The 273,873-nt window shown below is 41.9% G+C and overlaps 7 protein-coding genes, 1 long non-coding RNA gene and 1 pseudogene across 12 annotated transcripts; 5 read left to right on the forward strand and 4 right to left on the reverse strand.

Moving 5' to 3' along the window:
- The first annotated feature begins 3,467 nt into the window (after positions 1 to 3,467).
- On the forward strand, positions 3,468 to 15,539 carry LOC121282490 (putative defense protein Hdd11). The gene is made up of 5 exons (XM_041196192.1): positions 3,468 to 3,672; positions 10,787 to 10,899; positions 11,015 to 11,130; positions 13,195 to 13,259; positions 15,439 to 15,539. Exons 1-5 carry the CDS (start codon positions 3,468 to 3,470, stop codon positions 15,537 to 15,539), a joined length of 600 nt encoding a protein of 199 aa, XP_041052126.1.
- Positions 15,540 to 16,022: 483 nt separating this feature from the next.
- On the reverse strand, positions 16,023 to 19,624 carry ndufa1 (NADH:ubiquinone oxidoreductase subunit A1). Its single transcript, XM_041195828.1, has 3 exons — positions 19,457 to 19,624; positions 16,354 to 16,443; positions 16,023 to 16,168 (listed from the first exon to the last, which is right to left on the reverse strand). The coding sequence occupies exons 1-3, from the start codon at positions 19,556 to 19,558 to the stop codon at positions 16,148 to 16,150; spliced, it is 213 nt and encodes a 70-aa protein (XP_041051762.1). The 5' UTR covers positions 19,559 to 19,624; the 3' UTR covers positions 16,023 to 16,147.
- A 197-nt stretch (positions 19,625 to 19,821) lies between these two features.
- On the forward strand, positions 19,822 to 52,392 carry upf3b (UPF3B regulator of nonsense mediated mRNA decay). The gene is made up of 10 exons (XM_041195678.1): positions 19,822 to 20,023; positions 21,354 to 21,460; positions 33,626 to 33,732; positions 41,007 to 41,132; positions 45,802 to 45,915; positions 47,264 to 47,307; positions 47,447 to 47,638; positions 47,734 to 47,888; positions 49,574 to 49,877; positions 50,611 to 52,392. The coding sequence occupies exons 1-10, from the start codon at positions 19,913 to 19,915 to the stop codon at positions 50,776 to 50,778; spliced, it is 1,428 nt and encodes a 475-aa protein (XP_041051612.1). The 5' UTR covers positions 19,822 to 19,912; the 3' UTR covers positions 50,779 to 52,392.
- Positions 52,393 to 61,516: 9,124 nt separating this feature from the next.
- LOC121282630 lies at positions 61,517 to 65,733 on the forward strand. Its single transcript, XR_005944084.1, has 2 exons — positions 61,517 to 61,688; positions 65,501 to 65,733. It is a non-coding gene; the product is annotated as an uncharacterized LOC121282630 (long non-coding RNA).
- A 1,666-nt stretch (positions 65,734 to 67,399) lies between these two features.
- Positions 67,400 to 69,557, reverse strand: sowahd (sosondowah ankyrin repeat domain family d). Its single transcript, XM_041195808.1, has one exon. The coding sequence runs from the start codon at positions 69,410 to 69,412 to the stop codon at positions 68,243 to 68,245; it is 1,170 nt and encodes a 389-aa protein (XP_041051742.1). The 5' UTR covers positions 69,413 to 69,557; the 3' UTR covers positions 67,400 to 68,242.
- A 9,328-nt stretch (positions 69,558 to 78,885) lies between these two features.
- Positions 78,886 to 150,454, forward strand: LOC121281853 (septin-6). 5 transcript variants are annotated; one of them, XM_041194918.1, is made up of 11 exons: positions 78,886 to 79,042; positions 92,195 to 92,309; positions 112,975 to 113,170; positions 124,197 to 124,383; positions 129,997 to 130,158; positions 134,589 to 134,685; positions 136,242 to 136,410; positions 137,523 to 137,655; positions 137,909 to 138,099; positions 143,331 to 143,373; positions 145,739 to 146,857. In XM_041194918.1, the coding sequence occupies exons 1-10, from the start codon at positions 78,956 to 78,958 to the stop codon at positions 143,332 to 143,334; spliced, it is 1,341 nt and encodes a 446-aa protein (XP_041050852.1). In that variant the 5' UTR covers positions 78,886 to 78,955; the 3' UTR covers positions 143,335 to 143,373; positions 145,739 to 146,857. The 5 variants fall into 5 exon arrangements, with proteins under 5 accessions (XP_041050852.1, XP_041050851.1, XP_041050848.1 ...); XM_041194917.1 differs by lacking the exons at positions 143,331 to 143,373; positions 145,739 to 146,857 and adding an exon at positions 147,885 to 150,454; XM_041194914.1 differs by lacking the exons at positions 143,331 to 143,373; positions 145,739 to 146,857 and adding an exon at positions 146,916 to 147,633.
- On the reverse strand, positions 128,019 to 128,137 carry LOC121282678 (annotated as a pseudogene).
- Positions 150,455 to 198,693: 48,239 nt separating the features above from the next.
- nkrf (NFKB repressing factor) lies at positions 198,694 to 211,233 on the forward strand. The gene is made up of 3 exons (XM_041195624.1): positions 198,694 to 199,153; positions 205,869 to 205,990; positions 208,987 to 211,233. Exons 1-3 carry the CDS (start codon positions 198,945 to 198,947, stop codon positions 210,939 to 210,941), a joined length of 2,286 nt encoding a protein of 761 aa, XP_041051558.1. The 5' UTR covers positions 198,694 to 198,944; the 3' UTR covers positions 210,942 to 211,233.
- A 29,127-nt stretch (positions 211,234 to 240,360) lies between these two features.
- On the reverse strand, positions 240,361 to 256,184 carry ube2a (ubiquitin-conjugating enzyme E2A (RAD6 homolog)). Its single transcript, XM_041195566.1, has 6 exons — positions 256,000 to 256,184; positions 255,716 to 255,796; positions 255,317 to 255,342; positions 250,778 to 250,867; positions 248,414 to 248,502; positions 240,361 to 241,474 (listed from the first exon to the last, which is right to left on the reverse strand). Exons 1-6 carry the CDS (start codon positions 256,041 to 256,043, stop codon positions 241,346 to 241,348), a joined length of 459 nt encoding a protein of 152 aa, XP_041051500.1. The 5' UTR covers positions 256,044 to 256,184; the 3' UTR covers positions 240,361 to 241,345.
- Between the last annotated feature and the right edge of the window lie 17,689 nt (positions 256,185 to 273,873).

Here is a 273,873-nt window from a genome sequence, read left to right on the forward strand (position 1 = left end):
GAACATTTAGTGCTTTTTGTCAGCAACTTTTCTTTCCTGCATCTCGAAACAGGTCTATGAAACTCAAACTGTGTAACCAAGAGTGGCTGCACAAATGACAGTCATGAGGGAACAACAAACAATGAAGCTTTGAAAGAGAAACTGATAACAGGCTGCTCTTTTCAAACGAGCAAGTACCAATTATAGCATAAAAACAGAAAATGCAGGAATTATTCGACAGGTCAGGCAGTATCTGTGGAGAGAAAAAGAGTTAATGTTCCAGGGACCTGGTACTTTCTCCCTTTCCACAGTTGCTGCCAGACCGCTGAGTATTTCCAGCATTTTTTGATTTTATTTAAGATTATATTTTCCCCAGCATTTGCAGTATTTTGCCTTTGTTCCGAAAATGGGATGCAGCCTTGAGAGAGAAGCTGCTGAGTGCATGACAAAAAAAAGTTCTGCTTGGAGTGAAAAGTTGCAAAACAAACAGCTGTGACCATGTGAAGAAGAAATGGAAAACGCACCATCAGGCAAAGACAAAGGAGATTTGAGGGGATGTAGTCAGTGGGTCCACCAAGATGCTCATCTGAAGAAGGGTCTATACAGAGAAGGAGAATTGACTTTTAACCTAAAATGGTTCTTGCTCTGATCAACCCGGTGCATCTGAAGACTGCCAGACAGGTAACATGAAATCAGTAAATGTGAGTTGCAATTGTTAAAGAAACAAGCTTTCTGTGCGAATTAAAGGTATACTAGTGTTAAAACAGATTCAGGTCCACAGTCAATCCTCTGTGGGAGGTGCAAAGTTTAAAAAAGTTGCCTGCAATCCATTGCACGCTGTTGGTAAACATGTGGATAACAGGTGCAGTTAGCTTATTGCTGGCTGTCTGTGTATGTGTGCCATAAACACTCATAAAAATGCAATGCCACCAACCCTGGTAGCACTGGCATTTTCAAACACATTTCTACTTTTATCATTCTTTAGCTGCTGAATGGAAAAGGAGTATTTCAACTGCCGGGCTAGACATGAAACAAAACTTGTATTAATAGCAATCAGTGGGAGGTATCAAACATAGGCACAAGCTTAATAAAGAACCCTTTGTCTTTCTAGTACATGATCAGCCAATGCTTGCAATCCTGTAATAGATCACAATGGAGCAGTGCAGCGTGACTGACAAAGGTTAAGATTTCATTCAGAAAGAGTACTTCAGTAATAGGCTTTGTCATTTAAAGTATGTCAGCTCAAAATTCCCACTCAAGAATTCAAAAGGGCTTTAATCAAAGCACTGAGCGTGCTTGAGTATGCTGTTTTAGGTAACAGCCATTGACATAAACAGTGTGTTGAGGAAATTTCTGAGTCTTCTGCATTGTTTCCGAAAATTCATCATTGCAATTCATTGTTATATTGTTTATTTTGTTTTCTCATTGAATGATGAAGAGAGAAATAATTTGTATTTAGATGGCACCTTTCATGACCTAAGAACATCCCACAGCCATTGACATATTTTAAGTGCCACTGTTGTAGATGAAGAAAATATGGCAGCCAATTTGTGCACAGCCAGATCCCACGAACAACAATGTGAAAATGACAAGATAATCTGTTTTTAGATGTTGATTGAGGGATAAATATTGGCCAGGGAATAAAGGGATGACAATTAGATTTATTATGGTTATTATGTGAAGCACCTTGTGATGCTTTACGTTAAAGGACAATTAAGAATGGGCAATAAATGCTGGCCTAGCCAGCAATGTCCAGATCCCATGATGAATAAACAAAATAATAGCGCTATATAAATGCAAGTTGTTGTTGGCTGCAAACAACTTTACTTTCGGGCACATTCTGCTTACAGCTTCCACTTTCCCAAGTGTCCTACTTGCTCATCATGCTTAATTGGGACACTGAGGGAACACCTGTAAATTCTCATACCTCAAGATGAAACATTAATGATGACTGATGTTAAGGGAAGACTATATATGTTTTAACGCAAAAGCCAAAATGTTAATACGTCAAAGTATAAAGGTATGATGGCTATTTATTCTAAGGCCAAGCCACAGAGCAATCTTATATCCCAGTACCGGTGTGTATTAATTTGACTTGTTATGCCAGAAAATGGAGTTTTTAAATTACCAACCCCACACACAGCAACAAAATATAAATTAACTGGAGCTAAAATTTGAAGGAATGTATTTCTTAATAAATCAATTTTGACCAAAGTATCATTAATGCTGCTGTTCCACTGCTAACAATATGCCAAATGCATACCTTTCACAAACCATTAATTAAGACTTCGGTCTCACTCTTGCTGTCCTGCTGAGCTGTCATATTTAATATGTGCAGAAACAGTAAACTCCAGCAACACATTCACAACCAACAGCTGTTCTGTCATTCCCACTGACCTTTCTTTGCAGTTATTATGTGGGATGGTTACAAGTTCACTATTGAGTTTGTCACTGTAACTAATGCAGACTCCTTTCTGTGTGAAGAATCCCTTACAAGCACTGGAAAACCCCTGAGGACCGCTCACCCTAACTTCTGAAAGACAGTGTCAGTTACCAAAAGGGAAAGAGTACTGTCATTGAAGAAAATTACTTCTTTTATTGCTACACAAATAAATCAGAAGTCATAAGCCAATAACCTAAGACACACAGAAAAATATAGGGTACAGAATTCTTGGGATGATGTGCTGATGGAACGTGATATGTACACAGCCCTAATTGGATAGAAATCTGAAGATCTTACAGATCCCTTAGAGTCCGCAGTTTGACAGTGTAGAGGGAAGTGAGGTTTATTACATAGTGGCTACACTGCTATAACCCTCTAAACACATATTCTACATTGTTGCGCTATAAGGTATGTCAAATTGTGGTTAAAGTCTCTTAAGTCCACCTGAGAAGCCAGATTGTTAGGGGTTTAAGTGTCACATCCGAGAGACATTCCTTCCAACTGTGCAGCTTTCACTGAGTACAGTACAACCTAGTTCAAATCTCTGGAGGGGTACTGAACCCCTAATCTACTGGTGCAGAGGCGAGAGGAAATGGTATCTCCAATTTTTTTTACCAGTGCTTTGCATGAAAGCAAACCTGATGAAATAAATCCACATTTTACTTTTGAGAGGTTTTCACTTTAACAATTGCTTCAGCACATTTCACACTGAGATATTCAGGTTGGAATTTATTTCTTCTTTGAAGTATTTGCACTGATTAAAACAATATGCCAAGCATGGCATCTAATAAATAGAGAGATCTGTTTTCTTATACAAATCTAACCAATGATTAAAATGGTTTCATAAACGTAACTCAGAAGCAAGCAATACCTCATTGAAAATAATTGTAAGTGTGCTTGATATGGAGATTAAAAAAAAAGAAAGGACTTTATTATCATGAATGAGTCAGCAAAACAGCATCTCAGGAAGCTAACGTCAAACCTAACCACCTTGCAAATAGTTTGCAGTCCTGCCATTGGAAGCGTCAGATATAGAATGTCAAAAATGGTCTCTAGGAACTTACTTTCTGTGTGTTGCATTGTGCTTTTGAACATTCCCAGTTTAAGCAGAGGCTTCCCTTATGGTGCTCCTTCATCTGTTTGCGAAAGCATGATGCCCAGACACTCTGGAGTTGTGCCACAGTCTAACACTGCGCCTTACACCATTGATACTGGAGCAAGCACCTACCAACCCGGAATGCCAATACAAGGTATGCTTTTGTATAGTGCTGGAGTTACTCTCTCGCTGCTGCTGCTGCAATGATAATTTATTATTGCCTTTTCTGACAAGACAAATCTGGTATACCTCATGGCATCTATTATAAATCAAATGAGCTTTTAAAAAAGAACGGCCTGGCACATTCAGGAAAATGTGATGGGGGATGTGATGGAGGTGGGATCCCAGTGAGGAGTAAAGCTGCGTGTGTGAAATATAATTCAAATTAAGTATTAGGGACTGACTGCCTGCACTGCATGAATTTAAAATAAAATTGGGTTGATCTGAAGAGCAAAAAGGTTGGCTGAGTTCTTTAGCTGACTGCGATTCCCTTGGACATTACAGGCAGAACCTTTCTCACTATTGTTACTGTTGTAGGGTGGCCGAGTTGTGCTATTAATGATAGAATTGATCTGCAGACACTTCTTGGGTGAAAACTTTAAGTTTATTTACAAAATATTCAGCAACAACTGCGCGTATGCTTTCAACTCCAACTCTATCTCAACACTGACTGCTGAGGTAGCCTGTGCTACTCTCCTATTGGTTACTACAGATCATGTGATCTTCCTTAACAAGTGTTATTCTTAAAGTTACATTATACGCTAAATAAAACCATAATTACTTTGTTCCTCCCCCTTTAACTGGGCTATACATATATTTACAAGTACATATTTTTCAAGACAACATAATATTTACACTGGGTAAGGAATTTACAAGTTCAGTATTTCAGGTGGTTTCCTGGCTTGTGTGGAACGGCGCAGCTCCACAACTTCAGATTCTTTGTTAGGAACCTCCTTTTCCAGAGGTGCCTGAACATCAGGTGGGCACTTGCAGTTCTGTATCTTCAACTCTTACGGGAACATCAGACATATCACTCCTGGGTTAAGTATTCTCAACAGGAAATGCAGACCTGGTCATGATCACTAGTGGAACCAAATCTTGATGATTTGTCTCTCTCTTCCTTAAGTGGTCCACATGTTTACAGATGATCTGGCCTTCTACCTCCACATGGGAAGATAGAGGTCCAGTCACTGTACTTATTTCACCCAGTAACCACTTTGGCCCTTCCCCAAAGTTTTTCACGTATACTGACACTCCCACGGCAAATTTCCTCTCTTGACAATGCCAGTCGTGTCTAGTTTTCTGGCTTCCCTGACTCCTTTCCACTTTCCCCTCTAAATTTGGCATTATTAAGCTCAATCTCGCCCTGAGTCGGCGTTTCAACAATAACTCCGCAGGTGTGACACCTGTTGTTGTGTGAGGGGTAGTCCTGTAATGAAAAAGAAAGCGTGCTAGCTTGGTTGCCAAAGAATCACCAGTTAGCTTTTTCATGCCTGCCTTGAATGTTTGATCTGCCCTTTAGGCTAGTCCGTTTGAGGAAGGGTGGTATGGTGCAGTTTTCACATGAGTGATATTGTTGAGGCCGATAAACCGTTGAAACTAAGCACTAATAAATGCCGTGCTGTCATCGGAAGTGGCTACTTCTGGTAGCGCGTGAATGGCAAAACTCTGATGTAGCAGCTGATGTTGGTGACTTCACCTCATATATGTCCAACCATTTTGAATGGGCATTGACAATGAGCAGAAACATTGACTACGTTGGACCTTTCCTGGGAACAATGTGTAACTGCACCAGGGTCTACCTGGCCACTCCCATGGATGTAACAGAGCTGAAACTGGCAACTTTTGCAGTTGCTGAATTGCACACAGTGCTTTACTTAACTCTCTATTTCGATATCCATCCCAGGCCACCATAGATAGCTGAGTGCTATGGTCTTCATTCGGGAAATTCCTGAATGGGCACTGCGTAATTCAAGTAAAAGTGGCTCCCTTCCCTTTGGAGGAACTATCACTTGTGCTCCCCACAATAAGGTACCATTCTGGCTGGTTATTTCATGTCTTCTGTTGAAGCACAGTTTCATTTTGTCAGATACGGGCTCCTGTGACCAACCATGTAGCACTTGTTCTCGTACTTGAGATAGGACTGGGTCCCGACTTGTCCAGTCTCTGATCTGTCGAGCACATACCGGAGAAGAATCTAAGAAATTTAACAGTAAAACAAGTTCCTGTGGAAGTGAGACTTGCTCATCATTTTCTTATAGAGGCAAATGACTAAGTGCATCAGCGTTTGCAATTTGATTGCCAGGCCTATGTACGAAAGTGAATTCGTATGCTGCCAGAATTAAAGCCCAATTAGCATTTCTGAATCTTCTTTCTATGTGCCTTCTTCGTTCTAGCACAAACTATAATCTCGGCCGTCTTTTTGACTTCACTGTTGGCCAAACTTCTTTCAGATGCAAGCTCAACTGGTCTGAGCTCAGTGGCTGAGTCTCCCAAAATTTAATTGTTTGTCTGCTTTTTGGAAAATTCTGCGATTTTACTTCCAAAGCCTCTTTGGCTTCATTTAGCTGATTCTTCAGCTCTTCCAGCTCTTTTTTGTATTTGTTTGCTGCCTCCTTAAAAATTGCGCATTGTTGTATCTTCTCTGCCAACTCATCCTTCAGTTTGTTTAGAGAAGTGCTGAATTCTTCCTGGTTCTCTTCCAGAGGTACAAACTTTGACCTGAGGGAATCTTATAGTATGTGAAGGTCTTTCAGCAGGTTTTCTTTTTCCTTTTGGAGGGTGCTCACCTCGTCTCGAACTCTGTCATCAAGCAGGGTCACTTTGAGTTCCTTCTGCTGCTTTTCCAGGTTTTGACTTAAGACAGCCTGCATCTCTTCAGCTTGTTTAGTCCTTACACACTCCTTTTTTGAAAACAGGAATGCTTCCAGCTTCCTTTTGGAATCCCAGTGGCCAATCATGGTTGATTTCCCTTGGTTAATGTCGCCCTAGAGTGCTTGGTCCTCTGCCTCTCAATACAAGCACTGGTAGCTTTGCCAATTGGCTTCCATAATGGACAGTCACTCTGCTTATGCCTTTTACTTGATGTCTTCACCCGTGTATGTTTTTAGCTTGGCAGCTGTTTCTTCTAAACTTAATTGATGTTCACCATTATTCAGAAATTGGAAGGTATGTTCCCCAATTACTGTAATGGAAGCTCCCCTGTCCACTTCCATTCTATCAGGTTTGCCATTTACTTTCACTGTGATGAATATTGGTTCTGACTTTCTAACTTTCAGATTAAACGAGTGGATGTCTGAATTTGTTGTTTCAGGCTCTTCTACATTGTAGATTTCATTGGGCTTCTCCTTTTGTTTACAAGCCTGCTGAATCTTTCCTTGCACTGCCTCACCATATGTCCATTTCTATGACAATAGTAGCATTCTATTTTTTTAAACTGCCAATCGCTAATGGACTGATTATTTCCACCTCTGTTAAAATGATCCTTTGATTTCACCGCTAGGTTATTTTTCTTTATTCTTTGGCTCATGGGGGCTGTTTTCCACTACATGGCAGAGTCTTGCTTTTACCCACCATTTTCAGCTGAGGTTTCCCACCAGATGTGGAGGATGGCACCATTTTGAGCACCCTGTATTGCTTTTGAATCTCTCAGTGCGCTTTCCATGGCCAGCGCTATCTCTAACGCCTTCTTGAAATCCAGATTCACTTTGGCCAATAATCTTTTCTGAATAGTGTCCTCTTCACACACAATAAACAATCTTTGAGCATGTCGTTTAGAGTCGTACCGGACTCACAAATTTCCATTAGATGATTCAAATTTGCCACGTAGCATGCAATTGTCTCACCCGGGACTCTATTTCACAAATTAAACCTGAACCTCTGCGTCATGACTGAGGGCTTTGGTTGAAAGTGACCCTTCATGAGGTCCACCAATTCATCAAAATTCTTCAAATCTGGGACATTGGGTGCCGTCAAACTTCGAATCAAGGTGTAGGTTTTGCTCCCACAAGTACTCAAGAGGATCGCTCACCTCTTCTCTTTCTCTGTAATCTCATTTGCTTGAAACAAGAACATGAGGCGTTCTGTGTATTGAGACCAATCGTCTGTGGCTGGATCAAATGGATCAATTCTCCCAAATTGTGGCATTTTGAGAGAGGATAGCTTCTTCAGTTTTAACGGAGCTTACTGTTTACAATCGCTAGGCGAGGTACAGTGCCAATTTCTTTCTAACTGCATTTGTTCTGTTTGATCCTTTTTTATCCTCATTGCCAACTTGTTGTAGGATGGCTGAGTTGTGCTATTAATGATAGAATTGATCTGCAGGCACTTCTTGGGTGGAAACATTAAGTTTATTAACAATATACTCAGCAGCAACTACATGTGTGCTTTCAACTTGAACTCAATCTCTACACTGATTACTGAGGTGGCCCGCGCTATTCTCCTACTGGTTACTACAGATCATGTGATCTTCCTTAACAAATATTATTCTTAAAGGTACTTTATACATTAAATAAAACCATAATTACTACAGTTACGATCCCTGTAGAGATTGATAACTTTTCAAAAGAAATTCGAGATTCCAGTTAATAGCTGAGCGGATGTCATGACAAGATTTCACGTTTTAAGACAGGGCTTCTAAAACTGTTGGTTGCAAGCCCCAGTGGAGCCATGAGAAGAGATTTTGAGGTCGCGAGGTCCGAGGCAGCAAGGGCTACCGTGGAACTTGGGCTAATTTCTGATAGCTGTGAGCCCCTTTAAATCTTTGTGTTTTTTTGTTGGTGGGCATGACATAATAGACTCCTCTCTGAGGCCCGATCGCTGCTGCAAAAAAGGCCTGTAAAATCTAAGTGGTCCGGGGTCTTTTTATGCAGAGATCCTATTTCTCCAATTATCAGGATAATCTTGAGGTTATGATTCAGATGTATAGGGCACCAATGAATCCACAGCTGGAGTACTATGTACAGTATTGGTCATCTTATTTAAGGAAGGATGTAAATGCATTGGAAGCAATTCAGCAAAGGTTTACCAGACTAATACCTGGAATGGGTGGGTTGTCTTATGAGGAAAGGTTGGACAGACTAAGGCTTGTATCCACTGGGGATTAGAAGAGTAAGAGGCAACTTGATTGACTGAAACATATAAGATCCTAGGGGTCTTGACAGAGTGGATGTGGAGAGGATGTTTCCTCTTGTGGAGGAATCTAGGACTAGGGGGTCACTGTTTAAAAATAAGGGGTCACCCATTTAAAACAGAGATGAGGTGAAACTTTTTCACTCAGAGGCTCATGAATCTTTGGAACTCTCTTCCTGAAAAGCAGAGTCTTTGAATATTTTTAAGGTAGAGGTGGATAGATTCTTGGTAAGCAAGGTGGTGATAGGTTATCGGCAGTAGGTGGGATGCAGATTTCAGGTTACTATCAGATTAGCCACGATATTATTAAATGGGGGAGCAGGCTCAAGGGGCTGAATGGCCTACTCCTGCTCCTTGTTCGCATGTTTTGTATATTCGCATTCTTATTGCATTAATAATTAGCTGCCTAATGCTTCAATAATCAGGAAATCATTGCAACAATAATCAGGATGCTAATACATTAATAATCAGAATCGCTTAAATTAAGAATCAGAGTCCAATTGCATCAATAATCAGGATCCTATTACACTAAAGTCACTTGCCTATTGTGTGAATAATCATGCTCTTATAAGATTAATAATGAGTCCAAATACATTAATAATCCATTAATAATCCTCACCCAGGCTAACAACTGAAGCCTTCCCCCATCCGCCCTACTCAACAACTCCCATATGCCCCCCATCAAATTTTCAGTCTGGGGTCACAGAAAGTCTAAGGCATTAAAATGGAGTCACACTGGGAAAAAGTTTGGGAAGCACTATTTTAAGACGTTTACTGTAGCAAACAAACTAAAAGCAGCATTAATTAAACACTGCTTTTGTAGGCAACTTATACTTTAAGCAATAGAACAGAACATTTAACACAACCAAAAAAGCTCACTATCAGGGATACATTACACTGTCTTTAAGTAGAAATTCAATTCTCACAGAATCATATGATTCTTAGCTCCTGAGGGTTTACTTCGATCTTTCTCTTTCCCAGCCTGGAAACCTTTAACTCTAGAACTGTCTTTCAAGGTGCAAGTTTTCCTGGAGAATTCCCCCTCTAGCTAAAGCTAGGCAAATCTTCCAGCTTCATTTTAAATCCTCATGAATTTGGTCTTTCCAATCTGGGCACGAGCTCCCACTTGCATTCCTGCATGGTGAACCATACAGACTTTTGACCTCTAGCTGCTCTCTCTCTCCCAGACCCCGGCAGACCAACCTGTCTCTGATATTCGGTGATATTTTGGTAAAGCCTGTAACCTGATATCACAACGGCTTCCTGTATACCCTTGCCATCTCCAAGACCATCACTATGGCAATGTGAATCACGTGGGCCTTGTATCCAGGTAGAGATGGTGATTAGTTATTCTTCAGAGCCCAACTCTCTCTTATCTTATATTTAAAGTACAACTATTTACAACCCAACTTTCCTGGACTTTGGAGACTCTGTTAACACACAGGCTGCTGCCATTGTTTCCAAGCATACACATCTTGTGCCTTCTTCCCAGTAAACAATCCAGGCCTCCTTTAATCGCTAACAATCAAACTAGCCAGGCAGACTGCAGAACAGCATGATCCCCTTCATGTTACCTTAAAGACACAGTCTCAAAATATAACAATCTTATAAACCTCAGAATTGTAACACTATTTCATTATATTTGTTCAACATAATGGAATTTGCAGTCCCCAAATAACACACATTACAGTAAGTGTTAGGGCTGGTCAGGTCAGAAGACAATTCATTATAGAATAATTTTGTACAGTTTTTGCACATCTCAATATATTAGCTATGTTGCATGACCAGCAGTATAGAACCATAGAAATTCACAACACAAAACGGGACGTGTTGCCCCACAAGTTTGTGCTGGCTTAAGGTTGCCAACCCTCCAGGACTGGCCTGGAGTCTCCAGGAATTGAAGATCAATCTCCATGACTAATGGCTGGAGCATGGGGGAAAGTCATGTGATGAAACCTCCAGGAATACCTTTAGTCACAGTTAGCAACCCTAGCTGATTTATTGCTAGACTCTGTATGCAAGTTGTGAAGGGTTGAGTACAGAGGTACTAAAACTGACAGGTTAATCTGAAAGGCTTAAAAAGAATGTTGAATTTTGACGGACATAATATTAATCACGTATATTAATGTTACATTCAGTTCAAATATTGGGGCTGCAATATCATGGCTTCATATTGGAAGCTCGTAAGGATAGAAGCACCACTCCACTGGGATCCTGGCAAGACCCACCTGAAAACACCAAATTGTTACAGGTAAAGTCAGGGCCGAAATACACAGAGTTCAAAATTGTTTCTTTCGAAAATGTTCTTTCTATTTTGCCACCCTTGTATTTATTTTAATATTTTACATATGATTTTTCAAATTTAGTGCTTTGGAAACCTAGGAGCTGCAGTTACTCACTCAAACATGGCGTCCAAGAATAATTCCACCACATTTGTGTGGATCCCTCCTGAGTCAGCCTGTCCTGATGCTGTTAAATTCATGTAGGTATTGAATTTAAAATCCATACACAAGGTGCAAGTTCTAAGCTACATATCTCTGCATGGTCATCAGAATGACCAAAGGAAACTCTGTCAATACAGGAACTTCCTCCAGTTAATATTAGCCTTTAAATCCTTCACTGCCAGTGCTGGGTATATTTATTTCATTTCTTTATAACTAAGTAATGTTGTATTAGTTGCAGTGATGATGTGCAACTGCGAGAGTTTTGCTTTGATTCCGAGTGGGACCAAGTGAAAGAGTTCCACTGGTATGCTTGAGATGGCTTTTTGTGGTGCCATCCAGTGGTAGCAAGTAGAGAAAACAGCAAGATAAAAGCAAAATGCTGCAGATGCTAGAAATCTGAAATAAAAACAGAAAATGCTGGAAAAAAATCAGGTCTGACAGCGTCTGTAGAGGGAGAAACAGAGTTAACATTTCGAGTCTGTATGACCCTTCTTCAAAGTTAAAGAGAGGTAGAAATATGATGAAATTTATACTGTTTAAGGGGGTGGAGCAGGTGGAGCTGGAAAGAAGGCCAGAGATAGGCGGGGGCTAAGGAGAGATTGACAAAGATGTCATGGGTGAAAAGACAAAGGGAGTGATAATGGTAATCTGGGCTAAAGGAGGTGCTGATAGTGGCATAAAGGTAAGAAAGAAGAATGTGTTAATAGCAGTACAAGGGTCAGCACTCTGTGAAAGAACAACATGGAACAAGGAACAGATGGGAGTGGGGTGGGGGGAGGGGGCAGTGGTGAGGGGAAAAGGGTGGAAAAGGGGATAAAACAATGAATAAATGAATCGAAATGAAAATAAATGGATAAAAAATAAAAATACATTTTGAAAAAGGGAATTTAAAAAGGGGTGAGGATGGAGGAGAGAGTTCATGGTCTGAAGTTGTTGAACTCAATGCTAAGTCCGGAAGGCTGTAAAGTGCCTAATTGGAAGATGAGGGGCTGTTCGTCCAGTTTGGGTGGACTTCACTGGAACATTGCAGCAGGCCAAGGACGGACATGTGGGCATGAGAGCAGGGTGGTCTGTTGAAATGCCAAGCGACAGGAAGGGCTGGGTCATGCTTGCGCTCAGACCAAAGGTGTTCTGCAAAGCGGTCACCCAGTCTGCATTTGGTCTCCCCAATGTAGAGAAGACCGCATTGGGAGCAGCGAATGCAGTAGGCCAAGTTGAAGGAGGTGCAAGTGAAGCGCTGCTTCACCTGAAAGGAGTGTTTGGACCCTTGGACAGTGAGGGGGGGTGGGGGTGGCACGGGGAAGGGGCAGGTGTTGCACCTTCTGCAATTACATGGGAAGGTGCTGTGGGAAAGAGATGAGGTGTTGGGAGTGATGGAGTGGACCCAGAGTGTTCCGGAGGGAATGGTCCCTATGGAATGCTGATGGAGGAGTAAGGGACAGATGTGTTTGGTGGTGGCATCATGCTGGAGTTGGCGGAAATGGTGGAGGAAACTTATGTCAGGTGAGGGCATTTTCTGGTAGCGGTCAAGTTGTGAAAAACATTTTTTGAAAGAGAAAAAACAGAAAGAAGGAAAGAAAAAAAATCTCAAACCAAAAGGTGACAAAATGAGAAAAGTCTTATACAACAGTCCAGGGTTAAGATTTTAAAAATGGAGAACAGCTTTGAGGTAGAAAGTAGTCCTTGATCAGTAACAAAAAGAGCAAGACTTGCATTTATATAGTGCCTTTCCTGACCTCAGGACATCGGAAAGTGCTTTGCAGCCAATGAAGTACTTTTTGAACTGTAATCGCTGTTGTAATGTGGGAAATGTAGCAGCCAGCAAGTTCCCACAAACAACACTTTTAAAAAATATTTATTCATGGGATGTCACTGGCAAGGCCAGCATTTGATGCCCATCGCCAATTGCCCTTGAGAAGGTGGTGGTGAGCTGCCTTCTTGAACCGCTGCAGTCCATGTGGTGTAGGTACAGTGCTGTTAGGGAGACAGTTCCAGGATTTTGACCCAGCGGCAATGAAAGAACGAGTTAGTTCCAACTCAGGATGGTGTATAGCTTAAGAGGGGAACTTGCAGGTGGTGATATATTTTGTTTCCCATTACAGGGCAACTGTGGCTCAATCTCGTGAAATTTACTGGCTTGATGTCCAATCACAACCTTTGACCAAAGGTGAGTGAAAAACAATGCAAATCTGAGCAAGTTCTTAATTTCATGCCATTGGGATTATTTGGGACATTGCGGTTTTGCATTAATCTCCAGCTTTGAAATTAAAATATACAACTTCACCATAACATTCTATGATGACTACAAACATTGATGTTAAATCCATTGGAAAGGGTCCTTGTTAACATCAAACCCATGTAAAATGAACTCCATAATTTACTGCTGACTATAACATTCGTTGCTCTATGTTTTCCCCTTTTAAGGAATTCAGACCTGCCTTCAGTGAGCCATGACTTTCTTCCCACAAAGATGTGCCTCTGACCCCAGCTGATTTTACCATCTCAGGGTCATTTACATTATTTTGGTGGGACCCCCATAGTAGGGCCAGAAAACACATGACAATATTACAGCAACATCTGAGCCTTCAAGTTAAAGATGCTAATTTTTAAAAAAATATCATATTCTGGGGTCAATTACATAATTTTTATTGCCTTTAAAAAATTTAAACCCACCACCCACAATAGCAATAGACTTCAGAGACATATCTTCCTCTGCTACAGTGCAAATTACTTATGTCCCTCATTGAAATATATGCACCCATCTGTCTATTGGCAGACATATTGTTCATCCCTGTCAATTGCAACAGAGTCCAAAAAGTACCAAGAGCGATTGGGGATCTGAAGTAGTTCCAACACAATATCATGGTCCTAATTGGGTTACAAATAAAACCCTGTCTATTATGTGATCCATCTCTCACTTTCTGCTGTAATCTCTCTTTCCCTATCTCATTTTGTTTCTGTCTTTATGAATACTAGTCAAAGCTCCTTTGGTGTCCTTCTAAGAATTCAATAAGCCATTTTACATAATCTTCGTCCTCCTACATCCCATGTGAAATTAAGACTCATCACAGTCTTCCCTAAGAATGTCACAACACTGGAAGCTCAATCTCCTTCAGTCAATATTGCCTTTTAGAATTCCCAGGTTTTTAAAATCTAACATTAGAGTCAAGCTAATCATTACTTCCAGATTAACCCCAATTTCTTACATATGCCTTCCAGCAGCAATGCCCAAGTACATTGCTGCAAGAGTTCCTGAGGGTAATGTCATGGGCCCAGCCATCTGCAACTGCTTCATCAATGGCCTTCCCACTAATGTAAAGTCAGAAGTAGAGATGTTTGCTAATGATTGCAGTGTTCAGTGCCATCCACAACCCCCCCAGATATTGAAGTAGTACTTCACTGCATGTAGCAAGATCTGGATAATATTCAGGTTTGGGCTGAAAAGTGGCAAGTAACATTTGCATCAATCAAGTGCCAGGCAATAACCATCTGCCACAAGAAAATATCTAATCATCTCCCCTTGATGCTCAGTGGCAATGCCATCGCTGGATCCTCCAACTATCAACATCCTGGGGGCTTACCATTGATCAAAAACTAAATAGACTAGCCACATAATTACTGTGGCTACATGTGCAGATCAGAGGCTGGGAATTCTGCTGCGAGTAACTTACCTCCTGACTCCCCAAAGCCTGTCTACCATCTACAAGACACAAGTGCAATTGATAATTTTCCACTTGCCTGGATGAGTGCAGCTCCAATAACACTCAAAAACACCATCCAAGACAAAGCAACCCGCTTGATCGGCAGCAGTGTGTACCATTTATACAGTGCACTGCAGCAAGGCTCCTTTGCCAGCAACTTCCAAACCCGCCACCTCTATCACCTAGAAGAACAGACACATGGGAACATCACCAAATGCAGGTTCCCCTCCAGGTAACACAGCATGCCAACTTGGAACGATGGGTCTGTTCCTCACTGTCACTGGGTAAAAATGTTGGAACTCCTTCCCTAACAACAGTCTGGGTGTGCCTACACCACATGGACCACAGAGGTTCAGGAAGGCAGTTCACCACTACCTTCTCAAGGACAATTAGAGATGGGTAATAAATACTGGCCTTGCCAGTGATGCCCACACCCAAGAATGAATAGAAAGAAAACTTTGGGATGTCCTACATGATGAGTCTTCACATTGATTTCTCAATGTAAGTAAGCTAGAAAGAGCCTTGAAGGTCCAACTTTCACCTGTTGACCATGTGGCTTGATATGTACTTTTGGAATAAGACTGTTAAATTCCTTCCTATAAGGATTTCAAAGCATTAAGCATTAATTATGTAATTTCTTTCTAGCTGCAGGAATTGCATGTTGTGCTACGAAGATCGCCTATGGAATCAGCATCATCACTGCACTGTTTTTATGTTCCTTTCTGATCACCGGATACGATAATTAACATCGATACGTAACAAATCAGCAGATGTTATAATCTGTCCCTTAACAGTTTGCTGAAATTATGAGAGTATCTCCAATACGTGATTCTGTTTGAGGAATAATAAACAAATAAATCTTTTTATTTCTCCCAATTTGACCTTGCGCTTTCTCATACATATTTTAAATAGTCTGGTTTGAAGCTGCTTTCCTGAAATTTTTCGAATTCTTAAGTGTATGGCACTTTACTATTTTGTGTACCCTCTCCCTTATTACGTTTGCCTAACACTTTTAGCACATGGCGATCAAATCTTTTCATGCTGAAGAAGCGAATGCAAATTGACAAGGTCTGTAACTGAAAAGTGAAATATAGAAATCTGCTTAACTGAATATAGCAGTCCCCCATACCAGCACTTTCATTGTTCCAATCCACCCACCTTTTTTTTGCTTGTAGATGATCCATTCCCTCCCTCCAAGAACTCATCTTCAATAAGAGGCACCCTACATAACTAGTTCACATTTTTATTTTCAATTTTATTCTAAATTACTTCATGAAACAAAGATTAAAGTTCAGGTTTTAGTGACCAGTCTCCTGCAGGGTCATGGGTCCCGTAGTTTGAGGTGAAAAGCCCATCAGTCGATGTTTTCTAATCCCTGTTAAAACAGAAGAGTTAAGTAGAGCATAAGTTTTCCATAATTACACCCAATAAAACAAAGACTATTTTAAATCTTAAGTGACTTGGCACCTTTTTTTAAAAACCTTTTATCTTTTAGCAATAAAAAGTGCAGCCAACTGTGGTCAAGACAAGCAACTTCTGAACTTATGCTCAAGAATTTACCCTTGCTTTGTAATAGGTTTTGCAACCAGACACTCTTCTGTCTCGATCCAGCAGGGTCCAATGATATGGTAAACGAGCAATCCGCTTTTCCTAAACATAAACAATCATTAACATGTTATCAGGATTTTTTTTGAAAAGCAAGTAGTAGTAGTTCTTTATTCTACATTGTTTATGCTGAAAGTAAACCCTTGAATTAATAAATACCAAGGATTATTTTTAAAATACTGACAAGCCTAAATGTACACCTTTAATCTTATGCCAAGAGCTGTATTACTCCAGTGGTTTTGAATGGATTCTTCCACCGATTGAGTGAATTTCAGCCCCATTCCTCACATTATCCTTAACTCACGAGACAGTCGAATAATGCAATCCCATCAAAGGAAACTTCTTAACTGCCAGAATTTTAAAAGGCTACAGGATTAGGGATATATTTAAATTTGGAAAGTTACTTTGCTGTTAGATACATCATATAAGTTCACAGCAAACCATTAGATTATCAATTGTAAAGGGAATCTTAAGTTTTCTTTCTCCATTTTATCTGAGAACTGTGTACAACTTGCATTTATACAGCGGCCTTAACGTAGTCAAACATCCTAAGGCCCTTCACATGAGCACCAGACACAATCTTTCACCAAGCCACATATGGAGATATTAGCTCAAAGACGTTGCACTTAACATACTACAGTAAGTTTATACTTCAAGCGTGTGATTGCTCAAGTGGAGAGTTCTCAATCTTAGCTGTTCCATTAAGGTGAAGCATGGTGCATTCCCAGAGTGGAAGGGGTGAATGTGTGTGTCTGTGTGTCTATGAAAAATCAATGAACATGCCAACCAAGGTTTCTCATATAGCTCCAGCAGTCAAAAGTACCATTGATGGAGCACTTCATTAAGCCAACTCTGCGGATTCTATTCCATCTGTGGCTTTTAAACAGGTTTTAATACTTAACATGTTTGGATGCATGACAAGAACATGGTCAGGTGAGCTGAGACATCAATTCCTAATGTTTTTGACATGCATCCAAATTTACCCCTTTCCATTAGGAGGTTGGACTATAATCAACATACCCTCTTTTTTTTGGAATGCACAGCCAATTTGTTTAAATGTGTGGTTCCTTTAAATTTTTTTGTACCATAACGTAAAGGGGCAGACTTGTGCATGGAAACCTCTAAGTTGCAGCGCAGCCCTGCAGCTTTGAGGAAACACTGACAGCAACATAAGAAGGTAAAAAATGAAGAATGACCCAGCTTGTAATTCTGTTGCCTCTGTTCAATTACAAATCTGTGAAAATTCCTTTTTGAAAGTTTCAAAAGGAAACTAATTCACTTCAGTCGAGTATAATTGTTATGTAGTTACTGCTCAAGTTATAGTTACCTTTTGTTTTAATTGTGCCCTTAGAATCTTTTCTAGATTCCGGATAAAGAACATCTCCACATCCATCTCATAATTCCCTTTAAAAATAGCAGAACTTCAGCCATGTTCCTTGCCCCACAGGATTCTAAGAGGAGGTGAAAATTACAAGGTTTTTTATATTCAGTCATGGGATGTCAGCGCTGCTGGCAAGGCCAGCATATGGTGCCCATCCCTAATTGCCCTTGAGAATGTGGTGGTTCGTGAATGTACACCCACAATGGTTGGAGGGGTCCAGCATTTTTCACTCAATGACAGTGGAGGGACCACAATGCAATTCCAAGTCAGGTTGGTGTGTTGCTTGGAGGGGAACTTGCAGATGGTGGTGTTCCTATGCATCTGATGCCCTTGTCCTTCTAGTTTGTAGAGGTCCCAAGTTTGGAAGGTACTGTCAAAGGAGCCTTGGCAGGTTGCTACAGTGCATCTTGTAGGGAGTACACACTACTGCTACTGTGCACCAGTTGTGAAGTCAGTGAATGTTTAAAGTGGCCAATGAGGTGCCAATCAAGTGGGATGCTTTGTCCCAAATGGTGTTGAGCTTCCTAAGTGTTGTTGGAGCTGCACTCATCCAAGTAACTGAGGAGTAGTCCATCATACTCCTGACTTGTGTCTTCTAGATGGTTCTCTTCAATTGATGCCCAGACAGAGGCACTTGTAACTGATGTCATGGGGATAGCCGTCACAAACTGGAATCCTAGCTTATTTTCCACAGGGACTGAGGCAACTGTGTCAGTTGTGTCTCAGTAATGGCAGCACCAAGAGTGTGCTGCACTGTTGGAGGCATCGACTTTAGGGTAAGGTGTTAAACTGAGGCAGCACCTGCCCTATCAGGTGCATTTGAAAGATCCCGAGACAGCATCTGGAAGACTAGGAGTGGGTGGGGTGAAGTTTGGTCTCCCCTGGTGCCCTGGGCCATTATTTATCCCTCAATAATGCTCTGCCGAAGAGAAATTGAGATATTAAAGGAGCTATACCGATACAAGCTGTTTAACCAACATTACACAGTTTATTTGTGGGGATCTTAGCAGCTGTGAAGACTCTAAGAGGCCCTGAGGTGGTGAAAGGTTTGCCAACTGTGATTAAATGTATAAAAGTGAAATATCAGCCACGATTGAATGGCGGAGCAGACTCGATGGGCCGAATGGCTTAATTTCTGCTCCTATGTCTTATAATACTGCAGATGCTGGAAATTCGAAACAAAAACAGAAAATGCTGGAAAAACTCAGCAGGTCTAACAGCATCTGTGGAGAGAAAGACAGAGTTAACGTTTCAAGTCCGTATGACTCTTCTTCAGAGCTGATTAAATGTATTCCTGGAGGTTTCAACACATGACTTGCCCCCATGCCAAAGCCATTATTCAGCCAACACACACATCCTTGTGACGTTCTGCCTTCTTACACCGACTGGAAAGCAAAAAGACTCAGGCAGCCTGATGATGCCTGGCTGTCAGCCATTTCTTCCCCACCCCACCTTGCGCGCCCCATTTTCAATATTTTTTTTATATCTGGTAAAGAGAAATACTCAACGAAAATGAAAAAAAATCTTTTTTCAAGTCCCGATGACTTTTCTCCAGGAATGCACACAGCAGAGTGCTGGGGATTGATCTTCAATTCCTGGAGACTCCAGGCCAATCCTGGAGGGTTGGCAACCCTAGGAAACGCGCTACATAAATGCAGCTGAACCGGCCGGGGTTACCTTGCCGCCGTTCGTCCACTTGTGAAGGTAGATGGTAGCGAAACCGGGCACCGTCAGGCAGCCAGCCATAATGCAGAGACCCGGCAAGATCTCGTACCACATCTTTGATCTCTCCCCGTCCCACCAATCGACTGACCTTCTCGGGGCGCACCGAGCATGCGCAGAAACTGCCCCGCCCACTCTTAGCAACCGTTGACCCCCCTGACCCCCTCCCTCACACTCCCTCTCGCCGCAAAGTCTCGCGAGAACCGGCCCGGAGTGAGTGTAGGGGAGCCGGGGCAGTTTTCAAATCTCGCGGTAACTTGCCAGAGGCGACCCCCCCCCCCCCGCCTCCGCCCACCAATCAGGAAAGGAGGCGCGTTTGAGTGACGTGACAGGGAGCAAAGGGTCAGGCTGATCTGAAGTTGCGAGCGAGCGAGAGTGGAGGCTTGTACACTGGAGGGTGCGTCATCAAACATGAAGGAAGACAAGGAGAATACCAAACCCAGGGAGAAGAAGGTGGAGGTTAAATTGGAGGAGAGGGCAGAGAGACCTGAGAAGAAGGAGAAGAAAGAGATCTTGACCAAGGTTTGTGGAGCAACAGGCCTGAGGCAGGATTAAGTTCAGGAAGCAACGTCTCCCTAAACGGCTGGCGTTTATCATAACATGCTCTTGTTAATAATTCACGTTCAGCTTTGTAAATTAAACCTGTCAGTGTAGATATGCAACAACGAGGCAGTTAGGCTATTTTCTGGATGTTCCTGGTTTCTCCTTATTTGTTTTCCTATGCACAAAATTCTAATGAATGCTTATTTTCATTGTTGTAAGTGATTCATGTGAAAAATGCACTTTTTTCTGTGACAACAACAACAATAATAAGAGCCTGAAAGAACGGAATTAATATATGGCTGAGTCATGCTGGAGTTTAAGTCAGCTCTCCAACTGCTTCAGATTTGCCTCAAATGAAAGCACGAAATGCCCGAGATATTCAGCAGGTCAGGCAGCATCTGTGGAGAGAAACAAACCTAAGGTTTCAGGTGGATGACCCTTTATCAGTTCTGGTTTCCAGCATTTGCAGCATTTTGTTTTTATATCAGATTTGCCTTCCTCAGTTTTACTGATGGTATCAGCATTTGCTGTTTCAACTAAAAGCAATTTTTAAGGAAATATTTATGATGCTTAATTGATCCTGATGCTTAGATAGCCTCTTTAATCATTTGTGTCATTAGGGTGTTTCTTCAATAATAGTTTGCTTACTATCTGCTCACTGCAGTAGTCTCATCGCATTTGCTTGGTAATAGAGAACTTGAATATTGCTGAAAAGAGAGACGTTGTCGAAGCTTTTTCTCTTGCACTCATCAGGACAAACACAAGAATGCCAAATTTAAGATCAACAGCAATTTATACCATAGGAGAAAAGGTCGCTGAATGGTTGGCACACAAGGACCTGTTCTCTGCAAACAAAAGGAATATGTTCCAGCTTTGTGCCTTTTTTGAATTACCCAGAAGATTGGAAAGCCTATAGTTCCCTGTTGCTTTCTCCATGACAGTACCTCAGCCAATCTGAGTCAACTTCCAAATCAATCAGCGCCCTTTTCTCCTGTAGTATAAATTGTTGTGATCTTTTGAAATTGAGCTTCTTTTGTTTGTACTGATGAGTGCAAGATGAAAAGCTTCGACAGCATGTCTCTCTTTTCAGCACTCATCACTTTTTTTGTTACAAAGCTGCAATAATTGCATTGTTTGCTGTTGTGCTTCTGTAGTTTGGATCTTCATAGAGGAAGTGGTTCATTGGATGCCTAATCAGAGCAATCTGTTCCTAAACGTAAAGCTATTTTAAAAATTGTTCTAACATTAACGTTGTAAATATTTTTAAAAGAAGCAGCTGATAGATATTTTAACTGCCCTTACCCATTAGGTGGTGATCCGTCGTTTGCCTCCCAGTCTGACAAAAGAACAGTTAGAAGAGCAACTTGCCCCGTTGCCTGAGCATGATTACTTTGAATTTTTTTCTACCAATTCAAGGTAAGTAGTTATTGTAACAGAATTGTATCAAACTTTTTCAATCGTAAGGACCACATTATCAAATTACCTTAAAATCCAAAGCTGGTTGCCCTTTGTTTCCTTTAAACTCTTATTTGTGCTGATGGCCTCAACCTCCTGTGGTATTGGTCAAGTACTAATGTTGTGGTGCAATATGCATAGTGCCATCAGTTGGTGAAAACTTAGAACCCCACTAAAAGATACTAGACTTTAATTTGCACGTATGTACTGAAAGCATTTTCTGGTCATGTTGATTATAAGTCTGATGGCTGCAGAACAGTTTTGAATACACATCTGATAAAACTGGCAACACAACTCTGAAGTCAGATCCCAGTCTGCCCGTGGAACATAGAAGACCTCAGGTTGCTGTCTTATACAACCTGTACTTGGCACTGTGTGAAGCGGTGTATAGTTGAACCTTGCAATGTTGTTTAATGAGACCATATAATATGAGGCTGCTCCCACCCATTCTAACATTAAGAAGTAGTCCTGAAGAACATGGCTTTGCATATGTGTGACAATGCACATGCACAAAGTTACCTCCATGCAGACTGAGTATATCTTGCACACCAGTTCAGCTTGGGCACTAAACCAAAAGCAAAATAATGTGGCTACTGGAAATCTGAAATAAAAACGGAAGGTGTTGGAATTACTCAGCAGGTCTGGCAGCTTCTGAGCAACAGAGTTAATGTTTCAGGTCAAGGAGCTTTCTTCAGAACTGACTGAGAACGACACTTATTTTAACCCTCCCAGTGGGCAGCACTCCTACACTGTTTGCAATACTGCTCTGAACTGCAAAAACTTTGACCATAAAGGATCTGATTTGTGAGCAGCTATTTCTGGATTTAATCTTTACAAAATAAGAGAGAATGCTCACAAGTGGAATTTTTTAAAGTGTTTCTTATTTCACGGAGTTTGGCTGACCTGTTTGGGAAATTTCAACCGAAGTGTTTTTCACCCTTTGTTTTAACTCTTGCACAGCAGCAATTTGAACAATAAATTTCAGCCTTTTGACCTTAACTCTAAAATTATGTTTCGGTTTGTGTCTGTTATGTTAGGTCTGAGTTCAATTTCTGAACCACAATAAATATGTAACTAAAAGAGTGGAGGAGGGTTAGGATGAAGGGAGATTTAGAAATCCAAGGAGAAAAGTCAAGGTAACAGAATGTTGTAGCAATGCTGGTAAAAACAAACAGGAGTGGGACAGGAAGGGACAGAGTGTTTAATGGTGATTATACATCAGTGAGTAAGGTTCATGCAGGGAGTAGCGTGGTGAAACAAAAAAAGGAAGAAAAAGCTTAAGTTTAAATTGGAGTTCGGGAACTACATTTCCCTGCAGGTCTTGGGACTTCTGCATGTGCACAGGCTGAGAAAGTGTCACACACATGCACAGTCCATCCATTTTTTACGTCCTTCAGCCGGGAACCGGCCCTGCACACATGCGCAGAAGAAAAAGAAAAGTGAAACTGCAAGTCATGTGACCTGAAGAGGAGCGCCATTGCAGAGATGTCGCCCCAGGGAGCAGGTCACTGGGAGGAGGGCAGGAAGGTGGTACCAAACAAAGAAGATCCCGGACCAGGGAGTGGGGGCAGAAACAGGTCCCAGAAGAAGCTCACAGGTAAGGCACAAGGACAGAGATCAGAAACAGATTCTGTTAAAGTTGAGAAAAAGGAGCAGAGTAATAGGATCTGAACTAAATAGCAAGAGCTGTGAAGAGCAGACTTAAAGTGAAGTGGGCTTGAGAAAACGATGAGAAGATCCGAGAGGACAGCCACTGCTTAGTGATTTCATGCTGCGGGCCACAGGGGCAGAGGTACACTTTTGCAGCATTGGTGTTCTGCCTGGCATGGCATAAGATCTGAAATCATGCTGGAAAGCTTTGGGTGTATGTGGCAAGACAGAGCAAAAGAATCTCAGAAGGTGAGATTGAAACCCTGGAGATGAATTCTGTTTGAAGCTCTCCGAGTGAGAGCAGTATGTGGGAAAGAATTCCCAGCCAAGTTCTTCAAATGTAGAGATTGGAAAACCTTGTCAGAAAGACAGACAGTTTCAGTGAAACTGGTTCACTGTGTGACAAGTATCTGGATGGATTGTTGAGAAATCTACAGAATCTGCTTTGGTCGCATCTGTCATTTACTTTGGAGTGTGGTTTGCCTAACCAAAGTTTGCCAGTTGGTTCACATGTAGCATATTTACCCTGAATCAAATGGTAAATTGTTTTATCTTTCTGAATTTACCTGTAAAGATATCGCTGGGGTGAAGGAATCCTGAATATTTGAATGATTTTCTTGTGGTTGTATTGAGATCTTTTCAACCTTGTTGTCTGGCGTAATATAGTTCATTTTTCTTGTTTCATAAATGTTTTATTCTTTGTGTTAAAAGTTCACCAGCAGACTCCTGTGAATTTGTTCAATAACTTGCTTCCATGGTTTCTAAAAAAAAAGTTAGAATCTATCAAGCCAGGTTTCACTCTGGGATCTGACTCATCCAGTAGTAACATCCACTGAGGGACTGTAACAAAGTGGGGGCTCTTGTGGGATCAAAAATTCTTGAATTCAACTGGGATCTGTGAATTCTTAAAGAAACTAGTACTTGGAGGTACTGGTCATAGGAACAGGATTCGCTGTCAAGTCTATTAGATTTGTTGGAACACAAAAATGGCTTTGACTTTTGCTAAGATTTTTTTCTGTGAGCTTAAGAGCTAATATTAAAAACTATATTACGCCAGACAACAAACTTGGAAAGATCTCAACACAAACAATTTCAAATGAGGCGAAACATCTTTTAACTCCATCCTCTGCAAATTTAGACACTAAACAAAAATTTTTAGTTACATCAAAATCCTCAGTGGAATCAGAAACATCTTCTGAACCACTATCTCTCCTCCTCCTTCCTTTATTCTAAGCTTTTCTCTAGCCAAGTCATGTTTAATTTCTTTCTCTCTTTGAAACTCAAGCTCAAGCTTTCCATTTTTCCATTTTTTCCCTCCTCTTTTGCCAGGTCAAGCTTCTGCTTTTCTCTATCTCTTCCTATCTCAAGCTACTTCATTTGTAATGAAATCTTAGCTAAGTGTCACATCAATTTCAGGTTTCTCTCTTTTTAATTCTAAATGGTGGGTTAATTTATTCAATCATATTATCCTTACCCTGCTCTATTTCTACATTCAATTTACCCACTATCACTCTCAGTTTAATCTTAGTGAAGGATTTCAAATGATCCACTGTTAGCATTTACACTCGCAGAAAAAAATCTTAGCAAAAGTCAAAGCCATTTTTGTGTTCCAACAAATCTAATAGACTTAACAGCGAATCCTATTCCTATGACCAGTACCTCCAAGTACCTGTTTCTTTAAGAATTCACAGATCTCCGTTAAATTCAAGGATTTTTGATCCCACAAGAGCCCCCACTTTGTTACAGTCCCTCAGTGGATGTTACTACTGGATGAGTCAGATCCCAGAGTGAAACCTGGCTTGATAGATTCTAACCTTTTTTTTAGAAACTGTGGAGGCAAGTTACTGAACAAATTCACAGGAGTCTGCTGGTGAACTTTTAACACAAAGAATAAAACACTTATGATACAAGAAAAAAAGCCGTGAGGTTGAAGTGGCCAAAAATTGCTTGGACCTCAATGTTACTAAGTATCCTGACAGATACAGCAACCGACGTGTACAGTAGTCTGTCAAAAGAGAAATCTGCGGTCTATGAAGAGGTTAAAAGGGCAATACTCGATGCTTATGAGATGGTCCCTGAAGCTTATCGGTCAAAGATTAGGACCATAAGAAAGAAACCTAATCAGACATTTGCAAGAGGAAAAGAAATGCTTTGGGGTCAGTGGTTTTGATTGCTGAAATTAGAAAAAACTTTTAGAATGCAGGAGAAATCATGATTATGGAAGAATTCTGAAATAGCATTCCAGTAACCATTGAGACTTATTTAGATGAGAGTCAAGTATCAAAGATCCGAGAAGAGGTAGTTTTGGCAGATACCTGTGATATCAGGCAGGTACATGTGAGGAAATAGCCATATGGGAATCAACAGGGAAACTGGAGGAAGAAGAAAGAGTCTAGCTTTGTGGAGAAGGCAGAAGATGTCCAGTCAAGAAAAAGGATAGTGTAGAGAATAAAAGGGGTGAAAATAAATCGGTATGATCTTATTGCCATAAGACGGAGCATCTCGAAGCCCATTGTTGGAAGCTGAATGGTAAACTAGTGGTAGTAGTAGGAATGCTTAAGGAATCCTCAGAAAAGGCTATACCAGGAAATGAAATAGGTTTTAAAACTGTAGCAGTGGTACAGGTCAAACGTGTTCCCTCATAACCAACTAGGAAGGGGGACATAGCTCAGGATAGTCCAGACTATTCTTCTTTTTGTACTGCTGGAGAGTGTCAGGGTACTGGAGGTTCTGGATGTTTTGTCTCAAATGGAGGAGTGTTCCCTTATTCCTCCAACAAAATAAGTAAACAGATTAAAATTTTGAGAGACACTGGGGCAGATCAGTCATTGATGGTGGCTTTTGACACAATTTGTGTTCCAGGCGGTTTGAAGAAGGAAAGGGTATTAAAGGAGATAGTCATGGGAGCTTATAAACCTGTTTCTTTATGTGAAGTCAATTTATGAAGTGACTTTGTAACTGGAATTGTTACGGTGGCAATTGTACCTTGTTTGGCTATTGAAATGGTAGATTTTATTCTGGGTAATGTTTTGATTAGCGGAGACGGTAACATGGCGACGACTGTATTGTAGCAGGTGTTTGATCATACTGATCTTTCCGAACTCCAAAAGATTGCAGTGGCCAAAAGCAAGAAGCTTATTGCTGATAAGCAATTGAAGGAAAACCTGATCAATGTAGCGAAGCAACTTTTATGCACAGAGGATGAGTTTGCTAATGAAAAATGAGAATTGATGAGATCAATTGAGCATCAGTCACAGGAAGTGGAACGCTTGAATGAGGACTTGAAATATCTAAATGATAAACTGGTAGAAGCAAATGTCACAAAGGTACATTCTTCAATTAAAATCTTGATGAACTTCAAGCATCAGATGGCTCTATGAAGTAACATGAAAGATATCTTGAATAGGAAAAGGAATTGCTGGTGAATCAGAACAGTTGGTTGAATGCAGAATTAAAAGCCAAGACTGATGAACTGTTAGAACTTCGTCATGGAGAAAGCAATGAGATTCTTTATCTCTGATATGATTTGGAGAACCAAAAGAATGAGATGTATGGTTTGGAATACCAGGTCTGGAATTTAAAAGCAGATAGGGAAAGTTTTCAGAGACAGACTGAGGACCTAATGAGTGAATTGAAGGAGTCTAAAGAGCAGTCAATAACCATGGAAGAAAGGTTATGAAATGTACCGGAATGTCCATGCAAAGTTGTGAACGTTGTTTAAGGGTTTGACAAATGACTCTGAAATAAAGACAACTGAAATCACCAGAGTGGTTGCTGAGCTAAATGAAAAGATTAACAAGCTTGGGAAAGAATTGGAAAAGAAGAGAGTAAACAAATACTTGGATAAAATTGTGAAAGAAGTAAAAGTTCCATTTTTTAAATGTCAATGGGAAGAACATGAATATGTGCAAAATACTGTGGAATATCTCGAGGATAAACTATACAATGACTTGAGTAAAGAGGGGGAAAGTCCCTTGGTGCAGGTTTATTCATCTGGTGTTGATTGAAATGATGAAAAGAGAAAATCTGTTATGGCCTGGCCTATTATGGAAGAAATGAGTGAGGAAGATAATTTTGAAGTTGGTTGCTGATCAGACTTACCTGGTGTCTGTTGCAAATATAAAGGGCCCATGTTCTCAGAGGAGAAGAGTAAGAAAAATCCCATGTTCTTCTGTATTAAAGTTGAGAAACCTAGATAAAAGACATTTATATCTCACAACTTTTAAAAACTCATTCATGTGGGCATCGTTGGTTAGGCCAGCATTTATTACCCATCCCTAATTGCCTTTGTTCAGAGGGCATTTAAGAGTCATCCACATTGCTGTAAGTCTGGAGGCACATATAGGCTACACCAGGTAAAGACAGCAGATTTCGTTCCCTAAAGGACTTTAGTGAACCAACAATCGGCAGTGGTTTCATGGTCATCATTAGGCTTTTAATTCCACCATCTCCTCCGTGGGATTTGAACCCGGGTCCCCAGAGCGTTACCCTGGGTCTCTGGATTACTAGTCTAGTGACAGTACCACTATGCTGACATACATATATGACTTACAGACAGCCTTATTTGAAGAGGGGAAGACCACCAGTGTATTGGTTTGCAGTCTCACCAGCAAGGTTGAAACCGTAGTACAAAATAGAAATACAAGTTGGTCAATATGTTGCCAAAGAAAACCTTAATGTATCTTCACTACCTTTGGTCGACCTTAAAGATTATGTCCAATTGTTGGTGCTCTATTTGGAGTTTAAAGAAAGGGTGTGGGGTAAACGCAAGCCTTGAGTTATGATAATTCTGAGGTTAAAATTCAGTTAAACGTCCTTATTACATGTATTGATTTGTGTTTTAGGTAAACCTTTGCAATTGCATAATACGGCATGTAGTTGTGAAATGAAAGGAAAAGTTTATTTGTATAGAATGTAATAAGCTATTTGTTAGAAAATTATGATGCTAAAGTCTTGTAAAGAAAGTATAAAGCTATTGTAAAGAAACTTCACTGTGATGAAGCTTTCTTTCAAGTAAGGGGCTGTGATGAAACAAAAAAAAGAGAAAAAGCTTAAGTTAAAATCAGAGTTTGGGAGCTACAGTTCCCAGTGGGCCTCAGAACTTCTGTGCATGCATTGGCTGGGAAAGGGCCGCACATGTGCAGTTTGTCCATTTTTACGTTCGTCAATCAGGAACCAGCCCTGCTCATATGTGCCAAAGAAAAGTGAAACATGAAATTGCGGGTCAGGTGACCTCTAGTACTGTTGCAGAGAAGGTGCCCCAGAGAGCAGGATATAGGAACGGGGACAGGGAGAAAGCCCCAAACAAAGAAGAAGAACCCAAACCAGGGAGTGGGGCAGATGCAAGACCCAGAAGAAGGCCCCAGGTAAGGGACAAGGACAGAGATCAGAAACAGATCCTGTTAAGTACATTTGAGAAAAAAGAGCAGAGCAAAAGAATCAATTGAAGAGAGAGAGCTGCAAGGAGCAGACTTGAAGTGAGGTGGTCCCGAGAGAAACCTTGAAGATCCAAAAGGGCAACCGAAGGTTGGTGACTCAGTGCCGTGTGAGGGCAAAGGTACCCTTTTGGAGCAGGGGTGTTCTGCCTGGCACAACCAAAGATTTGAAATTGTGCTTGGAAGGTGAAGCTTGAGTGTACATGACGATCCAGAAGAAAAGAATCTCAGATGATGAGATTGAAACCCTGGAGGTGAATCCTGGATGAAGCCATCCAAGTGAGAGCGACGTGCGGGAGATAATTACCAGGCAAGTTCTTCAAATGTACAGATTGGAAGCCCTCATAAGAAAGACAGGCAGAGTTTCAATGAGATCAGTTGGCTCACGGTATGACAAGCATCTGGGTGGATTGTTGAGAAACCATAGAATCTGCCTTGGTCGCATCTGTCATTTACTTTGGATGTGGTGTGTTTGACTACAATTCACCATTTGGTTCATCTGTACTGCATACTTACCCTGAATATTAGAGTATATGGTAAATTGTTTTATTTTTCTGAATTTGTATGTACCCGTAAAAAAATATAGCTGGGATGAAGGAATCCGGAATATTTAAATGATTTTCTTGTGTTTGTATTGAGATAATTCCAACGTTTTTTGTCTGGTGTAATTGTTACCGTCCCCATCTTAGGTTACCACTAGACAAGGCTGATGCCAGGGTGGAACCCAAGTTGATAGATCCTAAATTTTATTTGTTTGTTTAGATAAAGTGGAGAGTGGCTATTGAACAGAGGCACAGGAGTCAGCTGATGAACTTTTTTAATAAAAAAAACATTTTATTCAACAAGAAAAGATTAACTATATTACAATACTCCTTCAGCGGCAACCATACATTTACAGATATGTACAGATTTGTAAGAATAACTCCAGTTACAAAAGCTATCTTACACTCTATTATCCATAGTAAATACACAGACCATGTAAACCTATCGCAACCTGTGGTCAGACACACCACACCCTGAAACCAAGTGACAGATGTTACCTCAACAGGTGCTATGGATTTCTACTCAACTTCCCCACCAGACGCTTGTCACACTATGAGCCAACCAGTCTCACTAAATTTTGTCTTTTACTTGAGGGTTTCCAATCTCCACTCTCCAAGAATTCTCTTTGGAATCTTCTCCAAAACCTACACTTTCTCTCAGGTGCCTTCCACAAGGGTTCGCCTCCAGGGTTTCGAATTCTCTTTCTGATGTTCCTCCTCCCTAGGTCACCACATGCATTCAAGCTTTCTTCCACACACACACTCTCTCTCACCAACTCAGCTGTCAACAGTACACCACTGTTTCACATGCCCGTAGCGAAGAGTTATAGACCTTCAGTCATTTCTTTGGACTTTCTTGCCTCTTGCAAACTGGCCTTGCTTTAAATCTGCTTTTAGCAGCTTTTGTCTCTTTAAATCTGAAGCTTGGAGCCTTTCTCTCTGCCCCTCACTTTTAAACTTCACTTAACAAGAGCTTTCCCAGGTTCCTGTCCTCCTTTTGACTAGAAGGTTGTCTTTGGACTTTTGCCTCTTCCAGTCCCCTGGATTTTTGGGTTTTTCCTTAGCTTGGGACTAGCTATCTGTCCCCTTTGCTCCAGTCCCTCCCTCCTGGCACCAACTTTCCCAAAAAAACTGAATTCCATCGCTCTCAAATCAAAACTACTGTTTCTCTTCTGAGTGTGTGTGGGTGTGTGTTTGTCTCTCTCTCTCTCTCTCTCTGGGAGGGACCTGCCTCTCTGATCCCCTGTTGCTAGGCAGCAGTTCAATTCTCCTAGCCTTGTTTGTTTAACTTAGCTGCAACAATTATAAAAAAAAAACTCATTAGAAATGCAAGCACCCTTTTAAAGTGAAACTAAAACTCCATTTCACCTTTCTTAACACAGACATAGAAATACTAATCATACTTAAACTTTAAAGCTAAAACTCATTCCTAACACCTACAAATACCAATATAGCTTACTTAAACTATCTCTATTTCCTAACAGTGATACGGTTCATTTTTCTTGTTTCATAAATGTTTTATTCTTTGTGTTAAAAGTTCATCAGCATCCTGTGAATTTGTCCAGTAGCTTACCTCCACGGTTTCTAAAAAAAACAGTTCCTATCAAGCCAGGTTTCACTCTGGGATCTGACTTGTCCAGTAGTAACATCAGCTGGAATCGTAACAGTAGTAGTAAAAAAATGAAGTTAAAAGCTCTTAAGAGCTTAATGCGGATGCTTCAAGTATTCAGATAAAGATAGATGAACTAGTGGCACAAATAGAGGTAAATGGTTTAGATCTAATCTCATTACAGAGACATGGTGACCAAGGTGGGGAAATAAATATTCCAGGGTACACAATATTTCAAAAAGGGAGACAGAATGGCAAAAGAGGAATGGTAGCCCTGATTATAAAGAATGAAGTAAGGACATTAGTGAGAAACGATCTTGAATCAGATCCTAAAGTAGGATCAGTATGATTGGAGATTAGGAATACAAGAGTCAACGCTGGTGGGACTAGTTTATAGGTCCCTAACAGTAGTTATACTGTTGGACAGCGCATTAAACAAGAAATTATCGGAGCATGTAACAAGGGCAAAATAATAATTGTGAGGGATTTTAATCTTCTTATAGATTTGACCAATCAAATTGGCAAGGATGGTCCAGCAAATGAGTTTGTAAAATGTTTTCACGACCGTTTCCTGGGCAATACCTTGTGGAAACAAGTATGGATAAAGCTATTTTAGATCTAATATTGTGTAACTGAGGCAGGATTAATAAGTAATCTCATAGTAAAAGATCCACTGGGAACTAATCATCATATGCAATTGAATTCTGTCAAATTTGAAAGTGAAATACTCCAATCGCAAAACATAATCATAACCTTAAAGCTAGTTTCATGAATATGAGGGAGAACTGGCTATGGTTGATTGAGTAAATAGACTAAAAGATATAGCCATAAATAAGCAGTGCAAAACATTTTTAAAAAAACAAGTCAAAATGTTCAACTTTTACATTTAATTGAAAAACAAAAATTCAGGAAGAAAGATCCAATAGTGGCTTACTTAGGAAGTTAAGGATGGTATTAGGTTAAAAGAAGCGGCTTTTAAGATTGCAAAGAATAGTAGCAAGTCTAAGGATTGGGAGTGTTTTAGAAACCAACAGAAGGTCACCAAAAAGTTAATAAAAGGGGAAAATAAGAATATGAAAGCCAGAAATATAAAAACAGATTGTTAAAACCTTTACAAATATATAACAATGAAGAGAGTAGCTAAAGTAAATGTTGGTCCCTGAGAAACAGAGACAGGAGAAATTATTATAGGGAATGAGGAAATGGCAGAAATATTGAACAGATATTTTATGTCTGCCTTCACAGTAGAAGACACAAGGTGCATGCCAGAAGTAGAGGGTAAACTAGATGCAAAAAAGAGTGATGAAATGAAGGAAATTAATATCAGCAGAGAAAAAATACTGGAGAACGATAAGGGGCTGAAATGTGACAAATCCCAAGGACCTTAAGACCCACATCGTAACATTCTGAAAGAAATAGCCAGAGTATCACTATTTCTGCTGCTACCGTTTTTCAAAATTCCCTATCCCCAAGACATTGGAAATTAGCAAATGTGACACTTCTATTCAAAAAAGAAGGGAGAGAGAAAACAGAACCACAGGCCAGTTAGCCTGGTATCAGTCATTGGGAAAGTACTGGAATCTATTATTCAGGAAGTCTTAACAGCAAATCATAGCATGATTAGAACAAGTCAACATGGTTTTATGAAAGGGAAATTCTGTTTGACAAATTTATTAGAGGTTTTTGAGAATATAGCCACTGGGGTAGATAAAGGGGTGCCGGTAGATGTTTTATACCTGGATTTCCAAAAGGCATTTGATAAGGTACCACACAAAAGCTCAATAGGCAAGGTAAGGGCTCATGGCGTCAGGAGTAATATGTTAGCGTAGGTAGAGGATTAGATAATGGACAGGAGTCAAAGAATAGGTATAAATGGGGCATTCTCAAGTTGACAGGCTGTGACCAGTGGAGTACTGAAAGGATCAGTGCTGGAGCCTCAGCTATATCCAGTCTATATTAATGACTTGGGCAAAGAGAGAGTAAAGTATCTCACTTGCTAATGATACAAAGCTAGGTGGAAATGTAAGTTGTGAGGAGGACACCGAGGCTGCAAAGAAATATAAACAGATTAATTGAGTGGGCACCAAGATGGCAGATTGAGTATAATATGGGGAAGTGTGAGATTATTCACTTTGGTTATAAGAATAGAAAAGCAGAATATTTTGTAAAAGGTGTGAAACTTTGTAAATGTTGATGTTCCAAGAGACTTGGGGGTGCTCGTACAAGGAACTCAAAGTTGGAATTCAGGTACAGCAAGCAGTTAGGAAGACAAATAGCACGTTCGCCTTTATTACCATGGGATTGAAGTACCGTACAAGAATAAAGATATCTTGCTAAAATTGTATAGGGCTTTGGTAAGATCACGCTTGGAATACTGACTTCATATCTTAGAAAGGACATGCTTGCATTGGAGGCAGAACAGCGGAGGTTGGTCCCTGGGCTGAGAGGATTGTCCTATATGATGAGAGGCTGAGTAAATTGGGCCTATATTCTCTGGCGTTTAGAAGAATGAGAGGTGATCTCATTGAAGTTTATAAGATTCTGAAGGGGCTTGACAGGGTAGACATTGAGAGTTTCTTTCCTTTGGCTGGGGAAATTAGAACTCTGGGGCACAGTCTCAGGATAAGGGGTTGAACATTTAGGACTGTGAAAATAAGAAATTTCTTCTGGGCCACATGATCTACTCGTGTTCCTATTTCTTGTATTCTTCTATTATATTCTTCTATTGAACTTGGTCTGGCTATAATGAGGGAAACTTTCTGTTGTATATGTTACTGTAACTACAACTAATGATTGCAAATTTTATGATGTGTAGTATTCCTGCAAAATAATGGAAGTTAATTGCATTTTTTGGTTTAATTCTTATCTAAAATCTCTTATCTTTCCACAGTTTATTTCCCCACATATTTTCTAGAGCGTACATCAACTTTAAAAACCAAGATGACATTGTCCTCTTCAGGGATCAGTTTGATGGCTACGTTTTTATTGACAGCAAAGGTAGGATATTTTTAACTGTGTACATTAATAAGTATGCTGACTCCTCCTTGTTTGCTTTCCTCATTTGGGATCTATTAAGTCCTTTGCCTTCAAATGTGCATTTTCAAAAATTGTAAGGACTTTTGTGTATCTATCAGTTCTGGGTATTATCTGTTTGCCAAAAAAAACTCAATTTTCGACGATGATGGGGATGTGGAAAGAAACTAAATTAGAAGCCCATTCTCAGAAGCTTTACATTAGGCACAGAAACATTATTAGTATTTCTCAGTATGAAACAAACTTTTCAAATTTAAGTCAAACAAAACAGGTGGAGAGGGAATGTTGAATGATGATTCCTTTTTAATATTTTTATTGCTTAAAGGAATATTTTTCTCTGTAGTATCTAATAGATGTTTATCTAATAATTATGTAGTAATGAGTACTGATGTGATCATATTCAATGTGCTTTTAAAGGATCCTATTACAATGAAAAATTTCTCTTTCCATGATTGCCTTAACGAGTCAAGATACGTTTTATTAAAAAGATTGATGCTCTGGTTTTTGCAGTTGTGAGCAGCTGTTGTGAACAAATGTTAAATAAAACTGTTTGATTATTTTTCAGTAATGTGTATTGATCAGCCCAGCATTTTTATATTGTTTTTGCTTTACTTCCATCAGTATATGTGGAACACAGCAGAGAATGAAGTTGCACACCAACTTGACATTTATCCTGATGGACTCAAATAGTTGATTTAGTTTTTAAAAGGAACCCTTTAAGTACTATTTGATGGCATAGATGATATTTTACCATTAGCACTCTATAACTGGATTTATAGCACATCTGAAAGGAACATGATTCCTGTGGTACAAATGTTAGTGAGTATTAGTTCACTCAGTAAAAACAATAACAAGCAGGCGCAATATGATAAGGGATATGATAAACAACATGACAGGAAGGAGTAGAAAGTACAAATCTTCAGAGTAAATCAACAGATAAGGCTAAATGCTAAAAACAGTAAAAGAACAAAACTAAAGGCTCTGTATCTAAACACATGTGGCTTTCGAAACAAAACAGATGAACTGATGGCGCAAATAGAAATAAATAACTACGATCTGATAGCCATTACAGAGACATGGCTACCGGCTGACATAGATTGGGACCTGAATATTGAAGACTACATGAGATTTGGGAAGGACAGGGAGTTAGGAAATGGGGAGGGATGGCTCTGTTAATTAATGATGGTATTAGCACATTAGAGGGGGATGAGCTAAGTTCGTGAAACCAGGATGTAGAAGTGGTTGGGTTTAGATGAGAAATGATGAAAACAAGAACCCGCTCATGGGAGTGGTGTAACTACATGGTAGGACAGAGAATAAAGAAAGAGATAATGGAGGCTTGTGAGAAAGGTACAGCGATAATCATGGGGAATTTTAATCTAGATATAGACTGGAAAAATCAGATGGGCCAAGTTAGCGTAGGTGAGGAGTTTATAGAATGTTTTCGGGATAGTTTCTTAGAACAAAACACATTCTGGAACCAACCAGAGAGCAGGCTATATTAGACCTGGTATTGTGCAATGAAATAGGATTAATTGATAACCTCATACTGAAGGCACCCCCTAAATAGCAGTGATCATATATGATTGAATTTTACATTCAGTTGAGGGAGAGAAGAATGCATTGAAAACTAGTGTTTTAAACTTAAGGGTAAACATGAGGGCATGAAAAGGGGAGCTAGCTAAAATGAACTGGCACATTGAGTTTAAGGGATAGGTCAGTAGCGACAGTGGCAGATATTTCAGAAAACACAAAATAAATAGATTCCAATGAGAAAGAAAAATTCCAAAGAGAGGACCCACCATCCATGGTTAGCTAAAAAAAAGTTAAAGACAGTATCAAACTTAAAGAAAAAACATCATTGCACAAAGAAGGGTGGTAGGTAGAAGATTGGACAGAATGTAAAGAACAGCAAAGAATGACAAAAAGATTAATAAAAAGGGAGAAATTATGGATAGCATGAGCTTCTATAGATACTTAAATAAGAAGAGTTAACAAAGTGAGTGTTGGTTCTACAGAAGGTGTGCCTGTGGAATTAATAATGGAAAATAAAGAGGTGGCAGGTGAATTGAACAGGTATTTTTCATCGGTCTTCACTATAGATCATACAAATAACATCCCAGAAGTGGCTGTAAATCAAGGAATGGAAGTGAGGAAGGAACACAGGGAAATGGTTATTGGGCAAATTGTTAGGGCCAGAATTCCCTAGATTCAGAGAAGGTTCCATTCGATTGGAAAATAGCAAATGTAACTCCTTTATTCAAAAAGGGAGAGAGACAGAAAGCAACAAACTACAGGCCAGTTAGCCTAACACCTGTCATAGGGAAAATGTTAGAAGCTATGATTCAAGATGTTATAGCAGGGCATTTGGAAAAATTCAAGGCAATCGGGCAGAGTCAGCCTGCTTTTGTGAAAGGGAAATTCTGTTTAACTAATTTATTGGAGTTCATTGAAAGAGTCACGTGCTGTGGATAAAGGGGAATCAGTAGATGTACTGTAGTTAGATTTCCAGAAGGCATTTGATAAGGTGCCTCATCAAAGGCTATTGCAGAAAATAAAAGCTCATGGTGTAGGGAGTAAGAGATTGGCATGGATAAAAGATTGGCTGGCTAACAGGAAACAGAGTTGGCATAAATGGGTCTTTTTCTGGTTGCCAGGATGTAATGAAAGGTGATCCACAGGGATCAGTGCTGGGGCCTCAAATGATTTGAATGAAGGGACCATAGGTATGGTTGCAAAATTTGATGAAAGCACAAAGATAAGTAGGAAATTAAATTGTGAACAGGACATAAGGAGGCAACAAAGGGACATAGGTTAAGTGAGTGGGCAAATATCTGGCAAATGGAGTATAATGTGGGCAATTATGAAACAGTCTATTTTGGCAGGAAGAATTAAAAAACTTATTATCTAAACGTTGAGAGTGCAGAGCTCTGAGCTTTAGAGGGATCTGGGTCCTAGTGCATGAATCGCAAAAGGCTAGTATGCAGGTACAGAAAGTAATTAGGAAAGCTAATAGAATGTTATTGTTTATTGTGAGGGGAATTGATTACAAAAGTAGGGAGCTTATGATCCATTTGTACAGAGCACTGGTGAGGCCACATCTGGAGTATTGGGTACAGTATTGGTCTCTTTATTTAAGGAACGATGTAAATGCATTAGAGGATGTTCAGAGATGGTTACTGGACTAGTATCAGGAATGCACAAATTGTCTTATGAGGTTGGATATGTTAGGCTTTACCTACTGAAAGTTAGAAGATTGAGGTGACTTGATTGAAACCTTTATGATCCTGAGGGGGTCTTGTCAGAGTGAATGTGGAGAGGATGTTTCCTCTTGTAGGAGAGTCTAGAACTAGGGGTCACTGTTTAAAAATAAGGGGTCGTACATTTAAGACAGAAATTAGAATTTTTTTCTCTGGAGGTCATGAGTCTTTGGAACTTTCTTGCTCAAGAGGCGGTGGAAGCAAATTCTTTGAATGTTTTTAAGGCAGAGCTAGATAGATTCTTGATTAACAAGTGGGTGAAAGGTTATTGGGGTAGTCAGGGATGTGGGGTTGACTACAACCAGTTCAGCCATCAGCCATGATCTTATTGAATGGTGGAGCTGGCTTGAGGGGCCGAGTGGTCTACTCCTTCTAATTGGTGTGTTCGTATGTATGTATGTTCGTACGTATTCTGTACCCTAATTTTTCAATGTATTCTTACTTAATAATTAAAATGTCTAATGAATCTAAGCAGAAAATGTTAAGCAACAACATAGGCAGAACTCAGAAAGAGGTTCTGCATAGAGAGTATGAGGAGCTAGGCACATAATTAAAAAGCTGCACCTCAAAGGTTTTAATCTCTTGTTTAATATCTAAGACACCTGCAAATTAGCATAGGGTACATAAAATTAGACAGGTGAATACATGGCTCAGAGACTGCTGTGAGAGAAATGGGTTCCAATTTGTGGGACACTGGCACCAGTACTGGGGAAAGTTGGGGGGCTGAACCATTGGGACAGTCTACACTTGTACCATGCTGGGACCAGTGTTCTTGTGAACTGCGTAACTAGGGAAGTAGAGAGGGTTTTAAACTAAATAGTGGGGGCAAGGGATCAAATGTGGGAAGATGTGGTATATCAAATGGCAGAGATAAGGGAACAGAGGAAGCTATTAATATGGGAAATGATAGACCGTGACAGGAAGTGACAGAGTGTACATGTCTAAGAGTAAATCAATAGATGAGATTGGAGATTACAAAAATAATAAAAGGCTCTGTATCTGAATGCACGTAGCATTTAAAGCAAAACAGATGAACTGATGGTGCAAATAGAGATTAATAATTACGATCTAAAAGCCATTACAGAGACATGACAGCAGGATGGCATAGATTGGGACCTGAATATTGTAGGGTATGTGATTTTTAGGAAGGACAGGAAGTTAGGGAAAAAAGTGGAGGGGTGGTTCTGTTAATTAAAAATGACAGCACATTAGAGAACAATGACCCAAGTTCAGGAAACCAGGATACAGAAGTGGTTTGGGTAGGGATGAGGAATGATAAAGGCAAGAAGTTACTTGTGAGAGTGGTGTATAGGCCCCCTAATATCAATCACATGGTAGGATGGGGTATCAAATAAGAAATAGTGGGAGCATGTCAGAAAGGTACAGTGATTATCATGAGGGGTTTTAATCTCATATAGACTGGAATAATCAGATGGGCAAAGGTAGCATTGATGAAAAATTCATAGAATGTTTTCTGGACAATTTCTTGGATCAGCATGTTCTGGAGCCAATCAGGGAGCAGGGTATACTAGACCTGGCAATATGCAATGAGATAGGATTAATCAATGACCTCAATGAACGTGCCCCTAGGTAACAATGATCATAATATGATTGAATTTTGCATTTAGTTTGAGGAGAGAAGATTGCCTCGAAGTCTAGTATCTTAAACTTAAATGAGGGCAATTATGAGGGCATGAGAGCAGAGCTAGTGAAAGTGAACTGGTGAATTAAGTTAAGGGATAGGTCAATAGAGATGCACTGGCAGACATTTAAGGTGATATTTCAGAATGCAAAGAATAGATGTATTCCAACGAGAGAGAAAAATTCCAAGGGGAGCACCCATGAACCATGGTTAACTTAAGAAGTTAAAGATAATATCAAACTTATAGAAAAAGCATATAATTTCACAAAGATGGGTGGCAGGTCAGAAGATTGGACAGAATATAAAAATCAGTGAGGAATACCTAAAAGATTGATAAGGAGGGAAAAATTAGAGTATGAGAGAAAGCTAGCTAGAAATATAAAGACATATAGTATGAGTTTCTATAGATATTTAAAAATGAAAAGAGTTAACAAAGTGAGCGTAGGTCCTATAGGAAGTGAGTCTTGGGAGTAAATAATAGAAAATAAGTAGATGGCAGATGAATTGAACAGGTATTTTGCATCGGTCTTCATTATAAGGATACAAGTAATATCCCAGAAATAGCTGTAGGTCATGACTTGGAAGGGAAGGAGGAACTGAAGAAAATTACCATCACCAGGGAAGTGCTACTCAGCAAAGTGTTGGAACTGCATGTTGAAAAGTCCCTGAGTCCTGATGGTCTTCAACCGAGGGTCTTAAGAAAGTGGCTAGTGAGATAGATGATGTGTTGGTATTAATTTTCCAAAATTCCCTAGATTTGTGCAAGGTTCCATTAGATTGGAAAATAAATAATCTAACTCCTTTATTCAATAAGGGAGGAGACAGAGAGCAGGAAACTTGGGACAGTTAGCTTGACATCTGTCATAGAGAAAATGTTAGCTATTAATAAAGATGTTATAACAGGGCTTGTGACTAAATTCAAGGTAATCAGACAGAGTCAACATGGTTTTGTGAAAAGGAAATCATGCTTAATCAATTTATTGGAGTTCTTTGAAGATGTAACAGGTGCTGTGGATAAAGGGGATCCGGTGGATGTACTGTACTTAGATTTCAGAAGGCATTTGATAAGATCCCTCATCAAAGGTTAGTGCAGAAAATAAAAGCCCATGGTGTAGTGGGTAGAAGATTGGCTAGCTAACAAGAAAATGAGTAGGCATAAAAGGGTCATTTTCTGGTTGGTAGGATGTGATGTGTGATATGCCACAGCGATCAGTGCTAGGGCCTCAACTTTTTTTACAATTTATATAAAAGATTTGGATGAAGGGACCGATGGTATGGTTGCTAAATTTGCTGATGACACAAAGGTAGGAAGGAAAGTATGTTGTAAAGAGAACATAAGGAGGTTACAAAAAGATATAGATGGGTTAGGTGAGTGGACAAAAGACCCGGCAAATGGAGTATAATGTGGGGAAAATGTGAGGTCTGTTTTGGCAGGATAAATATTAAAGAAGCTTACTATCTAAATGTTGATAGATTGCAGAGCTCTGAGATGCAGAGGGCTCTGGGTGTCCTAGTGCAGGAATGCAAAAAGTTAGTATTCAGGGGCAGAAAGTAATTAGGAATGCTACCAGAATGTTATCATTTATTGCAAGGGGAATTGAATACAAGAGTAGGGAGGTAATGCTTCAGTTATACAGGGCATTGGTGAGACCAGATCTGGAATGCTGTGTACAGTATTGGTCTCATTTAAGAAAGATGTAAATGCATTGGAAGAAGTTCAGAAAAGATTTACTAAAATAATATCTAGAATGGGTGTGTTGTCTTATGAGAAAAAATTGGACAGGTTAGGCTTGGATCCACTGGAGTTTAGAAGAGTAAGAGGTGCCTTGATATAAGATCCTGAGGGGACTTGACAGGATGGATGTGGAAATGATGTCTCCTCTTGTAGGAGAATCTAGAACTAGGGGCATCTATTTTAAAATAAGGGGTTGCCCATTTAAGACTGAGATGAGGATTTTTTTTCTCTTAAGAGTGTTGAGAGACTTTGGAATTCACTTCCTCGAGGTAGCTGAGGCAGTCTTTGAATGTTTTTCAGGCAGAAGTAGATAGATTCTTGATAAGCAGGTGGGTGAAAGGTTATCAGGGGTAGACAGGAATGTGGAGTTGAGGTGAAAATTAGATCAGCCAAGATCTTATTGAGTGAAGGAGTAGGCTTGAGGGGCCGAATGGCTGTCTCCTCCTAATTTGTATGTTCATATGCTTTTAGTTTTGTTTTGTTTATGAATTTAAGATGACAGAAACATATTTTGCTGGCAGAAAGTTTAGTTTGATCCATTCTTAATTGTAAGAACCCTTTTATTTGTTATCCCTGTGTTTGTCTCTCTCCCAACCAATAGGTCAGGAGTACCCTGCTATTGTAGAATTTGCCCCTTTTCAGAAAATTCCAAAAAAGAAGAGCAAGAAAAAAGATGCAAAAGTGGGAAGTGTTGAAGATGGTATGGACCATATACATTTTAGTGATGGTATGGAGAATCTACATTTTGCTTTTACAATGTAAACATTTTGTTGTAAACTGTAACTGTCTTGTCCTATCCTATTCCATTTTGTTTCTGCTTTCATGTCCTTCAGCTGGATGGACAGGATGCAAACTACTCTTCTGTTTATCACCATTGTTCTGTCACTGTAGAAAATGTGTTTAGTGATGGCCTGAATATTTCAGTCAGCAGCAAAGCAATAGTGCTTGCCACTGACCCCAAGATCACAAAATTCTAGAGATCTTTGTGGTGTGTATTTTGCCTTCCCCCCCAATTCAAATCTGGCACCAGGTCAGATAGAGCTCAAGGTGTCCAGGAACAGGGATGTCATCAAGCAGGGTAAGCAACCAATCATACAGAGGAATTCTCACAGACAGGAAAGCAGGAAGTAAAATGCACTGGTTATCCTTCACTTTTTGTAAGTTTTACAGAGAGTGAATTAAAGATTTGGATATACATATTAAAAGCTGAAATATCAAACAAGGTCTTAAATTGATGTATTTTATTCTAAAGTTATTAAGTTTGTATTGTAATGGAAAAATTTGACAATATAAAATTAGTTTTTCAGGGCCTAAGAGGTTATTCAGAAGTAATTATGATTTGGTATATCATTTCAAATCCTAGGCCAGTGTATTATTTCTCATGTCCGCTGGGTTAAACGCAGGATTCAAAATCATACCCATTCTTAAGATTTTTTTTGTTGAACTAATTTTTAATTCCATTAGTTTAAGGGAACACTAATGTCTTAGGTGGGAAACAGCTGCAGAATAATTCATGTCTGGTAGGGGCAACTGAAGAATGTGTTGATTCTAGTAAAATGTTTAAAAATGCCATCAATTTTTCATGCTTTGTTGTTTAATTTGAAGCATAATCTATTTATTAAACCAAATGACCTAGGATACTCAGTTAGTTTGTTAATACAAATGTTGCAGATTCAAGCCCCAGAGGTCTGACGCTTTAACATGCCAATGTTAAGTTGTCATGAATTTTTTTGCTTTTTTTTATTATTCATTCATGGGATAACCTTTCACGCACTTGCGCATCCCTAATTGCCCTTGTTCAGAGGGCATTTAGGAGTCAACTACATTGCTATCGGTCTGCAGTCATATGTAGGAAGGCAGATTTCCTTCCCTAAAGCACGTTAGTGAACCAGATGGGTTTTTACAACAATCAGCAATGGTTTCATGGTTATCATCAGACTTTTTTAGTGCCAATTTTTTTTTTATTGAAATCAAATTTAACCATCTGCCTTGGTGGGATTCGAACCCTGGTCCCCAGAGCATTACCCTGGGTCTCTGGAATACTACTCAGTGACAATACCAGGGATTTGTGTAGCTGCCCCAGGACCAGTATTTCTGGTAATTGGAGAGAAGCCCATTGTCTGGGCTGTCCTCCTCTTGGCTAAAGGAAGCTGCATAAAAGAGTGGCTATATTTATTCTGTATGTTTTAAGGAAATTGAATTGCCATTTGCTGGGGTTCTGGTCTCTTTATCATTACTGTGCTTAATTATAATTACTATGCTGACTGCTGTTGAAGTTTATTAAAGTAATATACTTTTTTTTTACTGTATTAATACCACTTGTTGGGGAAAGGGAACCGGGAAAATATTCCTGAAATTGTGAACATTTTTTTTAATGAGTTGTGGTTCACACTTCCTTCTTCGCTGAAAGGCATGAGTTTTTACTGAGATATGAGAGACTCCTTGGGGATGAGCGACCATAATATGATAGAATTCTTCATCAAGATGGAGAGTGATGTAGTCGATTCTGAGACTTGGGTCCTGAATCTTAATAAAGGAAACTACGATGGCATGAGGCGGGAGTTGGCTATGATGGATTGGGATGTTACTTAAAGGGATGACAGTGGATCGGCAATGGCAAACATTCAAAGAACGCATGGGTGAACTGCAACAATTGTTTATTCCCGTCTGGCGCAAAAGTAAGACAGTGGACAAACCATGGCTTACAAGGGAAATTAGAGATAGTATTAGATGCAAGGAAGAGGCGTACAAATTGGCCAGAAAAAACAACAGACCTGAGGATTAGGAGCAGTTTAGAATTCAGCAAAGCAGGACCAAGGGATTGATTAAGAAGGAGAAAATAGAGTATGAGAATAAGCTTGCAGAGAACGTAAAAACTGACTGTAAAAGTTTCTATAGATATGTGAAGAGAACAAGATTGGTGAAGACAAATGTAGGTCCCTTACAGTCAGAAACAGGGGAATTTATAATGGGAAACAAAGAAATGGCTAACCAACTAAATACATACTTTGGTTCTGCCTTCACAAAGGAGGACACAAATAACATACCAGAAATGTTGGGGAACACAGGGTTTAGTGAGAGGGTGGAACTGAAAGAAATCAGTATTAGTAGGGAAATGGTGTTGGGGAAATTGATGGGATTGAAGGCCGATAAATCCCCAGGGCCTGATAATCTACATCCCAGAGTACTTAAGGAGATGGCCCCAGAAATGGTGGATGCATTGGTGGTCATCTTCTGAGATCCTATAGACTCTGGAACAGTTCCTACAGATTGGAGGGTAGCTAATGTAACCACTATTTGAAAAGGGAGGCAGAGAGAAAACTGGGAATTATAGACCATTCAGCCTGATGTCGGTAGTGGGGAAAATTCTAGAGTCCATTATAAAAGACTTAATAGCTGAGCATGTGGAAAACAGTGGCAGAATCAGACAGAGTCAGCATGGATTTATGAAATAGAAATCATGCTTGACAAATCTACTGGAATTTTTCGAGGATGTAACTAGTAGAGTTGATGAGGGGGAGCCAGTGGACATAGTTTATTTGGACTTTCAGAAGACTTTCGACAAAGTCCCACATAAAAGATTGGTGTGTAAAATGAAAGTGCATGGGATTGGGGGTAGTGTATTAAGATGGATAGAAAATTGGTTGGCAGACAGGAAACAAAGAGTAGGGTCTTTTTCCGAATGGCAGGCAGTGACTAGTGGGGTACCGCAGGGATCGCTGCTGGGACCCCAGTTATTCACAATATATATTAACGATTTAGATGAGGGAATTAAATGTAATATCTCCAAATTTGCAGATGACACAAAGTTGGGTGGGAGGGTGAGCTGTGTGGAGGATGCAGAGATGCTTCAGTGTGACTTGGACAAGCTGAGTGAGTGGGCACATGTATGGCAGATACAGTATAATGTGGATAAATGTGAGGTTGTCCATTTTGGTAGCAAAAACAGGAAGGCAGATTATGAATGGCTATAAATTGAGAGAGGGGAATGTGCAACAAGACCTAGGTGTCCTTGTACACCAGTCGCTGAAGGTAAGCATGCAGGTGCAGCAGGTGGTAAAGAAGGCAAATGGTATGTTGGCCTTCATAGCCAGAGGATTCGAGTACAGGAACAGAGATGTCTTGCTGCAATTGTACAGGGCCTTGGTGAGACCACACCTGGAATATTGTGTGCAGTTTTGGTCTCCTTATCGAGGAAGGATGTACTTGCTATAAAGGGAGTGCAGCAAAGGTTTACCCGACTGATTCCTGGGATGGTGGGACTGATATATGAGGAGAGAATGAGTTGATTAGGATTATATTTGCTGGAGTTCAGAAGAATGAGAGGGGATCTCATAGAAACCTATAAAATTCTAACAGGACTAGACAGGATAGATGCAGGAAGGAGTCCAGAACCAGGGCTCACAGTCTGAGGATATGGAGTAAACCATTTAGGACTGAGATGAGGAGAAATTTCTTCACCCAGAAAGTGGTGAGCATGTGGAATTCTTTACCACAGAAAGTAGCTGAGACCAAAACATTGTATGTTTTCAAGAAGGAGTTAGATATAGCTCTTGGGGCGAAAGGGATCAAAGGGTATGGGGAGAAAGTGGGAGCAGGCTATTGAGTTGGATGATTGGCCATGATCATAATGAATGGCGGAGCAGGCTCGAAGGTCCAAATGGCCTACTCCTCCTAGTTTCTATGTTCCTATGATTCAACTGTGTTGGGGAGCTGGTAGGAATCAGAGACGAGCTCATCTTTTCTCCATGGGAAAAAGTGCTTCTTGAGCACCAAGCACTAGCGATGCCTAATCCAGAGGCACTGAGGCCAATTGCTAATGCCCTAACCATTGCAATAGATTGAGATCAACTAAATCAGGATTAGCCAAGGATCGTTGCACAAAACTGTCCAAGTAAACAAACCCGAGAAAAGATACATAGCTTCAAAAGTACAACACAAAGGGTTAACAACCGAAGATATTACAATTTAGCCGTTTTTCTTCCCCCTTTCTTTGAAAATGTTATTATGGATTGTTTTAAAAAGCATAATAACTACAATTAAGCTGATGTTGAGGGTAGAATTGTGTAATATCTTGAAGCAACCTCTTGTGCGGTACCTTGGGTGCAGATTCAATCCTCTGTTGTTCAGTCTTGCCGCTTTAGATAGGTGCAGAAGGGACACAAGTTGCTATTCCACATTTGTAGTTCCTAAACTGCATTTTTATAAGTGCCCCATTGTCAGAGCAGTATAGGCCACAAGATTCTCAGAAGGAAAATTAGAAGATAGCTTTTTTTCCCCCAAGGATGGGGCAGGTTAATTGGAAGTAAGAACCTTGTTTTCTTTTTGAGTCTTGGTTATGTTTATTTTAGAATTGGTAGAATTTTTTTCACATTTTTGTATTTTTCATATATCAGATCCTGAATATAAAAAGTTTTTGGAGAGTTATAATAATGCAGATGATGAGAAAAATTCAAACAATCCCGAAACACTTCTGGAGGAAATTGAAGCCAAAACGAAAGAGTTAGCAGGTAAAATGAGCTTTTTAAATAAGTCTGATCAGTTTCCAAGCTAACATCCATTTACCTGTCACAGTTTGTAGATAAAAATGACAATTGCAAAATTTGATGCAGAATTAATTTACTAATCGTGTGCCCTTCAATCTTAATGTATAAACCCTTAACTGCATATAACGAACTTTTTTTTCTAAATGTAATTATCCTTAATGTAGGGCTACACTAATTAACAAGATTTATTTCCTTAATCTTCCCTTGTGGTTGTGATGTATCTTTGCCGGGCTACATGTATACATTGGATCGCATCATTCTAACCTGCCAGTCAGAAGTTTGGTAATTCTTTGAGAGGCAGAAATGCATCTGTCATTATCACACATGCATAATCAGGCCTTGCCTTGAACAACTTGCATGCATGCCATTTAAATTATTTTAAAACACATTTCCCATTATCTGTTGCTTGTATTTGTTTTTCTGTTCTTCTGCTGTGCTGCTGTGCTCCTTTTTCACCACATACTTGCATGGCCCTGATGAAAGTCTAAACCAGGTAAAGTAGTCCAGTACATATAGTACTAGACTAGTATCAGCACGGTTATGAATTCAAATCTTACCATGAATTGAATTCAATGAATTGGTGAGCTGACGTCTGAAAATATGACATTGAAACAGTTGGGTGTCTGTGGTTATTGTTTAATCCAACTGATTTACTAATCCCCTTCTAGGGAAGGAATCTGTTTACATCTGTCCATTCTGGGATGGCATGTGCCCCTAGTTCATTCTAAATAGTTGACTCTTGATACCCTCAGAAGCATCCTAGAAAGTCACTCAAGGTGACAAGAGTTATCCCTAAAAAGTTCAGCCCTGATTATACGTGCACGAATGGACCGACCACATTTTATACATGCTGGCTCATTCACACTAGCTCATTTTACATTAATACTTTCAACCCCACAATGGACTCTTATTCCAAATAGTCATTTGCCACAAGGGTTATGTGATATAACATTGAATATACAGGATAGAAAGCAGCCATTTGGTCCAACCAGTCATACCATGTTTATGCTCCACTTATTATTTCCAACCTTCCTCGTCCAATTATATCAGCTTAATCCTCTATTCCATTCCCCTCATATGCTTACCAAGTTTTCCCTTAAATACATCTATACTTTTAGCCTCAACCACTTCCTGTGGTCCCACATTCACACCACTCTCTGGGAAAATAAATTTCTTCTGAATTCCCCATTTGGTTTATTTTATATATTTATGTTTTCCCAGTATTAGGGTGCTTTTTATTCAGAAGTCAAAATCAAAAGTTTTTTTGCATGGATGTAAATGGATGAAATAATTATTTATTTCCATTTGACAGCTAAGAAAACCACACCCCTTTTGGACTATGTGAAAAATAAACAGGTAATGACTCCTTGGTTTCGTCTTTGTAATTAAAAAGTCAAAATACGGAAAAGCAATTTTATGTTTATTCAGAATATGTCATTGATTGTCCCTTGTGTGTCACCATTTCCTTCCTTCCCCCACACCATTCTGACACCAGAGAATACGAGAGGAAAAAAGAGAAGAGAGGAGGAGAAGAGAGCTGGAAAAGAGGCGACTTCGAGAAGAGGAAAGGAGGAAATGGAGAGAGGATGAAAGGCGGAAAAGGAGAGAAGCAGAGAAGCAAAAGAAGATGTTGGAGAAAGGATTTGATAAAGATAAGGACAGATCAAAGGATGAACCAAAGATAAAGGTACCCTAAATACTGCCAATATTCTAACAAAATCACTTTTTAATTTAACATTTTTCTAAAATATCCAGCAACAAAATATCATTGTGTATTTGTAGCTTCTGAAGAAGTCAGATAAAGGGGATGATTCCAGTTTAGAAAAGCCGAGGGAGAAAGTGAAGAAACTGGAGAGAGAAAGAGCTAAAGAGGACAGATCATTCACTGGACAGAGTAAACGCCTGGAGAGTGCCATCCGGGAAGATAAAGGAAAGAAGTGAGTGAGAATAAATTAAATTGCTTGTATCTTTTTCTAGTCTTATTATTTGGTTGCTGGTTCAGTATGCACATTCTCTTGCCCATGGTACTAAATTGGTGTTGTGGTTTGCATGCACACTGCAATCAAGGAGGAACTTGGTGCAAATTGTAAGAAATTGTGCATTCTGAGCTCATTGTCATGAGCTTAACACTCAAGAACTGGCTTCTTCCCTGTATAAGTTCAGAATTGCTGCATTGTCAATCCTGGTCAGACTTCCCATTTGGTATTTTTCTTCCAGTATACCTTGAGGCATTTCCTTGGTGATTTTTCGATGATTATTTTTTTAGCTTAGATAAACCTCTTCTTTCTCAATTTTGAGCATCAATTCCTGGCAAAGGTGACAGACTGGAATATGCTCTAACAAATGTTCATTTGTGGTTGGCATGAGTGGCAGGGCTTGTATATATTTTCTACCTCCTCCTTTCCTGTGTAAGAGTATTTGCTAGAATTTGTGGGCTCAGATCTGTATCTTTCCATTCTGGACTGCTAGCATGCTGCACTGCAGAACAGTGTGGGAAGTTTAAACTTGTCTGTTGAAGGAACAATTTATGGTGAGGCATCTATGTGTGATAGTGGAAAAAGACTGGAGGTTTGCTAACTACTACAAACCCTTATCTGGATCAATAAAGTATGATTCAAGTAGATATTGTACTATGAATGAATGAATTTGCATTTATGTAGAACCTTTCACAACCTGAGGAAATCCCAAAGAGTTTTACAGCCAGTTAAGTACTTTTGAGGTTAATTTGCAACGTAGGAAATGCAGTGGTCAATTTGCACACAGGTAGGTCCTATAAATAAATGTTCACATAGTCTGTTTCGCAGATGCTGGTTGAGGGATAAATATTGGCCAGGATACCAGAAGGAACTCTCAGGCTGTTTCACAGAACAGTGCCTTGGGATCGTTTACATCCATCCAAGTGCACAAAAGGGGCCTCAGTTTAACTTCTCATCTGAAAGGTGGCAGCTCTGACAGTGCACCACTCTCAATGTTGTACTGAATTGTGAGTTTGGAGTGGTACTTTAACCCACAGCCTCCTGGCTTAGAGATGAGAGTATCACCACAGGCGACACCAAAGCAAAGGGAGTTTGTTGCACGTTTGGCTTGCTTGTAATGAGCCATGTTAATCAGAAATCTAAATTGTCACGGTGTCCAAAAAGAACTGGTATGAATTGGCTCATACAATTTTACCAGTACACTTATTCATCTGACATGCTAGAACATAAGCTATCATTCTTCGCACTAATTAGCCTTCGCATGCAGTGAATTGCATATAGTTAAGTTGTGAAATTAAATCTGTTAATTTATTGGCTGGCATCAGGAAAAGATGAATAAGAAACTGTCAGATTGTCATAAAAATCCAACTACCTCACTTACTTTCTTCATGGAAGAAAAACCGTTCACCTACCCAGTCTGATCTAGGTGCGGCTCTAGCGCCATGTTACTTGTTTGACTCAACGCATTCTAGAAAGTACTCAGTTTTAAAACCTTTTATTAAGGTGCACCATCTTCTCAAAGCAACAAGTGACGGTCAATAAATGCAACCTTGGTAGCATTCAACATGTCCTAAAAAGAATATAATTTATGTTTTTTAAAAAACAATTCTGTTGTAACTGAGTAAGTTTTACTTTGGGCATGACAGGGTTGAAGATGATGGTGGAAGAGACTACCGGGATAGAGAAGAAAGGGAACGTGAGAGAAGGCTGAAGGAGAAAGAGCGTCAGAAACGACAGGACGAAGAAAGGTGGAAGGCAAGAGAACGATGTGAGGCTGACAAGCCTTTCAGAAAAAAAGATGAAGAGATCAAGAAGGAAAAGGATCAAACAAATGAAAAGGCCAGGAAGAAGGAGAGCTCTGAGACTACATCAAGCTATGACAAGTTGGAAAAAGGAAAAGAGGAGAAGAAGGAAGATAGTATAGCAAAAAAGGAACGAATCCGAAATAAGGTACAGCAGTGTTTCCTTTAGAGTCTTTTGTAATAGAAACAAATAGAACAAAGGAAGGATGTTGGTAAAACCAGCACTGCTTTCCACAGCAATATAAACAGCTATGTTGCAAATATAATACTCAGCCATCACTTCTCCTGATAGTGCATTTTGGAGCCATTTCATCAAATGTCTTGACATTGATTTTTGTTTTTTGGTTGATATGCATTGACATAGATAGCAATCATGAATGTAATATATCAAATAAATGGACTTAACTAGTTAAAATTGCTAACCTGAACACCTGCTCCTAATAATTCCATGAAAGTGAATTTTGAGTACAATCTCGGTGGCTTGATTTCAATATAATGTGTTGAAATGTTTCGGTTAATTTATTGCTACTAATAACTAAGTTTTTTTTAACCCTGGTCTGTGGTAGTATTGAAACCAAACAGTGCAATATCCACTTTATTTCAAAAGTAAGGAATACCTTTAAGGGTACCTCACTTGGCCTGAGTTTACCCAATGTAGACATCCTGTTTTAAACTTTCTAAGATTGACGTATTGACAGTGTTATTCTGGAATATAGTTATAAATTGTGCACTTTGGTCTTAAGATTTTATTGCATTGCCTGCAATGTGCTTCATTAAAGCAAAAGCATTTTACCATATTGAAAGGTGATGATATTTAATCCAGCTTTCAAAATTGTAATTCATCTGGATGTTTTCAGTTTTTTACTTGTTTTTATTTACAGGACCGCCCGACTATGCAGCTGTACCAACCGGGGGCACGGAGTCGCAGCCGATTAATGACATGTGCAAAGTCTAGCGAGAGCAGCATAAAGCCGCCAGAAGCAAGTGAGGAGAAAAAAGAGGAATTTGAGGCTTCGAGGAATATTGCAGAAAAGGAGAGTGAAGAATGAAAAGGCTGCTGCTAGTTCAAAGGTTGAGCAGTTGTGGCACACCAACCAAGTATGGGGAAGTCCAAAAGTGTGCTTATTGGAGAGGAGTTCCGAGAACAAGGCTGGTGTGGTTGCTTGTCAGATAAAATATTTGAAACTGGTAATTTCCCTATTTTAAGAATGGAGGTTTTATTTTGCCATCACAATTGTGACAGGGCACAAATGTGCAAGATTATTGCAGTTGGAGGTTGACTGGGATGTAAATTAGACACTGCGCTTACTAGACAGGTGCTAGTGACTCTGAAAATGTTCTAGCCAACAGCTTTGATATATTAATGACATCCCATCATTTGCTTCAGTAGGCAAATAGCAAGTAAAGGAAATATTCTGTCAGCTACAGCAGAATTGTACCAGCAACTGCTAGTAACTTACCTGGGTCGTAAGTTAAATGAAAGTTTGGTGCACCATTACAGATTATAACATGGGAGACCAAATTCTTAGTGGCCTTATTGACCTTTTCACTTGTGGAATGTATGAAAAGGCCCAGGGAGGAGGGGTGGGGAGTGGAATTTCACAGTTGTTCTTTCATATTTGCTATAAGTGCTACATTTTAGGGTTAGACTTGTCTATAACTAAGAACTTGGAAAAAGTCCCGGTTGCAATCTATATTGAAGGGACTGAAGGTTATGTAATTCTTCAGTTTATTCTTTATACTCTTTAAAAGTTTAGTTAATAGGTTAAAGTGATTTCGGTGGGAACAGCTTAGAAAAATTTAACTTTGTTCATTTCTTGTTTCTGTGCCAATCCAGTACTTTTAACTCAAATTGTACCCCATTGCCCAGTCATATATAAAGTACATATAAGAATTTATCAGATAATAGTTGGAAATGATTCATACTTGCCTTTTCGTGTGAATCAAAAATTTGTTTCCAATATAACTCCCTCACTGTTTCATTTGTGGCACTATTCCTTGTCTTAGGAAGCCTCAAACAGTGCCACTGCCTGGTCATCCAGCAGAGGGTGCTGATAACATGGCAACCTGGAGTCTTTATGTGTTGATGCTTAGTGTTATGGAAACCTGCTGTTGGATGGATAGATGTGTACGCCTTTTATTAAACAAAGGTACTGGAATGGTAGTCTGATTTTGGAGTAGGAAAAACAGTTGAAATTCGTTGTGGGGGTTTTCTTAGAAGGGAGAAATCAGATCTGTTCAGTAACCAGTTTTATTTTGAAAATTTACTTCTGAAGAGTGTAACTAGTTTTGGATCATGTGTGGCAGAATAAACAGGCAAATATTGAGCCTGTTTCTTGATCCCTGATTTGCAACATTGCTGGTTCCTTGTGCTTTTATACATCTGGTGGACATTGTTCATAGTTCAGGGCCTGTGAAACTGTAACAATCAAAAAGAAATGCAACTAGGAACAGCAAACACTGTTGGCTTTACTTTTTATTTAGCATTAGAAAGGTTGCAAAGCTGGTGGTACATTCCAAGAACTGTTGAAACGATTCCTTCAGTAGAAAATTGAAATTTTTGCTATTTTTAATTCTCAAGGCTATGCATTTGCTTTTTTTCATGAATTGTTTATATTTTTAACAGTGTTGAACACTTGCAATCAATAAATATCAATGACAAAGTGCGTGCAATTCCGTTTTGTCCAGAAATAAGCAGTTTTAACAGCATCCTTTATTAATTTGGGTATGTTTCTAGACTGTCATAGAATCTTATAGAAAAAGACTATTCAGGCCATCATGCTTGTATTGGCTTCTTTGGAAGAACTGTCCAATTTCGTTCCATACCATTACTTTTTCCCCATGTGTCCTCAAGTACATGCTGCACTTATGCACAAATAAGGGGTGAGTACAAAATTTCTGTTGCAGTTGCCCCTTTTATACATGCTGGCAAAATCACTGTAGCTATTAACAGCTGATCTCTCAGTGGGTGAACTCACCACTCAAAATGTAATTAACTCTCTCTGGGTGAACAATAGTGCTGATTCTGCCTGGTGAATATGAAGAGCATTGCCCTGGGCTTAGTAGTTTAGGGTTGAGATTCCCCACCTCCAGCAGTTACCCTATGCACACTGCAGCCAGCTGGCTGCATAAGGCTAGGCCTAAGTGAGAAGGCCAACTTGACATGAGTTTTCTTGCCAGAATGTAAATTAGAATTTCCAATGGGCATGTAATATGGAAAGGGTAAAGGAAACCTATCTTGGTTTAAAGGAAAATACAAATGGAAATGTGTGTACGGTGAAGCATGTGCAAGGCATTGTGATGGATCTGAAGGGAAAACATTCCCACAGGACAGACAGAACAGGAAGTAAATTGGCCATTCCTCTGCTTGGTGGCTACACCAGGCAGCGACACATTTCCACCCTGATCCAGCCTCCCCACTTAATTTATGATAGACTGCAGCACACAAACAGACACCACCTTAAACTGTTGCCATGGCTGAACTCAAAATTAATCTCCTTGAATGTAATCCATCAATCGGAAGAAAAATATCTCCTGATGTATCTTAAAATCACCAAGAAAATTTTAGGCTGAATTTTAAAATCCTTCGTCTGGTAAATGAGTTCAACATTGCTTCCTGATGCTAACAGAACAAAAGAACTGAACCAAGAGCAATAAAACAAAAAACGTGACACATGCAATCCTAACCGTTTCGCAATCTTGGTCCTCGTTAATATCCAATAGCCACCATTGATAGTCAGGATGTTGCATGAGGGAAAAGTTAGTTAATCGTAACTAACTTTACTCTCATCAGATAATCCACCAAAGCTGTCTAGACTCGCCTGTAAACAATGATCCAGAAGGCTGCTGGTGTCTGTGGAGCCATATCCCAATGTAAAGTATTACTTCTTCCAGAAGAGGGGGGGGAAAGAAGACATTCAGGACGGAGAAAGAGGAAGACATTTTGGGATTAATTTAATTACCTTTGTTGGATATTTGACTTGAGTCTCTGTTGGCTTACAATGGCTTCTGGTTCACCAACACCTCGTTGAAAATTCTTTATCCTCATGTTCAAATCTTTCCACAGCTTTGCTACCCACAATCTGCCAACCAATCCCTATCTCTATAACCTTCTGCAGCCTTACAATTCCTTGAGAATGCTGTGTTCCTCCAACTTCTGGCCATTTGTGCATTTCAAGATCCTTTCACCAACCCACCCCTCCCATCTCTGGCTGTGCCTTCAGTTGTTTCAGCCTTAAACTCCTGTGAATTGCTTTGGAATATTTTACTGAATAAAGGTGCTATGTAAATGTAAATTGTTATATTGGGAAGTGCACTGAGGCAAGAGTGGAAACCAGAAGGCACAAATTAAAAAGCATGAGAATTGATACGGAGGGTCGCTTTTCTTATTTAAAAATTTTTTTAAGGGATTTTCTTCGAATGTGACTGGCTGAATCTATCAGTGGCTGTATAAGAAATCTGCATTCCCACAATTCTTGATCTTCCCTGATTTTAATCACTCGCCATGAGCAACCGTGCCTTCAGCTGCCTGGGTCCTAAACTCTGCAATTTATTGCCTTAAGCATCTTTCCCTCTCCTCCTTCAAGATGATCCTTGAAACTTCTTTGACCAAGTTTTTGTTCACCTGTCCTAATATATCATTAGACTCTGTCATTTAGCTTGAACATCCTGTGAAATGCCATGTGATGTTTTCCTGTTTCAAAGGCACAAAATAAATGCAACTTGTTGTGGTTTCAATACAGTATTTAAATTTGTGACGAACCATTGGACCGAAAAGCTCTTTAGAAACTTTGCGATTGCATCATTTCATTCTTTGACTTTTTCTACGGATAGCTAGTCCCCATTCACTCTAGCGCTGGAGAGCAACTAATTTTGGACTCCTGAAAGCAGTCCACCATGGCTCTCCTCTTGTTTACACAGTCTCCAATAGCAAGTTGTATTTTTTATATACCGTAGCTCTTTCCACATTGTGTTCTATCCTTTAAATGTCATCGGCATTTTAATTTTAATTTGCATGCAATTTCCCCCTCACCACTTGCATCATCCCAGACCTACCTTAACTTGTATCTGGACTGGTGCCGTGAATAATTATTCTTAGGAGCTTAGACGAAAGACTTAAACCTTTTCGGCCAAAGTTCCTCTAGGTCTTAAATCATTTAGAAGTGACAGACCTGAAGGTGAAAACATATCCCATTGTTAGTGCTGTTTGATTCTGCCAATTTATTTGGTTTGCAACAGATTACCTTTGATCTGCTTCCACCCCAATAGTTATCTCACTTAGCTGCATTTTTTTGAGCTGAGTCGGTGATATAGTGCATGCTGAGAGCAAACTTCACTCCATCCATTCAGTTGCCCTGCGTACAGGAATTGCAATGTTCCAGAATCAACAAAGGAAAAAGATTTTAAGCTTTTGGAGATTTCACAAAGAGCATACAAGACCATCATTAGAAGTCCGAATGTAATGCAGCCCAATGCAAGTTGATACCTTGCCAAATTCTGAAATCAATTTCACCTGCTCACTCACATTCAGTGCTACTTGCCTATATAAGCCAGGTACTGCTGGGATTTTCTGTTCTGTTTGGGTGTTAAGCTTTTCAGTATGTATTTGACTTTTTACCACTTTTTGACAGTTTGGTTTTCTTTGGCATTTTGGATATCTAGTTCCTGCATTAGTTCTTGCTATTGACTCCTGGTTTTTTTGTGTATTAAAAGAACGTTATTGCATAATCTTTTTGTCACAAGACTTGGCTACAGCTAGCATTTCAGCATAGCAAGCTAATTTTTCAGCACTGTAATTTGCTCCTATGGTAGTTCTAAATTTGAAAAAAGGAAGAGAGAAAGCCAGATGTGATTGTGACAATAAAAAGTATTTTTGTCTAAGTTTTGTTTCATGTATGTTTTCTTTTTTGTTTCGTCTTGGGATGTGGGTGGCCTTCTGTAGCAAGCCAGCATTTATTGCTCCTCACTAGTTGAGAAGGTGATAGTGGACTGCTGCCTTGAACTGCCGCAGTTGTTGTGGTGAAGGTACTTTCACAGTGCTGTTAGGGAGGATGTTTCTATAATTTTGACCCAATGACAATGAAGGAACAACGCTATCAATCCACATTTGGATGGTGTGTGACTTGGAGGCGATGTATGTTCCCATGCATCCAATTCTTTCGCAATACATTAGGGGTTTAAAAACTGGTGCCAGTACACACCTGGCAAGAGTTTTGCAAAAGGATCTCAAATTAGGTGTAGAATTTGGCATGCTGGTTTTGGTCTCCACTTGCCCCAAGCAAGGACACTGGTTGAGAGGGAGGGTATGACTGAGGCTGGAGGTTCTCTCGCAGGAGTTTTCTCAACCATACCTTGAAGCTGGTATGCTAAGTAAATGCAGGTACATCAGTCGGCTTATATGGGGGAGACCTGGGTTGAGGATGAAGAGGGAGGGTGGTTGAGATGCAGTCCAGCCCTGGCCCTTTTGAAAATTGAATAATTTTGTAGCCACGTTTTGTAAAAGAGAACAAGGTGGAGATGTTCCTGAAATTGTTCCAGCACTCCTCAGACCCAATGGTTTTCCCTTTATAATGACTGTTTTACAACAGCGACTACACTTCTGAAGTAATTAATTGACTGTGAAGGAGATGAAAAATATTCTATAGTTCATGCTCTTATTTGTCAACAGTAGAGAAGCACATTGTGAAGAGACCATTTGCAAACAACAAAATTGCATTTATTTCAAACCCTTAACACTTAGGGGCCATCCCTTCAGCTGCAAACGGTGGAGTTGTCAAAATTGGCGATGTGCAAGAGGCCCAAACTGAAAGAACACAAATATCTCTGAGGGTTGTTGGGATTGAGGAGTTGCAGAGATGAAGAGGACTGATGTCAGAGGAATTTGAAAACAAAGTTGAGAATTTTATAATTGAGGTTTTGTTGGACCATTCAGCCTTGGATGAGTTAAGGTAAGCTCAAGCTAAACTCTGGGAAGATCAAATCCTTCATCTTTTGGTCCCTCCCACAAACCCTGTGCTCTCAACATTGATTTCATACCCCCCACCCAGCTCCACTTTGTTTACTGACGTCTCTGGTTTAATCATCTGACCCTATATCCTTAATCACGAAGATCATTGGCTTCCACAACAGTAAAGTTGTCCATCTCTGCCTCAGTCCATCTGTCATTGAAATCCTCATTCATGCCTTTGCCACCTCCAGACTCAACTATTCCAATACTCTCCTGGCTGGCTTTCCATCCTTCACCCTCTGTAAACTTCAACTCATCCAAAGCTCTGTTGAACCATAACCTATCCTGTACTGAGCCCCTTGCAATCATCGATTTCAGCAGAAAGTGTCTACACACCATGGAAAGTAAGGGAGAATATATTATTTATTATATTAAGTCATTAAAACAATGAGAAAAGGAAAGGTTTTCAGGAAGGAGGAAAGTATGATAAAATGTGTCTTTAGCAATTATTGCCAAACCATGAGAGGAGTAGTTTAAAAAATGCCATGTAAATAAAATGAGTAAGTTTTCAAGAGGGAACAATAAATTTGGTTGCATCTTAAATGTATGAAGTGCTAGGAAATCATAAATATTCCAATGAAGCCTCTATGTTTCAGCATCTTTTATGTAGGTGATATTTTATCTGGAGAATTTTATGTCAAAAACTTCTTCAATAAATTTGTTGTATTCAATGGGCAAACCCTTACTGTATTTAGGCTGCATCAGGACAATAGTAAATGGTCAAAAGCTGTACTCCTCATCCTGCACTATTGGCAAGCAATGCCACAGGAGATCCACTCATAGATATAATTACCTGCAGCACTGAACATGGGTGGAGGTAATGTTTTCACTCTGTTGATTTGTTTGTAAACAATATATCTCAAACTAATGGAAGGATTTCAATTAAACTTGTACACAGATAGGGTATGGCTCAAGAAAAAAACTAATTTGTTTTTGGTGAAGGAGAGGATCTGGATCCTGGAATTTTTTTTGCAAGATCTGTTAACATTGGAAGACAGTGAATTGGCCTTTTTTAGAATGTTATGAGTGATTTGATTTAGAATGTTGTTGATTTTTTAGCATATTGTGGGTTGTCTTGGCTGCAGTGGTGGAATTTGTCACAGCTGTCAAAATGTGAGCAGAGTTTTCAGAGCAGGTTGTTGGATGTGGAGTCCTGAATTTATCTTTTCAGCTTTGTAGTTAGAGCATCAAACATGGAGGGAAAAGGAAGAACTGCAAAATTGTCACAACATTGAGTTAACACAGGATGGCAGAGGCTCTACTAAGTGCCCTCTTTACTTGCAATGGACAACTAGAAATACCCATGTTCACTCTGAATAATGGCTATTTTCTTTGAGCACTGTGATTGGTTCAGAATAAATTGATCAGAAGAAATAACAATTGCTGTGTCTTGAATTACATCACAAAGCAGCCTCAAAGTCTCGTTTATTCTTATTAAAAATTTACCAGTTCCCCCAAGTGTGCCAGCAAAAATCTCAAGTAAACAATATACCAATCTGTTTATGACATATTTTGTTCTTATACAGCATTAAATTACATAGAATCACATAGAAAGTGTAGCACCGAAAGAGGACATCCAGCCCAACTGTCTATCCCAATATTTATGCTCCACGAGTCTCTTACCAGGTGTCCTCATCTAGTATCTTTCTTATGTGTTTATCTAACTTCCCCTTAAATGCATCTGCTCAACTACTCCTTGTGGTAGCATATTCCACATTCTAATTACTTGCTACGTAAAGAAATTTCTCCTGAATTGCCTATTCGATGCTGGTGCTACCAGAAATATTTTATTTTAATTTAAGTACCATTTTACTGTTGTTCTCATTCTGTGGCCTCAAACCCACAAGAACAAAGATTTTATTTGTTTGAAACTATAAGAGAGAATGGCTTGGATTATGCTCTATGTGGCAAAGAAATGCTGCTCACTGTTCACTTACTGACTGCTGCCCACAAATGTTTTGCTATATTGTCAGTGGAGATTTCCTCTCATTCGGGTGCTTTCAATAGGGGATTTGTGGCAGCTGTGAACAGGGCAAGCAATCAATCAGATTGAAGTGTCCTCACTGAAACAGGAGGTATAAAGCAGGAAATTTAAATTAGATTTAAATGGTGTACAGAAAACAAAATAAAATTGGAAAATAAAGATGGGATCAAGAGAGAGAAATAAAAGACGCATAAGAAGTAAAGCAACTTTAAACCTTCAAAGCAATTTTCCTCTACAGAAGTAAAACTCCACATTTTTCAGGAGGGAGGACCAGCGAGGGCTGTTCTGCAGTTTTTACTGTGAGTACAGCCAAGTCCACACCATTGCATTCATTTCGGTGCCCAAGGCCAGGACTACAACACCATGTTCTGTGGAGTAGTAAGTTACCTCTGACAGCAACTTCTAGATTTCCTCATTTAACCAGACAGTTCTATAATTCAGATGTTGCTGTCAGATTTCTTCATTATAAGATTGAGCACTGATAGCCGCACCGTCGTTCTCATCATAAGTTCCAAGCCAGTAAAAGAACCTGCATTGACTGGGACACCCGGAGGACATGAAAGAGACCAAAGTGTTTTGCAGTTAATTAATTACTTTTGAAGTGTATGTAGGATTATATAGGCACAGAAACAGACCATTCAGTCCAACCCATTTATGCTCCATTTGAGTCTCCTCCCATCTTTCCTCTCTAGACCTAAACCTAAATTGGGGGGGGTGTTGCCATTATGGTTATATCACTGGACTAGTTATCTAGAGGCCCAAGCTAATGCCCTGGGGGCATGGATTAAGATCCAAACGTGGCAATTAATAAATCTGGAACATAAAAGCTAGTCTCATAATGGTGACAATAACAACTATGATCGTTGTAAAAACCCATTTGGTTCACTCGTTCTTTAGGAAAGGAAATCTGCAGTCCTTACCTGGCCTGGCCTACATGTGACTCCAGACCCAGGGGAATGTGGTTGACTTTTAACTGCTCTCTGAAATGCCTTGCAAGTCACTCAGTTCAAGGGCAATTGGGGATGGGCAACAAATGCTGGCCTTGCCAGCAAGCCCACATGAAAGGATCAACAAAAATAAACTAAATCCATCATTGTAACCTTTAATATGCCTATCTAGCTTTGACTTAAATGTATCTATATATAAAATATATATATAGGCCTCTGGTTATGCTCTTCCTCACAAGTGGAAACATTCTTTCTGTATCCACTGTATCAAAACCTTTCATCATTTTACAGACCTCCATTAGGTCACCCCTCAGCCATTTTTCTCAAGAAAGGAGACCAACTAGCCTGTTCATTTTTTTTCCAAAAATATGCTTATTCATAACATTTGTAAAGGTACATTAACTAAAGGTTCAAATTTGACATTACGTGAAGCGCAATACAGATCAGTTTCTTTCAATACGGTAGGTGAGGTTCCTCACTACACTTGCCTTTAAAGGTTAAATTTACGAGGCACAATTACATTTAATGTCAAACATTCTCTGTTGCATATATCCTGAGGGGTTTTACATGGGCTACAGCCCCTCAATGTACTATGGTGGGGGTCCTAAACTATTCATTCCCTCCTGGTATGTATGCCCAGGCATTTCTGGTATCATCCTTGTAAGTCTTCTTTACCCCCTCTTCAGCACCTCTATATCCATTTTATATTAAGGCAACCTGAAGGCAGTGCATGTGTTCCAAAGAAGAGCCACATTGGACTCAAAACATAAGCTCTGCTTCTTTCTCCACAGATGCTACCAGATATGCTGAACCTTTCCAGCATTTCCTGTTCTTCTCTCTGTGGTATTCTAAATGTGATCTGACCAAGGTTTGATATAGGTTTAGCATAACTTCCCCCACTTATCAATTTTAAAGGCTAGTTTGCTTTTTTTAATGGCCTTGCTAACCTGTCATGCAAATTTCAGTGAGTGGTGTAGAGTATTTGTACACCACATTCTTGTTGTTCCTTTACCCTCGTCTAAGCTTGCACTTTCCAAGAAATAAGTAACCTCCCTATTCTTCCTACCAAAATTTCCTCTCATTCATCTGTGCTGAACTTTATCTGCAATTATTTTCCCATTCTACAAGTTTATTAATACCCTCCTGTAATTTGTTGTGCTCCTCAGTATTGACTATCCCTCCCCATTTAGTCCAAAGTCCAAATCAGGGTTACAGGTTGCCAACTGTGACTAAATATATTACTGGGTGTTTCACCACATGACTTACTCCCACGCTCCAGCCATTCATTGGCCATTACATCCATCATTGTGACCTACTGCCTTCATACACCAATAGGAAAGCAAAAAAAAAAGACTCCTTAGCCAATTGGATGATGCTTGACAGTCAGCCAAACAGCCTGCCCCACCACCTCCCCCATCCTTTTCAATATGTTTATATCTGGCGAGGAAAAATGCTCAAAGAGAATGGTGGGGGGAAAATTTTAATATCCCGATGATTTTTCTCCAGGGTTGCTGTGTCCTGGAGATTGATCTTCAATTTCTGGAGACTCCAGACAAATTGGTTGACAATCCTAGTTCTACTTTAAACAGTGCTATTAGGCATTTAACGTCCAACTGACTTTATTCCTCATCAAAACGGAAGGTTAGGTGCTCCAAACCTCCCCCCCACCCCGTGTGAAGAGCGCTAGGGGGGTGGGGGGAGGAATCAAAGCATCTGTGTGCACTTTAGATGAGGGCGGTTTTGATTTCCTTGCGAAGCACCCGAGGGAGGAACACCCTGTTAACTCTATCAATGCTGTCAATGCCCACACATTACTGTACATGAAAAGTAGCCAAGTTGGGAAATGTAGCGGAGGTTGGAACCAGCAAGGTTTCAATGCCTACAGGATATAACAGGGGAGAAAGTAGTTACAAAAATGAAAATAACGACCAGTACCAATTAATTATTTAACATCTAACGGTGTCTGCACAAAGCTTATTGGCTGCTGATCGCGTAGAAATTTATTGATTGTTCAAAATGAAGGTAATAATGGACTTTACAATAAGTGATTTACTGTTAATAAGTGGTTGTACTGCCCGTTTCACATCGTTAATTTTGTTTCCACACCGATTTGCTACTGGTCCCTTCAGTGATGTGATATTCATCGGACTCTTCATCAGTTTGGTTTCCGTTTTTGGATGAAATTTGACTCCCACCGCCCCGAGTCTGTGTCGCAATAAGACTGCCTCGTGATCTGGACCGGAACTCCATGCCTCAGGCATGAGTACTCCTTCAATCACTCTGAAGGCGGAATTTGAGTTCTCACTGGGTGGGTTATCCTTTGGGTTGGTCTGTAAATGTAAGCGGCTTCCTTCAGTGATTAGACTAAAACATACAGAACACCGAACAGGTCCCACGGTGCCATCAGTTCATTGTAACTTCACTGAACAGGAAAGCCCCTCGATCAGGCTCTGCCTTTTCACGCTTGCCCCTTTGCTGCTTTTCCCGGTCGGTCTGTGGCCCTTTTCGCCGCGCCTCGCCCAATGTGAAAAAGGCTCGTGTTAATTCTACTCAGATGAGCTGGACCTCAGGATTTCTGGTGAGGTCAGCTCTCAATGCACGCAAGCACAAATCTCAGCTCCCTTGGCTGCGCGCCGCCTCCAGAATTCTCAGCCCATGGCCAGTATGGAAGTATGATCTATGATTCAAACTGAGATAAAAGCAAAATCCTGCGAGTACTGGAAATCAAACAAAACCAGAACACTGCTGGGAAAAGTCAGCAGGTCTGAGCATCTGTGGAGGGGGAAACAGAGTTAATGTTTCGAGTCTGTATGACTCTTTAGAGCTCTAGAAAAAAATTCATACGGACTCGAAACGTTAACTTTGTTTCTCCTTCCACAGATGCTGACAGACCTGTTGAGTTTTTCCCGACATTTTCCTGTTTTTGTTTCAATGATTCAAACTAATTCAGGTGGTTTTCAAACTATGGTTTGAATTCAGGTGGTTTTAGCAATCTAGATGTTTTCTCAGTAATAGGAATTTGATCTATAGTTCCGCTTTGCTGACATAGAGGAGTTGGGATATATTCACCTCCGAGCTGGTTTGGTTCGTATTAAGATAAAAGCAAAAAACCTTGAATGCTGGAAATCCAAAACAAAAACAAAAATACCTGGAAAAACTCAGCAGGTCTGGCAGCATCTGCAGAGAGGAACACAGTTAACGTTTCGAGTCCATATGACTCTTCAACAGAACTAAGGAAAAATAGAAAAGAGGTGAAATATAAGCTGGTTTAAGGGGAGAGGAGGAGTCACAAGAAAAGCTGGATAGAGGGCCAGTGATAGGTGGAGATAACCAAAAGATGTCACAGACAAAAGGACAAAGAGGTATTGAAGGTGGTGATATTATCTAAAGGAATGTGCTAATTAAGGGTAGAAAGCAGGACGAGCAAGGTACAGATAGCCCTAGTGGGGGTGGGGTGGGGTGAAGGAATCGAAAAAGGCTAAAAGGTAGAGATAAAACAATGGATAATAACAATAGAGATAAAACAATGGAAAACATTTAAAAATAATGGAAATAGGTGGGAAAAGAAAAATCTATATAAATTATTGGAACAAACAAAAAAGGCGGGGGGAATCGGAAAGGGGTTGGGGATGGAGGAGAGATGGTGAAGCTCAACACAAACTGGAGGAACAGCACCTCATCTTCCGAATAGGCACTTTACAGCCTGCCGGACTGAATAGTGAGTTCAACAATTTTAGATCATGAACTCTCTCTTCCATCCCCACCCCCTTTCCGATTTTCCCCCCTTTTTGTTAGTTCCAATAATTTATATAGATTTTTCTTTTCCCACCTATTTCCATTATTTTTAAATGTATTTCCATCCATTGTTTTATCTCTACCTTTTAGTCTTTTTCGATTCCTCCACCCCACCCCATCTCCACTAGGGCTATCTCGTCCTGCTTTCTACCCTTAATTAGCACATTCCTTTAGATAATATCACCTCTTTGTCCTTTTGTCTGTGACATCTTTTGGTTATCTCCACCTATCACTGGCCCTCTATCTTCTTGTCCCGTCCCCCCCTTAAACCAGCTTATATTTCACCTCTTTTCTATTTTTCCTTAGTTCTGTTGAAGAGTCTCGAAACGTTAACTGTGCTCCTCTCCGCAGATGCTGCCAGACCTGTTGAGTTTTTCCAGGTATTTTTGTTTTTGTTTTGATTCATATTAAGGCTGGCTCACTGTGGGGCTGTTGTTCCTTTATTAATAATAGTATACAAAAATACTTAATTGGCTGTAAAGTGCTTTGGGGAGTTCTGAGGTCATAAAAGGCGCTATATCAATGCAAGTTCTTTCTAGATGGTATGCTAGGCATACCACAGTATATCAAGCTGACGTAGTCTTAAGTATGAAAAATTAAATTTAGCGCTTTACAGTTAGTTCTCATGAATATTTCTTCCACAGATTTATTCACTAGAGAGCACCCTACAAACACACCTTCCCAGCGCAGAGCTTTGCATTGCGAGTGTGAAGCTTTCTAAACTACAGATATGCCTCGGGAATTGGGGAACAGAGGTTTGTGGAGCCGACAGGGTTAATTGTGCATTGACAAGGCTGCATGCCAATTCTGTAATTTTTTAGTCTCTACTGCCATATCATCATCAATACATTTTAGAATGAAAATATAGGTGCTATTACTGAGAAAACATCTGTTTTGCAATAGCAGTCAGAAGAATATTGTACAGATTTATTACGCATCTGTCTGCTAATATCATGAACTGTAATTTCTGAATTCTAGTGGTAGTAAGGAACAATTTGAAATAAGAGTCAGTTTTACCAGTAATAGGTTATCACAATGCACATTGTTCACAATTCCAATTGTTTTTGTTTGCCTTAATAAGGGTAGGTTTTCGCGTGTCCAATCCTGTATGTGGCAGAACATAAAAGTCTACCCAACTGATGGAAAACCAACCAAATAATGTATTAAAAATTAATATTCTTTGGGAGGGGAGGTGGCGCATGCTCTCAGAACATTAGAAAATAAATATCATGCACATTGTACAGTGTACCCACTTTGAAAATTGTTGCTACACCACTTCTCACAGTTTACACTGGATGAAGGATCAATGGACATTTGGTGTGTGACCATAGTTACCTAACCACTTGGTTACACCTTATATCGTACAATTTGCTTTGGAGAGCCAAAGGGGAGACTGGTCAATGCTATGCTTGTCCTGGCAACAAATTTATGCCATGTTTTTATGCTGTCGATACTATCTTATGTAATATCAGAAGCCTGGCACCAATTGCCACCTAAGTATCACCCTTGTGCTTGCTGGCCTGCATTGACCCTTTTTAAAGCAATGCCTCATATTAACATTCTCACTCTTGGTTACAAATCTCTCCATGGCCTCACCCATTCCTAACTCTGTAATCTTCTCCTGCCCCACAACCCTCATATATTTATACTCCTCCAATTCGGGCCTCTTGGGTATGCTCAATTTCAATCACTCCGCCATTGGTAACTGTGTCTTTAGCTGGTCCTAGCCCTAATATTTCTTCCCTAAACCCCTCTGCCTCTTTACTACGCCATCCCTCCCCTCTTTTAAATTATCCTTAAAACCTTTGACCAATCTTTTGGTCATCTGCCCTAATCTCTCCTTTTGTGGCTCAGTGTCATATCTTGTAATACACAAGTGAAGCACCCTGGGATGTTTTATTCCATTAAAGGCACTATATAAATACAAGTTATTGTTGTTGTTCTGGTGTCCAGTTAGATGATCGAAGAAACAATTTAATGGGAGATTGTACCTCAATTATACCAAGAATGATAATATGAACTGTGTCTATTCCATCTAGTAACAAGCCACATTCCCTAACAGCAACGTGGGAGTACCTATACCACATGAACTGCAGCAGATGAAGAAGGCAGCTCACCACCACCTTCTTGTGAAAGAATTTTAAAAATGGAATCTGAGGTTGCTTCACCTGGACAATGCATTTAATTATTGTATTTTAGTTACATTGGCAACTGAGTTCATTCAGATCAATTAAACAACAGTTTGTTTCAATGCGAAGTTGAAACTACTCCACATTCTTGCAAACTATTATGTAATTAATGAGGAAGTTAGTTTGCCCAAATTGAAATTTGCCCAAAGCAAGTCAAAACGTCCTAAATGTTAGCAGAGAATGAACAGTCTCATTAGCTCCAACCTATATATCTAACTTGTATTTATATTAGAAGAAAGAATAAGACTTGCATTTATGAGCACAAATGCTGAAACCTGATTGCCATGGCTAGAGTAATTCAAAGCTGTGCTCTCTGAAGACTTAATCTGAGGTCAAGCGATTATAAAAGATGCTCAGGAATTTCAATAGACCATCCAAAGAATTGTGTAAACCAGCTGGGCATTAAATTAGATTCACACTCTATGTGGTGTGAAACCAGACTGGAATAAGACTACACAATGCCATTTCATTTCACAATCACACCCTGACTCTGGATTTATACTGTAAATGTTATATAACTTGGGTGCAAAACTTTTAAGTACAAATCTCAAACCTTAAATGTAGAGCAGTGACCCCCCCTAGAGTGCATTAACATTGCAAGTTTGACATTAATGATTTCCACTTTGCACTGACACCAAAATTTACAGTATAAGCCCAGAGTCAGGGTGTAATTGTGAAGTGAAATGGCATTGCATTTTTTCATACTCATTTGGTTTGACACCACGCAGAGCAAAAAACTAGTTTATTGCCCAACCTGGTTTACAAAATTCTCTGATAGTCCATTGCAATTCCTGAGCAGCTTTTATAATTGCTTGACCTCAAGCTTAAGTCTTTTGAGAGCATGGATTCTCCTTCATGTAATGTTTAAACTGTTGGAAGAGGCTTCTACATACATAGGAGAAAGCTGTGTACTTGCCTAAATACACCTAAGGAGGATGGGTCAAATCCAGTCAGAGAGCAGTTAAGCTATATAAAACTACGTAATTACCTGAATTATAACTACTAGTTCAGATCAGTAGCTGCAATGTAAATACATTCTTGCAAGCCACTTAGTAGGGTTGTAAAAGGACAAACAGACTAGGGAGGTAGTCAATGGGTTGAATAACATGTAAATTGTTTAATAGAAAAGCAGGAAATGATTAAAAGATATAAAAAATTATTGTCGGGAGGCTATAAAAAGGCAATAAAAGGAACAAAACAGCATGAAACTAGCCAAGATGGTGAAAGGACATGGGAAAGACGCACACAAGGAGAAAAGCAAGAGAGGGAGAATACTGGTGGAAATTGAAAATGCAGGGAGGTCCAAATTAAAAATAGAAGATTTTGGAAACGTACTAAGTGCATCAGTCCCAGAAAAAGGTCAACATTCAGGTGCAAACTCCCTTATCAGAACTCTGTTCTAATGAAGGTTCAACATCCAACAGGTCAAGCCATTCCCCCAACCCCTCAGACACTGGAATACTCAACTACTGTTGTAAGGTAACTGGAGGCTATGTTTATGGTCTGAAATGCCTGAAGACAAAATTCAGAGCAAAAAGCTGTGGGATAGGCAGAAGAGGAGTACATACTCATGTTGAACACATTTAAATATAGTTCATTAGCTGATTTGCATGAATACACTAATTTTTCACAACACGTTGAAAATCAGTAACAATCTGCACCAGTTTAAAGTTATTTTTAAGCGTTACCATGAAGAAAAATTCAAGTTTACAACTCACAAAGGAAAAAAGCACTTCTCATAATGTCTGGTATTTTTGATCTCCGTACCTGGTTATTTTTATTGATTGATCTTTATACAAATTACAGAAACAACACATTTGGCACAGACAGTATTTCCACAGAAATAACCAGTCTCAATGGAGGCAGAATGTCTAAATCCACACATGCCTTACACAAAGATGTTCTTATCACCCGAACTTTAACCGAACCATATTTTGAAAATGATACTGAAATGCAAGTTTAGGACATATTGGTCAAAGACAAAAAATAATCTTCCATCTTTGTGACCTGTTCCATCACTTGTTTCTGATGGCATTACGTACCGACGTATGCATATTATGCACATAAATATATTACACACACATATAAACATATTATCAAACCGAGCCATTTCTGGTGACTGACTACCTTTAAAAATCAAAAAGCAGCGCAACGGTATTTCTAATGCGGGCGTTACTCCTAAACTCCAGTGACACCTACACGGTATGGTGTTTGAGAGATTGTAATGTACATTTTGCAATGATTTCCCCCGCATAGGTTAGAACACACATGGGGGCTTTCCTGAATACATTCGCCGTTTGAAAAGGGGGGAAATTTCCTTTAAGGGAAACGACTAAAATGAAAAGCAAAACAAAAAAAAAGTGTCTCTTGTTTTTGTTTTGGATTTCCAGCATCCGCAGTTTTTTTTTTTGTTTTTATCTAAAATGAAATGCAAACGTTCCAAAAACTAGAGCACAAAAGTTGAAATAATCTTGGGCAAGACTCTTAATGAACTTAAAAATGGTAAAAACGTGAGCAATTCCGGTTGATCACACACACACACACCCCCGCCCCCCCACCCCAGGGGTTCAGTCTATTATTGCCTGCAGGTTTTTATCTATTGTCAGCTTCTCTTTTTGTCCGCAGCCAGGCGGTCGGTTTAAAGAATCTGTGTATTGAGGCTATTATGGAGAAGTCGAGTTTTTTGTCCGGGCTGTCCACTTCATCCTCCGCTGCTGGGAGGGGAGCTTGTTTGGGGGGCTGCGGCTCTGAATCCTCCTGAGCCCCGGCCAGCTGCCGGAGTTGGCTGGGTGCTTGGCTGCCCAGGTACTGCCAGGCTTTCCGGCCGCGGTAGTCGCGGATGTCCACGTCGGCGCTGTAGGCGCCCACCAGCAGCTTGATGACCATCAGGTGGCCTTGCATGGCCGCCAGGTGCAGGGCGGTGTAACCCCCGCCGCCCGCCTTGGCGTTCAGGTCGAGCGGCCAGCGCCGACTTTCCGCCAGGCGCACCAGCTTCATGAGCGCCTCGTCCTTGCCCTGCTTGGCCAGCCAGTGAGTGGCGGTGAGGCCGCTCACAAAGTCCTTCTTGTTGAGCAGGCTGGGCTCCTGGAGCAGCAGCGCCTCCATCGTCTCCCAGTCCCCGGCCGCCACCGCCAGCATCCACTCGTGTTCCCGGGGCTCCAGGGCCAGTCCCGGGGAGCCGGCCGACTGGTCGGTGTCCGAGGAGGACAGGGAGCCCCTGTCGCCGACCTCCTGCTCCCTCTCTCCGCTTTTCCTGCTGCTACCCGCACTCCACATGCCGCTGAAGCCGTCCCAGCCATTGCGGCGCATCAGCTCCTTCAGGCATCTCTTCCTTGCGCCGGGCGAAGCCCCCTGCGCCGGTTCCGCCGCACTTACGCCGCTGTCGCGCCTGAAGCCCTCCCGCTTCCTCAACGATCGGCTGGGCGCCAAGTGAACCTCAGCCTCTCTGCTCCTGCTCGGGAATGTCCCTCCCGGGGTCCCGGCCCCCGCCGGCGGACGGTCGGCCGCCGAGCTGGCGCCCTTGAAGCCGTTGCGTCTCTCGGAATTTTCCGCCGTCTCCAAGAAGCGGCCCAAGAGGTGGGACAAGCGGTTCACGTTCTCCAGGACCGAGCCGTAGGTCAGCAAGTTGCAGTCCTTAGGCGGACAGAGGCTCCCGGCGCAATCCGGGACGGTCGGCGTATCTCCCGCCGGGTGGTAAGAGGCACCCGGACTGGTCGCCGCCAGCAACCGGCTGTGGCTCATCTCCCCGAGCTTCTCAAACATGTCCAGCTCCTTCCCCCTGTTCTCTCTTCCTGGTAGCAAAGTCCACGCTTGGAGATGAACTGATACACAAACCAGCAATGCTGCTGCTACTGCCCTAACTTGTGCCTTTACGTGTCACGCCCCCGTGGACTTTCCATGGTGTGTATATATATATATATATATATATATATAAAATGTATACACCCAGTGTGGCAGCAACGGAATTCTAGTCTGACATTTGGATTGTCCCTGTGTTCTCCTTTACGTCTCTGAATTAGACAGGCAGCATTTGGACCGACTTCTGTCTCTCAACCTGGGGAGTGTTTCACTGCTCCTGATCTGGCCCCAACCTATTTTGCTACAGACTTGGCTTCGGAGTTTACCCGGTGCTGATAAATAGGTTTAAAATAATCTGCTGCGTCGACTCTTAAAGTGGAACTCAGTCACGAGTTTTCGTTTCTGTCAGTCGTTGCAAAAGGAGAATAGAAATTTCGTAAATATAAAAAAAAACCCACACGTGCAGTGTTCGAATTAGGAAGTAACTTTAAAATACATCTCCACTGCACCACCAACAGATCATAGAAGAACGATCAGGCACTCTCCTCTATTTTAAATAACATCAAATCGAAAGCTCAGAAGACTATAGCGAAGACTTGGTACACATGTAGCTCTGATTGCAACATCTATGAATTGAGCCGAAAGGATCCATTGATTTGAAATAAAGTAACTGGACAATTTCAAAACAAAAACAGAATTATCTGGAAAAACTCAGCAGGTCTGGCAGCATCGGCGGAGAAGAAAAGAGTTGACTCTGTCTCTGGAGTCTTATGATGCACACGTCCAGCATTTCATCCTACAATCATGTGCAGCACTTGCTGTTATTTATCATAAGCAGATCCTCAAAGTTCACAGGATAGAGAAAGGATTGCAAAGAATAAGAAGGAGAATTAAAAAGAAAAATACGATTAGAGTGCTGGAAACAATTCCTGTAGTGTCTTTGGCATTGTAACTGAAATCAATGCCTCAATTGAAAGCCTTTGAAACGAACATTTTCCCTGCTAGCTTTCTCCTCGCATTCCTCAACTGTGCTACAGTTGCCGGCGCTGGTTGTCACCGGGGTATTTGGCCATGGAAGGCACTCTTAACTCTTTCGAGTCAAACCAAATTAACAAATCAGGGACAAATTAAAAGGCAGTCCCTTAAAGGGAAACTGCAAAAAACAAAAGGCAAAATTTAAAGGAAACTTACAAACATTAAACCAAAATGTGATCAAAGTGGTCATGGAAGGCGCTGTAGTTGAACCAAATTGTTGCCCCACTCAACATTTGTGTACGTGCACACTTCCAGCAGAGGCCATGTTATGAAATAGCCATAAATACTCAAAGACCAAATGTGTAACACCGCCTCCACCCCCACCCCCCCAACCCTGACACCTCCCATCCATTTAGAATGGTAGGGAATAATCGATGAGGCAAACATTGATAGAAGCTGGAACTTAAATTAAATTGTAATTGGTATAGGTTAGTGCTACTTCTGGCTATTGGTGTTTTATAAAATAACTTGTATGCAAGTGAGAACACTGACATTTAGGCCATAGTTATACTGAAACAGTCTCAGACTGATATGTCTGGAGTGTGATGTGCAGTCAATAAACCCAGTTATGTTCCCCAGTTAGGTTGGTTTGGGTTCATACACAAATGGTTGGCTTCAGTTGTGTTTCAGTCAGTTCTGAATCCTTAAACTGCTTTATCCCATTATGATTGTGGCAATATGATTGAAACTTTACATCCCTCATCCCCTACAAATTTTCTCACCTCTTCTGATAATGCCAACTTATATTGATGTTTGATGGTGCTAATGTCCATTTGTAGTACTCTTCACCTCTGAGTCATAAAATTCTGGGTTCAAATCCCAATGTGGGGTTTGGACACAAATGTTAAGGCTCATACTCCAATGCAGTACTGAGGGAGTGCTGCTTTGCTGAAGGTGCCATCATTTGGATGAGATGTTAAATCTGCCCTCTCAGCTGCTATAAAAGATCACATGGCACTTTCTGAAGAAGAGATAGGGTGTCTGCCAATGGTGTCTTGGCCAATATTTATCACTCTATCAATATCACACAAAAAATTTATCACATTGCTATTTGTGGGAGCTTGCTGCACACAAATTAGCTGCCATCTTTCCTACATTATAATAGTGACTAGAAAAAGTACACCACAAAAGTACTTCATTGGTTGTTATGTGCTTTGAGATAGCCAGTGGTTGTGAAAAGTGCCATATAAGCTGCAATTTAACTGTCTAGACTCTGGCCCTCCATTCACCACATCATTTCTGCAGGCACTGATTTGCTCAGCTGCACCCTGACCTCCACCTTTGATGCCCAATTGAACCATTACTCTCTCACCCTGGCCTTCCCCCTTGCTATGAGCCTGATTTCCACTCCCTTAACCCACAGGACACAGACTTGAAAAGATATGGTGGACCACATAAAGCACAATTGGGTTCTGTTCTCATCTGCTAAAACTACTCACTATTCTATTAATGAACGCAAAGATAACCTTCTAAAACTGCTAAAACTACTTACTATTCTATTAATGAAAGCAAAGATAACCTTCTAAAACTGAGACCATCCGATAAGCTGCCTCTCGTCCATCCCTCTCTTCCACCAGCCCATGTGGCCAAACTTTCTCTAATGCTCCTGACTGCTCTAGTCCAGAACTCACATCTTCTCAACTTTCTCTTCTCTCACCCCTTATGCTCTTTCTGAGCTCATCTCCTGTTCATTTGATCTTTATCCCACTAAACTGCTGATTACCCAACTTCCCCTCCTGGTCCCCATCTTAGATGGTATTGTGAACATGTCTCTGTCTTTATTATCCCCCTCTGTCCTTAATGTTTGCTGTCATCACCCCCTCCTCAAAAAAAGCAACCCTTGACCTCACCAACCCCGTAAACTATGGTCCCATCTCCGACCTCCTTTTCCTCTCCAAAGTCCTGGAATGCATTGTTGCCTCCCAAATCCAAGCTCATCTTTCCTGGAATTTCATATTTAAATTTCTCCAGTTAGATTTTTGCCCCTGCCACAGTAATGAAACGCCTCTTATCAAAGTCACAAATGACATGCTATGGGGCTGTGACAATGATAATCTTTCCCTCAACATTTTTCTTGACTTGTCTGTAGCCTTTAACATGGTTGACCACACCATCCTCCTCTAATACCTCTCCACTGTTGCCCAGCTGGGTGGAACTACACTCACTTGATCCCATTCCTATCTATTTAATCATGGTCAGGGAATGACTTGTAAAGGCTTCTCCTCCTGTTCTGTTACCTCTGTTACTCCAAAGTTCCATATTTGACCTCCTCCTATTCTCACATCCACGTGCAAATTGGCATAGGAACACGAGAATATGGGAAGTAAACACGTGGCTAAAGGAGTGGTGCAGGAAAGAGGGGTTCCATTTCGTGGGGCACTGGCATCAGTATTGGAACAGGAGGGATCTGTACCGTTGGGAATGGTCTGCACCTGAACTGATCTGGAACCAATGTTCTAGTGAAAAGGGTAAATAGGGTGGTCAACAGGACTTTAAACTAGAAAGTGGGGAGGGGGAGGGAAGGGTAAAACTCCAAGAAGTATAACTAATGGGAAACAAAGCAGCAGGTTAGTGTGTGTGTGTGTGTGTGTGTGTGTGTGTGTGTGTGTGTGGGGGGGGGGGGGGTGGTTGGGGGTGTTGGGGGCGGGTGGGGGGGGGCGGTGGTGGTGTGTGTGTGTGTGGATTCAACTTCATGGAAAATTATGAAAAATCTGAAAACAAAGGAGAGCCCAGGAAAGGCTATTAAAGTCTCCAGAACACAAAACAGGACAGAGTGTTTGGAAAGGGCTAGGAATCTTACTTCAAGCACATCAGATAAAGAGACGACAATGAGAAAGGGGACGGGAAATACAGGACTGAAGGTGTAGTATCTGAATGCAAGCAGTATACGAAATAAAGTAAATGAGCTTGTGGCGCAGATTGAAATTGGCAGGTATGATGTGGTGGGCATTATGGAGACATGTCTGCAAGGGGATCAGGACTGGGAGATAAATATCCGAGGATATACATCCTATCGAAAAGATAGGCAGGTTGGCAGAGGGGGTGGGGTTGCTTTGTTAGTAAGAAATTAAATTAAATTGATAGCAAGAAATGACGTAGGGTCAGATGATATAGAATCTGTGTGGTTAGAGTTGAGGAACCGCAAAAGTAAAAAAAACCATAATGGGAGTTATGCACAGGCCTCCGAACAGTAGTCAGGATGTGGGGCACAAGATACACCAGGAGATAGAAAAGGCGTGTAAGAAAGGCAAGGTTACAGTGATCATGGGGGATTTCAATATGCAGGTAGACTGGGAAAATCAGGTTGGTAGTGGTTCCCAAGAAAAGGAATTTGTTGAATGTCTACGAGATGGCTTTTTGGAGCAACTTGAGGTGGAACCCACTGGGAACAGGCAATTCTAGATTTAGTGATGTGTAATGAGGCAGATTTGATAAGGGAGCTTAAGGTGAAGGAACCCTTAGGAGAACGTGACCATAATATGATAGAATTTACCCTGCAATTTGAGAGGAAATAGCTGGAATCAGATGTAACGGTATTACAGTTGAATAAAAGCAACTACAGAGGCATGAGGGAAGATCTGGCCAGAATTGACTGGGAGATGAGCCTAGCAGGAAAGACAGTGGAACAACAATGGCAGGAGTTTCTGGGAGTAATTTGGGAGACACAGCAAAAATTCATCCCTAGGAAGAAGAAGCATACTAAAGGGAGGATAAGGCAACCATGGTTGACAAGGGAAGTCAGGGACAGCATAAAAGCTAAAGAGGAAGCATACAATGCGGCAAAGAGCAGTTGGAAACCAGGGGATTGGGAAGCCTACAAAGACCAACAGAGGACAACTAAAAAAGAAATAAGGAGGGAGAAGATTAAATATGAGGGTAAACTAGCCATTAATATAAAAGAAGATTGCAAGAGTTTTTTTAGATATATAAGGGGTAAGAGAGAGGCAAAAGTGGACATTGGGCCGCTGGAAAATGACACTGGAGAAGTAGTAGTGGGGAACAAAGAAATGGCGGAGAAACTGAATAGGTACTTTGCGTCAGTCTTCACAATGGAAGACACGAGTGACATCCCCAAAGTTCAAGAGAGTCGGGGGGGCAGAGGTGAGTATGGTGGCCATTACCAAGGAGAAAGTGCTAGGAAAACTGAAAGGTCTGAAGGTGGATAAATCACCTGAGCCAGATGGATTGCACCCCAGAGTTCTGAAGGAAATAGCTGAAGAGATAGTGGAGGCATTAGTGGTGATCTTTCAGGAATCACTGGAGTCAGGGAGGGTCCCAGAGGTCTGGAAAATCGCTAATGTAACCCCCCTGTTTAAGAAGGGTGTGAGGCAAAAGACGGGAAATTACAGGCCGATTAGCCTGACCTCGGTCATTGGTAAGATTTTAGAGTCCATTATTAAGGATGAGATTTCAGAATACTTGGAAGTGCATGGTAAAATCGGGTAAAGTCAGCAAGGTTTCATCAAGGGGAGGTCATGCCTGACAAATCTATTAGAATTCTTTGAGGAGGTAATGAGTAGGTTAGACAAAGGAGAGCCAATGGATGTTATCTACTTGGATTTCCAGAAGGCCTTTTGACAAGGTGCTGCACAGGAGGCTGCTCAGTAAGATAAGTGCCCATGGTGTTAGAGGCAAGGTACTAGCATGGATAGAGGTTTGGCTGTCTGGCAGGAGGCAGAGAGTGGGGATAAGGGGGTCCTTCTCAGGATGGCGGCCGGTGACTGGTGGAGTTCCGCAGGGGTCAGCGTTGAGACCACAACTTTTCACTTTATACATTAATGATCTTGATGAAGAAACTGAGTACATTCTGGCTAAGTTTGCAGATGATACAAAGATAGGTGGAGGGACAGGTAGTATTGAGGAGGCGGGGAGGCTGCAGAAGGATTTGGACAGGTTAGGAGAATGGGCAAAGAAGTGGCAGATGGAATACAACGTGGGGAAGTGTGAGGTCATACACTTTGATAGGAAGAATAGAGGCATGGACTATTTTCTAAATGGGGAGAGAATTCAGAAATCTGGAGTGCAAAGGGACCTTGGAGTCCTAGTCCAGGATTCTCTTAAGGTTAACTTGCAGGTTGAGTCAGTAGTTAGGAAGGCAATTGCAATGTTGGCATTTATTTCGAGAGGACTAGAATATAAAAGCAGGGATGTGCTGCTGAGGCTTTATAAGGCTCTGGTCAGACCACATTTAGAATATTATGAGCAATTTTGGGCCCCGTATCTCAGGAAGGATGTGCTGGCCCTGGAGCGGGTCCAGAGAATGTTCACGAGAATGATCCCAGGAATGAAAGGATTAACATATGAGGAATGTTTGAGGACTCTGGGTCTATACTCGATGGAGTTTAGAAGGATGAGGGGGGATCTGATTGAAACTTACAGAATACTGAAAGGCCTGGATAGAGTGGACGTGGGAAAGATGTTTCCATTAGTAGGAGAGACTAGGACCCGAGGGCACAGCCTCAGAGTAAAGGGAAAACCTTTTAAGAACAGAGATAAGGAGAAACTTCTTTAGTCAGAGAGTGGTGAATCTATGGAATTCATTGCCACAAAAGGCTGTGGAGGCCAGGTCATTGAGTGTATTTAAGACCGAGATAGATAGGTTCTTAATTGGTAAGGGGATCAAAGGTTACGGGGAGAAGGTGGAAGAATGGGGTTGAGAAACTTATCAGCCATGATTGAATGGCGGAGGGGACTCAATGAGCGAATGGCCTAATTTCTGCTCCTATGTCTTGTGGCCTTATGGTCTTATGCTGTACCTCAGAGTCAGCATCCAAAAGCACAGCATCATTTTCATATATACAGTGATGATATGCAGCTTAACCTCAGCATCACCCTTCTTGACTCCCTTCACTGTTGCCGAACTATCAGACTACTTATCTGACTGGCTGATCTCCTGAGAGATTACAAGATTGAGAGGAGATTTTGTGGAGTTGTTCAAAATCTTGAGGGCAGGTAGGGAAAAACTGTACTCATTGAAAGAAAAATCAAGAACCAGAGGACACATACTTAAAGTTTTTTAAAATTGATTTTACAGGATGTGGGTGTTGGTAGCTAGGCCAGTATTTATTTCCCATCCCTAATTGCCCTGGAAAAGGTGGTGGTGAGCTGTCTTCTTGAGCTACTGCAGTCCCTGTGGTGTAGGTACACCCACAGTGCTGTTAGGGAAGAAGTTCCAGGATTTTGACCCAGCGGCATTGAAGGAACAGCGATATATTTCCAAGTCAGGATGGTGTGTGGCTTGGAGAGGAACTTCCAGGTGGTGGTGTTCCCATGTATCAGCTGCCCTTGTCCATCTAGATGGTAGTGGTCACGGATTTGGAAGGTGCTGTCTAAGGATCCTTTGTGAGTTTCTGCAGTGCATCTTGTAGATGGTACACAATGTAGCTACTGTTCTTTGGTGGTGGAGGGAGTGAATAGTTGTGGATGTGGTGCCAATCAAGCAGGCTGCTTTGTCCTGGATGGTGTCAAGCTTCTTGAGTGTTGTGGGAGCTGCACTCATCCAGGCAAGTGGACAGTATTCCATCACACTCCTGACTTGTGCCTTGTAGATGGTGGACAGGCTTTGGGGAGTCAGGAGATGAGTTACTTGTCACATGATTCCTAGCCTCTGACCTGCTCTTGTAGCCACAGTATTTATATGGCTAGTCCAGTACAGCTTCTGGTCAATGGTAATGCCCAGGATGTTGAAAGTGAGGCATTCAGCGATGGTAATGCCATTGAATGTCAAGGGGTGATGGTTAGGTTCTCTCTTGTTGGAGATGGTCATTGCCTGGCACTTGGGTGGCTGTGAATGTTACTTGCCACTTGTCAGCCCAAGCCTGGATATTATCCAGGTCTTAATGCATTTGGACATGGACTGCTTCAGTATCTGAGGAGTCACAAATGGTGCTGAACATTGTGCAACCATCAGCAAGCATCCCCCCTTCTGACCTTATGATGGAAGAAAGATCATTGATGAAGCAGCTGAAGATCCAAAACAAAAACAGAATTACCTGGAAAAACTCAGCAGGTCTGGCAGCATCAGCGTAGAAGAAGAGTTGACGTTTCGAGTCCTCATGACCCTTCAACAGAACTAAGTGAATCCAAGGAGAGGGGTGCAATATAAGTTGGTTTAAGGTGGGGGGGAGGGGTTGGGTGGGGGGAGAGAAGTGGGGGTCACCCACCCAACAGCATCCGCAGTTTTTTGTTTTTAAAGCAGCTGAAGAGGTTGGCCAAGGACACACATTTAAAGCACATGACAAAAGAACAAGGGTTATGACATGGAGTGCACTCCCTGAGAGTGTGTTTGTGGCAGGTTCAGTTGTGGCTTTCAACAGGAAATTGGATAAGCACTTGAAGAGAAAATAAAATTTTTATATGGAAAGGGCAGGAAAGTGAGACGAGCTGAGTTGCTCTTGCTGAGAGTCGGCGCAGACACCACAGGTGGTATATGGCCTCCTACTGTACTGTAACATTCTGTGGTTCAGGTAGAGTGGTGTCGGCCCACATCATATTTATTTTAAATTGGAACCGGGCGGAAATTAAGTTCATTCATACTTAGGGACGCATTCAACTATATAAAAAAATCAAATATATGATTTATTGTGTCCAGTGGAAGGGTGAGTCATTGTGTTGGATAATGGGTTAGTCATTGTTTATAGTAGGAGGTACATCAAAGAGCATCTATCACTTTACACTGCAGTTTGCGTCAATCCAGTTAGGCGCCTAAAGGTTAAGCACCTTTGATGTTAAATGTGAGTGCTGGCTGCTGTATTGCCGCCTGCTCAATTACATTACCCACTGGGCCCAGTGGGAGGTGAAAATACAACTTGTTTTTTTTAAAAGACAACCTGCAACACACTGAAGTTGGGATGACGCCACCCATGTGGCATTAAAATACTGAAATTTCCGCACCTGCTCTGCAGCAACTACAGACTCAAGTGTAGCACTGCAATTTCCACGAAAAAAAACCGAGTGAAGAAACATGCCCCAAACAGATCTTTCATTGAAAATATTTTTCAGTTTTAAATTAGTTTGTGACTTTATGAAATATAAATAGCGGAGTTTTTTTTAAAAAGTTCAATGCATTGGGAACTAACCAATTTATGGCAATTAAATTACTATTCAATAAAGCTGTAAGTTTGCTGTTAATGAAAAAAACTATACACAATAATCCCTTTAAACTGAGTAAATGTTACTTTACATTAGGCAGAAAAACAGATACTTCTCGTTTCCGCTATTCTGGCAACAATGTGTCCAATCGGGGACTCTACCATTCTGAAAAGAGGGGACGCCATACAAACACTGATAACGTTTTGACTACATAGGGGAAGGCAAATGGTAGCTAGAAACGCAGAGTGGGATGGTAAACCTGCGTAGTACTACTATGAGGGCCGACAATGAATAACTTCCCCAAAAGACTCTGATTGGGGTGGGGAGGGAAAGACTGTGGCTGTCCCCGTTCCCCCTCTGTGCTGAGTAGTAGCGGCCAACATGTATCCAGTGCCTGTGGCTGGGAGCTGCGAGTTTCTTGTCACCAGCGGATCGACAATGGCGGCGGTTGAAGTGGCTCGGCAGATGGTGAGTGAGCAGCTTCACACTCCTTATCTTGGCCCCCTTCACGAATTCAGCTCTTGCTAAAATGCATGGGGGTTTCTTTCAGCCGTTTGCACAGAGAGGCTGCATTTTGTGTTTTTTTTTCCGCCCCCCCGGTTGCTGGTCAGCACAGTTATTGTTCACTGAGGAAAGTGGGGGTGGATGGAAGAAAGACACTGGGCGTTGGCTTCTGTGCCGAATTTTAAAAATTGCAATTAAAATAATGAATTAAAAAATGAAAAGGTTATGAGGGGGAAGGGAGGGACACTGCTTCCCTCCCGCCATTTTCAGGCTGGATAGCTCAGACTCAATTGTAGGTGGAGAGGGAACCTTTCCCACTGACTTCCTTATATATGTACCACCTGCACTTCCCACTTCGCACGCATATATATATGTTTAAAAGCTAATGGCATTCAATTGTTGAAATAGCGGCTGATTAATGAATAGCGGAGGGGTAATCATGACATACCATGTATGGCCAGCCCTGTGCAGTTCAGACCCATGTAACGGTTTCTATATTTGATATATTTTGCTAAATATTAAAGGGGGCACGATTTTAACCCTTGTCCTGTGCACTGTTTCGCTGTCACGCTTAGTACTTTAATGGTCCATTAAAATATAATTTTGTACACTGCGAATGCAGAACACTTCAGCGAGACTCAGCAAGACGGCTGAGTGTGTTCCATGTACGTAAAATGTGTGTAATAGGAGTAAGGAACGATCAACGAAGAGGGCTTCCGTGGTTGTAAGGACGTCGAGGTATTGCTTTTGCAGTTTAAGGCATCTTCTGAGTTGTGAGATCTGTAGGATAGTTGTAATGTATTCAAGTCTAGTTTTTTTTTGTTGGCAATATTGATCGAAATCAATGTTGTCTGCGAGGTTGTAACTGAAGCATGCAATTTAACCGGACTGATTTAGGCTGTTACTTCAGAGCATGTTGTGGAAGAATAGTGCCCCCGCCCCCCCCCCCCCCTTCCAATATGGGTTGTAATATGTAACTCACTCCTGGCCAGCTATCCCTATCCAGGCTCTATCACTGTAAATTTTAGGTCATTCAAAACTATGTTTCTGCCTAACTTGCGCCAAGACCTATTTACCCATCACCCCCACCCTGTGCCCGCTGACCCACATTGGTTTCTGCTTAAGTTGTGCCTCAATTTTTAAAACTCCTATCCTTGCTTTTAATCCTTCCATGGTCTCACGATTCTAATCTCCAGCCTCCAGAACCAATATTACTGCTAATCTACACAGCAACCCAGGAATACCCAAGTAGACTGCACAAAAGTTGACTCTTTTTAAAGTACCACACAGGCAAGGCTGCACAAAAAAATGTAAACAGGTTGTGCACTTGAGCAATCGTTTATGCACTCAAAAAAAAAATAGAGGGAATGTTGCCAGTAACCCCTGGAGATATCTACTGTGCTGTCATTCTGGTCTCTTGAGCATCCCCCATTTTGATCACTTCATCTTTGGTAACCGTGCCTTCAGTTGCCTGAGCCCCAACTCTGGAATTCCCTCCCTAAACCTCTCCCCATTTCTACCTCTCTTTCCACCTTTGAGACACTGCTTTGACCTAGCTTTTGGTCATCTGCCTTATGTGGCTCGGTGTCAAATTTCATTCTATAATGTTTCTGTGAAGCACCTCAGGACATTTTATTATGTTAAAGGTGCTATAAATGCAAGTTGTGTAATAAAGGGTTCTGATGGTTTTAAAACTTTTAGTAATTTGTGTCAGAGTAACAAAAATATTCATTCAAGTGAGTCATGTGATAATGATAAACCTGAGATTGTCACAAAAACATTTTAAACATTTGAGAACCATGTTCGCGTTCATCGAGGTGAAAGATGTTAATGTTGAGAAATTTAATATTACTGCACTACACTTTTTTTTAGTTTGTTCCTTGGCTGTGGTGGTTTTGTCAAAACTACATTTATTGCCTTTAGAAGTTGATGGTGGGTCTCCTTAAACAGGTACAGTCATTGTGATGGCACTCCCATGTTGTTAGACAGGGAGTTTCAGTGTATTGACCCAGCTATGATGCAGGAACACCAACTTATATCCCCAAGTTACAATAGTGTATGAATTGGAGATGATAATGTTTCCACAGTGTTGTTTCTGCTGCGCTTCTTGGTGATGGCGAGTGAAGTGCTGATGCATTAGACTTGGTGAATGGCTACAGTGCTTACTGTAGGCAGTGCATCAGTGATGGAGGGAGTGGGTATTAAATCCAAAGGCATTCATCTAGTGGACTGTTCTGTCCTGGATGATGATTAGTTGATTAAATGCTGTTGTGACTGCAGCCATCCAGGCAGTGATGAGCAGTTTCACATTTCTGACTTGAGTTCTATTGTCCGTCATTGTCAGCATCAAGTTAATCCAAATGTAGCAGAGTCAAATGAACAACAAAACCCATTTACTGCCCCAACTTTGCTCTTCTGGGATTGAGATTGAAGCACCTCTCACTACACTGGGGTAAATTCTGCTAGCCATCATTTTAACCTTTGTGGCCATTCTGGACAAGACTGCCAAAATGTCAATATGAGTCATTTTGTTGTGCGCGATCATGCTCAAACGATACTGAGTTAAGATTACCAAGCTTATTTCATACAGAGGCAACAGAATGAGTAGATAAACTAGGGTCACAGAGATGCCAAATCCACTGTGCCACTCTAACTCTTAGCAGTTTCTGCATGTCCTCTGACATCCCAAGGATATGTTGCAGCCTTGTAACAGATGCCTGCATGTTTGTTTTTAACTGTTGGCCTGTGAGCACTATTTTAATTTTATCATTAGTGTTTGCCTCTTCTGTTGGTACTGCCAAGTCTTCCATTATAGCCACTAACCCATTGCCTTTTAAGTTTTGCTGTGTGAGCTTGCATCATATGGCAGGAAGAACGCGGTTGTAATGGTATCAACTGGCAGAGAGTTCATTTGGAAAGAATACTTGTTTGCATGTATGGTATTTAAAATATTCACCGTCATCAATTTAATATTTTAATCTTTCACAATATTGGGGGCATATGACTTTCTGTGGGTTTCCAATGTGACATAATTAAATCAATAAGACATTAACGCCCTTTAATTAGATATGCTTTTAAATACTGAAGGTTGCATTGTTGTCTTTGGAAGGATGAAGCTGATATTGGAAATGTTGAAATAGTTGAGCCATACAGGAGAATACTGAATTTGGTTAATCTAGTCTATTCTGAGTGGGGAAGATCTGAACTGTAGCAGCCTGCAGTTTAGTCCTTGCAGCCTTAGGGTAATGGAGTAAAAAATTGACCTCATTACTATTTTGTAACTCCTGCTGGTAGTGTACATATGGATGTTGGGTGAAAACAAGGTTGGGTTCTGTTGTTATTTTCCATGTATTTTCATGTATTTGAAAAGTGTGGCATCGAACACCCGTTGGTGTTAATTTGCCCACATAGTTGCCACATGGTTAATGCACTAGTGTGCCATACCCATTATCATGGACGAGGAACCAAAACCTTTTTGGTGAGGGAGGGAAAATTACAGTACTTTTAGAAAGGAAAAAATCAAAAGGCTGAGCCTGAATATCCGATACCACGTTCTTAACAGCTATGGAGTGTGAATAAATGTCCATCAAGGAAGAAATGCAATTGCCAGAAATGTTTCAGTCAATTTTATGGCTTGCACTTGTCATTAACTTGATAAACCCTCAAGCATGTCAAGAATATGAAGTTAGGTATAAACATGTTTAAGAAATATTATGTTGAAATCTCTGTAGCTTGTGTATTATCAGTGAGGAAGATATTTAAGCCATTTTTAAAAACTCCTTAGTATTGCAGCAAGCCAATGTTCTATTCATCTACTGCCAAGTATCCTGTTTTCAATTCTTTTTCCACATTCAATTAACAATAATTGCATATGTGTATTGTTTCACTCAACAGTTTTGTTTATGTTGCTGTGTGCAGTACTTATGCCATCACCCTTCCTTGTGCAGTATCATTACACAATCCCATTGCAGTGCCTGCTCAAAACATGGCAATCAATCAGCTCATTAGCCCATATAGCATGGTTGTAGAGACAGTGGACATATTTATGAATTGTGAGAGCAGTTCTCATGTGATGCTGTGTTTCATCATTTGTGTTTACTGTTTTGCAGCTAGTTTACTGAATCTGCATCTATTTACATTTTTATTGTATGCCATTTTATCCCAAGGTTTAAATACAATATTGTACGTTAAGCCATCTTGCAGTGTAAAGCTAATTAGAAAGTGGTAATTAAGAATGAGTCAAAGAGCAGCTATTATGGCTAGCTGATTTAGTTCCTATGACAAAGAAACTGCTTGGTCTACGTGCAACATTTAAATACCCTTCCTATCTCTGATCTAAGTTTTCAGTTCTCTCTCTCCAGACTGTGCTAAACTCTTTAATCTCATTTAGCTGTTGTAATTGCATCAATCTCTTATTCCCACTCCCTTCAATTTCTTTCTAGCCACTCTTTATACCCAGTCCGATCTCCTTTTGATCTCTTGAAATAAAACCAGGAGCCAAAGCAGTGCATTTTCATATCCAAGATCTAACCTGGTTAAATACCTCTCACTCCCTCCAAATAAAAGGTGTCGCTATGGGTAACCGCATGGGCCTCAGTTATGCCTGTCTCTCTATGGGGTATGTGGAACATTCCTTGTTCCAGTCCTACTCCAGCCCCCTCCCACAACTCTTTCTCTGGTACATCAATGATTACTTCGGTTCTGCTTCATGCTCTTGTCTGGACCTGGAAAAATTTATTAATTTTGCTTCCAATTTCCACCCCTCCATCATTTTTACATGGTCCATCTCTGACACTTCCCTTCCTTGACCTCTCTGTCTCAATTTCTGGTGATAGACTGTCCACCAATATTCATTACAAGCCTACCGACTCCCGCAGCTACCTCGACTACAGCTTCTCACACCCCGCTTCCTGTAAGGACTCTATCCCATTCTCTCAGTTCTTTTGCCTCCGTCGCATCTGTTCTGATGATGCCACTTTCAAAAACGGTTCCCCTGACATGTCTTCCTTCTTCCTTAACTGAGGTTTTCCCACCCACGGTCGTTGACAGGGCCCTCAACCATGTCCGGCCCATCTCCCACGCATCCGCCCTCACACCTTCCCCTCCCTCCCAGAACCATGATAGGGTCCCCCTTGTCCTCACTTATCACCCCACCAGCCTCCGCATTCAAAGGATCATCCACCGCCATTTCCGCCAACTCCAGCATGATATCACCACCAAACACATCTTCCCTTCACACCACACACACACACACACACACACACTCCCCCCCCCCCCCCACCCGCGGCATTCGGCAGGGATCGTTTCCTCTGGGACACCCTGGTCCCTTCCTCCATCACCCCCTACTCCTCAACCCCCTCCCACAGCACCTTCCCATGCAACCGCAGAAGGTGCAACACCGGCCCCTTTATTTCCCCTCTCCTCACCATCCAAGGGCCCAAACACTCCTTTCAAGTGAAGCAGCATTTCACTTGCACTTCCCTCAACTTAGTCTACTGCATTCGCTGCTCCCAATGCGGTTTCCTCTACATTGGAGAGACCAAACGCAGACTGGGTGACCGCTTTGCGGAACACCTTCGGTCTGTCCGCAAGCATGACCCAGACCTCCCTGTCGCTTACCATTTCAACACTCCACCCTGCTCTCATGCTCACATGTCCGTCCTTGGCCTGCTGCATTGTTCCAGTGAAGCTCAACGCAAAGGAGGAACAGCACCTCATCTTCCGACTAGGCACTTTACAGCCTTCCGGACTGAATATCGAGTTCAACAATTTTAGATCATGAACTCTCTCCTCCATCCCCACCCCCTTTCCGATCCCCCTTTTTTCCAAAAATTTATATAGATTTTTCTTTTCCCACCTATTTTCATTATTTTTAAATGTATTTCCATCCATTGTTTTATCTCTACCTTTTAGCCTATTTCGATTCCTTCCCCCTGCCCCACCCCCACTAGGGCTATCTGTACCTTGCTTGTCCTGCTTTCTATCCTTAATGTCACCATTAGTGCATTCCTTAGATAATATCACCATCTTCAACACCTCTTTGTCCTTTTGTCTATGACATCTTTTGGTTATCTCCACCTATCACTGGCCCTCTATCCAGCTCTACCTGTCCCACCCACCTCCCCCAAAACCAGTTTATATTTCACCTCTTTTCTATTTTTCCTTAGTTCTGTTGAAGAGTCATACAGACTCGAAACATTAACTGTGTTCCTCTCCGCAGATGCTGTCAGACCTACTGAGTTTTTCCAGGTATTTTTATTTTTATTTTTGTTTTGGATTTCCAGCATCTGCAGTTTTTTGCTTTTATCTACATGTAGATGTTGCTTGAGCTGTGCTGTGCTCCTCTTACCATTCCTATGTCCATCTAATAATACTCATTCATGTTGTCTCACTGGAAGATGACAGTTAATACACCCTAGTTTGCTAGTTTAAAAATAGGGAAGTTTTGTTACAACTGTACAGGCTGTTGGTGAGACCACACCTGGACTACTGTGTACAGTTTCAGTCCCTGTATTTAAGAAAGGATATACTGCCATTGGAGGCAGTTCGAAAGAGAGATTCCTGGGATGAAGTGGTTTACTTATCAAGAACGGTTAAACAGGTTAGACCTTTATTCATTAGAGTTTAGAAGAATGAGTGGTGATCTTATTGAAACGTACAAGATTCTGAGGGGGCTTGACAGGGTAGATGTTGAGAGGTTGTTTCTGCTATTGGGGAAATCTCAAACTAGGGGACATAGTTACAGAATAAGGGGACACTCATTTAAAACTGAGATGCGAAGGAATTTCTTCTCTGAGGGTAGTGAATGTCTGGAATTCTCTACTGCAGGGTGTTGTGGAGGCTAGATCACTGAAAGTATTTAAAGAGGAGGTAGATAGATTTTTGAAATATCAGGGAGTTGAGGGCTATGAGGAGCTGGCACGAAAGAGGAGTTGAGGCCTGGGCAGGTCAGCCATGATCTTATTGAATAGTGGGGCAGGTTTGAGAGGGCTGAATGGCCTCCTACTCCTGTTTCTTTTGCTGTTATGCCGGCACTGGGTTTTCCCTCGCATAGAATTTACAGCACAGAAACAGACTATTCAGCCCAACTGGCCTCTGCTCCTCAAGAGCCCCCCTCCCACCCTCCAACTGCAAATCTTTCTATTCCTTTCTCCCTCATGTACTTATCCAGCTTCCCCCTAAAAGCACCCACACTATTTGCCTTAACTGTTCCCTCTGGTGGCATGTTCCACATTCTAATCACTCTCTGGGAAAACAAGTTCCTCAAGCCTTCTCTGTTGGATTTATTAGCAGCTATCTTTTATTTATGGGCCCTTGTTTTAATCTGGCCCACAAATGTAAACATCATCTCTATGTCTACCTATTTCATAATGTGACAAACCTCTGTCAGGTCATCCCTCAGCCATCTCTTCTAGAGAAAAGAATCTCACCATGTTCAGCCTTTTCTGATAGTTTTTGTCTAGCATTAGTATCTAAGATGATCCAGATGTGAGTATTTTAGCACAAATGCACTGAGTCATTCAAGCAGACCTATTTCCTGCTGTCTTCTGGTGAATAAAATACTCATGAGGGCTTGGCTGAGAAACCTTTTTTTAAATAAAAGCCTTTGTGGTACCTGCATTTTGCCTAATTCTGGAAAATCTAATCAAATTGGAAGTTTGCATTGACTGATGCTTCAGTCTTACTTTAGATTAGGATAAACATGACTCTGAAAATTCTTAGCATCGACAGCACACAGTTTTGGTGTAGAGAACTAAATTTTCAAAGTACAAAAGTACTGTTGAGAAGCTAGTTCTGGGCAGAATACAAAGACCATTTTGTTAGTCCTTTGAAAACCCCATATGGTCGAGAACTGGGGCTCATGTTAGACATACTAGCCTTTCTCCTCTGGGAGCCAGGAGTAAGGGACCTTGTATGAAATGAGTTTGACCTGTCATGATTTGCTATGCTTGACCTGGGATTTCTTGGTGCTGACAGTAAATATCTAAATTGGGAACATCCCTTGTCTTAATGAACATGTAAAAAAAATATAGTATATGTGGCAACTTATGTGAATTTGGAAAGGCGGCTTTATAAATCAAATAAATACAAACGTTTTGAAAAGATTTGTCAGCACTCGCACTTCAGAGTATCAACGCTGGAAATTTTCAATCTGCAAAGTTCCTTCACCATACAGCGGTTAAACCTATTGATGGTTTGTGTAGACCACTTCCTCCGATAAGCATTGGCCTTAAAAGGGGAAGGCAAGGGTGGCAGCTGAACTCAGCCAATGAATCTAATGCTCGTTATTTTTGAAAGTGTCACACATGCAAAGTATGTCATTCTTGTGTGTGATTGTCTCGATAATATTAACGGCGTTCATAAAACATCAACAAATCACAACTTTGAGAAAAAACAGCCATTTATTTTGTGCCTGCTTTGCTAACCTTGATGAGTTGAGCAGGAAAGCTGAATTTACAAGCAGTTGCCAAGTTGCAGACATCCCCCAAGTAATTGGCCAACAATACATCTCTGAAACAAAAACAGAATTACCTGGAAAAACTCAGCAGGTCTGGCAGCATCGGCGGAGAAGAAAAGAGTTGACGTTTCGAGTCCTCATGATCCTTCAACAGAACTAGTTGATGATGCCAGACCTGCTGAGTTTTTCCAGGTAATTCTGTTTTTGTTTTGGATTTCCAGCATCCGCAGTTTTTTGTTTTTAATACATCTCTGAATGTGCCCATTGGACCACTTTCCTCCAGCAAACACCTGAGCAGTTACATGTCGGCAGCCAAAAACCTCACTCCAGATAAACTGTGGGCAGCATCATGGAAACAATACCTGATGAAACCATATTACAGTTTCTAGATTTTCAGTGCTATATAAATTCCGATACTGTTTTAGGGCTTAGTGTGGAAATTTGTTTATTTTTTCTTGTTGAGTGCTCTTCAAACTCTGAAGCAAATTGTAATGGCAATGACTGTTTAAAACAGAAACTGGAGGAAGTGAAAAGAGGAAACAGGAAACCACACACAAACTGTCTTTCTGCCTAGTCTACTTCTCTTGTTCAATTTTACCTTGAAATCACCTTGTTTAATGTCTTGTGGCAGAATGCTTGCAAATCTGCTTTGTAGGTGAAACTTTTGTGAAGTGAAATTCTTATTTGTAATGGAAGATTATTATTTCCAGTACCAGCCTAACATCAAGGCTAGTAAAAGGTACTTGTGGAATCACATTTTTCAGTTAATTTGGACTTCAAGTTTATCATACATTACCTTCCATCTCTGTTTTTAAGGTGGGATGGACTGGGAGATAGAGTTCTTCAGATTGGCACACAATGGCGAATATCTCCCACTGTGGCATTGATTTCTCTGAACGAGTTAAGATTTCTGATGCCCCAAATCATTTCATCTAGTGACACTACTGAGGGATATCAAAATTTTCCAATCTGTGTCAACTGAAGTTAAATAGCTACTGGGGTAGACTTTCTGAATAAGAGAAAAAGCTTGCACTACTGGAGCTCATTGTCATCCTGTCCTTATAATCACTATGTGACTTATTTTTTGACCTTCAGTACCTGGGCAGATCTGTTTGTTGTCTAGGTACAGCAGAAAATGTAGATTTATATGCATTTTGTTCACTTCCATCTTGGCTCAGTCGATAATTCACGTAAGTGATAAGAACATAAGAAATATGAAATTGTGCGCTGAAACTGCACTCTGGGTCTTGACCATATAATGTTGAGTGTCACTGCACTGCATTGCTGAGGGATTGTTATATTCACAGAAGTACCATTCTTCTGTTGACCTCATTTCATGGTTCGGGTGAATGTTAGAGGTCTCATGGTAGCAACTGAAGAACAAGGAATTTGTCTGGTATCTTTTCCAACAGCTACTCCTCCACCAGCACTGTCAAAAACAGATTAACTGGTCCTTACTCTCTATACCGTTTGCAGAGCAACTGCTGCAGTGGAAGACACTCCAATTCATTGTACGTGAGCGCTCAGAGAAGTTTGAGAGATAAGGTGTTAAATAAATCCAAGAACATTTTCGCATAGGATCGATACCGAGAGAGAGATAATTGTGCTCATTTCCTCCATTGAGAATTTAAAAAGTAATGTTTCCCTTTCATTAATTCATCCAATAGCGCTTTGAATTGTCTCCCCTATACTGTCAGACTATTCCAAGTGTTGACATCTGCATGAAGGTGTTTTCTGTCACATCTGTCCTGAATTTTTCCTTTCATTAGTACGTTGTTCCAGTGTACTTGACTTGAAAGGTGCTCTAGATGCTATTATAAGATCCCCACTCAATTACCTCTTTTCGGAGCTCAGGAACTGGTCTGATCAGGGAACAATGATATGTTTTATGTTTGGAACCTTCCTTGTTCCCCCTCGACTGATCAAGCAGTATAATTTAGTATTCTCCATTTGTTTTGGTGGTTGCTGCTCCACAGTGATTTGACATTTGAATTGCCAAATCTGTGGCCAACATTTGTCCCTGCAGTGTGTGGTAGCTTACAGTTATCTATATGGAATTCCATTGCCAAGAATTTGCCTGGTTGACGATTTTTTGTTACTATTTCTTTGTAGCTCCCTGGCTACTTCCCCAAACCCATTTGTAAATTTGACCCCTTTGCATTGGGTTTCGGAATGGCTATGCAGATTGAGAACAATTTAAAAAAAATGACGGCAACCTGGTCACTATTTCTCCCTCCACTTGGACATTTCTCCTCTAATAAATGCTACTTTCAGTTTCAATGTTACTCTGAGGGAATTTCAGCAGGGTTCTTTTGAAAATAATGTGTTTTCCAACGTGTTCAACAATGCCACTTCCTCAAATAAAGGCCTGTGAACTTGGTTCAGCAAGATCTCTTTCCAAAGCCATGCTGGCTATTGTTTTATCAAATGGAGCGTGTATGTATTGTGATGCACAAGGTTCTTTTCCTTTCGGCCATTATTTGTGTGTACGCAATCGGTTTCATTATTTTGCCAATATCAATGTAAGACTGATGAATCTGTAGTTTTCTGGGTGATATTTGTTCCTTTTGTTAAATAGGAATGCCCATAGTATACCATGATGTAATATTAAACCATAGACGTTACTCTAACTTCAATGCCAGCACCCCAATAACTGGACTGGAGACGGTTACTTCAATGGTGATTTGTAGGGCACAAACTGATTAATTTAACAGACTCTTCAATCATCTGTTGGTAATGTTTATAATTCAACCAAAAATATTGATCTTTCCCTTGTCAATCAGTGTGGTTCTGTAAATACTTTGCCAGGACTTTGTTTTTTAGTATTGGATGCTTGTGTATTGGATTTAATTGCAGTTGATTGCAAGGTAATGCAACTGGTCAGCTAGTTAACTATGGTTTGGCATGATTTGACATCACCTGGCTATTGGTAAGCTTTGCAGTGCAGTTTAATGAGATAATATAAACCACCGATGTGGGGTTTCACTTCAAATACCACTGGCAATGACTATGTAGTGAACCTGATGGTTTCAAGTGAAAAATTGATTATGTTTTTGCATGTATTTAAAATCCTAGGCTAGGAGATGGGGGTTGGAATAGGGCAGATACTCAATAATAGTGTTACTGGATATTTGATACTCCTGCATTATGGCTGCTGTCCAGGAGGTGGGTTACCTATTCACACACCTTTGCAAAGGGAAATATTTAAGTTGTCTTTGGTGGACTGAAGGCTGAGCCTCAGCTCTTGCATGTGCTGCTGTGGATGTCACTGCAAGGAACGAGATGCTTTCCCTCAAGGATGAAGAATTGACAGGAAAGTGGTCTGCACAGAACAAGAGTTCTGCCTAAGCTTACCTTTGGTTTTCACTTTGGCTACCTTTTTTGGAACGCTTGCATTTTCAATAAAGAGTGGCTCTTGTGGTCTTCCAAAGGTAATCTATCGTGGATCAGGCAAAGATTTGAACCACGTATCATATATATTTGTGTATGGAAATGAGGGAAAAGGGGAGCAGACAATGTATAGTGAAGAACAAAAACCAACTTGTCTAACAAATGATCCTAGGAAATGGGTTCAAGTATTCACTCAGTTGGTGAATGCTGATGGATGCCTTTGCCTGTGAATCATAACCCAAAACAATTGACATGCTATCGCTTTGCTGTATAGTAAGTGGTTAGAGTGTACTATGTACTTATCAATATTAACCTGAGAAGCGGGCACTTCAGTTTCACCCTTGAAGTCTGTTCTTACCTGCCGTTGTGATGTAACGAATTGTTATGGTTCTAACTGTGTGATGCTGTAACCGGTCAGGTTCCTATCTGACCTGCTGAGTAATTGATGTAACCATAACAACAGAATTTGCTCGATTTAAACTCCCTCATCTTCAAACTGTGATAGTTGTTTTTTTTAAATGTACCCTGAGGGGATCTAGTCAGCAGATTGTGAAAACATCTGTTTTCCAATTAGATCACACCATTAAGGGTATCTTGTCCAATCCAAGGACACTGTTATTGGGTGGTGCAGTAATTTGTCAAATTTTGTTTAGAATCACTAGGAGAAATGCTACTTTTGAACATGGTTGTATGAATTCTGGAGAAGCAGTGAAATTGGCCTTGTCTCAAAATATGTTTGGAGGACTTGTTTCAAATGGCATTCTCCATTGGGTGTACATTGGCTGCCATGTGATGCTTAAGTGATCAATTGTTAAAAATTGTTTGACTCACAATCTGGCAATACGTGCTATCCAATGCAAATCAGTTTTTACAGTCACCAAATGGATTTGAAAACAAAGTCATTGCTGTCTACTCGCGGAGGAGATGTCACAATATATTAATTAGCTGCAGCACCAAGGACTGTGACGTGATGTAACTTGGACATTCTGATTGGTTGGCTGGCTTCTGGGGCTATCCAGTTAGAGCTGGTCACTCCCATTTTTGTGTTACATGTAGCTTCTGTTGGGCCATTCGTTACACGATTAGTAAACAATCATCACTAACTTTGCCCTTGTGATAATGTGCCTTCACATTTATTTTTTTTGAAGTATTATATTGGTAAATAATTCGCAAGAAACCTCTAAATATGACAGGTAACGTTTTCAGCCAGGTACAACTCGTGTGATCACTGCCCACTCCCCCACTAATTTGTTTTTCCTATTTTCCAGTCCGAAGGTGCCCGCAACCTTTCGCTGTCTGGGCACGTTGGCTTTGACAGTATGCCAGACCAGTTAGTCAACAAGTCAGTGTGCCAGGGCTTCTGCTTCAACATCCTGTGTGTGGGTGAGTACTTAATTGCTGGGATTCCAACATGATATCTCATAATGGCTGGCTGGTTGACTCCATGATGCCCTGTCTTAATGAACCGTTTTCCAGGGTATGTACTCATAGGTCAGATGCATTAGAGAATACGCTCTTCACTGCCATAACAGTAGCTGTTGAGAAGTCATTCCCTCATCCCCACAAAAATCAGCTTGGATCTAATTGAATGCAGGGCAGGCTCAAGGGGCAGAATACTCCTGTTCCTATGTTCCCTGCCAATGGCATTGCATGTTCGCACTGTGCATGTCTTAATATTGTCCTCACTAGTGATTATTTCAAGAATGCAAATATTAACAGTTCTGTAACCTGAACTGGTATGCACTGGAAATGGAATAAGATTAAATTGTGCTTGCCTTTCAGGGCCATCATGAGGGAAATCCCTTGTCTCATTGATTGGAACCCAGGCCCCAACAGCAGAACTGTTTTTTTTTACTTCACAACAGCCTTAATTAAAACCCTTGCCCTGTAGGGGAGTTTAAATTACAATACATTTTTTCCCTTTTGGTATATGTAGGCCATTATAATTCCAAAGATTCTGAAAATAATTAAGCTTTGCTGAACTTCAGTAAGTATTCTGTTAAAGCTGTTCCAATGTAGGTTAAACCAAATTACTGACTGCTGTTTCTCTCTACTTCGGACTAATACACATCGTGGTTAATTCACTGGTTGTGCGTCATGATCCTATTTTTATATGGGAATTTCATGCTTTTCAAAGAATGTGGTTCATTTTTAGATTAGAAAATGTTAACATTTTTTAAAAATACCCTAACTTGCTGAAACAAACTTAACACTCGACCCAATTCGTCAGATGCATTTAAACACTGACATAAGTAATACGTGGGATATCTTAATTCCTGTGGAAAGCTCTTGCATTTGAGTCAAGGGATCAAGCCCTACTCCAAGATTTGAGCATTTTAATTTAGGCTGAAACTTCTGGTGATCAGAGGCTCTGCCTTTTTGAGAGATATTAAGCAAGCTCCCTTCTGCTCCATCAGGTGGATATAAAGGATCCCAAGGCACTATTCAAGGAATGTGTGGGGTTTACTTCTCCCCAGTGTCATCCTTTAATCAAAATCACTGAAGCGAAATGGTCCCACTTATTTCATTGCTGTTTTGGGGACCTTGTGTTTAAATTGGCTGCTGCATTTCCCTACATTACAGTAGGGGTTACGCTTCAATAGAAGTTAATTTGCTGTGAGCTTCTTAAGAATGGTCTGATGTTGTGCAAGATGCTATATAAACACAAGTTCTTTCTATGCTGTAGCATTGAATAACATAGCACTAATGGTGCTTATCTTGAATGAAAGGCTTTCATGTTTTGCTTGTTGCCTGTGACACCCCTCATTGTACATCTTTTGTTTTTGGTGAAATTTGGAAGGCAAAGCATTCCAAGTTACAACTGCATTTGCCTAATGTAAGTTGAATTGTTTTGAGAATTGCTACTGTGGCATTACCTCCCTGCCAACTTTGTGGCTGTTTCTGCTATCTCACCACTAAACTTGTAGATATTTATAATGGGAGTACAAAATAATGTTGTCAAAAGCTGATGGATGTTATAGTTAATGGCTTGATAAGATAGCGTTGTGGACCTGTGCCAGTTCAAGCATCTTTCCATCTTGGCAGTATACCTCTGCTAAAGCTGATGCTGCAAAACAATATTGTGCAAGATGGTTTTGCTTCTACTAATTCATTGTGTATTGCTGAAAAAGACATTTTTTTTGTTGAAGCTTCTTGTCTTGCCCTGATCAGGACAATTTGCTAGAATAACAAATGTAAAGGGAACAACAATTCATATTGCATGAGAAGAGTGCTGATTGATTGGCAATTGGACTCCAGTAAAGGGGTTGTCATGGAGAATGCACCAGAGTCCACTGGCCAACCAATCACTCCCTTCTCATGCAGTATGAATTGTTGTTCCCTTTACAATTTGGTATTCTTGTGAATTGTTCTGATGAGTTCCAGATGTCTTTTTTCAACAATATAAAAGAGATACAGTGATCTTAGTTTTACAATCAGGGTTTAAAGTGATTGCATTCTTTGCATCGAGCATGATCTACTAAAAGTAAAATAGAAATGTTGTAGCGGCTTGATCTTGCAAATGACAACACAGTTTTTATATAAATGAGCAAATTCAAATATTTGCAGTGTAGAGAAGCGACTGGGAGAGAAAGCAAGGGTTACATTTACATGGATCTGCCTAGCCACTTAATAGCTCATTGAAGTGAGATACTAGAGAGAAATCCAATCACGCTTCAGCGAAAAATTGTTCAAATGCTTTGGTTATTGTTGCCTTCATTTGATCCCTAGCTATCTTATTAAATGGTAAGCAGCATCCTGCTGGCTATATTTGATTTTGCCAGCTTGCTGCTGTAGCTTCAGAAGTGGGGACAAGAGATTGGAATGTTCCTTTGTTCCAGTGCAATAGAGCAGATGTGACCTATTAAGTTAATTTTAATTTCCTGAATGGTTGATTTACTAATGAATTTTCTTTTTTAAAGCTATTAGCATTTATTAAGTTTTCTTACCTTATCTGTCTGGGTGGAGGTCACCGTGCCACTGAGCGTATGCCTTTGAAATTCTTTGAAGGATCCCTAAACTGCTACACCCCAATGTTGCATAGTGTTTATTTCTCAGATCAAGTAGGGTAGATGTTAGCCCAGAAAGCTGCAGACTCATTAATCATGCATCAGTAACTGGTTGAATAATGGAATTGATCATTGGGAACCAAATTGAGGATTAGCTGCACAAACATAACCTGGGAAATAGCAGTCTTTCTAGATTCAGAAGCAGGGGGAAAATCCTCCCTGACCCACCCTCCATGGCCTTTTTGAGTAAGTGGCATCCTAAATTGACGTTAGATGCCCCTATGATCTTGACCTAGCTTTCCAAGCGTCTTAAATAAAGTGCCACTTGAACGGCTGTGTCATAAGTTTAGGACTTAGACATGAATAAGGCATTAATTGACAAAGAGTAAACCTCAGGGTCTAATTAGGTAAGGGATAGTAGACTGGGAAATACAGGAGGAGTGGGGGTGGAGGGAAAGAGTACTAGATTCCTACTGTGGGGTGGGGGGTGCCTGTGTGTCTCAGCGAGTGCTGGAGAGAAATGTGATCACATTACTTTGTGTTCCAGCTGACTTGCGATATAGGTCAACATTTCATTAGCCTTTTATGAAGCTGTGCACTAGCTTTTAGTGATTTATGTATCTGGACACCAAAGTCCTTTTCTCCACAGCTCCCAATCTCTCACCATTAAGAAAATATTCAGAATTATTCATCTTGGATCCAAAGTGGATGACCTCACACTTCCCCATGTTAAATGCCATCCACTCGAAGCTACTCTGCAACAACCCAGCATGCATCAATAAATCAACTCAAATGCACAACTGCGCTGTCAAAAAATATTATCGATCTGAAGTTGCCACACTGAATCTATATTGTGCTCTTGTCATCTTAGGGGATCAAAGTGGAGAACAGATTCTTGAGTGTATTCAGTGATGCTTCTTAGATTATGACGTTTCTACACTTACAAGGATAGAAATCATGCTTTTTTTTAGTTTGGGGAAAATGTAAGAGGAATCATATAACTGTGAGAGAAGCCAAGTAATTGGGGTAGAGCTACCACAACAGGGGTTCAGTGGAAAAATAGAAAAGGATAATGAAGAGAAACTAGACTAGAAAAAGGCTAAACTAAGAAACAATTTGGCCTAAATTAACCAGACAAGAATGTCAACAGGAGTTTCCAAATATGTGGGAGAATAAGTTAAATATCCCCACAAGGTAAAATGGGCTGCATCAAATAAGTATTCTGGTGTTAAATAGAACAATCAAAATTAAGACTTGGGGCATCATATGATAAAGCTAGGCCTAACAAGAATAAAGATAATCATGAATGTAGAAAGTGCAGTAGCAAGGAAGTGAAAAGAGATTAGATGGGCTCAAAAGAAATTTTATTTAAAAAAGCAACTTGCATGAAATTAAAAGGAATAAGGACTTTATCAATATATTAAGAGGAAAAGAATATTTAGAGTATGTCGGGTCAGACAAGGGTGTAGGGGCACTGTTTGGAACATACTGATGGATGATATAGTCGATAGTAAGTAAATGCTTTATCTGCGATTATAAATGATGACAGAAGTGAAAATGTGAGTGTACCCGGAGATTGTGGGAAAAAAAACTGAGAAGGTAATTATCGAAAAGAGCAACTGTCTAAAGTGGATAAGTCACAAAGTGTTGATGGTGTGCACTCCAGGCAATTGAAGGAATTCAACAGGGAGTTGAGACTCTAGCCACACATATTAAACGTGCAAGTTATGTTGGCCAGAAAAGTATTGAATGCAGCACCTCTGTTCAAGAAGGGAGAGAAAACCAAATAAGGTAGCTATAGACCAGTTAATCTGATGTATATATTGAGGCCAAACTCTTGGAATCCATATTTTGAGACCATAGAGCATTTAAAGACATTAATTGAGGGCACTCACTATGGATTTGTGTATTTGACAACTGAGTATTTTTTTTGAAGAAGAAACTGATCGTACAAATAAAGGGAAAAGAGGAGAGTAATGTATGTGTTTGGAATTCAGGTGGTACAAGATGAATTGCAGCAGTATGAATTCACAAAGTTAATTGTGGGACAAGAAGTGGAGGTCAGGGTTAATCAGTATTGATTTGATTTTAAGAAGAGTTAGAAGTGGTTGGCTTGCACTTGGACGTTTTCAGCTGGTTATTGAAATTTACTGACATAAAAGTAGAGGGCTTGGCAAGCAGGAAAGTGTATCGTAAAGAAAAACTTTAGAAGGATATAATACAGGCTTGCTGAATGGGTTTATAGTTGGCAGGTACAGTTGAATGTGGTGAATTCTGGAAGGGTAAAACAAGGGATGGAAATATAGACTTAATTAAAAGCTGAATGACGTGGATGAAGGCACAGATAGATATGCAAATGCATAATTCACTAAAAATGAGTCATTTTAATAAAAAACAAAAGCAGAATTACCTGGAAAAACTCAGCAGGTCTGGCAGCATCGGCAGAGAAGAAAAGAGTTGATGTTTCAAGTCCTCATGACCATTCAGCAGAACTGTTTGAGTTCTGCTGAAGGGTCATGAGGACTCGAAACGTCAACTCTTTTCTTCTCCGCCGATGCTGCCAGACCTGCTGAGTTTTTCCAGGTAATTCTGTTTTTGTTTTGGATTTCCGGCATCCACAGTTTTTTGTTTTTATCATTTTAATAAAAAAGCTGTTAGTGTTTTGGGTTTATAAATAGAGGCCCAGAATCCAAGAACAAAGAGGTTTGATAACTTTATACAAGGCAACGAATAAATGGTTCAGAAGGATTTTTTTTCTTTATTCTTTCTTGGGATGTGTGCGTTGCTGACAATGCTAGCATTTGTTGCCCATCCCTAATTGCCCTTGGACTCAGTTTGCCACAGCAATTAAGAGTCAATCATATTGCTGTCGATCTGGAGTTACATGTAGGCCAGACAAGGTAAGGATGGCAGACTTCCTTCCCTAAAGGACATTAGTGAACTAGATGGGATTTTACAATAATTGATATGGCTGCCATGGCCACCAGGACTGAGACAAGCCTTTTAATTCCAGATTTATTAATTGAATTTAAATTCCACCAGATGCCTTGGTGGTATTTGAATTCAAGTCCCCAGAGGATTAGTCTTAGCCTCTGGATTATTAGTCCAGTTACATTATCACCACACCCACCATCTCCCCTGCTCCCCCATTAAAATTGTAGAGCTTAGAGTAGGCTCACTGGGGTGATGCCAGAGATGAGGAGCTGGAAGTTCTGAAGAGCAACTTGACACATTGGGGCCATTTGCACTGAAAGGTGAAAGGCTGAGAGAAGGTTTTTTAGGTCATAAGAATATGAGGGGTTTTTATAGGGTGAATAAGGAGAGACTATTTCCTCTGGTTGGGGCATTAGTGATGAGTGATGATTTAGAATTGATACCAGAGAATAAAGAATGGGGCTAGGATAAATCTATTTTCTCAGATTTATCAGTGATGATAATGATTTGGCACAGAGTAGTTGATGCAGAGACTACTGCAGTTTTTTAATGGGAGGAATGCACTAACATTTGAAACAGAGTAGGTGGGAGAGAGCAGAACAGCAAGATTAGTTTTCAATTAGTTGAACAGAGAACCAGCAGAAACTCGGATGACTAAATGATTCTTTGCAATGCTGTTAACTTCTACAATCCAATAAGAACTTGGACTCTTCAGCTCTTTAGAAAAAGGCGATTCGGAGGGAATTAATTGGAGGTATGCACAATTCTACGCACAAGATCAAGTTTGTTTGGAGTGTTATTTCAGGCTAATCAACAATTGAAGGTCAAAGAAATATTGGTGCACACTGGGCAAAGCTAAGTTTGTGGACTGAAGCCAAGAAGTGCCTCATTGTATAGAACAATTTACTACTTTGAATGGTTCTTTTGAGTAGTATTGTGGCAACAAAGGATTGTTTAGGAGGCAAGCTGCTGAGATGAAGAAACTATCCATTTTCTAGAAAATTTAGATAGCTGGATTAAATGGGCTCTCTCTTATACCTTATGTTACAACCAGGATGGGAGGTGTGCGCAGTCTATTTAGCCCCATCGCTGCATAGGTTGTACCATTAGTGTGTGTTTAATTCGCTTACCAAAATGACGAATTATTTACATTTGCTGCTCTTAGACCCGGAATAAAAGAGGCTTTAATTGGGGTTCTTTCAATAAACTCACTGATTTATTTATTATAAAGCAAAATTTATTTTTTAAAACCAGTTGCAAGAACTGATTAACACACAATTTGTAATCTGGAAGTGTAACTAAGCGTGTGCGTGCACGCGCGTGCACACACACACACACACACATACATATATACACACACAAAGGACAAACAAATAGGGTCTGCAGAGGTGGGTGGTTAAAGAAAAATCTTTATGAAAAGGATGACAATCACAGGGTTTTGATGTTGTCGACCTGGTTCTTCCTCATGCGAGGTTGAATTTCTAGCCCCAGTAGCTGTCTGGAGGTTCTCGTCAATGGAGCTTCAGCATGGAGGAGAATAGAGCCAGATCAATCCTTGTCATCTCAGCCTCTCGGGTTTCCAATTACACACAAGTTCCACTGAGTTGAGGATTCCTAGCTGGATACCAATAATCACACTATATTTTAAGCAAGGCAAGGAGGCTGCGAGCTGGGGAGCTTTTCTCCTCCTTAGTTCATTCCCAATTGAGTTCACAACAAGAAGTTTGAAACGTAAACTCATTTCTCTCAGGTGTTTGCCAGTAAATAACTAGGGCCTTTGCCTTTAAAGCAGTTTTTTTTTCCATCAATTAAAACAATTGCAGCTCAACTAAACAAATAGCTCTCATCCACAATTGCCATACTGGTCCTTGAGTTGAGGTAATGTGATTTCTTGGGAAAAGCATCCTTGCTCACAGGCCAAGGTGAACTTATGGCTTTTTTAAAGAAAACCCAGGTCAGTTCCCAAGCGTCCAAATAATACAATGTCCTTCTGAATTTTAAAAGAAAATATGGTTCTTAAAGATATAGGTCCAACACTTAGGGGAAAAGCAAGGGTGTTCTCTTGGCTAATATTAATCCTTCAAGCAGCATGTGGGACCTTGCTGGCTGCAAATTGCCTGCCTAGTTTCCTACACTGCAATAGTGACTACACCTCAGAAGTACATCACTGGCTGTAAAGTCCTGATGTCCTGAAGCAGAGAAAAGCATTATAGAAATGCAGGTTTTTCTGCCTTTATTTACTTCAAGTTCAAAATGTTGCCTCCAGGCAATTCAAATTTGAAATTGCAAAATCCCTAACTGTGCTTCTAGGTTTGACTCCTTTGCTTGTACATCATTATGCTTCACTGAAGCCCTAATTACAGCACCATAAAAGGTAAATGTGGAAGTAACATTTAAAATGCTGCAGGCGAATTGCGCAACAGTGACTTTTGCACCAATTGCTGTGGAATTGAAGCATCCTAAACCAGTGTCCAGTTTCATTTTTGTGTCTTGTTGCGCCAATCCGTTGCGTTTCTTTTAAAAGGAGAAATGGTTGGGACTGTGTGAGGCAGAAAAACTACCTATTCCAAACCTGGGGATTTCCATGAGTTTAACAGCTAGCTGAATTCAAAGTCCGTAACCTGATCCGTTGGGCACAATTACCTCACTTAGAGAAATATTTAAAGAAATTAAATACAAAAACAGAATTACCTGGAAAAACTCAGCAGGTCTGGCAGCATCGGCGGAGAAGAAAAAAGTTGACGTTTCGAGTCCTCATGACCCTTCGACAGAACTTGAGTTCGAGTCCAAGAAAGAGTTGAAATATAAGCTGGTTTAAGATGTGTGTGTGGGGGGGGCGGAGAGATAGAGAGAGAGAGAGAGAGGTGGGGGGGGTGGGTGTGTGGTTGTAGTTGCAAGAATGACCCAAACCTCCCTGTCGCTTGCCATTTTAACACTCCACCCTGCTCTCTTGCCCACATGTCTGTCCTTGGCTTGCTGCATTGTTCCAGTGAAGCCCAACGTAAACTGGAGGAACAACACCTCATCTTCCGACTAGGGACTTTACAGCCTTCCGGACTGAATATTGAATTCAACAACTTTAGGTCGTGAGCTCCCTCCCCCATCCCCACCCCCTTTCTGTTTCCCCCTTCCCTTTTTTTTTCCAATAAATTATAAAGATTTTCCTTTTCCCACCTATTTCCATTATATAAAAAAAACCCCACTAGAGCTATACCTTGAGTGCCCTACCATCCATTCTTAATTAGCACATTCGTTTAGATAATATCACCAACTTTAACTTTAACACCTATGTGTTCTATTGTACTATTGTCGTTGACATCTTTTGATGATCTGCTTCTATCACTGCTTGTTTGTCCCTACAACCACACACCCACCCCCCCCACCTCTCTCTCTCTCTATCTCTCCGCCCCCCCCCACACACACATCTTAAACCAGCTTATATTTCAACTCTTTCTTGGACTCGAACTCAAGTTCTGTCGAAGGGTCATGAGGACTCGAAACGTCAACTTTTTTCTTCTCCGCCGATGCTGCCAGACCTGCTGAGTTTTTCCAGGTAATTCTGTTTTTGTTTTGGATTTCCAGCATCCGCAGTTTTTTTTTTTGTTTTTATAAAGAAATTAAATCTTCATTTGACATTAGTGAGTCTTGTACATATGGTACTGCTAACGGCTTGCAAAATTAAAGATGTAATTAGATCAATGCCTCCCTAAGAGCAGCAACCCCGATTGTCCCATCCTTGACTTTTTGCTGATTTTCTGCCAAACATGCTTGGCTGAGGATTAACCTAATCAAAGTCCTCTTCGTGATGCTCACCCAGCGCAAGCCACTGCACCCTTGGGGTCTTCAGTGGATCACCAATTTGTTACTTTTCCTTTTAGACTGTACATTGAACTGTAAACGTAGGCCTTTCCCTCCGAAATTTAATTGTGGATGATTGCAAATGACTTGGCTTTGATCGAAACTTGGATGCTGAAGTTTCTCCTCTAGGCTCTACTTTTCACCATCTGCCTGAGTCAAACCATCTTGCTGGTGGGATGGTTTGGTTGTCAAATCAGACCTTGGTCTCTTACTTTGCTCCTCTAGTACTTTCTGCTCTTCAAAGTTCCTCGCCTTATAGAATCATAGAATGGCTATAGCACAGGAGGAGGCCATTCGGCCCATTGTGTCTGCTCCACCATTCAGTGAGATCATGGCTGATCTGACAATCCTCAACTCCACTTTCCTGCCTTGTCCCCATAACCCTTGATTCCTTTACTGAGTAAAAATCTGTCTATCTCAGCCTTGAATCTACTTAATGATCTAGCCTCTACAGTCTGCGGTAAAGAATTCCACAGATTGACTATCCTCTGAGAGAAGAAATTCCCTTACTCTGAGATTATGCCCTCTGGTCCTAGACTCTCAGTATCTGTCCTGTTAAGCCCCCTAAGAATCTTATATGTTTCAATAAGGTCGCCTCTCATTCTTCTAAACTTCAATGAGTACAGGCCCAACCTACTCAACCTCTCCTCATAAGAAAACCCCTCCATACCCAGGATCAACTTAGTGAACCTTCTCTGGACTGCCTCCAATGCCAGTATATCTTTCCTTAGATAAGGGAACCAAAACTGTTCACAGTATTCTTGGTGTGGTCTAACTAGTGTCTTGTATTGTTTTAGCAAGACTTCCCTATTTTTATACTCCATTCCCTTTGAAATAAAGGCCAACATTCCATTTGCCTTCCCTATTACCTGTTAAACTTATATGCAGTCTTTCTCCATTTAAATAATATTCACCACCTCTATTCTTCCTGCCAAAGTGCATAACCTCACATTTTCCCACATTATATTCCATCTGCCAAGTTTTCACCCATTCACTTAACCTGTCTATATCCCTCTTTAGACTCCTTGTGTCATCATCACCACTTGCCTTCCTACCTATTTTTGTGTCGTCTGCAAACTTAGCAATAATACATTCACTTCCCTCAGGTTCACCATAACTTCCTTGCTCTTGCACTCTATACATTTATTTATAAAGCCCAGGATCCCCTATGCCCTAGCCACTTTCTCAACATCCCTGCCACCTTCCAACAGTCTGTGCAAGAACGCATACACCCAGCTCTCTCTCTTCCTACTGCCCCCTCCTTAAGAATTGTACTCTTTAGTTTTACATGACCTGTTGCTTTTCCTACCAAAATGTATCACAGGCAGTTCTCTGCATTAAATTTAGTCTGCCATGTATCCAACCATTTCATGAGCCTGTCAATGTCCTTTTGAAATCTATCTCTATCCTCCTCACAGTTCACAATATTTCCATGTTTTGTGTTGTTTGCACATTTTGGAATTATGTCCTGCAATTCCAAGTCAAAGCCATTAATATGTATGAAAAAGAGCAGTAGTCCTCATACTGACCCCTGGTGAAACCCACTATGTACCTTCTGTCAAGGAATTATATTTTTCCTAATATTACTGTGGGATACTTTCAAGCAGGTTTATATTTGTGTGTGTGTGGCTAATTTAATTAAACTATAGACGATTAGACTGCAAGGTTTAAATTATCAAAGAAGTTAGGTGTAAAACAGGCATTTGAAATGGAGATGAGTAAACTAGGATGAGGTCTCAGCAAAGACAGTAAGAATGAAATTTGCATTTTTAGATGAGTGGAGAAGTGTTTGATATTCAAAGGGACATGGAAAATGTTTACAACTGGCAAGGTAAATAAGACAAGGTTATTACGTTGATTTTTCCCAAAAGTGCTGGCCATAATGAAAACACGAAAGATTTTTATATTCTGGGAAATTAATTTGGAAATAATGAGATTTACAATTCAAAAGGGATAAAATATATTTAAAGATGTAAGGCTGTGTGAGGAGTATGGCCGTGTGAGGTCCTGAAAGGTGCACCGTGTGAAACAGACTTCGGGGTGGTGGGGGTGGGGAGTGGTGAGGAAGCCTCAGGCCACCCCGAAGAAGTTTGCTGTTTCAGTAACCAAAATTGTGTTAAAAGCCTTTGGAATTCCATTGTCCAGTGGGTGCTTGTGGTAATATTGCTGGATGACTTTATAAATTCGGAGACTTTTTGCACTGTTGCCTTAAAGTGGGTGTGTAGTTGGGAGTCTGGTTAAGTAGAAATTTTGGGAACTGTTATAACTGTCTAACTGTAATCTTGTGTGTTTTTTCTTCTTTTGTTAATAAATGTTTTAATTTGATCTTTAAAATCTCTAAAGGTGGTAGTGGACTCATTATTCTGACTTCAGTGCACAAACCTTCTCGCCATAAATACAAATTGCAAAATCGTTGTGATAGTGGCATCAAGTTTCCCTTGTGGATTTGGTCAGCCTGGCAAATGTGGAGTGGACTAGCCATTGGTTACAATAAAATGCACTTAATTTGGAACACAGAGGAAATAGAACAGCGTTAAAGCAAGGCACTCCTGCATTACAGGTTTGCACCTTGCCCTGTGCTCTTTGGTCAGCCACATAAGTGTCCCTGTTATTTTTAGACCTTGAGGTTGAAAGGTTGCTGCAGTGAAACTAAATCCTCCACACCATAACCCACTCTATTCATATCTCAGTCACCCACCTCTCTAATATGGTTTCTACACCATGGCGTTTTATTATTGTCAACTTGCATTCTGTTATTTCAGTTTTTTAACTTAAAGGAATGTTTTAAAATTTTTAACTTCCTTTTTGATTTCTTGATCTTAGCAATTGGTTTCAGAGTTATTACTAGTCTGAATTGAGACCAGAACATTTGGTAACAGACGAGTGTTAATGATCCGATCAAGCTTGTGAAGCACTGCCAAAGCATCTCACCACCTGACCTTCCCACCAAGAGAGAAATGTAGTTAAAACATTGGAAACAATTATAGACCTGAAGACTTAGTAATTCTCGGGTCTCTTTCATGAACGCCTGAACCTTGACTGTACACCATCACATGGTGTAATTTTTAAAAATTTATTCCTTCATGGGATGTGGGTGTCACAGGAAAGGCTAGTATTTGTTGCCCTTCCCTAATTGCCCTTGGACTGAGTGGCCATTTCAGAGGGCAGTTAAGAATTAATCACATTGCTGTGAATCTGGAGTCACATGTCGGCCAGACTGGGTAAGGATGGCAGATTTCCTTCCCTAAAGGGTGTTAGTGAACCAGACGGGTTTTTATGACAATCGATGATAGTTTCATGGTCACCATTATTGGGACTAGTTTTTAATTCCAGATTTTATTAATTGAATTCAAATTCCACCAGTTGCTGTGGTGGAATTTGAACCCATGTCCCTTGCTCATTAACCTGGGCTTCTAGATTACCAGCCCAGTGACATTACCACTATGCCACCATCTCTCCCATATTTGGTTCATTATTTAGATTGTGATTAACTGGAAACTGAAGCCTAACTGGACCCCAGGATTTGCTTTTGGAGACTGTTAGATGACCTTATGCTTCTGTGTAGCACATGGAATAGTGCATTGTTAGGCATATGTATGAGTGTGATTTAGAATTTTGAACAGGCTGAAGTTTTGTGAGGCGAAGTTGGGGTGCAAATAAACTCAAATTAAACTAATTGCATACTTGCATTTAAACAATTTTTGCAACTTGTGTAAGAATCCACTTTAACAATCCACTTAACTAATGCTATAGCAACACGGCAGGGCTGTGAAGGTTCAGTGTTTGAGTTCATTATTGAATAGCTGAATCATGATTAATGGATGACTTTAACCAATGAGTTAATTTGGAGCTGTGATCTACAGTTTCCAAGAAATTAAGAGAACAAATGCATATTATATCCCTCATGCCCTTCCTAGAAATTGTGGTCAAATATTTACAGAGAGGAAGAGGCTGTGAGTTTATCTCCATCATTCAAAGATTTTGAGACTCTGTTTTCATAAATGCTCCCAGGCTCTGAGATTAAAGGGCATGTTTGTGCTCACTCCCTCCCACCCCTCTTGTTCTCAATGGAGTGGAGCTGCATTCATGAGTTGATGTTAATTATGTTGATTTGAAACTGAGAGCCTATTCCTGATTTCATGGTTACAAATCAATCATGGCGTGATTCACTGGCAAATTGAATGGATTTATTTAGTTAGCACTTGGCAACAAAAATACATGTATTTGTATGTCAAGAGTCGAATCTGTGCTAAGAACATTGCTTTGTGACCAAATTGTGTACGTTATGTTCACCAGTGTAGAAACATCACTTGTGGAAGATAAACCTTTTATCGCTGGTTGATAAATGGAAACTCCAGCTCTATAACGAATGAAAGTTTCACCAAATCTGGTTTTGCAGGAGATTTTTTTGAATTGCATTTAAGATGCCATTTTCATGCAAAGAAGGGTACAAGAGCTGAAATCCCAGCTTCCTTGAATGTGAATTGAGTCAGATATATTTTTTGTGTAAATATGTTGGATAGCTAATAGTGTAATCCTAATTTTCGGGAATAAAAGCAAAGTGCTGAAAAACTCAGCAGGCCTGGTAGCATCTGCAGTGAGAGAAACAGACTTAACCTTTTGAATCCAATATCTCTCCTCTTCAAAAAAAAAATCATATTTGACTTGAAACGGTAACTTTGTTTCTTTCTCCACATATGCTGCCAGACCTGCTGAGTTTTTACAGCGCTTGCTGTTTTTATTTCAGATTTCCAGCACCCGTAGCATTTTGCTTTTATCTTAGTGTCCAATTTTCAGGAATTTGTCAGGAAAACTGCACCATTTTCTCTCCTGATTGTGCTAAGCGAAGACTGAAAATCTTTGGGCTTTTAAACAAATGCAGCTCTGTGCCCTACAACAGCATGGTTGCGTGTGTGTGTGTCAGTCTGGCTCTCGGTCTGAAATGTGTCTTTGTTGGGCAATCCATTAAGAATCAGGGGAAAAGAATTTGTCCCAATATGAACACAATCTTGAGACTTGGGTAGGAAATGCAGACCATCTTGAAGTTATTTTTTGCTTTTGTAAGTGTTTTGAGTTTTGGTCCAACACAGTCAGATTGGATGAATGCTCATGTGCTCTCTTGAAAGATGCAAATAGAGATCTGGGAAATAAATGGAGGGCTCCTTGACGATAATTGACCACAGCTTTCAGTTGTGTGCCAGAGGCTCCTAATCCATAAGCTCTTCAACAGCAACTAGTCAAAGATACCGGAAATGGCTTAAATAAAAACAGAAATCTCTGGGGACTCACTGCCTTAAAACAAATCTTTTGTTAATTCAGGGTTGGTATATGCCCCCATTTTAAAGGACATCTGCCTTTCTTCTTTATAAATACTGAGAGCAATTTTTGTTCCTGTTTTTTTTATTTCAGCTTTTTTTAAGCATTTGCAGATTTTTTTCTCTCCTCTGTCTCAGTAGTGGCTTGCCCTCTAGAGATTTTTTCTTAAATTTGTTTCTTATTGAAATTGTCAGATATGCAGTTGGTTTGATGAACATTTTCTTGCCCGGTGCTACGTGATGCAGTTTGTCCTGTGGTGGGGGTTTGGTGGGTGGGTGAGGGATGCAGTAGTGGATTGCATTAGTCTTCCTACAAGCAGTGTATCCTGTTCAGAGTGGCCTAAAGATCACCCAGTATTAACTTGTATCCTGTAGCTCTGTTATTTAAAAAAAATTTTCCACAGAACTTTGGCTCCTAAACAAAAGCCATTCAGTTTTATTTAAAGGCACTCATTTCAGTGGAAAGATTTCTAACACATTTCATGACGGAGAAATATCTCAAGACACAGAGTCACAACACGTAGACACAAAAAAAATCCATAAAAAGGAAGTTTGCTATTTTGATCCAAACACACGCAATGAATTCTAGCCTTTAAGACTCCAGTTGTACAGTTTACTTATCATCACAGCTTTTTGCCATTTGAATTGCTGAAAATAATAGTAGGTTTTCGTCCTCCATTTCCCCAGTTTCGTGATGTCTTACGGAGGTAGTGGCTTGATCTGGTATAGGACTGAGCTATGCAGATCAGGTTCCCAGGTTCTGTCCTGGCCTATGCCCAGTTAGCTCAGGAACTGCGACGCTTGAGTTGGCTTCAATTCCCAGCATGACCCATGGCTCCCAGGAGAAGGGAGAAAATGGGCAAAAAAGGAAATGCACGATCCAAAAGACAAGCAAGGTTACCTCCCGACCTTCCCAGTGCATCACCATATCCCAAACTGGAACATAAAGTATACTATAAATACACAGCAAGTCAGTTAACCCTAAAAAAAATTACAAAATAACAAAAAAACTTGCAATTATAGAGCATTTCAAGATCACCAGGCATCTCAAAAGCACCTTTACAATTGTACTTTTGAAACATGGTCACCGTTGTAATTTAGGAAACACAGCAGCCAATTTGTACACAGCAAGCTCCCACAAACAGCAATGTCATCATCTTTTTCAGCGATGTTGATTAAGGGATAAATATTGGACAGAATGCTGGGGAGAGCTCCCCAGTTCTTTGAAATAATGCCATATGATCTTTGACGTCCATCGTCTCATCAAAGACGGGCCACCTGACAGTGCAGCACTCCCTCAGTAGATTGTTGCGCTCGAGCACCGGATTGGAACTCAAACCCACAACCTTGTGACTCAGAGATAAGAGTGCTACCAGCTGAACCCCGACCAATACTCAATAATTCCACTAAGTAAATTGGCCAAATTGTCTGCTGCCTATTAGTGATTTTAAAAAATTGTAATGACAATGACCTTTTATAGCAGTCATTTGTGATGCTTTTGTCAAGGTGGGTGCCCTGCACAATGTTGCGGGCGCCCCACGCAGTGTTGCAGTGGGTAGCACTGAGATAGTGTGCACTGAAGCGGGGAAAATTGGAACACAATGCAGTATTGAAATTTAAAAAAATATCAATTAATTACAACTTACACCTGCAAACAAAAGGAAGATTCATAGAATAGTGCAGCACAGAAAGAGGCCATTCAGCCCATCGAGCCTGTATCAGTTCTTTCAAAGATCAATCCAGATAGTACCATTCCCCTGTTCTTTCCCCATTTACCTGCAATCTTTTCTCCTTCAAGTCGTTAATAGTTTGGGCAGAAGAATTGTTTTTCAGGACTAATATTTGAAAGATAAGAGAGTACTGTAATTGAATAGGGTAAGGGTGGGGTGAATTGGGGCTGTGGGTGGGGTGGCGGAGGTGGCGGAACGTGCTCTGATCACAAGAGAATGCCCACTTTGAAAAGTGAAGGAGGAAGGGAAGATATGCACTGTGGTGGGCTCACATAGAAGAGAGATGATCTCCTGAATACAGAGGCTAATGGGTTGGAAGACGAGAACAGGGGGATGGTGAGGAACCTGTCATGGCTGAGAAGGTGGTCTCTGTGGAGCCTAAGGAAATGGGTCAGACATGGTCAAAAGGTGTTGCTGACCCCTGTTTAAACAAAACCTCAGCTAAGGGAAAGAGAGAATTCATCAGCCCTGGTGAGGAAAATGGAATCAATTCACAGAATCACAAAATTGTTACAGTGCAGGAGCAGGCAACTCAGACCATCGTGTCCTAACCAGTTTTCAGAATGAGCAATTGATGCTGATGCAACAAATGTGTAAATCTGAGAAACCAGGGGAGTCTGTACAGGAAGTGGAATTGGGGGAACGAGAGCAGCTGGTAGTTGTGGGAGTTGGTGAGCTTGTGGGTGTCTGTGGAAAGCACATGGAAGGATGGTGGTGGCGGGGATGTCCAGAAAGGGAAGAGATATAAACAGAGTACTTGGAAGTGGGGGATGGGTGAATATTGGGAACAATATTCAATAAATGAAATGCTCATGATTGGAGTGAGGGCAGGAAGCAACAAAAATATTTTCTGTCCTACGTAAAAGTGATTGCAGGTGACTGAAGAGCCACTTTTGCATCAGTGAAGACCGCAGCCACCATATGAATGTGTTCTTTCCTGAGGGTGGGTGAAAAGGAAAACTTATTGATGATGAGCAACTTTTAAAATTCAGCCACTTCAAAGCTTAACTGCACATACTAGCAGCCCAAACAGAGGTGTTGGTGTTTCAGTTTATTAGTAGTATATCTTGTCATCAATTAAATTTAGTATCTCTTCCATATCAGACACTTGTTATGAGTCCTCTGTCTGCCAGTAATTGCCATCTTATTGCAAAGTTTTTCTTAATGGTGATATTAATTTATTTTTTCCCTGCGGATTCCTGACATGTGTAACAGATAATTGAGTGTTCTGTCAACACAGCACAACCAGCTAGTGTATTATTAATCTATTAACATAACCCCTACACTATTGTACCCCAGTGTATAACTAATTCAAGCATACTGTTAGAAATTGCCACCATTGTTAATTTGAGATCAGAACCTTCTACATTTGAAAGATTGAAGAAGGATGTATACACCCTGGAGTTCACTTCAAAAATACTTCATTGGCTGTAAAGCACTTTGAGGCATCCAGTGATCATGAAAAGCACTACGTAAATGCAAGCCTTCCTTTTAGTGTCTTCAACTATACTCGGGTATAATTTGAAGATTACAGCTTTACAAATTTAATTTATTGCGATGGAAGAGGGGTTGAGGCCAGGATACAGGACTTAATCAAGAAATAACAAGAGCAGGATTTGTATACTGGAAGAATAAGATCAAATGGACTTCGAGGCCATCCTCATCTGTCTGAGCTTATCTTGTGAATGAGCATAACTTTCTGAAAACTGTCTCAGTCACGTAGGTTGGAGAATGGATAAATAAGGTAATATAGCTCGAGTCCTAATGAGATAAAAGGAGAGTTTGACTTCAGGGAACAGTATAGTGTAACTGCAGTTAGATTTTTTGCCTTCTGAAGAATTGATTTGTATTCAGTTTGATATGTAGGGGATTATCCAAATGGGTAAATTCAAGTTTTACCCAAAGCTTCAGTTCACATGAAATGCTACCCCATTAGTCAACTACCTAACGAGGTTTTCTGAAGGACACATTCCTGCTTGAAGTTGCTGGCTTTTTAAGTGCTGGATGCACCTAAATAGCCGGTGTCACCATGGCTTGTACCATGCACCTTCTTAACCTGCTCACTCGCAAAGCTTCAGAACATCGGTAAATTCCAGTTGAGTTATTTTTTTTGAGTGTTTTGTCAGTTGGTCACTGATCTGTTTTAAAAAGAAATACTATTAAATTGCAAGAAATACTATTGAATTGCAGCCAACAGACAAAACGCAACATGTGCCTCTTGGGTACATTCCCCTTGGGTAAATGCAGAGGACAACAGCTTTGTAATAACGGAAGGGATTTTGTATAAATAAGATTCTTCATCAGAGTAAGGTGCACCAATACATTTGTAAATACTACTCCCTTGAATTATCACTTCTCTTCATTAACATTATATCAGGAACTAATGGAGAAATACCAACCAGTTAAAGATTTAAGGCAAATAGTTCCTTTCTCAGTACTTCCATCGTATCTGTGTTCCAAATCCATTAGGCTCAAATACAGACCGTTTTTGCTTCCATTTGCCTTCACACATGGCTTGTATCCTGGTTGGAACATCTGGAAAAACTCAATTTGGGTCAGTTTTGAATGTCTCAAACAAACAGTAGTACACAGGAGACCCATTGTATTAAGCAGAAATTGATGGTATGGATATGAAATTGGCTCAGTGACAGGGAGCAGAGGGTGGCGTTGGATGGATGTTTTTCAGACTGGGAGGTGGTTTGCAGTGGTGTTCCCTGAGGATTAATTTTGAGTCCATCACTCTTCTCAGTTTTATAAATGACCTAGACTCAGGAGTTAGAGAGCCCATTATAAAGTTTGCTGATGCTGAGAAATTTAACAAAGTAATAGATAATAATGAGGATAATTTGAGTTCAGGGCAAAATAGACAGGATGGTAAAATAGGCAGAAATATGGCAGATGGAGTTCAATATGGAGAGGTTTGAAGTGATGCTCTCTCTCTTCAGCTCGAGGGTTATCTCTTCAACCACCCCACCAGTGGGGCTTCATGGCTTCAAAATTTGCTTTGAAGCTCTCTCAATATTGAATTGATGAAGGCAACATTGAAGTGAAAAGTACTGGGTTCTCCATCTCTGGGCTCCCCCCCACCACTTCTGGGCCCTCCCTGCTCTCTGGCCTCCCCCCACCCCGTCCCCATGCCCCGTCGCACTCTCCCCGCTCCTGCTCTACCCCCACCTCCTCCCCCCACCCCTCTTCTCTTGCAAGTTTTTGTTCCTACCCCATCACTACCTCAATTTGCCTGACTGTTGAGCAGGATACCAGAGAATTAAATAATCAGTGCTTGTGGAATCCCATCCCTGCAGGAATTAGCACCAAGTGGAAGATGAGAGGGAAGCTTGAATTGTGTGAAACGTGTTTAAATCATTCCCTGGATCCCTCCCCCCTCACCCTACACTCCCTCCTGCTCTGCACTCTCCCTCCCTGTCTCTCACATACACACGTGCACAAAGTCTGCTCACAACTATCTCGGCTGTGTCATTTCAAGATTAATTTGTCAGGTGCTGTTCATTCAGTTTTATTTTAATTATTAAAATGTGGCAGAGGGTTAGCAGGCAGTCTTATCCACCTTGCCCTTTGTTCTGCACCAACCCAAAAAATGGAAATAACAATGTCAACATTGTTTAGCTTAGATTAGATTAGGTAGATGCATTATAAAAAATGGGTTAACAGCATATGGGGGCATGGCAGGTAAATGTGATTAGCTCGCAATGCAGCCACAGTGTAACTTCTGTATATTTCTAGTTTTTTTGTAAGTACAAAATGGTGAATGAATCATCCCACCAGTGTCTTTGTTTTAATAACTGTCACTCTGTTGCCTAGCGCTCTGTGCTGCTTATGCAATTTCTGTTCTGTTTCTGTTGGCAGCTTGTGACAGTATTTAGCCCACGTCCTCACCCTTACTAACCCTAGTGGACAATGCTATCCTCTGTTCCGACTGGAGTTAGTAATTCTTTGCCAGTTACAGATGGGGATTGATCTCTTTCAAGAAAAACTGGCATAAACTGAACATCTTTTAAGCATGCTTCACCTTGTTAGAGAAAGTTACAACTGATAGTTAGACTTTGCCCTTTTTGGACACCATAGTTTTAGTGTGGTTGGGAGTTAGTTTGGTGTATTGGTGTCTCAGGATTCATAGAAAGTCATTAACAGTATCTTGCTTTGGGCCACTTGCTTATTTCACAATTTGAACCTGCCTTGATTTTAGGTGAAACTGGTCTTGGAAAGTCCACCTTAATGGACACCCTGTTCAACACCAGGTTCGAAGGTGATCCAGCAGCTCACAATCAGCCAGGAGTCCACATAAAGTCCAACAACTATGAACTACAGGAAAGTAATGTCCGCCTGAAGCTGTCCATCGTAAACAGTGTGGGATTTGGGGACCAGATTAACAAGGAAGAAAGGTCAGAAACAATTTTCACACACTAATGTAATTCCTGTGCTTTGATATGTTGAATTGAATCTCTTTGCGCTAAGTGTTAGTTTGGCTTAAGCTCCACTTCAGGTCCTCAACATTAACCTAGGCTGATGATAATTGCAGTACTGTGGGAGTGCTGAATTTAACAGAGGCCTGTACAGCTTTCTGAATGCACTTTTAACTGCGTGTCTATTGTGCTGGATATAAAAGATCACTGATTTACATATAGCGGTCGTGGGTGGTATCCAAAATACGCAAATAATAGAATCAGAGGTATGGTAAATTCCTCAAAGGTATTTACTCTGGATTATTATTACCTGAGCCATGTGAAAATTGGCACAGGGCAAATATGATTAGAGAGACAAATGCGTGGCTCAAAGACTGGCGTGGGAGAAACAGGTTCCAATTTGTGGGGCACTGGTACCAATATTGGGGAAAGTGTGGGCTGTGCCTTTGGAACCGTCTACACCTGAACCGTGCTGGGGCCAGTGTTCTTGTGAACCGCATAACTAGATGTAGAGAGAGTTTTAAACTAAATAGTGGGGGCAAGGGATCAAATGTGGGAAGATGTGGTATAACAAAGACTGGAGACGAGGAGGTGGCTCACCACCACCACCTCAAGGGCAACTAGGGATGGGCAATAAATGTTTGTCCAGATAGCAAAGCCCACATCCTGCGAATGAATAAAAAAAATGCAAGGTACTAATGTGGGAAATGATAAACAGACCGTGACAAGAAGGAACAGAGAGTACAAATCTAAGAGTAAATCAACAGATAAGACTAGAAGTTACAAAAATAATAAAAGGACAAAACTTAAGGCTCTATATCTAATTGCACGTAGCCTTCGAAACAAAACCGATGAACTGATTAGTGCAAATAGAGATAAATTAGTATGGTCTATTAGCCATTATAGAGACATGGCTCCAGGATGGCTTAGATTGGGACCAGAATATTGAAGGATAGGAAGTTAGGAATAGGTGGAAGGGTGACTCTGTTAATTAAAGAGGACACTAGCACAATAGAGAGGGATGACCTAAGTTCAGGAAACCAGGATATAGTAGTGGTTTGGATAGAAATGAATAGTGATAAAGGCAAGAAATCACTTGTGGGAGTGGTGTACAGGCCCTCTAACAGTATTCACAAGGTAGGATAGGGTATCAAAGAAGAAATAGTGGGAGCTTATCAGAAAGGTATGGCGATTATCATGGGGGATTTTAATATAGACTGGAAAAATCAGATGGGCAAAGGTGGCGTAGATGATGAATTCATAGAATGTTTTCAGGATAATTTCTTAGATCAGTGGGTTCTGGTGCCAACTAAGGAGCAGGCTATACTAGACCTGGTATTGTGCAGTGAGATAGGATTAATTAATGACCTTATAGTGAAGGCACCCCTAGGTAGTAGCTATCATAATATGATTGAATTTTACATTCAGTTTGAGGGAGAGAAGAGTGGGTCTAAGGCTGGCATTTTAAAATTAACTAAGGGCAAGTCTGAGGACATGAAAGCAAAGCTAACGAAAGTGACCTGGCAATTTGTTTTAAAGGATAGGTCAATAGAGATGCAGTGGCAGACATTTAATGGAATATTTCAGAATACACAGAATAGGTACATTCCAACAATAAAGAAAAATTCCAAGGGAAGGAACCACCATCCATGGTTAACTAAAAAAGTTAAAGATAATATCAGACTTAAAGAAAAAGCTCATAATTACGTAAAGATGGGTAGCAGGTCAGAAAATTAGACAGAATGAAAAAAACAGCAAAGAATGACCAAAAGATTAATAAGGAGGGAAAAATTAGAGTATGAGAGAACGCTAGCTAGAAATATAAAGACAGATAGTAAGGGTTTCTATAACAAAAACAGAATTACATGGAAAAACTCAGCAGGTCTGGCAACATCGGCGGAGAAGAAAAGAGTTGACATTTCGAGTCCTCATGACCCTTCAACAGAACTGAGTGAATACTAGGAGAGGGGTGAAATATAAGCTGGTTTAAGGTGGGGTGGGGGGGAGGGGGAAGAGAAGTGGGGGGGCGTGGGGTGGTGTGGTTGTAGGGACAAGCAAGCAGTGATAGGAGCAGATAATCAAAAGATGTCACAGACAGAAGAACAAAGAGGTGTTGAAGGTGGTGATATTATCTAAACGAATGTGCTAATTAAGAATAGATGGGACACTCAAGGTACAGCTCTAGTGGGGGTGGGGTGAAAAGGCTAACAGGGCATAAAAGATATAGATTTAAAAATAATGGAAATAGGTGGGAAAAAAAAATCTATATACATTATTAGAAAAAACAAAAGGAAGGGGGGAAGAAATGGAAAGGGGGTGGGGATGGAGGAGGGAGTTCAAGATCTAAAGTTGTTGAATTCAATATTCAGTCCGGAAGGCTATAAAATGCCTAGCCGGAAGATGAGGTGCTGTTCCTCCAGTTTGCGTTGAGCTTCACTGGAACAATGCAGCAAGCCAAGGACAGACATGTGGGCAAGAGAGCAGGGTGGAGTGTTAAAATGGCAAGCGACAGGGAGGTTTGGGTCATTCCTGCGGACAGACCGCAGGTGTTCTGCAAAGCGGTCGCCCAGTTTACGTTTGGTCTGTCCAATGTAGAGGAGACCGCATTAGGAGCAATGCGTGCAGTAGACTAAGTTAGGGGAAATGCAAGTGAAATGCTGCTTCACTTGAAAGGAGTGTTTGGGCCCTTGGACGGTGAGGAGAGAGGAAGTGAAGAGGCAGGTGTTGCATTTTTTGCATGGGCATGGGGAGGTGCCACAGGTGGGGGTTGAGGAGTAGGGGTGATGGAGGTGTAGAGCAGGGTGTCCCGGAGGGAACGATCTCTACGGAATGCCGCCAGGGGGGTGAAGGGAAGATGTGTTTTGTGGTGGCATCATGCTGGAGTTGGCGGAAATGGCAGAGGATGGTCCTTTGAATGCGGAGGCTGGTGGGGTGATAAGTGAGGACAAGGGGGACCCTATCGTGTTTCTGGGAGGGAGGAGAAGGCGTGAGGCCGGATGCGCGGGAGATGGGCCAGACAAGGTTGAGGGCCCTGTCAATGACCGTGGGTGGAAAACCTCGGTTAAGGAAGAAGGAAGACATATCAGAGGAACTGTTTTTGAAGGGAGCATCATCAGAACAGATGCGACGGAGGTGAAGGAACTGAGAGAATGGGATAGAGTCCTTACAGGAAGCAGGGTGTGAGGAGCTATAGTCGAGATAGCTGCGTGAGTCGGTAGGCTTGTAATGGATATTGGTGGACAGTCTATCACCAGAGATTGAGACAGCGAGGTCAAGGAAGGGAAGGGAAGTGTCAGAGATGGATCACGTGAAAATGATGGAGGGGTGGAGATTAGAAGCAAAATTAATAAATTTTTCCAAGTCCCGACGAGAGCATGAAGCAGCACCGAAGTAATCATCGATGTACCGGAGAAAGAGTTGTGGGAGGGGGCCGGAGTAGGACTGGAACAAGGAATGTTCCACATACCCCATAAAGAGACAGGCATAGCTGGGGCCCATGCGGGTACCCGTAGCCACACCTTTTATTTGGAGGAAGTGAGAGGAGTTGAAGGAGAAATTGTTCAGTGTGAGAACAAGTTCAGCCAGACGGAGGAGAGTAGTGGTGGATGGGGATTGTTCAGGCCTCCGTTCGAGGAAGAATCCAAGGGCCCTCAGACCATCCTGGTGGGGGATGGAGGTGTAGAGGGATTGGATGTCCATGGTGAAGAGGAAGCGGTTGGGGCCAGGGAACTGGAAATCGTTGATGTGACGTAAGGTGTGAGAGGAATCATGGATGTAGCTGGGAAGGGACTGGACGAGGGGTGAGAGAAGGGAGTCAAGATAACGTTTCAAGATAGAGTTTCTATAGATATTTTAAAAAGAAAAGAGTGAGCAAATTGAGCATTGGCCCTATAGAAAGTGAGCCTGGCGAATTAATAATGGAAAATAGGAGGTGGAAGATGAATTGAACTGGTATTTTGCATCGGCCTTCACTGTGGAGGATACAAGTAATAGCCTAGAAATAGTTGTAAATCAGGAATTGGAAGGGAGGAAGGAACTGAAGAAAATTACAATCACTAGGGAAGTGATGCTTGTCTACTCGCAGTTTCAACAATTTGCTAAGTCCCTGGGTCCTGATGGTTTTCATCCTAGAGTCTTAAAAGAAGTGGTTAGTGAGATAGTTGTTGCGTTGATTTTAATTTTCCAAAATTCCCTAGATTCTGGGAAAATTCCATTAGATTGGAAAATAAATAATGTAATACCTTTATTCAAAAATGAAGGGAGACAGAAAGCAGGAAACTATAAGCCAGTTAGCTTAATGTCTGTCAGAAGGAAAATGTTAGGAGCCATTGTTAAAGATGTCATAGCAGGGCACTTAGATAAATTCAAAGAAATTGGGCACAGTCAACATGGTTTTGTGAAGAAAGGTCATGATTAACCAATTTGTTGGAGTCCTTTGAAGAAGTAACATATGCTGTGGATAAAGGGGATCCAGTGGATGTACTGTACTTAGATTTTCAGAAGGCATTTGATAAGGTGCTACATCAAAGATTATTGCAGAAAATAAAAACTCATGGTGTAGGGGGTAAGATATTGGCATGGATAGAAGATTGGCTAGCTAACAGGGAACAGAGTATGCATAAATGGGTCATTTTCTGGTTGGCAGGATGTGATGCGTGGTGTGCCACAGGGTTCAGTGCTGGCTTCTCAACTCTTCACAATTTATATAAATGATTTGGATGAAGGAACCGATGGTACGGTTGCTAAATTTGTTGATGGCACAAAGGTAGGTAGGAAAGTAAGTTGTAAAGAGGACATAAGGAGGCTACAAAAGGATATAATTAGGTTAGGTGAGTGGGCAAAGATCTGGCAAATAGAGTATAATGTGGGAAAATGTGAGGTTGCCCATTTTGGCAGGTTGAATAAAAAAGCATATTATCTAAATGGTGAGTGATTGCAGAGCTCTGAGGTGCAGAGGGATCTGGGTGTCCTAGTGCATGAATTGCAAAACATTAGTATGCAGGTGCAGTAAATAACTTGCAAAGCTAATAGAATGTTATTGTTTATTTTGAGGGGAATTGAATACAAGAGTAGGAAGGTTATGCTTCAATTATACAGGACATCAGTGAGGCCACATCTGGAATACTGTGTACAGTACTGGTCTGCTTATTTAAGGAAGGATGTAAATGCATTAGAAGCAGTTCAGAGATTAATACCTGGAGAACGTGGTTTGTCTTATGAGGAAATGTTGGGCAGACTAGGCTTGTATTTCTTTGGTTTTGAAGAGTAAGAAGTGACTTAATTGAAACATATAAGATCCTGAGGGATCGTGACAGGATGGATGTGGAAAGGATGTTTCCTCTTGTGGGAGAATCTGGATATAGGGGTCACTGTTTAAAACTAAGAGGTCGCCCATATAAGATGGCGATGAGGAAAATTTTTTCTGAGGATAGAACACTTTGGAATTCTCTTCCTCAAAAGGTAGTTGAGGCAGAGTCATTGACTATCTTTAAGACAGAGGTACATAGATTTGTGATAGTGAAGGGGATGAAAAGTTTTTGGGGTTAGACAGGAATGTGTAGTTGAGGTTAAAATTAGATCAGCAAGGATCTTATTGAATGGCAGAGCAGGCTTCAGGAGCAGAGTGGCCTACTCCTCCTAATTCATATGTAAATATTTCAAGTAACGAAAGGAAACTGATAAAATGGTAAAATGCGGAAGAAAGTTGGGAGATGGAATTCAATGTCAGTAAATGTGAGGGGGTGTTTTTTTAAAAATAGAACAAAGGTAACGATTGTACTTTTGGGTGACTGATAAAGCAGAGAGGCTTGGAGTTCAGGGTCACATGAAGGACCTGAAGTGATGAGCAAATTGATGGGATACTAGATTTTATGGCAAGATGTATGGAATGTAAAGGTCAAGATGTAATAGTGAATCTTTGTAAAAGCTTACCAAGACCATTGTTACTGTATTGTGTGCATTTTGGGTTCCATATCGTAGTAAGGATTTTGAGACAATTCAAGTGGGTCAAGTGTGGATTCTTTAGGATTCTACCTGGCAGGAGGTGTCCAACTGAGAAGAAATACTTAAAAATTGGGGTTGTTTTCATTAGAACAGAGATGATGATTTTTAAAAATTCATTTACAGGATGTGCGCTGCTGGCTAGGCCAGCATTTATTGCCCATCCCTAGTTACCCTTGAGAAGATGGGGATAAGCTGCCTCCTTGAACTGCTGCAGTCCATATGGTGTAGGTGCACCCACAGTGCTGTTAGGGAGGGAGTTCTAGGATTTTGACCCAGCGACAGTGAAGGATATTCCAAGTGAGGATTGTAAGTGGTTTGGAGGGGAATTTCCAGGTGGTGGTGTTCCCGTGCATCTGCTGCCCTTGTCCTTCTCAATGGCAGTAGTCATGGGTTTAGAAGGTGCTGCCTAAGGAGCCTTGGTGATTTTCTGCAGTGCATTTTCTAGATGGTACACACTGCTGCCACTGTTTGTTGGTGGTGGAGGGAGTGAATGTTTGTGGAAGGGGTGCCAATCAACTGAGCTGCTTTGTCCTGGGTGGTGTCAAGCTTCTTGAGCATTGTTGGAGCTGCACTCATGCAGGCAAGTAGAGAGTATTCCATCACACTCCTGACTTATGCCTTGTAGATGGTGAACAGGCTTTGGAGAGTCAGGAGGTGAGTTACCTGCCGTAGGATTCCTAGCCCCTGACCTGCTCTTGTAGCCACAGTGTTTATATAGCTAGTCCAGTTCAGCTTCTGGTCAGTGGTAAACCCCAGGATGTTGATAGTAGGGGATTTAGCAATGGTAATGCCACTGAATGTCATGGGCCGATGATTAGATTCTCTCTTGTTGGAGATGGTCATTGCTTAGTGCAAATGTTACTTGCCGCTTGTCAGCCCTAGTGTGGATATTGTCCAGATCTTGCTGCATTTGGACGTGGACTGCTTCAATATCTGAGGAGTCGCGATTATTGCTGAACATTGTGCAATCATCAGCAAACATCCCCATTTCTGACGTTATGGTGGAAGGAAGGTCATTGATGAAGCAGCTGAAGATGGTTGGGCCTAGGAGGAAATGAGAAAGGATTAGGGAAGATTAGATAAAAACGGATTCTTTCCAGAGATTGAGGCATTGTAAAGTGTGTTGGGACATCCAGAGGAGATGAAAGGTGGTAAACAAAAGCAAGTTCTTTCCTTTCTGGAAACATCGAGTGTAAAAAGAGACCCTTTGTTGTAAGCAATGGCACTGCATTAATTGCCCCTCTGCAGAAGATCCACAACTATCAAGCACCTGTGGACTTCACATGATAAAAGAATGCTCAGAATTGGCTGTTTACACGCAAGGTGCTCCCAAGTAGTTCTGCCAAATTCCACGGAATTTTTGTCCCACTGGTTTCTTCCTCCCCGTAATTAGTATCTCTGATTTTAATTGTTTTGGAATGAATTCCTGATGTTACAAATCCAAGCGGACAGCTGGTACCAAACTTCCAAAGCCATGGAATTCACCTTACCTTGTATACTGCTAAATGTGAAGTACATGAGGGTTAATCTCATTGACTTCAGCTTTGTACAACTCCAGCTGATTTAAGATGCTCAGTTTAGCCTTTCACATCGATCTGAGTCAATATTGTAAACACTGATATTTTAAAACAAAGAAGCTAAGAGTTCAGTTAGATGTGAAGTGGCAGCTTTAACTCTGAACGATGTGGTGTTAAGTTCTCGGACTGAACACAGTAAGCTGCTTTGGAAGAGCGGAAAATGCCAATGCACACCTTTTTATATAATACTGTAGTATACAGTAATATTGTAAAAGTATTATTTGGGGTATATTAAAATGGTAATATTGAGATATCTGCCAACCTTGGATAGATGTGCTGCAGGATCTATACTTTGGTGCCACAGCACTTATCTCAGCGTACTGTGAAAACTTTCCTTGAATTTCACAAAATTCAAGGATACACTGGAGAAACGGTCCTTAAAGGATGATGTTACCATCTTTGGGGAAAGAGTGAGAGAAATATTTGTATTCTGAAGCATTTGCTAGGCTAGGTATCCTGAGACATGAACTTAAAAACTCACAATTAAAAGGATTCCAGTTCCTACTTCCAATTCCTGTGTTCTTATTGCATCTTGGCAGCTCAAAACTGCTTTGCATGTCAGTCCATGAGATCCCCTGTGCAGCTCCTTGCTATCTGTGTGTAATATGTTCTGACTGTGGATGGAGACCCAAAGCAGAGAGATTGCATGGAGACAGGAATGTAGATTTAAAATCACAAATACAGGATTTCATTAGTGTCTAATTTAGGGGATGCTTGATGAGTCATTTATATTGAGAATTTTTCCAATACAGTTCCCTGTCATTTATGATCATGTGGATCCTCCCGCCAGTGGCTCAGTGGATAAAGGCATCAGCAAGTATAGCAGTGAACTGTACAGACGAGAAAGGATCTGGGATCAATCCCTGGACCAACCACAGTCTATGCTGACCTGATCCAGGCAGCAGTGGGGATACTATTAGTGGGACGCATTCCTGACCTGCGTCACCATTGTGTAAATTGGTCGCTCACTCAACCTCTTCTTGCACCACCACTCCCACAACCAAACCTCCCCCAAATACACAAGTACCCAGCCTGCTACTAGACCTCACTCACAATGTTCTTCCAATTGGCCAGCAAAAAGAAAAACTATGAACCAGTCACGTTTGCTGATGGAACAAAAAAATTGAGTCATTGTGAAAGTGGATGATGTGGTTTTAACTTACAAAATGGTTGAACTTAGTTATGCAATTTGACAGGCTCATCAAATTAAATTGAATGCTGGTGCAGAGTAATTCAATTATACAGACCTTTACCATATTGAAATGTCTCATGGTGCATCACATAACAAATTACTTTTCAAGTGCGGTGGAGTTTTTTTTGTAGATTGTAATTAGCAGAACGAATTGAGTTACACAAGGATATTTAGGAGACTTGGGAGTAATGGGAACCTCATCACATCTGTGAAGTAATTAAAGCTAATGGATCATTAGAATATTTGTAGCTAAAGCACAATTCTATGCAAGTTGTACAATATCTTGGTCCTACTGCATGTATTATCCAGATTTAGATACCACACTGTCAAAAAGAGATCTACTTAGGGCATATAAAGCAATGAGACCCAATTTTCAAATGTCAAGGAGTGACTAATGAGGCAAGGTTGGACAGGTTTGACTTTTGCTGTTTGCAGTGTTATGGTGGTGTAGTGGTAATGTTACTGAACTATGAATCCAGAGGCTTGGACAGGGAATCCAGTGAGAGAAAGTTCAAATACCACCACGGCAATTTACAAAATCTGAAAATAAAAGGCTCATATCAGTAAAGGTGATCATGAAATGGTCAGATTGTCATATAAGGCCAGTAGCTCACATGCAATGGCATTTATATCCCAGAAACTGGCTCTTTGTCCCAGTGTGCCTATGCCTTTGCCAGTGTTTATGGTCCGCATGATGTTCTCTGGGGAAGGGAAGCTGCTGTCTTTAATATGGTCTGATCTATATGTGACTCCAGTTCCACACCAATGTGGTTGACTCTTAACTGCCCTCTGAGCTGCATCAACTGGCTGCAAACAATTGTTTTGGGAGTACCTTCACCACAAAGACTGCAATGGTTCAAGAAGGCCCACCTTCTTGAGGGCAATTAGGAATGAGCAATAAATGCTGATACGGCCAGCGATGACCATGCCTACAGAATGAATTATTTTTAAAAGATGGTGAAGGGGGAACCTAAGTGAAGTATATAAAATATGAAATAATACAGGTAGGACAAACCCAGATTATTACTGTAGAGTACCCAGAAGAAATTGGACCAGAGAATAGGAACTAATGGCAGTGATAAATTTAGAAGAGATTATCAGGACATACTACTTTACTCAGAGTAATAAGTAGTCATTTGGTAGTATTGCGGAAAATAAGACACTTTTTTTGTTGAAGGATTTCGTCTTGCACACGCCAGGACAATTCACAAGAATACCAATGTAGGGGAAACAAATTTATACTGTATGAGAAGAGAGTGTTGCTTGGTTGGCAAGTGGACTCTCAGTGGTAGAAGCGTTGCCATGGAGAATGCACAGTTGATGGCGACTGACATTTAACTTCCAAGCAGTTGGCAGTTAACTGTCAGTCGCCATCAACTGGTGCATTCTTCATGGCAACATCTCTCCCACATCGCTACTAATCAGAGTCCACTTGCCAACCAATCAACACCCTCTTCTCATGCAGTATAAATTTGTTGTTGGACAGAACACAAAAAGAGATCATCTATATAGACTGACTCAAAGAAACAGCTGGACCAAGCAGAAAGACAGCAAACAGTAATCTATCAGAAAGGAAGTGGAGGCTGAAGATGAAATGCTTTGCCAAAAAAAGTCACTTTGTTTCTCATCAAGAGTAATAAACGTTTAAAGTAATTTACCAAACATGATGATGAAGACGACAACATTGGGGTAGTTCCAGGTATAATTGGGTGCCATGGTTAAGGAGAGGGACAGGTGAGCTTCAACAACAACTTCTAATTATGGGCATTCTTGTGCATTGCGTAATATGATTTTCAGAAGCAAGAGAATGTCCAGATTGATTATCTTTTCCTTGCTCCAGGAAAACAGCCTCAATTCCTCACTGATAATTCAGTTAGTATTGGCAGCTTGGAGTGTGGAAAACTTGGGACCACCCTAATTAAGTTGCGCCCACCTCGGTCCCTGTCGTTCAGGAGCCTCAAGAGGGAATGGAGTGCATGTTACTTGTTCCCAACTTGTGCCAGCCCCACACTCATTGACTGAAGCATGACAGTGGGATGAGGTCACCCTCTTGCAGCCTCCACTTCCTTTCTGATAGATTACTGTTTGCTGTCTCTCTGCTTGGTCCAGCTGTTTCTTTGAGTCAGTTTATATAAATTATTTTTTTTTTTGTGTTCCGTCCAAAGAAAAAATTGCTTTGTAATTTCCTTCTGTTTGGCAGAAAAATTAAAAATTGTGACCTCTTGTTCTACAGCTACAAGTCTATCGTTGAGTTTATCGATGCTCAGTTTGAAGCCTACCTGCAGGAAGAGCTGAAGATAAAACGCACGCTGCACAGCTACCATGACAGTCGGATCCACGCCTGCTTGTACTTCATCGCCCCCACCGGCCATTCTTTAAAGTCCCTCGATTTGGTGACTATGAAAAAATTGGACAGCAAGGTAGGTATACCCTACACGGCACAGGAGGAGCAGCCCTTGTCACATTTGTGGTATTAAGTACCACAGCCCTATAAGAGCACAGCACGGAAGGAGTCCATTCAGCCCGTCTGTGCTAGCTCTCTGAAAGAGCAGTTCACTTACTGCCTTCTCCTCGTAGCCCTACACATTCATCCTATTCATATAATAATCCAAATCCCTCTTGAATGTCTCATTTGAACCTGCTTCCACAACATACTCAGGTGGTGCATTCCAGATGCTAATCACTTGTTGCGTGAAAAATGTTTTCCTCGCTTCGCTATTGCTTCTTTGGCCAATTACCTTAAATCTGCGACCTCTGATTCTCAATCCTCCTGCCAATGGGAACATTTTCTTCCTATCTACTCTATCCAGACCACTCATGATTTAGAAAGCCTCTATTAAATCTCCGCTCAACCTTTTCTCCAGGGAAAACAGTCCCAACTTTTCCAATTTATCAACGTAACTGAAATTCCTCATCCCTGAAACCACTCTCGTGAACCTCTTTGGCATTCTCTCTAATGCCGTCACATCTTTCCTAAAGTGCAGCATCCAGAACTGGATGCTGATACTGAACTAGTGTTTTATAGAAGTTTAACAAAACTTCCTTGCTTGTGCTGTATACCCCTATTAATAAAGCCTAAGATACCGAATGCTTTATTAACTGCCCTTTCAACCTGTCCTGCCATCTTCAACATTTATGTACATATACACCCAGCTGCCTCTGCTCCTGCACCCCCTTTAGAATTGTACCATTTATTTCATTATTGTCTGTCAATGTTCTTTCTACTCAAATGGATCACTTCACATTCTGCATTAAATTTCATCTGCCGTTTGTTTGCCCATTTCACCAACCTGTCTCTGCCCTTTTGAAGTTCTGCACTATCCTCCTCACAGTTCACACTACAAGTTTTGTATCACCTGGAAATTTTCAAGCTGTGCCCTGTACTCCTAAGATCTAGGTAAATAATATATATCAAGAAGAGCTGGGGTCCTTGGGGAACTCTACTATAAATCTTCTTTCAGTCCAAAAAACAACCATTCATCACTATTTTAGTTTCCTATCACTCAGCCATTTTGGTATCCATGTTGTTACTGGCCCTTTCATTCCATGAGCTCTAATTTTGCTCACAAGCCAAATGCCTTTTAGAATTCCGTGTAAACGAACAGCATTGCCCTCGTCAACAAGCTCAAGCAAGTTTGTTAAACATGATTTACCCTTAATAAATCAATGCTGGTTTTCCTCAACTAACTTGTATTTGCCCATGTGACTTAATTTTGCCCCAAGCTATTGTTTCCAGAAGCTTCCCCAATACCAAGGTTGAACTGACTGGCCTGTAGTTGCTGGGTTTATCTCCGCACCCTTATTTTGAACAAAGTTGCAACATTTGCGATTCTCCAATTCTGTGGCACCAACCCTGAGTCTAAGGAAGGTTGGAAAATTAAGGCTAATGCTCCCACAATTTCCATTCATTTCCTTCAGTGTTCATACCCCTAAGTTGTTCTTATCGTACCTTGGCATTTCCATTTCTACTATCTGCTTCCAAATATCTTGTTCTGTGGGCTGTGAACAAGATCTGCATGACTCTCTCTTTTGCCCCTAATATCTGGATTTAACTCTTGTTCCCTGATGTTTCTACATAGATACCTGGATTAATTTTGATCAATTTTCTTTGTAATCTTAAACTTTACTGAAGCCTTGAGAACCAGCCCTCTCACTTTAACCATTCCTCAAAATTTCATTTCCTGATGCCTGTTGTTGCCATGAACAACATCTAGAGCATTAGAAGCTATGCAGGTACAAAAAGTGGCAGGACTCTAGGCCTCTCAGTCACTACCCACGGGACGTAAGCAAGGCTGATACAGTGAGGGAGTGCTTCAATGTCAGAATTGCCTTTTTGAATGTTTAAGTGAAGGCCCTGTCTGTAGAAAGATTCCATGACAATATTTGGCAGAAGAGCAGTGGAGCTTTCCTTGGTGTCCAGGCCAATATTTATCCCTCATATAATGCCACCATAAAGGATTTGTGGGACCTTGCTGTGTACTTTAACTGGCACCTTTCCCTTAGTTACAACTTGTCCTCCTTCAGGTACCATGCCCAAAGAGGGCTTTGCTGGCTATGGATTGGTCCATGAATATGCTTGGCAAAGAACCACAGTAGTTTGCCATTGCCTTGTGCAGTATGGCTGACCAGCAAACTCTCTTGCGTATTGGAAGGATTTACAGGCTGATAATTAACCTGCTTGGCCACATTATGAACACACTTTCCATGGTCATCAAGTCCTGTAGTGGGACTTGAACCTGGAGCTTCTAGCCCAGAGGTAGGGACACTACCACTGTGCCACAGGACCTCTCCTTACTTATAACAGTGGCTACATTTCAGAAGTACTCCAGCGGTTATAAAGCTCCTTGGGACATTCTGAGATTGTGAAAGTTGTTATACGAATGCAGGTCTTTTCAAATAGCAGTATTGGCTTCTGTGAGCAGTTGGGACCCTGGAGGTGCTCTACTGCCTTTCCTCTGCTCATATACAAAAAGATAGATTCACTAACTTACTCCTGTGCATTTGGAGGGTGGTGGTTACTAAGTGGTGTTGGCAGAGGGCTTGGGGAAAGTTCTTTTGGGGAGTCGTTTCTATCATGAAAGAGACTCGGGAGAAAAAATAAATTGATTAAAATTTGGGCAGGGACAGAAAATCCCTGAGCCTCATGGTTGATTAGTGATGCTGTTTACCAAATGTTCGTAGTCAGATGCTAATGCTTCTGTTTTACTCCTCTTTGTTCAATGTGCTGATCTCAATGATCTACATTTCACAAGAATGTCCAAACAATAACAATTTGGTTTATGTCCTAACTTCTCACTTCTTTGTCCTTGGGGTTATTTTGGTTTTCTGAAGACTATGTCCAAGAGGTTCTGGTGTCGTGTGAAAGACCGGCTTGTAAGCTGATTAATCAAAATGTTTAGTATGTGGAAAATGAAAACCAACAAAAACTTGCATGCACTGTCCATTTTAATGCAGAATAACGAGGTTAAAAGTTTAAAACTGCTGCTGTGAAGTCCAGATAATCCTGTTTTCCCTGTCTTTCCAAAATTAAATGCTTGTATTTTTTGCAGTGATGGGTGTTGGGGAATGGAATGCTACGAGTGATTCCATGCATCCAGAAAGTAATCACACTCACTGGGAATGCAGTTTGGACAACCAGGGCTATGGTTTTGGAGCCCCATCTCAGGGACCTGTGCTCCCTGCAAGCATAGGATTACACCATCACTCTAACTGTTCCAATTATTTTTTTATATACCCACTGTCAGTATGAAGCATTTCCCGGTCTGATACAGGGTGTAGCACCTGACTCCAGTTTTAGAGCAGTCATTGTTACTGCATTGTGAGTGGTTCTGTTTCTAATGCTGGTTATCTTTTTCTGGCTCCTCTGAGTAAACCACTGCCTGGCTTGCAGACTGTGCCGTGCCAGGCAATGTTTATGTATGTTAATTATATGGTTAACGTATTTTTTACATTGAATTCAAATTCCACCACCTACCACGGGGGGGATTTGAAGCCGGGTCCCAGGAACATTACCCTACTAACTCAATGGCAATACCACAGGGCCACTGTTAGGAGTTTCCTACTGCACCTGGTATTCCTAGGCAGTCTCCCATCCAAGTACTAATCAGGCCTGAGTCTGATTAGCTTCTGAGATCAGACAAGATTGGGCATTTTCAGACTATTATGGCCATAGGTCACAACCGGTGGTTTGGACTACAAGTGACAATGCATGAGGGCTTGCCTTGGGCTTGCACAGGGGAAGGGCATTGTTTAATTAAGTACCTCAGCACACATATATAGGGGACAGCTGGGACACTGGAGTGTGGGAGGAAAGCTGAGAGACTGAACAAGTCAATAGACTCTCTCAATGAAGAAAAGCCCTGTGTTTTGGTTTTTCGACCACACCAACAGGCTTGGATCCTATTAACAGGCAGTACCAGTTTGGCTGCACATTAAACAACTATAATGCTCCTGATGGAGTAGATATTTCTGCCCAAAGAATTAAACCTTGGATTTTTTTTGATGATCGATTTATCAATACAACACTAGGCAGTATCTTACCTACAAGGCTATCAGGAATTGTTTTGGCTCAGGAAAGGGCAGTTGAGGTGGGCTACCTCATCAGACTCACTGTTATCTACCTCCCAGTAGCAGGCAAAGATTGCTGTTGCCATTAACATTGATGCAGGAACAGGCTTTCCACCTCACTTTCTCAACCCCAGAGACTTGGGGACCAGACTCGGAAGAGTTACCGGGGAGAAGAGATATGTTTATTTAGAGAGTCATGTAATCTCAAAAAAAAAAAGCCCTCTTTGGAGCGTTTTAATTGTCATAATAGTGACAAGGACATCTTTATCTTTTGTTGAAATAGCAGGAATTGAGAGCTTGACCTGTTTTAGGAATGCAAGCTTCTGTCAAACATTTAACAGCCTCACCAGGACTAATTGTTCCGTTCATTTTATTTAATCAGCATACCTCCAGGTAATTCTGTTTTTGTTTTACCTCTAATCATTAACTATTGAGCTATCAATGTTCAACCTCTGTAGTTCCAAGGGCTAACGCTCCAGAGTATCATTCATGGATGGATGTGGCATATAATAAATTTACACAGAAACAGGCCATTTGGCCCAACTGATCTATACCAGTGTTCTATCCTCCACCCAAGCCTTCTCCCAACCTCCTCCTCCTCACCCCCATCAGCATATATCCTTTTATTCCTTTCTCTCATGTATTTATCTAGCTTTCCCTTAAATGCATCTAGTCTATTCACTTCAACCATTCCATGTAGTAGCGAGTTCCACATTCTCATCACTGCCAGTAAAGAGGTTTCTCTTGAATTCTGTATTGGATTTATGAGTGACTTTTTAAAATATTTATAACCCTGAGTTTTGGACTGACGCACAAGGGAACACATCATCTCTACATCTACCCTATCGAACCCTTCATACTTCTAAAGGCCTCTATTAGGTCTCCCCTCAACCTTATTTTGCTGGAGTAAGGAGCTCCAGCCTGTTTAGTCTTTCCTGATATGTATAACCTCGTTTTGTGCCAACTCCGGCCTTCGTCTGCAGGCAATTGCTTCCCTTCTCTCACATCAGATGTTTGACTTCCTGCTTCTGCCAGAACTAAGTTAAGCAATGCTTCTTTCCTTTTGGACTGGAAACATACAGATCTAGAAAGCAGTATTCACAAGTGTTCCCTGGACACTGTTGTTCTTGCCTGCCTTTCTGAACTGTGCAGAACATCCTCCTCTTGCTCCCACTGCTCTGTGGCCTGGAGTGCAAATTAAGCATTCTGCTATTGGCATAAATCCTGTATTAGCACTGCCCCGCTCCTTTTTTCTTTTCTTCTCTCATCTCTGCTGAAAATTTGTAAGGGGGAATGTTCATCTCCCAGTTCCTATCAAACCGCCAGAGCAACTTCTGCCTCCAGTTCATCATTTCATCCACAATTCTTGATGCCTTTGTGTGCATCTGACTCAAAACTGTCATCTTATGTCAATCTACACTCTGCTTAAAGCACTTAAACTCTGTCCTTTCTGTTTTATCCTTCAGGTCAATATCATCCCAATCATTGCCAAAGCAGATTCCATCTCCAAGAATGAGCTCCAGAAATTCAAGATCAAGATAATGAGTGAATTGGTGAGCAATGGAGTGCAGATTTACCAGTTCCCAACAGATGATGAGACTGTGGCAGAGATCAATGGAACAATGAATGTGAGTTTTCTGGACTTTCTCTTTTTTTTCCAACTTCAGACAGAACTGGAAATTATGGTCTGCCAAATTAATGCATTGTGCTCTGACTATAAGTTGCCTACTGGGAACACGGTCTGTTTCAAAAGAAGAATGGGGCAGAATAGAAAAGTCGCATTGAAGTGAAGATTTGGCAAGGGGCGTATAAACCGGCATGTACCTAAACTAATGTCCTGTGCATTGTTTGGAAAATTGTAATGAAAATTTGGCAGGCTAACTGTGGGGGGGGGAAAAGTGATTTTGCAGCCAATATCTTATATAAGAAGCTACTTTTGTCTAAAATCAGAATGAGGCAAATTTCTTATGGTGTATCATAAATGCTGCAAGTTGTTATTTAAAGTTACGCTGTTGGCTTCAAATTTGTTTTAACTTGGGCTGTCAGAAAGTTTAACGAGGCTGGATGTATCCCTAGTTACTGAGGAACATCAGAGTTGGCCATATAGCATGGTGCTGTCGTTGCATGTACTGGCAGGCACCCTTCCTGGTGCAGTGAGCCAGGTAGTGGCGGGTGCTCTCCCTGGTGCACAGTGTGCCAGGTACAGGTGGGTGCCCTCCCTGGTGCACAGTGTGCCAGGTACAGGTGGGTGCCCTCCCTGGTGCACAGTGTGCCAGGTACAGGTGGGTGCCCTCCCTGGTGCACAGTGTGCCAGGTACAGGTGGGTGCCCTCCCTGGTGCACAGTGTGCCAGGTACAGGTGGGTGCCCTCCCTGGTGCACAGTGGGCCAGGTACAGGTGGGTGCCCTCCCTGGTGCACAGTGGGCCAGGTACAGGTGGGTGCCCTCCCTGGTGCACAGTGCGCCAGGTACAGGCAGGTGTCCTCCTTGGTGCACAGTGTGCCAGGTACAGGTGGGTGCCCTCCCTGGTGCACAGTGGGCCAGGTACAGGCGGGTGCCTTCCCTGGTGCACAGTGGGCCAGGTACAGGCAGGTGTCCTCCTTGGTGCACAGTGTGCCAGGTACAGGCGGGTGCCCTCCCTGGTGCACAGTACGCCAGGTACAGGGTGCCCTCCCTGGTGCACAGTGTGCCAGGTACAGGTGGGTGCCCTCCCTGGTGCACAGTGCGCCAGGTACAGGCAGGGTCCTCCTTGGTGCACAGTGCGCCAGGTACAGGCGGGTGCCCTCCCTGGTGCACAGTGCGCCAGGTACAGGCAGGTGTCCTCCTTGGTGCACAGTGCGCCAGGTACAGGCGGGTGCCCTCCCTGGTGCACAGTGCGCCAGGTACAGGCAGGTGTCCTCCTTGGTGCACAGTGCGCCAGGTACAGGTGGGTGCCGTCCCTGGTGCACAGTGCGCCAGGTACAGGCAGGTGTCCTCCCTGGTGCACAGTGAGCCAGACACACTTTCAAGACAGAAGCAAAATAGCGCAGATACTGGAAATGTGAAATTTAATACAACACAAAATACTGGAAATACTCAGCAGATCAGGCAGCATCTGTAGAGAGCGAAACGGAGTTCATGATTCAGGAGCCTCTCTCCGCAGATGCTGCTTCAAACTGCCAAGTACTTAAGGAATATTCTAAATTTGCACCACAATTGATGGCTGTTTTCTTTCGGGCCCCAAACCTCGAATGATCAACTTTATTGAATTAAATGTCACAACCTGCTACTCTGGGAGTTGAACTCTCAACTTCCGGGTTTCTTGGCTAAGCTAATATCATAACCCATTAACATACTGCATCCCTTAATCCATTCAATTGTTCAATAAAATCCACTGATTATTATATTTCAGTCTAAATGGTCTTCAATAATTTCACTACTTCACACTATGGTAGTTGTAAGTTGCATGCATTAAATGTATACTGAGGCTGATTGAAGTATTAACATCTCTTCATTTTTAATTTTTATTTTAGTTGGAGAAAGTTCTGACTAAGTTACCCTGAGTTCTGATAGTTCAGGTAAACGGTTAAAGGCTCCGACCAAGAACAGGAGTTGGGCCAAGTAACCCATTGAGCTACCAAATTATTGCTCCAACATTTTTTACAAGCCATTACTGCTCATGTCTTTTTAGTCTCCGGTTTTCCCAGTATCTGTCGATTAATCAGCACAATTGACTACGTCTCAGTGACACCACTGCTGGGGCTGTGACCCATGTTCTCGACACTTTGTGAAGTTTTTCCTCCCCCCACCTCCACCCCTGAAATGTGGTCCTTTCACCCAGAGTATTCATGTGCTTTTTACATTAGCTAAGACCTAGCAATTTGCAACCCCTGGTTACATGAAGTTTAGCACAGCTATTTTATAGTGGATGTAAATGCAGATTTTGTTGAGCAGTTTTGGAGGGGAAGTTGCTGTGCTGAAATGACATTGCAGCAGGAAAATCTCTCCTGTTTATGCTGTTCTTTCTAGGCCTGATTCTACTTTGTGTTAACTTTCTGAATCATAGTGCAGTGAGCTTGTAGTGGACATAGTGGCATTAGGGTAACACTGAAAAATGCTGTTGGCAACAAAGGAGTAGAAATCTCTGTTGCCGGGTGCTAGTGGATAAGTGCTATTGTATGGTACCACTGTCTGCTGTTCGAATAGAGTCATTTACCTGCCATCTAAAAGCAGTAATCAGCTGCTAATATAGCCATCAGCAATTGGTAGACTGAGGGGGCCATTCTGCAGAGAATAGATGCAGTAAAATGGCGTGAGCTTTGGGTATCTCACCAGGTGATAGAAGTGACCATGTGATTATAGTAAAATCCAGGGCTATTCTTTGACCTGTGGAGCAAAAGTAATGTGACACTAAAATCAGGGAGAACCTTAGAGCAAGGGCTTAGCAGTTTTCTGAATGACTTGTTTGTGCATGTTTCAGGGACCTTGGTCTTTGCCACTGAGGTGAATGTGGTCTTTGCTCCTTATTGTTACCATATTGTGCACATGGCAATGGTGAGAATGCAGTGTGTAGATCATCCGTTTGTTCCAGGGATTTCAATTTGTGCTGCAACATTAATCTGCATTCTCCCTGCGTTGCATGACAGTGGTGTTTACTAACCACCACCGCCCCCATTATGTTAGTCCTGTTGCAGGGTCAACTTTCCAGTGTATTACACTGGGAGTGTGGTATTTTGTAGCTTCAAAGGGATTCCAATTACTGTGAACTTTGTTTCTTCTCTCTCTCTCGCTCCTTCTCTCTCATCCACCCCAGAATCTGTTCCAGGGTTTTGTTCAGCATCCCAACATTTTTCGCACTCTGTTTTCCCACCTTCAAATCTTTGTTGCAGAAAAGCATCCTTGTTGCATGTTGTGGTTATTCAGAGAGGAAATTCAGCTTGCAAAAGGTCTAATAAAGAAGTGTATATCTGCTGCCATTTTATTTTCCCCCTCTTGCACCTGCTGCATTTATTTTGTGTTTAGAAGCACTGGCATTTCATTGGAGGGTGAAGGAACCAAGGTCGTTGTCTTGTGAAAGCACAGTGCATCGCTTGTGGCCCCAGCTGCCGCTGCAAAGTCAGTCAAATGTACCCTTGAGTCGCAAGTTGACGTATGTGCCTGATGTTTGCACTGAACTCTATCCATGTGAATGGGTGAACGTGTTCTTTATGACACCGTATCAGTAATGTAACAATGACGTGGTCCACAAAACTGGATACTATGATTGCAGGATAAGGCCACTATTTCACTTCAAGAACTATTTAAATTAACTGTGCGCTGTAATCACAAGGGCTTAAGTTTTTAACGTGTTACTCCCATAACATTGCAGTGTCTCTAACTGATACACAACTGCAGTATTCCTATTTTGTGATTATCGCTTTCTGATAGTTCCCTCATCCTTAGCGATCACAAATATGGTGAGAGGTATGCAGCCTATTAACATTGTTGTGGGCCTAGGATGTGGTGGTCATGGGTTTGAAGTTATTCTAAACCTTTATAAATAATTGGTTGGGTCCCTGTTGGAGTATTGTGTCCAATTCCGGGCAACACAATTTAGGAAAGGATGTTAACATCCTGCAAAGAGGATTTACCAAAAAGATAGCAGCAATGCGGGCCTTCAGATATTTGGAGAGATTGCAGAAGCTGGAGTTCTCTTTGAAGGTCACACCTCCATTAAATCTCCCAATGCTGAGGGCTTTTGATAGAGTAGATAGGGAGAAACTGTTTCTACTGGCAGGAGAGTCAGCAACCGGGGTGAGACGAAAATTTATTTTACTCTGCAACATATGATCTGAAGGCACTGCCTGAAAGTGCAGTTGAAGCAGATTCAAAAAGAACTTTCCGAAGGAATTGGCCACATACTAAAAGGGGGAAAAATGCAGGGCTATGGAGAAAGAATGGGGGATTGGGTCTAATTGGATAGCCTTTTCAGGCATGATTGACTGGCCGTATTATTTAAGATGAAAACTAACAGGATTTGTATTGTAAATTGTTTTAGCGGTGCAATTAATACACGCACTTGTATTGATTTATTTACTTCAGGCACACTTGCCGTTTGCTGTAGTTGGGAGCACAGAGGAAATAAAGATTGGGAACAAGATGATGAAGGCACGCCAGTACCCCTGGGGCACTGTGCAGGGTAAGCTGGTTCTATAGCATATGACGAAGTGATGGCAGAAATCTTCGCCAACTACTTACAGAGCTCTGTGATGTTGCTTATAATTGATCAATTACTTCAGATTTTTTGCTTCCAACAGTTAGCAGATGTTAATGACTTTCCCCAAGTGAACAGCACAATGCAGTGCGATCAAATCACCATTCAAAAAAAAAAGCCTTTCAAACCCACTTCCTCCTTTTTTATCTTTTTTCTTCCCTGTCTCCGACGAAAAGAGAACTTTTTCCTACATATTAACTGTAATGGTCCAAGGTGGCACTGTTTTATAATAGTGTGACCAGGAGGTTATTGCAGGACACGTGTATGACCCTCTTGGGAAGGGCCTGGCACTTTTAATGTGTCCTAGCTCCAGCTACGTCACCGTTGCTAACATTATGAAAGTTATTTTACTGGTTATTTATCCAGCTGCAGTGCGATTCATGCAGGTTGTTTATACGTTCTGGATAAGTGACTAAAATCTGCCTTTATTTGGTGCTGTTCTCTCAAATGGGTCATTGAGGGGTGTTCCACTCCTTGTTGCTTGGCTATCTCCACTCGATGTGTTCAGTTGGTAGCTAGCTAATCAGTGCCTGCTGAGTTAGCTGATCTCAGTCAGGCAGTAAAAGCACTACAATTGGCCTCTTGTGTCGGAGCTAATTGTCCAGGATTTCTGCTCCAGATGGTTATCTGGTTTCCCCTGCTGAAAGCACCATCGTGAGAATATTGGGTGGGTGTGGGGCCAGGCTCTGTCCTGAACTTCCACTCACTCTGTAGGCTTGCTCTTTAAAAGTGAAAACTTGGTTTAGGGTGCCAAGGGCATCTGCTGTCCATAGAGTGGTAACCCACCAAGGGAGGCAGAATTAAATAGAACAGATTTTGGAACCTGAAGACCTTGAAGAAGAGTGAATGGGTATCAGCTTTTAGTGTGTTTGATAATGATCTCTTATCACCGAGTTGTAGGCTGGTCTCTGAAAGAAACCCTAACTGCATCCTCTTTCCATAGCAACCAGCGAGTCTGTTGCTAGGCGAGCATACAAAAGTGATACTACATCATAAAGACATGAAGTGAAGGCTTATGTCAAGCATCCCCACTGGCATGTCCTGATGTATGCCTGCAAATGTCATCTGAGCAGAATATCAAGCCTGTTCATCCAGTATGTCAGTCAGTAGTTCCGCTAATGCTGGTTTTAGCTTAAGTTTTGATTTCGGTTCCTTTTTTTCTTTGTTCACCCTTTGTCCTGCCACTATATGCCTTCAGCTAAAAGTGCGAGCCATTGGATGTGGATACAATTGAGCAACATTGCAAAGGTGTATTTCTGAACATTATTGGCACACCCCACCTGACCCCCTCCCAGTCTCAGTCCCCCTCTGCCCAGTGAATATGAGGCAAGGAGCAAATGGAGCAACTTGAATTAATCAATGTGTGGCATCTGCCTGGTTGCTGTTTGGCTTTGCTCCCTGTGAAAATGTATCTAATATTTTTATTTTTTGCTTTCCCCCCCCCACCCCCTTAAAAACTTGAAACATTAAATTGAATGTAGTGGAAAATGAAAACCACTGTGACTTTGTGAAGCTAAGAGAGATGCTAATCCGAGTCAATATGGAAGACCTTCGGGAACAGACACATGCCCGGCACTATGAACTATACCGGCGCTGCAAGCTGGAGGAGATGGGATTCAAGGACACAGATCCTGATAACAAACCTTTCAGGTATGGTACACGGGCTTGGGATGAGAGTTTTTGTAATGTTGCCTGCACCAACAAGGCTGCATGTAGTCTTCCATATCTCCCCCTAGATATGTAAAAGTTAGAATCAGCACCTTAATCGCGGAATGCAGTAAAATTTCACTGCTCTTGACGTAATCCAGGATCATAAATTTGGCCGACTTGTCCACCTCAAACCTGCACAAGAGCTGCTGTTTTTTCAGAATTCTTACTGTTCCGTGTCATGTTAGAGTTGAGTGGAATGGTTTTCCCTCTTCCTCCAAGAAGACGGTGGGCAGCATTACGTTTCTCGTGGGGAAAGCCAGAGGCTAAAGGCAATGCTGCACGCAAGTACTTCTAAGGTGATGAATTTAATTTCTTCAACAAAACTAAAGTGCTACGGCCGCTAGAAATGGGAAATGAAAGTGCAGGAAAAGACTCGGCAGGTCCAGCAACACCTGTGGGGAAGAGAAAAAAATTGATGTTTCAGGTCAAATGGCCTTTCTTCAGAACTGGAAGCTGTTAGAATTTTAACAGCTTGTAGGCAGGTACAGAACCAGGGCAAAGGTTGGGGTGGAAAGGTCAGTGGTATGGTGGAGGGCAGCGATGAATTTAACTAAGTGTTTGGAAGCAACAAAGTTCCATCCCTATCTGTTTGTGTTAAATTAAATTCACCACCTTAATCCACTTTGATTCCCAATTGTTGAGAAGTGGGAGAAAACTGAAAGAGCTACAACTGTTGTAATGTTTTGATTGCTGAAGTTAATCCTGTTATTTCCTTGTGAAATTTAAATAAACATATACCCCTTTGTGTGTTTACACAGGATATGAGGTTAGTTAATTCACTGTGTTTACATAGAGTTGTTAATGTTATAAATGCCTTAAGAGTGCATTTTTTTTTAAAAAAACAACTTGTTTGGCGGGTGGGGGTGGAGGAGACTAGTGAACTGTGTAAGGGTGCCTACAAAATAGAACTAGTTTGACGTGTTCTTCTCAACTGTGTTCTGACTGCATGTGTGGGTGTGTTGCCATTGCTTACTGTAAACCTAGCATTTTGGCGGGGTGAGTTGAGCTCCGCAAGCTCTTAGTGCCCGGTAAGTGATGGATTCCTGTTGCAGCTTGCAGGAAACATATGAGGCAAAGAGGAATGAGTTTCTCGGAGAGCTCCAGAAAAAAGAGGAGGAGATGAGACAGATGTTTGTCATGAGAGTGAAGGAGAAGGAGTCTGAACTGAAGGAAGCGGAGAAGGAGGTAAAGTTCCTTAGTTTTTCTTTTAATCCCCCTTTTCCCGAAGAAACTAGCAAGATTGTTGCCGTGGGAGCACATTATAGGAATAAGGCTGTTTCAGTTCGCTTGTGGGATATGGAAAGTATTTTGCATCTCCCACACTCTCAGGACGCCGCACGCTTGCTGATGTGTTTTCGAGGTGTAGCCATTGTTTTGATCTTTTTTCTCCCTCATTATCTCTCTCTCTCTCTCGCTCTCTCTGTCTCTCTTTCTGTAGCTACATGATAAATTTGATCGTTTAAAGAAACTTCATCAGGATGAAAAGAAGAAATTAGAAGATAAGAAAAAGAGCCTGGATGATGAGATTAATGCTTTTAAACAAAGAAAGACTGCTGCCGAATTGCTTCAGTCACAGGCCCAGCAGTCAGGGAGCCAACAGACTCTGAAAAGAGAGAAGGAGCGGAAAAAGTAAGCATGCTTTCTTTTTTTTAAAAAAAAAGCTTATTTTCACATTTTATCCTTCATTAGTTTTAATGCCCAGAATTTGATCACTGTAATTTATCTTCAACATTTTGAATAGCTAGTTGAACCTATGGCGAACACTGAGCTTTCCATTCAGGGTCCAACATGAAACATAGCGTCAATATGCATGGTACTGAAATGTACCATTATCCATAAAAGGTCCTTATCTGGTGGTAGATGAAATAACCCATTTGATTTCTGTGTATCAGATACACAGCTAAACAAATCTTCAAGTGCACAGCAAGACAGAGCAGCTGTATCGCCTCGGTGTAGCCTATCAGTAGAAATGCAGTCCGCACAATTACCTCTTCCTAAATATCTTGCACTCTTTTAACTTGGGGCAGTGCATTTCAGAGCCAGGAATGAGCGAGCGCCTGATAATTTCCGGGTGAGTTTTCTTTTAGCTGTTAGCTAATGGAGGCAGGTCACCTGGTCAGCACTATTTAATGGGTGGGGTGGGGAAAGAGGGAAGGAGTCTGCTCTATGTGATAAATGGAAACCATGTTCACGTGAAGTGCCAGGCAATTGGGAATATCTGTCCACTTGCTGGTGACCCTGTGGTGGTTAATCGTCCTTTATACCCTGGTTCCTGCTGCTTGGAATTTTTACAGTATTATGAGGATTCATTGCAGTGATTACTTTTGAGTTGGACCTTCATATCACTGAAAAGAAACTGTGTTCAGTGCTGTGTTGCAATTCAAATCGCTGCAGTTAAGAAGGCTTAAAATATATACACCTCTCTTGTTTAGAGGAGATAGTGGAAAAGCCAATACAAGCTCAGAGAACATGAAAATCTGTCTGATAACTACACCATCCTGGCAGTATTTGGGTCCACCCCACCCCCCCCCCATCATTTCTCCACTACTTTACTCTAGTCACTGCTGAGATATGGCTTAATTGGCATCGACAGCCCCCTCACTTTGCTCAGGTATTGGGTGTTGATCCAGGGCAGAAAGTGTTGGCCACTATTTGACGAGGGGAGGATACATGTTGAGGCCAAGCCCAATCACGCCCTCGCCCACAGGTGACTGTGCTAATTTTCCTGTAGGGGGCGGTACATAGTTGCCAGGATTGAGAATCCAGCCTTTCAGCCTTTCCCAAATCTTGTGTAGAGACATTTGAGTTATTTGAGTGCAGTCATCTCTCTGCAGATTTCAGCTAATTCAGCACATAACTGGAAACAAAGCTTTGTGAATCAGCTGAAATGAACCAAGAACCCGTATGTGTGAGTTGGTACCACACCAACCAGTGCATTTGTCATGGAGGGAGCCAGAGTTTTCTGATCTTTTCTAAGGTGTGTGTTACTGATTAGTTGTGTGTTAGTTCGGAACTTGGTGCCTTGCTTGACCCAAACTTGGTTTCTATCACATTCCAAAATCTGCTCTCTTCCACCTCCAGATCATTTCATGCCTCTTCCCAACTCTCCCCGTGTTCTATTTGAACATCCTACTGTGTGCTTTCATCACTTCAGGTTTGACAGTTCTAAAATCCTTCGAGTTGACCCCTCAACACCAACCCTTCATAAGCTTGAACTTCTGTCAAAACAGCACAGGCTCTGCCATCAGCCCACATTCTTATCGTCCCGTCCCCCCCCCCCCCCCCAAACACCTGTGGATCTCATTCCTCAACATGTTGCTTTCCAGAACGCTTGTTTTTAAGTCTCCACTTAGCATCATCCTGCCTACCTTGATACTCCCCTCCTGCCTTACATCTGTGTAGGGTGCAATAGAGGTGGCAAAGTGGTTATGTCGCTGGATTAGTATCCCAGAGGCCTGGGCTAATGACCCAGTGACATGAATTCAAATCCCACCATGGCAGCTAACAAAATTAAATAAAGCTGGAATTAAAAAAAATAGCTAGTATTAGTAATTATGACCATTCAGCCATTGGATTTGTGTAAAAACCCATCTGGTTTTTACTAATGTCCTTCTGGCCTGACAGATATGTGACTCCGGACTCAATAATGTGGTTGACTCTTATCTCTCCACCCAGTTGTATTAAAACTGTTATGGGAAAACCCCACACTGACAGCAGTGCTTCAGGAAGGTGGCTCCAAGCGTAGACTTTTCTGGGTACTGGCAGTTAGGGATGGGTGATAACTGCTGGCCCTGCCAACAATGACCATATCCTCATAAGATCATAAGAAATAGGAGCAGGAGTGGGCCATTCAGCCCCTCGAGCCTGTTCCACCTTTCAATAGGATCTTGGCTAATCTGGTTGTAGCTTTAAATCCACATTCCTGCCAGCTGCCTTAACCCTTGACTCCCTTGTGGATCAAAAATCTGTCTAATTCAGCCTTGAATATAATGAATGACCCAGCCTCCACTGTTCTGTGTGGAAGAGAGTTGCAAAGAGAAGAAATTCCTCCTCCATAAATGGAAGAATCCTAGTTCTAGATTCCCCCCACCCCCAAATGACAGGAAACATTCTCGCAGCATCTATTCTGTTGAGCACCCTCAGAATCTTGTGTTTTAATAAGATCACCTCAATCTTCTAAACTGCAAAAGACACAGGCCCAACATGCTCAACCTTTCCTCATAAAACAAACACCTTCATCCCAGCAATCGGCTGAGTGACCTTCCCTGAACTGCTTCCAATGCAAGTACATCTCTCCTTAAGTAATGAATTAAGGAAAAAGACACCTTGTGCTCCTTTAACACTCAATTTTTATTTGCTATTCATTCCCTCAAACTCATTGTTTAGCACCATGCTTCTTCAGTTCCCTACTCAATTCATTCTTTCTCATTGCTTTCTGTCTTATTTGCTTGCTTGCACCTCACTCTTTCGCTGTTTTGACCATTCATTGAAGGTTTCCCTTCTTGGCCTCTCCATTTGCTGTGCTCTGTGCCCACTGTGAACTTCTCCCAGATGTTTCTCTGCACTTAAGTGCTATTTAACTTAACTTGTCAGCAGAACCTTTTAGCATTGTGTACTTTCACTGCTGCCACCACCACTAATACACTTGTATTTATGGGTTAGCTAACTGGATTGGACACATCTGATTTATAAGTTTAAAAGCACACTGTTCATAGAATTATACAGCACATGAAGCTATTCTGCCCATCAGGTCTGCACTAGCTCTTTCGAAGTATGACCCAGTTAATCGCACCCCCCTGCTCTTTCCTCTTATTCCTGCAGTTTTATCACAATTTATCCAAATCGCTTTTGAAGCCTACTATTGAATCTGTATCCAGCACCATGTCAGGCAGTGCGTTCCAAATCTTAAACACTTGTTGGTTTAAAAAAACGGTCTTTCCTCATCCTCATTCTGATTTTGTCAGTCACCTCAAATCTGTGCTCTCTAGTTAAAGACTAGATGACTAGTCTATGATGGTTTCTCTTTATTTACTCCTTCTAAACTCTTCGTGATTTTAAACATCCCCTCTTAGCTTTCTCTGCTCTCAGGAGAACAGTCTAAGCTTTTCCAAGCTATCCACATAATTGTAATTCCTCATCACTGGAATCATTCTGGTAAATCTCTTCTGTACCTTCTCCAAAGCCTTCACATCCTTCCTGAAGTGCGCCGGCCAGAGTTGGACACAATACTCCAGCTGTGGCCGAACTAGCATTTCATACAGGTTTATTATAACGTGCTGCCTTTTTCCTCTTTATTTAGAGAGTCCACAATCCCATAAGTTTTATTAACTACACTGAAAGTGGCAGGTCAGGTAAACAAAGATTTGTGTGCAAGCACCCTCTGCCCCCTCTCTCCTTGCACCCCTTTTAAAATTGTACCATTCTTCCTGTTACTGAGGGAAACACAATACTTTGAAAACTGGCTGCAAAATGGTTCATCGTGTAATCTTTCTTTGCCCTTGTGTGAAGCATCCCTTTAGGGATTGTGAAAATCTGAGCTGTGGCAACGGAATTAACTCCATTGCAAGTTCCAGCAGTGTCTGTGAAGCCAAGTAGAACCTACTATTAAGCACAAGAGTATTCCCTAATGAAAAAAGCTTTAGATGAACTAGTGATTTGAGAAGGAGGCCTTTCATTCTCTTAAAGCAGCTCATGTGCGTTACTTATGCTTCAATGCCACTCTTTTGCTGAGTGAACAGATGCACTATCGGCTGTGGTACTAGTCCAGCACAGGGCCAAGTTTGATACCTGACCCGCACAGTGTTGAGTTATCTAATGAAAAATACACTGAGGGAAGCACGTTTCTCACCTTTCATGCAAGGTTGATGAGTACAATTGCAGTTGAACGTCATTTTATGGGTCAGTAGGAAGGTTGCTTGAGTGAGGCACAACGTTTTTGGATTGTGAAATCTCTAGTGTACATATAGCTACTTTATCCATGGTTGTAATAGGATGCACTTTTTATAGATATGTAAAATGTGCATTATTTGACAACTAACCTTCTGAAAAGCTCACAGTAGCTGTGTGACTGCATTCTTTTATTTGTCAGCTAGCTTTAATTTGGACCAGCTTTGTAGTGCTTGATTCGCTTTGGGCAAGGAGGAGTGCAGACGCTAACTCCCCTTAAGCCATTTGACAGGCTTGTGGGGGAGAACTGCATTGATTGGAATTGCCCCTCTAATTTCATCTTTTTTTCTGTGCAGTGTGTCTGTTATTCTTTATTTTCCCCGTGTGTTCTGCTTTAACACTGCTGTTAGATGGAGTCTGGGGACAAAGCAGTATTGTATGCTTGATGTGTTGGGAATCTCGTGGAGGCCCCTGGATCATTTATTGTGGGTGAAATCTGAACAAACCGTCTGCTGCAATAAACATCTAAGCAGCAGCTTTAAAACAGAACAGAACAGGAATGAATGAGCATCACCTTATTTCTGATCTTGATCTGAATACGCACAGAAAGCTTTCTCCTATGACAGCCTGTAGCGAAAGCATGCAGACTTACAGAAAATGATGAAAAATGCTAGTGCATTTTTATAATCATGCTACACAAGTGCTAGGGTACCAGATTGAAGCCTCTGTGCTTCCGATAATTGTCACCCTTCTGAAAACAAGCAACATGGTTGGTAAGTACAGTAATAAGATCTTTTAGCGTCATCAGACTCTTGTCACCATAGGGAACGCCAAAGAACTATTTTTTCCCCTACTAAAAGGGCAGCTTTTGGTGCAGACTTGAGGGTTGAAAACAACAAGTGAGTGTTGTGTATACACATTTACCATTGTATCTGTTCATCCGTATTAGCTTTTGCATGTGTACTGTTTTACAGTTAACGCTGTTCACTGCATGCTGCATGAGATCCATATTGTCTGGTAAGCTTGATTGATTACTAACCTCAGCCACAGCAGTGGAATCAGTTATCACGCACACTGTGCGCTCCGTTATAGTTACTTGGTTTGTGTAAATTGTTAATAGATGTCCAGACCGATCATTGTCCTAGGTGGTTTTGACCTTTTTTTTTTAAACGAGGGTGACTGATTTCCAACATCTCGCTGCACACGCTAACCTGTTGGCGAGTATCTTAGTTCGGGTATAGCTTTTTAGCAAAAAAATTATATTGAGGGACTTATTTATGAACTGACCCAAACCCTGATGTTGGGTAATGCAATCAAGATGGTTGCTGATGGATTTGATAATATTAAATTTCTCCATGTTTTCCACATACATTGCATTCAAAACGTGTTGCATGTAACTTTGAAGAAAGGACTTGCACTAATGTAGTGTGTTTCGCTAGCATGTCTCAAAGAGTATAACAGCCAGTGAAGCAGGTTGAACTGTAGTCATTGTAACGTAGAGAAACGTAACGGGCATTTTGTGCACAGCAAGCTCCCACAAATAGCAATGAAATAATTGACCAGATAATCTGTTCTTGGCGGTATTGGTTGAGGGGTAAGCAATCACCAGGGCACCAGGAAAAACTCCCCTTCTCCTCTTTGATTAGTGCCATGGGATCATTTGGATTCATTTGAGAGGCAGAAGGGTCCTCCGATTTGATAGCTCGTCTGAAGGATGCACTACCCATAATACAGCACACGCTCAGTGCTGGAGTCAGACTTGAATCCATGACCTTCTGACTGGAGGAGCGTGTTACCAGCTGAGTCCAGGCTTGATCCCCAGTGGTTAATCTGGCATCCATTGTAGAATTATTTGATTCAAGATTAAGTGTTGATAATTTGAGCATTCTGCAACATTGTGAAACATTTTAAGAAGGTGCTCCAGTCTGCAGCACTGAGTTAAAATAACCAGTCCCTTTCCGTACAGAAAAGTTAGTCAAATCCCTCGTGTTTGGTTATCTGTTTGACTGGTATGATGAACTCTGTGTTGATCATCTCTATGCTTGATGGTGAATTGCTGCTACCAAATAGTTTTCTTCAAAAAGTGCATTAACCCATTAACAGTTTCTTGGACACACACACACACACACACACACACACACACACACACACACACACACACACACACACACACAGAACGACTGTCAAAACAAGTGTCAATTCTGAACATCCCTCTTGCGTTTTCTACTTTTCTTGCGCCCCCTTCCCCTTTCAATACTGCTACACCTTTTTAATGCTGGGTAATCCTTGCATTTCAACTTTTGTTAAATGGGTTTTTTATTCATTTTAAAAATAGGAGCAGGACTAAATCATTCAACCCCTCTGGCCTGTTCCACTATTCAGTTGGCTGCTCAGCTCAATATTCTTGTCTTCACCCCATACCCCTTGACATCCTTACTTAGTAAGAAATCAAGCTCGATTTTGAAAAGGTGACGAGTATCCTTGCATCCAGCACCTTTAGTTGGGAGAAGTATGGAAAGACTTCCATGTTTCTATTACACCCCACGCAGAAGAGTACTTGCTGTTCTTGCCCCTGAGTGGCCTCTCTCAAGGTTTAGGATTCTGTGCCCTTATCATTGATTTCCCCCCATACTTTCTCCATAGATACATTAGATTAGATTGCCCCTCAATCACATTTCCATGGAGGAAAAGCCATGTCTATGCAACCAGTCTGCATAATTTAACCCTCTTAAGTCCGGCATCATTTGGATAAATCGTGCTGCATCTCTTTCAAGGCTGTTGTACCCTTCCGGAGGTTTGGTGCCCAAGACTGAAGACTGTTCTCCAGGTAGGGTCTGAACCAGGCTTTATACAACCGAAGCATATCTTTTGTGTCCACCTGATAAACTGAGGCCTGCCCTTGAGGCCTATCATCTCATTTGAAAGATGACATTTCTGACAATGCAGCAGTCCCTTAGCACTGTCTACAGTGCATGTTCAGGTCTCTGGAGTCAGGGATGACCTGCCACCACCCGACTCTGCTGAGATGAAGACCTCTCTCTGCCAGGACTGGAGATAGTAAAACTCACAACATCAGGCAGAATTTCTTTTTCCTCCTCCCACTTTTCAACCAAGATTGATTTTGTTGCTAGACCTAGGATAGTTGAATAGCCGAAGTAAGTGTGCATATAATTGAAGAACTTTCTTAGTTCATCTGCAAGCTCAGTTCCACTGCTGTGTGTATTGGATGTTTGCTTTCTTTTTTGTTAAATGACTCATTTTCATGTTTAACATGTACAACTACGCTCATTCATTATTTACTATTTAAATAGTACTTGGCTGAACATTCATCTAGTTTGAAGTAACTCATGAAAAATTAATCCTACTTTTCTTTCATTTTCAGTTCAGGCTTCCTGTAGAATCCTTCCCTCCGCAAGTTGGGAATGAACTCCCTTCTGCTCCCAGTTGCATTCCGACGCTTGTTCCCTTCCATTCCCATCTTGTTGTCTCCTGCCTTCTCCTGACCACCCATCTCCACCATCCTCCCCCTCCCACCTCCATGTAAACATGTGTACAAACTTGACACTGTGGCTGTGCTGAATGAAGGAATCCAGCAATAAATAGTATGGAACTGACAAAAGGACTCCCAGTTTACCACTTCAGTACTAGCATGGTACCACACAAGCTGCCAAATGAGCATCAGAGACTGTGTACAACTCAGTAATTTCAACATAAGACCTTATGGTTTTCAGGTGCATTAGAATACTCAGGAAGCAATTGCATGAAATTGTCATCATTTATGTCTCTTTGCCTTTTGCTGCCTGTGTTTGCTGCTCCTGTTTTAGGCTATTGAACCATGTAATAATAATAATACCTAACAAATCTTTGTTTTTTTTAACTTGACATAATAGGACTTGAGTTTCATTTCAGGCACGTTTCAAAATGCATGTTAACATCATGAGGGAAGTGATACCAAAATAGATGATTTACATTTGTTTAAAATCCCAGAAGGCGAATCTGGAAGTCACAAATTTGTGGGCCAAATAAAAAGTGCAATAGATGCAAGTTTGTAGGGTATACTCATTATTGCTAAGGCGCTGAGTAGTATTTTTGTTGGTTATTTTTCGCTGATTTTTAAAACGGGATTTTTTTTTGTTAACTCTCAGTTTGATAACTTGTTTCAATTCGATAATGTGAAGCTATTTTGTAACTGCTCCTGCTCTCTTTTTTGAGGCAGTGTGTGGCACTGATATGTAGCTTTTTTTGTTCAATTCTACTTTAAGAAAAAGGACCAAACGTTTAGATGCCAGGGGTGAAGTGGGGTGGGAATGCTTAGCTTGAAAGGGCATTTTGTGTGTGTGTGTGTGTGTGTGTGTGTGTGCGCGCGCGCGCTTGCTTGTGTGTTTTTTTTAAATTCCACTTTTATTGCACTTCCAATATGAAGGGATGACTAATGTTGTGCAAACTAACGGTTTGAGCCGATGCAGGTATCAAAATACAAATAAATGTGAATTGAATCGTACGGGTTTCCCAGGTTTGCCATTCATTTTTGTCTATATTTGTGCACTCTTTCCTTACAGTAACCCTTGGCTCTGCACTGAATAATTAGAGGCCCTCAGTCATTATGGAACATGTTTTCCTTTGTTTTTTTTTTCCTCTTGTAAGTAAGTGGCCAATATTAGATGGGGGCAGCTTCTGATGCGGCACACCGGCGGTGGCCTATGCATTTTAAACATGAAGCCAGACTTGTGCTCAGCTTTTTGTGATCAACAAAAGCTTGTTTTGTATTGTATTGCTCAAAGTAAAAGACTTTATTTCACGGAATTTAAATGATTAACATTGTACACCAAAAAAGAAGTGCATGTGTTATTTTTTTTTCTTTAGTCCCATGTGACATGCATTAAGTGCGTTGCTTTTGGGGTATTGTGTTTTTAAAAATAAATTGCACAGTATTTATTTTGTAAATGTGGCAAAGTTGAATGTTTTTGAGCATTCCATTCAAACCTTGCTAAGGTATTTTAATAGCGAGACATTGTATTTCCTCAGGTCAGTCATTCTAGCCAGATGGAATCTGAGATGGTTCTATGTTGCTTAGAGACTCCATGGAAGAATGCCATGTACAATATTTTATATGTTTTGTTCTCGGTCTATCTGTGCGGGTCTTGCACTGAAATTTTTTTGTAATCTTCACCTAGTTGGGTTTTAGTTTTTTTTTCCACTGCCTTTTCTTGCACATACTTCACAAGATTATTCTGATGTTTTACAATATCTTAAGCTATTAAAAGCTGTTGCACCTCAGTCCTGTGGTGTCTTTATTTATTTGAAAATGTGACCCTCACAAAATGATTCCTTAGTAAGGGACCCTTTTATGGCAAGCGGAGACACTGCATGTTTTCACCTTTCAAAGTTCACCATCCTCTTTCCCGCCCCATTACACCAGCCATTATTTTTTTTTTCTCTCGGGATTTCTGTTTGGTACCCAGTCCTCTGTACGTGTCTAAACTATCTTCCTGTGTTGACGATCTATCTCATTGTGTTTTTCTCTCTAGCTTCTTTTAATGTGTCTGCACGGGCTGCTCTCTGGAGGAGGAGACTGCGACTTGTAGAAGAGTTAGGGACTCTTGTGCTGTGGCCGAGATCTATTCTTTAACTGTGAAAACTAACACTGTACTCTTAAAAGGGCAACGTTCAGCTTGTGTGGGATTTTTAAAAGCCCTTCACAGGCCCATTTTGTGTCTGCAAAGTGTCTTATCAATGGGACTGATGGCTGTGTAAAAAAAAAAAACATTATGTTTTTGAATTTTGCTTGTTTACAGATTAAGACTGCAATTTTTACCCCTTATTTTAAATATTTTGAATAATCTTGTTTTAAATGTTCACCATTCCCAGTATGCTGCACACATGTACCATTTACCACTCAATAATATAGCTGTTCAGATTAATTTGATAGACTTGTACTGTTTAGCTGAATTTTTTTTTGTAAATTGATGCCGATGAGGGGTATTTTGTTGTGCTGTCTTTAATTTAACAGTCCAGTTCTAGTTTTGAAAATTGTTGCCCAGACATTTTGCATTCACTCATGGGAGGGGAGGGTGCAAACCCATGTTCAGCTAATTGGACTCGTCAAAATTTTCTAGCTGCTATCTTGCGCATGGATCAAAGTGATGAGGAAAATATAACTAAATAGGCGCATTCTGAAATTTTGTATTGAACACAAATGTAAAAAAAAAAGAGAGGTGGGGCTAAAGGTTCTGTAAATAGGTGTGCTGTGTGGTGCTGAGCCATACTGTGCCAAATGGCCCCATGTTCAATCCCTGGACTGGTGAGTTGGTTGAAGCTTTGGCGGGGCATTACAATTGGGCTCCCTCCCCTTTGATTTGGGAGGAAAGATCACTGCGTGTAGTTCAGTGACTTCTAATGGAAGGCTTGTATGAGCATGATGTGGACTGCATCAGACCCGCCTGTTTTGCTGAGTTTCTGCCGAGATTGTCGAGCGAAGTGGCTCATGGAGTTTGACTGTTTTGATTGAGATGTATTAGAAGTGAATCCAACCAGGAGTCATCACTTTCAAGAGAGGGAACCGGAGAGAAATAGGACAAGTTAACGAGAAAGATTGTCTTCTGCTTCTATTCTGTCCTACTGGTTCTCTGTCCAGAGTTCTGAAGGTCAAATGCACCCAAGTCACTGGGTGATTTATTTTTTCAGTAAAGAATAGTATGAACGTGCAACTTGTTCTGTACCATACCTTAACTAATTTCAGCAATTATCAAAAATGAAGACAATTTTGGCTCTGTCCTGTGGGGCCCTCTGCTTGCAGAAGGATTTGGATAGATCGTTGGAAAGGAAAACTTCCCTGCTCTTTTCCCATAGCCCTGGAGAGTGGCACTAATTGGATAGATTCTTGCAAAGAACTGACATCGGCATGATGGGCCGATGAGCTACCTCCTGTGCTTCATCCTATGCAAAGAATACATTGTGCTGCGCTGCAATGTGGTCATCACAGTGGTAAAATTCAATGAGGCAGATGGGGAAATCAATGACAGATAGATTCTTGAAATATCGGGGAGCTGAGGGCTATGAGGAGCTGGCACAAAAGAGGAGTTGAGGCCTGGGGCAGACCAGCCATGATCTTATTGAATGGTGGGACAGGCTTGAGGGGCTGAATGGCCTACTGCTGCTCCTATTTCTTATGTTTAAAAAAAATAATAAATCCGGTTTGACTTAACGAATTCCAAAGCAATCCAATTTCCCCTTTATTTCGTTGGTGAATGGTTGGTTGATTAGTACCGAGCCTTGGGCTGCAATGGTGTTTTTGGTGATGAATTCTCATGGCAGTGAGGTTCTTTTAAGATGGACTTGAAACAAGTTAATTTGTCCAGGGGTGCGGAAGTGAAAGAAAAATGCAATCGAGTGCATGGGAAAGGATGAAAATAGAGGCTCTTTTAGTTTCTTTTGAAATTCTCCATGTTTACGGGAGTACACTGATTTGACTGTGTGCACATGTGTACATGCAGCTATGGTAACGTCACCCCCAGCAAACACTGAGCAGTTGATGAAGTTCAGGGTCCTTGGATTTTTTTTTTTAAAACATGGGTTATATTTTATCTGTGACATCCCATAAAATACTTGTTAAAATGAATAAGGGAACAAGGAATATGAATATTTCACTAGAACTTTTTTAAAAATATTTAATTTTGGCACAACAAAGTATGTTAAATATATTGTGGCACTTTTTCAATAAACTTGCTAGATATTGTTGCTATGTGCGCTTTTTGTGGCTGTACTGTGATTTAAAGTTAGTAGTTGAAGGTGGAAATGCTGCAGAAGTTGGACATTGCCTTGTTAACATTCCTGATATTACTGTCTTTTAAATCCTTTTGTCTTTCTTGCGCCTCCTTGTGGAAATGATGCACTTGTCTGAACTCCATTTGCTTTGAGCTGCTATTTATTATTTATTTCTTGACTTCTTGCCTCACTTCAGTGAGGAGCTGCATGGGCAATGTACACTCTATGGCACGATATTGTTTATAGGTCTTTCCTCGTTGGCCCTTTATAAGATGTTTTTTTTTTGACTTTGCTACCATTGCTGTAACTTTACAATAAAAGTTTGGGGAGAAAATTCATTTCCTTTTTTTTCCATTCGGGCTTCCTACTTAATGGTCATGGAATTCTCTACACAAACAAATACATTTGAAATAAGTGCACAAGTGCGGAAGTTTGACTTGCAGCTGGCATGGTGGGCAGTGCACAGCCTATCACTCTTCTCACACCACGAAGCTGGGACTGGCTGCACAAACAACCAATTAATAATGTCCTTAATCCCAATTGAATGCAGCATTTAAACGGTTAGGAGGTAAAAAAAAATGAGAAAATATTTACTTCCATTTTCTGGTGATTCAATCGCAAAGTTTCACCTTGCTAGGAAATACATTGCTGTCACACTGAGAAAAAGGAGGCTCTGCATTTATATGGCGCCTTTCATGACCTCGCAGAGCACTTCACAGCCAATGAGGTGCTTACACAGTGAAGTTGCTGTTGTAAGTTAGCGTGTGACGGTTAGTAAGATCAGCTTAAAGATTTAACTCAGTGCCTCCTCAAAAAAAACCAAATCTGGATGTCACTTCCAGAAGAATCAGATTATTTTATTCTCATCCAAGGCACCAATCCTTTCTAAACTGGGACCGTTTTATCAAAGATGTACATTTTAAGGCAGTAATTGTTCTTTTGTGAGAGTTCTTGGATTCTGCATATGCCAGTGCAGAGCTGCCAAGTTGATGGACTCCAGAGCTGAGAGGCTAGGCAAGGGAACTGAACTGCAGGACTGACGGACAGAAGGAACCTGTGAAAATACTGTCGGAACAAGGCTGTGCACAGAGTGCATCGTTGAACTGGATTTTCCTTTTCACACCCAGCTCATTTGCATCCCCCAGGTCCACCCCTCCCTTGCCCCCACAGCAACTTGGCATCCTCAAACTACCACCTGTCCTTAGTGGAGGCTGGAGACTCATCTCATGCACGTAACTGACCTCAGTCCCAGGAATACGGTTGGAGTCAGTAGGAGATTTTGAGTGTGGGGGTCCGCATCCACCTTGCCACACCTACTCCCGAAAATATTTGCAGATCCAAATGTAATTCATTACCAGCAAACCAGTGGCAGTTAACTCAGTACCTAGGTAACGATGCTGAACTACAGTTGCTGGCAACAAGCTTATCTGCCTCATCTATTCATTGTTTCTAGCAGCTTGGCAGAAATGGTGCTTACAATAGATTGTAACATCACGGATGGCACATGGGTAAAACTGGAGCTTGATAACCTGTTCATCATGTTAGAAGGATTCGGTGTAAAAGAGATTTGGGTATGTTGTCAGCTGACAATATTTATTAACATGTAATTTCAAAGTTACTCATAGGCAAAGCAACTAAAGGAAACCTTTCAAACTTATCTCAGTGAGTCTGAAAGTGTTTATAAAAAAGAACCCAAGTGAATTAATAAAAACTTGCTTTCACATGGCAGCTTGTCACTTCCTTCAAGCCACCCCAGTCACCAATTAAAAGATTCACACCGGATTAATGGCTTGACTGGATGGTAGCAGATACGAGTGGAGTCACCAATGGGTGAAAATTATTTGGAAACCGATGCCTTCATCCTTCCAAAACCAGGACATGACCTTAAGATAAAAGCAAAAAAACTGCGGATGCTGGAAATCAAAAACAAAAATAGCTGGAAAAACTCAGCAGATCTGACAAGCATCTGCGGAGAGGAATACAGTTAACGTTTCAAGTCCGAATGACTCTTCATCAGAACTAAGGAAAAATAGAAAAGATGTGAAATATAAGCTGGTTTAGGGGGGTGGAGGTGGGGGGTGGGACAAGTAGAGCTGGATAGAGGGCCAGTGATAGGTGGAGATAACCAAAAGATGTCGTAGACAAAAGGACAAAGAGGTGTTGACGGAGGTGATATTAGCTAAGAAATGTGCTAATGGTGACATTAAGGGTAGAAAGCAGGACGAGCAAGGTACAGATAGCCCTAGTGGGGGATCAAAATAGGCTAAAAGGTAGGGAGATAAAATAATGGATGGAAATACATTTAAAATTAATGGAAATAGTTGGGAAAAGAAAAATATATATAAATTATTGGAGAAAGGGGGATCAGAAAGGGGGTGGGGATGGAGGACAGAGGTCATGATCTAAAGTTGTTGAACTTTATTGTTTATTACCCAAAGAAAAGCATATGCAGTTTTTGGATTAATTGTTACATGTGGGACAAAATTCAACCCAAATCTTTGAACCATTTGAGTTAAGTATTGATGCCATCTTTCTGACATCAAGTCCAACCAACACAAGTTACTGAGAAATCTATACCTAGTTGCAGGGGGTCCTGATTGTCTGTAATGACTATAATCTCTCCCCATCAGGACAAACATGCCAATTAATTTAAGTGCAGACACAGCAGGAGCTGTGAATTGGTGATCTCCAATTGTGTGCTAGTGTTCTATTAGCTAAAAAATGTGTAGCTTCCCAGAGATGATCACCAGTAAAGTTACTGCTGCTTGTCCAGCTAGGACCATCCTAGCCTTACAGGATCACCCGGAGCAAAGTCAGTAAACTCCCCCTCCTTAATGATGGGTTTACCTCTACAGGTTCCATGGATGAGACAGTCCTGCGGGGTCAGTCATCAACTGTGGTCCAGCCTGGTGCAGGTTTTGAGTAACCAGGTTTTCTGTGAAGGCTTAACTTGATTCTAAACTTCCAACTTTTGGAGCTACCTTGACCTCAAAGGCACGTTTATTCTCTGCCACCCCCATTCCCCCCACCCCCTGGAAGTTATATATTTATTGGATAAGCTTGGGTTTGTGCCCTCACTAGATGGACAACAGGCACTACAAACTCATTGCCTGCATGCAGTATAAACATACCTTAAAATGCAGAAATGCATTGTTCCCACCCTCGTGACCATGGCATGCCCTATTGCCTGATGGTTCCATCAGCTGGCGATATGGACCTTCACCAGCAGTTGCTTCTCTCTGCAAACTGACTATGATTTGACAGGGATATCAAACGTTATGAAGCCAGTGGTTTTACGAGGCGTGTGCGTTGGGAGCGTGACAGATGAGATTGGAATAGAGGTGACAACAAAACTTTTATGTTTGAGGCACTATATAAATACAATAGCCCAAGCTGTTATGGAAGAACAAACTATAAACCAAACTTTAATACCAAGCCACATGAGACATCAGGATCCTTGGTCAACAAGATCAGGTTTAAGCAGTGTGTTTAAAGGAGGAAAGAAAGAGGCAGTGAATTCCAGAGCTTAGGGTCTCTGCAGCTGAAGGCACAGTCACCAATGGTGAAATGATTAAAATTGGGGGTACATGATTCCAGAATTGGAGAAGTGTGGAGGGTTGTGGGGCAGGAGGAGATTACATTGATAGGGGAAGGACGAGTAGGAGGGATTGAAAATAAAGATGCGAATTTTAAAATTAAGGTGTTGCTTCACCAGGAGCCAATGAACACAGGTGATAGGTGAATGGGACACGGGCAATGTTGTTTTGGATGACCTCAAATTTACAGAAGATAAAACCTGGGTGGCTGGCCAGGAATATATTAGAATAATCAAGTCTAGAGGCAATGAAGGAATGGATGAGGGTTTCAGCAGCAGATGAGTTGAGGCATAGGCAGAGTCAGATGATGTTACTGGGGTGGAAGTAGGTGTTCTTCATGATGGTGCAGAAATATGGCCGGAACACCAATGTTATAAACAGTCTGGCTCAGCCTCTGAAAGTTGCCAGGGAGAGGGATGGAGTCAGTGGCTAGAGAATGGGGTTTGTAGCGGAGACTGAAGACATTGGCTTCAGTCTTCCCACTATTTAGTTGGAGGGAATTTCTGCTTATCCAGTACTTACAAGCAGCCTGAATTCCAAGACATTGGCAGGGTCGGCAGAGGTTGTGGTGAGGTAGAGCCGAGTGTCATCGGCATACATATGGAAACAGAGACTGTGCTTTTGGATGATGCTGCCAGGGGGCAGCATGTAGATGAGAAACAGGAGGTGCTAAGGCTCAATCATGGGGAAGCTGCGGGAACAGGAAAAATAGCCATTTCAAGTCATCCTCTGGCGACAATTAGATAAGAATGAAATCAGGCGAGTGCAATCTCACCCAGCTGGATGACAGTGGAGGGGCATTAGAGGAGGATGATGTGGTCAACAGACAGCTTGACAAGGACGAGGAGGGATAGCTTACCAGTGTAGGCATGACTGGCTGAATAGCTGCCTTCACCATAACAATTCTGTGATGCCTTTCTCTCCGTCACATAGGATGTCATTTATGACTTTGGTAAGTGTCGTTCTGGTGCTATGGCACAAGCAGAAAAAAACCATGATTTTATTGAATGGCCTGGAACAGGTTTCAAGAGCTGAATCGTCTATTCCTGTCCTAGAGACGTAGACATGTAGCATTGTCTTCCACCACAACAGTAAATGTTAAAAGAATGCAGTTCAAGCACAGCCAGTGTCAACACATGGTGCAAATCGGTGATTTTAAATATTTGTATTTGCAAACATTTATATACATGCTGAAATAGCTGCACTTTTTGGCATGCATAAAACACATTAGACACTGGTGTATAAAAAAAAATTAGAAATCATTGTCATTGTAAAGCTAAGCTGTGTTAAATATTGAAACGCTGAAGAATGTTTCCATGGTGACCTATAGTGAGACGTGGACAGGACACTTGGAGAAAGACCTATCCTTATACCGTGCTCTACCTCGAGAAAGCTGGGTTAAAATTCTGAGACAACACGATGCTGAATCAACTAAACTGGACTTTGGTGGAAAATTGAAGTTTTTTTTTTAAATCTAATTTTGATAATTGTCAATAAAGCAAAAGATGCTGTGTTGTTGAGCGTTAGCGAAGTTGCATTGCCAGAGTTGCGTTTTCCTCACTAAGTGTTTAACTGCAAGACAAATGGAAGGAGAAAAAAAAAATGGTAAGTACTGGAAATCTGAAAAAGAAGAGGAGAAAATGCTGCAAATACCCAAAGTCAGCACTTGTATAAGGTTAAGATTCTGGCTGTGTGTGCCCTTTCATCAGAACTGCAAACTGGATGTTAAGCGAGTCCCTAAATGGAGGAGAAAATAAAGGATTGGAGTAGAGAAACACTGAGCGATGTCACAAATAAGGCATGTTGGCCACTGTCTCAGAAAGAAGATAATGGGTTGAATAACTAAGTACAGAAGTGGTGAAAATTTAAAAAATATGGCCTCAAACTACAGTAAAGTGTTAATCTGAATGAAAAGTAAATAAAAGCAATGAAGTCCATTAGAGACTGGAACTTCTTTAATAAACAATTTCTACGTTTCCAAATTAGACTCATGAGGAGCAAATGGTACAAAAATAAACACTGGGTTAATCAAACTTTCAAATGGTAAATTTTACAAAGCTGTGCTCTTGACATGAAGTTAATGAAATGTCCTGTGGGGATTGCTGGCTGGTGCCACAATTTCTCCCTATATAAGTCAGAAGCACAATTTGCCCAGCTAACTTTTAAAACCTTCTTTATTATAATTACACATTTCTGCTGGCTTCAAATTCTAAGTTCTTTCATGGTGAAATTGCAAGTGCAATCTTAGCTCCTTATAAAAACCACCAACCCTAATGGTTATATATATAAAAATTAGTGATTAGAAATTAAGGACTTCACTACTTTTTTATGGGATGCAGGCACCTGGCAAGGCCCATCCCTGATTCCCGTTGAACTGAGGGTAATTAAGAGTTAACCACATTGCTGTGGGCCTGGAGTCACATGTAGGCCAGACCAAGTAAGGGCATCAGTGAAATAGAGGGTTTTTACAACAATCAGTGATAGCTGTCATAGTTACTATTACTGAAGCTAGCTTTATACTTCCAGATGTATTAATTGAATTTAAATTCCACCAGCTGCCATGGTGGCATTTGAACCCATATCCTCAAAGTATTAGCCTGGCCTCTGTATTACTAGTCCAGTCCAGTGACATCACCACTGTCTCCTCATGATGTCACTTCCTCCCCATGACTTCACCACCTTCAATTTTTAAAATAAATCTCCATCAGACTATACGCATGCACACTTTGTCTCTTCTGCTTCCTGAGAAAGTGTTGTTTGGATACAAGCACATGGAGCCTGGGCATATTCTGGTACTGAGTCAAGTAGCCATTCCTTGTGTTCCTATGATGTGGCAGCTTTTGGCCTTAGTAGTGGAAGTCATGGGACTGGGAGGTGCTGCTGAAGTAAGCTTGGTGAGTTCCGTCAGTGCATTCTACAGATGGTTATTTGCTGCTGCAACGGTGCATCTGTGGTGACAAGGGGTGAATATCTTCAAACTAATCATACCGACTGCTTTGTGCTGATCTTTATGAATTGGCACTATACCAGGTGATGCACTTATCCACTATGGCCCAAACATCTTGTTCTGTGTGCCACTCAGATGCCCACTGCGGAACACGCTGGCCACATAAAAAGTTTAGTTTATCACTTACACAAACTCTCGGCTCAACAGTGCCCGGAAAATTCAATTGTGTTGAATGATGCAATTTTTACTCTCTTCCCTCAGAAGTTAGACTGCCTCCCAGCTGCCAGGTTTCCACAAATTCAGCTGTCCTGTTTCTCTACCCTTTACAGAAGAACTTGCATTTATATAGCACCTTTCACAACCTTGGCCTCGTAAGGAGCTTCACAGCAAACAAAACACTTTTGAAATACAGTCAACATATAGAAGTTGTGGCAGCCAATTTGTGCACAGCAAGATCCCACAAACAGCAATGAGATAAATAACGAGATAATGTTCTTAGTTGTTGATTGAAGGATAGATGTTGGCCAGGATACTAGGGAGCATTCCCCTGCTGTTCTTCAAGAAGGGCCATGGGATCTTTTGTATTCACCTGAGAGGGCAGTGACTTAACAACTCATCTGAAAGAATGGCACCTTCGACAGTGCAGCACTCCTATGGTGTGCCGCTGAAGTGTGAGCCTAGATTGTGCACTCAAGTCTTTGTGGAGTGGGACTCTGGAACTTGTCAATGGCCTGCCCTTTATGCATACACACAGCAGCACGATTGACACTAGGGACTCAGTAGCATGAGTGATGTAGAGAGGACGCAGAGAACCTGAACCACGTGCTGCCATGTCTGGTGTCCTGTATTAAGCTCTGACGCAGTACCATCATGTTGCTTCCTGTATTTTTTAAATGGACTGTTCAGACAGGCTGCGGCCATGAGTGTATAATTATTGCATAATTTCTTTGAAGTAAGTATTTCGATTTTTTTACAACCTTTCAATTTCACTTTTATGACCTTTGTATTTGACTGAGATTGTAAACTTGCAATACCATCACGTTCCTGCTGATGGCAGTCGCTGAACAGTTGTGAATTGCCCTGCTCAATACTGCCACCAGCAGGACATTAGTGATACTAAAACAAAAACAGAATTACCTGGAAAAACTCAGCAGGTCTGGCAGCATCGGCGGAGAAGAAAAGAGTTGACGTTTCGAGTCCTCATGACCCTTCGACAGACCTGCTGAGTTTTTCCAGGTAATTCTGTTTTTGTTTTGGATTTCCAGCATCCGCAGTTTTTTTGTTTTTATCATTAGTGATACTGCTGGCCTGTCAACAACTACTGAAGTGTGAGGTGGACACAGGGCTCACTCAGACTGCACAATCACAACTTGCATTTATATAGCACCTTTAACATAGGTAAACACACCAAGGCGCTTCACAAGAGCATGGTCATACAAAAATTGACATAGAACCAAAGAAGGAAACATAGGACAGGTGATTTAAAGCATGTTCAAAGAGGTAACTTCTAATAATCATCCTAAAGGAGGAGAAAGAGAAGTTTAAGGAAAGAATTCCGGAGCTTAGGGCTCAGGCAACCGAAGGCACAGATGCCAATAGTGGGACAAAGGAAGTGGAGGATGCACAGGAGAGAACAGAATTTGACGAACACAGCGCTCAAAAGTTTTGATGACACCTCCTTGCCTGTCTATATCTTTATCACTTGACCTGTCAAGACCAAGGTGGTGTGGTTCTGATCACTAGCTCACACCTGGGCCCCCTACTCCTCTGGCACTTCCATCTATTTCCAATCCTCTCACCTCTTACTCAAAATCCTGGTCCCATATCACCCTCCCAAGTACAATAATAATTTTCACATTGAGAAATCCTCACTGTTTTCTTCCCTCAGCCTCTGCATGGAACAACTTGGTGATTTCATGCTCTTTTGGTTCTGAGTTTATTGCCTCCTAAATCTCTCCCTCTGTGTAAACTCCCCAACTCATAGACACAGCAATCCCCTTCACCTTGCCATCTCAAGTGATATTGCTAGCCCCAACATTTCAGTCACAGATAAGACCATCCCTGGTCACTTCCTTGTATCACTCACCACCCAAACCTACCTTCCACACCCCAACCATATCTTCTTCTGTATTCATCCCCCAGAAAATCTACCCTCAATTCACTAACAACTGTGCTTTCAAAATCCCAACTATATCACCTTTGACCCTCCTTTTGCCCCAACATTTCTGCAGCTACAGATTGGCTCACCTACACCCTCACCTCCAACTTTCATACCCTAGTCCCCAGTAAAACCATTACTTTGTCTCACCTTTGTTTGGCACCCACTTCCACTCTCTTAAGTCCATGGGACACAGATTTGAAAGGTCATGATGGACAACTGATTTAGCCATCCACTGCCAGACCTGGCTGGATACTTATCGGGTCCTGCTCTCGTCTGCTAAGACTGCTCATTAATACAGGCTCATTCTGGAATGCAAACATGACCCAGGGAATGCGGGGAATCTGAGATGAGCAGTGGTTCTGTCCTAATGCTTTGTAATCCTGTACATAGTTGAGTATGTAGATAAAGGCTACTTTGAAAAAGGATCTTTGCCACCAGCTAAATCTCTTGCCGAGAATAAACCACCCAACGTCTTCCAAGATGACCCAACACAACAGAGCCTCCTCCTCACCTCTAACAATAAGTGCGAGGAACTCATGGGCTTCTTTGTCACTTATATTGAGACCATCCAATCAACTGCCTTTGACCCACCAGGTCAAATCTCCTCTAATGCCCCTGCTTTACCTCTGAATGCTCATCTTTCTCTTCTGTTTCCCCTCATGCCCCTTCCGATATCTTGTCCATGACACCCACCTCCTGCTCTGTCAACCTTATTCCACTAAACTGCTGACCGCCCAGCTTCCCCTCCTGGTCCCAATCTTAGCCGACATTGACTCTTCAGGTGTTGTCCATCTCTCCTTTAAATCTGCCTTCATCACCCTTCTCCTCAAAAAAACACCACCGTTCTGTACCATTCCATCTCCAAACTCCCTTTCTTCTCCAAAGTACATGAAAGCAAAGTACCGCAGATGCTGGAAATCTGAAATAAACGCAGAAAAATGCTGGAAAAACTCAGCAGGCCTAGCAGCATCTGTGGAGCGAGAAACAGTTAAGTGCTTATGACTCATCTTCAGAGCTCTATCTCTTTGACCAAGCTTTTAGCCATTTGGCTTCAAACTCCCTTTCGTGGCTTGGTGTTATGTTTTGCTTAATAACGCTCCTGTAAAGGGCCTTGGGATATTTTATTACATTAAAGGGGTTATATATATGCAAGTTATTATTGTTATTAGGGCTAAAGGAGATTACTGAGATGGGAGAGAGATTTAACTCACTTAAAACCCGTTCTGATTCAGGCCCAGGAAGTGGTGAGGACGTGGAAGGGTTTGAGCACTAGGATGAGAACTTAACAATCAAGGCATTGGTGGAACAGGAATCAATGTAGGTGAGTAAGCACGTGGATGGGAGTTGAACAGGACTTCATACTTTTAGAGTTTGTAAGGGTTAATGTGTGTGGTTATGTAACCACATAATGACGATATAAGAGGACACATGACTAAGAGTTGAAAAAGGTAATGATCATGGCTTCAATGGTATAACACCTAGTCATGGATAGATGTACATAGTATAGTTGCATAAATAAACCAGTTGTTGTTTGAACATACCAACGCCTCAGTAACCCTTCAAAAGCTAGACTAACCAACATGCAACAAGAATTGATGCAACTTAGAATAAGTACAGCAGAATTTTCGATGAGCTCAAGGTCATTGAGAGTGGGAGGGAAACCGGCCAGGAAAGCATTCTAATTGTCAAATCTGGAGATAACCAAAGCATGGATGAGTATTTCAGCAGAAATTGGGCTGAGGCCAGGGCGGAGACGGGCGATATTACTAAGGTGGAAGTAGAAGGTTTTTGTAAAGGGTGAGGATATTGGGTCAGGTGCTTGGGGTCAAGTAGGACACCTGGGTAATGAACATTCTGGTCCAGCCTGAGACAGTGGCCAGTGAGGGGAATGGGATCAAGGTTTAGGGAACAGAGTTTATGTTGGGGGCTGAAGACAATGGCTTCAATTTTCCCAATACTTAGCTGACAACATAGAGGAAATGGAAGAGTCAAGGGAGGCATTGGAGAGGTACAGCTGGGTGTTTTCAGTGACATATAAAAACTGACATTTTTCAGCTGATGTCACTGAGAGGGAGCATGTGGATGAGGAATAGGACAGGGCCATTGATAGAGACTTGCAGCACTCCAGAAGTGGGCATGGAATGTGAAGCCATTGCAAGGGATTCTCTAGCTATGACTGGTTCCTAGGCAAGGGCCATTCACTTTGCTGGGCAATGGAGGAAAGGCTTGAAATAACAGAAAATGGCCTTGGTTTTGCCTTATGAATGATGGTAAAGTTATCATTGCTCACAGTTACTTTAGAATAAATCAGACAGCAACTTCCAGAGCCACATGTGCCCAGTTAAATAGGGAACTACGGAAGTTGCTCCCTGATTTTCTCTGTTCCTCCACAAGGATAAATCGGACAGCAACTTCCAGAGTCACACGTGCCCAGTTAAATAAGGAACAACGGAAGTTGCTGCCTGATTTTCTCTGTTCCTCCACAAGCTGGTACAAGCTGGTACTTCACTGATAAACTTGGCATTGAAATTCATGTAAGGATGTCAATTTGCTGTACTTGCCCATTTTTACCAGAAAAATTGAGAGCTGCTACATTCAGGTATAAGTGATTTTTTTAATGCTGTGATGAATATAATTAACCTCCTGACATTGAAGGTTTGATTTAGTTCTGTACTTTCACACAGTTTTTTCCCTTTTGGAAAAGTCTTAGCAGGGCTGATTATTAACCTAAAATAAAAACAGAATTACCTGGAAAAACTCAGCAGGTCTGGCAGCATCGGCGGAGAAGAAAAGAGTTGACGTTTCGAGTCCTCATGACCCTTCAGCAGGAGGACCCTTTCTGCTGAAGGGTCATGAGGACTCGAAACGTCAACTCTTTTCTTCTCCGCTGATGCTGCCAGACCTGCTGTGTTTTTCCAGGTAATTCTGTTTTTGTTTTGGATTTCAGCATCCGCAGTTTTTTGTTTTTATCTGATTATTAACCTGTTTCATGAACACTCCTTCCATGGCCAACAAGTCCTAGAGTGAGACTTGAATCTAGAGCGCCTTGATCAAAGGCAGGGGCACTACCTATTGAGCCACAATACTTCCTAATTTAGCAAGTATGGAGTCTCATTCCTTCATATTTTAATGTTGGGTTTTTAAAAAAACTTTTCTGTCTTTTTTATCTTTCTTTATTAAACACATCTTTCTATGCCCTCTATTTTGTTTTCTGTACATGATTTTACAATGAATTAAAGATCCTACTTCATATTCCTGGTTGTGGCTCTCTGTGGCTCAATGTAGAATCCAATGGCGGAGTTAAAGTTAGAGGGGCCCTGTGCACAGCTTCATTTTTGCCTCCTCCCCCTGCCAGGACCCAGCCAAGAAAAAGAACATTCTCTCTTATCTCCCCCGCACCCACCCTCCCCCCACCATTTTTCATTCTTTGCAAATGTTACAGTGCATTCATCAAGATAACTCAGCATTTACATTTAGGAGAGACTGAGATCTGTGATATTTTAACATATCGCATGTGCAAGTTGTCAGGGAAAGAATATTCAATCCATTTTGCTGGCGTGAAGTAGGGCTGTTTTTAAAGATACAGGAAGAAAAACCTTAACTTTCACTACATGGTAAAACGTTTTTGTGGATTTTCTACTCCCTGATAAACCAGATCAATTTGCCGCCAAATACAGAATAATCAAAATTCAACAAAATAAGTCCAACGCACACACGATGTGTGATTATTTGAAGTATTTTTTTGCAAAATGCAGGTGAATGGTGTGTGTGGAAGAGATGGTGTGAGTCCCGACAACTCAATTCTCTTTTTGGAGAGCACCACTAGTCAGAGGGGCTGAATGGCCTCCTCCAGCGCTTGATGACCATCCCATAACTGGACAATGTGCAGGCCCTTGCTCCTGTCCACTCATACAAAAACAAGCCCAAGCATGGGAATTTAAAGGCAAGGGAAGTAACAACCACCGAATAAACAGTATATTAAAAGGCACTGTTAGCAGATTGCCAAAAGTTTAATTCTAGATAAAAACAGAATTACCTGGAAAAACTCAGCAGGTCTGGCAGCATTCTTCTCTGCCGATGCTGCCAGACCTGCTGAGTTTTTCCAGGTAATTCTGTTTTTGTTTTGGATTTCCAGCATCCGCAGTTTTTTTGTTTTTAATTCTAGATAACCTGTCGAGAAATGCCTGCCTCCTTTTCTCCTCCAACTGACTGGCTGCTCAGTGTGTTGGCAGCTTTGGAGTCTGATGTCCAGATCCCATCTTGTCAGGGGGAGGGGGAGGGAGTCCCAGGGGAACTGAGGGGTTTCCAGGGCCTTGGAGGACAGGAGGGAGGGGGACCAGGGCCTTGAGCGGGGGATGGTGAAGGGTCCCACGGCCTTGATGTGGAGGGAGGGGGGGGGGGGGGGGGGGGGGGGGGGTCCCAGAGCCTTGAGGGGGCAAGGGGGGTGTTCCTGGGTGGGGGGGAGAGAAGGGGGGATTCGGGGCCTCAAGGGGTGGGGAAGGGAAGACCTGGGGATTTGAGGTGGGGAAGGGGGGTCCTGGGGCCTTGGAGGGGGAGGGGAGGGGTGGTACAGGATCGAGTGTTGTAGTGATGCTGAGGAGTGGATGGCAGCCATTTACCACCTGCTTTTGGCAAACGCCCAATGTCTGCGGCGCCCATGCCCCTTCTCACCCCGTGACCTCGCTCCCCCTCCCTCACCCCCATCACCGGACCACGTGCTGCACCCACAACACAAAATGTGACAAACTTAGCTTATGCCCAACTCGCATCCCACTGTCTATCTTTGCAAAGGGAACCAGTAAATGTATCTTGATTTAGACCATCACTCCCTTGCGCACGCATTATGCAACAGACAAAGGTGATTTTGCTTTCCCATTGGCAGGTTGCAATCCATTTGTCAGATTTGTCCTGCATTTTGGAGCCCCCTGTCATTTGGGGGCTCCTGTCATTTGGGGGCTCCTGTCGTTTGGGGGCTCCTGTCATTTGGGGGCTCCTGTCGTTTGGGGGCTCCTGTCGTTTGGGGGCTCCTGTTGTTTGGGGGCTCCTGTCGTTTGGGGGCTCCAGTTGTTTGGGGGCTCCTGTCGTTTGGGGGCTCCTGTTGTTTGGGGGCTCCTGTCATTTGGGGGCTCCTGTTGTTTGGGGGCTCCTGTCATTTGGGGGCTCCTGTTGTTTGGGGGCTCCTGTCATTTGGGGGCTCCTGTCATTTTTGGGCTCCAGTTGTTTGGGGGCTCCTGTCATTTTTGGGCTCCAGTTGTTTGGGGGCTCCAGTTGTTTGGGGGCTCCTGTCATTTGGGGGCTCCTGTCGTTTGGGGGCTTCTGTCATTTGGGGGCTCCTGTCATTTTTGGGCTCCAGTTGTTTGGGGGCTCCTGTCATTTGGGGGCTCCTGTCGTTTGGGGGCTGCAGTTGTTTGGGGGCCCTGTGTCACTGCATAGTTTGTTTCATGGTAAACCTGCCACTAGGGGTGGAATCTGTTCCCGCTGACCACAAGATCCAGGCCATTGCCATTTTGGCCACTTTAAACGTTCTGGAAAGAAAATAAACAGCAGTTGTCTTGTCACAGCTGGCTAGGTGGCTTTTGAATGACTCAGATTTTCACCTCAACTGTTCTTCCTCGACATCTATTCCAAGTACCGAATGCTTTTCAAGTAAAGGAATTCTTCCTAACTTCAGGCTTAATTGAGCCATACTTCAAAAGGTTATAAAGCGCACTAGGACACCCAAAAGGTGATTGTAGACCATTGTTCAACTTGGTGCTTTATCTTTCCAGAAACCAATGCATGTTAATTTAAAATACTATTAAACATGTACCCATTAAACAAGACAATGAATGATTTCCATAGCATACCAGAACTATTGCAGTAAAAATATAAAGCAGTACTCGGAAAACAATCTTGAAAAGCTCCCACACTAACGAATAATATGCCAATGAGAAAATAAACAAAACACTTGCATTTGTATAGTGCCTTTCACAATGCCAGGACATCTCAAATTCTTTACAGTCAGTTAAGTAGTTTTGAAGTGAAGTCACTATAGTAATGTAGGAAACACAGCAGCTAATTGATGCACAGCAAAGTCTCACAAACATTGGGTCTGGTAGCGTGGAGGTTATGTCACTTTATAATCTGCGTGAAATGTGAGTTCAAATCCCACCATGGCAGAATTTGTTTCAGAAAAGAAATCTGGAATAAAAAGCTAATGATGACCTTAAAAAAAACATGAAGGATGACAATGAAACCATCAGATTGTCCATGTATGGTTCACTAATGTTCTTTAGGGAAGAAAATCTGCCATCTTTACCCAGTCTGGCCTACACATGACTCCAGAACCACAGTAATGTGATAGTGATCACTGGCCCTCTAAGCTCTACCTGTCCCACCCACACTCCCCCCCCACCCCTGCCTTAAACCAGCTTATATTTCACCAATATTCTATTTTCCCTTAGTTCTGTTGAAGAGTCATACGGACTCGAAAAGTTAACTGTGTTCCTCTCCGCAGATGCTGTCAGACCTGCTGAGCTTTTCCAAGTATTTTATTTTTGTCTTCGATCCAAATGTGTTTGTCTGCCAAAGAAAAAGCAAAGAAAGTGATGACCTATGTTGCTTGGATGCAAAAAGAGCAAATTTTCTTCACAAAACAATCAGTAGAACAGGATGTAAGTCCAAGAATGAGCTATGTGCACACATGCTCTCTGAACGAGAATTTCTGAAGAGATGGATGGCTGAATCTGCCACACTGCTGTGCCAGACAAGAAAAGCAATTCTGGATATTTGGTAGTCAGGACAAACTATTGTGGGAGGTGGCAAGGATGTCTTGAGTAGCTGGACCTGAGTTGAAAAGTAAGATAAACATTTTTTCCTGTATTGCTTTAGCACTTGATGAGAGTTGTGGCGTCAAAAACACAGCCTCGTTGATCTTCTTTTGAGGAATCACCGAAACTTTTGAGTTGACAGAAGAATTGGCATCAATGCAGTCCATGAGAGGTATAACAGGAGAAGATTTATTGGAAGTTGTAAGTCAGTGTACATCGAAATTAGGAGTAAAATGGAAAAAGCTGCTGAGTGTGACCACCTTTGGAAGCCCAATTCTGACAGGAAAACATGTTGGACTATATACAGCATTCAAAACCAAGTCAGAGAAATAAATCCAGAAAATGATTTTTTTTTACATTGCTTTATGCATCAAAAGACTTTCTGTAAAAGTGTTAGGAAACTAAGCAAAGTTGTCAACATAGTTAGAAAAGTGGCCAACTACATTGAAGCAAAACAATTAAATTACGGGCACTCTGCTTGTGGAATCTGAATCTGAGCTCACAGCTGCTCGATGTCATACCAATTTAACATGGTTTAACTTGGGTCAAGCGTTATTGGAAAGAGTGTGGGAACTGAGAGCTGAGATTGGTTTCTCTTTTTTAAAATGTAAGGAAAAGATTCCAATTTTCCAAGGTTGAACGATTGGCTCCGAGTTTGCATTCGCTGCTGATGTTGTGGGTCACGTGAAAAATCGGAGTTTAAGATTGCAAGGGAAGAGGCGATTTGCTCGTGTTATGCATTTCCGTGTCAAGTCACTAATGATTATACTGCTCCTTATCTCCCTTCAGATAGAAAACAAGCCGTTCAGCCATTTTCCCACTTAGCGGTAGATTACTGTTTGCAATCAAAAGCTGAAAAAGGACATGTCCATTTGAGGATTTTAGAATGATTAAAAATTGACCTGTCTTTGGTATCCTTGACCAAAGCTTGATGCTGATAATCCTCCGAGCTCCCCTCTGAATGAACAGAGATTTCTAATAAAGGCTCATGTCTGGATGATTTTTGTGCTGTTGGGATAAATGTACATTTGTGAGCAGACATTTTCTGTGATGAAATTCAATTGATCAAGGCATAGACCTTCGATGAGCGATGACCATCTCACAACGATGCTTCACATGGCAACAATGGAGATGATGTCTGACTTCAATTCTCTCTGGTGAACGCCCATTAGAGGCTTCATTCTTTCCAGTGACAGAGTTTCTTTAGTTTTCTTTAATCCAGTTTTGAGCTTTTATGCAATTGATTCTATACAAACTAACCAAAAATTCAAAACAAAAATTATTCTTGGAAATTAAATATTTTATACTTAAACATTGATAAATTAATATTATATTTAAATATTTTATAGTAAATCTTCAATCATTAATACATGGGGAGCTGGACTAGCTCAGTGGGTAGCTTTTACTTATTTGCTCACAGGATGTGGGCTTCGCTGGCTGGGCCAGCATTTATTGTCCATCCTAATTGCCCTTGAGAAGGTGGAGGTGAGCTGCCCTCTTGAACCACCGCAGTCCATGTAGTGTAGGTACACCCATAGTGCTGTTAGGAAGGGTGCTCCAAAATTTGACCCAGTGACAGTGAAGGTACGGTGATATAGTTCCAAATCAGGATGTGTGTGGCTTGGAGGGGAACTTGCAGCTGGTGGTGTTCCCTTGCCTCTGCCTGTACTTCTAAGTGGTAGAGGTCACAGGTTTGGAAGGTGCTGTCGCAGGATCCTTGGTGAGATGCTGCAGTGCATCTTGTAGATGGTACACACTACTACCACTGTGCTGTGGATCTGGAGTCACATGTAGGACAGACCAGGTATAGATGAAGATTTCCTTCTCTAAAGGGCATTAGTGAATCAGATGGGTTTTTACAACAATCAATCCTCTTGTTGAAGGGGGTGATTTGGCCTCAGTCAAGGGAAGAGACTGCAGGATGAGGGCTGTACTGGGGTAGGAGGGTAACCTAGGGTGTGTGTGGGGGCACTTGTTGATCTGTGCAAGTGACCTCAAGATGGTGATGTCTGAGGAGGCAGTGTCCAGAGAGATGAGGCCAGATGGACATGTGAGGGTGTGTGTGTGAGAATGGGTGGTGATGTCCCTTGAGCTGGCAGTGAGTGAGATGCCTGTGAATGTGTGATGGGCTTGAGTGTGTGAGTTTAGAGCAATGAGATGGTTGCCTTACCCTAGCGGCATGGATGAGTTCATTCATCCTCTATCTGCATTGGATGGCCAACCTCTTCTGTGCAGCATTGGCATTGATCACCACTGCCATCGCTTATCAAGCTGTAGTGGTAATGTAGCTGTCCCTCTTGCGGCCAGAGCGGGGGGTAGAGGACATCACAGCGGGTCTCCACGGCATCCAAAAGGCACTCGAGACCTGCAGTCTTCTCCCCTTTCAGGGCCATGTCTTCTTTGCTGCAGTCCTGGGCTGGAAGCACTGAGCGCAGCTATACTTTAAATATGGTGCCTGATGTGATGAAGCGGTGAGGTGATGGCGTGGCAGGTGAATTGGAGCCTGCCCACCACATTGTTTTACCCGCCTGCTACTGAGCTTATTGCAAATCAGGGAGAATTCCATGCATAATTTTAACAATAATCGGTAAGAAACAAATCATATCACAACAAGTGAACCTTCCTTTCCCTTTTCTCATGTTACATGGGGAAACCACAATCACCCTTCATATCAAACATCATTTTTGGGGTTTGATGGGTGCTTTTACTGCTGGATGCCCTTTCTGCTGCTAATTAACCCTTCCCATTTATCTGAGCTGGGGACCAGTACCGATACACTCTGGTTTGTTTGCGCCAGTGGCTGGGTTTTTCAGAGGCCAACAAGTCTTGGAGTGGGACTTGAACCTAGGGCCTTTTAGCTCTGAGGAACACAGAAAAAAGTGCTAAACTCGACAGTTGAGGTGAGAGTGACTGCCTTGTCATCAAGGCTGCATTTGACTGTGTGTAGCATCAAGGAGCCCTAACAAAACTGAAGTCAATGGGAATAAAGGGGAAAACTTTCCACTGGTTGGAGTCATATCTAGCACAAAGGAAGATGATTGTGATTGTTGGAGGTCAATCATCCCAATCTCAGGGCATTACTGCAGGGGTTCCTCAGGGTAGTGTCCTAGGCCCAACTATTTCCAATTGCTTCATCAATGACCTTCCCTCCATCATAAGTTTGGAAATGGGGATGTTCGCTGATGATTGCACCATGATCAGCACCATTCACAACTCTTCAGTTACTGAAGCTGTCGGTGTCCATATGCAGCAAGACCTGGAAAACATTCAGGCTTGGGCTGATAAGTGGCAAGTAACATTGGCTTAACACAAGTGCTAGACTATGACTATCTCCAACAAGAGATAATCTAATCATCTCCCAGTGACATTCAATGGCATTACAATCACTGAATCCCCCACAATTAACATCCTGGGAGTCACCATTGACCAGAAACAGAACTGAGCCAGCCATATAAATACAGTGGTTACAAAAGCAGGTTAAAGGCTAGGAATTCTATGGCGAATAATTCACCTCCTGATTTCCCAAAGCCTGTCCACCTATCTACAAGGCACAAGTCAGGAGTGTGATGGAACTCCCTTGCCTGGTTGAGTGCAGCTCCAACAACATTCAAGAAGATTTACACCATCCAGGACAAAGCAGCCCATTTGATTGGCACCTCATCACCACCTTCAACATTCAATCCCTCCACCACCAAGGCACAGTGCCAGTAGTGTGTATCATCTACAAGATGCTCTGCAGCAACTCACCAAGGATCCTGCGAGAGCAGCTTCCAAACAGAGGCATGGGAACACCATCAACTACATGTTCCCCTCCAAGCCACTCATCATCCTGACTTGGAACTATATTGCTGTTGCTTCACTGTCACTGGTTCATATTTTGGATATCCTTTCCTAACAGCACTATGCATGTACCTACACCACATGGACTGTGGTGGTTCAAGAGGGCAGCTCACCTTCTCAAGGGCAATTAGGGATGGACAATAAATGCTGGCCCAGCCAGTGATGCCCACATCCTGTGAGCAAATAAGTAAAAGCTACCCACTGAGCTAGTCCAGCTCCCCATGTGTTAATGATTGAAGATTTACTATAAAATATTTAAATATAATATTAATTTATCAATATTTAAATATAAAATATTTAATTTCCAAGAATAAATTTTGTTTTGAATTTTTGGTTAGTTTGTATAGAATCAATTGCATAATAGCTCAAAACTGGATTAAAGAAAACTAAAGAAACTCTGTCACTGGAAAGAATGAAGCCTCTAATGGGCGTTCACCAGAGAGAATTGAAGTCAGACATCATCTCCATTGTTGCCATGTGAAGCATCATTGCGAGATGGTCATCGCTCATCGAAGGTCTATGCCTTGATCAATTGAATTTCATCACAGGAAATGTCTGCTCACAAATGTACATTTATCCCAACAGCACAAAAATCATCCAGACATGAGCCTTTATTAGAAATCTCTGTTCATTCAGAGGGGAGCTCGGAGGATTATCAGCATCAAGCTTTGGTCAAGGATACCAAAGACAGGTCAATTATTAATCATTCTAAAATCCTCAAATGGACATGTCCTTTTTCAGCTTTTGATTGCAAACAATAATCTACCGCTAAGTGGGAAAATGGCTGAACGGCTTGTTTTCTATCTGAAGGGAGATAAGGAGCAGTATAATCATTAGTGACTTGACACGGAAATGCATAACACGAGCAAATCGCCTCTTCCCTTGCAATCTTAAACTCCGATTTTTCACGTGACCCACAACATCAGCAGCGAATGCAAACTCGGAGCCAATCGTTCAACCTTGGAAAATTGGAATCTTTTCCTTACATTTTAAAAAAGAGAAACCAATCTCAGCTCTCAGTTCCCACACTCTTTCCAATAACGCTTGACCCAATTTAAACCATGTTAAATTGGTATGACATCGAGCAGCTGTGAGCCCAGATTCAGATTCCACAAGCAGAGCTCCACATTGCTATGGTAGCACGTTAATAAGTGTTGTTACTTTTATTGACAATAAGAGTTCTTTATACAATAATTGCATTGACAAATTTTAATGGTATCTGTTGTTAACGCAATTGATTTTATGTGTCCTGCTCTCAAGAGCCCACCAATTCTTGTTAACTGGCACTCGAGCCCAAATAATTACTAACCCTCGTTTAAAGGGCTAAACTGTAAGGTTAAACTTGCCTTGGCCTGAATTTCACCTTTGGTGGGTACGCTCAATCAGCGGGCCTGGGAGTGGGCAGGAAACAGGCCCCTGACCACGATAAGCCCCGACCACAATTTCACGCTGGCTGGCCAACTAACGGCCATCAGCGTGAAACGCACGCTGACAAGTTCAGCGCTGCCAGGCCGGGCGCGGGGGTGAGCGGCTCGAGAGAGCTCCCTGAAGGCAGACAGCTACCTCAGGGAGCTGCCAACCTGAAAATGCTCAAATAGAGATTTTATTTGCGAAGAAAAAAATGTTCATGCATCTAAATCAAGCACCTGAAAATGTAACCGATAAAAATGCTGTCCATGTTTACTTTTATTTTATGTAGTGACGGAAATTTCATCCCGCCCTTGCATGAGGTTTGATGGAAAATCTAAAGGACACCTGGCCAACTCACCTGTCTGCCAACCGTAATGTTGGGCGGGCCATGAGAAATTGGAGACAATTACACTGTTAATGGGCTTAATTGCCCTCTTAATTATTGGCGGGCACACTTCCGACGCTCGCTCGATGCCTTCTCGCACGATTTTACTCCCGATCGGGTCAGGTGTGCCCACGCGGCCAAGGGACATAAAATTCTGCCCCCTGGGTTTAGAAGGTTGAAGGGGAATCTAACCGAGGTATGGTTCCTTGGCGAAATGGATTTCTAATTTCTAATTTCGGCAGGTTTCCGGTGCAAGGTCCCATGGAAAATCTGTGGGCAAGTGTAAATATAATGAATGGCTGGCACCTTTCATTCCGGATCAAAGAGTTTCTGCCATCGCTGATGCTAAATAAAAATGCATATGGAGATGATTCTTCAAGCTTGTGTTGCCAGTGGGGAGCTGTGCCTGTCAACACTGCACACGACAAAGTTGGAGATGTGTTGCTTCTTCATTTTCCATTGATTAAAATGATGTGCTCCAGGGATGGACAAGGCACCCCTGTTGGCACTGCAACTTGGAAAAATAGCCCTAACAAGCAATAAAATTATCTACTGAGAAAAATGCTGAAAAGTAAAGTTGCGTGTGAGGCCTCCATTTTGAATCTAAAGTCTTTGAATAGGCGGTAGCTGTGGATTTATTCACCTGAAGCCTGACCCATTTCTAAGGCAGTGTGTGGAAGAGTGAGAGACAAATGCCCCCTGTCATCCCTGTGCGCGCTGACCTACGTCGGCTCCCGATCAAGCAGTGTTTTGATTTAAAACTCAACATCCTTGTTTTCAATCTCTCCATGGCCTTGCCCTTCCCTATCTCTGTAATCTCCTCCATCTCCACATCTCTCTGAGATAACTATAGCTGTGTTCCTCTAATTCTGGCCTCTTGAGCGTCCCTGATTTTAATCACTCTACCATCGGTGGTTGCTTCTTCAGTTGCCTAGGTCCTAAGCTCTGGAATTCCCTCCACACACTCTCCACCTCTCTACCACGCTGTCCTCCTTTGGCACATTCCTTAAAGCCTGCCTCTTTGACCAAGCTTTTGGTCATCTCACCTAATATTTCATTTTGTGACTTGGCGTCATATTTTGTTCTATGATGTTCCTGTGCAGCACCTTGGGACTTTTTTTTATTTTAAACGTGCTATATAAATATAAGTTGTTGTTGTCTGCCACTCTGGCTAATCTGGAGGAAACTGGAAACAAACTGAATAGGGATACAGTAGATTCATAATCAAAACATATATGCTTTAAACAGTACACTGAAGGAGAGAGAGGAATACATATAAAAAATAAAATATTAACAGGTGCTTGTTTAAATGTCAATCTGTTTTGTTTATTTTTGCCACCAAAGCCAATCTCTACCCTTTAAACTGCAACCATTTTGAACTTGCACTCCTGGCTGAGAATGGACGTGATTCACTTCTGTCTGTTGTAAATAATATGTCACAAATTGGCTTGCTGCTGATGGCTAATGTGGCTGGGTAGTAATTTAATGCCAGATATAAGATGTAATCAGTGCGTGGAACGTATGCAAATACACAGGGATGATCCAGAAGTGATGGCACAAAGGTGACACTGCCAGACTAGCTTATCACAGCTGGGGTTGGAGATACAGATAGAAAGGACAATATTTTGGAATCTGGTATATTTATGTGATTGAGTCAGCCTCTGGCATCAGGCTTTATCTAATTCCAAGACCTCTGTGATCTGTAAGGAAGTAAATGCCCGGTCTGTCATGATACTGCTTACAACATAACACAGGCTCAGTCTTACAGTTATGCCCATCAAAACGTGGCCAGCTCCATCAGTGGTACTGCAGTCAAATCACTGTTGGTGGTGGCCATTGCAGTTCCTCACCTGGTGTACATTTTATTTCCTTACTTTCCTCATGGCTTCTGATAAGCGCTGTTAGATAAATGGATTACAGGTAGAATGTGAATCACAGACAGTAAACGTTAATCAAAAACTTGTATCTATGTAGCGCATTTAACGTAGCAAAACCGCAATGCAATGGTGCACTGATCATACAGAACATATTTACATTTTATCTAACATATCCTCTGAATTACTTTCTACAGTTACAAATGTGAAGTTTTATAAGATGGTTATGTTTCAGGACTATTGAGGGTAAAATGGAGGCATTCAGGATGTCATGAGAGCTGTTCAGAATTCTGCTGACAGCAAGCATGGGTGGCTTGGAGATTAAAGATTAAAGGGGGCCAGGAGGAAGGTGCAAGGTGTTCACACCTGTAAACAATGGCCAAAGCACTTGTGTTGACAGTGAATAGACTCTAAGGCCTGAAATAGGAGCAGGTCTGAACTTTGTGGACTTGTTTGGATAGCCAGGATAACCTTTTGGAAAGGTAAGGTACCCCTTTGGATATGGTCCTGCAGCTATCAAAGAACTGTCAAGATATCAAAGAACGATCAAGATGTCAAAGAAATGTCAAAGCTGTCAAAGACCTGCCAAGCTGTCAAAGAACTATCAAAGCTCATTGGAACTATCAACGCTATCAAGAGATTTAACTCTGCTGAGCTTTAAATTTTAAAAAAAGTATGGAGTTTAAAAAAAATCAGGCTATTTCACTCTGTATGTTGACATGAGCCTGAGGGTTATCATCACAGGACTTGTGCTGCATTACTGATTTTACAATCTAACATTATCATCGTGGGGTGCCTATTAAGTGAGTAGTTTGATTGACAACTGCAAGTGGTTATGGAAGAATTGTTTTCTTTCTTAAGAGATTAGTTGAAGGAAGTTCTATGTATTGAATTTTTAAAAAAAATTAAATAGTGATGTCACCAATAGACAAATAACTTAATTTTATATCAGCAATGCTCCTGAGATTTGCCCATGGTGGATACTAGGTGAGTTAAAATGGAGAGGGTAAGAGCAAAGGGTGGTGGGTGGGGAGCATGGGTTAGCCTGAGGTAACACTAAGTTGGCGTAGGGGCTGTAAAGGACCATGGGGATTGAGCGGAGGTGTGGATTGGCAAAGGGGGTATGAGGGGCTGGGGGGTGGATAGTGGGGCACAGGGTAGCCTAGGGGTATGAGGGGCCATGGGGGTGGGTACAGGGGTCTAGGTTGGCATGGAGGGTATGGGGGTCCAAGAAGTTGGGTAGAGAGCTTTGGAGGCCCATGGGGGTGGTTGGGGGGCATGAAGTGGCATGGGCTTGCATGGATTGGGCATGGGAAGTGTGAGGGCTGGAAGGATTTTTTTTGTTTTATTATTCTTATCTAATCTTTCACACAGTGGCAGTGCACAGAGGCAGGCCTTCTGCCAGCCCTCCTCTGTACCCGGTTGCAACTGCATCATTCCGAGGACTGGACTTCTAACCCAGCCTGCCTGCCTGGACCAAAAACTCCCAACTTTTGGGCTGCTTTTTCCAGGGTCGGTTTTGCGGATACCAGAAATGTCCCAACTCTGCACAAGTGATCTGGGATGAAAATCCAGGCCTTAGTCTCCAAAGCCCCAGGAAAATGTTAGGAATGTTGAGTTTTGTAAGTAGTTATACTTTAATCTGTCTATTTAGTTTCAAGATAGAATGAATGTTGGCATCTAGATGATAACTCATTAGCATTCCTACCTGGATACAAGACCCATGTGATTCACATTGTCCTGGGGATGGGCTTTGAGAATGGAGAGTTCATGGGAAGCCATTGTAGGATCCGCTTACAGGATGTTTTCTTAACCTCATGAAAGGTGTTAGTCTGCTGGAATCTGAGGGAATGAGAGAGAACCAAAAGATAGAGGCAGCAAATCTCTTTGGTTCACCATGCAAGAATGCGTTTGAGAGCTTGTGCTCAGATTGAAGAGACCATGTGCATGAGGATTTAAATTAGGCTGGAAGATTCACCTAGCTTTGGCTAGAGGGAGGAATCTCCAGAGTAACCCTCACCATAAAAGACAATGTGGGGATTAGAGGATTTCTGGCTAGAAATAGAAAAGATGGGAAACAAGCCCTTGGGAGCTAAGAATCACATTGGACTGGTTCTGGGAGAATAGAGTGTCTACTTAAGGGACAGAGTAGATTTTAACATGGAGGGAGATTTTCAGACACATTGAAGCATTAACAAGGATTTTTTCTACAGTTTAGAGTATAAGGTATCTACGAAGTAGTATTTAGTCAATGTTGCTTTTAGATTTTTCTTACAGTAAAAGTCTTAAAGTTGTTCAATGATCCTTTCACTCATTGCAAACTTGAATATCTTTTTTAAAGTTATTGGTCTCTACAGAGACTGTAACAGATTGGGGGCTCTTGTGGGATTCCGAATCCACCGACTGAGACGAGTACACTGGGAATGGCCAGAGTTTAAATAAACATGATTTCACAGTGACATTTGCTGTATCCATTGAAAAATTTAATAGCTATGGCTATGGGAATAGCGCTACCAGCCATGCTGACCATAATGTTCAGTTCAGCGCATTGGAAAGACTCAAGGTATTGATGCTATTGTTCTTGAATAATTATTGAGCTCACCTGATGGGACAGGGACCTGTTCCCAGCCTCTCCTAGTGGTATGTTGGCCTTCATAGTGAAAAGATTTGAGTACAGGAGCAGGGATGTCTTGCTGCAATTATACAGGGCGTTGGTGAGACCACACTTGGAATATTTTGTGCGGTTTTGGTCTCCTTATCTGAGGAAGGATGTTCTTGTTTTCGAGGGAGTGCATCGAAGGTTTACCAGATGGATTCCTGGGATGACGGGACCGACATATGAGTCGGTTAGGATTATATTCACTGGAGTTCAGAGGAATGAGGGAGGATCTCTTAGGAACCTATAAAATTCTAACAGGACTAGACAGGGTAGATGCAGGAAGGATGTTCCCGATTGTGGGAGAGTCCGGAATCAGGGGTCACAGTCTGAGGATATGGTGTAGACCATTTAGGACTAAGATGAGGAGAAACTTCTTCACCCAGAGAGTGGTGAGCCTGTGGAATTCGCTACTACAGAAAGTAGTTGAGGCCAAAACATTGTATGTTTTCAAGAAGGAATTAGATATAGCTCTTGGGGTGAAAGGGATCAAAGGATATAGGGAGAAAGCCGGAGCAGGCTATTGAATTGGATGATCAGCCATGATCATAATGAATGGCGGAGCAGGCTCGAAGGGCTGAATGGCCTACTCCTGCTCCTATTTTCTATGTTTCTGTGTTTTCTATGTATCAGACCCTATTGCCAGCCTCTCCCAGTGGGACTGGGACCCATCCCTAGCCTCTTCCAGTCTAACAGAGACCCATTCCCAGCCTCTCCTGGTGAGACGGGGAACCCCCTGGCCTCTTGTGATGGGACAGAGGCCGATTCCTGGCCTTTTCCAGTTGATGGATTCTTCCTATCCTTGTCCCCCTGCTCTGACTATCTGCCCACGGTCTCTCCTGGCAGTAACTATGGCCAGAGCTGTGGTTGCAGCCTTCCCAGGGCCCCACCCACTAACAGCCAGTAAAGATTCTGGGATTCCAAGCCCAGTTGTGATCCTGGACTTCGAGTCCTGCACTCATTCCTCAGCTTCTCTGCGTCTGTGCTGCAGGATGAGGTAGACACCGAGACCCAGTAACTTCTTTGCCATTTCCCACTCTGCTGAGTTGGATCCCTGCATCAAACAGGAAGAGCACGCAGGTCAGGAACATAACCCGCCCTTATTACATGTTATCTTATGGCAATTTTTAATATCATTTACTGCATTTTTATTTTTTAACACCATTTTCTGGGAACACATTGCTTAACAATGGATTAATGTATTGGACTTTTACCTTTTATTGTTTTCCCCAAAAGGCCTTTTATTGTGTCATAAGGAAGTAATAGGCCATTCAGATCCTTGAGTCTATCCCTCAATTCAATTAGACCATGGCTGGTCCATACCTCCATTCCATTTATGCTATCATTAACCACTAAAAATCTATCAATCTCAGTCTTTTGGTAGAGCAAGTTTCAAATTTCCACTATCTTTGTGTGAAAAAGTACTTAATGATTTCACTCTAAATGGCCACACCCTGGTTTTATTATTGCTTCATTGGTCTGGTTTCACCCACCAGAAGAAATGGGTTTCCCCTGCCTAGCTTATCAAATCCCTTTTGTAATTTTAAGGACCTTGATTAGATCACCCCACAACCTTCTCAACTCAAGGAAAAACTAGCCAAGTTTATGAGGCCTATCTTCATAATTTAAGCTTTTATCCCTGGGATTATTCTGGTGAATTTATATAGCCCCATGTGTTATAATATTGGCCTTATCAGCAATCTTGCAAGTAGGGCCCTGGATATTTGCTCACCTTGCAAGCTTGACACAGAAATAAAGCACGTCAAAGCTATCCTGCGGGACAATGGCTATCCTGATCAGATTATTGTTTGCTGTAAATCACACAAAGTCATAAATGGGCCAAATACTGCATGTTCCAACCTGAAAAGTGTTGGTCTACCTCAAAATAGCCTGGAAAGGCAAAGTATCTCAAAGATTTGAACAACAGTTTAAACAAGCTGTTTCACGGAATCACAGGATTCATAGAATCAAGCAGCTTTCACACTGCTACTGTAGCAACTCCAGTGGTATTATCCACAAAGACAGTGGTACCGTCAGTCCAAAAAGGCATTCTGCCTACCACACATTAGAGCAACGTAGTGTATGAATTTCAGTGCCAGTGCGATTCTCGGTATGCAGGCCATAGGTCCCAACAATTGGCTGATTGGATCAAACAGCATGTTCCTCTGGTTGTAATAGGCAGAATACAGACCGTACTCAACCAGCCCGCACTTGCGAAATCCAAAACAAAATACATATTGTTGGATTTGATTCCGTGATTGGGCAGCAGTTGCTGAACAATCCTGAGTGAGCTAATAGTTACACTGACAACCAATTTAAGATGATCAGTCTTTCTCATAATGTGGCTCATTTACGCTTGCTAGAAGCAGCATACGTTCATATACAGGGACCTGTTCTCTGCAAACAAATGGAAGATGTTCAAGCCTTGCACCTTTTTTGGATTACCAGGAAGCATATGGTTCCCCATTGCTTTCTCTATGCAATATCTCAGCCAATTACAGCCGACTTGCCAACCAATCAGCACCCTCTTCACCTGTTGTGACCATGTGAAATTTGACATTCTTGCATTTGTCCTGGTGAGTGCAAGATGCAAAGCTTTGGCATCATGTCTCTCTTTTCAGCAATATTCAAGTTCTGTACTAACATGTAAATATATTGCCCAGAACTTCTGATGTCCGGGGGGTTGTACCTGGAAGGTACCCCAGAAGGTGCGCTGGGGGAACCCCCAAAGTCGTCATCCAAGGACTGCGTGGGAATTGCCCAGGAAATTCACACTTCCAATGGGCAATTATGCTGCACCGGGAACCCTCCGAAACTCTGATTTAAATTGGAGACCTTGGATGGCTTTGACTCCCTTAGCTAAATAGTTACCCAGGAAAAGTTACAAGGACTAAAACCACTTATAAATCCTGGGTAACTTTATTACTGACACCCCCAACCCCTCACTGGAGCACCCCTCCCCCAACCACCCCCTGACCAGGGATACCCACCCCAACCAGTGACACCCTCCCAGCCCTCCCACCCCCAAACTACACCCCTCACTCTACCACTAAACCCCCTCACCCCACCCAACTATCCTCATGACCCCATGACTACCCTCCCCAACTCCAACCATTCCCACCCCAGGCTACCATCCCGACCCTTAACTACTCTCTCGTCCCCCTCAACTACTCCCCACAATGCAACTACGCTCCCGACCACGCCATTATCCCTTGACTGCTTCCCCACTCTGTGACTATCTCCGGCTACACCCCCACCCCACAACACCCCACTACACCCACTACACCTCAATTGACCACCCAAACCCCCCAACCCATCCTAACCCCCCAACCATCCGACAAGCCCCCCACCCCCAGCTACCCTCCCAACCCCTCCCGACTACTCCCCTGACTGACTACCTGACCTCCCCAACCCATCCTATCCCCTGACTCCCCCATATCCTCCAACTACACTCCCCGCCTCCTGATTAGCCCCTAACCCTGACTAGACCTCGACTACACTCCTCATGCCTTGACTACTGCCATACCCCCACAACTACCCTGCTGACTCCCCCGAATGACTCCCCGATACCTGACCCATCCTACCACCCAATGCCCCCCTGTCTACCCTCCAGACCACCTCAGCTATGCCGCCTAACCGACTACCTAAACCCCCCCAACCCATCCTACCCCACCCGACTCATCTTAACACACTTCCCCTCCTCACCCCGAGCCCATCCTACCCACTTACCTTACACAGTTACCTTCTCCTTGGCTTCTCAAAGTGGCCTAGATCTTTAAAACTACTGCTTTACAAAGCTAGAGCCCTCAAAAGGGGGCATGTCTTCACTTCTGCCGATAGTGCTGCCCTGCACTGAAGAGTCCCAGGAGCTGGTATGTTGCACATTTCCAGATCGAGGGAGAAATATACAGCTCCCGATTAAGAGAAGTAAAAAAGAGCGGAGTGGCAATCCGACTGTGATTGCCACTCCCCGCAAGTTCTGGCCCATCTTTCCCAAGGATCAGTGCCCAAATTGACTCAGCATTCCAAATGAGGCTTGAGCCAGGCTCTCTATAGAACCTCTTCATGATTAAATTCAAAACCATTTGGATAAAAGCCAATATGCCGCTAGCCTTTTGGATTATTTTTGTACCTGTGTACTAGCTTTTAGTAATTTGTGTAAAGGACACCTAAATCCCTTTGGTCCTCCACTGCAACAACTTGCCTGTGTGGACCTGGAGGCCAACTGGAAAATCCCAGTCAATCTTCAACAATAGGCCTCAATGGGCCTTAAATTAGATCAATCGGTTACCCACCAATTGCAGTTGGGTGGCCCTTTTGCCTTGCCAACACAACACACTACCCCCCCCCCCCCCACCTCCCCCACCATTTCACATCCAAGAAAATGGCCTCAGGTTGGGATGGGGACAGAGAACTTGCACTATGGTTAGGTTAGGTCCTGTTAGGCTTCTATCCACTGGAGTTTAGAACAGTAAGAGGTGACTTGATCGCAACCTTTAAGATCCTGAGGGGTCTTGACAGAGTGGATGTGGAAAGGATGTTTCCTCTTGTGGGAGAATCTAGAATTAAGGGTCACTGTTTAAAAATAAGAGGTTGCTCATTTAAGCCAGAGATGAGGAGAAATTTTTTCTCTCAGAGGGTCGTGAGTCATTGGATCTCCCTTCCTCAAAAGGTAGTGGAAGCAGAATCTTTGAATATCTTTAAGACAGAGTTGGATTGATCCTTGATTAACAAGAGGGTGAAAGGTTATCAAGGGTAGGCAGGAATGTGGGGTTGAGGTTGCAATCAGATCAGACATGATCTTATTGAATGGGGGAGCGGGCTTGAGGGCAGAGTGGCCTACTCCTGCTCCTAATTCATATGTTTGTATGTATGTATGTTCATATTTTTAACTTATCCATCTGCTTCCATTCCCTGCCCTGGCAAGGCCTAAAAATCTTACCCTATCTGGCAGTTCTTTCACTGTCGCTGAGTCAAAATCCTGGAACTCCATCCCTAACAGCACTGTGGGTTTATGAATACCACATGGACCTCAGTGGCTCAAGAAGGCAGCTCACCACCACCTTCTCAAGGGCAATTAGGGATGGGCAGTAAATGCTGGCCTAAACAGGGATGCTCACATCCCAAGAATGGATTTTTGAAAACCGCTCCTGGTTGCAAACTATTAAAAAAAATTCTGATTTATCTTTCTGAGATCCAAAGGAAATGGCCTCACATTTCCCCATGTTGAAATCTATCTGCAAACTTTGCCCCTTCACGTGGTCTGTCTATTCACTTCCTGCTGCCATCCACACAAGGTGCTGTGTCTCCAACTCCATGTCATCAGTAAACATGGGTATGCAACTCTTTACTTCTTCATCCACATCATTCATATACATGGTATAAAATTCAAATGGCTGGTTTGCAGGAAATGTGGCTTAACCTAAGTAACCAAAACTAATCCTAACTAGCTTTCTGCCCTTCTACACCTGTTTTCTGCCTACCAAATTATGCAAGGCTGTTGATTGTGTGAATTAAACCCATTAAAAGCACATTTATAATCAAAAACATTCACACTGCAAAGCATGGACTGGGGGGCGACATTTGAATAAAACTATAGGCACATTCCCTTAACATAACCTGAAAACCTTGGAACATTTTATGAAATGATTTGACTTGACAATCATTGTGGTTTACTTCACACCTATTAGCTTCATTAAGTGAATGGGTGAACAAATATAATACACATCTTCTTCTGACAGTATTTACCATGCCGAGACTTCTTCCTTTCCACAGATGCTGTCAGACCTGCTGAGGTTATCTGTTTGGTATGGGAAAGAGTGCAGAGGTTAGATGTCAGTATAAATAGTCAGATCTCAAGCATTCCAAGTCACTGTTGCTTTATTTTCATGTCCCACCTCCAGTCACTGCATTGAATCGGCTGAGAGACGTTTTACATAATAGTCCCAGGTTAACATGCAATTGAAACTGTGTACATGAAGGTTGATTAAGGACCAAAAGCAAAAATAGCTGGAAAAACTCAGCAGGTCTGACAGCATCTGTGGAAAGGAAGACAGAGTTAACGTTTCGAGTCTGTGTGACTCTTCATCAGAACTGAACAGAAATAGAAATGAGGTGAAATATAAGCTGTTTAAGGGTGGGTGGGACAGGTGGGACTGGATAGATGGCTAATGATAGGTGGAGGCAAAGAAAAGATTGCCAAAGATGTCATAGACAAAAGGACAAAGGGGTGTTGACGGTGATGATATTAGCTGAGGAATGTGCTAATGGTGACATTAGGTGTAGAAAGCAGGACGAGCAAGTGACAGATAGCCCTAGTGGGGGTGGGGTGGGGGGAAGGGATCAAAATAGGCTAAAAGGTGGAGATGAAACAATGGATGGAAATACATTTAAAAATAATGGAAATAGGTGGGAAAAGAAAAATATATTTAAAAAATATAAATTATTGGAAAAAGGGAGATTGGAAAGGGGTTGGGGATGGAGGAGAGAGTTCATGATCTGAAGTTGTTGAATTCATTGTTAACTCCAGCAGGCTGTAAAGTGCCTAGTCAGAAGATGAGGTGCTGTTCCTCCAGTTTGCATTGAGCTTCACTGGAACAATGCAGCAGGCCAAGGACGGACATGTGGGCATGAGAGCAGGATGGTGTGTTGAAATGGCAAGCAACAGGGAGGTCTGGGTCATGCTTGCGGACAGACCGAAGGTGTTCCGCAAAGCGGTCACCCAGTCTGCGTTCAGTCTCTCCAATGTAGCTGGGACCACATTGGGAGCAGCGAATGCAGTAGACTAAATTGAGGGAAGTGCAAGTGAAGTGCTGCTCCACTTGAAAGGAATGTTTAGGCCCTTGGACGGGGAGGAGGGGGGGAAGTAAAGGGGCAGGTGTTGCACCTTCTGCAGTTGCATTGGAAGGTGCCGTGGGAGGGGGTTGAGGAGTAGAGGGTGATGGAGGAGTGGACCAGGGTGTCCCAGAGGGAACGGTCCCTACGGAATGCTGAGGGGGGGGGAGTGAAGGGACTGATTAAGGGATGCCTTGAAGCATCTTTATTTCTTTGTTTCTCTCTCCACACATGCTACCTGACCTGCTGAGTACTTCCAGCGCTTCCTCTTTTTTTTCCATGTTTATAGTTCCTGTACAAGCTGCAAACCATTATCATGGTGAGGGGGACTGCAGCACCTTGTTTCATTGGTCAGTAGCATCAGAGCATTACACAATATTACAGCTAAGTACTCCTGACTTTCTGCTGCCAATGGCTTGGATCCCCATACCTCATAAGCCTTGATGTGACTGCACCGCTTGCACCATTGTAGTTAATGCACTGATGCACATGACTGTTAGTGTATTGGCTGGCTACAGGTGGGCATCTTCTCTATGAGAGACCACTTTGTGAGTCTTCCTTTCTTCAAAAAATTTCAATGAAGATCTTGGCTGAGCAATAGTCAATGTCCTTTTCTGCCCTCCCCCTTGTAGGTGGGCAGCCTTTTCCCCCTACTCCATCATTAGTCCATCCTGGATAACAAAGTTGTGTTGGACAAGAACAAATGGAATAGAAACAGGAATAGGCCACACAGCCTTCAGGCCTGCTGCATCATTTAATAAGATCAGAGCTGATCCTCAGCCTCAACTCTGTTTTTCCACCTGATCCCCATATTCCTGATTCCCTTCGAGTCCAAAAGTCTATTGACCTCAGTCTTAAATTAAACCAATGACCAAGCAGCCACAGCTCTCTGGGATAGGGAATTCCAAAGATTTGCATCCCTCTTTCTCCTCAACTCAGTCCAAAATGGCCAACCCCTTACCTGAGATTATGCCCCCCAATTCTAGGATCTTTAAACTGACGGGACAAATAGTAAGACCATTAACTGGTAGGGAACCCTTTGGAATTTCCAATGTGCCTTTTTGTTTGTCTTTAACTGAGCAATGGTACTGCTATCCTGCTTCTGGGTTGTCCATGCAATCGGGGAGGGCAGGTGGGATGAGGCGCTAGATCTGTCAAAGGAAGAATTTCTAATTAAAGGGACCACTACATGGGCCACAAGGGTACACCAGCACTTGGATTTTTGAGGCTGCAGCAACCACAAGATAGTGGGGAGACTTGGTAAGGCTGTTCCCTGGGTGTCTCATGCTTGCCTGGATGTCCTGCTGCAGGATCTGAGGGGCTGCAGTGAGATGAGCTCTACGGAGGTTGGGAAGAAAAGGACAGTCTCTCAAACCAAGCAGGCATGGATGGAAGTGACCAAGGAAGTCAGCAGCAGGAGTGTGGTCCCTCCAACCTGCAGACAGTGCACCAAGAGAACCCAGGGTCTCTGAAGGATGGGAAAGTTGGGTGACAGGCACATTTATAGCCATAGACAAGGCATGCCCACCAGTTCCATTGTGAAGAAGGTCTCGTTCCAGGAGACTGCAGACATCACAATGACCTGGCCTAAAAATCTGAGCCTGCTGGGGAACTGGTGCTCACACATGTCAAAAAAGTTGATCCTCTGCCTATAGACCCTTTAGAGGACTCACCTCCTTTGATTTCTCTATCCTATTGAGTGGCATGTGGCTGAGGTGAAGGCAGCTGTGGCTGATGCTGTTGGTGTTGCTGCTCCTCTTCTTCATCATCAGAGCTGTAAGATAAGGCTGCTTAAGCTGCTCCAATTATATAGTGAAGGCTGGCAGGAGGGAAGTAGAGCTGAAGGTGAATGAAGCACAAGTTACATGAAGTAACTTCCAAGAAGGTGGCAATTACCTATCAAGCACTGAAAGTGTTCTCTGAGAAGGAATGCCGTGCTCAGCAGCCTTTCACTTGGCCATGGTTGCAGCTCTTCAGTTTCACTGATAAAAGGTTTCCCAGCCTGACAGTTTCACTGACAAAGCTCTCCTGGCTGTGCAGTCACCTTGATGACCCTGGTAAACAGCTGACGGTTCAGAAAACAGGTCCACTGGCTGTTAAAGCCAGAATCCTTCATTAAAACATAGCTTAATGACCTATTTGAATATTTAAATGCCCAATTACCCACCAGCTACAAAGGCTCACCTTCAAACCAGTCGAGGTGACCCTGACCTGACATCACTTTTTGGGCATTTAACTTCCAACATGCACTCAAACCTTCCTCCCCTTACCTGGGAAAAATTCACCCAGCCTCTCAGTAGCTACCCCGTCAAAATCTCTCAGAATCTTACACATGTTTCAACAAGATCACCTCCACTCTTGTAAACTGCAGAGAACAAAGGCCCATCCTACTCAATCTCTCCTCATAGGACAGCCCTCCCAGTCCAAGAATCAATATAGTGAACCTTCATTGTACTCCTTCAAAGGTAATCAGATCTTTCCTTAATTGGAGATACTTTCCGTACTTGGAGATTGAAACTACACATAGTACTGCAGATTGTTTTTTTAATCTTTAGAATGGTTGACCTAAACGGAGTTGGTGTATTTGGCGACCACTTTTGTGTTTGGTTAGTTCTCCTGGCAGCATGAGGTGGACAACGCTCTGGATCTCCCTGGCCAAGATAGTGTGCTGCTCATTGTAGTGAATGAGGTGAGAGGCCTCAGGGGCGACGTGCTCGAAGGAGTTCATTACACTCATGGCCTTGGACGAGACCTTATGGAAGGGTGGATGTGGGTCAGCACCCTGTACATGTAAGTGGAACAGCTCTGCTTGAGAGATTTCTTCCACTTCCTGGGCAGCTTCTTGATGATTTTAGTCAGCAACTGTTTCGATGCTTTGTGAGACTCATTGCTCTTAGCCGCAGCCATAGCCACCATATCAGGCATTCCACTCAACTTGGACCAACTCAAATCAGCTGAATAGTCCAGGTAGAATCTCACCAAAGCCCTGTACAATTGCTGCAAGGCTTCCTTACTCTTGTACTCTCACTCTTTGCAATAAAGGCCAATATGTAATTTGCAAGTCACGGTTGTAATGTAGGAAATGTGACAGCCAAGCCTCATAATGCATTCTTGGCTGAGAGCCCAGGCGTCCATTGAAGTGCTGAAATACCTGAGCTACAGGGAAAACAATGCTTGATTGACAGGTCTGGTACTCTGATCTCTTCTGTCAGTTGCACAATGCTTATTTACATACACAAGATAAAGAAATTTCAAGGGCTTGCAATTTCAGCTATGATACTTTAGAGGGTCTAGATGGTTGACACTTTTATTGTCCTGCAGTAAAAGAGATTTTTTTCAAGGAAGTGGAAAGCTATCAAGGAATATCTGTTTTTACATCCTATTGTCACTATAGGGTTCATTGGTTTGACATAGTGTACAGTGGGTGAATGGGTATGGAGGTGCCCTAGCTTGGCATGAGGGCCTGAGGGGTCATGGGGGTGGGTAGTGGACATACCTTGGCATGGGGGCTGAAAGGCGTTGGAGGTGGGTATGGGGCAAACCTTGGCATTTGGGCATAAGGAGCCATGGGGAGTGGCTAGGGGGGCGTGTGTGGTGGCAAGAGCTAGAGGGCCTTACATTTTTCATTATAACTGGGACCAAGCCCCACAGCACCAAGGTGGGCCTTTTAAACAGCCCACATCTGGCAGTCCCTGTGGCTGCTTCCAAACTCTTTCCCAGGTCAGCTGGCTCAACTGCAGCCTGCACCCTCCCCCCCACCCCCACCCCCCCATCGCCCCACACCCGCTCCCCCATAATGAAAATCCCGTCTTTCCTGGCACTCTCTCCTGAGATGGGCAGGTCAAGCCAGGAATTTTCCCAACTTCCACCATCCACCTCAAGGATGAAAATCCAGCCCATTGCCTCCCATGGGCACTTATGAAAGGTAACGGGGAACAGTTCATAGCTGTGGAACCGTTTCTCTCTGAGAACTCATCCCTTTCAGAAGAGAAAGACACATATCCAAATAAATAGATAAAAGAACAACGGTAAAAATAAATCATAGAGCAACATTGGAGCGCAGTGTAACCTTGTAAGACATTTTATAAGATCCACACCCGGCCAATGACAAAATTAACAACACACTGCTTTCAGTGTTACATATTTGCAATGAGATTTACTTTCAGTTAGATATAAAATAAGATAAACCATTTAAAATTTTATTTAGAGGTTTGCTGCATTGCAAGTGGTATTGTTTTCCAAGTGGGCTCCTCTTCACTCATACAGGGAATTAATCAACCAGAAAATTCCCAGAAGGTGGAATTTTCATCATGTGAACAGTATTTTTGTTACGATTGCTGTGTAGTGCAGTATTTTACAACTAATCAGCCAAACATGCTTTCTGCGTGTTGGAGAGGGCAAAGCAAATCAACAGGTTATGGCAATGTGTCCCAGGGAGCTGTGATACCTCAGGTATTGCCTGACAGTTTTACCATCAGCCGACTGAATAACTGAGGAATGAAATTGTCTGCAAAATGTGACATCTTATTAGGTAAAGAATACAAAATGAAGCTGTACTTTTGAACAAGCAGAGGGAATCTTGTTGAATGTGAGGTTAATCAAACCAGGAATCTGAGACAGGCAAACAAACTTAATCTGAGTGATGATCAGGTCAAGTAAAAAGTTTAGAGCTTTTTTCCTCAAATTTAAGATTCACTTTATTGCAGAGATTGAAATATAAAACTATATATAAAGCTATAAAAATTTGCCTTTGTAATGTGTCCAAGCCATAATGTATATTTTATTATCAATTAGAAAACAAATCTAAACAAATTAAAAGGAAAGGAGAGATTATAACTTTTAAATTGGATGTGTTATGTTTTAGTCCCACTTCTAATGCGTTTCTATATTTAGAAGAATACTAGATGTTTGTGGGGTGGGGGGGGGGGGTGGTGTGTGGGGGTGGGGGGTGGGGAGAGGGGCGGGGGAGGTGGGGGGATGGGTGGGGGTGGGGTGGTGGTAATGTGAGCTTTGCTTTGGGTGGATTAGTGGTTTGGCAATGAATGGGCAGGAACCTCCCACTCAATGTCATCCTTGTTGTGGACATTTCCCATTGTTAATAAACACCAGTGTTAATTAACCCAGAGGGAGAGCTAAGAATCACAATGTAGGTAATGCCATGTCTTGACCATTATGTTAAGGAGATCCCTAGCAAACCAGCAGGAGTTTTGGTCCAGATTCTGAGATCATTCAAGCCAGAGTGCCCAGGTTTTCAGTCAGTTCCAGTTGCAGGGTAGGATGCCACTATTGCTGCCCCAGCAAAACTATATCCCTTCCAGTGCCCACCGAAGTGCCAGGATAAATTATCACAGAAATAATCAATTAATCGGAAGAAAGAGGTGCTTTTCTGAAACCCAGAAGAAAATCTGATGGAGGTGAAGGTTAATAAATTTCTCAAATCCTACTCCCGTTACAGACAATAAATGGTTTCCTTCCATCATTTGTTTTCTATTATTTTGTAAACATTGTTATCTCTTTATCCAAGGGCTCAATGGTAGCACTTGTGACTCAGTATCAGAAGGGTCAAGGGTCATCCATCACCAAATGCGAGTGTACAGAGTAGAAGGATATGCCTGAATGGTCAGACATGCAGGATGAAACATTCTCACCACACTATTTGTAGTATGTTTTCAGTGCAAACAATAAAGAATTCAAATAATTTTTTTGTAGCTCAAATAAAAATCAATTACAGCCAGTTAGGACAATGACCCAAACTGCAGGCTAGGTGAATTCTATTATCATTATGGCTTTTTGAGCCTGTCTACTGATTGATCCTCTTCTATTCAAGGACCATATTTATCCATTGCTTTTTTTTTGATACATTGTTTTGTTGCATTTCTATCTTCACAATGATTACTTGTTACTGTAAGTACTAAGCTTATTGTTATTTATGAAATCCTATGTTTTCCCAAAAGTTTATTTTCAATCATTTTGAAAATATGTTGATTAGAGTATAAGTCGGCATTGTGACTTTTGGTATATGTTATAAAAGCATGGCTGATTGCCACTAAAGTTCACCCCAGGCAAGAATTATTTCTTTTTTTATTTATTTCTTCATGGGATGCGGGTGTCACTGGTTGGGCCAACATTTATTGCCTCATCACAAAAACAGAATTACCTGGAAAAACTCAGCAGGTCTGGCAGCATCGGCGGAGAAGAAAAGAGTTGACGTTTCGAGTCCTCATGACCCTTCGACAGAACTTGAGTTCGAGTCCAGGAAAGAGCTGAAATATAAGCTGGTTTAAGGTGTGTGTGTGGGGGGCGGAGAGATAGAGAGACAGAGAGGTGGAGGGGGTTGGTGTGGTTGTAGCGACAAACAAGCAGTGATAGAAGCAGATCATCAAAAGATGTCAACAACAATAGTACAATAGAACACATAGGTGTTAAAGTTAAAGTTGGTGATATTATCTAAACGAATGTGCTAATTAAGAATGGATGGTAGGGCACTCAAGGTATAGCTCTAGTGGTTTTTTTTTTATATTTTATATAATGGAAATAGGTGGGAAAAGGAAAATCTTTATAATTTATTGGGAAAAAAAAAGGGGGGAAACAGAAAGGGGGTGGGGATGGGGGAGGGGACTCACGACCTAAAGTTGTTGAATTCAATATTCAGTCCGGAAGGCTGTAAAGTCCCTAGTCGGAAGATGAGGTGTTGTTCCTCCAGTTTGCGTTGGGCTTCACTGGAACAATGCAGCAAGCCAAGGACAGACATGTGGGCAAGAGAGCAGGGTGGAGTGTTAAAATGGCAAGCGACAGGGAGGTTTGGGTCATTCTTGCGGACAGACCGCAGGTGTTCTGCAAAGCGGTCGCCCAGTTTACGTTTGGTCTCTCCAATGTAGAGGAGACCACATTGGGAGCAACGAATGCAGTAGACTAAGTTGGGGGAAATGCAAGTGAAATGCTGCTTCACTTGAAAGGAGTGTTTGGGTCCTTGGACGGTGAGGAGAGAGGAAGTGAAGGGGCAGGTGTTGCATCTTTTGCGTGGGCAAGGGGTTGTGCCATAGGAGGGGGTTGAGGAGTAGGGGGTGATGGAGGAGTGGACCAGGGTGTCCCGGAGGGAGCGATCCCTACGGAATGCCGATAAGGGGGGTGAAGGGAAGATGTGTTTGGTAGTGGCATCATGCTGGAGTTGGCGGAAATGGCGGAGGATGATCCTTTGAATGCGGAGGCTGGTGGGGTGATAAGTGAGGACAAGGGGGACCCTATCATGTTTCTGGGAGGGAGGAGAAGGAGTGAGGGCGGATGCGCGGGAGATGGGCCGGACACGGTTGAGGGCCCTGTCAACGACCGTGGGTGGAAAACCTCGGTTAAGGAAGAAGGAGGACATGTCAGAGGAACTGTTTTTGAATGTAGCATCATCGGAACAGATGCGACGGAGGCGAAGGAACTGAGAGAATGGGATGGAGTCCTTACAGGAAGTGGGGTGTGAGGAGCTGTAGTCGAGATAGCTGTGGGTGTCGGTGGGTTTGTAATGGATATTGGTGGACAGTCTATCACCAGAGATTGAGACAGAGAGGTCAAGGAAGGGAAGGGAAGTGTCAGAGATGGACCACGTGAAAATGATGGAGGGGTGGAGATTGGAAGCAAAATTAATAAATTTTTCCAAGTCCTGACGAGAGCATGAAGCAGCACCGAAATAATCATCGATGTACCGGAGAAAGAGTTGTGGAAGGGGGCCGGAGTAGGACTGCAACAAGGAATGTTCCACATACCCCATAAAGAGACAGGCATAGCTGGGGCCCATGCGGGTACCCATAGCCACACCTTTTATTTGGAGGAAGTGAGAGGAGTTGAAGGAGAAATTGTTCAGCGTGAGAACAAGTTCAGCCAGACGGAGGAGAGTAGTGGTGGATGGGGATTGTTCGGGCCTCTGTTCGAGGAAGAAGCTAAGGGCCCTCAGACCATCCTGGTGGGGGATGGAGGTGTAGAGGGATTGGACGTCCATGGTGAAGAGGAAGCGGTAGGGGCCAGGGAACTGGAAATTGTTGATGTGACGTAAGGTGTCAGAGGAATCACGGATGTAGGTGGGAAGGGACTGGACAAGGGGAGAGAGAAGGGAGTCAAGATAACGAGAAATGAGTTCTGTGGGGCAGGAGCAAGCTGAGACGATCGGTCTACCGGGGCAGTTCTGTTTGTGGATTTTGGGTAGGAGATAGAAGCGGGCCGTCCGAGGTTGGGCAACTATCAGGTTGGAAGCTGTGGGAGGGAGATCCCCAGAGGAGATGAGGTCAGTGACAGTCCTGGAAACAATGGCTTGATGTTCAGTGGTGGGGTCATGGTCCAGGGAGAGGTAGGAGGAAGTGTCTGCGAGTTGACGCTCAGCCTCCGCGTGGTAGAGGTCAGTGCGCCAGACAACAACAGCACCACCCTTGTCAGCGGGTCACTGAGAAAGGAGATATGGCTGTGAAAGCGGGTTTTAGTAAACACCTTGTCAAACACTAGGAGAGAAATGGAAAGCAATGAAGGTGAACAAGGTAAATAAAAGGTGTGGCTATGGGTACCCGCATGGGCCCCAGCTATGCCTGTCTCTTTATGGGGTATGTGGAACATTCCTTGTTGCAGTCCTACTCCGGCCCCCTTCCACAACTCTTTCTCCGGTACATCGATGATTATTTCGGTGCTGCTTCATGCTCTCGTCAGGACTTGGAAAAATTTATTAATTTTGCTTCCAATCTCCACCCCTCCATCATTTTCACGTGGTCCATCTCTGACACTTCCCTTCCCTTCCTTGACCTCTCTGTCTCAATCTCTGGTGATAGACTGTCCACCAATATCCATTACAAACCCACCGACACCCACAGCTATCTCGACTACAGCTCCTCACACCCCACTTCCTGTAAGGACTCCATCCCATTCTCTCAGTTCCTTCGCCTCCGTCGCATCTGTTCCGATGATGCTACATTCAAAAACAGTTCCTCTGACATGTCCTCCTTCTTCCTTAACCGAGGTTTTCCACCCACGGTCGTTGACAGGGCCCTCAACCGTGTCCGGCCCATCTCCCGCGCATCCGCCCTCACTCCTTCTCCTCCCTCCCAGAAACATGATAGGGTCCCCCTTGTCCTCACTTATCACCCCACCAGCCTCCGCATTCAAAGGATCATCCTCCGCCATTTCCGCCAACTCCAGCATGATGCCACTACCAAACACATCTTCCCTTCACCCCCCTTATCGGCATTCCGTAGGGATCGCTCCCTCCGGGACACCCTGGTCCACTCCTCCATCACCCCCTACTCCTCAACCCCCTCCTATGGCACAACCCCTTGCCCACGCAAAAGATGCAACACCTGCCCCTTCACTTCCTCTCTCCTCACCGTCCAAGGACCCAAACACTCCTTTCAAGTGAAGCAGCATTTCACTTGCATTTCCCCCAACTTAGTCTACTGCATTCGTTGCTCCCAATGTGGTCTCCTCTACATTGGAGAGACCAAACGTAAACTGGGCGACCGCTTTGCAGAACACCTGCGGTCTGTCCGCAAGAGTGACCCAAACCTCCCTGTCGCTTGCCATTTTAACACTCCACCCTGCTCTCTTGCCCACATGTCTGTCCTTGGCTTGCTGCATTGTTCCAGTGAAGCCCAACGCAAACTGGAGGAACAACACCTCATCTTCCGACTAGGGACTTTACAGCCTTCCGGACTGAATATTGAATTCAACAACTTTAGGTCGTGAGTCCCCTCCCCCATCCCCACCCCTTTTCTGTTTCCCCCCTTTTTTTTTTTCCCAATAAATTATAAAGATTTTCCTTTTCCCACCTATTTCCATTATATAAAATAAAAAAAAAACCCACTAGAGCTATACCTTGAGTGCCCTACCATCCATTCTTAATTAGCACATTCGTTTAGATAATATCACCAACTTTAACTTTAACACCTATGTGTTCTATTGTACAATTGTTGTTGACATCTTTTGATGATCTGCTTCTATCACTGCTTGTTTGTCGCTACAACCACACCAACCCCCTCCACCTCTCTGTCTCTCTATCTCTCCGCCCCCCACACACACACCTTAAACCAGCTTATATTTCAGCTCTTTCCTGGACTCGAACTCAAGTTCTGTCGAAGGGTCATGAGGACTCGAAACGTCAACTCTTTTCTTCTCCGCCGATGCTGCCAGACCTGCTGAGTTTTTCCAGGTAATTCTGTTTTTGTTTTGGATTTCCAGCATCCGCAGTTTTTTTGTTTTTATCTCTGTATTTATTGCCTCATCCCTACTTGTCCTTGAGATGGTGACGGTGAGCTGCCTTCTTGAACTGCTGCAGTCCATGTGGTGTAGGAACACCTACAGTGCTGTTAGGGAGGGTGGTCCAAAGTTTTGACCCCATGACAGTGAAGGAACGGAGATATATTTCCAAGTTAGGATGGTGTATTCGTATCAGCTCTGTGTGAATGCAATTCCAAAATTAATCCTGCTGCCCTGTTCTCTCCCAAGAGTTCTGTTTCAAGCATGAGGAGAGGTTGGAGAAACTCGGATTGTTCTCACTAGAGCGACAGAGATTGAGGGGCGACTTGATAGAAGTTTACAAAATTATGAGTGGCATGGACAGAGTAGATAGTCAGAAGCTTTTTCCCAGGGTGGAAAAGTCAATTACTAGGGGACATAGATTTAAGGTGAGAGGAGAAAACTATAGAGGAGATGTGCGAGGCAAGTTTTTTACGCAGAGGATAGTGAGTGTCTGGAATTCGCTGCCAGAGGAGGTGTTGGAGGCAGGTATGATAGTGGTGTTTAAGAGGCAGCTTGACAAATACATGAATAGGATGGGAATAGAGGGATATGGATCCCTGAAGTGTAAAAGTTTTAGTTGACGGGCAATATGATCGGCACAGGCTTGGAGGGCCAAAGAGCCTGTTCCTATGCTGTACTTTTCTTTGTTCTTTGTTCTTTGTTCATGTATTCAATTTTCCCTTAAGGATTATAATTGTTTCTGTCTCTAACTCATTGTGGAATGGTTCTCCATGATCCATCAATCCTCTGGATAAACAAATTGCTCCTATCCTTTCTCCTTACTTTCTTACAACAACAGCTTGCATTTATATAACACCTTTAAGGTGGTAAAATATCCCAAGGCGCTTCACAGGTGCATTATCAAACAAAATTTGACATGAGTTACAGGAAGGGCCTTAGCAATCACTAGGCCTAGAGTGGCAAAATTTAGGGGGTGGCAAAAAGCTGAATGAATTATTCATGAAACAACATAAATAAACAGGCAGTAGGATTGAAAAGGTCCAGATCTACTGGTCTACAGCCACATATACTGACATATTTACATTGCAATCTTTTCCAAAACTTCATATAATATTCCTTAATCTATTTCTGCAACAGTTTTACAAATTTGTACATCTACATGACTATTCCAAAACTACGAATCAGTAAATAATATCAAAGAATGTAATTTAATCTAGCCACTCTATCGTAACGATTATTGATTGTGTACATTGTACATAAAAACATCTAGTAACTGTTGCGGGAACACATGATATTACATCATGTGAGCCATATTACCAATTATAATGTGCATTTCTTCTAGCGTATATCCTGTGAAAAGTGTAGAACAATGAGAATATACAATCAGTGTCATATTTTCCTTTCTCAAGTAAAATAAATCTGTAATTATAAATGCAGAATTTTTATTCATACTAATGCACAATATTAATTTACAAAAGTTAATTGTTGGGGGGGGGGGGGGTTGGTGTTGGTGGCGCAAGGCTAAAGGCTCACCTTGGGCGCCAAATATTCTTGCACTGGCCCTAGTCACATAAGAAAATATTAAGGTAGGTGACCAAAAACTTTGCCAAAAAGATAGGTTTAAAGAAATGTCTAAAAGGAGCAGAGAGAGGTAGAGCCATTTAGGGAGGAAATTTCAGAGGTTATGGCCTAGACAGCTGAAGACATGGTCACCAATGGTGGAGCGATTAAAGTTGAGGATATGCAAGAGGTCATATTGGGAGGAGTGCAGAGATATCAGAGAATTGTAGGATTGGAGGAGAGATTATTTAAATAGGGAGTGGCAAGATAACTGAGAGATTTGAACACAAGGATAAGAATTTTTAAATCAAGGCGCTAACAATGTGGTCAGTGAGCACAGGGGTGATGAGTGAACGGATCTTGGTGTGAGTTAGGATATAAGCAGCTAAGTTTTGGATGAATTCAAGTTTGTGGACAATTTTAAATTGAGGATCCTCCTTTATCCTACTAACTCCATTCAGAAACAATTATCTTTCCTTTATCAAAACTCTTCATAATTTAAAAAAACCCATTCAAAGCCTTCTTAGTTCCAGTGGAAATAGTCACAGTATTTCAAGTCTCTCCTCTTAACCATAGTTTCCCATCCTTGGCATAATCCTAGTAAATCGATGTTTTAGTCCTTTCTATGGTTTTAGTGCCACTTCTATAATGGGGATTCTAAAAGTTCACACAATACACTTAATTGTAGCCTGACAATTTTATTAGTTTGGGGCCCTTTTCATAGAACTAAAACATGCTGCAGACCTTTTTATGACTTTATCTATCACTTGCGCTTTCAGAGAATTGGGTATTTTAACCCCTAGCTTTCTGTATTGATCCAAAGCATTCAGCATCTTTTCTATTGAGTATATCCTCCTATTTCTTGTTTTTCCCATCAAAATGTATTACTGCACACTAAATTGCATCTTCCAAATGTTTGCCTATTCTGTTAACCTGTTTATGTCTTCCTGAAGTATTTTACAGCCCTCTTGAGGGCTGTTGGTTAAATGACCTACTTGTGGGTTATCAACACATTTACAGATTGTATTCCATACATCTAAGTACAAATTGTCCATATTTACCATGAACGGTGGACCCACTACTTACCACTTCCAGTCTGAGGAACACTCATTTCAGAACTCCCTAAAGGTCTCCCCCTGAAATATTACCTCTGATACTCTCTCCACAGATGCTTCCTGACTTACTGAATATTTCCAGCATGTTCTGTTACTTGTTACCTTAACAATTTTTTTCCTGTTTACTGACCGACTTTCCAACCATGCTGCCACATTTTCTCTTTGAAAGGATATATGATTTTTCAAACAGACCTCTTGTGGGATGCTATATCAAACCCCTTCTGATAAAATATACATAACAATAAAGCATTTATATAGCATTTTAAAATACAACAACAAAACCCCAAGGCACTTTACGGAGATATAGTTAGAAAGAAACAGATGCCAAAAAAAAACATTAGGAGTGATAACCAAAAGCCTGGTAAAGGAAATGTGTTTTAAGGATGAATATAAAGGAAAAGAGGAAGGTGAACGTGAAAGGAGTTAGGGAAGGAATTCTAGAATGTGGGGTCTCATGACTGAAGGGACAACTGCCAATTGTGGGGAAGAGCACATAAGGCCAGAAACAGAAGAATGGAAAATTCAGGGCAGCTGCTGTTTTGTAGTAAATAACAACAGAAAATGCTGGATCTACTCAGCAGGTCAGGCAGCATCCATGGACACAGAAACAATGTTCACAATTCAGGTGGCTGACCTTTCAGCAGAACCTAGTTTTGACAGTAAGGGAAGATTACAAAGGTAGGAAGAGCTGACGCCATGAAGGGATTTAAGCATAAGTATGAGAATTTTAAATTGGAAGTGTTGGGGGACTGGAGTAGGTTAGGAAGGATGGATGTGAAATATGAGTGGAATTGGGTGCAGGATAAGATATGGGCAGCAGAGTTTTGCACCAGTTGAGGTTTTCAGAGTGTTTAACCTGAACCATAGGCTAGGCAGGGAGATTAAATCATTGACAAGTGTATGAAGTTTGTGACAGGGATTAAAGGGGTTAGCTTCAGTCTTCCCATTATTTAACAGGAGGAAATTGCAGCTCGTCCATAACATTTTACAGTGAGCAAGCAGTTTGACAATAGAAACATCAGACAGAGGTGGGAAAGAGATAGAGCTGAGTGTTTGTGGCATATTCTGACTTCAGTTCTCAGAAAAATGACACCAAAGGGCTGCATGGGGTTGAGGGAAATGAGTAGTCTGGGGAACTCCAGGGTGACAGTAGGAGACGCCATTTACGGAGATGCTCTGGTGACAATTGGATATGTAAGAATGGTATCAGGTGAGGCCAATTCCACTCAGCTGGTCAAGGGAAGGCATTGGAGGAGATGATTTGATCAACTGTGTCAAAGGCAGTCAAGGAAGATGAGGTGGAATAATGCACCAATGCACCACAATCACAGATGAAATGATTTGCCACTTTGCTATACATAAGAAACCTCACAGTCTATCCCATCTCTTCCAAAGATAGGAATCAGCTTGGAGAGATAGAGGACTGTTTTGGGAAGCCATGAGCATAAATTACATCGGCTGCATTTAATTTATCTATCCAATCAATTGTTTTGTTAAAATGACATTACAACATTTGTCAGACATGATTTGCCTTTAAACTATTCAAAGTTGGCTGCCCTTGATTCACCTATGTATCTCTCAATGCTCACTAAGTATATCTCAGATTATAGACTATATGAATTTGCCCAAGGCAGATGTAAGTACTCTCACTCCAGCTGAGGAGCTATGTTACTAAGACCCTTGCCATAACACATACACGCTGTACCTGTGATGAACATGATTTGTAATGGTTTTAATCCTAACACAACCCCCACACCTACCACCAACCCCTAATTTGAAGTGGTAACCATGGCTCAGCTGGTAGCATTGCTCCCTCTCACCCAGAAAGTCCTGAGTTCAAGTCTCACCCTCAGAACCTGGGAGCAAAAATTAAAGGCTATCATTCTAGTGCAGTATTGAGGGAGTTCTACATGGCTGGAAGTGCTGTCATTAAGATGTGACATTAAACTGAGGCCCTGCTTTCCCTCTCAGATCCCATGGTACTATTTTGAAGAGCAGGGGAGTTATCTCCAGTGTCCTGGTTAAGAATTGTCCCTCTGGTCATTATCACATGCTGCTCTCAATGCGGTCTCCTCTACATTGGAGAGACCAAACGCAGACTGGTTGACCGCTTTGCGGAACACCTTCGGTCTGTCCGCAAGCTTGACCCAGACCTCCCTGTCGCTTGCCATTTCAACACACCACCCTGCTCTCATGCCCACATGTCCGTCCTTGGCCTGCTGCAATGTTCCAGTGAAGCTCAACGCAAACTGGAGGAACAGCACCTCACCTTCCGACTAGGCACTTTACAGCCTGCCAGACTTAACAATGAATTCAACAACTTCAGATCATGAACTCTCTCCTCCATCCCCACCCCCTTTCCAACCTCCCTTTTTCCAATAATTTATATTTTTTAAATATATTTTTCTTTTCCCACCTATTTCCATTACTTTTAAATGTCTTTCCACCCATTGTTTCATCTCCACCTTTTAGCCTATTTCGATCCCTTCCCCCACCCCACCCCACCCCCACTAGGGCTTTCTGTCACTTGCTCATCCTGCTTTCTACCCCTAATGTCACCATTAGCACATTCCTCAGCTAATACACCACCGTCGACACCCCTTTGTCCTCTTGTCTATGACATCTTTGACAATCTCTTCTTTGCCTCCACCTATCACTGGCCCCCTATCCAGGTCTACCTGTTCCCCCCCCCCCCCCCCACTTAAACCAGCTTATATTTCACCTCATTTCTATATTTCCTCAGTTCTGTTGAAGAGTCATACGGACTCGAAACGTTAACTGTGTTCCTCTCCGCAGATGCTGTCAGACCTGCTGAGTTTTTCCAGCAATTTTTATTTTTGTTTCATTATCACATGCTGTTTGTGAGAATTTGCTATGTGCAAATTGGCTCTCAGGTTTCCCACATAAGAATAGGAAACAACACTATGTACAGGTTGAACAGTGTCCCGCAATGAGCGGTGATGTTGGCTGGCTCTCCCAGGTTTGCTGGTTGTCTTGATGTTGTCAGGGGAGTGTTTATGACAGCAGAGCGGCTACATTGTGGCGGCTGGCGGTGGGGGGAGGGGCGGCGGCTGGCGGTGGCGGGGGGGGGGTGAGGGGGAGAGCCGCGCACTGGCGCCTCCAGACCGCCAACGCTAGGGGCGCTGGCGGCCCGGCCTCCGGCAGTCGGAGCGGGCGGGTGGAAGGCGGCAGCGGCAGCAGTAGAAGCGGCGAGGGGAGGAGAGATCTGTGAGGCGCTGCTCTGGTTCAGAGCGGGGCCTGATCGCTGGGTGATTGCGGCCGGCTGGCCGGTGCCGCTCGTTGTCGGTCCGTTTGAACTCGGGAGGCGGGTGATCTTCCCTCCCTATCTCTCTGTCTGTCTCTCTCTGTCTGTCTCTCTCTCTCTCTCTCTCCCTCCCCCGGCCGGGGCCTCTAAGATGGCGGCCGGCGTGGAGTCACAGGCCGGCCCGAAGCGGCAGCTCGCCGAGGTGGTGGAGCAGTACCGCGGCCTTTCCGAGAGCGACAAGCACTGGCGGATCCGCAGGCAGTTCATCGTCCGCCATATCCAGGATTACCCGGACAACAGGACGGAGCAGCTGCTCGCCCTCTCCATGGTCTGGACCAACCATGTTTTCCTGGGTTGTAGGTGAGTGAGTGGAGCAGCAGGCCCCGGGCTCCAGGCCCGGGATGCAGGTTCCAGGCTCCAGGCTCCGGCCTCCAGGCCCGGGATACAGGTTCCAGGCCCCAGCTTCAGAGGCCTTTTGTTAGACAACCAGTTACCTTACCCCTCAATCACTACCCCCCACCACCAACACACACACGCCACTGGATGTTGTCTTCCCTCAATAATTGTTACCTCCCAGCTACCATCTCAGCACTCTGCATCCACTGGGCTCCCTCTCTGTCAGTTTATCTAAAGCCTGATTTCCAAGCTTACCCAACATTATTCTTCAGGGTAGAGGGACTCATTTATAGTTGCATTTATTCAGAGAGAACTCTTTGAGGATTGGCTTACCTTTCTGAAGTTGCTTTGGGTTTGAAGAGATGCTTTTCAGATGCCTCTAATAAGCAGAGAGGAAGAGATTTGCAGTCTTTTTATGTTATATATGTATAATGTGTGAGGAGGTAATAGCTTTGTCTTGCATCAGTGAAATGGAAGTGCTGTTCCATGGTTGAGTCTAGTAGGTGTTGCCTGTAACTGAGGATCAGGTGTTGCTTGCTGAGTAAGTCATTTTTGGGTGGCAATAGGGAATGTGATTTGTTGTGAGAGCGCGGACCTGACCTAAGACACAGTCTGCTTTTTAGCTGCAGATATTAGTTCCCTGATCTTTTTAGCTGCAGTTATTAGTTCCCTGATGCAGTTATTGAATGGAAATCATAAAGTTAAAGGAATAAAGAACTCTAATATGAGAAGAATATTTCCAATTGCAAAGCAATTAAGGTGCCTCATGTGGAAGAAGACTTAATTGATTATAGGCAGAATTTTTTTGTTAGCTGGGTGTGTGACACACATTCGTGACTACATTTGAGTCCCCTAAACCAAACTACTGAGAAATCCATGGAGTTGAAGTTTTGTTGATATGCATTGCATGTACCCTACTTATCTAACCTAGAGAACTTAAGCTCAAGTTGACCGCAGTTTAATTGCCCTCAAGAGTGTGCTGAGGTACTGCTGGACTGAGTTTAGCCAACTAAAATCATACAGCCTACCAGTACAGAGCATTGGGAAGTTTGTTTACCTAAAACTACCATACTTAGTACAGCCTCATTGGCTTGCTGGATTATTCAAAGCCAAGTGGGAAGAATTTCAGCACCCAGGAACCTGGTCTATTCTGGATGCCATTTATCAGTCAAACTAGCTGGTCATTCATTGGCAGGGTGACCCTTTTACTGAATCTTTGTGGAATGGGATTTTATTCTTCTGGCTTGTGGGCTACATTTCCTAACTCAGTTTGAAATTGGCCCTCTGGTTTATTGTGAATTAGAAAATTAAATTTCATATTTAAACCAGTTTTGGAGGTCATATTCAATTCACTTTTGCCATGATAAACACAAATTGTTGGTCTTGTTCATCAACAGTGTCTTGAAATACTGTGGACCTACCTAAGTCAGCAATTGGATATCAAGCCTGCCACAGAGGGTTAAATTGGATTCTGATTTTCTGTCAACAATCTTGTCATTTTGGAGCTATCTTAACCCCAATGGACTCTGCTGATCTGCTCACAAGTTGTTAGGTCATTATACCAATGTAGAATTGAGCCCTCAGGTGGACATCAGCTAGCAGGATCTTCTTGGGCATAATTACCCACTGGCTCCAGCGTACGTTATCTATAGCTCGCATTGCAGCAAACCGCTTAATATTCTTCAAAAGGAAAATGTCAGCTGGTGCTTTGAAACGCCATCAACTCCAAGTTCCCCACCAGGTTACATACCAACCTGATTTGGACATGTATCACCATTCCGTCATTATTTCTGGCTCAAAATCCTGGAACTCCATACTAAATAGCATTGTTGGAAGTATTTTTATCAATGGATTGCAGAAGTTCAATAAGAAGGCTGACCTTGAATGCTTTTCCTCCTATGATGACAGAGTGACAACTTGACTTACATATTCCGCACAAGGCTGAAATCCAGACTTGTCCTTTTTAATTACTCCAGGGACCTTCAAACCAACCATTCTGTATGTTTGCTCTGCAAACCTGAAGTGCAATTAATAATGGTGAGATTCCTCAATAGTTTTCAGCTCACCAGGATTCCTCCTCCTGGATAACAAATCATAACTACAGCGCTGAAGCAGCAGGGGTGCCTGCGCTTCAAACAAAGTTATTCACCACCCTATGATGGACAACTTCAATGTGAGTTGACAGTTCCTGACACTATTCTTCAAGGCAGTTGTTTTTCTTTCCCATTGGCATACAGCAGCTTTTAGGAATACCACAGGCTTCCCATCTACGCCTGCAACCAAACATTAACTAGGTGATGCATTGTAAAGCCCTCTTCCTCCTACTTCACAGGTTTATTAGCTCTTCTAACTGTCCAGCATACAGCACTAGTTTTTCCAATCTCTGTATTGAAGGATCCTTACCACGGTCTTTCAAGGCAGATGCCGATTCTACAGATGATCCTGTGGGATTTTTTGAGAGCATTGGAATTGTAGGTCATTGGCTCTACCCCAGAGAACTCTCAAACATGATTGACAACAAACTTTAGTCAATAAGAAGACACTTCTTTTGTGTAATTATAAGCTAAAAGTAATGTTCAATGCAAATTAAGTTGTATGGTTTTTATGCTTGTCAGTGGAATAAGTTGCCAAAGTGAAATACATGTTGACTTTGACCCTATTTGGAAAGAAACTGTTTAGGTTTTAGGCTTAATGATGAAACACAAGGCTTGGCATGATGTTAGGGGGAAATAAAATGGAATGGTCAGTGCTTTTGTTTTCCATGGTTTCTTCCTGTAATCTCTGAGCATTTCACAGATTTTCTGATGAAGAGTGGGTAGAGCAGCATAGAAGCCCAGAGTTGTAGGACCTGACGTAACTCGTGGTTTCCCCACGTGGTGAATTCCCAGTTTCATACCTATCCTGTGCGGAATTGCAAAGCAGACTGTGTATCCTTACAGTAATGGAGTAGAAGTTAGAGACTCAGTTGTTATGATCTCTGTAGCAACTGTAATTTTTAAAAAGAAATTTAAACTTCCAGTTAATAGCTGAAAGAATGACACTACAAAATTTCATGTTTTAAGACATTTACTGTAATAAGAGTCTAAGTGCTCTATTGACTAAACATTCATAGGCAACATCTACATTAAGCCACACAGCGGAATACCCCTCCTTATATTTAGCACAATTGAAAAATCCCACTATCAGGTATATCTTACACTGTCCTTTAAGTAGACATTTAGTTCTTCCAGAATCCATCTAAGATGGTTCATAACTCCCAACGGTTTACTACTTCTTTTCCTTTCTCAGCCTACTAACTTCTAATCCCAGAGTTGTCTTTCAAGGTGTGAGTATCACTGAAGATCCTTCTAGCGCAAGCTAGACAAACCTTCCAATTTCATTTTAACCCCCACGTATTTGGTTTTTTCAATCCGATCATGGGCTCCCACCTATGTTCTGGCACGGTGAACCATAGGGTCTTTCGGTCTCTGGCTGCGCTCTCTCTCCAGGGTCGCAACAGACTAACCTGTAATGTTCAGTGATATTTTAGGAAAACTTGTAACCCAATATCACAATGACTTCCTCTGTACCCTTCCTATCTCAAAGCCATAATTATGGCAATGTGAATCACATGGGCCTTGTATTCAGGTAGAGATTCTGATTTTCTATCCTTGGTCCCGAACTTCCTTTCATCTTGGAACTATATGGACAGTTTAAAGCAAAGCTGTTTACAACCTTACATTTTCAACATTTTTTTTGGGAGAATCTCAGCCAATCCACTGTTAGCACACAGGCTGCTGCTATTGTCTCCAAATATGAACACCTTGTACCTTCTTCCCAGTAAAACAATCTGGCTCCCCTTGAATCTCTAACAATCAAACCACCCGACTTTGCTGGCAGGCACACTTCAGAACAGGCCACATGACCCCTTCATTTTACCTTGAATTAAAGACTGTCCCAAAACGTAACAATCTTCTAAACCTCAATTGTAACACTTGCATTGAGCTTCTCACCCATTTTTGTTAATGCAGGTCACTTGCCAATGAAGAGGCGATATTAGGGAGCATAAAGATTTGTGGGGTGTGGTTTTTTTTTGTCTTTTTTTTTAAATCACAAAATCCAATCTTTGTGCATTTGAAAATCGTACCAAGTTCGTAAGATTTGTTTGATGTTGAGGCTACATATTTTTCTTTAAAGTGGAAACAATTTAGCACAGTAGGTCAAATTTTAATCAAATAAGGTCTTCTACAGTAAAAGACATAAACATTAATGTAACTCGATTCATGGTTTTTAAACTAAATTGCTCAATTTATTTTGATTTTTAATTATCAGCTTGGCGTATTACTATGTAAGATTGTGGGTTCAAACCACAATCTTACTAGGACACAATATTGATACATGGGAACCAGGTATTGTAGTACATGAATTGCAAAAAGTTAGTATACAGGTACAGCAAGTAATTAAGAAGGCTAATGGAATGCTATCTTTATTACGATAGGGATTGAACATAAAAGGAAGGATGTCATGCTTCAGTTATACAGGGCATTGATGAGACCTTCCCTCGAATACTGTGTGCAGTTTTGGCCTCCTTATTTAAGGAAGGATGTAAATGCATTGGAGGTGGTTCAAAGGAGGTTTACTGGATTGATAACTGTCTTATGGGGATAGGTTGGACAGACTGGGCTTGTTTCCACTGGAGTTGTCAAGAGTGAAGGGTGGTTCGATTGAAGTATACAACATCCTGAATGGCCTTGACGAGGTAGATGTCAAAAGGATGTTTCCTTTTGTGGGTGAGCCCAGAACTAGGGGGGCACTGTTTTAAAATTAGGGGTCAGCCTTTTAGGACAGCGATGAAGAGAATTTTTTTTCTGAGGGTTGTGTGACTTTGCAACTCTCTGCCTCAGAAGGTAGAAGAGGCAGGGTCATTGAATATTTTTAAGGCAGTGGTAGATAGATTCTTGTTAGGCAAGGGAAACAAAGGTTATCAGGATTAGATGGGAATGTGGTAATTGACACCACAAGATGATCAGCCATGATCTTATTGAATGGCAGAACAGGCTCGAGAGGCTGAATGGTCTACTGTTCCTATTTCTTATGAACTTATAAGTGCAGCAGTGAGGGGATACAGCATTCAGAAACCACTTTTGGACGAGAATTTAAACCAAGCCCTTGCCAGGTTAAGTGGACATAACAGATATTGTGGCACTGTTTACTGATGAGTGAGTGTACCTGCTATCCTGGATAGCATTCCTTTCTCTCACAGCCGAAAACAGATTATCTAGTCACTTGTTAATTTGCTTTTTGTGGATTTTTACTGTGCAGCAATTGGCAGCTACGTTTGCATATGTAACAACAAAGACTACAGTTCAAAAGTGATTTATTAGTTGTAAAGAGCTTTGGTATGTCCTGAGGATGAGAAATGCATTCTATGAATGCACATTTGACCTTTACTTTCATTTATAACTACAGATGCAATGCTCCTAAAAGCTAAATTTCCAGCTTGACTTCCCCTGAATTATATCACTTTCAGTGGTTAAAAAAATTGAGGAAATTCTTGTATTTATATAATGCCACCTTTCCCTGCCTCATGGATGTCCCAAAGTGCTTTACAGTCAGTTAAGTAATAGCCAACTTAAGCACAAGTTTCTACAATATCAGCAATGATATTAGACCAGGTAACTAGTTTTAGCAGTGTTGGCAGTAAGAAAAATATTGGTCAGGGCACCCTTGAGAACACCCTGCTCCTCTTAAAATAGTATCAAGGGATCTGTTACATCCACTTGAGGGGAAGACTCAGGATAATATCTCTTCTGAAGGAGTTGAAAAGATTTGTTTAGAATGTCCTTCCTTACATGTAGGAACAAAAACATCTCCAGGCAAGCATTTAAAAGTGCGTGTCATATGAATCAAATAATCAGAGAAACTGGATTTAGTTTTGTTCTGTCTATTTTTGTGTTTGTCCAGTAGTCACTTGATGCATTTTTACTTGGGAATTCTATTCCATTTCTTGGTGCCTTTCATTGAGAAGCATAAGCATTTTAGTTAAATAACAAGAGTTGAGCATTTGACTTGGTCTTTGCTCAGATTGATAGTTCACTCAAAATTTGCCAACCCTCTCCCATAAAATCCCTATCCTAGCATTTTATTCCCATTCATTCCCAGGATATGGGTATCACTGATAAGGCCGATGTTTAACGCTTAAACCGTGAGAAGGTGGTGGTGAGCTGCTACCTTGACAGTCTCTGAAGTGAACATAATTCTGCAATGCTGTTAGATGGGGAGTTCCCAGGCTTTACTGAAGGAACGGTGGTGATATATGCCCTAGTTAGGATGGTGTGTAGCTTGAGCCTCAAGTCTGGTAGGGACCCACAATATCCTTTACTGAAACACGACAAGGTTGGACAAACTTTCCTCTCAAATGGAAGAGGGTGCCTTTCTCACAACTTGGTTGTGCTTCCTGGTAGATTAAGTGCTGGGTCTTTTTCCCTTTTTTTGGGGGGCGGGGGGGGAAGAGAGATGGGGCACAGAGAATTTTGTTTTCAAGAAGAAATGCACAACTAATCATTATGTACCAGTATACCTTGTACGTAGCTTTAAGTTTATTGTATTTGACTATAATTAACTGAAGTATAATTATCAGACGGTAGTGAAAATGGTGATAGTGGAGAAGTTATGCATACAGATATGTTTTTATTAATAGATACAGCCCAGACCTTTTAGAAAAGGTCTTTCGAATGGCAGAAGGTATTGATGTTGGTGACATAGGATCATGTGAGTTAGTTCCCGGCAGCACAACGAACAAAAGATCCAATTCTGACAATGGTAAGTGAAAAATTCTGACCTATTATGTTGGTATTTACAGCACGGAAGTAGGCAGTTTGGACCAAGCAGTTTGCATTTATTCTGCATTCAAGCAGTATGGTCCTACCTTTTTCCAATATCTCCTCATTTTCCTTTTGTTCAATCACCCCATCTAACCAATTTGTAAATGTTGATGTGGTCTTTGCATCAGTCCTTAACACTGGTGAAATCCAAAACCCCTCAACCCATTGTTTTCAAAGAAAGTTTCATATGCTTTCTGTTCTAAATCTCTCTCCTGTTGCTTCTGTTGGATTTGTCAGTGCTGGGGATGAATATTCAGTGACTGCACGAAGCCTCTCAGGTTGGTTAGAACACGGAACTGCAGAGTAAAGCTCCATCTGCTCTGCATCAACAACCTCGATCGTCGTTTGGTAGTACACAACTTGAATATTGCTGAAAAAAGCAATATTTTTTGTTGAAGCCTTTTCATCTTTCACTCATCAGGACAATCCGCAAGAAAATACTAATGTCAGGGCAAATAACATGTTTATATTGTATGAGAAGAGAGTGCTGATTGGTTGGCAAGTGGACTCTGATTGGTAGAGGCATTGCATGGAGAATGCACCAGTTGATGGTGACTGACTGCAACTGTTTCACGCTGCTACTATGCAGTAGCAACACGAATTGTATTTACCACTAACAAGGTGCTGCTGTCAAGCCAAAAAGACATTCTGCCTATCACACAAATGAGTAATGTGGTGTGTGAATTTCAGTGCCAGTGTGATGCTAGGTATATAGGCCGTACATCCTAAAGACTGGTGGATTGTATCGAACAGCATTGTCCTGCTGTTCACAGTAGGCAAGGTATGAACTGTACCCAACCAGCCCATGCTTGCAAAACTCAAAACACAGTGTCCAACATTTGATGTGATTCCGCGAATAGACAATGTTTGTTAAATAATCTTCAGTGTGCTAAGAATTACGCTGACATCCAATTTAATATTGCCAGTTGGGCTCGCAGTGTGGCGCATTTATGTGTATTGGAAGCTACATATATTAATACACAGGGCCCTGTTCTTTGCAGACAGACAGACAACGTGTACACACATTGTACTTGTTTCAGCTAAACAAAAGAAGTGACGTCTTTTTGCTGGTTCATTTCCCTGGGCAATGTCTTGAGCAAGCCTGATTTAAATTTCAAACAGTGCTTGACAGTTAACTGTCAGTTACCACCAACTGGTGCACTCCCCATGGCAACGCCTCTACCAATAAGAGTCCACTTGCCAACCAATCAGCATTCTCTTCTCTTACAGTTTAAATATTTTGTTTCCCCTGACATTGGTATTTTCTTGCCAATTGTCCTGATGAGTGCAAGACAAAAATCTTTGATAAAAATATCTAATTTTTTCAGCAACCTCAATCTTGGAAGAGCAAGTCTATTAAATTCCAAATGCTTTTGTTTCAAATAACAGCAATCATTGCAGTCTTTAGTGAGTTTGCAGTTTGTGCCAAATTATGGGCTGTTTTATTTCCTGGGTGTGCACCCACTTACAACTGCTTTGAAAATTTATTAGTTTTATAGCTGGGAGTGAGAGAGGATATCCTTCTGCTCAGCCTTTGCTGTTTTTACCCAAGCAGTGCAAACAAAACATTTTGGATTTTGCAGTAGACCCCAGTTTCCTTCCTTATCCCATTTATGACAACTAGTTCTTTTTGCCATAATACATTTGATTTTTCAATAACTAGCTGTCTTTTAAAAAGATTTTCCAACCTAAATTCTCTTTCCAAAGTGTAATCTTTACAACATTAATGACCCCATCTATATGAATTTTAAGGGGAAACTAATGCATTTATGGGAAACTTGATAAGCACATGAGGGAGAAAGGAATAGAAGGATATATTTCTGGGATGAGATGAAGTAAGGTGGAAGGAGACTGGTGTGAAACATAAATGCTAGCATTCACTAGGTGGGCTGAATGGACTAGTTTTGTGCTGTAAATACTATGCAAAAATGTTTAGGCACAAGCATTTATAATTCCTTCCCTTTTCTTAGTGTTCAAACTTGTTATGGGCTAACTCTTTTACTACAGAATTGTCCCTTTTCACCTGGGTGCATGCTAATTGTAACAATTATTTGTAAAGACTTCAGCAACATATTTTGCCAGTGAAATATTGGGTATGTGTAGGATTTCCGGATAAGTTTCAGATTCTAGAACAAAGTACAATGATCCTACAACTGCTAATCCTTGCACACGATCAAAGCCAAAATAGTGACAACAGTGCCTATTCTTTGATCATCAGTCAACTTCACTGCACCCACAGGTTATGCTTTTCAGAAGCTCCCAATTCTGGCGATTTTGAAATTGCTTCCAGTCTGAATTTATACTAAATGACTGACATTCATCAATTTCACCAAAAGTAAATTTCAAAGCATCAGAAAGACCCTACAATGTGCTGTAGAAGTTCAGATCTAAACTGTATGTCTGAATATTTGCAATAATATGCTGAATGTAAGAAATCTATTTTATGCAGCAAATAACTTTGTCAGTGTTTCTTTAGGTTTAACAACTAACACCTTTAGTGAATGAAAGGTTAACTTGAACTGTAGAACTATGGAGGTAATAGTTTATTGTAGCTTTCTGGGATTGAGCTAGTGCTCTTTATGGATATAGCTCATTACACCTCCATGTGGTCTAGCATATAAAATCAATTGGGAATCTTATTCTAAAGATATTGAAACAAACACATGCAGTTTGACTGCAGAAAAAGGAGTCTACAAAGACAGAGCCCAACAGTACAGCAATTGTGTGCTATTTTAAGTTATGGAGGTTTTACCAACTATTGTATAAATATTGGCAGACCAGCAAAGGAGCAAGGAATATTTTGGCATATATTGCTAAAGTTTTCAGATTTGATTTTTTTTTAAAATAAAAGGGATAACTTGTTGATGTGCAAGGTAGGCAATGTTTTTAAAATACTACCTAACACACTCACTCTATCTGTGTCCACCCTCTCAGGTGAAAATCCAACAGCAAAGCGGAAACCTCCTTTATTCCGCCCTAGATTTCGATTTGAGCCAGTTGCATTTGTTAGTAGCAGCACCAAGGAGGAGGATGAAGTGAAGAAAAAGCCAAGTCAATCAGAGAAGCCGCGAAGGTGGGCAGATTTGGATGAAGATAATTCAAGTTGTTTGATTAAAACTGAGGAGAAATCGGTGAAAGCAGAACCTCAGCCCAACTCAAATGTGAACAAATCTAACAAAAATTCAAATGGTCCACTGGTTCCTGCCTCTTCTCAGAATTCTAGCACATTTGATTATGACTCCTTGTATAAAACCATCTTCACAGATGGAGAGCAAGCCAAAAGTGGAAACTGCGTTAATGGGATAAGCTGTTTAAGCACTTACATGTCTAAAATACAGCAGAACTATTCTGCAAAGTATGAGGCTTATCATTCCAACCCATCAGATCTTTATCCAACAATGAGGGGACCGGATTTTTCTAAGACCCCAGTTGCCAATAAACAGGGCTACAAGGGCCTGGGCTTCACACAGACCAAACGGTCGAAGAGTAGAAAATCTTCCAAGAAAAATGCCAGTAAGTCAGTACTCCCGGAACCTTTGTCAAGCAAGGCTTCTCCATCTGGTGGGTTTTCTCCATCTGCAATAAAGAGCCGACAGACTTTCTTTAATATGCTCCAGATATCTGTGTCAAGAAAGCTTAGTTCTATTGGAGGCTTCAGTAACCAGCTGAACCATAGTGATGTACTAAGTAGCTGTATTCAGACATGTAAAACAAACCCTCAGTATTTCTACGTATCGCTAAAGGAGATCCCTCCAGCTGATGTACCAAAGAACAAGAAAGTCTTGACGGATGGCTATGCCTGTGAGTTGAGGTGTCAGGGGGTTTACTTGGCTACAGGTTATGCTGGCAGCAAAATTGGAGCTCGCGATAGGGCCTCTGAGCAAGCCTTAAAGTTGTTCCTTAAAGATGTGGTGGTTGAGGTTGTGAAGCGCAAGTGTAAAAGCAATTGTATTGACGACTTAATACTGTGTGAAAAAAACACCCCTCGAAATGACATTCCACCTGCTCTCAAAAAACCAGATGAGAAAATCCCAAGCAAAGATACTAAAGATAAAGATACAGCCAATAAAGGAAATGAAACAACGAAACAGAGCAGTCGACATTCAAAGGAACTCAAAAAGAAGCACTGGATGGATTTTGTCATTTTGGAGACTGCAAAAAATGCTGTCTGCATTCTGAACAATTCTGCTCAATTCAACAGAATGACCGTGGATTACAAGTTTCAGCTGACACCCAGTCAGGTCTGGCATTGCCGTGTTTTTGTCGAAGACCATTTTATTGCTGAGGCTTATGGAACCAAGAAGTTGGTGAAGCACACAGCAGCAGAAAAAGCTTTGAATATACTGAGGGAAACGCAACCAGTTGTAAAATCAAGCAAGCCCGGAAATACTGATGCAGCCATCTCTCGAAATGCAATTCTCGGACGATCGGCAGAGGAAGCTCTTAAACAAAAGATCACAGAGGACAACATTGGCAATCAGCTTTTACGGAAAATGGGTTGGAAGGGGGGTGGTTTAGGGAAAGAAGGTGAGGGTATTGCAGAGCCAATCATGGTAAAAGAACAGTTCAAGAGGGAGGGCCTGGGTTTGGAGATGAGCAAGAGTGGTTCTAAATTAAACAAGCGAGATATAGAAGATCTTATCAAAAACTATGCCCGCTCAGACAAGCAGGAAGAGCTGACCTTTTCCAAAGAGCTGACAAACGACGAGCGAATGCAAATTCATCAGATGGCTGCAAAATATGGCCTCAAGAGTAAATCGTATGGAAAAGGAAAGGAGCGCTATTTGGTTGTGAGCAGAAAAGTCCGTGTAGATGATATTATGAACCAGCTTGCACAGGAAGGACAGGTTGGCCGATTTGAATTGGTCGTGCCAGGTTCTTCAAATTGATGCAGAACTCCGCCCAATTTTCCCTTTTTATTTATGTGCAGTTTTCTTCAGAAGCGAGACTTTTTCCCCGGTAACCTGAATTCAGTTATTGTAAATGGTTTCTCAATTGCAATAGAAGTTTATTTACATCTATTATTTACAGTTTTCAAATTGTCATCAGTGAGGTAGATGTTCAAAGCAAGGCATCCAAAATGAACTGTCTCAGTATTTCTGCATCACCTTTTTCCTTGTATAAAGATAACTGTCTGTGTTATTTACAAAAAATGGTAATAAACTGCCACTGTTGAAATTACTAGTGAACTAACAAATGTTTTGATCTGATTCATCTCAATTAGGGGGCAAGGGGTAAATCCATTAAAATTATGACGGTTGATCTTGAAAGGTAGTGTATATATTTTTTAATCCTGTTATTTGTTTTAGAAAGGGATCCCTTGTTGATGTACATTTTGCACTAGATTTTTAATTCTCATCATCATCTCCCCCAATGTGTGGAAGAAAATGTAGTCGAGACCCAAGCTTGCTTAGTCCTTCATAGTCCCTAATCTCTAGAATCAATTAGGCTAATGGAAAATTGTTGGCAAATGAATGATGTTTGGAACAGATTTGTATTCTTTCCATTTTGATAGTTCCAGAGTGCAATATTTAAACTCTAAATAACTTAACTGTCCTTTTACAGCAACTGTCACTTAAAAGCCTGTATATATTCTGTTCGATGTTCAGACAGCATTCTTTCTTCCCTACCCATTCCCTCACTATAATTTGTGTTGGACACTCTTGATACCTTGCTGAGCTGCTCATTCTTCATGTGAGGCCTCATGCTTGGTTACAGTATGCTCTTTGAATGTAGTGGGTATTGGAGCCTGCCCAATATGTCTTCAGCCGATCTACACACAAATGCACTTTGCAGCAGGATTTGGATTCTCTTTCCTCTCCTTAACCCAGGATGCTGAGGCCAATTTTAGTGCCTTATTGCAGCCCTGAATGAAGTCAACCAACATAGACCATATTTGGAACCTCAGTGGTTTGTGGTCATAATGGTGCAGATAACATCCCAAGGTAGAATTATCACTTTTATTTTGAGGACTACACTGTGTTGGGATTAGCTAATGTTGAAGGATTAGGTCCTGACCTGTTAGTCATAATGAGCTTCATTTAGTTCTAGGACACTCTGCTGAGATTACCACTATGTAAGTAACATTGGTATGACCAAAAATCTCTTTCCTTTAATGTCCCATCAGCTGAGTCAAAGCAGCATTGTGCTATAAGGTGTGCAGAATGTTGGTCTGCTCGCCGGGTGACTTTGCCTTTGAGGAACAACAAGGTAGGGATTCAGGTTCTAGTTGTTGTATTTTTGGTGTATTAAAATGACAGTCCAGAATATCCTAATTTTTTTTTGAATGGAATAAAATATTTTTTAATGAAGCCTATTACTCTGAAATGGTGGATTAACTTTGCATTGCTGCTTATGTAACTGATAGTAACTGTTAGCTAATGTTCATGAGCTGTTTTCAAACTGAATTAATTCAAAGGATAAAAGATTGTGACTGGAAGGATTAATTTGTTTCTCGTTAGCTGAGCAAAATGAACACAATATGTGTTTTGGAAATTTAAGAATATCTAGCATTTCAACTATTTTGAAAAATAAACAGGTGTCAGCAAAATGATGGAAAGTGTCAGTGACAGTGCTATCAAGCAGCCCTTGTTCACCAATAGCATGCTCACCAATGCTCAGTTTGGGTTCTGCCAGGGTCTCCTGGCTCCTGACTTCATTGCAGCCTTGGTCCAAACATGGACAAAAGACCTGAATTCCAGAGTCAAGAGGGACTGCCTTAGCACCAAGGCAGCATTTGACCCAGGATGGGATAAGGAGCTGCAGCAAAATTTAAGTTATTGAAAGTCTTGAAAACACTCCATTGGCTGGAGTCTTGCCTTAAACACTAAAAAAAATGTGGTGTGGTTGTTGGAGGCCAATCATCTCATCCCCAGGATATCACTGTAGGAGTTTTGCAGAGCACTGTCCTGGGCCTAACCAACTTCTGCTTCAGTGGCCTTCCTGCTATCATAATGTCAAAAGAGATGATGTTCGCTGATGATTGCAGTAATCAGTTCCATTTGCAACTCCTTGGGTACTGAAGCAGTCCATGCTCACATGCAGCAAGACCAGGGCAACATTTTGATAAGGGCAAGTAACATTTGCGCCACACAAATTCCATGCAATGATCATCTCCAACAAGAGAGAGTCTAACCAACCTCCCCTTGAGATTCAATAGTATTGTCGTCATTGAATTCCCACACGATCAACATCCTGGGGGTTATCAGCTACTAGAAACTTAACTGGACTGGCCATGTTCACCTTTAGCTACAAGAGCAGGTCAGAGGTTGGGTGTTCTGCGGCATGTGACTCACCCCTGACTCCCCAAAGCCTGTCCACAATCTACAAGGCAGAAGTGAAGAGTGTAATGGAATACTCTCCACTAGCCTGGATGAACATAGCTCTTAACAATTTTCTAAGATCGACACCATCCAGGACAAAGCTGCTCACTTGATCAGCACGCCATCCGTCATCTTAAACATTCACCCACTCCACCGACGACCGTGTCTGCTGTGTGTATTGTACAAGACGCGCTGCAGCAATTTGCTTTGGCTTCTTTAACAACACCTAAACCCACGACCTCTACCACTTAAAAGGGCAGCAGGCGCATGGGAACACCAACATCTCCAAGTCTGCCTCAAATCGTACACCATCCTGATTTGGAAGTACATTGCTGCTTTTCATCAAGTCAAAATCCTGGAACTCCCTACATAACAGTATTGTGGGAGCATCTTCACAGATACAGCAGTGATTAAAGAAGGTGGCTCACCACTACCTTCTTGAGAGCAATCAGGGAGGGGCACTAAATGCTAGCCTTGCCAGTGATGCCTGCATCACATGAATAAATAAAAGACATTTTATAAATTATATTTCCTCTGCGATAGACCTTGGCAATGTCCTGTAAAGATGTTCTAAATTTTAGTTTCTTTTTAAAACAAATCAAACTGAATTGATGCTGTTTGAGATACTCGTGCTGAGTATGTGCTATTTTCTCTCCCCTGTTCTCCCCCTTCTTTCCAGATGGTGCTTAAGGTGTTTACTCTTGGGTTTTGGATCTATAGGTACCAGGAGCCTTTTGACACCATCTCCAGCTATTCCATGTGACCAGTGAGTATCAGTAGCCTATTTGAAGGGCAGGACAGACAAGCCCAATCCTGTTCTTGTCTGAGGTCAGCACTCATGAGATTTCCAGCGAGTAATATGATGGTCGTCAAGTGACTTTCCCACCCCTTCTGTCCCCCATCCTCTCTTGAACCTTCTGGGTGGGCTGAGATCATTTATAATGATCCAGCTGCTGCTTTGCTAATTTAGCACCATCAGTAATTGAAGCTTAGACTTTTTAGCTTGAAGCATGAGCGACTAAACTGTTCATCTGCTAGTCCTTCAGCTTACATTTGGTTAATTAAGCTATGACTGAGAGAGTGGTTCCAAGGATGTCAACAGCCCTCCCTTAACAGTCTTCCTGTACAAGACTGCACCATGTGTATGAGCAGACTCTTTGATATTGAAGGAAATTTCAAATATGGGAGTTGGCAATGAGAACCATGACTCATTCCCCACCACCACATCACGCCTAGAAGTGCTGAGATTAATTGTTGCACTATTACTGATGCTCCATTTGTGATCAGTTACCCCTATTTATTTCAAGTGAACATATGTTTTTTTTTTCTTGGTTTAGAAAGGGGAATAAAGATTATTTTTCAGACTTTGTACCTACCTAGCCCAGATAATTGAGGTGAAATATTTCTGCTGGGTAAAAGTGTCTAATGAAAAGTCCATTTGGGTTGGCTAAATCCAGGAATATGCATTTGGGGCCCGAATTTATCCATCATTCATCAGATTTGGTACCAAAGTACTATGCCCTTCCCTATCGCAGTAACCTTCACTCCTGGAACCCTCCAAGAACTCTGGACTGGTTTATAATGATTCAGTTGGTCAAATTTTGATTGAGTGGATCTAAGTTTTTGCCGGCATTACAAATTCTGAAACACCATTATCCTGGTTAACTTTTTGAAAAATGTTAAACTGTATCTCCCACTCGTTGCTCATTGGTAAGCTTGATGAAATCCCTGATTGATTCAGAGCCTCCTGTATGCATGTTTACAGTTACAACTTTGTTTTTCATAATTCCAGTAGGCCAGCAGACATTGCAAGCTCACCTGGTCAACTGCTGTGTAGAACAAAGGAAAACTTTGTTCACCATGTAATTTAAAATGGAAGCACACTCCACAAATGCTTCTTACTGTACTTGTTGACCATTCCCTCGATAGAAAATATTCTCTGGATGGTTGGACTGAAACTGCGCCTGATTTTGGAGTTTGATTTCCTCTTGATTATTTATACATGGCCGCTGTGTTCTCAATCACAGAATTGTTTCACAGAAGGAGGCCATCCGATCCTTCGTGTCTGCACTAGCCCTCCAAATGTGCATCATGACTTAGTGCCATTCGTCTTTTTCCCCATACCCTTGCACATTGTTTCTATTCAAATAAGCACCTATTGCCTTCTTGGATGCCTCGATCGAATCTGCCTGCACCATACTTCCAGGCAATGCATTCCAGATCGAACCACTTGCTGTGTGAAAATGTTCTTTCTCATCTCCCATTTGCTTCTTTTGCAAATCACTTTCAATCTCTGCCCTCTCATACTCGATCCCTTGACAAGCAAAAACGGTTTGTCCCTATCTACTCTATCCAGCCCCCTCATTATTTTGAACACCTCTATCAAATCTCCCCTTAGTCTTCTCCTCTCCACGAAGAATGGTCCCAACCTCTCCAATCTATCTTCCTAACTGAAGTTTCTCATCCCTGGAATCATTCTTGTAAACCTCTTCTGCACTGTCTCCAATGTGATCACGTCCTACCTATAGTGGCAACCAGAACTGTACACAATACCCCAGCTGAGGTCTAACTAGTGTCTTATATAAGCTCCCTGCCCTTGTACTCAATGCCCCTATTAATAAAGCCCAGGATACTGAATGCTTTATTAACTGCATTCTCCACCTGTCCTGCCACCTTCAATGATCTATGCACTTATACACCCAGGTCTCTCTGCTCCTGTACATCCTTAAGAATTGTGCCCCTTATTTTATATTGCCTCTCCATGTTCTTCCTACCAAAGTGAATCACCTCACACTTCTCCACATTGAACTTCATCTGCCACCCATCTGCCCACTCCACCAACATGTCTATGTCTTTTTGAAGTTCTGTACTGCCCTCCTCACGGTTTGCAATCCTTTTCAGTTTTGTATCATCTGCAAACTTTAAAATTGTCCCCCTGCACACCAAAATCTCGATCATTAATATATATCAGGAAAAGCAACACTGACCTGTTTCCCTCCAGCCTGAAAAATATCAATTTACCATTACTCAGCCAATTTTGTATCCACGTTGCTACTGTCCCTTTTATTCCACAAGCTGTAACTTTTCTCATGTCTGTTGTGTGGCACTGTATCGAAAGGTTTTTGAAAGCCCATGTATACCACATCAACAGCATTACCGTCATCAGTTCTCTCAGTTACCTCTTCAAAAAACTCCAGCGAGTTAGTTAAACATAATTTCTTCTTTATAAATCCATGCTGGCTCTTCCTAATCAACCCATGTGACTACTAATTCTACCCTGAATAATTGTCTCTAGAAGCTTCCCCACCACTGAAGTTAAACTGACTCGTCCATAATTGCTGGGCTTATCCTTACAACTTTTTTTGAACAGGGGTGAAACGTTTGCAATACTCCATTCCTCTGGCACCTTTCCCTGAGTCTAGGGAAGACTGAAAGATTATGGCTAATTCTCCTGCAGTTTCCACCCTTACTTCTTTCAATATCCTTGGATGGATCTCATCCAGTACTTGTGCCTTGAGAACCTTAAATACTGACAATTTATCCAACACTTATTACTTATCAATTTTGAACCCTTCTAGTGACAGAGTTTCATCTCTTGTCACCATGGCCATGGTAAGATCTGCTTCCTTGGGAAGGCCAGAAGCAAATTTGACACCTCAGCCATGCCCGCTGCCTCCAAGTGTAAATCCTTTTTTGGTCCCTAATTGGCCCTCCTCCTTTTACCACCCTCTTACTATTTATGTGCCAATAAAAGACTTTGGGATTTGCCTTTATATTGGCTGCCTGTTTTTTCCCATGATCCTTCACTGCTTCTCTTATTTGCTTTTTCACCTCCCCTCTGTACCTGCTGTATTCCGCTTGGTTCTCAGCTCTATTTTCTACCTGACACCTGTCATAAGCACACTTTTCCTTCTTAATCTTAATTTGTATCTCCTTTTTCATTCAGGGAGCTCTGGGTTTGTTTGCCCTACCATTCCTTTTTGATGGAATATACCTGGACTGTTCCTGAACCATTTCTTCTTTGAAGGTAGCCCATTGTTCAGCTACAGTTTTTCCTGCTAACTTTGGTTCCAGTCTATCCGGCCCAGCTCCATTTTTGTCCCATTGAAGTTGGCTCTCTCCCAGTTAATTATTCTTACTCTGCACATTGTCCTTTTCTACCATCATCCTAAATCTTACGATGTAATGATCACTGTCTCCTAGATGTTCCCCCACTGACACTTGGTCTACCTGGCCCACCTCATTTCCAAGAACCAGGTCCAACAGTGCATCCTTTCTTGGGTCTGACAGCATCTGTGGAGAGAAAGACAGAGTTAACGTTTCAAGTCCATATGATTCTTCTTCAGAGCTGTCTTTCTCTCCACAGATGCTGTCAGACCTGCTGAGTTTATCCAGCATTATTTGGTTTTAGTTTCAGATTTCCAGCATCTGCAGTATTTTGCCTTTACCTTAGTGCATCCTTTCTTGTTGGATCAGACACATACTGCTGCAGAAAATTCTCCTGAACACAATCTAGGAACTCTTACCCCTCTCTGCTCTCTACACTACCACTGTCCCAGTCTACATTCGGATAATTAACATCCCCTATTATAACTACTCCATCTTGTTTGCATCTCTGTAATTTCCCTGCAGATTTGTTCCTCTATATCCGTTCCACTAGTTGGTGGTCTATAGACTACACCAAGCAATGTAATTGAACCCTCTGGGGCATCCTCTTTCTCCAGCACTTCGATGCTCTCCTTAACCAATGCCGCCACCCCTCCTTTTCTTCCTTTCCTATCTTTCCTGAACTTGTACCCAGGAATATTTAACGCCCTGCCCTTCCTTGAGCCACGGCTCTGTTATTGCCACAACATCATGCAATCTGCGCCTGTAACCCCCAATCTTATTTACTATACTCCGTGCATTCACATACATGAATAGTAACCCTGATTTAGATTTTGTTACTTTCTCCCTCACTCCAACTCCACCTATTAGCTTGCTATTTTCTAAGCTAGTGCTATTTGTCTCTCCCAGTATTTTGTGCACTTTGGTATTCCTCTCTCATACTCTCTCCTGGTTCCCACACCCCTTCCAAGTTAGTTTAAAGCCCCCCCCCAACAGCAACAGCAAAACGCTCGGCAAGAAACTCAGTCCTGGCTCTGTTCAGGTGCAGCACTTCCGGCTTGTACAGGTGTCATCTTCCCCAGAGCCAGTCCCAGTGTCCCAGGAATCTAAAGCCTTCCTTCCTGCACCATCGTTCCAGCCATGCATTTATCTGCCTTATCCTCCTATTCCTGTTCTCGCATGTGGCACTGGGAGTAATCCGGAGATTACTACATTTGAGGTCCTGCTTGCTAATTTTCAGCCTAGCTCCCTAAATTCTGACCGCAGGACCACATCCCCCCCCCCTTCCTACCTAAGTCATTGGTACCAATGTGGACCATGACCTCTGGCTGATCACACTCTCCCAGAAGAATGTCCTGCTGTTGCTTGGTGACATCCTTGATGGCACAAGGATGCAACATGCCATCCTAGAATCATGTCTATGGCAGTAGAAATGCCTGTCTGTTCCCCTAATGAATCCCCCATCACTATTGCTCTTCCACTCTGCTTCCTCCCCTCCTGTACAGCTGAGTCGCTCGTGGTGCCACAAACTTGGCTATGAATGCAGTCCTCTGAGGAATCAACAGCCTCACCAGTATCCAAAATGGAAAACCTATTTGTGAGCGGGACCCAGGGGACTCCTGCTCTACTTGTCAGGCTCTCTTGGGCAGCCTGGTGGCCACCCATTCCCTTTCTGCCTGCATGCTCCTAGCCTGAGGTGCGACCACCTCTCTGTGCTATCCACGTAGTGCCACAGTGATTCCAGCCGCCGCTTGAGCTCTGAAACCTGGAGCTCAAGTTTCTGCAGCAGGCAGCACTTCATGCTCATGGTCGTCTAGGATGCCAGCAGGGTCCATGACTTCCCATATTACAGGACACGCATTCCACGTGACACAGCTGCCTACACTCAATGCCTTTGTCTGACCCTTTGGTGAATTTACCTTTTGTATTTCTTTGAAAATGAAAATTGAGAGTGGACAATGCACTGGGTTAGGTATTGGCCTGTCAATAGCAGGGGAAATAGAGGTAGTAGTGTAGCCCTTATATCTAAATCACAACTTGAATATCTCCCCTAGTCTTCTGGCAACTTGGAGCATCTTGCCTTTGTTCGCCCTTTGCATCTCTCGTTTAAAAATTCCCCTTTGGTGCCACACACCTAGATATCACTCCAAATTTCTTTGTGATATCTTTTCTGCTTTCTTCCCTCTGTCTCTGCGCTGATTGACTTCTCATCCTGTGATTCCAACCTCCATCTCAGCTCATTATTTTCTCTCCTCTGAATTTACTGCCCTCCTTCCCAAACTCTCCCTCCATATAAATTTCAAGCACACCTACCAACCCTGTGACCTCTATTACCTAGAAGGACAAGCGTAGCAGACCCGTGGGCACACCACCAACTGCAAGTTTCTGTCCAAGCTGCGTACCGTTCTGACTTGGAACTATATTGCTGTTTGTTTACTGTTGGGGCAAAATTCTGGAACTCGCACCCTAATGGCACTCTGGATTGCAGTGCTTTAAGGAGATAGCTCACTACTATCTTCTGAAGGGCAGTGAGGGATGAGCAATAATTCTTGCCTTGCCAGTGATGCTTACATCCCATGAACTAACTTAAAATAACTGTCCTACCTCTATACCTGACCACACCCATGTTCTTGTCATCTCACACGGCCTTGCTACTCCTTTTGTTACTATCACTGATGAGGCAATCTCTGAACATTGAAGTCAAAGGGATTCAGACTGATCACCTTTGGTGAGCAACTGGTTTAACCATTCATGGTCAGACCTGGCTAGATCATGTAAAGCTTTTTTGGGCTATGATCTCAATGACTAAAACTGCCCACTATTCAAAGAACATCAAGGAAGACAAAGCTAACACCCAGCTTCTAGTCACACCAAGTCTTGCTCCCATCTGTGCTCGCTAATCTACACTGTTTTCCAGTCAGCCAACTCAATTTAAAATTCTTGTCCTTGTTTTCAAGTCTGTCAATGGCCTCTCCCTCCTTCAGCCTTATTAACCCTGCTAGAACTCTTGCAACCTGCAAATTCTGGCTTTTTGAGCTTTCTCAATTTTATCACTGCACCATTGATGACCCTTCAGTTGTCTAGTTGCTAAGGTCTGGAATTGTCCCCTAAAAGTCTCTGTGCCTCTACCTCTTTCCTCCTTTAAGATGCTCCTTAAAATCTACCTCTTTGACCAAGCTTTGATCATATGACCTAATATCGCTTTATGTAGCATGGTGCCTAATTTTGTTCCATAACATTCCTGTGAATTGCCTTGGAATGTTATATTAAGTTAAAGGTGTTATATAAATGCAGCTTGTTGTTGAAATAGTTTCCTCATACAGGTGTAATGACAATGCATGAAATGAGTTTGGGCAGTCCCACGCTGTCTTGTCTGGAAGGATTCACAACATAAAACTTTCCACACTCCATGAGGCTGCAGATGGCTGGAATAGTAAATGGAAATTCCACTGATTCATTCGAGGTAAGTTGCAATAGTGGAGCAGAATAAAAAAAATTTAAGCATGGCTACCTGTGATATACACGTTTGATGCTGGTGTATGGTGCTAAAAATGGGAAAATGTCCCTGAATGTCAAAAGACCAACTGGCATGTTGATTTAAATTGGGATGTGCCTGCTAATGTGAATCCTGGGGCTGTGGAAGGTCACTCATTATTAGCAACTCATATTGGCAATGCAGCTGGCAAATGATTATAGCTGGATCCAAGAAGGGACAGGAAAGCATGATAGATAGACATGTTAGAGGGCCAAGGGAAATTAGAAGAAATGCAGAAAAGAAAACACGTTGGAAGTGATGGGGGAAAGTGAGGAGATTAGTTCAGAGATGCTAGTGAAACTTGGGCTTATATGGAAGACAATATCTGATGTTGGAAAATAAGATGGGTGAGATAAACTCGGGAATTCTCAGTGAAGCATGTGAAAATCCTAAGACAGGAACTTCAATTTGAGGAATGTTCAGAACTAGTCCCCTTGGAGCTATTGATAACCCCGTGAAGGCCGTGGGTGTGAATCTCATTGTGAGATCGCAAAACCTGTTGCCAAAAACACATATTTTGAAGGTTGTGTTAATGTACTCTCATTAGTAACAAAGAAACATTGAATTAGTGGCAACTTCTCTGCTTGTCTCAAGCTCACTGTTCTACCCAGTTAGTATTTTCTTAAATACAAGGTACTGCCAAGAACAGGAGTAAGCCATTCACCCCCTTGAGCCTTTACCTCCATACAGTTTGATTGTGGCTGATCTATAAATCAAATTTCATTTATGTGGCTTTGTTTCATAACCCTTAATGTCCATACCCAATGAAAAATCTATCATTCTCAGTCTTGATAATTTAAATTCACCCAGTAGCCCACACCCTATTGGAGTTGTGGATTCCAGCCACTATCCTTTATCTGAAACATCGTTTCTTGATTTCTCTTCTAAATGGCATAGATCTAATTAAGATTATTCTGATTTTCCTCACCTGTAAACATTAAATTTGAAAAGGATCCATTTCTGCTTCCCAAATGATTCTTAGTTCTATAAACACTCCCATTTTTTCCTACTATTGCGTATAGCTTGCAAATCGTTTTCACATGAATGCACCCACAGTGTGATGGAAACTACCTCAATCAGATAATTCCTCAACCTTCTAAATATGGCAGAATGCAAGTCAAGTTTATGCAATCTGTCCTTATAATTCCACCCACCCCCTCCACCCCTCCCTGTCCTTCTCGACCTGTAGCCTTTGACATGGTTGACCACACCATCCTTCTCCAATGCCTCACCCTGTGTCCAGCTGGGTGGGACTGCACTCACCTGGCTCTATTCTTATCTATCTAATTATAGCCAGAGTATCACTTGCAATGGCTTTTCTTCCTGCTCTCTCACCATTGCCTTTGGTGTCCCCCCAAAGAACTATCCTTGGCACCCTCCTATTTCTTCTATGCATGTTGCCCCTTGGTGGTGTTATCTGAAAACATAGTCTCAGATTTCACATGAACGCTGGCAACACCCAGCTCTATCATCTCTCTTCACCCTTTCACTGTCCCTAAATACTCAGATGGCTAGCCTAGCATTCAGTATTGGATGAGCAGAAATTTCCTTCCACTTAAAATATTTGGGAAATGGAAGCCATTGTCTTTGGTCCCCGCCACAAACTTCACTCCCCAGCCATAGATTCTATCCTTTCTCTGTGGCAATTATCTGAAGGTGAACCAGACTCTTCACAACAGTTATATTGGTGTCAAATTTGACCCCAAGATGAGATTTTGATCCCATATACAGGCTGTCATTTACATTGCCTATTCCCACTTCCTTAACCTGACTTTTTATTCGTTCACAGTACGTGAGTGTTTCTGGCTATGCCAACATTTATTGCCTTTCTGTAATTGCCCTTTAGAAAGTGGTGATGAATCGCTGCCTTGAAGCGCTGCAGTCCATGTGGTGTAAGTACACCCACAGTGCTGTTAGGAAGGGAGTTCCAGGATTTTGACCCAGTGACAGTGAAGGAACAGTCAAGGTGGTGTGTGATTTGGAGGGGGGAAATGTAGGTGGTTGTGCTGCCCTTGCCCTTCTAGGCGGTAGACGTTACTGGTTTGGAAGATGCTGTCGAATGAATGTTGGTGAGTTTTTGCAGTGCATCTTGTAACTGGTACACACTGCTGCCACTGAGTGTTGGTGGTAGGAGGAGTGAATGTTGAAGGTGGTGGATGAGGTGTCAGTCAAGCATGCTGTTTTATCCTGTATTGTGTTGGGCTCCTTGAGTGTTGTTGGAGCTGCACTCATTCAGGCAAGGGGAGAGTATTCTATCACATTCCTGATTTAAGCCTTGCAGATGGTGGATAGACTCTGGGGAGTCAGTAGGTGAGTTACTGTGTCCACAATTCTCAATCTCTGACATTGTAGCCACAGTATTTATTTGGCTGATCCAGTTCAGTTTAAGGTCAATAGTTCATAGTGGGGGATTCAGTAATGGTAATGCCACTGAATGTCAAGGGGAGATGTTTGGATACTCTCTTGTTGGAATAGTCATTGCCTGGTACTTGTGTGGCCCAAATGTTACTTGCCATTTTTCAGCCCTATCCTGAATATTGTCCAGGTCTTGCTGCATATGGGCACAGACTGCTTTTAGTATCTGAGTAGCTACAAATGGTGCTGAACATTGTGCAATCATCAGTGAACACCCCCACCTCTGACCTTGTAATGGAGGGAAGGTCATTGATGAAGTGGCTGAAGATAGTTGGGCCTGGCACACTATCCTGAGGAACTTCTGCAGTGATGTTCTGGGACTGAGATGATTGACCTTCAGCAACCACAACCATCTTTCTTTATGCTAGGTACAACTCCAACTCCACCCAGTGGAGAATTTTCCTCCTTATTTCCATTGACTCCAGTTTTGCTAATGATCCTTGATGCAGGTCAAATGCTACCTTGATGTCAAGGGCAATCACTCTCACTTCACCTCTGGAGTTCAGCTCTTTTATCCATATTTGGACCAAGGCTGTAATGAGGTCTGTGGCAGAACTAAAACTGAGCATCGATGACACCTTTGATTACTTTGCTGATGCTTACAGCCATGGGATCCAATGGTTGACCCTCAAAATTTACATTTTCCTGGGTCTATGCGCTCTCTGTTCTCTGCAATTTGTTTGATTATTCACTTGCATGTATATAGAGCAAGGCAGTATGCATTCCCTGGGTTTACAGTCCTTTGTCAAAGGTACCAACTCCGTGGTTCAGAGTATTAGTATACAAACTTACTGTACCACTGCAAAGCTTATAAATGATGTCTGGCACTGCACCTGAAATTATTATTTTTTAATACTATGTCATACCAACCATTGCATATAGCTTGCAAACTGCATTCACATGAATTGATTAGATCACCCCTCGACCATCCAAATTTAAGGGGATACAAGTCAATTTTATGCAACCTGTTCTCAATATAACCTTTTAAGCTCTGGCGAATCTGCTACACCATTTTTGAAGCCAGTGTATCTTTCCTGCAGTTTGGTGCCCAAAACTGAATACAGTAATCCAACTGCAGCCTGACCAAGGCTCTGTATAACTGAGGCATTACTTCACTTTTGAACTCCAACTTTCCCTTCAGATGAAGGCCAATGCTTCACTAACCTTTTTCATCACTTTTGTACCTTTTTAGTCATTTGTGTATATATAGTCCTAAATCCTTTTGCTGTTATACAGCTTTCTAATCTCTTACTATTGAAAAAACATTCACTTTGGATTTGAGAAATATAAATTGGAAAGATCTCACAGTTCACCACATTGAATTCCAGATGCCTTTGGTTTTATCCCACTCAACTTGCCTGCGTCGCTTTATAATTTCCAGTTCTTGTCTACATAATTTACTGTTTTCAAACTTAGTTTTGCATCCGTGCACATATTTCTGTTTTGTCATCCAAGTTATTAAAAATGTACATTGAAGAGCTGATCAGCTGGATACAAATCATCTAGCAAAGAAACTGAATTTTGCGAACGGAAGGAATTGGGTAATATGAATGATATACTCCAGAGCCAATTGGATCAGACAAGAAAGAAAGAAGTTGCACTAATGTAATTTATTTTCCATCCCAAAGAGCTTTACAACCATCGAAGTGTTCTTGAAGTGTCATTGTTATAATGGAATCAAACAAACAATTTCACCTACTGCAGCCAATTTTATGAATTAGATGGTGGGAATACTCCATATCTCCCTCTTGTGGAAGGAATGCCTGTGCTGCAAGGCCTCAACAACAATTTATATGCAAATGAGATAACAAATTTGCATTTAACCATCTCTAGTACATCCTAAAATGCTTTACAATCATTGGATTTCTTTTAAATCACAGTCACAGGTACATAGATAAAAGTGGCAACCATATTCTGCACAGCCAAGTCCCAAAACAACAATTGAGTGGAAGTCAGATGATTTGTTTTTGGCTGAGTGAGTGGCTGGTTGAGCAAGGGATCTTGGGTGGGGCACTCAAACAAGCTCCATTCTCTTCTATGAATTTTACACCCTCTTCAGGTAATGGGAATAATTTTAATGTCTTGTCTGAATTTAATTAATTTATTTAGTAACCATTTAAGAAAGTTATTTTAAAATATATCAATGGGAAATAAGATGAATTAACCTCTGTAATTGCTAGTCACTAAGGGGTAAGTTGAGGCAATTTTCCTGCAGTACCCATGCTTTTAAGTATAAGTCTAGTAATATGAAGAATAGAAGATACTGTCTAGCTGATAGATTGTTTATTTGATTTTTAAATTAAAGCACATTTACTTTTATTAACAGTGAATTCAGTAATAAAGTGTCACACTTGTAATTCAGCTATTGTCAACTGAGCATTCAGTGTTTGAGATCCATAACTTTCTCATCAATTTTTTTCCTCTTTTGATGGTTTGGTTTTAAGTAGACGCCAGAAAAGAATGGACATTCCTTGTCGACTCCTAATCAGGTTTTCCTTAGGATCAGTAATGGCCTGTTGTCTTGGAACTTTACATTATTGGAAGCTGCAGAAGATCTTATATATTTGTTTAATCTAAGCATGCACACAAGCTGTCGATGTATATCATCTTATTTTGGTGGCTGGCTTATCTTAGACACAGGAATTGATCAGTATGTTTACATGTTTTGGGGATATAGATTAATGGTGTAAATGGTTACACAGTGGTTGGATAGATAGAGGGTTCTTGATGGTTTCTTTTGCCTCTTTTCATATTTTGGGATGTGCATTCATGTGTGTTGAAACACCAGAGAGTCTTTGCAACATGAAATGCCAAAAGTTTATTGGTAAACAGGACAAACTAATGGAAATTTGCAGCGGAACCTGTTGAAATGAACGGTTGAAATAAACAAAATGAACTTTTCCACTTTCAGTTCTGTTGAGGCCACTATAGTATTTTTTGTCTAAATGAAGTTGTTTTGTTCAGAATTTTAGGGTCGGTTATGTAATGAGTGAAGATAAAGAATTACCAATCTTTGAGAAGTATGACTTGTTCCAATCTGGTAGCTTATAAATTGCTGCAGAGATTGAGCTATATAACTGGGAACCTAAAGGAGGTAAGAAAATCTGTAAGCTAATTGATAAACTCTGATATTTTGTACAATATTAACTATTCTGTGTAATCTGAATATATGGAAGTGATGTTTTCTGTGAATTTGTAGTTAATATGTAACCAGTCATTAAAAAGTAACTATATTGAGTTGGGTTTAACTGATAATGTTACCTATATGTTCTATTTCGAGGATGGAATAAGAGATGGGGATGGACTTTCCATCATGCCTTAATTTTTATCCAAAACATTGTTGTGACTATGAAATGAGGTTACTCACTGCCCATAAAGTGCCTTTCTTTTGCTAGATATAGTAAATATAGGAATTGGATTTGTGCTTGTTTGTATTTTTTTTCCTGAAAACATTGAACTAATAAAAATAAAGTGCACCAGCAGGCATGGGTTAAGGAAGTCAATTAGGACCAGAATCATTGCGGGGTGGTTTGGGGTGGGTGGGGGGGCGGGGTGCGTAATATGGGGAGGTGGTAATTGACATGTGCTTTTTCCCCTACTCAATCCCATGAAAGTCAGTCAACTTATTCAAGGCTACATGCATAGAATCATCATAAAATGATACTAACACAGAAAGAGGCTATATGGTCCAAGTGTCCACGCTGGCTATCTGATGGGCAATTTAGTTAGCTCCACTCCCTGCCCTTTCTCCATAACTCTGTCAATATTTTTCCTTTGGTGCTTATCGAATTCTCACAACTGAAGCTCTCTCCACCATACTTTCAGGTAGTGCTTCCCAGGTCCCAACTACTTGATGTATGGAAAAGTTTTTCCTCGTGTTACCTTTGGTCTTTTTGCCAATCATCTTAAACCTCTATCCTCTGTTTCTTGACCCTTCTGCCAATGGAAACAGTTTATTTCTATCTGTCTATACCCTTCATGATTTTGAGCACCTCTAACAAATAATCTCTCAACCTTCTCTAAGGAGAAATAAGCACAACTTCTCCAACCTATCATGTAACAGAAGTCCTCCATGCCTGGAACTATTCTTGTAATTTTTTTCTGCCTCTTCTAGGTTCTTCGTCAAGTGCTGTTTCCAGAATTGGGTGCAGTTCTCCAGTTGAGGCCAAAACAGTGCTTTTTAACTTATAACCTTCTTGATTTTGTCCCACTTCAAAGACTTGAACACAAAAATCTAGGCTGATGCACTAGTGCAGAAATGAAGGAGTGCTGCACTGTCAGAGGTGCTGTCTTTTGGGTCAGATGTTAAACCAAGGCCCTGTAGTGGATGTCAAAGATCCTATGAGACTATTTTGAAGAGGAGGAGAGAAGTGATGCTTGGTGTCCTGGACAATACTTATCGCTAAAAAGAGAAATATTGAAGCCTGTCAACTTGCACTTATCAGGACACTTAAAATATAAATTGTTGTTTTTTTCCTTATATTGCTGAGAAGAGAGTTGGTTGATTGGCGAGTGGACCCTGGTAGAGGCGTTGCCATGGAAAATGTGCTGGTGATGATGACTGACAGTTAACTGCCAAGCATTGTTTGAAATTTAAACCCTGGCAGCTTGACCCTAATTGGTCAAGGCATTGCCCTGAGGATTGAGTCAGTGAATGGCTGTCACTTATTTTGTTTAGCTGAAGTAGGTGCAATGTGTGTATATGTTCTTTCCGTCTGTAAAGAACAGGGCTCTGTGTATTAATATATGTTGCTTCCAGTACACGCAAGTGTGCCCCCCCCCCGTGAGCCTGACTGATAATCTTAAATTGGTCGATGCTGCCAGACCTGCTGAGTTTTTCCAGGTAATTCTGTTTTTATCTTAAATTGGTTGTCAGCGTCATTCTTAGCACACTGAGGATTATTTAGCAGAAACACATCTAATGTTGGACACTATTTTGAGTTTTGCAAGCACAGGCTGGTTGGGTACAGTCTGTATCTTAAACAAAAACAATTACCTGGAAAAACTCAGCAGGCCTGGCAGCATCAGCGGAGAAGAAAAGAGTTGGCGTTTCGAGTCCTCATGACCCTTCGACGGAACTTGAGTTCGAGTCCAAGAAAGAGTTGAAATATAAGCTGGTTTAAGGTGTGTGGGGGGGGCGGTGAGAGAGAGAGAGAGAGAGGTGGAGGGGGTTGGTTTGGTTGTAGGGACAAACAAGCAGTGATAGAAGCAGATCATCAAAAGATGTCAACAACAATAGAACAAAAGAACACATAGGTGTTAAAGTTGGTGATATTATCTAAACGAATGTGCTAATTAAGAATGGATGGTAGGGCACTCAAGGTATAGCTCTAGTGGGGGTGGGGGAGCATAAAAGATTTTAAAATATTTAAAAATAATGGAAATAGGTGGGAAAAGAAAAATCTATATAATTTATTGGAGAAAGAAAAGGAAGGGGGAAACAGAAAGGGGGTGGGGATGGGGGAGGGAGCTCAAGATTAGGCCTACCATCCATTCTTAATTAGCACATTTGTTTAGATATCACCAACTTCGACACCTATGTGTTCTTTTGTCCTGCTGTCTGTGACATCTTTTGATGATCTGCTTCTATCACTGCTTGTTTGTCCCTACAACCAAACCAACCCCCTCCACCTCTCTCTCTCTCTCTCCGCCCGCCCCCCCCCCCAACACACCTTAAACCAGCTTATATTTCAACTCTTTCTTGGACTCAAACTCAAGTTCTGTCGAAGGGTCATGAGGACTTGAAACGTCAACTCTTTTCTTCTCTGCCGATGCTGCCAGGCCTGCTGAGTTTTTCCAGGTAATTCTGTTTTTGTTTTGGATTTCCAGCATCCGCAGTTTTTTTGTTTTTAACAGTCTGTATCTTGTCTGTTGTGAACAATGGCTTGGACATGCTGTTTGATACGATCTGCCAGCCTTTGGTATGTTTGGCCTACATATCTAGCATCACACTGGCACTGAAATTCATTTACTGCATTACTCATTTGTGTGATAGGCAGAATGTCTTTTTGGCTTGACAGCAGCATCCTGTTAAATGGTGAATACCACACGTGTTGCTACTACATATCAGTGTGAAACAGCTAGCTTCACCTGTTGCTCAAATTTTTGAGATACCTTGCCCTTCCAGGATAATCTGAGGTAGACTGGGCACTTTTCAGGGCCAAAAGTGACGGTCTTAGGCCCGTTCATGAGTTTGCGCGATATACCAAGCGAAATGATCTGATCAGGGTAGCCATTATACCGCAGGATGCCTTTGATGTGCCTTATTTCAGCATCAAGCTTGTATGGTGAGCAAATGGCTTGGGCTCTATTTACAAGGTTGCCGATAAGACCAATCGTATAGCATGTAGAACTTAAGAATCCCAAAGCATATATTCACCAGTGAAGGTAGGCACGTGGTAGAGAATCCCCTGTAAGATTTCTCAACTAGTACATCAAGGAAGGGGAGTTCGTTTGACTGCTCCATTTCAACGGTGAACTTGAGCATAGGATGGAGCCCATTAGGATATGTAAGGAAATTATTACATGTAGCTGCGGATTTAAATATAGCAAACATATCTTCCACATATTGGCAGGATGCAAGGGGCAGGAGGTTAGGTGTCATTCCATCAAAGACAAGTTTCTTTCAGAACCCAACAAAGATGTTTGCTCAATGCTTGGCAGTTAATTGTTAGTCACTATCACTGGTGCATTCTCTGTAGCATCGCCTCTACCAATTGGAGTCCACTTGGTAACCAATCAGCACTCTCTCTTCATACAGTATAAGTTGTTTTCCATTTATTTTGGCATTCTTGCAAAGTGTCCTGATGAGTGCAAGGTGAAAAGCTTCAACATGTCTCTTTTTTCAGCAATACTCAAGTCCTGAACTACCAACTGACTATAAACAATAGCTATCCCTCAACTAACATAGCTAAACAAGATTATCTGGTCATTCTTAAATTGATTTACATTTTAATTTTCAAATGACTCAGTTGCACTTTGAATCTAGCCTATTACTGTTATCAGAACACAAAGCTCCAGTTTGGCTGGTTCCATGGTGTGCTGTGTGGTCAGGAAAGAGTGACAAAGAAGGGAAAAAAAGACCAAGTTCATCCCAGTGAGAAAATGTTTTATGAAGTTGCACTAGTCCTACACCATTTGCTTGCCATCTCCTGGGAGAAGCAAATAACAACCACAGCCAATGTGAGAAGTTCTTCTCTGATTCTCTAAAGCAATCAAGCAAACTCCAGGAGACTAGTAGTTTCACAAAAGAATAGTACATCCTCATAACCATAAATAACTATCACTTACCCCATACCCCTATCATTAGAAATGTCCTTTCCTCTTAAACTTGTCAAATCCCCATTTAAATCCATCCATCACCTCAGGCACTGAACCAGGCTGTTTGTGACCTGTGTAATATCTGACTCCACTGCAAAGACCACCTAATTCCACCTCCATTACATTGCCAACCCCACCCTATCCTCAGGCTCATGGGGGGAGGTGGTGGCATAGTGGTGTTGTCAGTGGAGACCCAGGGTAATGCTCTGATGGTAAAAATTCAACAAAAAAAGAAAAATTGGAATTAAAAGTCTGATGATCATGAAACCATTGTCGATTGTTGTAAAAACCCATCTGTATCACTGATGTCCTTTAGGGAAGCAAGTCTGCTGTCCTTACGCAGCCTGGCCTACATGTGGTTGACTCTTAAATGCCCTCTGAACAAAGGAAATTAGGGGTGGACAATAAATGCTGGTCTAGCCAGCAATGCCCACATCCCATGAATGAATAATTAAAAAACAATTCCAAAGTTCTCTTGGTCAGGTTCCCATCTTGCGTGCACCATAAACCTCAGCTGATCATCCATAATTCTGATGCCTGTATATTTACCTGTCTCACTGTTCCTGCTGATGTCTCTGTTAATTCAATGGTCGCTGGAATCGCCTTTCCTCTAGTGACCTCTACCTACACATATTGAAAATAATGGATAGGAAAGGAACAGCTGATCTGTCTGCCCCACACCCATGTCCAGACATTTCCTATTACATGTAATTCTGGGAGAGGCAAAAGAACAGAGAAAAATAAATGGGCCAACCAAGGAATAAAATAATTTGGAAAATTCCTCTCTCAGCCCCTCTGACAATCTAAGCCTGCCTAAGAGATCACACTGATAATGTGCGCTTTAACTGCTTACCTTTTATATGATGCGATTGATCTCTGCTCCAGCTATTAATTTATTCTATTCCCTTTTGAAAACATGCAAAGGTCCAGAACACACTGCACAAGCCAGCAATGGAATTAAGGGGCTCACTACTCTGGGGAAAGAAGAACCATCCTACATTGAACCTATTCCTACTCTGGTGTGGTTTAAATGCATGACCTCAGTCCCTCCCCAGTCTGCCTTTTCCGCCAATGGATAATCACTCTATATGCTCCAAGCACCTGAAAAGCTAGTTAGAGCAATGTATAATTTGCTTCTCTGTACTTCAGATCTCTGCACAGCTGATCAGTGAGCTGTGTGAAAAATACTACTCCTCTTGGCCCCTGAAAAACTGCTCAGCATACTGTACAAGATGCTGCTCTATTATTCGATCTGTAAAGAGTTAAATCTGTATTTTGGGTATCCTGGATAGCTGTCTTATATAAGTTATTTTTCAAACTCATACACAGTTGATCAGTATGCTGCAAACAAAACTGAAAGGATTAGATAAGGTTTTGAAAGCACAATTTAGTGCTGTGGATCTTCTCCATGGGAAGGATACCCTGGTGTGCTGGACAGCTCTTGCACACTATCTAGGGGCTCTCAGTGGAGTAGATTTATAAGCGACCTGAGCCAGATCAGCAGCTTACTGTCTGGTTTCAGACTATTGCATGATATAAACAGATCTGGAAGCTGATAAAAGTAATGTAATTTAAAGGAAAAAATTGGAGTTTTATTATTGCTAGGTTATGGCCCTACATCTGAGGTTTTAAAAAAAAATTTCATGGATAAGGCTCTGACTGACACCCAGTCAGGATCAAGTATGATCTTATTGAATGGCCTAGTCCTGCTCCCAATTCTTCTGTTCTTGTGTACGGTGGGATTCCTATGAAACATCTGCAAACATTGCAAGCTCTCTTTCAGCTGCTGTCTCACTTTGTAAGGACAATGGTGTGGTTTATCATTCCACGTGCTGTGTTTCCACCTTAAGAGGGTATCTTATCATTAGATTCTCTTCTGCATCTTGAAAGCATTATTTTCTTGCATGCCTGTCAGCTGTGGCGTTATGTCTTGCCCACCATTTGGAAACTCCTGCAAAAACTAATCAATTTGCAAGGTGGGTATTTTTGTACCATTTGTACTTCAGGATATTTATTCACTTTTGAAGTGGTTGCCATAAATGACTGTTGCTTTTGCTGAACAATTAGATATTTGTGCCAAATCAATATATCAGCAGACGGTGAAGATCCACCAGGACAAGATGGTGATAGAAACAGAACCCCCAATTTACTGCACTATTCCACACCACATTTTGTAATGGCCAATTTCAGGGGTCTAACAGACTACCCTGTAGATAAAAACAATCGTTAATAACATTGTATATTTATATGAATGTATATGAAAGATGCTCCTAAAATATAGGGTGGCCACTACAGGAGGCCAAGAATACTGGACACCAGACCAGCAGCACTATGGCATGGGGGCGCTGACCCCACCAAAGGCCTCCCATCCACAAGCATGTGAGTGGCCAGCAACTAAATAAAATGACCATGCAAATAACAACAAGGAAAGAAACGAGCACAGGTTCCTACCATTGCTTCACTGTAACAAAGCAGTAACTGTAAGGCACAGGGACGATCCTGCAGTGACCATTTGCATTGTTAATGACCCCAAAATAAAAATTCCAGACATAAAGGTATCCAGTACCAGATAGTAGACTGGCCAGTGCTTGTTCTTTTCCTCATTTCTCCTCCAAGTCACACACCATCCTGACTTGGAATTATATCATCGCTCCTTCACCATTGCTGGGTCAAAACCCTGGAACTCCCTAACAGTACTATGGGTAGACCTACACCACATGGTCTGCAACACTACCACCTCAAGCAGGTGACATAAATTGTCAGTAATGCTCACATGCCATGAATGGATAAAATAAATTCTACAATGCACAAAGTCATTGGAGGTGAATAATTGTAGTCCCAGGATATTGCTGCAGGAGTTCCTTAACACAATTGCCTTTAGCTGCTTCACTAATGACCTCCTTGCTATCAATGCTTCAAGTGCTTGGCTACACACAATGTTTTAGCTATGTGGAACCTGTGTAACTCCATTGACTAAGTTGGAGACTGCATTCTATTCAGCTATGCTTTTACTGGATGGTTGCCTTTGGCACCACAAACATCCATCATCCTCTGGTGCACCTCCTATAACAGGACCTCAACTAATCAGCATTAAGGGAACAATGTGATCCATATGTCTCTGCTGTGCCATCGTGAGCAATTTGGTCACTTTCCTGCCATTGCCACAGCTTCTAATCAAGTAGTGAGCTGGTGCCTCTTTGGATTGAGGCATGAACCAAAGCTGGACACCAAAGGAGAGGTGGAAGTAACAGCCCTAAATATCAAGGCAGCACTTGACCCAAGAATGGCAGCAAGGAACCCTAGCAAAACTGAGGTCAATAATGGCCATGGGGAAAATCCTCCAGTAGCTGGAATCCATCAACATTCTGGGGGTTACCATTGACCAGAAACTTAATTGGCCCAGCCATATAAATACTGTGGCTATAATAGCAGGTCAGAGGCTGGGAATTCTGTGGTGAGTGACTCCCCAAAGCCTGCCCATTATCTACAAGTATGGAATACTCTCCACTTGCTTGGATGAGTACTGCCCTAACAATACTCAAGAAGCTCAATACCATTCGGGGTGAAACAGTTCGCTTGAGTGACAGCCCATGCACCACCTTAAATATTCCCTCCATCACTGGCGTAAGGGGCAGCAGTGTGTACTATCTATAAAATGCACTGCAGCAACTCACTAAGCCTCCTTTGACAGTACCTTCCAAACCCAAGACCACTACCACCAAGCAGGAAAAGAGCAACAGACCCACAGCAACACCACCACCTGCAAGTTCCCCTGCGACCTACACACCATCCTGACTTGGAAATATGTCATGGTCGCTGGTTCAAAATCCTGGAGCCTCCTACCTAACAATACTCTGGGTGTACCTACACTAGATGGACTACAGCAGTTCAAGAAGGTGACTCACCACTACCTTCTCGAGGACAATTAGTAATGGACAAATTGCCAGTAATGCTCAGGTCCCATGAACAGATAAAAAAAATACAAAAATGACACAAAGGAAGTTAGCTATTCGAGGTGAATCATTTTAGCCCCAGGATATCACTGCAGGAGGCGGTGGATGGGGTGTCAATCAAGCAGACTGCTTTGTTTTGGATATTGTCAGGCTTCTTGGGTGTTGTTGGTGCTGCACTCATTCAGGCAAGTGGCAACTCCTGACACTCCATCACACTCCTGACTTTTGCCTTATGGATGGAGGACAGGCTTTGGGGAGTCAGGATGTGAATTACTCACTGCAGAATTCCCAGCCTCTGAACTGCTCTTGTAGCCACAGTATTTATATGGCTGGTCCAGTTCCGTTTCTGGTCAATAATAACCCCACAATATGCTGAAAGTGGGGGAATCACTTATGAATGGCATAGGGAGGTGGTTCTATTCTCTCTTGTTGGAAATGCTCATTGCCTGGCACTTGTGTGGCATGAATGTTAATTCCCACTTATCAGCCCAAGCCTGAATATTGTCCAGGTCTTGCTGCATATGGACATGGATCTATTAGATGCTGCCTCAACAAGATTTAAGGAAATTGATTTCACATAAAGATCAACTTTATTGGCATCCCTGCCATTTAACTTATTATCCACCATTTGTCGAGGTATGGCAGCAGTGTACACTGCAGTAACTCTGCAAGTTTACTTCACTAGCATCCCCAGTCTGCTGTACAGGGCCTTAGTGAGACCACATCTACTGTTTTTGTCTCCTTATTTGAAAAGCAATATAATTGCATTAGAAGCTGTTTATAGGTTAATTCTGGGATGAAGGCATCATGAGGAAAAGTTGAGCAGTTGGGTCTATACCCATTTTGTTTTTTATTCACTTATGGATGTGGGTGTCACTGGCTAGGCCAGCATTTATTGCCCATCCCTGGGTCTGGTGAGGACAGCAGATTTTCTTTCCTAAAGGGCATTAGCAAACCAGATGGGTTTTTCCCCAACAATTGTTTGATGGTTGTCATCATCAGACTTTTAATTGCAGATTTTTATTGAGTTCAAATTCCACATTCTGCCATGGTGGGATTTGAACTCAGGTCCCCAGGGCGTTATACTAAACTACTGATATGTGACAATACTACTATACCACCACTATCCCCTTATTTCTATTTGAAGAATGAGAGGTGATCTATTTGAAACATATAAGATTCTGAGGGTGCTTGACAAGTTGGATACTGAGAGGATGTTTCCCCTTCTGGGTGAGTTTAGGACCAGGTGGACACAGTTTAAAAATTATGGCAGAGATGAGGAGACATTTTTTCTCTGAAGGTTGTCAGTCTAGGCTGGATTGTTGAATATATTCCAGTGTGAGTTGGATTTTTGATTGACAAGTGAGTCCAGGGTTATGGGGGGGCAGACAGGAAAGTGGAGGTGAGACTGCAAGCAGATCAGCCATGATCTTATTGAATGTTGGAGCAGGCTCAAGTAGCTGATTGGCCTACTCGTGTTCCTAATTCTTGTGTTCTTATGATCCCTGCCACCAAGAAACACAATGTCATGGTGAACACCATCACCTCAAAGTTTCCCTCTCAAGTTGCACATCATTCTGAATTTGACATACATTGACATTCCTTCATCGATGGGTCAAAATCCACGAATTCTCTACTTAACACCTTCATGGCAGCATCATAAACACAAGAGGATTGCAGCAATCTCATTATAACTGTGGATGGACAATAAAAGCCTGGAGCAATTTTGTTAGTTGATAAATAAAGTTTTAATCCTACTTCAGCATTTTCCAAGAGACCCATGTTCTACATCTCCATGCTTGAAAAAGGAAATACAAGCAATTCTCTGATCTATCATTATCCTTAACTCCAATTTATACTTGTCCATCTTATGAAATCTCACCTTAGATAGACAATGAACTTGAGTTTGGAATTCTCTCCTTAAAACCTCTCCACCATTCTATCCTCATTTAAAATGCTCCTCACTTTTGACTAAACCCTTTGTCATCTGCCCTAATATTTCCTCATGTGGATCAATGGTGAATTTTGCTGTATGCTTTTTTGAAATACCTTGGTGCAGTATATTATGTTAATGGCTCTATATAAATCTAAGTTGTTATTGGGTTTCAATAAAGTATATAGAAAAATCTATTTCCATTGATCAGCGCATGCATTTAAAAGCATCATAAACATTCTATTTAAGGTGGACGAGAATTCATAATAGCTTATTAAGAGGAAGTGGATAAATGACAAAATATTTATAAAGGTAGGAAGCAACAGAGAAAGTAGACTGTGGTAATGTAATTTATGTGGAATTTCAAAATTTCAGTAAATATGATAGGCTCTAGAATAGGCTCAAGTTCTGTCGAAGGGTCATGAGGACTCGAGACGTCCCACAAGTTCTGTCGAAGGGTCATGAGGACTCGAGACGTCAGCTCTTTTCTTCTCCGCCGATGCTGCCAGACCTGCTGAGTTTTTCCAGGTAATTCTGTTTTTGTTTTGGATTTCCAGCATCCGCAGTTTTTTTGTTTTTATCCAGAATAGATTAATGGATAAACTCAGAGAATGTGGGGAAGGAAGATGGTGGTATAGTGATAATGTCATTGGGCTAGTAATTCAGAGATTTAGTTAATGCTGTGAGAGAGGTTCAAATCCCACCATGGCAGCTGGTGAAATTTAAATTCAATTAATATAACGCTAGTCTCAGTAATGGTGATCAGGACAATTATCATTGATTGCTGTTTAAAAACCCATCTGGTTAACTAATGCCCCTTTAGGGAAGGAAATCTGCTGTCCATTTTGATCTGGCTGGCCTACATAGGACTCTAAACAGCAGCTAAGTGGCAGACTCTGAGGGCCTAGCAAGACCAGAGTTCAAGGGCAATTAGGGAATGGGCAACAAAAGCTGGCATTGCCAGCCACATCTCCTGAAAGAATAAAAGGAAAAAAAAAAAATCAGGGGACCTGTGGCAGAATGAATTGCTAGCTGGCTTCAAGGCAAAAAGTAGGACTGAAGGGTAGTTATTCAGAGTGGCAGAAGGTGGGAAGTGGTGTCCCACAAGGATCAGTGCTTGGAATAAAAAACGAATCTCTAAATTTGCAGATGACACCAAATTTTTTTTTTGCCAGAGGTGGCAAAGATAGTCAATACTGCAGCAAATTACAGGAGGACTTTAATAAACCTGCAGTATGTTCAAATCATTGGCAAATTAAGTTCCAACACAGATAAATGTGAAGTAGTACACTGGTCAGAGAGGGAGGTCACTTTTTACTTGGTAGGTGCAAGTCTAGGCAGGGTAGGGGAACAATGGGAATTTCTTATTATGTTAGTGATATAAAACAATATAGTCAGTTGTGTTTTTTTTAAAACCAGCTATTCCAAAATTCCAGTAGAAATATTGAGGATATTATGGTGGTAATTTTACAAATTTTCACTCCTGATGCAAAGTTTCTGTAGCTGGGAAAACACATCCAGAGTTCATACAGAGGTAGCATTCCCCACAGAACTTCGTGCCCAGTAATTTAAATAGATGGAAATTACTTAAGTAAAGAAACAGGTGAGAATCTCATGCCGGTGGTGCAGATTTCTAACATTTACTCTATAAAACACATTAACTGGGTCAGAAAGACAGCTAATTTATAACTGACTTATGATCTGTCCAATGAGTGGATGCATTTTGTTGTAGTGTAACAAAATTTGGGTGACACGTTTCAAATACATTCAAACAAAAACACTAAAATGCTGTTAATACTCAGGCAGAGAGAGAAACAGCTAACATTTCAACTCAGTGGCTTTTAGGTTAACCTCTTGAAAGGTTAACTCTGCTTCTTTCTCCACAGATGATGTCAGGTGAGAAAGTTTCCAGCATTTTGTTTTTATTTCAGATTTCCAGCATCCACAATAATTTCGTTTGTGGTGGGTTTGGCTTACCTTAGCAGCCGTTTTAACATCTCACTAGATTCTGCAGTCTTTCAGAAACTTTCAGAAATAGTCTGACAACAGATGATTCTAGACATGGCTATTCCTGCCATGTTCTTCTACTTGCTGCCACAAAAAAATGGATTTCTTTTGCTGCCTAAACACCAATTCTGCAGGAAACAACTCTACAGAAGAGAGAAATCCCACACAAAACATTGCTAACAATATTCAAGCATTGGGAACTGGGGAGGTGAACGCTATTAGAACCAGTTGGTCACAGGGCTGGTAAACATTGACAGACTGCTCAGGTTGATTGGATATTTTGTGTTGAGGTTCCCATGCAGTATACTACTGAAGCTGTCCTGCTGCAGGAATGCTTTATATTCTTTCCACATCTCAAAACTATTCTTCCATTTGTTGAATATGTTTTTAAACTGGTCTGAATGTACACTGGTCTGGATCCCAAACAGTGTAAGTCTTGCCTTCATTTGAGAGGTAGACATAAAAAGACTGGAGGCCATGCCCAGGCTCACACAAAGCATAAGGTGCAGGTCACATTTTAGTTGAGTAGCTGTATACAGCCATACATGGAACTTAAATAATAAAGACAAATAGCATTTTACAATGAGAGCAGTGATGCATTGTACTTACGCGAACCTAAGGCAATATTATAGTCCAGGGAAAGGGGTTTGGGGTGGGTGAGTGAGCAGACATCTCTCATTGTAGTTACTTTCGTGGCAATGAAGGAAAACGTTTTACCAAATTATACCCATGGCACCGCCCTACACTGCCTGAAAGTATATGGTTCCTCTTGTATTTCATTTCTGTGGCTATTCATACACTAGCTCAAAAAAAAATGGGTATTGCAAGCTATTCAACTGTGTGGAATTAGCTACCTGTTCTCACACAACACCCACGTGCATTTTTGAGTAAAGACATTGGAGAGAAGCAAGAATTCCAAGGGATTTCCCCTCCCCCTCACTAACAAGTGACCAAAAGCCAATTTTAGTGCTCACCTTTCTGACACAAGCTAACTCAGCAAAATTTGTCAGGATCACAATCAGCATGGTTCAATCCTGTAGTACAGTAAAAAAAATGTTTTAATCACAATTTGTGAAATGGTCTGAAGAATTTCCACGTCCCTTAAATCTTGACTACAATGATCATTCTGCAACCTGTTGTTCAAGTGCAAATCACTAGAAAACTTCAGTAGCCTATTATTGAGTTTTTATCCCCATTGGATATGGAATTTACTGGCTGAAGGATCTGAAACTTAAGGCTCAATCTTTATATTATTCAGGTTTGTAATTAGATAAGAAAAATAAAACATTGCTCCCATACCCTTTTCTGCAAATTACAAATGTCCAGTCCAAGATTAAAATGTCTATAGGTGATAGTCATTTCCAAAAGCAATGGCCAAACCTAGCATGAGAGGCTTTTAAATGCCTTCACAATGTACTGACATAATTGCCCAAGAAATAATTGACAGACTTATGAACTAAGCACCAATGTAACCACTCGTAAGTACAACTATAAACTACCCACTAGATCTGAAATAAAACAGGTTAGACCAAGGTACAGCCTGAAATGCAATCTCTTAGAGACATTTACACTTCAAGAGAATAACTCTGATAAGTCTATGCCTTCACCACCCTCAAACCCTTACATTTATATTTTACAATTGTGTGCTTCAATTATTAAAATGGAAGCTTGCTGAGCAGGTCAGTAAGCCAATGTTTAGTCACACAAGACACAATATTAAGGTTGCAGTTTTATTTACAAGTAGTGAGAAAATGTACAGTTTCTTACATGGGTTACTATAGTGCAAAGTTATACTGTCACTTCAAAAGACTAATGTGCAGAAAAAAAGTACTTTAGAACATCAGACAATACAAGGTACAGGGTCTCATCCCATATCCCACATCACTGCATTAGGTATCTGAATATACAAGTTTGGTCTAACTTAACTAATGGGATTATTGATGGCTGTAATTCTTGACAAAGTGAAAAGCACTTCATTTAATTGAGAGGAAAGTAAAACAAAGCATGCAGCAACAGCTCTCACACACACATACCTACACTCACAACAGAACTACAGAGAACTAGAAACACAGTCACAAGAGTGACCACCCTGCTAAGCTCCAGTACCCCGGACATTTTATCAAAAAGTTCAAAAATTGTTTTTTTTTTTAAATATATAGACTAGCACCTTCTAGTAAGAGTTCTTCTGGCCAAGAACTACAGTGCTGGCTTCAGAGAAGAGGCACACATCTGTTGCATAAACAGAAGTGACATTGACCCACTGGTAATTTATAGTTAGACTTCTCACTGTTATGGTGGATTTTGGTTGGGGCAGATCAGTGTTCTTCCAACCTCGAAAAATCCATTCACTGGGCTATACATAGAAGCTGCACAAAATATGCAATGCAAATGACACTGTATGTGTTACAGTGCACCTTTATTTTATGTGCCTGATACTGCCCAGACAGACTATGAAAGACCATCAGGAAAGGTGGATGACCATAGATGAAAGTGAAATTAAAAATTCCTTGGCAAGTGCCCCAGGTACAGTGCATGCACTTCAACATGTGTTTTGACTCAACGTCCAGGGAAAAAGGCTTCAGACGGGTGGCAGCATTGTAGCAATTTAGCTTGCAAAATAATGCGATGATGCTAGAACGAGAAGGACTCAAATGCTTCATGATTTCCATGGCCTGACAGTGTTCGTAGGCACTAGGCTGGGTCAACAATCCCGCCAGCTCTGTTCCACTATTGCAGATACCCGCTTTTCATATTCCCGTTTGTTCTCCTGGTATAGCTGTGCAGCCTGACTGTTGGCTGGGCTATTCGGATTCGGCTCATCCAATAAAGACTATAAAAAAAACAAAAATAAAACAACTTAACAACAGCAACACAACCCATGTAGTTATACATAAAAAAACTCATTGCAATTTCCTTTTAAAATGTAAATATTAAGATTACCTAATTTTGGATGCAGTATCCTCCTCCCCCACACCCTAGCCAGACCCCAACCACAGATAGCCAAAAACTGCAGGAGGATATCAATGGACTGGTCAGGTGGACAGAGCAGTGGCAAATGGAATTCAACCTGGAAAGACGTGTGAGGTAATGCACTTGGCAAGGGCCAACAAGGCAAGGGATTACATTATGAATGGTAGGACCCTGGAAAGTACTGAAGATCAGCTGGACCTTGGTGCGCATATCCACAGATCCCTGAAGGTAGTGGGACAGGTAGATAAGGTAGTTAAGAACGCATATGGGATACTTGCCTTCATTAACCGAGGCATAGAATACAAGAACAGGGAGGTTATTCTGGAACTGTATAAAACACTGGTTAAGCCATAACTGGAGTAGTGCATGCAGTTCTGGTCACTACGTTATAAGAAGGATGTGATTGGAGACGGTGCAGAGGAGATTTACCAACGTGCTGCCTGGGCTGGAAGGTCTGAGCTATGAGGAAAGATTGGATTGGCTGAGGTTGTTTTCCTTGGAGCAGCGAAGGTTGAGAGGGGACCTGATAGGGGTATACAAGATTGAGGGACATAGATAGGATGGATAGGAAGGCACTTTTTCCATTAATAGAGGGGTCAATAACCAGGGGGCATAGATTTAAGATAAGACGTAGAAGGCAGAGGGGAGTGGAGCAGAAATGTTTTCACCCAGAGGGTGGTGGGAGTCTGGAAATCACTGCCTGAAAGGGTGGCTGAGTCAGAAACTCTCATAACATACAAGATGTATTTAGATATTCACTTGTGTTGCTATAGCCTCTAGGGTTATGGGCCAAACGCTGGAAAATGGGATTAGTGTATTCAGATTTTTGTTGACCAGCGCAGATATGACAGGCCGAATGGCCTCCTGTGCTGTAAATGTTTATATAAGTCACTCCCATTCAGTTCTCTATTTATACAGCGGCTGCTAACGACCTGGAACTCACTGCCCACAAGGGTGGTGGAAGCAGAGAATGATTTCAAAAGGGAATTGGATGGGCACTTGAAGGAAATAAACTTTCAGGGCTACAGGGACCAAGTGGGGAGTGGGACTGATTGGATTGCACCATGGGGAACTGGCATGGACTAGATGGGCCAGATGGCCTCCTTCTAAGCCATAAATGACTTTGTGAATAGGCAGTCATCCACATTTGGGAAAACAGCACAAGAAAATCTAGTACTATAGCAGCCATATTAAATATATAGTGGGCAATATTTCAACAACACAAATGAAACTCAATAAACATATTTGCACAGTTTGTATTTGTAGCCTGATGATTTTGAAACAATACAAGGTAGATTCTATCACCAGAACATGAAGCTCATTAACTAAGCTGGCATCTTGCAGCAATAAAATTAAAAACCACTAGCTCAAACATGAGTATGGAGCAAAAGGGGATGGGAATGAAGTTTGTTTCACCACTTGCATTAGATCATGGCTGACCTGCATCTCAAATCTACCTCGACTCCATAAGCTCAATACCTACGCCTAATTGGCAATTTTCAACTGACCTCCGTAGCCTCAATAGCTTTTTGGAGGAAACTTCCACCACCTTTCATGCGAAGAAGGGCTTTCCAACATCACCCCTGAATGATCAGGCTCTAATTTAAGGTTATGATCATGGTTCAAATCCTATAAAGACATTCCTCCCCTTGCAATAGTTTAATTTCTGTGATACCATTCATGACACTGGTCATTCCTAAACAGACAAAGCCCAAACCTTTGTAATAACCCACATCATTACAAGCTGACAGTAAGTTGGGACAGTGTAGTGCTTTTCAGGAGATTGTATGTTATCCACATGAAAGTACAGACAAACTCTTTCTGCTCAGTGTAAATCTTAGTGATGTTTCACTGCTGCCGACTAAGTTATAATTAAGAGAAATCCTTACATAATTAAGCTGGGCTTGTGCAGAGCCAAGTTGTCAAATAATGTTTCAGGCTCTACTTCCCAGTGCTGAAATAATTTGGGCCTGAATCAGCTGAGCCAAACATGCCAAATCAATTGTTCATGTCGAGTTTGCTTCAACATTTCAACCACTGAGATCAATTAGCCAGCCCTGATGCCCTTGGCTTGGGGGTGAGGCATAGCTAGCCAATCTCTTCCTTCTGTCCACTATCCAGCTGGAAGTGGACATCGAGACTGGAGGAAAATACAAGGGATAACTAACATCCAACGTGTCTGTTCAAGTGAAGTGAGCATACCACTAGAGACGGCGAGGAAGAAAACAATGCTCTAAATAAATAAATCACATCATCAGATCACCCACTCATCCCAACAAGTTCCAGCTGACTTCGGGTTCAGGACTTTCAGATTTGTATCAGTTGCCTACCTGAACTAAAAGGCTATCACTGCTCAGAACCACTGACTTAAGAGTAGTTTAATCAATGCCAGCTAGAACTGATACAACCCCCGGATGCTTAGTCCTCCTATATGTAAAGCAAAATCTAAATCACTGTCAGAATGGAGTCATTACATTGGCCTAGAAATTGTTGGAGCAGCTTATCTCATGGTGAATACTGTGAATTGGCTTTCTTTCTCAACCGCGCCCTTCCATATTTTGTACTGCAAACTGATAATGCACAACGCTGCAACATGGGTATCTTGAACGCAAGATCCAACTACCCACCTACTTAATTATATGGACAGAAAACAAAACAGAGCAAAAGACAAAGAAATAGGCTATATTAGAGGCAAGAGTTAGGAAGAAAGATCAGATTCGGAAAAATAAGACTTCTAGAAAAGTTTAATTTTTATTTTTAAAAGCCCTCTAACAATTTACTACCTGTGGGAGTGAGACTGCACAGATTCACTGTCCCGTATCTGGGCCTCAAAGGAGAGTGGAATGTCAGGACCATAAATCACATCATTAACAGGCTCACTGCAACATTACCAGACCTTAAACTAATTGCACCAGAGCTTAAACTAATTGCGCTGCAGTCACTGTATTTACAGCACAAATCCAGTAATTTGTTGATATGCAGAGGAGGGTGATGGTGAGCTGACGTTTTTGCCAGGTTAACAGTGGAGCTATGCAAAGTGTCCAGCAATTTGTGGGAACAGCTTCGGAAGCAGTCTTTGTAATTTTGGCAAGTAAGGCAGTTAGAACAACTGACAAAGGTTAGGGTTAGCTGGAAGCTGGGTAACAATGGATTAGCCACTGGCCTTTCACCTCTTGGACCTGAATTAAGCCAAGGCTGAAGGGATAAAAAATCTGCTCTACTTACAAAGGATCCACCTGAAACAGGGTTTGAGCAGTCTCATGTTCCTAGCAGGCATAGCTTGCAACATGATAAACTGTTCTTAATCTAGTGCCAATTGGCAACCTATCTGGAGGCCAGTCTTACTGATAACAGGCAGTGAAAGTGTCACCTTGTGCAATTGTGTTCTACTTTTGAGGTTGGGGGTTTGAGACACACAGTTGGGCAGAGCAGAAAGGGAAAAGAGTTTGATTCCCAACATAAACATCCCTCAGTTCAGTAAAATCTTGTGTCACAGAAATTGCACATTATGTTATTCAACCCATCATGCTCTCTCTAGTTTTACACTGGAGGGATTCTGCAATTGGACCTAACTGTTCTACATGATGGTCAGTAGCGCAGTTTAAATCATTGGGTGGGAATCAGAATCCAGTTTGATCAGAAAATTCTGATCAAATCTTAAATCAGGCAGGGTCACCCTTTCTCCCAGTCTTGCGCATGTGCTGCATCAAACCTTTTACTGAATCCATCAGAAAACAGGCAGGCATAAGAGGAATGACAATCCCAGGCAGCGGAGGCACTCAGGTCAAAGCCTCCCTGCACATGGATGATGTCTTCTGCTCAGATCCACTGTCAGCTCGCAGACTGATGAGCATCTGCAACCAGTCTGAACTGACCTCAGGAGCCAAAGTAAATCACAGCAAGGAGGTGGCCATGTTCTTTGTGAACTGGGTCAAACGATCCTTTGTCTTCCTCACCTTCATATCAGACTACCTGAAGGTGCTAGGGATATGGTTGATGGAAGCTGAGTTGTGGGCCATAAACTGGAAGGAACATGTAGCCATGGTGAAACAAACTGAGCATGTGGGAACGATGCCCACTCTCCACTGCAAGAAAGAACCTGGTCGATGAGTGCAAGGCACTCTCGGTGTTGCTCTACGTGGCACAGGTCTGGCCCATACCCTGCTCATCCACTGTGACAGTCACCCATGCCAGCTTCTATTGTCTGGAGATCAAAAATGGACAGTATTGGCAGGGAAATGAAGTACAAATCTCTAGGCAAAGAGGGAGAAAACAGCCAACAAAACATATCCAAATATCACACTCATCCTGATGGCTACCTTCATATATGGCTGCATCAAGCTGTGCACAGACCCTCAGTACACAAACACCAAACATCACTCCTTGCTGAGGTTTTATCTACCCTCGGTGTTGTGAAGGATAGGTCTGGTCACATTACTGCAGAACACTGCAGTCCGTTGGAGTGTGTGTCATACCACCTCATGGAAAAGTTTATGCAGAGAAACACCTTTGACCACAAGTCCATCAGCAGTATGCCGCACATAACATCCTTGAGGCCCTCAGAGAAATGGAAATGGTGGATCCTGTTGGATGATTCCCTGAGCAGACAATCCAAAGCCATTTGGGGGAATATTTCATCGCCAGCACTCTCAATCGAGTACCAGGACAGTGGTGGTGAGAAGTGCTCTCCCCATCAGGTCCTTCCTGCACACTCGGAGTCTTACCCACTCCATCTGCTGCCCTCAAGGCGGCTGTGGTGGGGAAAAGACCATCACCCACTCCTACTGGAATATGCCTTTGCAAAGCAGGTCAGGAAAGAGATGAAGTAGTTTTGAGGTTCAGTCCGGACTGCTCTGTAACGCAGGCTCTATGCTCCACAGGCTGTTCCCAGGGATGCACTCCAAGATAACATCAGCTGCTGCTGGAGGATCATCAACTTGGTGAAAGATGCTTTTTGGCCTAACTGAAACTTGCTACTCTTCAGTGCAAAAAGCTGTCATTGACTAAAGTATTGCAGACAAACACATTCCAAGATCCTGAGGGACACACTAAAATGGGGGGCAGTCACCACAAAGGCTCAATGGGGAAAGGCCACTAAGGCCCTCCCACTACAGTTATACCCAAGGGGCTGGAAACCATGTAAAATGCCTCGGGTTGTAGGTTCAACATGAAATAAATATTGCGATTATAAGCTGCAGTGAGGCACCTCAGAGTGCCACATAGCAAAGTGAAACCGATCTTCATGTTCATGACATTACATGTCAACAGTTCATATAATGAACTTTTTTTTTTATTCATTCGCGGGATGTGGGCTTCACTGGCTGGGCCAGCACTTATTGCCCATCCCTAGTTTCCGTTGAGAAGGTGATGGTGAGCTGTCTTCTTGAACCGCTGCACTTCATGTGGTGTAGGTGCACCCATAGTGCTGTTAGGAAGGGAGTTCCAGGATTTTGACCCAGTAAAATGAAGGAATAGCAATATATTTCCAAGTCAGGATGGTGAGTGACTTGAAGAGGAACTTCCAGGTGGTGATGTTCCATCTATCTGCTATCCTTGTCCTTCCTGATGATAGTGGTCATGGGTTTGGAAGGTGCTATCTAAGAAGTCTTGGTGAATTCTTGCAGTGCATCTTGTAGATGGTTCACACTGCCGCTACAGTGCGTTGGTGGTGGAGGGAGTGAATGTTTGTGGATGTGGTACCAATCAAGCAGGCTGCTTTGTCAAGCATCTTGTGTTGTGGGAGTTGCACTCATCCAGGGAAGTGGGAGTATTCCATCACACTCCTGACTTGTGCCTTGTAGATGGAGGGCAGCCTTTGGGGAGTCAGAAGGCAAGTTAGTCATCACATAATTCCTAGTCTCTGAACTGCTCTTGTAGCCACGGTATTTATATGGCTAGTCCAGTTCAGTTTCTGGTCAATGGTAAACCCAAGGATGTTGATAGTGGGGGATTCAATGATGTTAATGCCACTGAACGTCAAGGGGCAACTGTTGGATTCTCTTGCTGGAGATGGCCATTGCCTGGCACTTGTGTGGTGCGAATGTTACTTGCCACTTGTCAGCCCAAGTCTGAATATTGTCCAGCTCTTGCTGCATTTGGACATGGGCGGCTTCAATATCTGAGGAGTCGCGAATGGTGCTGAACATTGTGCAATCATCAACGAACATCCCCACTTCTGACCTTATGATGGAAGGAAGGTCATTGATGAAGCAGCTGAAGATGGTTGGGCCGAGGATTCTACCCCGAGGAACTCCTATAGTGATGTCCTGAAGCTGAGATGACTGACCTCCAACAAACAAAACCATCTTCCTTTGTGCTAGGACTCCAACCAGCCAGGGTATCTTTACAAATGTTATGAATAAAGTATATTTGTGAAATATAAAATGGCCACTTGGTTGGGATACCCAAGGGTTGTCAATGCCTGTAGGGCTACATCTTATTGAGTTAACACATTCAGCATGGCAGAAACAAATTATTTTTCTTGTAAAAAGTGAACAGCATTGGATCAGTAATTTTTGGTATGTTGTCTCAAAGTGTTACAACATGCATTTGTTTCTGCAATTTCATCATACAGTAAGTTCCAGTCTCAATCAGGACACCGTGTGCTGGTACATAGAGGCAGATACATCCTAACGTGGCAAAGTGCTGTGGGTGGGGGATGGTATAGAGAATCCCTTGCACTTCAAAATGATGAGCTACAGATTAAAAGAGAAAAGTCTTTGGAGGAGGCTTCCTCCACAGTGCTATAAAACTAGGTAGGGTAAAGGGGCAACTTCAAAAATAAACATGATATAATTACCTGTATAGATGTTAAGATTGAAGACACATCATATGTTGGACTCCAGCGATTCTGCAGTATATCCAGACATATACTGCCATCTGCATAGACTACAGAAAATACATGTTAAGATAAAATATTCGATGCTAACTGATTCAAGACTTCACCCTTCTTTAAACTATGGCAACCATTAAATGTTGTTTGAGCGCTTCATAAATTCAAAATCAGAAATTGAAATGAAAACTACACATTTAAAAAACACCTGTATTTAATAATGCAATAGCATTGGACTCAGCAACACTTACTGCCAACATGAAATACAATTCAGACTTGAATCGGGACAACAACATCCCTTTTGCTACACATTAAAATGCGAAAATCTATTTTGGCAACAGAACTGAAAACATCAAAACCCATCTGTCTTTCAAAGCAGTTTGTCCACATAGGTTAGAATTTCCTGCATTGAAAAGTTCAGGATTGTTCAAAACACTGCTCTACTTTTATTTTTGAACCTGACCTTGAAGTCAAGCAACATTTCTAGAGTCTGGCACAAGTGAAATAATTATAAATATCAGGTCACAAAAGGGATGAAACGAGATTAGGGGGAGATCATGGTGTAGTGATAATGTCACTGGACTAGTAATCCAAAGGCCCAGGCTAATGCTCTGGGGACATGGGTTCAAATCCCACCATGGCAGCTGGTGGAATCTAAATTCAATTAATAAAATCTGGAATTGAGAGCTAGTCTCAGTAATGATGACCATGAAACTATCAATCGTTATAAAAACCCATCTGGCTCACCAATGTTCTTTAGGGAAGGAAATCTGCCATCCTTACCCAGTCTGGCCTACATGTGACTCCAGACCCACAGGAATGTGGATGATCCTTAACTGTCCTCTGAAATGGGCTAGCAAGCTATTCAGTTCAAGGGCAATTAGGGATGGGTAATAAATGCTGGCCTTGCCAGCAATGCCCAGATCCCCTGAAAGAATGAAAAAAAAATACTGCACCGATCATCACAAATATGCAAAAAAGGGTGGCTTTAAAGATACCTTTAAAAGCATATTCTTTAAAATACATCCAAAACATTTTTGGTTGCATTCTTATTTTGTTTGATTGCCTCTAACAAAGAACATTCAATACTGATGGAACTAATACATATGAGTTAACCATTAGGTCAATTACAGGGGCTGAGGTCATTGATGCACATGATTTATTTTGCAGTTAGAGCTTTTTCTAGCCTCATCTTATAATTTTGAAAGACTAGTTTCTTTCCTCCAGCTCTTCAACTCAGACAGTACTTTGTTTCCCAGATCTCCCAGCTGGTGGCAAATAGCACAGGTGTGCGTTACTTCATATTGCCATTTCCTTCCACCTTCCAGGTGTTGCCTGAAGCTGAAAAGATGGGCTGCAAAAAACATGTCTTCTCAAGATCAGGCTTGCTGGTAAAGTGCTCATTTCCATACCTACTGGAGGGACACAGGCTTGAACCAATAACGTTTCATCTCTAGTCTAGGTTTCAAGGACAAACTATCTCCTCTGTCTACTTTTAATGGGACATAGTAAGTCAGTCTCAATCTGCCTAGTGGGCACAAGCCCACAGCACAAAACCATCCCTCATTTCACAGGATGGCCAGTGTGAGAAATGGGTAAAATGTCTCACTGGTGCAATGCAGAGAAGTCCACTAACCACACCATGCCTGATAGAAGTATTATTCTATATTTAACCTGGAGAGAGAGTCATCACAGACATTCTGTGCTTGAAAGTAGGTATTCCATTTTCTGGCATGAACATTCTGTATCCTGACTAAAGTCAAGAGTTCAAATTTTTAAAAAGTGGCTATTTTCCCACAAAATATGTTCATTTCCTCCAAATGCAAAGTACTGGAATGTGCTTACAGCATCAGCATTAGGGGTACAATCATCAAAACTCAGCTTTGTTGGGCTGGACATGTTAGAATAAATTATGTATAGTTGTCTAAACAGGTTTTTTTTAAATGAAAACTGGAGACTGGCAGAAGAAAACAGGAGACAACAGTGGCACTTTAAGGCTACAGCAAAGATGCACTTTGGAGACCGTGGCTAAACAGGAGGTGAGAGGAGGGCTTTGTGCCACCATGCTGGTGTGAAGACAAAACTCATGATGCAAAAAGGACAGCTACAGAGGAAACAACAGGAGAATTCCTACCACCACCACCCACCCCAAGGACATGGTCAAATGAGACTTGTAGTAGAAAACAGATATCAGCTTCCTTCATGGTTGGCATCATTTCCAAGTACAAAGTACACACACTAATGCAGTCATTTTCTCTACCATCAGACTATTTATTACGGTGCATCTGAAGTAAATTAATGCCAATAAACACTAGCATTTCATTCACATACCATTTGGGTGAAACATTTTTGAAACAAATCTAACTGTGGGTGGCTTGTTTGGGTATTCTTCTGTGAATTCTATTGTGAGCTTAAAAGTACCTGGAATGAGAAAATAAGTGCTTTAAAAGACAGAAAGGATTCATTACTGTTACACTGAATAAAAATTGTTCACAACTGTACATTACTTTTTCTACTGACAACTTTAAAAAATCATGTAGTTTAGTTGAATTGCATAGATGCAACAAGTTTCCTGATCTCAAGACATGCCAAACATATTCCCACAGGAAGAAACATGATTCACCAAAAGGGCACCTGCATGTTCCAGGAAAAAGCAAGCAGCAAACCCATTGGCTCTACTTTTCATCAGAGAATGGTCTATACTCAAGAGCAGGGAGATAAAATGAAACTCCTTCACCATGACTTAGAAATCAGACAAATTCCAGTAGTTGTCAGAGTGCCAGATTTTATAATGAAAATTATCGTTCCTAAATTCAGCTTACAAATTATTTAAACAAAACTAGAACCAGCTCATCAGCCCCTGCCCCCAACCACCCCATGACCCTGCAATGCAAGTCCACCATCTGGGGGCCAAGTTTTGAGTTAGTTGATTTTGACTTGGAACTATATTGCTGTTCCTTCACTGTTGTGGGATCAAAACCTTGGAACTACCTTCCCAGCAGCACTGTAGATGTATCTGCACTAGATGGACTGCAGTGGTTCAAGATGACAGGTCTCTACAACCTTCTCATGGGTAATTAGGGATGGGCAACAAATGCTGGCCTTGCCAACGACACCCACACCACAAGAAAGAATATTTTTAAAAATCATTAGGGCAGCACTAAAATGACCTCTTGGCTGGGGACATGAGGGTGGAAGGGGGGGTGGGGGGGCACACAAACAAGAAGCCAAAATGCCATGCATCCCTTCTTGCCTTAATATCAGTTTAGTTACCATGTTGAAAAATAACTCTCTGCATATTGGGTACAGTTTGGAATCTGGCTCAATAATACTACCTCCTGATTCAAGTGGTTAGCCAACGTTCATCACTGAGCCATATAAAAAAAAAGAATGATTCTGTCAATGTACCAACAATTGCTCTCTAGTAAGAATCTAACTTCAGGGATGGAGGAAAAAATTTCCTGCCTCCTATCTGCTGATACTCAATCTTCCAGCCCAGGAGGCAGTCTTTTGGTCCAATGTGCCTGTACCAGCTCTTGGAAAGCAATGCTTACAATTTGCACCATAGACTGATACACATGTCACTAAAAAGTAGCGACGCAGGTTAATAAAGGTATTAAAAAAAAGCAAACCAAGCACTGGGGTTCATTTCTAGACTAATGGAATGTAAAAGAGAAATCATGTTAAAATTGTATACAACCTTTGCTAGACCACATGGAGTACTGGGCATAATTCTGGTTTCCATGTTATAAAGACGATATTGAGGTATTGGATAAAGTGAAAAAAGATTAATAGATGGAGAGCTTATAACTGTCAGGAAAGACTGAGCCAGTTGGTGTTCTCTTTAGAGAGCAAAAAGCTGAGGGATGACCTGATAGAACTCTTTAGGGTAATGAAAAGGTTTGTGGGGTAGATGTGGAATAAGTGTTTCCACACAAATTAGAGTTAGAGCTAAAATTAGAAATAAGATAGCCACTAGTAAATTTAAATCTTTGCTCAGAGAATGGTAAGAATGTGGGACTCCCCACCACAATGAGTTTGACAAGGTGCCGCAGAGGAGGCTGCTCAGTAAGATAAGAGTCCATGGTGTTAGAGGCAAGGTACTAGCATGGATAGAAGATTGGCTGTCTGGCAGGAGGCAGAGAGTGGGAATAAGGGAGTCCTTCTCAGGATGGCAGCCGGTGATTAGTGGAGTTCCGCAGGGGTCAGTGTTGGGACCACAACTTTTCACTTTATACATTAATGATCTAGATGAAGGAACTGGGGGCATCCTGGCTAAGTTTGCAGATGATACAAAGATAGGTGGAGGGACAGGTAGTATTGGGGAGGCTGCAGAAGGATTTGGACAGGTTAGGAGAATGGGCAAAGAAGTGGCAGATGGAATACAACGTGGGGAAGTGTGAGGTCATGCACTTTGGTAGGAAGAAGAGGCATATTTTCTAAATGGGGAGAGAATTCAGAAATCTAGAGTGTAAAGGGACTTGGGAGTCCTAGTCCAGGATTCTTTTAAGGTTAACTTGCAGGTTGAGTCAGTAGTTAGGAAGGCAAATGCAATGTTGCCATTTATTTCAAGAGGACTAAATATAAAAGCAGGGATGTGCTGCTGAGGCTTTATAAGGCTCTGGACAGACCATATTTAGAATATTGTGAACAATTTTGGGTCCCGTATCTCAGGAAGGATGTTCTGGCCCTGGAGAGGGTCCAGAGGAGGTTCACGAGAATGATCCCAGGAATGAAAGGCTTAACATATGAGGAACGTCTATACTCGATGGAGTTTAGAAGGAAGAGGGGGTATCTGATTGAAACTTACAGATTACTGAAAGGCCTGGATAGAGTGGACATGGGGAAGATGTTTCCATTAGTAGGAGAGACTAGGACCCAAGGGCACAGCCTCAGAGTAAAGGGAAGACCTTTTAGAACAGAGATGAGGAGAAACTTCTTTAGCCAGAGAGTGATGAATCTATGGAATTCATTGCCACAGAAGGCTTGGAGGCCAGGTCATTGAGTGTACTTAAGACTGAGGTAGATATGTTCTTGATTGGTAAGGGGATCAAAGGTTATGGGAAGAAGGCGGGAGAATGGGGTTGAGAAACCTATCAGCCATGATTGAATGGCGGAGCAGACTCGATGGGCCAAATGGCCTAATTTCTGCTCCTATATCTTATGGTCTTAAGGTAAAAAGCATAGATGCAGTGAAGAGGAAGCTAGACAAGCATAAGCAAGGAAGGAGCAGAAGGGTATACCAATGAGGTTAGATGAAGACAGATGAGAGGTGGTTGGTGTATAGTATAAGTGTCATCATGGACAAGTTGGGCTGAATGGCCCATTTCTGTGCTATAGATTCTATTAATAATCCCTCTCCCCAGCTCTTCCATAGCCACACAAGTTTTTCCCTTTCATGTGCATATCATAATACAACTTGCTTTTCAACTCTATTACCAGATCTCTGTTGGGCTGGTTCATTGCCTGCCTGTCTGCAGGATGTTGAACCTAGTGAGTGCAGCTAACCCTTTTATTTTTTTGTTCACCAACAAAAGGAGGCATGTGAATTCCAAAATGAAATGGCTATTTCAAATACCACAGAGCATGTGAATAAAGCCCAACAGAAGAAAAAAAACTGCTGCTTCCATCGTTTCTCTCTTTCTGGCAGCTTTCTGCAGTGGAACAAGCAAAACCTGGAGCTCATCATGTTGTGAACCCAGGTTCCATCAATCTGTGGCTCAGTGTATCGCAACACTTAAGTGACTCTTGACAAAAAATTTCAAAAGAGTTAACACTATTCCCATCAAATGTGGACTCAAACTTTAGAAGTATTCATTTTGATTGATCTATTGGAATGGCCAATTCAGATATAGTTACATCTGAATCCCAGTCTGAACATGAACATCCATTTATTTTGTCAAATAATGCAGACTCAGATTTCTTTCCAGTTCCTCACTTCCATCAGCTGGCTCCTAATTAGAGCATAAAAGAAACATTTACACTGACAAATTCTTACCTGAATTTAAATTGGTGAATATTCAGTCATATCATTACACACATTGCAACACACAAACAGTACTGCCAAATGTACTGTGATCTGCATCACAGCACATATCCTGATATCAAATTACAACATTTACAGAATGTTACAGAAAAAACACAGGATTATACTTCACTAACTTAAATGCCCAGATCGCCATGTTAATTTTTTTTAGCCAACATTAGCTGCACATCTGAATGACAATCATCAAAAAAAGCACTTCTACATTTCTGCTTAAATGCCACACTTCTATATACTTCTCTGCTCCAGTCGATATAAAAGGATGTAGGAGTAATTAATTGACACCAGCTACCTCCCAATTTCTATTTCTAAATTGCGAGAAAGTAAAAGCTCACACCTAACAGTGTCACTGTGTGATGCTCCACAGCTATAGGTCAAAATTTACATACTCAGTAATACATTTGAAGTAGAGTAGTTTCTAAAAAAACACTTGTAATTGCAAGGAAAACTACTTTCTCCCTGTCCTCCAACTAAACCAGGAAGCTGCTCCCCATAAACTCAGTCACTGTCTTTGTTTCGAAGGGAGTGATCCGCATTTGAATTGAGGCATATAACTTAAGACTCATCATTCCTATAAACAGAAAACGTGGCTGCTTGTAAACAAGAGTATATTTTTTTGTCAGTGTCCTAACTTTCCTCCCGTCTTTAATTACCCTACTGCATTGTATTTTGGTCACCGCCATTGGTATCAGATCACAATCAACAGTCTGTCGATCCTTTCAAATAGTCCCGTCACCCCAAACACCTGGACTGAAAAGGAAGGCATTTTACCAGATTACAAGATAATATTGTATTCGCAAGCATGTTTCTTCTGGATGCTGACTTACCGTCTTCAAAAGGGGTTCCCTCCGGCCTGCACGGGGTGGGGGGAGAAAAAAAACATCGTTACAAATATATACTGATCCCCGCATCAGTACTTAGAAGGTCGAACCAACGCGCCCGGATGTACTATCTAACAGGTAGAGCACTTCAAACGAGTCTATTACTGTAGCTTCCCATCAGATCCTGAACCACCTAGTTTTGAAGTGTGCAGGGAACGTATATAATAGTCATTTATAAGGTTATAAAACTCCACCTCAGCAGCTTAACTACAGCACAGAAGGAAGTTAGGGAATCTTTGCTGGGCCAGGGGACAACAGGCATAGGGAAATATTTACTGGTAGAGAAGGAGAGAGAGAAACTATCCCCAGGCCTCAAACCCTCCAGAGAGAGAAGTCCTCACTCACCCGAATATCACTGCATTCCACACCATGATGTTGTTTTCCGAGGGCGCTCCACTCACACCGGCTGGAGGATCCTCCTGCAACCTGGAATCGGGGGGGCGGAAGAGGAGAGGGAAGGGGATTAAAAAACAAACACACACAGCCAAAGCGAACACATCTCCCTTGATCAGAGCCAGCGGCCCCGCTTGCGTTTCCGTATTTAAAAGTCAAAGCGGCGCCATGTTAAGTGGGGGGGGGGGGGGAGGTGAGAGAGAGAAATGCCTGCCCCAGCCCAGCCTCCCTCCTACCGTTTAAAGTCCCTCATTAGGCGCCTCCGTGCTGGGGTGGACATCTCTGCCGCGATTTGCGGGTTAACAAAGGGACATAAAGATCGGAAGGAACACAGAAGCTTTTGCAACACTCGCCCCGACACGTATCAAAGAATATTGTTACTGAACGTTCGATCCGGCTGGCCGAGCGTTCCATGGACAGTCCCACTACAAGCGGGGAAGGCGAGGGTGAAGGCTCCCCTGATATTCACTTCAACCCGTTTCAAACTCAATCCTGACAAAACAAGATAAATATCTACACCCATCTCTGCTGCTTTCTGCAAGTCTCTCGGGAAGGTAAGTCGTCGTCGCTTTGTTTATTGCCAGGCCGTTATCATCAACCCCCCCAGTGCACATTCGCCGGAATGGTACCTTCCATTGGGCTAAGTACTGACGGTCACGTGAGCGACCGATGAAACTTGACAAATAGATTCGTCATCTTACCTGCCCCAGGCCCTTTCACAACCCTGTTCTAGGGCAACAACGCCACACATACTGAAAACAAATCCCACGGAAAACCTGGTTTAATCTGATTGTAATGTTCATCAAATCTCTTAATTTCCTCCAGTGGCTGGATTTGCAAAAATAGTGAAAGAGAGAGAGAGAGGCCATTAATACCGTTCATTGCTTTGAAAGCAGCTCTTGCTGTTTCCTGTGTTTGGGCAGAACCCACCCCATGTTTAGCATTGGAAATCTATGAGAAACTTGTTCCTCTTGGAAACTCCACACAGCCTCTCCTAATAAAATAGTGCACATACCCAAATAGGAATGTGCAGGTGCAGAGACCATTGCTTTACATTAACAATGAGACAAGGAAACAGGTCAACCAGCATCCAGAAGATGCTACAATGTTTACAACTTACCAAAGCGTGAATACACAGTTCATTAGCCATACAAATCCATTCATCTTTCCTCGCAAAGCTTTATCCACAACCCATTGTTTACAGGCACTTGGTAAACAGTTTCTCAAGATTCATCATGTCTGCACCCTATTCCTACATAAGATCACAGTCTTATTTTCTCTATTGCAAACTTTATGAGGAGTATGGTAGGTAGCATAGTGGTTATGTTACTGGGTGAGTAATCTAGCTCCTTGACTAATAATCTGGCATGAGATCAAATCCTGCTGGGGAATTTAAATTTAATTAAATAAAAAGGTCAGCAATGATAACCATGAAACTACCAAATTGTTATTAAAGCCCATCTGGTTCACTACTGTCTTTAAGAATGGAAATTTCCTACCCTTGCCTGATTTGGCTTATAAGTGATACCAGACCCCTGGTTGACTCTTAAGTCCCCTGTAAAATGGCCTAGCTAACCATTCAATGGATCAAAATCTCTATGGAAAACTAGCATTAGACTAAAACCTGGGCCCTGGGAGTTCTCAACAGTAAATACAAACCCAATTAAGTCTTCTGGCATCATTAAAAGATGGGCAAGGAAAATTCCTGATTGTTACTGAAAGCCCTCCTTCAGTTGATAACTCGGTACTCCTCTATACGAAACATCACTTGGAAGAAGCATTGTGGGTAACAAGGGCACAAAATGTACTCTGTGTGGGGGAATTCAATGTACATCACCAAGAATAGCTCAGTGGCACCACTGCTGACTGAACTGGCCAGGTCCTGAAGGATACAGCTGCCAGAATGGACCTGTGGCCAGTGGTGGGACAAACTTTGTGACCTTGTTCTCACCAATCCACCTGTCGCAAATGCATCTGCCCATTTTATTATGGTAGGAGTGATCACCACACAGTCCTTGTTGAAACAAAGTCCTGTCTTTATACTGAGGAACTATTGATAGATTAAAAACATATCTAGCAACTCAAATCTGGCCATCCATGAGACATTGTGGGTTATCATCAGCAGCAGAAATGTATTCAGCCACAATCTGTAACCACATGGCCTGGTATATCCCTCATTCTACCATTACCATCAAGCCAGGGGTCCAAGCATGTCAGGAACATCACCAGGCATGCACATAAATGAGATGCCAACCTGGTGAAGCAACAACTCAGGACTACATGCATGCTGAACAGTGAAAGCAGCATGCTATAGGTAGAGCTAAGAAATTCCAGAACCAACAGGTCAGATCAAAATTCTCCAGCTTTGCCATATCCAGTGATGATTGGTGAGGCTCCATGAGCACCTTCATCCTCGACGATGGAGGAACCCAACATGTGAGTGCAAAAGACAAGGCTGAAGCATTTGCAACCATCATCAGCCAGAAGTGCTGAGTGGACAATACATATAATCCTCCTCCTGATGTCCCCACTAACAACAACAACTTGTATTTATATAGTGCCTTTTAATGTGACAAAGCGTCCCAAGGTGCTTGACAGGAGTCTGGAAGGAAAGTTTAACACTGAGGTACATAAGGTACTTTTAAGGCAGATGGCCAAAAACTTGGTCAAGAAGGTAGATTTTAAAGAGGATCTTAAAGGAGAAAAGCAAAGTTGAGGGGCAGAGAAGTGCAGGAAGGGAATTCCAGAGCTTGGGGCTTAGGCAACTGAAGGTAAGGCCACTGATGGTGGAGCAATTGAAATCAGGGATTCTCAAACAGCCAGAATTAGACAGGAACAGGTACCTCAGAGGGTTGTGGAAATGGAAGAGATTACAGAGATTGGGAGGGGTGAATTTGAGGGAGGAATTTGAAAACAATTTCAATTTTTTTCAATTCAAAGATTTATTTGTTTAAGAATCAGCTTCTGTTACTTTCAAGGGCCGGATTGAGACAACCATTACAATCAATCATTCCAAGCAAAATACAAAATACAAAACATTGGTGGAATGAACAGAGTAGAACAACACACTGATCACAGATCAGATTAGTGTCGTTACAAAGTTTCAAAGTTAACGGTCATTAGAGTTTGTTCTTTCTGCGAATGAAATGTGGCACTGGACAATTCTTAAACCTTGTTGTTTTACATATCTTAATTAGAACAGACAGGCCATTAATTAGCATAACCGTTTACATTATTAACATGACCCAATGAAGAGATTTTGAAATCAATTAAACAGGCTCGGGAATCTCACTAAGGAAAAGGAGACCAGATTGAGCAGCACTTCATGGGGTGTTTCAAGTTCAGTCCATCTCAATAAAGGCTCAGTGTTTACAGATGCTTTGTCCATTCATTTCCTCTGGCAAACATTTTGCTGAGAGTTCTTGTCAGCATAGCGGCTTTTGAGTAGTTTGGGAGCTTTCAAATGGACAACAGCAGGATGGGCATCATGGATATTTCTGAGAAGACATTGGATGAGAAAGACAATCACAGAGAATCAAAATGGTGGGATCTACAGGTACACAAGAGAGGTGTGAAGAGCAGCAGAGAGGAGATCAACAGTGGGGTCGAGCTTGTAGGAAGAACTATCTATGTGGGAGGGGTTATGAATAGACGTTCAACTTCCTTGATCTATCTGAAGAGCAATGCTTCCACAGGCTCAGATTCACATGGTCACAGGCTTCTGCAGCCTCCTTCAAGATGGAGTGCTCCCTGCTGGACCTGGTGGCCACCCATTTCCCATTGATGTCAAAGTCACCACTGCCCTTAATTTCTTTGCCTTTGGCTCCTTCTAGTGTCGCCAGAGATATTTCCTGGAAATGGCAGGTCAGGGATGGGTCATTTACCAGGGCATTGATTTATGTCAATTTTCCTCCAATGCCAATAGCCAGAATGAGCACCTGGTTGCATTCACCATTTCTGGCTTCCCACAGGTACATGGTGCCCTCAATGAAGCAAATGGAAACCTGAGGACCACCAAATCAACCAGGAGTTTTTAACAACTAAGCGATGTCTTTCCATCAATACACAGCTGGTATGCAGGCACAAGAAGAGGTTCACACTGGTCTTCACAGGATTCCCTGGGAGCTGTTATGATGCTTTAAAGTCCAACTTTCCAGACATTCTCATTCCGGGAAACAGACCTAAAGGCTGGTCTGTAGGCGACAAGAGATAACTCCTTCAAACTTGGCTCATGACACCTTTGTGGAACCAAATCAATGAGGCAATGTAGGAGTTCTACAATGAGAGTCATGTGACTAATAGGTGAGCAACCCATGGGCATGTTGATGGTGTGTTTCAGGTGTCTAGGTAGATCTGGAGGCACCCCTCAGTATTTGCCTCTGAGGCTGTCCAGACTGATAGTGATGTGCTCTGTCCTACATGGCATAGCACAGCAGGGAAGATTAGATGTGGAGGATGACCAGGGTGCTCATTAAGCATCTTCTGATGGGGAGGAGAACATTGAGGAGGAGGAGAGAGAGGAAGAGGAGGAACAATATAAAGATGAGGCAATCATTGCTAGGCCAACTGTATGCCTCGCTGCCTGGGATGCCAGGGATTTCCTCAAAGTCCTTAAATCACATCTATCCCCTTTGTACATCTGGGCAGAGAGTCCGACCAGAAGTGTGTGGTTCACTCACTCCCACCCACGACTGTCAGCAACGTCCAATAGTACCGTAAGTGGCCAAATAATGGCTGCCGTGCAGGTTGCCGGCCAACAGGGTTAGTGCAAAGTGGACTTCTCATCCAATGGGCCATTGAGGGTGGGATGCCCAAGCACTGAGCTGGCAGACTGTGGCCTGGAAGGAGGCCACAGCCACTCATTTAAAAGGGCCTCTGTCACAGATCTGTGTCAGGCCCACCAGGAAGAAGATTTTGTTGCCATATATAATTATTTGGAAGCAATGCCGGAGCTGAGTGTAATTTTTTTTTTGCCTGCTTTTACTGAAGGGAAGATTTCTGGAACTTTGGCAGTGGAGAAAAAGCCATATAGTGCAGCTGAAACATAACTCTGATGAATATAGGGAGAGATAGAGTATCAGGCTGTAACCTCTCCTCGTCACTCCACAGATGGCCAAGAGAAGGAAGCCACGTGATGACCAGGGCAAAAGGACAAGGACAGCCCCAAGGTTCGATGATGACTCCCTGTGAGCCCTCCTCCAGTAAGTGACAGGCGGGAGGTCCTCATGCCGGCTGATGGGAAGAGGAAACCTCATAGACCTGACCAAAGCAACCTGAACAGAGGTCGCAGCAGAAGACAGCAGTCTTGATGTCATCCAAAGAACATGGATTCAATGCCAAAAATGCCTCAATGACCTTTTAAGAGCTGCCAGAGTGAGTGTGGCTCACCGTGGGGAGGATGGGACGGGCGGTGGGGGGGGGGGGTGGTGCAGGAGGCGGTGGCAATGTAACTGGACTAGTAATCCAGAGGCCCAGACTAATGCTCTGGGGGACATGGGTTCAAATCCCATCATGGCAGCTGGTGGAACTTAAATTCAATTAATAAATATGGAATTAAAAGCTAGTCTCTAGAAATGGTGACCATGAAACCATTGTTGATTGTCTTAAAAACCTACCTGGTCTCTTTTAGGGAAGGAAATCTGCTGTCCTTCCCTGGTCTGGCCTGCATGTGACTCCAAATCCAAAGCAACGTGGTTGACTATTAAATGGCCTCTGAAATGGTCTAGCAAGCCATTCAGTTGTATCAAACCGCAACAAAGTCTGAAAGGAATGAGACTGGACAGAAACAAAAACAGAATTACCTGGAAAAACTCAGCAGGTCTGGCAGCATCGGCAGAGAAGAAAAGAGTTGATGTTTCAAGTCCTCATGACCCTTTGACAGAACTTGAGTTCGAGTCCAAGAAAGAGTTGAAATATAAGCTGGTTTAAGGTGTGTGTGTGGGGGGTGGAGAGAGAGAGAGAGAGAGAAGTGGAGTGGGGGTGTGGTTGTAGGTCTCTCTCTCTCTCCGCCCCCCACACACACACCTTAAACCAGCTTATATTTCAACTCTTTCTTGGACTCAAACTCAAGTTCTGTCGAAGGGTCATGAGGACTCGAAACGTCAACTCTTTTCTTCTCCGCCGATGCTGCCAGACCTGCTGAGTTTTTCCAGGTAATTCTGTTTTTGTTTTTGTTTTAAATTTCCAGCATCCGCAGTTTTTTTGTTTTTATCTATGAGACTGGACAGACCACTCGGCATCAACCTGGGAAATGACATCGGCATACCCAATCCTGCAAAGTTCCCCTTACTAACATCTGGGAGCTTCTGCCAAAATTGGGAGAGCTGTCCCACGAACTAGTCAAACAACAGCCTGACATTGTCATACTCGTTGAATCATACCTTACAGGCAATGTCCCAGACACCACCATCACCATCACTGAGTGAATTGAATTGGCTGAAGACTGGCATCACCATAGGTGACTTCGCAGTGGTATAGTCGGGAGGAAGTTGCTTGGGAGTCTTCAACATTGACTCCAGGCCCTTGGGGCAGGATTTTCCCCTCGTCGGACGAATGTGGCGGGCCGGCCCGGGAACAACCTGGAAACTGACCAATCGGGCCCCGACAGCGATTTCACGCTGGCTGGCCAATTACCGGCCAGCCAACCAGAGTGAAAAGCACGCTGCAGTGCTCAGCGCTGCTGGGGTGGGGGTGGGAGGAGGGCAAGCGTGGAAGTTCACACCTGTGCGAGTGCACACAATGAAAGCTTCCTGACGGACAGATCTGCCTCAGGGAGCTGAAGATTTAAAAATTCAAAAATCAAAAAACTTAGCAATATTAAAAACATGTCCCCTCATGTGACTCTGTCACATGAGCAGGGACATGTTATAAATAAAATTTGAACATTTTAATTTAATTTTTAATTGCTCTTGGAAACCGCCCATGGATGAGATTTCCTAAAAAAACCGAAAAGCTGCTTAGCCTTTTCGCCGGCCCACCGACTGTAAGGTTGGATGGGCAGTGAAAAATTTAATTCAATTATAACTTTAATGGCCTTAGTGGGCCTGTTACTTATTGGCGGGCGCGCTGCCCAACTCCCTCACGCCCTCACCGATGGAAATATCTCGTGAGTGTGCTGTGATGTCGGGCGAGTGTCCCAATGTCATCGTGCATCATTTTACACTCGAGCAGGTCGGGCACTTGCCCATCCACTCAACACAAATTTCTGCCCATGAAGTCTAATGGCATCAGATTAAACAAGGGAGAGGCAACCTCCTGTTGATTACCACCGACTGCTTATCCCCACCAGCCCTCAGCTGATGAATCAGTGCTCCTCCATGTTGAACACCAATTGGAAGAAATACTGAGGGTGCAAGGGCACAGAATATTCTCTGGGTGAGGGACTTCAACGTCCATCACCAAGAGTGGCTTGGTAACAACACATTTGGCCGAGTCCTAAAGGACATAGCTACTAGACTGGGTCTGTGGTAAGTGGTAAGGGAACCAACAAAAGGGAAAAACCTACTTGACCTCATGTTCACCAACCTGCCTGCCACAGACGCATTTGTCCATGACATTATCAGTAGGAGTGACCGCCGCACAGTCGTTGTGGAAATGATATCCCTCCTTCACACTGAGGATACTCACCATAGTGTTATTTGGCACTACCACCATGCTAGATGGGATAGACTTCAGACAGACCCAGCAACTCAAAATGGGGAATTCATGAGATGCTGTGGGCCATCAGCAGCAGCAATCTGTAACCTCATGGCCTGGTATTTCGCCACTCTACCATTACCATCAAACCAGGGGATCAACCCGGGTTCAATGAATAATGCAGGACAACTTGCCAGGAGCAGCACCAGGCATAACCAACAATGCGGTGTCAACCTGGTGAAGCTACAACACAGGACTGCTTGCATGCCAAACAACGGAAGCAGCATGCAATAGACAGAGCTAAGTGATTCCACAACTGACGGATCAGACTTAAGCTCTGCAGTACTGCCACATTCAGTCATGAATGGTGGTGGACAAATAAACCACTAACAGGAGGAGGAGGCTCCATCAATATCCCCATCCTCAATGATGTGCAAAAGATAAGACTGAAGCACTTGCAATAATCTTCAGCCAAAAGTGCCAAGTGGATGATCCATCTCAGCCTTCTCCTGAGGTCCCCAGCATCACAGAAGGCACTCTTCAGCCAATTCAATTCACTCCAGATGATGTCAGGAAACAGCTGAAGGCACTGGTTGCTGCAAAGGCTATGGCCCCTGACAAAATTCAGGCATTAGTACTGAAGACTTGTCCTCCAGAACCTGCCGCACCCATAGCCAAACTGTTCCAGTCCAGCTACAACACTGGCACTACCCAACAATGTGGAAAATTGCCCAGGTATGTGCTGTCCACAGAAAGCAAGACAAATCCAACATGGCTAATTACTGCCCCATCAGTCTACTCTCAATCTTCAGTAAAGTAATGGAAGGTATCATCAACAGTGCTATCAAGCAGCACTAACACAGCAATAACCTACACACTGACATTCAGTTTGGGTTCTGCCAGGGTCATTCAGCTCCTGACCTCATTACAGGTTTGGTTCAAACATGGACAAAAGATCTGAACTCCAGTGGTGAGGTGAGAGTGACTGCCAAGTCAGCGTTCGACCAAGGGTGGCATCAAGGAAACCTAGCAAAACTGAAGTCGGGGGGAAAACTCTCCACTGATTGGAGTCATACCTAGCACAAAGAAAGATGATTGTGGTTGCTGGAGGTCAATCTTCTGTGCAGGAAACAAAGATAGGTAAGGTTAATTCTATCATCAACCTTTGATATAAATACACAGAGACTAACTTCCGCCTTCACATCATTGTAAACATTGTGAGATATTTAATCTGTGCATTCCACAACTTCCATCATGATTCACTCTTTCCTCCCTGATGCATGAGGGCATTCAAAATCAGAGACCATCATTGCCTCATTCATGGGTGCAGAGCAGGAATGTGAGGCTGCACCCTCTGAGGCTTCCTCTTCCTCTATCTCCTCATCTGAGGAATGGAATGTCTCCCTTGGTTCTTCGTCCAATAGTGAATACCCTCTCAGCAGCACAAGGTTGTGGAGAGCCCAGCAAACAACCAGCATGAGGGAGACTCTTGAAGGTGCGTATTGAAGAGATATAGGTCAAGGCATCTGGAACTTATCTTGAGAAGACCTATGATCTGCTCAGTGATGGACCTGGTTGTGCCGTGACTCTCTTTATCTCGGTGCTCAGGTTGAGTCCTGGAACCTCATGAGCCACTTCTTCAGAGATACCCTTTGCCAGCCAGCAGCCATCTTTCAATGCATCAGGTCTACTAAACTTGCCTAACAACTGCGAACTCCTCAGGAAATGAATCATGGCTGCTTTCTGGGTGCCTTCCACACACCTGCATTATGTGCTATTGATGGTGACAGACTATCTAGACATTGATTGAGTGGTCACTCTCTCTGTTAATAAAAACCCCTGGCTGCCCTGCTGATGCCTTGATGGTGACATGGGTGCAATGACACCTTGCACCCTTGGAAGACCTGTCTTGGCTGCAAAGCCTCTGGCTCTTTCCATTTGACTGTTGTGGTCATTGGTGAAGGCAATGAATTGCTCTGCAGTTGGCATCTGGCAACACCTTAATACAGTGGTGTGCTGCAGACTGGGTTACGCCACTCACGTCTCCACATGTAGGCTGAAATGACCCTGAAGCAAAATGGTTTAGTGCCACCATGACTTTCAATGTCACAGACATTGGATGCCACACACCCCCCCCGTCTACCAGTTTGAATACAGTGTAATGATCAATACTCCTGATGTACTCCAAGTATTTGCAAGTCAAAAGCCTGACATCAGCCTCTCCTGCTAAAGTCAAGCCTAGACCCAGATCCAGCCTTTATATCTGCTCTCATAGCCAACAATGGGAAAAAGCGAGGTTCTCGCCTGGTATGTTTCATATACTGCAAACCTATTATGGCATCGGGGATGTACTATTGCAGTGGATTAGACTGCCAACAATCTTAAATGATTGTTAATTGCTTTTTTCAAAGTGGCGGACAGGGTCCTGATTTCAGAGCCCACTTGCCCACTGTATTATTGCCAATCCATGTGATGACATTGGGTTTGTGACCACGCCGGTGACATCATCACGCCGGATATTACATTGCTGCAGGACTAAAAAGTGTCCCATTTTCAAAATATGATGTGTTTTACTCTTTGTGAATCCATCCTAAAGATGTTCTGACTCCCCCGAATTCTTTGGCTGTTTTGGGCTATTAAACATTGAACTTGAGCTCATAGACATCGAACTCCCTGTGCAGCTTGGAAGCCTGGGAAAATCTAATGATTCAATTAGAGTATCTGACTCACCAACTTTACTAATGGGTTTTGCTCCTACAATTCACTCCCACTGTCACTTAGAACCTGCAATAATATCAGAGCTTAAAAGTCCAGTTTCAAACTTTTTTTATTATTATTCTTCCATTGGATGTGGGCATCACTGGTGAAGCCAGCATTTGTTGCCCATCCCGAATTGCCCTTGAACTCAGTAGCTTGCTAGGCCATTCCAGAGGGCAGTTAGGAGTCAACCACATTGCTGTGGATCTGGAGTCACATGTAGACCAGGTAAGGATGGTAAATTTCCTTTCCTAAAGAAAATTAGTGACCCAGATGTGTTTTTATAACGATCAATGATGATTGTGATGGCCACCATTACTGAGACTAGCTTTATAATTCCAGATTTATTACATTCCACCAGCTGCTGTGGTGGGATTTGAACCCATGTCCCCAGAGCATTAACCTGGGCCTCTGAAGTCTGGTGACATTACCACTACACCAATGCCTCCATCTAAAACAGCTTTCTTCCCCCATCCCCTCCTTTTGTATGGAAATTGAGCAACTTTATATGATTTGTCAGGAGTCCAGGTCTAGCCAAGTGCACAACGACTATCGTGTGTTCAAGAGTCTCCAAAACTAAGTTAAAATCCAGAGATAGAAAATCTATTTGTTCATTCTGGAGTGTGCACACTCTCTCTGTAAGCACAGATTGGAAAAAGAGGCCCCAGTTGGGCACAAGAGTACTGCTAAAATTTAATCAGCTAAACTGGTGCAGTATAACAGCACAGAGCAGCTTCCCACTGCTTGTCTGGCTAAAGCTGTTTGTGCACAGGCTTACAGGATTATGTAAAGCTGAGTGAAAAGCATCTAGGGCTCAGTGATGGGTGTTTGGGTCCCATTAACAAGCAAGTAGGAACCTCAGTTATCATTGGTGCCCTGGAATACCAAGGACGGACCTGATCCCAATACCAAGTCTGCATAAAGAGTTCAAAAGCAAAAATCTGCAGGTGCTGGAATCTGAAATGAAAACAGATAACGTTGGAAGTACTCAGTAGGCCGGGCCGCCTTTGTGGAGAGGGAAACTGAGTTAACGTTTCAGGTTGGTGACCTTGGGTCATTCAGTTTGAAGACTAAGCCATGTCTGATCAATCGAGTCACATTTTTTGATGAGATCACTAAGAGGTAGATCTATTAGTGTTATCTATTTTTCAAATTCCAAGACACATTTGATAAGGTCATGCACAAAATTATTAACAACAATGAAAGTGCATGGAATTGGAGGTAACTTTGTGATATGGGTTTGGAGATAGGAGATTAAGGATAAAGGGATTGTTCTCTGATTGGCAGGATGCAACAAATGGTGTTCCCCAGGGCGTTATACTAAGGCCTCAGCTTTTCACCACATATGTTAATGACCTGGATGAAGGAGTAGAGTTGTATTCAAAGTTTGTAGATGACACTATTCTATTCATTGTATCGATTGATGTTACGTGCATACAGGTCGAGGGCATTGACTGGATGGTTACTTGCGCAAATATTAAGAGACACTTACCGACACAAGATTCAAGTGAAGTCAGGAGATATATACCCGCAGTTGCTTAGTAATACAGAGCTTGAATATTGCTGAAAAGAGAGACATGTCACTGAGGTTTTTCATCTTGCACTCATCAGAACAAACACAAGAATGCAAAATTTCAAACAATCAACAATTTATACTATAGGAGAAAAGTTGCTGGTTTTTTGGCAAGCAGCTTACTACCTACTACCCTTCATCAGCTGATGAATATTAGGGGGGGATGGTGGCATGATGGTTGACTAGCCAGAAATATAAAAACAGATTGTAAGAACTTTTATAAGTATATAAAGAGGAAGAGAGCAGCTGAAGTAAACATTGGCCCGTTAGAAGTAGAGACAGGAGAAATTATCATCGGGAATGAGAAAATGGCTGAGGCATTGAACAAATATTTTGTGTTTGTCTTCACAGTAGAAGACACAAGTTTCATCCCAGAAATAGACGGTAACCTAGAAGCAAAACAGAGTGAGGAAATTAAGGAAATTAATATCAGCAGAGAAAAAGTATTGGCAAAACTTGAGGGACTAAAATCCGACAAATCTCCAGGACCTGATGGCCTACACCTGGGAGCTCTAAAAGAGATAGCTGCAGAGTTCGTGGATGTGCAGACTAATGACTTCATAAAATTCCTAGTTTTAGGAATGATCCTATTAGATTGGAAGTTAGCAAATGTTACACCGCTTTTCAAGGAAGGTGGGAGAGGGAAAACAGTGAACTCCAGGCCAGTTAGCCTATCATCAGTTGTTGGGAAAATGCTGGCATCTATTATTAAGGAAGTCTTAACAATGCATAGAAAAGCATAGAACAAGTCAATAGCTGGTTTTACTAAAGGGAAACCATGTTTGACAAATTTATTGGTTTTTTTTGAGAATGTAACAACTAGGCTAGGTAAAGGGGAACTAGTAGATGTAGTATTCCTGGATTTCCATGAAACATTTGACAAGGTGCCACACAAAAGGTAATCAGCAAGATAAGGACTCATGGATTTGGGGGTAATTTTTTAGCATGGGGATGGGATTAGTTAATTGAAAGAAAGCAGAATGTGAATAGTGGAGTGCTGCATGGATTAGTGCTGGGGCGTCAGCTATTTACAATCTATATTAATGACTTAGATGAAGAGAATAATATATCAAAGTTTGTTGATGATACCAAACTAGGTGGGAAGGTAAGCTGTGGGAAAGACACAGAGAGGCTGCAAAGAGATATTGACAGGTTAAGTGAGTGGGCAACCAGATGGCAGATGGAGTATAATGTAGGGAAGTATGAAGCTGTTCACTTTGGTCATAAGAATAGAAAAGCAGAACATTTTTTAAAAGGTGTGAAATTTGTATGTGTTGATGTTCATGGAGACTTGGGTGTGCTTGTACAAGGAACACAGAAAGTTAGCATGCAGGTGCAGCAAACAATTAGAAGGGCAAATGGCATGTTGGCCTTTATTGCAATGGATTGGAGTACAAGAATAAAGGAGTCTTGCTACAGTTGTATAAGGTTTTGGCGAGACCACATCTGGAATACTTTGTGCAGTTTGGGTCTCTACATTTAAGAAAGGATATACTTGCATTGGAGGTTGTACAGAGAATGTTCACTAGATTGGTCCCTGGGATGAGGGGGTTGTCTGATGATGAATGGCTAAGTAAACTGGGCTAGTATTTTCTAGAGTTTAGAATAATGAGAGGTGATTTCATAGAAACCTACAAAATCCTAAGGGGGTTTAATAGGTTGGACACAGAGATTGTTTCTGCTGGTCAGGGAATCTAAAACACAGGAGCACAGTCTCAGGATAAGGGGTCAATCAGTTAGGACTGAGATGAGGAGAAGTTACTTCACTCAAAGGGTTGTGAATCTTTGGCAGTCTCTAACCCAGAGAGTTGTGGATGCTCCATTGTTGAACACATTTAAGGCTGGGATAGGCAGATTTTTGGTCTCATAGGGAATAAAGGGATATGGGGAGCAGGTGGGAAAATAGAGTTGAAACCCAAGATCAGCCATGATCGTATTGAATGGTGGAGCAGGCTTGATGGGCCATATGGTTTACCCCTGCTCCTATTTCTTGTCTTCTTGTGCTTGATTAGAATGACTGGTTGCATTTAAAATTGATAAGTTACCAGGACTGGGTCAGATGTACCTGAGGATATTGAGAGAGATAAGGATATAGACCATAGCCTTCCAATCTTCCTTAGATACAGAGGGGTGGTTTAACTAATTTGATTCAGTTTTTTGATGAGGCAATAGAGTGGGTTGATGAGGGTAATGCAGTTGATGTGGTGTACATAGAGGCCCAAAAGGAAAGGATAAACCGCCACTTAACAGGCTTGATCAATAAGGGACACATGAGGAGACAGGAGAGTACAGCTGAGTGAGACGGAGACTGAGTGAGTAGCAAATTAGGTTCATGTGGTAATTCGGTGCACAGGGGAAAGAGATCTGGTATACATAGGAATTATTCTAAGTTATTTAAAAAGGTAATTAAATTAAGTTAAATAAATAACATAACTAGCAATGGCAGGACATGTGTTATGTTGCAACTGTAGAATGTGGATTCTTTTTGGACACCAAGGCAATCCATGACAAACACATGCGCAGAAAGTGTAAGCAGCTAGAGGAATTCCAGATCAGGATTATTGATCTGGAAGCTGAACTGCAGACACTGCGCAACGTCAGGGAGGGGGAGAAATACCTGGACACTTTGATGGTCACACCCCTTAGAATAGAATTGTCTGTTTTGGTCAGCAGTGAGGGACAAGAGGATGTGACCATGAGTGAGGCGTAAAGGGACCGAGCAGACAGGAGAGGAGAAGCCTCAGACTTTGCAATTGTCAAACAGGTTTGAGGTGCTCGCAACCTGTGTGGACAAAAGTGAGATCTGCAAGGTGAATGAGCAGGCTGGCCATAGCACCATGGTACAGGAAGCCATTCAAGCAGGGGGAGCAAACAGAAATGTAGTGGTAATAGGGGATAGTATATTGAGAGGGATTGACACTATTCTCTGCAGCAATGAGCAAGAGTCCAGAAGGCAGTGTTGCCTGCCTGGTACCAGGGTTAGAGTTCATCTGCTCAGGCCTGGAGAGGAACTTGCAGTGAAAGGGGAAGGATCCAGTTGTCACGATCCATGCAGGTATCAACGACTTGGGCAGGACAGGGAAAGAAGTTCTGCATTGTCAGTATAAAGAGGTAGGTACCAAATTAAGAAGCAGAAGCTCAAAGGTAATAATCTCTGGATTATTACCTGAGCCATGTGCAAATTGGCATAGAGCTAATAAGGTTAGAGAGTTGAATGTGTGGCTCAAAGACTGGTGTGGGAGAAGTGGGCTCCGGTTCATGGGAGACTGACATCAGTACATCAGCACAGTTTTGGCCCCGTTACTTGAGGATGGATATAGTTGCATTGGAGGCAGTTCAAAGGAGGTTTGCTAGATTGATTGCAGAGATGTGGGGCTTGTGTTATGAGGAGAGATTGAGCAGTTTAGGCCTATGCTCGCTAGAGTTTAGAAGGATGATGGAAATCTAATTGAGGTATATAAGATGCTAAAGGGGATAGACAAAGTAGATGTGGAGCGGATGTTTCCCCTTGTGGGGCATTCTAAAATGGGAGGCCATAGTTTTAGGCTAAGGGGTGGCAGATTTAAATCAGAGATGAGGAGGAACTACTTTTCTCAAAGGGTGTGAAATTCACTACCTCAGAGTGGATGGCGGGATGCTGAATAAATTTAAGGAGGAGATAGACAGATTTTTAATTAGTAAAGGGTTGAAAGGTTCTGGGGAGAGGGCGGGAAATTGGAGCTGAGGCCGAAATGAGATCAGCCATGATCGTAATGAATGGTGGGGCAGCTCGAGGGGCTGAATTGCCTACTCCTGCTCCTAGTTCTTATGTTCTTATGTACTGGAAAAGTGGGGGCTGTACCATTGGGATGGTCTACACCTGAACCATGCTGGGACCAGTGTTCTGGCAAGCTGCATACCTAGGGAAGTAAAGAGGGCTAAATAAGAAAGGGCGGGGGGGCGGTGAGGGATCAAGCCTGGGTAGATGTAGCAGATTAAGGGGTAGAGTCAAGGCAGGAGAACAAAATAGTGATTTGAGAAATGAGGGCCAGAGAATGGCAGGAAGGGACAGAGAGATAAAACCTAAGAATACACCAACAAAACTAGATGTTACAAATATTAGAAAAAGACAAAACTAAAGGCTCTGCATCTGAATGTGTGTAGCTTTCATAGCAAAGTAAATGAATTGATAGCTCACATTGAAGTAAATAGATAGCCATTATGGAGACGTGGCTGCAGGATAACAAGGATTGGGTCCTGAATATTGAGGGGTATATGATGTTCAAGAAGAATAGGAAGCTAGGTAAAGGTGGAGGGGTAGCGCTGTTAATCAAGGATGGCATTGGTGCAATGGTTAGGGATTACTTTGATTCAGGAGATCAGGATGTAAATTAGTTTGGGTGGAGTCACTAGTGGGAGTGGTCTACAAGCCCCCTATATAAACTGCAAAAATCAGATTGGTAGTAGCATGCTGGATGAGGAGTTCATAGAATGCTTTCGAGAAAGTTTCTTAGAGCAGCACATTTTGGAACCAACCAGAGAGCAGGTTATATTAGAATTGGTATTGTAGTAATTAATGACCTCAGAATAAAGGTACACCTAGGTAGCAGTCACCACAATAGGATTGAATTTTATATCCAGTTTGAAAGGGAGAAGAGTGAGTCTAAGACCAGTGTTTTAAACTTAAATGAGGGCACGAAAACTGAGCCAGCTGAAATGAACTGGGGTACTAGGCTAGAGGATAGATCAATAGAGAAGTAGTGGCAGACATTTAAGGCAATATTTCAAAATACTCAGAATAAGTATATTCCTATCATAAAGAAAAATTCTAAGAGGAGGACCCCCTCCTGTGGTTAACTGAAGAAGTAAGAAAAGCATCAAATGTAAGGAAAAAGCATATAACTGCAGAGATGAGTGGCAGGTCAGATGATTGGTCAGAATATAAATAATGGCTGAAAATGACTAAAAGGTTAATCAGGAGAAAGAAATTACATGAGAGGAAGCTAGCTAGAAATGTAAAAAACGACAGCAAGAGTTTCTACAGGTATTTACAAAGGAAATGAGTAAGTAAAATGAGTGTCAGTTCTCTAGAGAGTGAGAATGGGTAGTTAATAGTAGGTAATAAGGAAATGGCAGATGAAATGAACATATATTTTGCTGCTGCCTTCATTATAGAGGATGCAAAAAGCATTCCAGTAATATCTGTAAATCAGGAGGTGGAAGGGAGAGAGGAACTTGGTGAAATTACAATCACTAGGGAAGCGGTACTGAGCAAACTGATGGAGCTGTGGGCTGACAAGTCTCTGAGTCCTGATGGACTTCATCATAGGATCTTAAAAGAGGTGGCTGATGAGGTAGTAGATGCATTGGTGTTAATTTTCCAAAATTTGCTAGATTCTGGAAAGGTTCCATCAGACTGAAAAGTAGCAAATATAACTCTTCTATTCAAGAAGGGAAGGAGGCAGAAAACAGGAAACTATAGATCAGTTAGCTTGGCGTCTGTCATGGGTAAGGTGTTAGAGTCGATCATTAAGGAGGTGTCATGACCACAGCCGTTGTTAATAGCTGCACAAACCAAATCCCAGTGGGAAACTTGGCCTATGGGCCTTCTTGTTTTCAAAATGCAAAAAAGGGTGAGAAAATGTACTGATCTCAGCAGTAAGAAGTCCAGTAACACTTTTGGAATTTTAAAAATTAAAAGTGAAAGTTTTATTAACAAAATTACAAGAAAACCCAAGCATACAAGATTACAGTTACACAGTTAAAATTAGTCTTATAAAACATTTCCCCAAAAGATGTCTACCTGCTCAGATCCACAAGTAAACCTTCCAGGCAACACTCCCTTATTGAACAAAAACAAAAATACCTGGAAAATCTCAGCAGGTCTGACAGCATCTGTGAAGAGGGACACAATTAACGTTTCGTGTCTGGATGACCCTTCATCAGAACAAAGACATATAGAAATGAGATGAAATATAAGTTGGGAGAAGTATAACACTCCCTTATAGATGTTTAACTATAAAAATCCCATAATATTACCCAAGGTAAAGTGTTGTAGCTTTAATAAAGGCCTGCCACATAACCTCTTAAACGCACTCCCACTCTGCTGTGGAAATCCAAGACTTTCGAACAATTTTCTGGCTTGACTGGATGACTGACTGAAACT

This window comes from Carcharodon carcharias, chromosome 9, assembly GCF_017639515.1.
Source record: "Carcharodon carcharias isolate sCarCar2 chromosome 9, sCarCar2.pri, whole genome shotgun sequence".
NCBI classification, from domain to species: Eukaryota; Metazoa; Chordata; class Chondrichthyes; order Lamniformes; family Lamnidae; genus Carcharodon; species Carcharodon carcharias.

Coding starts and splice junctions, on each gene's coding strand:
- nkrf (XM_041195624.1), top strand. CDS start 198,945: ATGGCGGCCGGCGTGGAGTCACAGGCCGGCCCGAAGCGGCAGCTCGCC. Junction 199,154..205,868: donor CATGTTTTCCTGGGTTGTAG/GTGAGTGAGTGG, acceptor TTTTATTAATAG/ATACAGCCCAGACCTTTTAG. Junction 205,991..208,986: donor AAGATCCAATTCTGACAATG/GTAAGTGAAAAA, acceptor CCACCCTCTCAG/GTGAAAATCCAACAGCAAAG.
- ube2a (XM_041195566.1), bottom strand. CDS start 256,043: ATGTCCACCCCAGCACGGAGGCGCCTAATGAGGGACTTTAAACG. Junction 255,797..255,999: donor CTAATGAGGGACTTTAAACG/GTAGGAGGGAGG, acceptor CCCCGATTCCAG/GTTGCAGGAGGATCCTCCAG. Junction 255,343..255,715: donor TGGAATGCAGTGATATTCGG/GTGAGTGAGGAC, acceptor CACCCCGTGCAG/GCCGGAGGGAACCCCTTTTG.
- upf3b (XM_041195678.1), top strand. CDS start 19,913: ATGAAGGAAGACAAGGAGAATACCAAACCCAGGGAGAAGAAGGTGGAG. Junction 33,733..41,006: donor CGTTTTTATTGACAGCAAAG/GTAGGATATTTT, acceptor CCCAACCAATAG/GTCAGGAGTACCCTGCTATT. Junction 47,639..47,733: donor AGGATGAACCAAAGATAAAG/GTACCCTAAATA, acceptor GTGTATTTGTAG/CTTCTGAAGAAGTCAGATAA.
- LOC121282490 (XM_041196192.1), top strand. CDS start 3,468: ATGGTCTCTAGGAACTTACTTTCTGTGTGTTGCATTGTGCTTTTGAAC. Junction 10,900..11,014: donor AAAACACCAAATTGTTACAG/GTAAAGTCAGGG, acceptor TTTCAAATTTAG/TGCTTTGGAAACCTAGGAGC. Junction 13,260..15,438: donor ATCACAACCTTTGACCAAAG/GTGAGTGAAAAA, acceptor ATTTCTTTCTAG/CTGCAGGAATTGCATGTTGT.
- sowahd (XM_041195808.1), bottom strand. CDS start 69,412: ATGTTTGAGAAGCTCGGGGAGATGAGCCACAGCCGGTTGCTGGCGGCG.
- LOC121281853 (XM_041194914.1), top strand. CDS start 78,956: ATGTATCCAGTGCCTGTGGCTGGGAGCTGCGAGTTTCTTGTCACCAGC. Junction 136,411..137,522: donor CCTGATAACAAACCTTTCAG/GTATGGTACACG, acceptor TTCCTGTTGCAG/CTTGCAGGAAACATATGAGG. Junction 138,100..146,915: donor AGAGAGAAGGAGCGGAAAAA/GTAAGCATGCTT, acceptor CTTTCCTTACAG/TAACCCTTGGCTCTGCACTG.
- ndufa1 (XM_041195828.1), bottom strand. CDS start 19,558: ATGTGGTACGAGATCTTGCCGGGTCTCTGCATTATGGCTGGCTGCCTG. Junction 16,444..19,456: donor AGTGGACGAACGGCGGCAAG/GTAACCCCGGCC, acceptor GTTTATGTTTAG/GAAAAGCGGATTGCTCGTTT. Junction 16,169..16,353: donor AAACCTATTACAAAGCAAGG/GTAAATTCTTGA, acceptor CTGTTTTAACAG/GGATTAGAAAACATCGACTG.